This window comes from Plecotus auritus (genome assembly GCF_963455305.1).
Source record: "Plecotus auritus genome assembly, chromosome: 8".
In the NCBI taxonomy this organism is placed as follows: Eukaryota; Metazoa; Chordata; class Mammalia; order Chiroptera; family Vespertilionidae; genus Plecotus; species Plecotus auritus.
In genome coordinates this window covers 80,881,081-81,103,786 of record NC_137782.1, presented here as the reverse complement: position 1 = coordinate 81,103,786, position 222,706 = coordinate 80,881,081, and the positions used below count along the sequence as shown (strand labels likewise).

General features: G+C 41.8%; 8 protein-coding genes across 23 annotated transcripts; 3 read left to right on the top strand and 5 right to left on the bottom strand.

Annotated features, from left to right (window-relative positions):
* Window positions 1–8,918: 8,918 nt before the first annotated feature.
* SMIM26 (small integral membrane protein 26) lies at window positions 8,919–12,949 on the bottom strand. Its single transcript, XM_080683497.1, has 3 exons — window positions 12,751–12,949; window positions 10,667–10,717; window positions 8,919–10,564 (listed from the first exon to the last, which is right to left on the bottom strand). The coding sequence occupies exons 1-3, from the start codon at window positions 12,866–12,868 to the stop codon at window positions 10,410–10,412; spliced, it is 324 nt and encodes a 107-aa protein (XP_080539623.1). The 5' UTR covers window positions 12,869–12,949; the 3' UTR covers window positions 8,919–10,409.
* Window positions 12,950–21,665: 8,716 nt separating this feature from the next.
* SEC23B (SEC23 homolog B, COPII coat complex component) lies at window positions 21,666–76,041 on the bottom strand. 4 transcript variants are annotated; one of them, XM_080684723.1, is made up of 20 exons: window positions 75,616–76,041; window positions 68,794–69,028; window positions 65,767–65,824; window positions 62,427–62,513; window positions 61,096–61,332; window positions 60,688–60,773; window positions 59,698–59,842; window positions 59,118–59,276; window positions 58,337–58,452; window positions 53,578–53,701; window positions 51,541–51,621; window positions 46,802–46,891; window positions 45,984–46,090; window positions 44,652–44,805; window positions 40,646–40,723; window positions 37,888–38,049; window positions 32,819–32,905; window positions 30,327–30,482; window positions 29,910–29,975; window positions 21,666–22,133 (listed from the first exon to the last, which is right to left on the bottom strand). In XM_080684723.1, the coding sequence occupies exons 2-20, from the start codon at window positions 69,012–69,014 to the stop codon at window positions 22,044–22,046; spliced, it is 2,304 nt and encodes a 767-aa protein (XP_080540849.1). In that variant the 5' UTR covers window positions 69,015–69,028; window positions 75,616–76,041; the 3' UTR covers window positions 21,666–22,043. The 4 variants fall into 4 exon arrangements, with proteins under 4 accessions (XP_080540849.1, XP_080540851.1, XP_080540850.1 ...); XM_080684725.1 differs by having other exon boundaries at window positions 68,913–69,028; window positions 75,616–75,748; XM_080684724.1 differs by having other exon boundaries at window positions 68,794–69,017; window positions 75,616–75,689.
* On the bottom strand, window positions 31,191–32,641 carry LOC308256428 (large ribosomal subunit protein eL29-like). The gene has a single exon (XM_080684727.1). The coding sequence runs from the start codon at window positions 31,778–31,780 to the stop codon at window positions 31,295–31,297; it is 486 nt and encodes a 161-aa protein (XP_080540853.1). The 5' UTR covers window positions 31,781–32,641; the 3' UTR covers window positions 31,191–31,294.
* On the top strand, window positions 62,784–63,286 carry LOC308256108 (large ribosomal subunit protein uL15). The gene has a single exon (XM_080684110.1). It carries the CDS (start codon window positions 62,802–62,804, stop codon window positions 63,246–63,248), a length of 447 nt encoding a protein of 148 aa, XP_080540236.1. The 5' UTR covers window positions 62,784–62,801; the 3' UTR covers window positions 63,249–63,286.
* Window positions 76,042–82,462: 6,421 nt separating the features above from the next.
* Window positions 82,463–92,121, top strand: RBBP9 (RB binding protein 9, serine hydrolase). The gene is made up of 5 exons (XM_080686173.1): window positions 82,463–82,626; window positions 83,802–83,844; window positions 85,953–86,058; window positions 90,131–90,216; window positions 90,610–92,121. The coding sequence occupies exons 1-5, from the start codon at window positions 82,528–82,530 to the stop codon at window positions 90,843–90,845; spliced, it is 570 nt and encodes a 189-aa protein (XP_080542299.1). The 5' UTR covers window positions 82,463–82,527; the 3' UTR covers window positions 90,846–92,121.
* On the bottom strand, window positions 85,660–111,831 carry POLR3F (RNA polymerase III subunit F). 4 transcript variants are annotated; one of them, XR_013961520.1, is made up of 10 exons: window positions 111,395–111,596; window positions 110,282–110,399; window positions 106,070–106,137; window positions 105,513–105,580; window positions 103,140–103,252; window positions 99,754–99,897; window positions 99,447–99,554; window positions 98,247–98,438; window positions 96,722–96,998; window positions 85,660–86,138 (listed from the first exon to the last, which is right to left on the bottom strand). XR_013961520.1 is itself a non-coding variant. In XM_080686170.1 (10 exons), the coding sequence occupies exons 1-10, from the start codon at window positions 111,454–111,456 to the stop codon at window positions 96,921–96,923; spliced, it is 972 nt and encodes a 323-aa protein (XP_080542296.1). In that variant the 5' UTR covers window positions 111,457–111,596; the 3' UTR covers window positions 95,179–96,920. The 4 variants fall into 4 exon arrangements, 3 of the variants coding, with proteins under 3 accessions (XP_080542296.1, XP_080542298.1, XP_080542297.1); XM_080686170.1 differs by lacking the exon at window positions 85,660–86,138 and adding an exon at window positions 105,709–105,729 and having other exon boundaries at window positions 95,179–96,998; XM_080686172.1 differs by lacking the exon at window positions 85,660–86,138 and having other exon boundaries at window positions 95,179–96,998; window positions 111,395–111,831.
* Window positions 111,832–112,076: 245 nt separating this feature from the next.
* DZANK1 (double zinc ribbon and ankyrin repeat domains 1) lies at window positions 112,077–190,599 on the top strand. Of its 5 annotated transcripts, XM_080686166.1 has the most exons (22): window positions 112,124–112,142; window positions 112,175–112,203; window positions 114,366–114,482; window positions 117,814–117,967; window positions 120,032–120,146; window positions 121,536–121,629; window positions 122,647–122,714; window positions 128,513–128,598; window positions 138,807–138,924; window positions 140,884–140,997; window positions 144,946–145,038; window positions 164,987–165,109; window positions 165,930–166,094; window positions 167,362–167,566; window positions 169,359–169,462; window positions 172,321–172,395; window positions 174,156–174,252; window positions 174,992–175,092; window positions 177,638–177,718; window positions 178,248–178,375; window positions 188,726–188,800; window positions 189,465–190,599. In XM_080686166.1, exons 3-22 carry the CDS (start codon window positions 114,374–114,376, stop codon window positions 189,586–189,588), a joined length of 2,229 nt encoding a protein of 742 aa, XP_080542292.1. In that variant the 5' UTR covers window positions 112,124–112,142; window positions 112,175–112,203; window positions 114,366–114,373; the 3' UTR covers window positions 189,589–190,599. The 5 variants fall into 5 exon arrangements, 4 of the variants coding, with proteins under 4 accessions (XP_080542291.1, XP_080542294.1, XP_080542292.1 ...); XM_080686165.1 differs by having other exon boundaries at window positions 112,077–112,203; XM_080686167.1 differs by lacking the exon at window positions 112,124–112,142 and having other exon boundaries at window positions 114,369–114,482.
* An 8,611-nt stretch (window positions 190,600–199,210) lies between these two features.
* ZNF133 (zinc finger protein 133) lies at window positions 199,211–221,631 on the bottom strand. 6 transcript variants are annotated; one of them, XM_080685843.1, is made up of 6 exons: window positions 221,525–221,631; window positions 212,815–213,003; window positions 211,954–212,147; window positions 203,024–203,150; window positions 202,791–202,886; window positions 199,211–201,140 (listed from the first exon to the last, which is right to left on the bottom strand). In XM_080685843.1, the coding sequence occupies exons 4-6, from the start codon at window positions 203,142–203,144 to the stop codon at window positions 199,540–199,542; spliced, it is 1,818 nt and encodes a 605-aa protein (XP_080541969.1). In that variant the 5' UTR covers window positions 203,145–203,150; window positions 211,954–212,147; window positions 212,815–213,003; window positions 221,525–221,631; the 3' UTR covers window positions 199,211–199,539. The 6 variants fall into 6 exon arrangements, with proteins under 6 accessions (XP_080541969.1, XP_080541970.1, XP_080541972.1 ...); XM_080685844.1 differs by lacking the exon at window positions 221,525–221,631 and adding an exon at window positions 215,249–215,318; XM_080685846.1 differs by lacking the exons at window positions 211,954–212,147; window positions 212,815–213,003; window positions 221,525–221,631 and adding an exon at window positions 209,448–209,572.
* Window positions 221,632–222,706: the final 1,075 nt, after the last annotated feature.

The following is a 222,706-nucleotide window of genomic DNA, read 5'->3' as shown; positions in this document are numbered from 1 at the left end:
GGCTCAGCCTCCCCAGTTACCTGAGGTGGATACTCTTGGTGCACCCCTTTGTGGACTGTGTGTACAGCCTCGTTGTAGTTAAGTCTTGATTGTTGTTGGTATCACTGGGAGGAATTGATCTCCAGGCCAGTTGGCTGTGCGGATCAGCTGTGTCTATGCTGGGAGAAGTTCGGTGCTGGAGACAACCTTATAGGATTAGACTTGCCAAATTGCAAAAGCCTCTGTGCTCAGCTTGGATGGGGTGGAGTCTCAGGGTGGAGCAGACAGTCTTGGCTTCCAGTCAACCTTGCCCTTGCACGCACGCACCTCCAGACCTCTGCCTTCCCCGGCTCCCGAGTCTCCGCCCAAGAGTCCAGATTCCCCCCCGCAAGAGTGTGGGTCCCCAGGGGCTCACCTGGAACTGGGGTTCAGTGCAGTCAGAACTGGGACTCAGTGCAGTCAGGAGCTTCCAACTCCCTTCCACTAAGGAAAGCCTGTGGCAACCTCCACAATCTTTTTGCACACTGGCGCACACGCCTCCAGACCTATGTCTTCCCCGGCTCCCGAGCCTCCACCCAAGAGTCCAGATTCCCCCCCCTCCCCCCGTAAGAGTGCGGGTCCTCAGGGGCTCTCCTGGAACTGGGGTTCAGTGCAGTCAGAACTGGGGTTCAGTGCAGTCAGGAGCTTCCGACTCCCTTCTGCTAGCAACCTCCGCAGTCTTGGTGCACACTGGCGCGCGCGCCTCCAGACCCCTGCCTGCCGGGGCTCCCCCGGGCCTCCCCCGGGTCTCCGAGTCTCCAGGTGCCTTTCTCTCTACCTGACAGTCCAGACTCCCCCTGTATGAGCCTGGGTCCATGGGGTTTCACCCGGAACTGGGGTTCAGTGCAGTCGGAACTGGGGTTCAGTGCAGTCGGGGGCTTCCTTCCCCCTCCTGCCAGAGAAAGTCAGCCAGGCTCTCAGCCGCCCTTCCTCTCTGTGCGCACAAAGACCCTTTGCCATACCTCCAATTCTCTGTGAGCTTTTCTCTTTCCTTCTAGTTGTAGAATTTCCACTCAGCCAGCTTTCCTGTGGTTCTGGATGGTGTTCGTTCTGTCTTTTAGTTGTAGTTTTGAAATTGTTGTGCGAGGCAGCAGTTTAGGTGCTTACCTATGCCGCCATCTTGGTTTCTCCTTCCAGAATCCTAATTCTAATTGTGTTCCCTCTTCCTCTTTTCCATCCCTCCGCACAAGTATCCTCCCAAATTGTTTCTCCCCCGTCTTCCTGACTCAGTAGCTTCTCAGAAAGCAGACAGGAGTTGCTGCCTAAAATAGCCATTTAACCATTTAAGTATTCTTTTGACTTAACCCTATCATGGCAATACAGAGATGTATACTGTAATTCTGTAATTCTAATTCTTCCTCTAATTCAAATACTAGCCCACCCCAGCCCACCCCCAGAGGGTTATTAGGACATTTAAATAAAATAGACTATGCAAAAGTGCTTAGAAAGCTGCAAAGGACTATACAAGGTATCACCCTAACAAATTATTATCACTGATGAAAATAAGTTCCTCTCAATGTGTCTTCTTCTTACAGTCCTCTAATAGCATTGGTAGGTGTAGAATGATGAGCTTCAGGACAAGCTACCCCAAAACATAGCACCTTGGCATATTGAATATTTAAAGCTGGAATCTGAGAAAACAGAAGCGGGAAAGTCACTCAGACCTTCCCCTGAACCTTCTCTCCAGGAACAGATCACAAACACCTCATGTGAGAGGTGCCATCCCTATACTTGGAGGAAGAACAAACAGGCCTTGCTAGGTCTCCCCCAATTTATGACAGTTACCTCATATTACTTATTCCTCCACAACTGCCCACTCTTCATCAAACTTAGCATAAAAATACTGAGGTCTAAGTGTCTCTTCAGGTCACCGTTTCCTTATGAAGACTCCCATGTCATGTATTGATTGATTCAGTCACATGTAAAACAAATAAATGTATATGCTTTTCTCCTTTTCATCTGTCTTTATCAGTTTAATTTTCAGACCCACCCAGGGACCCTATAAATGTTGAGAGAAACTTTTTCTCCTCCTATAAGAGAAAGCATTCAAATAAAGAACAAGGAAAGTCATTTGGCCAGAAAAGAATACAAATTAGTATGCTTGAATGTTTACACTACACACTAAATTATCTTAATGAAGTGGCCAAAGTTAATCTCATCAGTAATGAGAAAAACATCATATGCTCCCTTATATTGCACTGAGAAAGACACAACATCAGCTTTGTGGCATTTCTGCCAAAAATTTGTAATCTGTGTGGGAAGGGAGAAACTTTTCTTTACCCTCAAGGTTCTTTCAGCTGGTCTAATTAATAACCAAATAGACATGAGTCAGATTAACAAGAGAAAACAACCAAATTTAATTCATACATATTTATGGGAACCACGCATACATATAAGAAGAGTCAGAGACCCCGCATGGATGACAGGTTCGAAGACAGAAAGGGAGAATTGGCATATAAGACATTCTGAGGTAGCAATGAGGTAAGGTGTCTTGGGGCTTCAAAGGGTCATTGCAAGGAGAGCACGTTTAGTAACTAATTAGTAGTTTGCTCTGCCCTATAGATAATAGCCTCTTACTATGGGCAAAACCCCTAATCCAAATTCTTCTAAGTATTTTCGGGGCAGAAGTTTCTATTGAGCCCACAGATAAAAGTTGCCTTTAGCCGAAACCGGTTTGGCTCAGTGGATACAGCGTCGGCCTGCGGACTGAAAGGTCCCGGGTTCGATTCCGGTCAAGGCATGTACCTTGGTTGCGGGCACATCCTCAGTGGGAGGTGTGCAGGAGGCAGCTGATCGATGTTTCTCTCTCATCGATGTTTCTAGCTGTCTATCCCTCTCCCTTCCTCTCTGTGAAATACCAATAAAATATATTTAAAAAAAAAAAAAGTTGCCTTTAGCTCAAAAACAATCCACATACCACAGATACATGTTGGGATGGCTCTTTCTGAACCCCCACAGTTCTTTCCTGAAACTTCCCTGGAAGTTTCACATTCCAGAAACTGTATTGATAGTCTTTTTTTTTTTTTAATATATATTTTTATTGACTTCAGAGAGGAAGGAAGAAGGAGAGAGAGAAACATTAATGGTGAGAGAGAATAATTGATCGGCTGCCTCCTGTATGCCCCCCACTAGGGATTGAGCCCGCAACTTGGACATGTGCCCTTGACAGGAATCAAACCTGAGACCTTTCAGTCTGCAGGCCAATGCTCTATCCACTGAGCCAAACCAGCTAGGGTGATAGTCTCAGTCTTGAGACAGGTTCAGTTCAGTTAAACAGTTGTATCTCATTTCAGGAGGCAGTGATGCCAGTGGGCTCCTAAAATTAAGCCTATGGTGCAAGGACAGTGCAGGTATTTAATAAGCATCTCTATGGAAACCAAAAAAAAAAAAAGCAGACTATAATCTGTTTCTGAGTTCTGAAGGCAGGCAGTTGAGAAGATGTCTAAATATGTTTGGAATCATCTTCAGATTGAGTGAGGACAGGTAGTTCCAGCCTGATAGCTTCTCCTGGTCTGCAGTATGAATGTCTCTGGTGATCTTTCTGTGATAGGCAGAATGACTGTCTATATATGAGCTGTGGTGATTTCTCTGAACTCTGTTACCAAGTTCTCCATCTTCAGCTTACATGGCCCTGGGAAAAGGACAGTTTCATTCCTCAATGATTCCAAGTCAAAGGATGAAAGAAAAATTGGAAACATTCATTTGGAGAGTCATAGGCAGATGTTGGAGGGACCTAGGATAATTGAAGATTCAGTCCATTTACAAGAAGGAAACAAAAAACTCAAAAAGTAATGAACAGCATCAGAATGTAATATCCACAAACATATTTTTTTTTATATTTTGTTGATTTTTTTTACAGAGAGGAAGGGAGAGGGATAGAGAGCTAGAAAAATCGATCCGCTGCCTCCTGCACACCTCCCACTGGGGATGTGCCCGCAACCAAGGTACATGTCCTTGACCGGAATCGAACCCGGGACCCTTCAGTCCGCAGGCTGACGCTCTATCCACTGAGCCAAACCAGTTTTGGCACACAAACATATATTATAGTTTCTATTGAAACATAATTTTTTCCTCAAAGATCATTATTTTTACCAAAGATAGCCAAGTTAAGTCTAATTTATTTGCAAAATAAGTCATTTCAATAAACTTGGCCTGATTATTTGTATAAGTCCAGCAAGAATAGTAATTAAGCAGAAAGGCTCTTTTAAATCTGCTGTGCTGGAATTTTCCAGAAGAAATCTTCAGATTGAACTTAAAAAGGCCTCTTGAGGCCAGAAAAGCCATGGCAAGAACTTGCCATCAGATCTTGCCTGCAATACGTATAGATTTAGGTGAGTTCCTCTTTTCTCAAACTCCTCAAAATATCCTGAAGCTTCTGTACCTGCCAAGAAATGACATTCTTTACTCACCTCCTAAGGCTGCTGATGACTTACATAAGCAAGGTACTATGCCAATATTTCAAAGGATTTTTATTAGCTTCTGTCAGTCAATATTAAAGCTGTCTGGTCATATCTGAGTCTATGCATGTCTCTCTCAAATATGACATTCCAGTCAAATCCTTGATATATAACTAGTTTCCAACTGTCTTCTGTTATAAGGAGAACAGATTTTTATTGAACTTATGAAAATAACAATATTGCCATGAAAATGAGAATACTCGCTGAGAATTTCCAAATTCTGGGGGAGTCAAGTAAAGAGAAAAGGACAAACGTTTCTATTCTGTTTACAAAGGTATAGTTTACCAAATTGCTCTAAGTCATAGCTAGCTTTAGAAAATTGTTTCCTTATATCTGAAAAAAAATCCAGCAATATTTCAAACAAAAAGTTATAAATATTGTAACCATTCTCATCAGATCATTCAGCCCCATGTAATTAAAATTTCTGCTTGATTCAGTTTTTCCATTAGTTCTCTCAATCTTGCCCGATAATTGAGTGATAGGGTCATTGATAATTCCAAGTGTTCAAGTCTGTCCATCAACGTTCATTATGATTTATGCTCGGCTGGTGTCGACCCAAGAACGAAGAGGTCCCGAGTTTGTTTTGGGTCAGGGCACATGCCTGAGTTGTGAGCTCAGTCCCCAGTAGGGGGCTTTCAGGGAGCAGCCGATCCATGTCTCTTTCTCATCATTGATGTTTCTATCTCTCTATCTCTTTCTCTTCCCCTCTCTCTAAAATCAATAATTTTTTAAAAAAATTCATATGATTTGCTCAGAGATTGTTGAAGGCATACACTAAGTGGGAAATACATTTTCAAACACTGTCTTTGCTACTGTGAGGATATCAGCCTTTTGTAGGGGAAGGCTTTAACCCATCTGGGAAACATACTCCAGGAGCATATTGATAACCCATACTAAATGGCAGTTGAATAAAGTCCAGTTTGAAAGTACTATGGTGGTCCTAACCGGTTTGGCTCAGTGGAAAGAGCGTTGGCCAGTGGACTGTCAGCCTGATTCCAGTCAAGGGCAGTACCTTGGTGGCAAGTTCAGTCCCCGCCGGGTCAGGGTGAGTGCAGAAGGCAACCAATCAATGTGTGTCTCTCACATCAATGTGTCTCTGTCACATAGATGTTTCTCTCTCTCTGTCTCTCGCCCTCCCTTCCACTCTCTCTAAAAATCGATGGGAAAATATCCTTGAGTGAGGGTTAACAACAGAAAAGTACTATGGTGATGAAGAAATGCAATGAGAAAAGGAAAAAAAATGGGGTTTGACAGGAGCCTGAAAGAATCAAGTGGCCCATCTTGAGTTTCCCATAGACTATTTACTTAATTTACTGCCATTTTTTACCTTTATAATATACCCTGAAAGTTTATCACCACTTATTTTATAACTAGTAAAACTCCACAGTAAAATTTGCATATATGTAAATGATGATAGAAAAAATGATATTCAAGAGTAAATTCAAGCTGAAAAAGGAGTAACTTAAAATTTTCTTCCACTTATATGTTCTGAAAATGAGACTGCTATTTATAAAATAAGCTGAAAATTTTTATTCAAACACTGAAACTAGCCACCGTCAGTGCAATAGGAGTTGTTTTTACCCGAGGAAGTGCTACAAGGTTCTTAGATATCTCTATCCCTCTCCCAATTTTTTTTTGGGAGGCAACCAAATTTTTGGTGGCCTTGTTTTACCAAGGCTTACTTATACTGCTGGTTAAAAGAAAGAAAATTAAACAGTCTTTTATGTGCTGGGGGCCATGTCAGCCACCAGCGATGGACGCTATGCTTTCTCTCTCTGTGCTGGTCAGATAACACGGGCTAGGCTAAAGGGAAAGCAAGACAAAAATAGGTTTGTCGCTTAACGTGTAAAGAAAGATTTTAATGCTTTTAGTTACAGAGATTGGTAGTGAGCAAAAAGCTAGGAAGCTTTCTTATACATTCCAAGGTATTTCCTGACTCCAGCTTGTTTCAGTTTTTTTTTTTTAAATGTATTTTATTGATTTTTTTACAGAGAGAAAGGGAGAGGGATAGAGAGTTAGATACATCGATGGGAAAGAAACATCGATCAGCTGCCTCCCACACACCTCCCACAGGGGATGTGCCTGCAACCAAGGTACATGCCCTTGACTGGAATCGAACCCGGGACCTTTCAGTCTGCAGGCCGACGCTCTATCCACCGAGCCAAACCAGTCAGGGCCAGCTTGTTTCAGTTTTAAACACAGTGGATAGTGTGGGGACTGCTGGCTCAACCAATAGGTGATCAATGACTCTCTCACCATTGATGTTTCTTCTTTCTCCTCCTTTATCTCTGGATTATAGTATATATTTTTTCTGTATTTTTTAACAAGAGTATTCCTTATAATCTACTTATATGCACAGTTCATGGACAGGGCCAGTAGGTTAGTGAAGACCTAAAGGAGGGAGTGGGGAGGGGCTGGGAAGAGGAGAGTGGAGGGGTGTAAAAGCGCGGGAGGGGGGGTTAGAGAGTAAGTGGGTGACATATGTGATGCTATATATAGAGAACATAAACTGATGAACAAAAACAGATTCGGAGACAGAGAAGCATCGATCAGACCATCAAACCTCAGAGGGAAGGTAGGGGAGGGTGGGGGTAAGAGGGAGAGATCAACCAAAGGACTTGTATGCATGCATATAAGCCTAACCAATAGACACAGACACCAGGGGGGTGAGGGCATGAGTTGGGGGGGGGGGGGGATGGAGGGATAAGGACACATATGTAATATCTTAATCATAAAGAAAAAGAATATGTATTTTCCGAATTCGTGCACCAGTGGGGTCCCTCAGCCTGGCCTGTGGGATTGGGCCAAAACCAGCTCTCTGACACCCCCAAGGGGTCCCGGATTGCGAGAGGGCGCAGGCCAGGCCAAGAGACCCCACTGGTGCATGATCGGGGCAAGGAGGAATGCGGGAGGTTGGTCAGCCAGGGAGGGACCGCCGTAGGACTTCAGGGCATGCCCAGCCCTTCTAGCTCAAGTCTCGATAGGTGGACCTCAGCATCAAGCTAACCTACTAGTCGGAGCTTCTGCCTCCTGGTGGTCAGTACATGTCATAGCGGTTGAGCAGCCTTAGCATATCATTAGCATATTATGCTTTGATTGGTTGAACAGATGACTGGATGACTAACACTTAGCATATTAGGCTTTTATTATATAGGATAGGATGTTTCCCATGCAACTTATACCAAACTAGAAGCCCAGTGCATATTTGTGCACGGGTAGGGTCCCTAGGCCTGGCCGGCGATCAGGGCTGATCTGTGGGGCGATCATCGGGGTGATGGGGGGAGGGGGTGCCCTGCTGGCATCAGCCTTGGCTGGCCTGGGACCTGCGGGCTGGGGGCAGCTCCTGCATTGAGCATCTGCCCCCTGGTGGTCAGTGCACATCATAATGACCAGTCGTTCCACTGGTTGATCCACCATTTGATTTGCCTATTAGGCTTTTATTATATAGGATAGGCCGAATTCGTTTAAATTTCTTTTTGTAAAGAGAGAAAACAAACCTTTTGAGGTGTTCTAAGGCCCTTCCAGGTCAAGGCTCTATATTTTGAATGTGGGAGGATGTCAAAATATCTCAAAAGGTTTGGACATTTGACTAAATAGGATCAATAAGTCATTATGAAGCAATACTTAATTATCCATTTAACCGAAGTGACAATAAAAAATTTCAAAGACAAATTCAGTACCTTACAGCCCTAACCGGTTTGGCTCAGTGGATAGAGCGTCAGCCTGCGGACTGAAGGGTCCCGGGTTCGATTCTGGTTAAGGGCATGTACCTGGGTTGCAGGCACATCCCCAGTGGGAGGTGTGCAGGAGGCAGCTGATCAATGTTTCTCTCTCATCAATGTTTCTAACTCCTCTCCCTTTCCTCTCTGTAAGAAATCAATAAAATATATTTAAAAAAAAAAATTCAGTACCTTACATAATTTTTAGCAAAATTTAGTTCTTTCACACAGACAACAGTGTGGTGATTGGGGGGTAGGGAGATGGGGAACAGAAGAGGGTATAGGGGGGTAAATGGTGATGGACGGAGACTTGACTTGGGGTGGTACACATATAATACAGATGATGTGCTGTGGAATTGTGCACCTGAAGCCTGTATAGTTGTGTTAACCTGTGTCACCCCAATAAATCCAATTTTTTTTTAAAGCGTAGTTCCTGCCTGGCGGATGTGGCTCAGTGGTTAAGCGTCAACCTATGAACAGAAGGTCATAGTTCGATTCTTGATTCCCGGTCAGAGCACATGCCCAGGTTGTGGGCTCAATCCCCAATAGGGGGCATGCAGGAGGCAGATGATCAGTGATTCTCTCATCATTGATGTTTCTGTATCTCTCCCCCTCTCCCTTCCTCTCTGAAATCAATCAAAATATATATTTTTTAAAAAGCAAAAAGCAAAAAGTAGGCAAACCTACATTCAGTAAGAAATGTTCCAGAAATGATCTAGACATTCAATGAATATCTGTAATTTAATTTAGCTAGCAAACCTTTAAAGTTACCCAATTACCAGACTTAGGAAACCATTTTTAAGTACACCTGTATTGACATAAAAATGTCCAAATTTGTAGAAAATGTTTATAAGTTTATTAGATGCCCTGGCCAGGTAGCCCAGTTGTTTAGAGCGTCATCCCAATACACAAAAGTTGTAGGTTTAATCCCTACAACTTTTGTGTATACAATAGGTTTAATCCCTATTGTATAGTCAGGGAATATACAATAATCAACCAATGAGTGCATAAAGAAGTGAAACAGCGAGTCAATGTTTTGTTTTCTTTCTCTCCCTTCCTCTAAAATCAAAAGAAAACAAATTTATTAGAATTTATTTTAGCCAGAGGCAAGCGGGTTCAATGAGTGGCTGGCTGCATTTCAGTTCGTGATGAAAGGCCTTCCTTGGCCTATAACATAAGTTGCTTTAATTCTGAGGTATCCAAACACAATTTTTGATAAATACCCCTGAGTTAAGCCCACTTGTTACTTGCAACCAAGAGACCAGTGCAGCACTCTAGGACAGGAACCATGTTGTCCCAACTTTGTACTCCGTGTCTAGAATATTGGTAGTCACAGTTGGGATTTAATCCATACCTGTTCTGGTCCTAAAGAACAGGTGGAGTCTATTTAATTCATAACATTCTTACCAAGTACCCAATAGTATCCAAAGAGTGGCTATAAATTCCATACTATACATGGAGATTTGCTGAACTTAACCTTAAATGGACCACTAAAGCCGTGTCTGACAACATCCTATATAATAAATAGGTAATATGCAAATTAACCCTCACACTCTCACAAGATGGCCGGCAGGGGGGTTAGTGAGGGACGACCAAACGACTGAACAAGCAGGCTGCGTGCGGCGACCAGGCCAGCGTGGGGGCCGTGAGGGGCAACCAGGTCGGCAGGGGGGGCAGTTAGGGGCGACCAGGCTGGCAGAAGGGGGCAGTTGCAGGTGACCAGACCAGCAGGGGGGGGCAGTAAGGGGTGACCCCAGGCAGGCAGGCAGGTGAACAGTTAGGAGCCAGCGGTTCAGGATTGTGAGAGGGATGTCCGACTGCCAGTTTAGGCCCAATCCCCAGGATCCCAAGGGGTCCCGGATTGGAGAGGGTGCAGGCTGGGCTGAGGGGAACGCCCCCCCCATGCATGAATTTCATGCACCGGGCCTCTAGTAAAATAAATATAAAGGTCATGAACTAGTTTCAGAAAGCAAGCATATGGAAGCTCAATGTAAAATTTCACTTCAATCCTTCACTCATGTAAGTATAGAGGAACACTTCTTGAATATGCCAGTTTACTTTTCCTCAAGGAAATATTTACTGCATATTATTAATGATCATATTTTACACAAAAGATTAAAGGTATACACTTTTCAAAAACATAAAATTGAAATCAAGGCATCTATCACATTTACATGCTGAAACAAAATCCTGGTTTTCGGAATCCAGCAGTCAATCATGATTCTGGTCCAGGGCCACCAGTCCATGATTTCCAATAGTTGAGGATCTTGTCAGTAATTGGAACAAAATCTTCTTTATATGTGACAATCGTTTCCACATAAAACCCTTTCGGGGGCTCAGTTATTTCATTCCTTAGGTCTAATTCATCACCTTTGAAAAATATGGAACACCTGAATTATTAACTTTTAACTTAAGGAGCAGTCATTAAAATTATTTAGTCAAGGCTTAGAAATAAAACAAAATAAAAATTACTTGACTCAGGGCTTTCGTATGTTGAGACATCTTTTTCTTCTACTTTATCACCTTAAAAAAAAAAAATCCAAATTATTAACTCTAACTTAAATAGCAGTCATGTAAACTATTAGTAAAGTCTTATAAATAAAATAATTATCCCCACCCCCCATCAGATTCCTGACACCATTTTCTTTCTGTAAAAAAGAAAAATAAATAAAACATGACCACTATAGACAATGAAATGGTTACACTCAATACTTGGGTGGACACGTGTACTTTCAGGCCATTGATAATCTTCATCACCAAATACAATCTTCAGCAGAGTTTACACATCACAGCTTTACCAAGATGTACTTATCATACAATTACTCCTTTAAAATGTAACACTGCCCTGGCCAGTGGTAAGTGGTTAGAGCATCTGCCCAGCACCGAAGGGTCTGGGTTCAATTCCCAGTCAAGGGCACCTACCTAAGTTGCAGGTTTGATCCCAGCCCTGGTGGTCCGGGAGGCAACCAATGGATGTTTTTCTCTCTCTCTCCTCCCTCCCTTCTACTCTAAAAATCAATGGAAAAAATATCCTCGGGTGAGGATTAAAAGATAATAATAAATAAACCTAGCCGGTTTGGCTCAGTGGGTAGGTCAGCCTGTGGACTGAAGGGTCCTGGGTTCGATTCCAGTCAAGGACACGTACCTTGGTTGCAGGTTCCCTGGCCGCAGGAGGCAACCAATGGAAGTGTCTCTCTCACATCCATGTTTCTTTCTATCTCTCCCTCTCCCTTCCACTCTTTCTAAAAATCAGTGAAAAGCCCAGCTGGTATGGCTCATTGATTGAGCATCGACCAATGAACCAGGTCACAGTTGGATTCCCAGTCAGGGCACATGCCCTGGTTGCAGGCTCCATCCCCAGTGGTGGGTGTGCAGGGAGGCAGCCAAACAATTATTCTCATCACTAATGTTTCTCTCCCTCTCCCTTCCTCTCTGAAATCAATAAAATATATATATATTTTAAAATAAATTAAAAATCAGTGGAAAAATATCCTTGGGTGAGGATTAACAAAAAAATTAAAATAATAATACAGTAAAGTAAAATGTAACATTAAATGGTTCTCAGTACTTTCAGATCTGTGGAACCTACACAACAATTAATTTTACAATATTTTCATCCACAAAAATAAACCCCATACTCTTTGCTATCACTCCTCCCATTCAGCCGCAAGCAACCAAGCAACCAGATATCTATTAACAGTACAGATTTCCAAGCACGTTTTTAAAGCTAAGGGATTTCCTTTCTGGTAAGGGTTTTTAAATATATAATTTTTATTGATTTCAGAGAGGAAGGGAGAGATAAAAACATCAATGACGAGAATCACTGATCGGCTGCCCCCTAATGGGGATTGAGCCTGCAAACCCGGCACGAATCCTTGACCAGAATCGAACACCGACCTTCAGTCCGCAGGCCTTTCCTCTATCTATGGAGCCAAACCAGCTAGGGCTCTGGTAAGGTTTTAATATTCCTTAGCTCGTATAAGTGCTGAAATTGTCTGCTCGCCAAATTCAACAAAGGGCTAATGTTTCAGAAGCACCAGTGTCCAGCATCTGAACACTCCATCTCTAACATTACATTGATTCTTCAAATTCTTAGCATAAGGCACGGCCTCACTCAAAAATATAAGATTTGATAATTTAAAATGTAGTTCCTGCCCTAGCCAGTTTGGCTCAGTGGATAGAGCATCGGCCTGCGGACTGAAGGGTCCCGGGTTCGATTCCGGTCAAGGGCATGTACCTTGGTTGCGGGCACATCCCCAGTGGGAGGTGTGCAAGAGGCAGCTGATCGATGTTTCTCTCTCATGGATGTTTCTAACTCTCTATCCCTCTCCCTTCCTCTCCGTAAAAAATCAATAAAATATAAAGAAATAATAATAAAATAAATAAATAAAATGTAGTTCCTGGTACATTCCATTAAACCGAATGGCTCTAAACAGCCGTTCCCAAGTTTTGTAGAATATTTAGGGCTGGCGCACAGCAAAGCTGCTCCTATGACCCCTGCGTGAGCTCCACGGAAGGCTGCATCTCCGGTGTAAGGTCTTGCGGGAGAGCCGTACCTAATGATTTGCTCTTATTGCGGCCGGAGAAAATCAAGGAGCCCAACAAGGTCCAGGTGCCCAAAGCGTAAACAGTGGACATGCGCCGGTACCAAGCTGAGGCCTGGTCCGGACGCATGGCGCCGCCAGAGGTAAGAAAGTCTTGTCCAAGACTCGGGAGCGTAGGCAGGTCTTCCGGTCGGCGCGTCGCCGCCGCCGCTTCCTCCAATGGGGAGCTGGCCCCGATGCATCCTGGGGCATGTAGTCCGGCGAGCCGCGCCCGGGATTGGGCTCAAGTCCAAGAGCTTTGGTTCCGGTTCCTTGCTGCGAACGCACGACCTTGCATGCCAAGTGACCTACTAAATGAGTATCTGAGCAAACTTCTTTCTTGCAAATTAGTAACGTTTGCTTTAACAGGCTTCAGAAGGTATTTTCAAAAGGTTAATTCAATTCCTCCTCCAGCTCGGATTTGGGAGAATAGCGCCAGTTCCCCTCCACTCCCACCCCCGCAAACTCATCTTCTCTGTTTTCCTTTCTGGAACCCTCTCTGGGTGAGCGTTGAGTTCCCCCACGTCAAAGCTCTGGGCCTATTCTTTACTCCTTTCTCTGGGGCCTTTCCCATAAATTACACCCTAATGCTCCACCACCTCCCACACATTTTCATTTAATTTTTACCCTCCCTCACACAAATCATCCCATATCTCAAAAACAAACCATCTGCCCTGGGTGGTGTGGCTCGGTGGGGCGGCATCTCGTGTGCAGAATGAAAGGTTGCCAGCTCCATTCCCTGTGGGTTCCCGGCGGACACCTGCCCTGTTTGTGGGGATTCCCCGGTGGGGAGCGTGTAGGAGGCAGTGGATGGATGTTTCCCCCTCTCCCTTCCTCCCTCTCTCTCTCTCTCTAAAAATAAATAAAAATCTCTTTTTAAAAAAAGCCTCTTCGACTGTTCACCTTCGGCTTTTCTCTTATCCATGCATTTCTTCAAAGCATCACCTACCCCTGCTCCAACAGACCAAACAACTTGAGAGCAAAAGTTATGTGCTTGCCAGAGTGGACACTCAATAAATTGCCATACTCCTTTACAGCCATGATCAATTTATTTCTAAAGCATCTGATACCACTGACCCCACCTGCTCCTTTTATGGCTTTAAAAACGTTTTCTTCGGAACCTCCGAATCCTTCGGGGCTCTTTCTACTTTGCCCATCCTAGAAATTGATATTTTGACACACCCCAAATTTAACTCTGAATGGATCATAGGCTAAAATTTAAAGCTAAAACTATAAACGAAAAAAAAAAAAACCATAGAGAAGAAAAATCTTTGCCACCTTGGGATAGTTTTTATGTTTATTAGCACAAAACATAAAACATGGGGAGGAGGGAGGAAGCTGGTGGCCCGCGGGTCTGGAGAGAGAGAGAATGAGAGGAAGGGAGCGAGAAGGCGAGTGTGTGTGTGGGACAGTACGACGGCGCGGGAGCCTGGGGGGAAGGCGTTCGGGCTCTTGGGGCCAAAAACCCTGTGCTACTGTCCAAGGCACCCCCTCCTCCCCCGCCCGCCCTGGCTCGCAGGCCGCCGCCTTCTTGAAGGGCTTGCAAGGTCCTCCTTAGGAGGAGCCTGCCCAGCCTCGCCACCTACCGGACTCACCGAGGCCTGAGCCCACGGGCACCCCCGCCCCGGAATCCGGACACCCCCGCCCCGAAATCCGCTAGCCCCAAGGACAAAATATACCAAAAAAAAAAAAAAAAAAAAGAAAGAAAGAATATTTCCTAGACAGAATTTTATGAGCAACTTGTTCTAGTAAAATCCACAGTAAAATTTGCATATACGTAAGTACAAGTGCAGGACGGGAAAAATGATATTCCAGAGTAAATCCAAGCTGAAAGAGGAGTAACTTAAAATTTTCTTCCAATTATATGTTCTGAATATGAGACTTCTATTTAGAGAATAAGCTGAAATTTTTTATTCAAGCTCTGAAACTAGCCACTGTCAGTGAAATAGGAGTTGCTTTTACCCGAGGCATGTGGTACAAGGTTGATGAGTATCTCTCTCTCTCCCAATTTTTTTTTTGGGAGGCAACCAAAATTTTTGGTGGCCTTGTTTCGACAAGGCTTACTTGTATTTGGTTAAAAGAAAGAAAAGGTCCTGTCAGGCTAATTAAGTGGGTAAGCCACCGTTCTGTGGGCGGAGGGTCCTCGTGTGCAGTTAGCCCCCACAAGAAGGGAGTGTAGGAGGCAGCCAATCAATGACACTCTGCCATCCTTGATGTTTCTACTTAGACACTAGAAGTATATTTAAAAAAAAAAAACACTTTTGAGAATGTCCTAGTTGTCTTTAGTCACAGATTGTGGAAGTAGAAAAGTCCGGAGGCTCATTGTGCATTCAAGAACTAATAATAATTGTTGAAATACGTTGCTCGCCTTTTCTATATAGTTGGATTGTCTCTGTAATTTAAGTTGTAAGGCTGCTTATATATTCTATGTACAAATTATTCGTCACCTATTTTGAATATTTTTTCATTTTTTCTTAAACATCACTTCTGATCTGCAAATGTCCAATTTCCCAATGCCCCTTTTCAAAATATGTATTTTTTCTTTATTGATTAAGGTATTATTAAGGTATTATCCCTCCATTACCCCCCACCCCCCCACCCCCCCACCCCCCCACTCATGCCCTCACCCCCCTGGTGTCTGCGTCCATTGGTTGAGCTTATATGCCTGCATACAAGTCCTTTGGTTTATCTCTCCCCCTTACCCCCACCTTCCCCTACCTTCCCTCTGAGGTTTGAGGGTCTGATCGGTAATCATCTGTCTCTAGATCTGTTTTTGTTCATCAGTTTATGTTGTTCTGTATTTTTTTTTAATATATTTTATTGATATTTTACAGAGAGGAAGGGAGAGGGATAGAGAGCTAGAAACATCGATGAGAGAGAAACATCGATCAGCTGCCTCCTGCACACCTCCCACTGGGGATGTGCCCGCAACCAAGGTACATGCCCTTGACCGGAATCGAACCCGGGACCCTTCAGTCCGCAGGCCGACGCTCTATCCACTGAGCCAAACCGGTTTCGGCATGTATTTTTCTTGTTGATAGCATCACATATATCTCCCACTTACTCTCCCCCCCCCTCCCCCCGCCCTTTTAAACCCTCCACTCTCCTCTTCCCAGCCCCTCCCCACTCCCTCCTTTAGGTCTTCACTAACCTACTGGCCCTGTCCATGAACTATGCATATATTATAAGGAATACTCGTTAAAAAAAATAGAAAAATACATATACTATAATCTAGAGGTAAAGTTAGAAATATCAGTGGTGAGATTGTCATTGATCACCTAGCGATTGAGCCCGCAGTCCCCACACTATCTCCACTACGATTGAAACTGCCCAATTTCTCCGCTACCAATTTCTAGAACTAAGAGCATTAAAAGTTTGAGATCTGTCAATGCAGTTCTTTCTTTCTTTTGACAAGTGTTACAAATAAGCCTTGTTGAAACAAGGCCATCAAAAATTTTGGTTGCCTCCCAAAAAAAAAAATTGGGAGAGAGAGAGATGCCCAACACCCTTGTAACGCACTTCTCGAGTAAAAGCAACTCCTATTGAAGTAACGGTGGCTAGTTTCAGTGCTTGAATAAAAATTTTCAGTTTATTCAGTAAGTAGCAGTCTCATTTTCAGAACATAAACGTGGAAAAAATTTTAAGCTACTTCTTTTTCAGCTTGAATTTACTCTTGACTATCACTTTTTCCGTCTAGTTATTTACATATATGCAAATTTTACTGTGATTTTACTAGAACAAGTTGCTCATAAAATCTTGTGTAGGAGATGTTCTTTTTTACATACATATATATATATATTGTCCTTGGGTCTAGCGGATTCCGGGGCGGGGGTGCCCGGATTCCGCGGCGGGGGTGTCGGTGGGCTCAGGCCTGCTGAGTCCGGGTAGGTGGCGGGCTGGGCGCAGCCGCTGCCCCTCCCGCAGGCTCCGCCCAAGAGGAACTGGCTGACCCTTAAAGATGGCGCGGGCTCCGCCCCAGGGCAGCTTGGGGCGTGCATTTGGCGGTAGAAGAATCTCTCGGCCCTGAGAGCTGGAACCACCTGCCCCCAAGGCTCCCCAGCAATCCTACTGCCCCTCACACACACTCTGGCCCTCTCACTCCCTTCACTCACACTCTCTCCCTCACTCCAGACCTGCCGGCCGCCATTCCTATAAATGGCCAATAAGCACAGGGACCTCCTTAGACACCACAGAAATGTAAGTTAAAACCACAACTAGACATCATTACACACCTATCAGAATCACTAAAAATTAGACTGAGAACGCCCAGAGTTGTAAGGATTTGGAGCAATCAGATCTCTTAGTGGTGGGAACATAAAATGTCACAACCTCTTTGCAATACTGTCAGTTTTTCTCTTTTTAATTCATCTTAGAGAAACATCAACGTGAGAGTGAAATATCCCGGAGCCCCGACGTGTGTGTCTGACCAAGAGTCCGTGCGCTTTCAGTGGAAGGGACACCGCTCCGGGGCTTCCTTTTTTAAAAAATCTTTTATAGTTTTTTGTTTTTGTTTTTAGATTTTTAACGGACTTTTAGTGAGAGAGGGAGAGGAAGAAACACCTATTGGCTGCCTCGTACACACCCCCTACCCAGACCTGAGCCCACAGCCCAGGCTGTGCCCTGACCAGGAATCGAACCAGCAACCTTTTCGTGCACGTGATGTTGCCCAACCAACTTGGCGGCACAGGCCAGGATAATAATGGCCGTTTCTTAAAAAGTTGAACTACACCTACCATACACAACTCAGACATTCCATTCCTATTCCATTCCGCGCCCCCCCCCCCCTCCCCGCACACCGCCATCATGAAAACAGTACATTCACACAGCACATGGATACATACAGAGCTTTAGTCATAAGAGACAAGAATGAGAACCCAAATGTCCATCAAATAGTGACTGGATAAATGAAATGCAGTATACTACTGGCCAATGAAAAGGAACTACTGCCCTAGCCGGTTGGCTCAGTGGATAGAGCGTCAGCCTGCAACTGAAGGGTGGGGGTTCCATGCCCAGGTTGCGGGTGTGTTCCCCAGTAAGGGGGAGGCAACCAAACAATGATTCTCTCATCATTGATGTTTCTATCTCTCCCTCTCCCTTCCTCTCTGAAATCAATTTTTAAGTCTTTAAAAAGGGAACTACTATTACATGAAACTTCTGGATGACTCTAAAATAGATTATGCCATGTGAAAGCCAGACACAAGAGAAACCAGACATACAATTCTGGAAGCAAATTAACCTGTAGTGAGAGAAAGCTGACCAGTGTTTCCTATGGCTGAATGTGGAGAAAGGACTGAAAATGGGGCTGGAGAAAACATGGAGACAATGGAAATGTTCTTGTATGTTGGTGGTGGCGGTTTCATGAGTGTACACAGTATTGTCAAAACTTACCGAATGGTACAGTTTATATGGGCGCAGTTTATTGCATGTAAATTATACTTCAATAAAGTTGTTAAAAACAAAACAGAAGAATCAATATTCTGTTCCAAGCTTCCTTCTCTTCTCACCCTGAGCAACTTTACCCCACCCAAGTTATTTACTTCATGTTAATGACTCTCATAGCCACTTAGTCCTCCTACAAGCAAATCCATATTAATTACTGCCATCCTGCTGTGCACTTTCAGTTATATCTCACAATGTCCAAGATTAAATGTATCAGTGCCACCCCCAACAGGAAAGACACCTTTCCTTCCTTTTCTGCAAGTCAGACAATGATCACCCAAGCCAGAAACCTGAACTCATCCTCTTGCCTAAACATCCCATCTGTAACCTGTCTAAACACATACCTCTCTTCAGACCGCACTTGGATTCCAAACTCCTCCTGTCACTTTTCCAGAGTTTTAAAAACTTATAACTGATCATTTCATACTCTAAGCTAAATCAGAGGCTTTCTTTGCCTTGAGATGGAATTCAGAGCCCTCATGAGGCACACAAGTCTCCATGTTGCCCTCTTGGGATGGCTGCTCTCCACAGAACAGTAACCCCCACCCTGCACGTTCTACCTGGAAATAGTCACATCTTCTACATTAGGTCACCCAGTAGTACCCCTTCTGCCCCTAGCACTGCAACTCATTTTCACTTGGAGTGAGCTGGGTCTATCACATTCTTCTGTTAATTTGAAACAGAAAGGCCCAAGGAGGAAGTTTCTTTTTACAAAAAAAAAAATATTTTTATTGACTTCAGAGAGGAAGGGAGAGGGTGAGATAGAAACATCAACAATAAAAGAGAACCATTGATTGGCTACCTCCTGCATGGCTACCTCCTGCACACCCCCCACTGGGGATCAAGTCTGGAATCCCCAGCATGTGCCCCTACTTGGAATCGAACCTGGGACCCTTCAGTCTGCAGGTTGATGCTCTATCCACTGAGCCAAACCAGCTAGGGCCCAAGGAGAAAGTTTCAGCCTTTGTCTGTATACACAGTTTTATGTACTCTTTCATATGATGTAACTCAATTAAAAATTATATCCAAAAAGTAACAAAAGTATTCTATGGAAAAGTTACCGAAAATAAAAGCTCTTGGCATTTAAATGTAACTGTTAAACAACCATAAGACGGGAAACCCAAGAATGCAGAGCAGAGGCAAAAAGACAGTACGTACGTACAAATTCAAAAGACAGAGCATTAGAATCAATCCAGATGGTCCAACATCCAATTAATAGGAGTTCCCAGCTTTACTTTTCTACATAGCACTCCTTCTAATAAATTATGTAGTATACTTCTAATGTTTAATTGTTGGTCTTCCCTCACTAGAACATAAGCTCCATGAGGGCAGGAATTTTTGTCTTATTGGCTACCTTCTCAGTGCCTAGAAGACTACTCCATACATAGCCAATACATAAGAATTACTTGTTGCATGAATTAGTTGCTCCAAAATTCTGAAAGATAAATTTGGGGTTTAGAATTTTACAGTCAGCAAAGCTGTCAAGTATGAAGACAGAACGATTCATTGAATTATCTTCCATGTACTTTTTTTAAGGAAAAATCTTGTTAGATGGGAAAATGACTTAGGGAACAGAAGAAAGAACTAACCCAGGAGTCCAAACAAAAAGGAATTCCTGGATGATAGCTGTCAGAGCAATTGGCCTATGTTTAAAGGGAACATCAATAACCTCTAAAGAATATTCCATTTAGTAGAATCTGAAACTGGAATTCCTCAACAGAGAACAAAATCTTTCAAAGAACAAAAATTATAAAGTCTAGGGAAAACAATAGCAAATATAAGTCATAATCCAAAAGGTAAGCAAACCAACCTGTGGAATGCTAGAATGTAGGAAAAGTGATTTTTGTCATTAAGGATATTGTCCTTCAAGTGGCACAGGGACTGGGACATCAAACCCCTGGAGAAAAATTTACTACCACCTGACTCAGATATGAACAATATTTACCACAACCGTGTAGGTAATCTTTATTAGTTTTCAACTTTCAGAATCAACTTTAAAAGACATTAACTATGGCTACAGATTAGAATGTAAATTTTATGAACCATGATAATATAAAAATAAGGTATAGCTGATCATAGAAAGGTCTTAAAATCCTCATTCTTAAAAATGGGAATTGAGATAGACTGGCTAAAACTGATACATCATCTACAAAAAATTTGAAAGAAAAATCTAAAAGCAGTTCTCTCTCAAGAGTAGGGTCTGGCCTTGCGAGTAAATTAATATGGTTATAAGCTCTTTAAGTTTTTTGCTTTTGTTTTTTTCCTTTTACCATGCATATATTACACTTTGATTTAACGCTTTGTACGCCCTAAGTGTCTATAGACACAAGCGGTGGACCTTCCCCACACGCCACGCGCATCTAGAGCCGCAAACCTCGCATATCAACTCTGGCCGCCCAATTTTAAAATCAGACTTGTTAGTGACATCTCTGGGTTTGTAAAGAAAATTATGTAACAAATTTGTAAATATTCCAGCGCATATGGAAGAAATTCCAATTCCATATATAGGGCTGCTACTCAGACGCACGAGAGATAAAACACTGCAACACTTATTTTTTTTGTTCATTGTGACACTTGAAATTTGTTATCATGAATTTCATGTCTAAAATGGTAAACATGGTGTGCATTCTTCATTTTTTTACAGATTTTGTCTTTGGAGCATCAACAAAATTTAGTGTTTTCGAGGCTTTTCGTGTCGATGGTTTATTTTTATTTTGTGCTGTCTTTTGTTGATATTTCTGTAGAATTGAAAATTATTATTTTATCATTGAATTTATCGTTGTAATGTTATATTGTGCAAATAAAATTCAATCCCCATAAATGGCATCAGATGAAGAAAGAATCGAACCAAGCACCTCGCAAGAAGATGACATCCTTTATTCAACTCGAGTCAGGTGATCGTGGCGTATGGGGATGGCTTCTGTTTTGGACCTGTGGCAGGTAACTGGTTAAAAGCAGAACCTGCCGAAACCGGTTTGGCTCAGTGGATAGAGCGTCGGCCTGCGGACTGAAGGGTCCCGGGTTTGATTCCGGTCAAGGGCATGTACCTTAGTTGCGGGCACATCCCCAGTGGGAGGTGTGCAGGAGGCAGCTGATTGATGTTTCTCTCTCATCGATGTTTCTCTCTATCCCTCTCCCTTCCTCTCTGTAAGAAATCAGTAAAATATATTAAAAAGAAAAAAAAAAAAAGCAGAACCTGTTCAAGTTATTTTACTTGTGCCCAAGATAAAGTGTTGTCACTCTATTAGAGCCACTCCTTATGTCTACCTAGGCTGGACTGTTTACATGGAATGTTGTGAGTTAGGGACAGTGCCACTCTATCTACCTCAACAAAGTTTCCCTTATTTCAAACTTTTCCTTTGTCTGTTAACACACAGTAAATGAGAATTAAGTATAGGAAATATCTTTTGGGGCTGTCACTTAAAAAAATACACATACACACACAGACATCAGGAAATCAAATTTGTATTAGCATTATTTTAGCCAGTGCTTTCTTCATTCAAATTTATTTCCTTTCTGACCATTATGGTTTTCACCAAAACAGGTTGCCAAAATACATTACCTTTGATTTTATATAGACTGTAAAGTTTGAATACAAAAAGCATATAAACATTTATAAGTACCAAAACATGTATGAAGTTATAATTTTTTAATGCAAGAGGCACAGATAAGAAATACAAATAAATTATAAAGAGTTACATACAACACTTCCTTTGATTATTTATTTAAATCCACAAGAAAAGCAAAAGGAATGCTATTAAGCTTTTATAAACAACAATGAACACAACTGACAGTGTTTTCTTTAATTTCCAGCTCATGTGCCCAGCTTAAGAGGCACTAGAGACAGCCAGCTTCTTCAAATGATCCATGAATACCTGCAAGCTAACGTCGTCAGTTAGGATAGGTGCTCCCGTTTCCTGAAATTTAATGATAAAGGTTAATTGGTAGGTATCTTGAAAACTATTTAGAATTCATGAATTAAGGACTCAGAACATTCACAAAAGTTGTCCAACTCAGAACATTTATAAGTGCTGTCCCCTTTGCTATGTGAACTCCCGTCAAACCCCACCCTTTGCCTAATTCATTCAAATGAAGCATCAATTCCTCACAAAACCATCCCCTGACCCACTAAGCTCAAGTCACCCTGCTAGTAGACAGTTCTGAGCTCTTCTACTTCCCCCCTCTCCACAGTTCTAATGACTCATCCAGGGTCTGGCTCCCCACCAGGCAGACTCCTAGAGGCCTGCACACCCTGCCTCTTACCTTCCCTACTACTCTGCCACAGCACCTAGCCCAATGCTCTTAAAAACCCTGCTTACAACAGAAGCTTGTTAATGGTATATTCACAAATGAGTGAATCAGTATCTCCACTAAAAAGATGGATATTTGTACTATCAGAAAATGCTTATAATTTATTTAATGTTAAGGGAAAGAACTGAATAGAAATACCGATTTCTAGTAAGACTCCCATTTTTTTTTTTTTTTAAGTAAGAAAGAGCCCGGCTGGCGTGGCTCAATGGTTGAGCGTTGGCCTATGAACCAGGAGGTCACTGGTTCAATTCCCAGTCAGGGTGCATGCCCAGGTTGCGGGCTCAATCCCCGGGGGGGGGGGGGGGGGGCATGCAGGAAGCAGCCAATCAGTGATTCTCTCATTTTCTCTCTCACTCTCTCCTTTCCTCTCTGAAATCAATAAAAATATTTAAAAATAAATAAATAAATAGCACATATTTAAAAAAAGAACGAACGAAAGAACGAAAGAAAGAAAGAAAGAAAGGAAGGAAGGAAGGAAGGAAGGAAGGAAGGAAGGAAGGAAGGAAGGAAGAAAGAAAGAAAGAAAGAAAGAAAGAAAGAAAGAAAGAAAGAAAGAAAGAGAGAGAGCCCTAGCTGGTTTGGCTCAGTGGATAGAGCATTAGCCTGTGGACTGAAGGGTCCCAGGTTCGATTCCAGTCAAGGGCACATACCTGGGTTGTGGGCTCAATCCCCATCATTGATGTTTCTATCTCTCCCTCTCCCTTCCTCTCTCTGAAATCAATAAAGTATACTTAAAAAGAAAATTGTACTGCTATTATTTTTTAATGTATTTTTATTGATTTCAGAGAGGAAGGGAAAGGGAGAGAGAAATAGGAACATCGATGATGAGAGAGAATCATCGATTGTCTGTCTCCTGCATGCCCCCTATGGGGGATCAAACCCACAACCTGGGCATGTGCCCTGACTTGTAATTGAACCATGACCTCCTGGTTCATAGGTCCATGCTCAACCACAGAGTGACCCCGGCTGGACTGTACTACTATTATAATTAGAAAAAAATTTTAAAGACTTTTAGGAAGAAGTAGATGTACTTTCCCTATTCCTTCCTCTAGATACAACTAGTGGAGAGTCAGCATCACCCAACAGTAATAAGGCCATTTTATATAAAACAAACATAAGAAGATTCTGAAAAGTAGAGTGAAGATAGTAGACAAATTAGGAACCCTGGGATCCAAGGAGCAACACAGTGGTGAATTCCCTGGGTTTTCTATTTGCCTCATACATCTCAGACTTGGGGCTGCAGAAGCTGGCAAATGGTCACTGAGCACCGACAAAAACAACAACAAAAAAAGCCCACTTTCTCTATCCAAAGGACTAGGGCAGCCTAGAAAGACAGAAAAATGTCTCTCTAGTGGAGAGTCAGCATCACCCAACAGTAATAAGGCCATCTCCACAGCAGGATCAACGCAAACTAGGGGGAGCTGGAGGTGTCAATAGAGGCCAATGGAACATCTGGACTTCTACCTGCACCTGGCAGTAATGAAATAATGTCTCTCCCTACTCTACTCCTTCCCTGGCACAGCAGCATGACAAAAAACCAGCTAAAACAGCAGGCTTAAACAGATACAGAGTCTCGCAGCAAATATGAAAATGTCCATGTTTCAATCAAAAATCACTTGGCATACCAAGAGCCAAGATCTCAAAATGAATGAAAAAAAAAAGAGAGTCAACAGGTGTTAACACCATGTTGACAACAATGTTAGAGTTATCTGACAAAGACTTTAAAGCAGCCATGATAACAATGCTTCAATGAGCAATTACAAATACAACAGAAAACAAATGAAAAAACAAAGCCTCAGCAAAGAAACACAAAGTCTCAGGAAAGAAGTGGAAAACATAAAGAACCAAATGGAAATTTTAAAACTAAAAATTAGCCCTAACCGGTTTGGCTCAGTGGATAGAGCGTTGGCCTGTGGACTGAAAGGTCCCAGGTTCGATTCTGGTCAAGGGCATGTACCTTGGTTGTGGGAACATCCCCAGTGGGGAGTGTACAGGAGGCAGCTGATCAATATTTCTCTCTCACTGATGTTTCTAACTCTCTATCCCTCTCCCTTCCTCTCTGTAAAAATTAATAAAATATATTTTAAAAAAACAAACTAAAAAATACAGCAACGAGTAAAAGTTCAGTGAATAAACTCAAAGGGAACAGAGAAAATAATCAGTAAATTGGATATAAAAAAAAAAAAACTAACATTCATGTCATTGAAGAGACAGGAAAATGAGGGCAGGCTGAAAAAGTATTCGAAGAAATAATGGCTGAAAACCACTTAATTATGTCAAGAGACATAAATATACAGAATCAAGAAGATAAGCAAATTCCAAACAGGCTAAATCCAAATCCACCCCAAAGCACATGTTATTTTAACTTTTGAAAACTAACAAAAGAAAATCTTGAAAGCAGCCAGATAAATAAGACATCTTATCTACAAAAGAATAAGAATGACAGTAAATTTCTCACCAGAAACCATAGAGGCCAGAGAGTGGCAAAATATTTTTTAAATGACCAACAAAAAGGAATGTCACCAGCATCCTATATTCAGAGAATATATCCTTCATGAATGAAAGGAAAATCAAGAATCTCAAAAGAGATGAAGAGAAACTAATATTCTATCACCAGCAGACCTACCTTAAAAGAATGGCTAAGGAAATCTCTAAACAGAAAGAAAATTATAAAAGAAGGAACCTTGAGCATCAAGAAGGAATAAATGACACAGTAAGCAAAAATATGAATAAATTTAACAGGTTTTCCATCTTCTCTTGAGATTTATATATTATGTTTAATGGTTGAAGGAAAACTAACTGATATATGTAGAGGAAAATATTTAACATAATTATATTATAAATGAGGCAGGGTAGAGGGACATAAAGGGATAGTAAGTTTTATATACCTCACTTGAATTGGTCAAGAGATAGTTGTGAAGAGCTATGCACTTTTAATGTGATATAGTGCTCTATTATCGAGGAACCAGAAGTAACCACTAAACAAAGCTACACAGAGACACACTCAAAAATATTATAAACAGATGGAATTCTAAAAAATGTTCAAGTAATTCATAGGAAGGCAGAAAAAAACCCAGAGAAATGAAAAGCAGAGAAAACAAAAAATAAAATGGCAGACTTATGCCCTAATTAAATATAAATGGTCCAAATACATCAATTATAAGAGTTTAGCAGAGTAGATTAAAAACAATGACACAAGTATGTCCTATCTATGAGAAATTCACTTCAAATGTAACAATAAGAATGAAAGTTAAAGGATGAAAAGAGATATATCGTGCAAATATTTTTTGCATAAAAAAGAAAAGGAATAGCCCTGGCCGGTTTGGCTCAGTGGATAGAGCGTCGGCCTGCGGACTGAAGGGTCCCAGGTTCGATTCCAGCCAAGGGCACATGCTGGGGTTGCGGGCTGGATCCCCAGTAGGGGGCGTGCAGGAGGCAGCCGATCAGTGATTCTCATCATTGATGTTTCTATCTCTCTCTCCCTTCCTCTCTGAAATCAATAAAGAAATATATATATTTAGCCCTAACCGGTTTGACTCAGTGGATAGAGCGTCGGCCTGCAGACTGAGGGGTCTCAGGTTCGATTCCGGTCAAGGGCATGTACCTTGGTTGCGGGCACATCCCCAGTAGGGGGTGTGCAGGAGGCAGCTGATTGATGTTTCTCTCTCATCAATGTTCCTAACTCTCTATCCCTCTCCCTTCCTCTCTGTAAAAAATCAATAAAATATATTTTAAAAAAAAGAAAAAAAAGAAATATATATATTTTTTTAAAAAAGAAAAGGAATAAAGGAGAGGGCTTTATCAATGCCAATAAAATAGATATTAGTGTAAAAATTACCAGAGACAGAGGGAGACATAACATAATAAATGATATAAGGTCAACCCACCAAGAATATATAGCAGTCCTATGTGTATGCAACAAACAACAGAAGTACAAAATATGTGAACAAAAACTGATAGAACTCAAAAGAGCTCAAGAGTTGGAAACTCACAATTAAGAATTGGAAACCTTAACACTCTCAACAATTGATAGAACTAGACAGATTATCAGCAGGAATATGTAAGAACTCAACACTATCAACTAACAGAATCTAACATATATAGAACACTATGTAACAATAGCAAGATACATGTTCAAGTTGACTATGGAACATATGCCAAGATAGTTCATATCCTTGGCCATAAAACAAACTTCAATAAATTTACAATTAAACCAAACAAAGTGTATTCTCCAGCCACAATGAAAATAGAAATCAACAACAGACAAATAAGAAAATCCCCAAATACTTGGAAACTAAGCAACACTTCTAAATGAGCCAAGAGTCAAAGAACTCTCAAGGGAATTGAAAAAATATTTATCAAATTGAATCAAAATGAAAATACAACATATCAAAATCTGTGGAACACAGCCAAAGCAGTGCTGAAAGGTAATTATTGGCACTAAATGGATTCAATGGAGAAGAAGAAAGTCTCAAGTCAATAATCTAAGCTCCAGCCCTGACTGGTTTGGCTCAGTGGATAGAGCGTCGGCCTTCGGACTGAAGGGGCCCAGGTTCGATTCCGGTCAAGGGCATGGACCTTGGTTGTGGGCACATCCCCAGTAGGGGGTGGTGCAGGAGGCAGCTGATCAATGTTTCTCTCTCATTGATGTTTCTAACTCTCTATCCCTCTCCCTTCCTCTCTGTAAAAAATCAATAAAATATATATTAAAAAAAAAAAAAAACTAAGCTCCTACTTCAAGAACTTAGAAAATGAATAAAATAAATAGAAAGCAAGCAGAAGGAAGAAAATGAACATTGAAGTAGAAATCAATGAAATTGAAAATAGACAAAAGAATAAGAAAAGATATTCTCCCCACTTGCAAATGGCATGATTGTCTATGCAGAAAATCCCAGAGAATTGCCTAGCCAGTGTTGCTCAGTGGTTGAGCGTTGGCCCATGAACCAGGAGGTCAAGGTCCAATTCCTGATTAGGGCACATGCCTGGGATACAGGCTCAATCCCCAGTAGGAGGCAGCCAACTGATGATTCTCTCTCATCCTTGATGTTTCTATTTCTCTCTTCCTCTTCCTTCCTCTCTCTGAAATAAAAAATAAAAAAACAACACAAAAAACCCAGAGAATCTACAAAAAAACTCCCAGAGAAGTAATAAGTGACTTATTAAGGTCACAGGATACAAAATAAACATATAAATATCAATTGTATTTCTATATACCAGAAATGAACACTTGGACACTGAAATTAAAATAACAATACCAGCCCCTGCCGGTTTGGCTCAGCGGATAGAGCATTGTCAGCCCATGGATTGAAGGGTACCGGGGTCAACTCCGGCCAAGGGCACACGCCCAGGTTGCAGGCTCAATTCCCAGTAGGGGGCGTGCAGGAGGCAGCTGATCAATGACTCTCATCACTGATGTTTCAATCTCTATCTCCCTCTCCCTTCCTCTCTGAAATCAATAAAAAAATATTTAAAAAATCACAATACCATTAGCAATCACTCACTAAAACAAAAAAAAAGTGAAAATATACAACACTGAATAAAGAAATCAAAAACAGATTTAATAAAGCACTGGCCGGTTCGGTTCAGTGGATAGAACGTCAGCCTGGGGACTGAAGGGTCCCAGGTTCAATTCCGGTCAAGGGCACATGCCCGGGCTGTAGGCTCCATCCTCAGTAGGGGGCGTGCAGGAAGCAGCCAATCAATGATTCTCTCTCATCGTTGATGTTTCTCTCGCCCTCTCCCTTCCTCTTTGAAATCAATAAAAATATATTTAAAAAAAGATTTAATAAGTGGAGAGACACACTGAGTTCATGGATTAGAAGGCTCAATATAGTAAAGATGTCAATTCTTTCCAATTGATGTAGAAGTTTAATGAAATTATATCAAAACCCCAACAAGATTTTTTACACAGACAAGATAATTCTAAACTTCATATGTAAAAGCAAAGAAACTAGAATAGCTAAGACAATTTTGAAAAAGAACAAAGTAGGGGGGAAAATCAGTCTACCTGATTTTAAGACAGATACAGTCAAGATTATGTGGTGTTAGTAGAGGGAGAGAAATATAGAACAATAGTGTTTTTTTGCAATAGAGCAAAAAACCCAGAAATGGACTCACACAAATATGCCCAACTAATCTTTGACAAAGATACAAACAATTCAGTAGAAGAAAGTTAGCCTTTTCAACAAATGGTGTTTGGTCAATTAGACATCCATTTGCAAAAATTAAAGTTATACCTCATATCTTATACTAAAATTAATTCAAAATTGGTCATGGACTAAAATATAAACATAAAATTAGAAAAACAAACACAGGAGATCTTCGGGATCTAAGGCTAGGCAAAGAATGCTTGGACTTAATACCAAAAGCACAATCCATAAAAGGAAAAACTGATAAAGTGGTTTTCTTAAAAATTAAACTGTGCCCTGACTGGTTTGGCTCAGTGGATAGAGCATCGGCCTGCGGACTGAGGGGTCCCGGGTTCGATTCCAGTCAAGGGCATGTACCTTGGTTGCGGGCACATCCCCAGTGGGGGGTGTGCAAGAGGCAGCTGATCGATGTTTCTCTCTCATCGATGTTTCTAGCTCTCTGTCCCTCTCCCTTCCTCTCTGTAAAAAATCAATAAAATATATTTAAAAAAAAAAAATTAAACTGTGCTCTGTGAAAGACCCTGTGAAGAGGATGTACAGACAAGCTACAAGTGAGAGAAATATACACAGACCACATATTCCAACAAAAGACTCACCTTTAAAAAAAATCTTCACCTGAGGACATGCTTTTATTGATTTCATTGAGAGGAAGGGAGAGGTAGAGGAAGAGATGTTACCATTGGGGGAAATTGGGTAAAGGGTATAGGGAATCTCTGTATTATTTCTTACAACTGCATATAAATTTACAATTACCTCAAAAAAAGTTTAATTTAAAAAATGTTATAAGAAAACAGAATGAAAGAAAAGACTCATTTGAGAAAGACATAAATGGCTGGAATAATTAGATAAAGAAGGAACCAGAGGCTGAAAAGTAAAGAGGACAAAGAACCAATGGTGAGCATTTGTAGATGCTTTTGCCCTGCCCTCTTAGAAAAGAGAAAGGAAGAGAGGGAGGACTTGGGGCAATGCTGCTGATCTATGAGAGCCAAATGGAGGCCACACTATGGTGTTCTGTCCTCAGGCCTGAACCTGTAATATTATGCTGTGTATTGCAGAAAGGGATCCACACTGGGTAGCCACCCCCAAACCCCAATCTATGTTCAAAGTTTTCCCCCCAGCAAATTACCCAAGTTATTCTGTCTCTGTGCCAAAAAGAATCCAATTTGTAACTTTTTTTTTTTTTAAGTAGACAGGCCACTTCCCCAAATACCTGACAACCTGACAATTTCTTACCTGTCCCCAAGCATATAGGTTATTGTGTGTCTGAGATGGGTTCACTTTGGACAAAAGGAAGCGAGCCTTAAAAAAAAAAAAAAGATTTAAAGATTAAAGTGGCATTAATATTAGTATACTAGGGGGAAAAAGTTTTACATTTCTTTTGTTAGATATTTTTTACTGCACAGAAATCCATTTCTTTAGCTTAAGGCCAATAGCTGCTGATTTATTAGGGTTCCAGAAACACAAAATGTATTTTATTTTGGCAATCCTCTACTTTTACACTAACATATTCTGACCACTCCTTTAAAAAGAAGTCATAATTGGAAGTTTATCTGCATGTCAATTTATGTCACCACATAAAATATTAACCATGCTACTATTTGGATTTGCCATAAAAATATATCATAAAAATAACTGAATACCAAAACTAACCTGACTGCCTCCATGCTCTGTGTTAATGTAACGTGGCATTGGGAAGCGCGCTTGCAGAATTTCTTGAGCATCATCCACTGGTGCCTGCAGAAGGTGCTTGAAGTTTTCATATTCAGGCATGTCCTGGTACCCAGCTTTACGCCACTGGGCTATGGTCTACACCAAAACAAACAAATCAAAACTACTGTGGAAACACTGAAACAACAGCCTTCTTTGACACTTCTGACATTTTAATACCACCTCTCCACCCCCAAACTTGCTTCCAATGAAGAAGCCTTACATCAAAAACCATGACAGGTTTTGCCCAGCCAGCATAGCTCAGTGGTTAAGTGTCGACCTATAAACCAGGAGGTCATGGTTCGATCCCCAGTCAGGGCACATGCCCGGGTTGCAGTCTTGATCCCTAGTATGAGGTGTTCAGGAGGCAGCCAATCAATGATTCTCTCATCACTGATGCTTCTATCTCTCTCTCCCTCTCCGAAATCATTAAAATATATATATATATATATTTTTTTTTTTTGGGGGGGGGGGAAGGAATAACAAGTTTTTGCCCAGCTGGTGTGGCTCAGTGGTTAAGCACCGACCTAAGCCAGCAGGCGGACATCCCCCAAGGGGTCCTAGATGGGAGAGGGCGCAGGCTGGGCTGAGGGACACCCCTGCCCCCACCGCTCCCAGTGCATGAATGTCGTGCACCAGGCCTCTAGTATCTTTATAAATAAGCTGAAGTGCTTTCACATGTGAACTGTTAAACTGTTAATCTGATATCAGAAAGAGGATTCTCTTTAGATGCTTCCTTCTGCAGCCTCTTTTCCCTTCTGAGAGTTTTCAGTACTATTTTCTAGGTCTTATTTTTTTTTTCTGCCGCAGGTTTATTTGTACAAACAGCACAGGACGGCACCAGCGCCACGCAGACAGCAGCCCAGGGGCCCCACCAGTCCTTCTGTCCTCACGTCGGCAGACAGAGGCCTCTACTGTGGAGCCTTCGTGGGGGCCTGGGCACCTTTGGGAGCGGGGGCCTGAGCCGCTTTGGGAGCCTGAGCTGCAGCTGTACCCGCAGCCTGGGGCTTGGTTTCCGCCTTGGCCTTGGCCTTTGGCCGGCAGAGCCTGAGCCCATTGGCAATGCGGGCACGAGCACGTTTCCCAAGCTTGGGGTGAGTGATGTAGGCAAGTCGACTGAGTTTGCGGCTGCAGCCCTTTGGGATATTGGGCCTGGGCTCCTTGGGCTTGACCAGGGCCTTGATGGCCTCAGCGCGTGCGCTCATGGCCTTGGCGTTGTTGGCCTGCATCTTCTTCAGGCCCTTCTTGTTGTGCTTCTTGGCAAAGCGCATGTTCCTTAGGAACTTGGGGTCTACCCCCTTAAGAGATTCGTATCTTTGTGACCGGGGTTTCTTGATGCCATTTCTGTGCCATTTTCGGGACTGGTTGTGCGTGCTGTGGTTCTTGGACTTGGCCATCTCTGCACAGAAGCCCGCGGCTCTAGGTCTTAATTTTTTGACTGACTGGTGGCATGGAGGAAATTACCATAAGCTAACTTGGGTCAAAAGAATACCATCTATCAGCAGACTTAGAGCTTTGGAAGGTGAGAACGATGTCACATTGTCTTTGTCATTAGAACCAACCACTTGCAAACAGAAGGTGCTCAATAAATGTGTGAACTTTTTGTTCTTAAAGGAACCAGTGGGAAAGGCAGCTGGTCACAAACAGCCTTTGTTCTAGGACCATTACTGATGGCTTACCATCTGTGGGTAACTGGCTGGCAAACTGGGGGTTAATATGCTGAAAAAGTTTAAAGTTATAAAATGCTCATTAGTATTAGAAAATGAATTCTAAGTTATTAACAGAATTCTGAAACACAATTTGTATCTTTTCAGGACATCTGAAATCACTTCTAATGTACAGACACTAGGAAGTCAAGTCAACCACCAAGGCAACTTACTGTAGGTAAAGAATGCACAATAGAAGAAAAAGAATATCTCCCTGAATATAATGCTCAGTTAAAGAATTTTCGTCAGAGGAACCATTCCCTTTCTTAGGGAATGAGCCACTTTCAGAAAGAAATGGACTCTGCCCTAAAAGCCATCCATAATCCTCCTAGAGGCCCACAGGCCCAGCCTAAGGTTCACTGTGCCACATTATCTCAAATAAAAACTTTAGTCCCAAACACGTGTTTACTACTAACTCTAACATAACTCTGAAAGGGTAATAGTGCATATAAGTTTAATGAGGAAAAGTAACTGATCTTGCCTGACAACTCAGAAAGCAATAACTTATGGTGATTTGAAAGGACCACTTATAGCAAATATTATTGAAATTACTAATATACAAATACCCCAGGGACTTAAAAAAAGATTTTATTCACTAGAATAAAAGCCACTGTACTCATTATAATAAACTGTGGGTTTCCTAAGCCCAGATTCTTATTGCAAATGCATAAAAACCTAAATTAATAAGTAAAAATAATAGTAAGAAAAGAAATTAAAATATCATCTTACCTCACCAAGATAAATGACAATTTGGAAGAAAGTATCCATCAGCAAAATTCTGTCAGCTAGAATGCTGCTGCTGTCCAACAGTACTGGCTAAAGAAAAAGGGGGAGAGATGACATTGGTCTTCCCTGTTCCCCACATGGCCAAAACAGCAACCACGGGCACCAGGTACGGTGGCTTGCCCCTTCTTCTTGTCATTCCCACTTTCTGCTCCCTGACTTAGTAGTTCTCAGTTTCAACTCTGTGGAAGAAAGAAGCTCCAAACAACCCCTCATCAGTTGGGAAGGGAGATTAATGACCTCTTTTGCTCTAGGAACCAAAAGTTATTCCAAACATTCTGTTTCATGCTGAAAAAGGATTTTATCTATCTGAAACACATTCTCTCAAACCCACTACAACTGCAGATGACACATAGGGATGGCTATATGAAAAAGTACAGCTTTTAATACAAGTTTGAAAAGTTTACTGCAAAATGTATTTTTTTATGATTTTCATTTCAGTAATAAAAGTAACTTATACTTATTAAAGGAAATTTGAACCCAATGACAAAAAATATTGATAGTTTGGTTTATTTCCATAGAGTTTTTAAATCTTGCAGACTTTTTAGAAAACATAATTTAGAAAAGTTCCTATCTTAATTTTTTTCATGTAACGTTTTTAACATAAGGATGTATCTATTTTATTATGTTACATAAACTGTGAATATTTCTTACTTTTTTTCTTACTATTGAGCATTTGCATTGTTTTTAAATTTTCTATTCTAATAGTTCATTTACTACTTATTTGAACAGAGCCTTTTCTGTATATAGGAATATATTCTTCAGACAGAATACAAGACATGGAATTACTGGGTCAAAGTACCTGAACACAATGAAAAAAGTACTTACCCATTTTTTAAGTTTTTCACTTCTAATCCTGCCTTCCACGGATAACAGCTTTACATGCCTGTGACTTTTTCATATATATATATATATATATATATATATATATATATATATATATATATATATGTATATATTTAAGACTCAGAAGTAATGTTTAACTACTATAAAGACTCAAAAGTTTTCTTTCTTGGAGAGGATCCAAGATGGCGGCGTAGGTAAACACCTAAACTGCTGCCTTGCACAACAATTTCAAAACTACAACTAAAAGACAAAATGTGCCCTAACCGGTTTGGCTCAGTGGATAGAGCGTCGGCCTGCAGACTGAAAGGACCCAGGTTCGATTCCGGTCAAGGGCATGTACCTTGGTTGTGGGCACATCCCCAGTAGGGGGTGTGCAGGAGGCAGCTGATCGATGTTTCTCTCTCATCGATGTTTCTAAAACTCTCTATCCCTCTCCTTTCCTCTCTGTGAAAAAATCAATAAAATATATTTTAAAAATAAAAAAAGTGAGGCTTAAGAAAATTAAAAAAAAAAACAACAACAAAAAAACGATAAAATGTCTATTACCCAGAACCACAGAAAAGCTGGTTGAGTGGAAGTTCTACAACTAGAAGGAAAGAGAAAAGAGCATTGAGCGGTGCAAAAGTGCTGAAAAGCTGAGGTACGGAGGCGCACAATCCGGGCTGGCAGCAGGTGTTGCTTTTTACAACCCGAAGAGAGACAAGCCCCCGATTACTCTGAAATCCAGTTTCTGGGGAGACGCAGGGGACCCAAACTCCTACGGGGAGAAGCTGGACTGTCTGCCATCAGGTCGGAAAGTGAGGATGGTTTGCTTGCAGAGCTGCACGCAGGAATAATTGTTTACTGTGCTGGGGCGAGGGACGCGGGGACGCGGTTGGAGACGCAGAGCTGGCTAACTGGCAGCCATTGCTGTTTGCCACACCCTTGCCTAGTGACACCCTGAGACCCCGCCCCGCACAACCTACAAACCCACCCAAGCTCCAAGCAGCATATGAATGGCCTGCCCTATCGCAGCTTAACCTAGCAAACTTGCAGCCCGGGTCAGTCAGCTCTAAAACCTCCAAACCCCAAGCAAAGAGGAGACAACTTATACTCCTGCTGGGTGGCCTCAGACAGTAGCTGACCTGCACCCCATTGGAGATCCAGAAGCCAGTGTACCTAGTGATCAGTGTGAGACACCAGATTTCAACTCCTCACATCCATATAAGTGACACATTCAAGAGGCAGACTCAGTGAGCACCAAAGCCCCACTGAAACAAGTCCTGCACCATAAGCGTGTCTCCAGCGCAGCAGTTCTTCCATTATATACACAGCCGGTCCTCACAGCCAATTGGCCTAGAGGTCAATTCCTCCCAGTGTACCAACAGCAATCAAGGCTTAACTACACCAAGACTTTGCACTCAGCGCACAAAGGGGTGTACCAAGAGCGTCCACCTCAGGTGATTGGGGAGGCTGAGCTACTGGCCCCTATAGGTCACCTACCACACAAAGCCACTCCATCAACACAGGGAAGCAGCCAAAATGCAGAGACAAAGAAACATGTCACGAATGAAAGAAGTGGAGGAAAGCAAACTACTGGACGACATAGAGTTCAGAACCACATTTATAAGGTTACTCAAGAATCTTCTAAAAACCTCTGAGGAACTTAGTGAGACCTTTAAGGATCTTATGAGAATGCCAAAAAAATGGAAAAGGACCAGTCAGACATTAAGCATACACTGTCTAAAATAAAGAATATACAGAAACTCAACTGCAGATCAACGTACCCCAAGAATCAAACCAAAGATCTGAAATATGAGGAAACAAAAAACACCCAACCAGAAAAACAAAAAGAAAAAAGAATCCAAAAATATGAAGATAGTGTAAGGAGCCTCTGGGACAACTTTAAGCGTACCAACATCCGAATTTTTGGGGTGCCAGAAGAAGAGAGAGAGCAAAATATTGAAAACCTATTAGAAGAAATAATGACAGAAAACTTTCCCTACCTGGTGAAAGAAATAGACTTACAAGTTTAGGAAGCGCACAGAACCCCATACAAGAGGAATTCAAAGGGGACCACACCAAGACACATCATAATTAAAATGCCAAGGGCAAAAGACAAAGAGAGAATCTTGAAAGCAGCAAGAGAAAAACGGTTAGTTACCTACCAGGGAGTACCCATACGACTGTCAGCTGTTTTCTCAGCAGAAACTATGCAGGCCAGAAGGGAGTGGCAAGAAATATTCAAAGTGATGAACAGCAAGAACCTACAACCAAGATTACTCTACCCAGCAAAACTATCATTCAGAATTGAAGGTCAGATAAAGAGCTTCACAGACAAGAAAAAGCTAAAGGAGTTCATCACCACCAAACCAGGATTACATGAAATGCTGAAGGGTATTTTTATTTTTATTTTTTTAATATATATATTTTATTGATTTTTTTACAGAGAGGAAGGGAGAAGGATAGAGAGTTAGAAACATCGATGAGAGAGAAACATCGACCAGCTGCCTCCTGCACACCTCCCACTGGGGATGTGCCTGCAACCAAGGTACATGCCCTTGACCGGAATCGAACCCGGGACCCTTCAGTCCGCAGGCCGACGCTCTATCCACTGAGCCAAACCGGTTTCAGCCTGAAGGGTATTTTTTAAGAAGAGGAGGAAGAAGAAAAAGGTAAAGATAAAAATTTTGAACAAAATGATATCAAATACATACCTACCAACAAGTGAATCTAAAAATCAAGTGAATATAAAAAATCTGAAGAACAGAATGGACTGGTTAATATAATAGAATCAGGGACATAGAAAGGGAGTGGACTGACAATTCTCAGGGGGAAGGGGGTGTGAGGGGTGCGGGAAGAGATTGGACAAAAATCTTACACCTATGGATGAAAACAGTGGCGGGGGGTAAGGGCATGGGGTGGGGTGGGAAATCAAGTGGAGGGGAGCTATGGGGGAAAAAAAAAGAGGAACACCTGTAATAATCTGAACAATAAAGACTTATTAAAAAAAATTAAAAAATAATAACAATTAAAAAAAAGTTTTCTTTCTTTAGTTTTGCTACATGAATAAATTTGCTAGAAAAAAAAATACAGTAAAACCACAATACAATGGACTAATTAAGGCAAGGGGCTGCCAAAAGTCTGGCCCGCCCGGCATGGTCAACCCAGGAACCAAGAGGTCGCTGGTTTGATCCCCGGTCTGGGCACATGCCCAGTTTCAGGCTCGATCCCCAGTAGGGGGCATGCAGGAGATAGCTGATCAATGATGTTCCTCTCTCGTTGATCTTCCTATCTATTCCTCTCCCTTCCTTTCTAAAAACCAATATTTTTTTAAAAAGCCAAAAGTCCATTACATAATAAAGTAGGTTTTCCAAATGTGTATGTTTAAAAATGGACAAATTAGTTCGTATACCTGTTTTTACTTATGTAGACATATTTGTGGAATTAAAACTAAGTATGTATGAAAAATTTAATTTCACAGAAAAGTTTTCTATATATATTACAGTAATTTTAAATTTATACTGAATAAGTCTAGTAAGTGCGTGCATTCACCAGTTACCAAGAGTAAGCAAAAGCACACGGCTGGGGCACTACTTAGTGCAAGTACATCACTTAGCACGTGTTAAAAGTGCTGTAGAAAGTCACACCATGTGACAAAAGAACCAATTACCGTAAACAATGCACTGTGGTCACATGCTAATCATTTCCTGAACATTGTTGTTTTTTTTAAACTATATTTTATTGATTTTTTTACAGAGAGGAAGGAAGAGGGATAGAGAGAAACATCGATGAGAGAGAATCATCGATCAGCTGCCTCCTGCACACCTCCCGCTGGGGATGTGCCCGCAACCAAGTTACGTGCCCTTGACCGGAATCGAACCCGGGACCCCTCAGTCTGCAGGCTGACGCTCTATCCACTGAGCCAAACCGGTTTTGGCTCCTGAACATTGTTTACGAGTGGTGACACCTGAATTTAAATATGTACACTATAGCTGTAGATATGTAATATTTATTTATGTTAGTGAAATTACTAGTGTCTATTCCAACATATGGCCTACTGCTAAAATTTGTTAAAAATAACAGTGAATTAATAACCAAAAAATAACCTGGTAATATAATTATAAGCAAACCTTAGTTAAAAGCATTTTAAAATTAACTGGGAGAAAGGCATTCACGTAAAGCCTTACCTCTGGTGGCCCATGGAATGAATAGGAGTAGAGAATGGGCTGGATCATGATGAGGGACTGGGTCAGATCCTGTCTGGCAAAATGGTGTCTGTAGTACGACGACTCATCAGGACTGTTGTTAAACACTTGAAGAAATGGAGATCTTCTAAGATGGAACATGAACTGCATTCACAAAGAAAAAAAGACAAACGCATTTAGCTGTAACCTTAGATACCCAAAAGAGTAGACTTGCTTTAGGTCTCCGAAGCAGAAGAACCCAGACTTTAAGAAAAAGGCCACTGGGTTCATAAAACAGAGAAAAAAATGCTGGTACCAGGGGCTGAGGAAAGAGGGAAATGGAAAGTTGTTGAATGGGTATAGCATTTTAGTTTTGCAAGATGATAAGTCTATAGATTTGTTGCACAGCAATGTGAATATGTCTAATACTGAACAGTACATTTAAAATTGGTTAAGATGGCAAATTTTATGTATTTTTTACAATTAGAAAATTTTTAAAAAGTATTTTTAAAGAGTAGGAGAAGCCTCTGGGTGTGTCGAAGGTTCCACATGAAATGGGCAAGATAAAGCATTTATTTCTGGAGTCACTGGGTTGGTTTGCAGAGGCAGAATGTTTGCTGTCAAAGGAGTCACAGCCCAGCAGGGAAAAGGCACATTTGGGGCAGCATGTTTTGAGCCCCTGTACAGGCAAGTACTGCTACAGTGGGGTGGGACTGGAGGGTCAGCAGGAGACTTCCCACAGCCACTGGGTCTGAGAGAGGTTCATGAGGAGGCCAGAGGGCTGGGGGAGAGGGGACTCCAGGCAAAGTAACAGCAGATGAGAGGTTAGAGCTCAGACACAGGCTAGTATGTGCAGTGAGGTATGTAAAGGAGAGAGGGACAAAATGATGATGCTGGAGAGGTATGTGCTTTAGTCTGAGAATTAGAAGGTGGAGGGCAGACTTTTAACTCACTCTGAAGAGTTACCAGAACATGGAAATCAGCTGCCTTGAGAAGTATAAAGCTTCCTGAGACTCCACATATTGAAGCATTGTTCCTAAATGATTATCACGGCTGACGTTCCATGCGTCCTATGTGCAAGGCATAAAGCACTTGACAAGAATTATCCAATCCTTCCAATAAGCACATGAGGTAGGTTCTCTTACCATCCCTAGTTTACACATCAGGAAACCGAGGGGTAGGTAGGCAACTTGCCCAAGGCCACCGCTACTAAGTGGCAGAGCCAGACTCTAATTCAGACTGTTGGCTTCAGTGGCTGGGCTCTTGACCTCTATCCTAGATGCCCCAACAGAGGGGATCTTAAAACCAACTTATTCAGTGGTTTTCATACTGTGCTCCTGAGTTTTAGCAAAACAACAACGCCCTGGGAGTGAGGTGGTGGAGTACTGTGGTGGGACCCAGTGGGTGGGGTGGTGCCTGGGCAAAACTAGAGCAGCACCCAAGTCTGTCTGCTTATGTACTGGCTTTTAAGAGAGTCCTCTGGAAGGAAGGGTTCCACAGCTGTACAAAGACTCCAGACCAACTCCTTCCCTTTAACACGTTAAGTGCCCTGTCAGTCACCGGTGACTGACACTGTACTTTCCGTCCGGAAGACAAATCAGGCTGGGCACTTAACATGCTAAAGAGGAAACCAGCATTCACAGAGGTCCGGGACCTCATCCAAGAACAGCAGCAGCAGAGCCAGTGCTGGAACTTGGCCCTGATTCTGGCTCTTTCTATAAAACTACTCAACCTCAACTCCTCGGGCACAGGCTGGAGAAGAGGCACTCATCAGGTACCACACAGCCTTACCCTGGGCCAGGGGTCGAGTGAGGTGACCTCTGAGCTCCCTTTTAACCCTAAGAGCCAGAGCTATACAAGTTCATGGTTAAAACCTGTGTCCACTTCCCAAAGCAAAAAGTATTTGAAAGGATAATGCAAATCTGCATATCTAGGTCCGCTTTTTTCAAATTTATTCCTCATAAAGGTGTCTCTGAGGGAAGATGAAATAAAGTTGAGTTTACTTCCAGTGCTGGAAAAGCTGCACCAGTGAGGAGCCCAACCTGAAAGGCCCAGGCCCCAGCTGTGGAGCCATGGGTTCACGTTTACAAAGCATTAAACACTAGACTGGCCTCAGCTCATGTAATCCTCACAGCCATCCACTGAACTAAGTTCTAGTTTCCTCATTTAAACATGAGGGTGAAGGTTCAGAAAAGGTAAATGTCCAGATCTCTGACAACAACTTCAGGCTTCCCCCACTATCCCTCCTTTCCTTTGTCCAACGGCTCCCAAATGCTTAGTTTCTGCAAAAAGCAGTTATTTACATAAGCTGCTTATTACTGTTGTCCTAGTCACGATGCAGCCTAATAACCATGGACTTATCATTAAACATCCGTCATATTAACATGGTCTCCTTTATTATATTCATCTTCCTATGTGCTTCATTTTTTTTGTCTGTCTGCTGCTGAGGTAGATGACTATCCACCCAGAACTTCTACAAATTAGAGATATTTGTTGCGGCCTTATAGAATGATCCTGTTTTGCCTTTCCATGAAAGTTTATACAGTTCTTTTCTCTTCTCTGTGTGTCATCTCTGTCTTCTGTAGGAGTCAGGAACTGCCTCTCACAGAGACACAGTATTTGTCTTGAAGTGAATAACCTTCATCTCCTGTAGCCTGAGTCGCAAAACATACCAAGTCTTCACTTTGCCCTGAGAACAGCAAGATTTATTTCTATCACAATTTATTCTTCTATTTTTATTTTAGAAATGTATATTTCTTACCTGAGGATACAGAGAGAAGGAATCTGATAACCTAAAAGAAGTGGGATCTTCCTTGTTATACTGTCCAAACTTCTGACACTGTTGAGAGAAAACAGCAAAAAGCAGGAGGAAAACCCTAAGTTAGTGTCACCTGGAAAAACCCTTGGAGTAAGAGAGCTACATTTCAATTTCAACTCTGCCACTGACTGAGAGTCCCAGACCAGCACTTCTCAGTCACAGACAGGCAGACACATCCCCTCAAGGGTTATTAAAATGCAAATTCTAGTTTGGCAGACTGGGGAGGGACTGGGGATCCTGCATTCTAACCAGCACCCAGGCCAGGCTGGCCAAACACCACTCTGACTAGTGAGGGGCTAGATGAGTTCTCGGGCACTTCTTCCATTAAAAACAAACAAGCAAGCCCTGGCCGGTTTAGCTCAGTGGACAGAGCGTCGGCCTTCGGACTGAAGGGTCCCGGGTTCGATTCCGGTCATGGGCACATGCCTGGGTTTCGGGCTTCATCCCCAGTAGGGGGTGTTCAGAAGGCAGCCGATCAATGATTCTCTCTCATCATTGATGTTTCTCTCTCTCCCCCTCTGAAATCAGTAAGAAAATATATTAAAGAAAAGAAACAAACAAAAAACCCTCCAAGACTGTGAAATATTACCAATTATATATCAGCCTTGATGTTCCACCACTCTGCAACTCAATTTTCTTCCTTTCAAAGGCAAATTTATGAACAATGTTGTCTCTTTCTGCCTTTATTTCCTTTTTATTTTACACATTTCCTCTGGCCATTCGAGAATCAGGCTGCCCCCCGTTTAAAGAAAGCCCATCTCTGACATTCCCTTCTTTCCACCAAATTTGATGTCTTTGCAGTTCTCCTTATCTTGAACTCCCTAACACCTCAAGCCAAGTGACTCCCCACACTTCTGGCAACTTCCTCCTTCAGCAGTTTAAATAGCACTTTCCTATTTTCCTTCAACCCTCCAACCAATCCTTCTCTGCCTTCTTCAGCAGCTCCTAATCTTCCAACTCCTAACTGTGGCCCTGCTTCCATCCTCACTGTTTCAGCTACAAATGAGCAATAGAGCCAGACCAATGTCATCCAAATTCCTCCTCCACGGCCAGTGCTGACCGCCACCTAACTATAGGATCACTCTCCGTGGAGATACTTAGCAATTTCTCATTCAGCCTATTAAAAGTAAGTTAAACTATTACACTAAAAAAAGACTCACTTCCTCCACCCTAATGCTGCTCTCCTTTTCTATTTTTCTACCTCACCGTCATTCTTGCAGTTACCCACCCTTAGAACCTGAGCAATGCTGATTTTTCTGTGTTTTTTGTTTTTGTTTTTGTTTTTAATATATTTTATTGTTTTTTTACAGAGAGGAAGGGAGAGGGATAGAGAGTTAGAAACATCGATGAGAGAGAAACATCGAACAGCTGCCTCCTGCACACCCCACAATGGGGATGTGCCCACAACCCAGGTACATGCCCTTGACTGGAATCGAACCTGGGACCCTTCAGTCCGCAGGCCGACACTCTATCCACTGAGCCAGACCAGTTATGCCTGATTTTTTTGTTTTTTAGTTTCACATATAGTTTCACCAATTCTTTTTTTAAAAAATATATTTTATTGATTTTTTACAGAGAGGAAGGGAGAGGGATAGAGAGTTAGAAACATCAATGAGAGAGGAACATCGATCAACTGCCTCCTGCACACCTCCTACTGGGGATGTGCCCGCAACCAAGGTACATGCCTTGACCGGAATCGAACCAGGGACCCTTGAGTCCACAGGCCGATGCTTTATCCACTGAGCCAAACTGGTTAGGACTCAATTCTTTCTTTAGAATTCATTCTGATTCCAAACCTTCTCCCACTATAACTGTACTGCTGCCACCCTGGTCTCACCTTCCTTGAGCCTGCAAACCCTTCCATCAGACTCCTTAATAGTGTAGTCTTTTCTCTTTCCAAATTTACCTCGTATGGCATTGGTAAATGTAAATACAAGAATCATGCTGCTATCACACTCCTGCTTAGGAACGGCACCTAAGTTCCCTTTCTCTCTAACGTTAAGGCAATGACAACTTTAAAATGAAGACATTTCATAATTACACTGCACTTTCACTGCCTCCTTCCCCACTGCACGATCTGGCCTCTGTGACAGCCATCTTGCCAATGTCCCCAGCATAAGCTGAAGTGCACAGCCACCTCCCACAGGCTTGGGCCCTCCACTTGGCAAGCCTTGCCTTGTTCTCTCCTACTACCCTACTCATTTTTAAGACTTGATTCATGCCCTAACCAATTTGGCTCAGTGGATAGAGCGTTGGCCTGTAGACTGAAGGGTCCTGGGTTCAAATCCAGTCAAGGGCATGTATCTTGATTGCGGGCATATCCCCAGTAGGGGGTGTGCAGGAGGCAGCTGATCGATGTTTCTCCCTCATCGATGTTTTGACTCTCTATCCCTCTCCCTTCCTCTCTGTAAAAAATCAATAAAATATATATTTTTTTAAAAAAGACTTGATTTATGGCTCACTTTCCACATAAAGCCAACCACTTGCTCAATTTTCAAATTGTGTTTGAAATGTTGATATTTCCTGGAGGAAAAAAATTGTTCCACGAAACAGCAAGGGCAAACACAGAGCTAAACAAAATTAAATATATTTCTCTACTGGGCTTTCAGTGCCTCTGATCATAAATACCTGTCGTGAATTTCCAAGACAGTAAAATCATGAGGTATGACAGTTATTGATTTATTGCTTCATGGCTACAAACTCACCCTTTCTGCCTGGGCTCTTTAAAAATGCTTCCTCTGCTAGCTGGCACAATGCTGAGCTTTGTCAGCAGAGGGTGCTGGAGGCAAGGGTTTGCTTCTGGGTTCCAGTGTGTTCAACCCAGCAGCAGCCTTATGGCTTCCCCAGGGCCCAGCTCCTGGAGCACATGTCAGCCGGCAGCTACCCCACAGCTTTTCCCCAGCACTCCAGAGTCTGGATTTTCATCTAATTCAAGAGGGTGAATTTCTAGAGGGTGAATTTCATGGCACAACACCATGGCAACTTCTCCGCTTTAAGACTCAGTGAACCATGGCCATGCCCTCCCACCTAGGTCTAGACAAGCTCGGGAAAGGGGGGGGAGGAGAGGGGGAGACTCTTCCTTGGGTGACCTACCTCAGCCTAGAAGCAGTGGCAGTGCCTTTTACCTGCTATTCCTATATTATTTTGCATTCTCTTTACATCTTACTACGCAGCCCTCATTATTCCAATTCCAAGATAGTAATTCTTGGTATAAACCTTTCCCTATTGAAATTACTGTGTGGTTTTACTCTTCTCATTCGATCCAAATTGACACATTAGACATCTTCCAACACTCATTGGGCCATGGACCCCTATTTCAAAAAAAAAAAAAAAAAATCTCCAAGATCTGGATCGAAAATACAGAACACAGCATTCACAGTGACTCATCTAAATCAACTCTCAAATACACAGATTTGCATCATTCTCTAAATGTCCTATGCGTGTTGTTTCTTCCCAAATGTAACGTAAGCCCTTGAGGAAAAATGCCTATTTAGTACTTATCACTCTCAGAATGTTCAGTATTTGGTATTTATCAGGTAAGCAACTGATAAATTCTTGTTGACTTTGTTTGCTCAAAAGTAGAGCAGAGCCCTGACTGGTATGGCTCAGCAGCTAGAGGACTGGAGGATCGAGGGTTCAATGCCCAGCCCCGGTTGGGGTGTGTGCAGGAAGCAACCAATCAATGTGTCTCTCTCACATCAATGTTTCTCCCTCTTTCTCTCTCTAACCTTCCCGCCTCCCTTCCATTTTTTCTTAAAATCAATGGAAAAATTATCCTCTGATGAGGGTGAACAAAAAACAAAAAAAGAGAGAAGGGAAAAAAAAAATTTTTTTTCCTTTTTTTAATTTAATTTAATTTTTTTTTAATTGTTTGAAGTATTGGAAAAATTTTTTTAAAAAGTAGAGAGAGACCAAGATGGGACCTAGTGCCACACAGTTCCCAACTTACCAGTCGAATGAGTTGTCGGTCCAGCCACCGGAGTATATCAGGCCCCTCCTCTGACTCCGCTCGGAACACTCCTAGCCGGGCCATCAAGACTGCTGCAGCTTCCTGGTCAAATGCTGCTTCTATGTGTTTGAACTGACTCTGTGCATCTGCCCAACTGACAATCATAGAGTTAATACATGCTTATTACTGAGGAGACCAGAAAGCCAGCTCTTTGCTAAGATAAAGAAACGTAAGTCCTGTTCCTTCATCTAAGACAACACAAATTCAAATTGCACTGTTGGTAAAGAATCACAGCAGTTTTACACTCATTTTCATTTACCCTCGTGTGATTTCTGAGGGCTATAAGTACAAATAAAATTATAGAGAACTTCCCTATATTCTACAAGACATCATGAAAATAGATACCCAAAAGGTGCCAGTGTTCCTTCCTCTAAGTCAATCTTACAAAAATCTAAGTCTTTACAAATTCACAAAATGTCTTCCCTGGCATCATGGTAAAGAGAATGAGCACACATACAAGTTTTCCATAAGAATAAAGACAATATGAACAAAGCTAAAAGACAAAAGATAGACCAGGGACAGGTATAAGCAACAAACAAAATATACAAGGAGTCCCTGCAAATCAATAAACAAGGAAAAATACAGGTTTTGTAAAATGGGCAAAGGCTATCACAGAAGAAATACATCTGCTCAATAAACATGGAAAGTGCTCAACTCATTGATAAATGAAATAATACATATAAAAGTGACATACTGCTCTATATTTGCATGTTAAAGATTAATAATGTCATTATTAATAAGAAGCCAGGGTATTCTCCTTACACTACTAAGAAAAACACAAATTAGCTTCTTAAGTAGTTTTGCAGTATCCAAAATTCCGCTTCTATGAAATGACTGGAACTATGAAGGCAGCACTGCTGGAAGGAAGGTAAGACCTGAAATGGCCTTTAGTAAAGGAGTGGTACATCCCATCCAAACCATGTAACAGCCATTAAAATGAATGAGATAGCACCTTATCATGCTATTGACAAAGAGGTCCTTGATATATTATTATTTTTTTAAAGGAAGGTCCGTGAACTCTTTTTTATTAATTCTGGGGGTGGGTAAGAGGGAGACAGAGAGAAACATTGATATGAGAGAGAAACATCGATTGGCTGCCTCCTGCATGCTCCCGACTGAGGATCGAGCCTGCAACCCAGGCATGTGCCCTGACCACGAATCAAATTGGTGACCTTTTGGTGCATGGGTTGATGCTCATCTAATTGACCCATTATCTTTCATAGGGCAAAACATTGGTCAGTAGCTCAACAGAAAGGAAACTGGGTTGCTCACTTTCGGGCAATGGTAGTAACACGGATGCGTCTCTGGGTGCTGGAGTGTTGATACTGCGTGACAAACTGGATGGCACCTCGGCCTCCTTGGGGGATCGGGGCATTGTGCTGCAGGGTGAGAGACCATACGCTGCGTTACTGTTACATACATGACTCAAACACAACAGTCAGAGCCTATCGGGCTCTTCCTGAAATGACTGACATGGTGGTGACGGTAAGGTTCTTGAATTTTGAATGGTACACTTAAGATTTGTACATTTCACTCTTTATAATTTTTACTTCATTAAAAAAGAAAAGAACCAAATTCAAATAAATACTGACATCAAGTTAATGTTATACATACTGAAATGTTTGGGGATGGAACCACTGATGATTCAATTTGCTTTGAAATGAATAAAAAATAAAATGGATTGATGAATGGATAAATATGTGACAAAGTAAATGTTAATTACGGGATATAAGTTGTGGGTATATGAGTATTTGCTGTACAATTCTTCTAATTTTTGTGTTTTAGCTTTTTAAAAATAAAACAATAGGGAAAGAACACACCCAAAAATTCACCAATTAAAAAGAAAAAAAAGTTCACCAGTACAACAATGGCTGATAAAAGCCATTACACTTCTAAGACATCAGTTCAACAATAAAGTGAGGAAAACAATTTGCTGCCTAACTTTGAACAAACCCTGGAGGGAATTTAAAGAGACTATGCCAGACTGGCAGCATCACTTGGTGCAGAAAGAAACCAGAGGCCACCAGTCTTGTAATAAATCAGAAAACACAACAATGAGACACAAATATCCATGAAGAAATCCAACTCACCTGATTGACTACTTCAAAGTAAATGCCAAGTGTAGATGTGGCATCTAGGGCACAGATTTTCCACTGACTCGTGCCACCGACACCAAGCTCCTAAGGGTGAGAAGAGGAATTAAAACAAAACAAAAAAAGCTATTCCTGTTGTTAAATGCTGATGAAGCACAGACACTGAAAAGGATAGGGCACTTAGAATATCTCATTCCAAATGAAAATTTAACTGAAAAAAGTACAATTATGGATTATAATATGGTTTAACATTTATATTTACAGTACTTTTTATACTGATATTCTGATGAATTTTCATTAATCACAAAATATACCTGTATATTTACATGTACAAACACATATACATACACTATGGTACCTAACACTAAAGTCAAATGAAAGAATCAAATCATGGCTGAGAAAAAATAGTAGAAAAGAAAAATAATTATCTTCTTAGCTTGAAAGTTTTATGCACTTCTTTCATTACTAAAATAAGAAATAGTTACAGAATGTTAGCTATTAAATATTAATTTTTAATCTAATTCCTTTGTACAAAAGTTACATATAAGTTCTTGGTAAAGGAACTGAGATTTTAGTGGTATGCAGGCTTTGTTAAAAAATTAATTTCAGTGTTTTGGGCTGTAATTTCCTCCTTCATGCAATCCCATGTCCCTTTCAGGGTTCTTCTAGGATCCAGCAGCATTATTAAAATTCTCATCTCTTTATGTTATTTCTAGAGGTCTGGGATGGACTCAAAGGCTTGTGCATATGATCAATCCACCATCTTTGATACCGTCTTGACCCTTCTGCTTTCTACTTTCTAAAAAAATCCTTAAATGTTCTGGTCCCTCGATAACATGCTCTCTCAATTTCCAACCTATTGATTTGCATGATACTTTAAATATATCTTTGCTGTCATTTCAGTAGAATCTTGAGTATACGTTCACTCCATCGTTTCAAATGGAAGGTTTCTAAAGTGACCCTGGGCTCCAGCAGAGGGAGGGCACAGCGGACTAGAGCTGCGTGAGGAGAGACTGGGGTTTATGGTTCTGAGGAGAGAGTTGAAGTGACAGCTGCCAGGATCCCTGTGCTGAGTCCCTCTCCCACACCTCAGAGGTCATCTTTCCTGGGTGGAGCACTCCACTCCATGATATTACTTCTATGTTACTCTGAATCCACCCAAAGTGCACACTATTAGGTGAGTAGAGCTGATATCAGTGTGGTCTGGATATAAAGCCATGTCAGGAGCCTATGTACTTAGCCACAGAACCAGCAATCTCAGGGAAGTAATAGTCAGAGGGGAAAGGGAAGAGTCTGAAGTGAAATTACATAGCAGCTCTAAGGTGGAGAGAACAAACTGTTTGATCAGTGTCAGCAAAGCAAGACTGTAAATGGATGGATTCGTGGGTATTAATCTTCCCTTTTAGTGGCATTTCTAAAAGCAGGTAACATCTGCTGAAAGAGCCACACCCAGGAAAAATGGTAAAGAAGAAAAAGAAGCTTGTGTGCCTTTCTTGCCTTGCTAACTCATTCTCCCGAATTTCTCTCCACATCTACCAGCTCAATTTTTAATATATGAAATTTCTCAAAGTTTCAAATGAGGAGATCAAGGGTTCAGAATATGCCACCCCAAAAGATACCACTCTCATACAAGAATTATTTTGAGCTGAAGAATTTAAAAAAGAGCAGACACAAGAAAAACTCTCTTCCTTCCCCTCTCTACCAGGAAGGGCAGAATGATTTTTAAAAAATATGTAATTTAGCCCTAACTGGTTTGGCTCAGTGGATAGAGCATCATCGGTCTGTGGACTGAAGGGTCCCAGGTTCGATTCCGGTCAAGGGCATGTACCTTGATTGCAGACACATCCCCAGTAGGGAGTGTGCAGGAGGCAGCTGATCGATGTTTCTGACTTTCTATCCCTCTCCCTTCCTCTCTGTAAAACATCAATAAAATATATTTTAAAAAAATATATAAAAAATAAAAATAAAAAAATATGTAATTTATTGATTTCAAAGAGGAAGGGAGAGATAGAAATATCAATGATAAGAGAGAATCATTGATCGGCTGCCCCCTGTATGCCCCACACTGGGGACAGAGCCTGCAACCTGGGCATGTGTCCCGACCGAGAATTGAACCGTGACCTCCTGGTTCATAGGTCGATGCTCAACCGCTGAGCCACACCACAGTCAGGCAGCAGAATGATTTTTAATCACCAAAGACAACATCAGATGCTTATCGGCCCAGAGGAATCTACAGAACAAACCTTGCTGAAATAACCTTACCTTCCATTAGTTCCTCCCATATATCTACTTTTCCACAATTTGACACCCACAGGGGTGGGCAAACTTTTTGACTCGAGGGCCACAATGGGTTCTTAAACTGGACCGGAGGGCCGGAACAAAAGCATGGATGGAGTGTTTGTGTGAACTAATATAAATTCAAAGTAAAGGAGCGGAGGGGAGAGCAAGAGAACCGGATAGAACAGCCGGATCCGGCCCGCGGGCCGTAGTTTGCCCAAGGCTGCCCTAGAAGCTCAAAGTCCCTTTTCTCTGTCTTGTCACTTTTCTACAAATTTATTGTTCTTTTGTTAAGATGATACTTAACCAGCCCTTTGAGTTACTCATCACTGAGTATGTATGTGTGATGTGTATATGTGTGGTACACATATTAATAAACTTGTTTGTTTTCCACTTGTTAATGGGTCTTTGGTCAGTCTAATTTGCAGAGCCCCAGTCAATGAAGTTAAGACAGGTAGAGGAAAAAATTTTTTTCTTCCTCTATAGCTCCAAGGCCCAACATTGCCACAAACCCTGAAGAGCTCCAAAAGTACATTTTTTTCAAATTCTTTACATGAGCATTTGCCCTGCTTTTATCAGAGGAACTATAAAGATAGAACTAAGAAATTACCATTTTATAATCTCCAATGAAATATACTGATTCAAGTAAGGATAATCAATGGACACTAAAAACATTAGGTGAAAAGCAAATAAGATTTTTCTTGCTAATGGCAAAGGGAAAATGTGCCCTTATAATGTAAAGATGTAGGACAGTCATCACCTTCACCACACGACGAAACGCAGCTTCACTAACACAGGATGCCAGGACTGAGGTGCCTCTGATGAAACACAGCACAAAGTATACAGATCACTCACCAAGTATGCTGGACAAAAGGTTCAGCATGAATCTAAGCACATTTTCACAGCTGACTTCCACTTTACAGGAACACAGGGAGGAAAGAAACATCTTAAACACCACCATAAGGAAACAATCAGACATATTGAGAATGTGAGATGCTCTATTATAGAAAACAGCTGTTGCCCGGCTGGCATGGCTCAGTGGTTGAGTGTTGGACCTATGAACCAGGAGATCACGGCTCGATTCCTGGGCAGGGTCACATGCCCAGGTTGTGGGCTCAATCCCCAGTGGGGGGCATGTAGAAGGCAGCCGATCAATGATTCTTTCTCATCATTGATGTTTCTACCTCTCTCTCCCTTCCTCTTTGAAATCAATAACAAATATATTAAAAATCAAACAAACAAAAAACCCATCTGGCACTGCTTCTCCAAGGAATCAATAAAACAAAACAAAACAGCATAAACTAAATCATAGGAAGACCATTCTAGATTTACAAAAACTAAGGATAATAATGCCAAATGCAATGCTAGTTAGAGGGGAAAAAACAGCTACAAAGGGCATTTGAGGGGAAATTAAGGAAAGAACATGGGTTAGATATTAGGAAATCGTTTTCTTAGGTTTGATAATAATGTGGTAGAGAATATCCTTATTTTTATAAGATGCATATTGAAGCACTGAAAGACTAGGTGCCATGATGTCTGAAACTTGTTTTCAAAGATTCTGAAAAACCAGATCAATTAGCAAATATGGAAAGTAGGTGATAACTAGAGAGATAAAGCACATGTGGCAAAACATGACAGAGCAATTATGACAAAAAGTTAATTACTGCCTTAGCTGGTTTGGCTCAGTGGATAGAGTGTCTGTCTGCAGACTGAAGGGTCCCAGGTTCAATTCCAGACAAGGGCATATGCCCGGGTTGTGGACTTGATTCCCAGTAGGGGGTGTGCAGGAGGCAGCCAATCAATGATTCTCATCATTGATGTTTCTATCTCTCTCTCCCTCACCCTTCCTCTCTGAAATCAATAAAAATACATATATATTTTTTAAAAAAGTTAACAATTACTGATTCTGAATGGTGGGTATACAGGAGTTCATTATACTTTGCTTTACACTTCTCTGCATGTTTGAAATTTTTACTCAAGGAACACAAATGTCTGCATATACAACAGTGTCATCCACTGACCAATCAACTCAAAATGCTGTGTGAGAAGGGAGACAAAGGTATCATCTCTAAGAGCTACAAGTATAGGGGTTTATTACTGAAGGGTTTTGCTGAACGCTTACCTTGTGCTAACTATAATGCTTTGTGACTCGTTGACCCAGTGACCCAAACACAGGTAGTGGGGTCAGAGGGACCTACACTCTAGCTCTTCCATATCAGCTCTAACCCTGAGCAAGATACTTAACCTCTCTGCGCCTCAACTTCCTCCTCTCTGACCCTTTAGACAGATGGACAAGTGGAAATAAAACCACCTCTGAGAGTTGGAGCATCTTTAGCCTTTCTCTCATCAGCAGACATATCCAAACAGGTAACACAAGGCAAGGTCATCAAGCTCCGACATTTCTAATGGGCTAATCCCAGGGTACAGGAGGTAAGGGTAATGGAAAAAGTTTTCCTTACATTTTCTGACACACATGGTCCTTTCACATTCAGAGATACACAAGGACCAATGGCTCCTGCGATCTTCAGTTCCCGAGAGGTCTAAAACAGAATTAAATAAGAGTATAAAGTTAGAAATCATTGAGAACCACCCTGCTCTCACAAAGGCCACTACTAAAGAATAGAGGGAAAACGTGGCAGCATTATCATTCCACCAAGAGGAAATCCCACATGGATCATGGTACAAATGCTCTTACAAGTTTTTCCAGGGCCACTGTGATCTGATTAAAACCCTGGTAAAAATCCTCCCTTAGAAACTGTATTATCTTTGTTCCAAAGTTGATGCAACATTTTCAACTTACTCAACATTGAGATCATTGTACACATTGTACAATTCTACTAACAATACTACATTCTTTTCTAATTCCACGTATACAGTCATAATTATTTACTTCTAATCTGTGCACATACTGCTTTGTGTTGCTTTAAAAATAATTAATTCAGGTGCTCTCCCTCTCAGGAGCACGCTTACACCTCTCTTCCCTCTCAGGTGTGCATCTGCCAGGGGTCCTCAAACTACAGCCCGTGGGCCACATGCGGCCCACTGAGGACATTTATCCGGCCCGCCAGGTGCCACTGCCTGTCCTGCTTAGCAGCCGACTCGTCCTGGGCCCGTAGTGCGCATAGGAATTTGTTCATAGTTTTTTTTTTAAACTATTGTCCGGCCCTCCAACTGTCTGAGGGACAGTGAACTGGCCCCCTGCTTTAAAAGTTTGAGGACCGCCCTGACCGGTTTGGCTCAGTGGATAGAGCGTCGGCCTGCAGACTCAAGGGTCCCAGGTTTGATTCCGGTCAAGGGCATGTACCTTGGTTGCGGGCACATCCCCAGTGGGGGGTGTGCAGGAGGCGGCTGATCGATGTTTCTCTCTCATCGATGTTTCTGACTCTCTATCCTTCTCCCTTCCTCTCTGTAAAACATCAATAAAATATATTTAAAAAAAAAATAAAATAAAAAAAAGTTTGAGGACCCCTGTACCTAGACTCTTTGAGTCCCCAAGAGACTTGCAAACAGGGAAGCAATGGGCAGCAGCAACTTGTCCTGGGCTAACCCCCCTGAACCTGTCCCCTTTTCTCTGACTTTCCCGTGGGCAAAAGCAGCCCCACCTGGGTTCATTTCTTTCCTGTAACATTTCTAGAGAGCCAAAGTAGCCCCGCCTATTGCTTCTTCTATTGCTAGCCCTTCCTTATTTCACTGTCCGCAGCTTTAATAAACACACTCTCAAAATCAGTGGGGGAAAAAAGGAAAAAAAAGGAAAGAAAAACAACAACAACATACTTAATTCATGAACTCCAACATGACAAGACCAACAAACACACTTAACACTTTTTAAATGAAATTCACTTTAGCAAAGTCCATTCTTCTTCATATTAAAAAAAAAACACACCTCAAACATTTGAGAATGTTGTTTGAAGTTTAACAAAGATGATTTAACTATCATCTCCAACTCTCAAAGTACTGATTCCAATCATATGTTCTAACAGCCCCTTTTAATGTTTTTGCAATGATTTATAATCAAGTATATAGAACTCTATCAGTCCTAATGGAAAAACAAAACCCAAACATAATCTGCACTATTTTAGAACACTCTGGCTTCACTTTGGGCAGATACTAAACATAAACCAAGGTTCTGTGCATGCAGTGACCCATACCGACAGCTGGGAGAATGCTCCGCTCTGTGTGGCTGCCTCTGTGCTCAACCCACGACCCCTTCTAAGCCTACTGTCCTGGAGCAGAGCCTACAGGGGAGCCAGACAACTCTTTGTTTAGAACATTAATATATAGGCCATCCTCAAGAAGCCAAGGGATAGGAAAAAGGGGACACCTGTAATATTTTCAACAATAAAGATACATTTTTAAAAAGGAAACAAAGGAATAGAATGAATACACGTTGTTGACAACCTTTTATTTACCCGTGTCTCACAGGTTGGGGCTTCCACAAGTCTGACTACTAAATAAGTAAGAACACTCTTCCATTAAAGTTTTAACATTTATTGTACCTTTACTTCTAAAGTAGCACCAAATGCCATTCGGAAATCTCCATTAAAGTCTTTACTAAAAATTCTTTGGAATGTCTGCTTGAAGAGAGATGTGTTGAAAGAATCTCCCATCACCATGTAGCCTCTAGAAAAGAAAAAAAGTTAGTACTTAGAATGCCTGAAAAGCCATTCAGATGTTCCCTCAGTACTTACAAACAAGAAGTTAAAGAGGAAGGAAGAAAAAAGAAACCATGTTCATGAAAGCGCTAACTTAAATGGAAATAGAAAATTCAATTTGTACTTAGAAAAGACACTACTTTTAAAACATAAAGAAAAGAACACTTTGGAACAGTTCTGTGACTCAATCCCTGTGGCAGTTATACAAATCTATAGGCATGGCAAAATCTCAGAATTATACACACACACACACACATGCTTGTAAAAACTGGTGAAACCCAAAGTTTGTAATAGAGCTAATTGTATTGTGCCAATGTCAATTTCCTAGTCTGACATTGCACTCTATATTTATGTAAGATGGTACCACTGGGAGTAGACAGATGAACTACTTTGTCCTATTTTTTTAACAATTTGTGAACCCACAATTATTTCAAAATAAAAAGTAAAAACAAAACAAAAAACAAAACCCAAACATCCAATCAATAAACCCAAGAGTGCAGGTTTTAATAGGTCATCTACTGAGAAAACATCCCCAACTCTTCTCAGACTTATTTGGTATGGAAAAATACCCAGGCCTGTGGGAAATCCTTTTTTCAGTTTAATTCACTGCCTCAAAACAGTGAACCCCGGGCTTTACATGACTTACTTTTTCTAGTTTGCAAATATCTATATTCATCTCTTTTTGAAGTTACAGAAAAACATTGTTCAAAATTTTGGTATTTCGCCCTAGCTGGTGTGGCTCAGCTGGATGAGCATTATTACATGCACCGAAAGGTCACTGGTTTGATTCCCAGCCAGGGCACATGCCAGGGTTGCGCACTGGATCAGGTGGCAGCAGAATGATGTTTTCCTCATGCTCTCTCTCTCCGCCCCCCTCCTTGCCCCTACTCCCTCCCCCTTCCTTGCTCTCTAAAATCAATAAAAACATGTTAGAAGAAAAAGTCAACAATTCATGTTATTTGGGCAGATGAGCACAGCTTGATGCAGATTATGCCTGCAGCATTACACAGGATCTCAAGCTCTAGCCAGTTTGGCTCAGTGGATAGAGTGTCGGCCCTCGGACTGAAGGGTCCCGGGTTTGTTTCCCAGTCAAGGGCACAAACCTTGGTTGCAGGCTCGATCCCCAGCACCCCAGCCCCAGCTGGGGTGTGTGTGGGAGGCAACCAATTGATGTGTCTCACATAGATATTTCTCTCTCTCTGTCTCTCCCCCTCCCTCCCACTGTCTCTAAAATTCAATGGAAAAATATTCTCGGGTGAGGATTAACAAATCAAAAAATTTAAGGCCAATAAATATAAGCCCCTTCTGCCCCCCCCCCAAAAAAAACAACACACAGGATCTCAGAAGAGGGAAGAATACAAGATAATCCAGTCCAGCTATTTCAGTGTCTAGCTCCTCCACTGATAGTGATTGCTATTTGGCCCCAAATATCCACTCTCCCCACCTTCATTATCATGGGATCCATGGTTTCCTGGAATACTGTTTCCCAGACTGCTTTGCATGTGGCTGTGTGACTCAGCTTTGCCTACTAGAAGTGGCCTTTGTGATTTAAGGAGGTGGGGATGTTCTTACAGGAAGGGACGTGTGCTTCTTCAACCACTCCTCCTTCCTGCTGTTATAACATGGCTAGAGCCCAGCAACTATGTTGAACCAGAGCTAGCACATTAAGGTAGTGGAGCAGCACAGGAGCCTTAGCCCCTGATAATAAAATAAATTACCTGCCCTGCTGCCTACCTCCAGTGAGAGAGAAAAATCTGTTTGGGATTTTCTGTCACAATCACACAAACCTAATACTGACTCACACCCACCCTCTACCAAAACACCTGCCAAGTTATCATCCAGATTAGATGCTTCCAGCATCGGAAGCTTACACCCTCCAGAGGCAGTCCATTCCATGCTTAGACAGTGCTGACTGCTAAGAAAGGTCTTCCTTTACACTGAGTCAAATTCTGTTTCCCAGCAGCTTCCACCACTGGTTCAAGTTCTATCCTTTGGTCACATACAGATCTGATTTCTTCTCCACTGAGCAGGCCTGCAATTGTTGAATATAGCTCAACACCCCATCTGTCTTCTAGCTCCTTCAATCATTCTCCATATGGCATAGTTTCAGGCTGTCTCCATAACTCTTACTGCTCCATTTTGAATATCTCCAGTTCCTCTACACACACCCTTTGAACTGAAATGCTCAGAATGGAAGATGATACTATGGAGATAAGGCGTGACAAGCACCAAGGAAATTAAGACCATGATCTTCTTTGAAGATAATCAACTCCTCTAGCACAGTGCAGGATCACCTTGTCTTTGCTGGAAGTCATCCCAAACTGTTGGCTCATTTTAGTGAGCTATCCACTAAAACCTCTATATTGTACAAAAGATTATGTGAGCCCTGACCGGTTTGGCTCAGTGAATAGAGCATCGGCCTGTGGACTGAAGGGTCCCGGGTTCGATTCCAGTCAAGGGCATGTACCTTGGTTGCAGGCACATCCCCAGTGGGGGGTGTGCAAGAGGCAGCTGATCGATGTTTCTCTCTCATCGATGTTTTTAACTCTGTCCCTCTCCCTTCCTCTCTGTAAAAAATCAATAAAATATATTAAAAAAAAAAAAAAAAAGATGGTTTGGCTCAATGGATAGAGCATCGGCCTGCAGACTGAAGGGTCCCGGGCTTGATCCCTAGTAGGGGGCATGCAGGAGGCAGCCAATTAATGATTCCCTCTCATCACTAATGTTTCTATCTCTCTCCCCCTCTCCCTTCCTCTCTGAAATCAATAAAAATATATTAAAAAAAAAAAAGTGATGTGACCTAAATAATAAACTCATTCAGGAGTCAAAAGGCCTTACTGAAAATCCGATGGAAGCGATGGTTCCTCTCCACAGAAGAAACATACATACATAAACTCTGGTGTACAAACTTAAGGATATTCACAAATACACTACAGCTTTTGTGTGGTTATTCCAAGTCAGATCACTAAGCCAGGTGAAGGGTCTCATGAACTCCTGGTGGGCACTGTAGGAGTTCACCAAATTAAATGTGGCTCTCTGATATAGCTGGTGTCACTTAACACATCTGCTGCTCTCCAAGACAATGTCAGGTCACTTGGGTTCCATCTTCTTCCCTTGTGTCTTTACTCAGTGAGGACCAGGAGCATCATAGGCCCTCCACAGCCTTCCACCAGTGCTTCTCAAACTGTCCTGTGCATACAAATCACCTGGGATCTTATTCAAATACAGGGTTGAGTCAATAGGTCTAGGGCCGTGGTCGGCAAACTGCGGCTCGCGAGTCACATGCGGCTCTTTGGCCCCTTGAGTGTGGCTCTTCCACAAAATATCACGGCCTGGGCAAGTCTATTTTGAAGAAGTGGCGTTAGAAGTTATTTAAGTTTAAAAAATTTGGCTCTCAAAAGAAATTTCAATCGTTGTACTGTTGATATTTGGCTCTGTTGACTAATGAGTTTCCCGACCACTGGTCTAGGGTAAGGCTCAAGATGCTGCGTTCCTAACAAGCTTTCAGGTGGGCTGATGCTGCCTGTGCTCAGCCACACGAGTACTAAAGGTCCACACCAGTGGTTCTCAAATTCTGCTCTTCAGTAGAATCACTTGAGGGAACTTTAAAAATGCTGATGTCCAGGCAACACCCCACACTAATTAAGTCAGAATCTCTGGAAACAAGATCCAAAGGGAAGAGATTTTCAAGTTCTCAGGTGATTCTCCAGCTTCAGATCAGTGCTGTGCATCAGTGATTCGCTCACTTTCACATGCACCAGAATTCCCAGGAGACCTGGTTAAAACAGACTGCCAGCCCTGGCCAGTTTTGCTCAGTGGGCAAAGCGTTGGCCTGCAGACTCAAGGGCACATGCTGGGGTTGCAGGCTCGATCCCCAGTAGGGGGTGTGCAGGAGGCAGCCAATCAATGATTCTCTATCATTGATGTTTCTATCTCTCTCTCTCCCTCTTCCTCTCTGAAATCAATAATATATTTTTAAAAAACCACCCGACTGCCGGGTTGCACCTTCACAGTTCCTGATTCAGGTCTGGGTGAGGTCTGAGGACATACATTCCTAATCAGTCCCGAGGAGCCCTGAAGGTTGCTGGCCAGGCATCACGGTACTTTGAGAATCATGGCTCTACACTGTGATCTGTGTGCACATTATGGACTTAGGCTCTAAGTCAGTGCGCCCTGCAATGCACCCTCTAGGCTTAGCGTGTGCTCAGTGATAAGACACGAGGAAAGATCACTAAGCCAGGTGAAGGGTCTCCTAATTGCTCTGGCATTCCGACACAATTTCCCTTCTCACAAGGAAGTGCTTTGCTGAAGGCCACATACTTCATGCTTGCTTTCTTTCCTACTCTAGTATCTGTAACAACTCTAAGAAAGAAAGGAAGTTAATCTGATAAAGATTTGTTCATAGTGAACCCTTGAGACTTCCTTTTCACCACTGTTTCTTCATCCAAGCGGCCCACACACCTTCCCAGCCATGGAAGCCACAGCCTAGAGCTATCTGAATACTTAACTAAGTCAGCCTTGTCCTTCCCTATTGTTGCATCACACACTTCTTTTTCCTTAAAATAAACACTCTCACGTTTCTAGGTGTTTGCTGTCATCATACCCAGTAAGATTTGCACAGCATTTCATCTCCAAAAGTCCGGTCTGATCAAGGGCACAAGCATAAATATCAATGCAGTGGCCATTTGTAGCAGTTCGATTAGCAAGCATTTCATAGTGCTGTGAAGAAAAGTAAACCAGCTTTAGGAAACAGTAAAATTATTCACCAGATATGCCTTACTATACCAAAGGGATATAATCAAATATAGGCATATGGAGATAGTTTTTTTTTTTCTTTTAAATTTTTTTTTAATTGTTTGAAGTATTACAAATAGTAGTACATATGTCTCGAGATAGTTTTTTAAAAAACATCCAAATAGCCCTAACTGGTTTAACTCAGTGGACAGAGCATCAGCCTACGGATTGAAGGGTCCCAGGTTCGATTCCGGTCAAGGGCACATGCCTGGGTTGCGGGCTTGATCCCCAGTAGGGGACGTGCAGGAGGCAGCCAATCAATGATTCTCTCTCATCATTGATGTTTCTATCTCTCTTTCCCTTCCCCTTTCTCTCTGTAATCAATAAAGATATATTTTAAAAAACAAACAAAAAAAACATCCAAATAATTAAGAGTTTTCAATCTCAAAACATTTTTGGCAGTTTTAAAGCCACCGACTCTAAGTTCTCAGTAATTTAACAGCAGCCAAGATTTGCAAGGTCATCCCAGCAAGAGCAACTTGCTGACCACGACACATGGTCTCAGCAAAGTAGCTGCCACTCCGGAGGAGCCTAAACCCAGCTCTGGGTTACCACAACTCAACTACAGCCTTGTATCCAGTAGCACCTACCTTGGTTGCTTTCTTCATGAAACGTGCATTATCTTTCTCAATATCATGCCAGGAACGAATAGGAACCTTTAATTCATCTCCAACCACCATTCCAGGTCCTTGGGTGGGGGGACCTCCTGTAAACAACATAATCCTGGCTCCGGTGTTTGGAAAAGTGCCCTAAAACAGTAAATGGCAGCATTTCAGAAGCAGACAATTCCACCCCCAGTATGTTTCTGTTTCCCTAGAAATATACTACAAACATGAGTTCTCATTAGCTATACCGAATACTAATATTGCAGAATAACACAGATGACAATGCACAGAAGCAGTCATATCTCTTCCAACCTGAAGGTTGTGTATGTTTTTATTAATTTACCGTGAGCACTTCCCATTGCCCTAATTGCTTTGTGTTTCTCATGAAAACCTGGTAAACTTTAAAACATCGAGGGCTTCTTCAAGGTGGATAATAATAACAAACACTTTCTGATAAATTAACAGTCAGCTGACTTAGATTGCAACTGGTTTTCAAGCACAGCTTGAAAGCGACTTATGAGAGCGAGTATGCATGGTTTGAAGGGTCTAGTCAATTCTCAGTTACCTCCAACAAGCCAACAGCAATAGACAAAGCAACACCAGTGGATCGCAAAGGTCTCTTCCCCTGATTTACGGGCCATGGGTCCCTCTGCAGCTCCCCCAGAAGGTCAGTGAGGTTCATGTCAATCTTGTGAACAGGCTGCAGAAACCTGTGTGATTTTGAATAGACACATCCATCCTGGTTTAAAAAACGTACTCTGGTCCTCAGCCCTAAGCAATACATAGTTACTGCTCTTCAAAATAATTACTCAGAATAAAAAAACTTGTAATTTTTTCTTCCAAGTTATCTCTCACTACAAAAACAACTCCAAGTAATTTTATTCAAAAATACATCTTAAAGCCTAATATGTAGCAATTTATTTATGTGTAACATGGAAAAAAATCAATTTAAATAGGTGCCAATCGTAAGGTTCATTATGTGGACAATCTTCATCATTCTGAAGATTCATAATTTGTGTTTCTCTTGAGCCTTGGGAGTAATAGAGAGTAACACTGGTTTCTTAACAGCATAAGAGAATGTCCCCAGAAGGTCAGACTATGCATTTTATCATGTTTGCTGAATATTAACCCGGCCCAGGGCAGCCCAGACACTCAAGGGGCTGAGTGAAGTAAGTGCCTGATTTCAGGTTTGAGGACACCCAACAGAAGCCTTTTCAGTTTTCCCAGTACTACTTAAGAATCAAAAAGGACAGCAGCCATGTGTTTAAGAGGAGGGGCACAATGGTCTCAAATCCTTTGTAATGATGCAAGGCTAACAGGAAAAGCATTCTGAACAAACTTGCCACACATGTATGTAAAAACATTTATAATTCAATTATATATGATACACAGATACTGCTGTGTTAAAGACATTATTAAACATTAAATATTGTTTAGACTTAATTTATTTTTCTCTAAAAATAAGAGACTAAATATTTTAACATTTTTCTTCCCTTGAGTGGATTGCCCTGCATGCCAACTACTGTATGTGCAACACTCTACATCAGTACCTCACCTGCTCGAAACAAAAGGGTGCTCCTGTGGTTGAGCAGGTCTTGCTTGTTGCATGGGCATGGCAGGCTTGGTCAGGCCAAGCATATCCTAAAAAAGAACCAAGAAGACTCATTTCGTCTAACACTGAAAGTAAAGGGCTAATTAATTTTTTAAAAATACGCTTGCACCCAGCCAGTGTTGCTCAGTGGTTGAGCATCGACTCATGAACCAAGAGATCACCAGATCGATTCCAGTCATGGCACATGCCCACAGATTGTGGGCTCGGATCCCCAGTAGGGGGCATGCAGGAGGCAGCCAATCAATCTCTCATTAATGTTTCTATCTCTCCCTCTCTCTCTAAAATCAATAAAAACATATGTTTAAAAAAAAATACTCTTGCTCCTGCTTGTGTACAAGTTAAAGCACAAACCTGTATCTGCTTTGCAGTTAAATCCTTGGTCCCTCGGAAGACATAACTTTTGGAGATTCCTTCACAGCTGAGTTCATGAACCTGCACCATCCTCCCAAATGTGATCAAACCCACCAGAGCATCTGGAGGAAGGAGACTCAGGGACATTTGTAGAGATTCTTTGAGTGCTTGAAGGTCCTCTTCTTCTAGGCATGTGTCGACCACATAGAGGAAGACTAGAGGAGACTGTGGACCTCGCTTTATGCAGAGAAAAACAACATAGTAATCAATATACAAATAGACAGATCCAGCTCTTTTAAGTCAAATCAGGTATGTAAATAACAAGTCTTCAACTATATTTACTGTCTGGGGATAAGAACAGCTAAACAAATAACAGGTTCTATTAAAACAAACTGAAAAAAAAAAACCTAACTAAAAGAAAAAACTATTTGTATCTAAAAAATTATTCCACGTTTTTGAAAGCCTTCTAAGTATCAGACATTGTTCCAGGTCCTGTGATACCTCAGTGAACCAAAACAGCAAAGATCCCTGCCAGCCTCAAAGAGCTAACTTTCTGGAATGGAGAAGGTAAGGGGGATTACAAATGCCAGGAGTGTAGGTAAGGGGCAGGTTCTAGTATTAAATGGCAGGTCAGAGCAGCCTCATTAAAAAAGTAACATTTGAGTAGAAACCTGGAGGACAGGGAGGGAGGAGGATAAGAGTCCAGCTGAGCACAATTGAGAGCAAGGCCCACAGGCAGAGCATTGCAGGCATGCTTGTTCCTGGCATGCTGGAGGCAAGACAAGGAGGCCCATCTGGCTGAATGAGGGAAACTAGCAAAAACTGAGGTCGGAGTGGTAACACAGAATTGGCTCACAAAGGGATGTGAAACCATCTGTTACTCTGGACAAGGGTAAAACATGGAAGGAGAGTTAGAGAATGCCCCAGTAATTCAAGTTGAGAGGTGGTGGCTGGCCCAGGATAGCAGCAGTGGGAGAAAAGTGGATGGATTCTGGACAAATTTTGAATATAGACCCAATGGGATTTCCTAATGGATTAGATACGGGATGAGAGGGAAAGTCAAGGGTGAATCTAAGGTTTTTAAGCTGAACAACTAGAAGATGAAGTACCATCAACTGAAATGGAGAAGGATGTGAAGGACAGGGTTTGAATTTATTCAGTGCTCCCTCTTTTTTATAGCCTTCTCCCAAGACCTGAAAATGCCAGAAAGTGCACACAAACCATAACTTAATGTTTAGAATCTTGCTGCCCTCACAACTTTAAAGCCAGCCACATGGAAGATAAAGCATTTCAAGAGAATCTCACTATTTAACATTAAATGTGCAACAAACCTGTATCATGTACTCAATTGTAGAAAACTGGGGCATCAATTCAGCAGGCTGATTCACCTCAGATATGCCTGTGTAAGCTGGAGGAAACTGAAGAAATGAAAACAAAGCCATGTTTTATTAGGGCTGAAAATTTTGTATGTTATACCTTTTATTTCCCATTTATAATAATAGTTAATGATAACATATTAATTCTGAAAATACAAAATAAGCATATTACTAAAATACAGAAATCAGAATTTAAATCTATAACCATGCCTTATATTTACATTACATTATAACATTTTTTAACGCAGCTTTAGGTTAATTGTAACTTCTAAATGATTAAAAAATGCACTATTAAAAACCATTTTGGCCTTTTGCAGCTCTGCCACCGACATGCCATCCAGACTCAGGAAGACCCGAAAACTTCGGGGCCACGTGAGCCACGGCCACGGCCGCATCGGCAAGCACAGGAAGCACCCCGGGGGCCGCGGTAATGCTGGTGGCTTGCATCATCACAGGATCAACTTCGACAAATATCACCCAGGTTACTTTGGGAAAGTTGGTATGCGGCATTACCACTTAAAGAGGAACCAGAGCTTCTGCCCAACTGTCAACCTTGATAAACTGTGGACCCTGGTCAGTGAGCAGACACGGGTAAATGCTGCCAAAAGCAAGACTGGAGTTGCTCCTATCATTGATGTGGTGCGATCGGGCTACTACAAAGTTCTGGGGAAGGGAAAGCTCCCAAAGCAGCCTGTCATTGTGAAGGCCAAGTTCTTCAGCAGAAGAGCCGAGGAGAAGATTAAGGGTGTTGGTGGGGCCTGTATCCTGGTAGCTTGAAGCTACATGGAGGGAAGTTCATTAAAATGTCCAAGTACTTTTGTCTTCTGGTCTGAGTGTAGGTCCTTTGGCATCTGTATTTCCCTACCTGTAATTCCAAAACCTCCCTAACAGGTTCTAGGAGTTAGGGTATCAAGGCCTGGGGTCCTCTGCAAACTTCCCTGAGGAAGAAAGAGGCCTTTGGACCGACAGCTGACTTGAACTTTTCATTTATAAAGTGAGAATGATACCTGTTGGTAACGTGTGTGTAGATAAGTATTAAATAGTTGAAAGGTCAAAAAAAAAAAAAAAAAAAAAAACCATTTTGAAGTATTTTCCTGTAAACCAAAGGCAGAGATTTTAGCTGTCTCATCAAGTCTATGCAGAAGACCAAAGCTTTTATTTGGGTATATTATTTCAGCTATTATCAATAAAGTAATAATGTTTGCTGGAGAAAAATTGGAAAGTACAGGAAAATATAAGAAAACAGAAAGAAAAAACCCTCACAATCCTATCACCATGAGGTGGTCACTGTCAGCATCTTGGCATTTTTACTTCCAGACTTTTCCTACTTATGCACAGCTGAGGTTGTCCTATATATATACAATTTTGTGACCTGCTTTTTGCGTTTAACATGTCACAAGCATTTTCTTTTGTTTTTAAAATTCCCTCCAAACATTTTAAATTCATAGTTTATAGGTTGAATTTTTCCCAAATTTTTATTTTAGTAAAATACATATAAATTTCACCATCTTTATCTTTTTTCAGTGTACAGTTCAGTGATCTTAAATACATTTATAATGTTGTACAACTGTCTTCACCATCCATCTCCAGAAGTCTTTTCATCTTGAAAAAGTGAGACTTGGAATCTATTAAACAGTAATTCTCCATTTTCCCCTCCCCCCGCCCCTGGAAACCACAGTTCTACTTTCTAACTATGAATTTGATTACTCCAAGTACCTCATCAAAATGGTATCATACAGTATTTGTCTTTTGTAACTAGCTTATTTCATTTAGCATAATGTCCCTAAGGTTCATCCAAGTTGTGGCACATATCAGAATTTCCATTTTAATGCTAAATATTGCACTGTATGAATTATATCACATTTTGTTTTTCCATTTACTTGGGTTGCTTCTATTCTTTAGCTATTGTGAAAATGCTGTTATGAACATGGATGTACAAGTATCTTTTCAAGACCTTGCTTTCAATTATTTTGGGTATATATCCAGAAGTGGAAATGCTGCATCATTTGGTAAGCATCACTAATAGTTAAGCATCTTTTCATGTGCTTATTGGCCACTTGTATATCTTCTTTGGAGAAATCTATTCAAGTTCTTTACACATTTCTGAATTGGGTTGATTGATAGTTTTTTTGTTCTTGAGTATTAGGAGTTCTGGATATTAATCTCTTATTAGATATATGATTTGCAAGTATTTTCAGCCATTCTATGGGTATCCTTTTTACTCTGTTGACATTGTCATTTGATACCTTAGAATTTTCACAATAAATTATATTAAACACAGATATCAATTCAGAATGTACTAGGAGCCCTAGCTGGTTTGGCTCAATGGATAGAACGTCAGCCTATGTACTGAAGGGTCCCGGGTTCGATTCTGGTCAAGGGCATATGCCTGGGTTGCAGGCTTGATCCCCAGTAGGGGGCGTGCAGAAGGCAGCCAATCAATGGTTCTCTCTCATCACTGATGTTTCTATCTCTTTCTCCCTCTCCTTTCCTCTCTGAAATCAATAAAATATATTTTAAAAATATGTACTAGGAGGTAGAAATGTTTAAGATTTGTATATACTTCTGAATCTCTCATGGAGATAATGTGGGAATGGTTATCTGCTTATGGTTTCCAAGCCTACAGTTACTTATCAACTGTACATTATTCTTTTTATCCCTGGGCTTATTGTTGCTATATCTGAGAACGAGACTGCTAATTATAATTATAATAAAATATATGAATAAATAAATGCATGTTTTTATACCTTAAGATCTACTAGAGCACTGTACATTATGTTGGTCACAATTTTTTTCTGACAGCTTTATTGTGGTATAGTTTATCTATCAAGAAAAACCATCCATTTTAAATGTACAATTTCATGACTTTTAATAAATGTACAGCATTGTGCAATGATCACCACAATCCAGTTTTAGAACATTTCCATCATAGGCACATTCATTTTAAAGAGTCTTTCTTGTGATTTGTGAGCTCCTTCTAGTTTTGTAGTTTAAAATTTTTTAAGCCAAAAGAAGCTCAACACTGATACTTGAACCCTAAAAGTTAGAAAGATCAGAAAATGGAAATTCAGTAATGTACAGCATCCAATTAGAATAAACTGAAGTCAAATGAAATATAAACAACATATCTGTTCTCTTATTGTAACATATTCACTGCCTACAGAGAACTTATTAGAGCTATCACCTTGAGTTTAGCAGAAATTGCTGCCTGCCAAGGCACAATTCAACATCACTTAATTTTTTTCAGAGTAGTACAATTCAAACAAAGAAAATACTTTTAAAAATATTCACATACCTGATTTCTTTGGAAACAGAAATTACAGGCCCAAAGTTTTGCCCGATAATCAACTTGACTGTAAAAAAAAAAAAATCACAACTAGGTAACATGTTCATTTTTAAGGTAGAAAGCATTCAAATGTAAACTTCAAGTTTAGTAAATTGCATAGATGTGATTCTGTATGGGTGTATGGATAAAGGTATGTAAAACATTCACTGCAGTTAGAGTTCTGCCTGTTAAATACAACAAAGGTTTCCCTCAAACTGCAGTAATGAGACATTAATAAGTCCTTTTTTCTTCTTTCCCAATTTCCTAGATAATATTTAAAATGTTATACTTTGCCCTAGCCGGTTTGGCTCAGTGGATAGAGCGTCGGCCTGCGGACTGAGAGGTCCCAGGTTCGATTCCGGTCAGGGGCATGTACGTGGGTTGCGGGCACATCCCCAGTAGGAGGTGTGCAGGAGGCAGCTGATCGATGTTTCTCTCTCATCGATGTTTCTAACTCTCTATCCCTCTCCCTTCCTCTCTGTAAAAAAAAACAATAAAAAATATATTTTAAAAAAAATTAAAAAAAATGTTATACTTTATATGAATTATAGCTTATATCCTTTTGCCCTGTTATCTTAACATAATCTTTGTAACTTTTCTAACATCTTTATTGTTCAGATATGTGAAACTACTAAATTTCAATACTAAAAAGTGTATTTCACATGAGAAAAAACTTCCCAGACTTTCACCACACTTAGCTCACTTGAAGAAAAGTTGAGCAGGCATGCTTCTGAGTAGATACAATTCCTAGAATTGGTTCAAGATACTTTAGTTGCCTCCCTGCCCCACTTTCTACATTTAGAAAATTAACAATACGTGGCGTCCTAACCGGTTTGGCTCAGTGAATAGAGCGTCAGCCTGCGGACTAAAGGGTCCCAGGTTCGATTCCGGTCAAGGGCATGTACCTTGGTTGCGGGCACATCCCCAGTAGGGGGTGTGCAAGAGGCAGCTGATGGATGTTTCTCTCTATCCCTCTCCCTTCCTCTCTATAAAAAATCAATAAAATATATTTAAAAACGCCCCACAAAAACAGTAAGTGGCTATCATTTTAAAAGAAGGCAGCAACATCTTATATGTAGACACATTACATAAAAGCAAGGGAATGAAGTAAAAAATGTTCCCTCATAAAAGAATTTTATCTGTTAAAGAATATTAATGACACTCTTCACCTATTTAAAAATTCTTTCAAATAGTACCCACATTTAAGAGAAATATCATAGGGACAAAAAAATTTATACTTAACAATAAAATCATTAGGAGTTAAATTTCCCCCGTAGCTCAGTTAATTAGAGTGTCATCCTGATGCACCAAGGTTGCAGGTTGCATCTCTGGTCAGGTCACATAAGAGAGGCAACCGCCGAAACCGGTTTGGCTCAGTGGATAGAGCGTCGGCCTGCGGACTGAAGGGTCCCGGGTTCGATTCTGGTCAAGGGCATGTACCTTGGTTGCGGGCACATCCCCAGTGGGAGGTGTGCAGGAGGCAGCTGATCGATGTTTCTCTCTCATCAATGTTTCTAGCTCTCTATCCCTCTCCCTTCCTCTCTGTAAAATATCAATAAAATATATTAAAAAAAAAAAAAAAAAAAGAGAGGCAACCAATGAATGCATGGGTGGGTGGGGCAACAAATCCATGCCTCTGTGTGTGTCTTTCTCTCTCTAAAAATCAATCAATCAATAAAAATTTATAAACAAACAACAAAAGAGTTAAAATTTCTTCTATTATATCATCATTATACTAGGTATGTATGAGAAAACTGTCTAAGCTTTTTGGTCTTTTTTCAATGCTTTAAAGGGCAGCAATAAAATCTAAAATTGACCTAAATACAAACTGAAAATCAGCCCCCAAAAAGTGAATTTCAAATCCTTTCTCTCTACTTCCACCTTATTCCCTCATAAATTCTAATTTTATCTGAAGTATTATGCCAGGGAGATCACTTTATTTTTATTTTTATTTTTATTTTTTTAAATATATTTTATTGATATTTCACAGAGAGGAAGGGAGAGGGTAGAGAGCCAGAAACATCGATGAGAGAGAAACATCGATCAGCTGCCTCCTGCACACCTCCCACTGGAGATGTGCCCGCAACCAAGGCACATGCCCCTGACCGGAATCGAACCCGGGACCCTTCAGTCCGCAGGCCGACGCTCCATCCACTGAGCCAAACCGGCTTCGGCAGATCACTTTATTTTTAAATTTTTATTTGATTTTGAGAGAGGGAGGGAGGAAAGGAGGAATAGGAGAGAGAGGGAGAAACATTTGTTATTCTACTTTTTATGCATTCATTGACTGATTCTTATATGTGCCCTGACCAGAGATCAAACCTGCAACCTTGGCAGATCGGGCCAATGCTCTAACCAACTGAGCTTCCTGGCCTGGGTATCAGGGAGATTTCTAAAAGCATTCACCAACTAAGAATCTCACCATCGCCCGGCCAGTGTGGCTCAGTGGTTGAGGGTTCACCTATGAACCAGGAGGTCACGGTCAGGTCACATGCCCAGGTTGCAAGCTTGACCCTCAGTAAGGAGGTGTGCAGGAGACAACCAATCAATGATACTTTCTCATCATTGATGTTCTATCTCTCTCTACCTCTCCATTCCTCTCTGGAATCAATAAAAAACATATTTAAAACAAAAAAAGAATCTCGTCATCTACTAATCTCAAATTTGATGCTTTGCCCAAATTCAATCACTTAAATGAGAATCACGGAAATGTCATAATTTACTGTATTGATCATTTACTAGTTTTTTTTTTGTTTTTTTAAATATATTTTATTGATTTTTTACAGAGAGGAAGGAAGAGTGATAGTCAGAAACATCGATGAGAGAGAAACATCGACCAGCTGCCTCCTGCACACCTCCCACTGGGGATGTGCCCGCAACCAAGTTACATGCCCTTGACCGGAATCGAACCTGGGACCTTTCAGTCCGCAGGCTGACGCTCTATCCACTGAGCCAAACCGGCCAGGGCCATTTACTAGTTTTTAAGTGAATTCATACCAAAGTGGATTGAGAATGGCTTTGCAAGTTGGCCTGCTGCACAGCACAGGTTCATACTGTACAGGGGGCAGGTCTAGACGTTCTTTCAAAGGTGTAAGGAGACAAGCCAAAGGTACAACCATTCTCGTGGCCTCAAGACGGCTAGAAGGCCACACATTCCAACTGAAGCGCACACCATCCCGTTCTTCATTCTGCTGAATGAACTCCAGATATGTTGCCATCGTCTAAAAAGAAACTGAAGATAAAGTTTTAATTGTATGTGAAATTGTCAACTAAACTTCAAAGACAAAAAAATAAAAAAAGGTCCCCTAGCACAATGTTTCTTAACACTAAGTCTGTCACTGTAGGATGACAACATCTTGCTTCCCGATGACCCCCAAAAGCTGATTAACTTCAGTTATCTTTGACTACTGTTCCTTTCTCAATCCTCCTCTCTAAAACTTAAAAAACTAAAAGGAACAGGAGGCTTACAATCATTTGATCATCTCTAAACTGCATTTAAACCTCCTCATATCATCTCATCATCTCAGCCAAGCTAATTTCAGCTCCTTGCCCAAGGGTTAGTCTCAAACTTTGTTTCAGCATCCAGCTACCTTCCTCCCTAATCCCTTTCCTTCCTTGCTCTACTAAAATAAATACTACTAAAATTTACATGCCAAGTGATCTTGTTTTTGTGCCCTTTTCCCTCCTTCCTTTGTTACCTGTGGAGGAAAGAACTGGATATTGATGTGGGAATCCAATTCATAATGGGAACAGCCACCAGTTCTGAGTGAATTTTTACTTGGAATCACCAAAATTACAAAGGAAAGTTTGCTATTATGTTGAGTGACTTCCTCACCAAGACCTCTCTACTCACCATGGTTGCTTATGCCCGTGCCTTGAAAGATTCCAGTAATAAAATAGTGATTCAGACTAACCTTTTAAAACCCCAGTAATACCAACTCCATCAAATGTTTTATACATCCTGTTTACATCCTAAAATCTAGGCTAATACACATCTCAGCTATTAGGGTTTAAGAGAACAAGCACCTCAAGAAAAATGGTGGGGGGGGAGGGAAAGCAAATTAAAGAATCTACAATATTACTGGCCTCTAGTGCTCATTTCATACAGTGCTAAATAATAACTGTCTCCATGTTATTATCAGAAGCGCCTTACTGTAATGATTTAAACCAAGATAATAGTAATATATGGCTAGAAAAACAAATGAATGAATTAGTCTACTATATATAACCTATCCACAAAAATTCCAAATATTTGTTCCACATGAAACTCTATGGCATATATTTATTTGCTTTTTTTCTGGCAAAAGCGGGAAATTGAAGCACTGTACACAGGAGGCACTTCTGCAGCGTCCTGGATGGCAAATGGATCTAATTCTAAGATCACAGTTCTCAGCAAGTACCTCAACAGGCTTCACTGGCTACTTCCCCTCTCAGGACAGTTCATTATTAAAAGATACTGGCTACATCCAATGTCCTCAAGCAACTACATATTAAAACCTGCTCTCTCAGTTTCCCACTGTATCTTCCCCTCATGCCTTCTTCTACAGCATGGATTATTTAACAAAAAAAACCCTTTTTTATTTTTCAGTTACAGTTGACATACAATATTATTTTAGTTTCAGGTGTATAACCTTCTGATTAGACATTTAGGTAACTTACGAAGTGATCACCCTGATAAATCTAGTACCCATCTGACACAATATGTAGCTATTACAATATTATTGACTGTATTTCCTATGCTGTACTTTACATCCCCATGACTACTCTGTAACAACCAATTTGTACTTAACCCCTTTACCTTTTTCACCCATTCCCCCAACCCCCCTCCTATCTGGCAATGATCAAAATGTTCTCTGTATCTATTAGTCTGTTTGTTTTGCTTGCTTGCTTATTGTTTTTTAGATTCAATTGTTTGATAGATATTTACTGTCATTTTATTGTTCACGTTTTTAATTTTTTCTTCTTTTTAAAGGAGAACCTTTAACATTTCATTTAATAATGATTCGATGGTAATGAACTCCATTAGCTTTTTGTTTGGAAAGATCTTTATAGGGAGAAATCAAGATGGCGGGATAGGTAAACACCTGAACTGCTGCCTCGCACAACAATTTCAAAACTACAACTAAAGGACAAAATGGACACCATCCAGAATCACAGGAAAGCTGGCTGAGAGGAAATTCTACAACTAGAAGGAAAGAGAAAAGCACATTGAGACTCAGAGGAGCTGCAAAAGGCTGAGGTATGGAGACGCGCGCGGAGAGGACGGGCGGCTGAGTGCGCGGCTGGCTTTCTCAAGTGGGAGGGAGTAGGAAGCTCCTGAGTGCGCTGAACTCGTTTCGGGCGAGACTCTGGGAACCCAGACTCATTCGGGGGGAATCTGGACTGTCTGGAAGCAGGCGAAACTCAAGGGCGGCTTTCTCTCAGAGGTGCCTGCAGCGATTACTGAGGGACACTGAGACCCAGGGGCCTCACAGGGCAGAGCTGACAGAAAGCCAAGGCTGTCTGCTCCGCCGTGAGACTCCGCCCTATCCAAGCTGAGCACAGAGGCTTTTGCAATTTTGCAAGTCTTGTCTCATAAGGCTGTCTCCAGCACAGTTCTCCCAGCGTAGACACAGGTGATCCTCACAGCTAATTGGTCTGGAGGTCAATTCCTCCCAGTGATAACAACAACAATCAAGACTTAACTACAACAAGGCTGTGCACACAGTCCACCCACAAAGGGATGCACCAAGAGTGTCCACCTCAGGTAACTGGGGAGGCTGAACCACTGGGCCATATAGGACACCTAGCACACAAAGCTATTCTACCAACTCAGGGAAGCAGCGAAAATGTGGAGACAAAGAAACAGATCACAAATGAAAGAAATGGAGGAAAGCAAATGACTGGATATAGAGTTCAAATCCACGGTTATAAGGTTTTTCAAGAATTTCCTAGAAAAGGCCGATAAATTTAGCGAGACCCTCGAGGATATGAAAAAGGACCAACTAGAAATTAAGCATACACTGACTGAAATAAAAAATATTATACAGAGACCTAACAGCAGACTAGAGGAACATAATAATCAAGTCAAAGATTTGAAATACAAAGAAGCAAAAATCACTCAACCAGAAAAGCAAAAAGCAAAAAGAATCCAAAAATTTGAAGATAGTGTAAGGAGCCTCTGGGACAACTTCAAGCGTACCAACATCCAAATTATGGGGGTGCCAGAAGAAGAGAGAGAGCAAGACACTGAAAACCTATTTGAAGAAATAATGACCGAAAACTTCCCCCACCTGGTGAAAGAAATAGACTTACAAGTCCAGGAAGCGCAGAGAACCCCAAACAAAAGGAATCCAAAGAGGACCACACCAAGACACATCATAATTAAAATGCCAAGAGCAAAAGACAAAGAGAGAATATTAAAAGCAGCAAGAGAAAAACAGTTAATTACCTACAAGGGAGGACCCATACGATTGTCAGCTGATTTCTCAACAGAAACTATGCAGGCCAGACGGAAGTGGCAAGAAATATTCAAAGTGATGAATAGCAAGAACCTACAACCAAGATTACAAAGCCATCACTCAGAATTGAAGGTCAGATAAAGAGCTTCACAGAAAAGAAAAAGCTAAAGGAGTTCATCAACACCAAACCAGTATTGTATGAAATGCTGAAAGGTATTCTTTAAGAAGAGGAAGAAGAAGAAAAAGGTAAAGATAAAAATTATGAACAACAAATACATATCTATCAACAAGTGAATCTAAAAATCAAGTGAATAAAAAATCTGATGAACAGAATAAACTGGTGAATATAATAGAATCAGGGGCATAGAAAGGGAGTGGACTGACAATTCTCGGGGGGGAAGGCATGTGGAGGGTGCAGGAAGAGACTGGACAAAAATCGCACACATATGGATAAGGACAGTGGGGGGAGGTAAGGGCAGAGGGTGGGGTGGGAACTGGGTGGAGGGGAGCTATCGGGGGAAAAAGGAAGAACAATTGTAATAATCTGAACAATAAATATTTATTAAATTAAAAAAAATAAAAATAAAAGATCTTCATAGGTCCTTCAATTCTAAATGACAACTTTGCTGGGTAATCTTGGTTGTTGTAGGTCTTTGCTGTCCGTCACTTTAAATATTTCTCGTCACCCGCTTCTGGCCTGCAAAGTTTCTGTTAAGAAGTCAGCTGACAGCTTTATGTGAGCTCCCTTGTAGGTAACTAACTTATTTTCTCTTGCTGCTTTTAAGAATCTGTCTTTTAAACTTTTGCATTGTAATTATGATGTTTCTCAGTATGAGCCTCTTTGGGTTCATCTTGTTTGGGACTCTCTGGGCTTCCTGGACTTGTATATCTATTTCCTTCACCAGGTTAGGGAAGTTTTCTGTCATTTTTTCAAATGTGTTCTCAAATTCTTGCTCTTTCTTCTCCTTGCACACTCATGATGTGAATGTTGGAATGCTAGAAGTTATCACAGAGGCTTCCTACACTATTTTCATTTTTTTTTTTTTGGATTCTTTTTCTTATTGCGGATCTGATTGGGTGTTTTTTGCTTCCTTATGTTGTAAATCACTGATCTGATTCTCAGCTTCATCTACTCTACTGCTGATTGCCTATAAATTATTCTTCATTTCAGTTAGTGCATCTGTTAGGTCTGATCAAATAACTGAATTCTAAAGGTCAGTTCCCATGTGCACGAAATTCATGTATGGGGGGTGGGGTGGGGAGGGTGTCCCTCAGCCCAGCCTGTGCCCTCTCACAATCGGGGACCCTTCAGGGGATGTCTGCCTGCCAGTTTAGGCCCAATCCCCTAAGCCGGCAGGCAGACATCCCTCTCACAATCTGTGATCCCTCGCTCCTTACCGTCTGCCTGCTCACTCCTTACAGCTTGGCTCGCTGCTCCTTAGTGCTGCCATGGAGGCAGGAGACACTCCCGCCACTGCCACTGCACTCGCCAGCCATGAGCCCGGCTTCTGACTGAGCGGCGCTCTCCCTGTGGGAGCGCACTGACCACCAGGGGGCAGCTCCTGCATTGAGCATCTGCCGCTGGTGGTCAGTGTGCATCATAGCAACTGGTCGTTCCGCCATAACGGTTGCTTAGGCTTTTATTTTATAGATATAGATTAGGTCATCTGGAAAACCAAAATGGTGCCAGCATCCAGGGACAAGAGGAGTCAAAGATTTTAAAGGACTCTGGGTGGGCTTTTTCGGGTGGAGAATTCTCTGGGCAGGTCCGGAGGGGAAAGATAATGGTCTTAGTAAGTGGAATGTAGTATAAGTGAAAAGGGAATGTCGACTGTGAAGAGGTCTAAAGGTCAGTTCCCAGGAGAGGGACACCCCCTACCCAGTGCACGAATTTCGTGCACTGGGCCTCTAGTTAACTCATAATTCTTTAGCCCTTTCAGCCTCGTGCGTTCCTTCTCTAGGGACCCTAAAAGTATCCTTCACACTGACTGGCTCATTTTAATGGTTTTCATGTCCGCTTTTGTTTTGTTTATGTTTTTATTGATTTTAGAGAGAGGAAGGGGAAGGGATAGATAGAAACACCAATGAGAGAGAAACATTTATTGGCTGCCTCCTGTAAGCCCCCTACTGGGCAATGAGCCCACAACCCATGGGCATGTGCCCTTACCTAGAATCCATCTGGTGACCTCTTGGTTCATGGGTCGATGCTCAACCACTTAGCCATACCAGCAGGGCTCCATGTCCATTTTCATGCTGTTGAAGTTCTAAGTCCCTTCAGCATCCCTATAACCATTGTTTTGAACTCTGTATCTGGTAGCTTGCTTGCCTCCATTTCATTTAGTTTTGTTTTGGTTTTTTTTCTGGAAACGTCTCCTGTCCTTTCATTTGGGGTTTCTTTGTCTCCAAATTTTGGCTGCTTCCATATGCTTCTTTCTATGTACTAGGTAGAGCTGCTATGTGCCCTGGACTTGGTAGAGTGGCCTTGTGTAGTAGGTGTCCTGTAGGTTTCAGTGGCACAGCCTCCCAGTTCACCTGAGCTGGGTGCTCCAGGTCCGTCCATGTGGGCACTGTCCTGTTGTAATTGAGCCTTGATTGCTGTTGGCATCACTGGGAGGAACTGACCCCCAGGCCGATCAACTGTGAGGACCTGTTGTGACTACAGCAGAGGTGCTGCTGTGCAGAAACTGACCGTCAATGCAGGACTTGCTTCAACGGGCTTTGGTGCTCAGGGAGTCTGCCTTTTGTGTCAGTACAGCATGGATTCTCAACCATGGGCACATACTCAAACAATCCTCTGAAACTTATGCGAAATTCTGTGCATCAATGAATTTGCATCTAGAACCATCTAGGTAAATGCTTCTATGGCTTACACCAAATTCTCAAAGGGAAAGGATATCTGAAGAGATTAATAGCTGAATGAATGAATATATGAAAGGGCTGGAAAGATCCGATAGAAGTGTCCGACAAAAAAAGAATTGAAACCACTCTTACTCCATCCACCAAGGCATATTTTCAAGACACAGAAACCAAGTTTAACCAAAGATTAAATCCAAGGCAGTCAGAAGTCTGTTCTAGTTTCAGCTCTATCAAGAAGCAGAAGTCATTTCACTCGAAACGCGAGTTCAAAAACTGAAAAAGGGGTCTGGATCCTTTCGCACCCCTCCTTTCTGAGACATCCCTAGTCAGAAGCCGGCCTGCCGCCTGGGGAAAGTCGGCCTGGCGGGGAAAGCGTCACTCTCAGAAGAGCCCTGCATCACCAATTGCCCCCATTCTTCTGCCCACCGGTAAAAGGATTCACACCCGGAAGCAAACCCTTCGCCGCCTACACGCCCACGCCTGTGCCCTCAGACCTCGGGCCCCTCCGACGTTCCCCACTCACCTGGCCGTAGCCGTCCACCTGGCCGCAGCCGCCCGCACCTACAAGAGACCGGCTGCAACTCCCACCGCCAAGTCCAGCTCAGCTCTAAGTTGATTGGTCAGCGTTTCTGTGCGTCACTCCCGGCGCCGTCCACGGGCCAATCAAAAAGCGCTTCCCCCGGCAGACAAGCGGAAGCAAGACATTCAGAGAAGCCGCGTCGCCATCTTGGAGAAGGGCAAGACACTCGTGCCTCCCTCTACAAAACCGCAGTTCCTCCGAACATACTTTTCTCCACGTTCACCGCTAAACGTTTCCGCTTTAGAAAACCCCGGCGCCAGCCGGACTGTTTTGTAGGCGCAGCCAGCACGCCTCGAGTGCACTCTCTGATCCAACATGACGTCCGCTCGCCTCAGTGGGAAGTTCCCCTCATCACCTTAGTTACAGGGAAGCGAGAACGATGACGTATGGAAGAAGGGGTGGCCCTGCGCAAAGGAAACTGAAGCCCGCTGGAAAGAGACCTCAGCGCGCGGGAAAGGGTGGGGTGGAGCGGGGCGGGGCGGAAGGAGTGTGGGGGGCGGTGAGTGTGGGGACGCCTGCGCATGCACGGATGTGTGGAGGCAGGTCTCTGGGTCTAGTTAAGATTCATCTTGCCTTTTGCCTCATTGCTACAGAGGAGAAAGATGGGTCACCAGCAACTCTACTGTAGCCATCCGAGGAAATTCGGCCACGGTTCTGGTTCTTGACGCGTCTGCTCGAACCGGCACGGTCTGATTCGGAAATATGGCTTCAACAGGTGCCGCCAGTGGTGTTAACGTCAGTACACGAAGGATGTAGGTTTCATTAAGTTGGACTAAGTGAACTTCCATGAATGGGTCATTCAAGACATATACCTTAAGACAGAATGCTATCTCTTTGTACGTAAAAAAAACCACACAAACACAAAAAAAACACCTTCAAATATTAAAAAGATTCATCGTAAATGCCACAGGTTTGGTTCTGCTTCGTCGCATCACAAGGTTTCCTCCTCTTGCTCTCCCTGATGGCTCGCGCTCTCTGCGGAGACTGCACTAGAAGCCCAGTTCCTCTCTGCTTTTCTATCCCTGTTGTCCTATGAGGTGGTGAATAATTGAAAATTGTCACAGTCAAGCACTTTATTTTTAAAAATATATATTTTATTGGTTTTTTACAGAGAGGAAGGGAGAGGAATAGAGAGTTAGAAACATCAATGAGAGAGAAACATCAATCAGCTGCCTCTTACACATCCCCCACTGGGGATGTGCCCGCAACCAAGGTACATGCCCTTGACTGGAATCGAACCCGGGACTCTTCAGTCTGTAAGCTGATGCTCTATCCACTGAGCCAAACCGGTTAGGGCCATAGTCAAGCACTTTAGAAGACTAAGTGAACCTCATAACTACACAGAGTGCAACTTCTACAGGCACCAAAACTGTTTTACACCTTTTTATGAGGCAAAAATGATATTAAGTTTATTAATCTGACCCAGAGATATATAGCCTCTCTGTAGCATATAAAACTAAGCAAAACTATATGAACATAAAATTATGCTTAGAACGTATCTAGGAATCCAAGAATTACGATTATTTATTTAGCTCGATTTGGTATTACAGTTTTAAAATTCGTTTAAGTCGATGTAATATGAAAATTACTGTTAATATAAAAAGTTTGTCAGAATAATGATTTGGTTTTGTTGAGCAAATTTACATTTCCATGTTCCAAAAACATTATGTAAGAGTAATGTTAGTTCATTTGAACATTACACTTCTATAAATTTAGGAGATTCAAATTAATTACTCTCTGAGTCAGGAAATTAGCTCAAATAAAATACATGCATTATACTTTACATTGAGGAAAGACATAGGTGTGTTTTGTTAATCAAACATTAAGTATAACTTGGCAAAGATTACTTTGATTACCTGAACCTAGATTCTGTACTAGAAATTTCTGTAAGAAGGCTTTTTAAAAAAAAATCTAGCACATTTAAAGTATTAGAAGTTTAACTGTCTTATTTTCTGGGAATTTAAGGAACAGGTAATTTATATAAGTGTATTTATCTTCATAAGCCACTCAGACAGAGCCCCTTTAAGAGATGTACTAACCTGATTTCATGTTCTTCAGCAACATGATTTCCCTGGTTTTATCAAGTGAATACATCGGGATGTTGGTGAAACCTCCAAAATTGTTAAAGTTTCAAAAAGGAAAAATTATGGCCCACATACAAATATAAGATGAGAACATGTCAAAGCTTCTACATAACTCATTCATTAAAAAGAGGACCAGTAGGAGAAACCAAGATGGCGGCATAGGTAAACACCTGAAATGGCTGCCTCGCACAACCACTTCAAAACTACAACTAAAAGACAAAACAGACATCATCCAGAACCACAGGAAGGCTGGCTGAGTGGAAATTCTACAACTAGAAGGAAAGTGAAAAAGCACACTGAGACTCAGAGGAGGTGCGGAAGTAAAGTGCAGAGGTATGGAGGCGTGAGCGCGGAAAGGGCTGGCAACTGAGTACAAGGCTGTCTTTCTCAATCGAGAGGGAGACACAAGCTCCCGACTGCTCTGAACTCCAATTCCAGGCAAGACTCTGGGGACCCAGACTCATACAGGGAGAAACTGGACTGTCTGGCATCAGGCGGAACTCGAGGGCGGCTTTCTCTCAGAGGTGCTTGCAGCAACTACTGTGGGACACTGAGATCTGGGGCCTCTTAGGACTGAGGATCAGCCATAATTGTTTGCCCCACCCAAGCTGTGCTCAGAGGCTTTTGCATATAAATGGCCTGGCCCTTTGCAATCTAAAATTACCTAACAAACTGCAGCTGGGTTAGAGAGACCCAGAACTTCCAAAAGAAGGCCCAAGGCCCCACAGCAGCTTGCATTGCTTCACAGCTGGGCCTCATCTGGGCACCTCCAAACCCCAAACAAAGAAGAGGAATCTGCAGATCTCTCCATAGTTCCTGCTGGGTGGCCTCAGGCAGAGGCTAAATTAGCACCTCCTTAGAGATCCAAGAGCCAGTGTACCCAGTGGTCAGAGTGGGACCATCCAGATTACAACTCTTCAGATCCATAAGGGACACACTCAGGGGGCAGACTCAGTGAGCGCCAAAGCCCCACTGAAGCAAGTCTTACCCCATAAGTGTGTCTCCAGCACAAAAGTTCTCCCATCATAGACACAGCTGATTCTCACAGCCATTTGGCCTGGAGGTCAATTCCTCCCAGTGATACCAACAACAATCAAGGCTTAACTACAACAAGACTGTGCACACAGACCACAAAGGGGTGCACCAAGAGTGTCCACCTCAGGTAACTGGGCAGGCTGAGCCACTGGGCCCTATAGGACACCTAGCACACAAAGCCACTCTGTCAACACAGGGAAGCAGCCAAAATGTGGAGACAAAGAAACAGGTCACAAATGACAAAAATGGAGGAAAGCAAACGACTGGATATAGAGTTAAAAACCACGGTTATAAGGTTTTTCAAGAATTTTCTAGAAACCGCCGATAAATTTAGTGAGACCCCCGAGGATATGAAAAAGGACCAACTAGAAATTAAGCATACACTGACTGAAACAAAGAATAATATACAGAGATCCAACAGCAGACTAGAGGATCGCAAGAATCAAGTCAAAGGTTTGAAACACGAAGAAGCAAAAATCACCCAACCGGAAAAGCAAAAAGAAAAGAGAATCCAAAAATATGAAGATAGTGTAAGGAGCCTCTGGGACAACTTCAAGCGTACCAACATCCAAATTATGGGGGTGCCAGAAGAAGAGAGACAGCAAGATATTGAAAACCTATTTGAAATAATGACAGAAAACTTCCCCCACCTGGTGAAAGAAATAGACTTACAAGTCCAGGAAGCACAGAGAACCCCAAACAAAAGGAATCCAAAGAGGACCACACCAAGACACATCATAATTAAAATGCCAAGAGCAAAAGACAAAGAGAGAATATTAAAAGCAGCAAGAGAAAAACAGTTAATTACCTACAAGGGAGCACCCATACGATTGTCAGCTGATTTCTCAATAGAAACTATGCAGGCCAGAAGGGAGTGGCAAGAAATATTCAAAGTGATGTATAGCAAGAACCTACAACCAAGATTACTCTACCCAGCAAAGCTATCATTCAGAATTGAAGGTCAGATAAAGAGCTTCACAGAAAAGAAAAAGCTAAAGGAATTCATCACCACCAATCCAGTATTTTTCTCTGTGTTTTTCTCTTTCCATCTAATTGTATAATTTCCACTCAGCCAGCCTTCCCGTGGTTCTGGATGATGTCCGTTTTGTCTTTTAGTTGTAGTTTTGAAGTGGTTGTTCGAGGCAGCAAGTTCAGGTGTTTACCGATGCCACCATCTTGGTTTCTCTGTGAACAGTTCTTTCAAAGGATGTGCCTAATATAAATTGTGCATTTTCAGATATTTTTAAATTCATAATAATGTTGTTTTGAAACCAAACTATTTCTTCTCTGATGATGAAAAGCTCAAAAAATGTTTGTGCAAGAAATAAAAAGTAAAAAATAAAAAGATTAAAAAGTAGAAAAGGTGGATTTATGTGTAAATATATAATCTCTGCAAGCATTATTGATATAAACAATTGAGAGTTGAGGCCATTGCCTTAATTTTCCCCTTTTCAAAGGAAGAGCTAAGCAACCTATGAATGAGAAGACAGACAAATCTTTTTTTTTTTTAATATATTTTATTGATTTTTTACAGAGAGGAAGGAAGAGGGATAGACAGTTAGAAACATCGATGAGAGAGAAACATCGATCAGCTGCCTCTTGCACACCTCCTACTGGGGATGTGCCCACAACCAAGGTACATGCCCTTGACCGGAATCGAACCTGGGACCTTTCAGTCCGCAGGCTGACGCTCTATCCACTGAGCCAAGCCGGTTTTGGCCAGACAAATCTTAAAACAAGCCCAAAGGAAGGATATATCCTTTCCCAGCCTACAGTTCCTGTCATTGTGTCTTGAACTGAAAACCACTAAACAAACCACCACTTGGCTATAGGAATGCCTCTGGTTGTTTTAATTTATTTTTAAGTTTTAAACAACTTTATTGAGAGACAATAAGTTGTACAAATTTAAAATATACAATTTGTTAAATTTGTTTTTGTTTTTTTTCTTTTTTTAATTAAGAATAGAACAATGCTTTTTTCATACTTCATATTGTTTTTTTTTATTGTTTAAAGTATTACAAATAGTAGTACATATGTCTCATTTTATTCCCCCATTGACCTTCCCCTGGCCTCCCCTATACCCCAGCATATGCCCTCACCCCACCCCCTTAGTGTCTTGCGTCCATTGGTTCTGCTTATATGCATGCATACAAGTCCTTCGGTTGATCTCTTACCTTCCTCCCACCCCCGCCCAATTTGTTAAATTTTGACGTTCACTACTGCAATCAAGATAACGAATGTGTAGCCCTGGCTGGTTAGCTCAGTGGTTAGAGTGTCAGCCCATGCACCAAAGGGTAATGGGTTCGATCTCTAGCCCAAGTTGGGGTGCGTGGGAGTTGAGGCAACCAATCAACATGTCTCTCTCACATCAATGTTTCTCTCTCTCTCTCTCTCTCTCTCTCTCTCTTTCTTTCTCTCTCCCCCCTTCCTCCCTCCCTCTCTAAAAATCAATGAAAAAATATCCTCGGGTGAGGATTACAAAAACAAAGATAATGAATGTGTATATCACCCTGCAATGTTTCCTTGTGTCTCTGATATACATATTTTTTTAGAGTTTCGAATAAGTGGAATCATATGGTACATACTCTCTTTTGTTTGGCATCTTTCACTCAACATAATCCTTTTGAGACTCATCCATGATGTTGTGTGGGTCAGTAGTTCATTTCTTCTTCAGTGAATAAGTTTACATTTAAAGTTAAATAAATACTGACCTTTTTAAAATATATATATTTTATTGATTTTTTACAGAGAGGAAGGGAGAGGGATAGAGAGTTAGAAACTTCGATGAGCTGCCTCCTGCACACCTCCTACTGGGGATGTGCCTGCAACCAAGGTACATGCCCTTGACCGGAATTGAACCTGGGACCCTTCAGTCCGCAGGCCAACGCTCTATCCACTGAGCCAAACCGGTCAGGGCAATAACACTGACCTTTAAAGAAAATCTGGAGTCTAAGATACAAGAGGGAAAAGGATGTCTTGCTCTTCCTAGACATACTGGGGCAGTGTATCATTGATCATCTACTTGCACTTGCTCAAAATATAAACTGCTGGAGTGTTTCTCAATGTCAGAAGCTAACACACATAGGTACTTTCCTCTTCATTCCCATTTATAATACACACTCTGTCCACCTCAATTCAATAAGCTTTGAATATATAAGATAGGACCAGTTCCTAAAATTTCAGGATTGCCATATTATAATAGGCAAACCATTTCATTGGTATCTAAGTTTCCCTAGTCTCTACATCGGTTTAAGTTATTGTTATCCATATTCTCTACACAAACGGTGAAACCTTTTAAAGGACACGTTTAAAGTAATAAAAAATAACAACCAGGGCTGAAATTGACTATTATACTAAGAATTATTTTGAAATCAGAAGGAAAAATGATAAGGATTCCACGAATCCTCAACTAATAAATAGGCTATGTTCTGTATGTTTGGAACTAAAAGCACACTTTCTTATGGAAATACCAATAATTCTAGTAAAGAGATAACACATTCTGGGTATGTCACAACCTGTCTTAATTAAGGGAGGGAGGAGGGAATGCAAGTGCCAGTAAGAGGCAAGTAAAAGGTGATATCCACTGGGTGCCCTGAGGGGTAAGGAAGGCTAGAATGAATGAACTACCCTATTGGCACTCTAGAACTACAATCCCCAGAATGCCGCAGTGCAGGCTCACTTTGGGCTCTAAGCACTGCAGGATCGACTGCCGGGGTACTCTGCCTCACCTGCGTTCATGGCTTCTCCTTGCAAGGCGGTAATTGTTCCCGGGAACGGAGGCGTGGATGTGGCGGCCCACGGATGGTATTGCTGGGTGAAGAAGAGGCTGGATCAGGTAAGAGACGCCTCGATGCGCTGTGAAATCAGCCTGGAGCTGGAAGCGATGGAGGACTGAAATTTGAACGTGTCTCCCCACTCCTCCTCAACCCCAAACCCTGTGTATTTTTATTTCTCCCCTTTGCTACACTTCTTAACTTTGATAAAACTCCCTGAGGGCTTAGTCGTTAGAGTAAAGGCACCACCTCTCGGAACTGCGGAGACTGAGTCCCCTCCCCCTCCCTGTATCTGCTGCTGGTTCAGATTTGGAAGTTCCCATAAAGTTTTACAGCTGTTCCCTTTGCTCCCTGGCTCAGATTCTTTAAAATTCAACATGTAATATTAATGAATGTATACAAAGGGTATATGTAATATGTGGGTAAACTATGAATCATAATGTATAAGCCCGTGCTTTCTTTTGTTCTACCCGGAACTCTCTGTCCGTAGATACCTGCATGGTTTTTTCCTTCTGAGAATCCATCATCAAACTAAAATCTAGAACATTACCAATAGCCATCTGTGTGCTCCCATCCCATTTCCCTGCCATCCTTATTTTATTTTCATTTTCTCCTCTTTTTAAAGTTGAAGTACTTTTGCAACCTCTATATGTATCCTTTAAACACATATTGTTTAATTTGGCTTCTTTGTGAGCTTTGTAGAAATGGCATTCTACTATAGGTTGTCTTGTACATCTTGGTTTTTTTTTTTTTTTTTTTTAAACTCTCTTCCATAACCAGACAATAAGATTACTTCCTGGGTTGCTGACCTCTAGAGCACTGAAGTAAGTTGCTAGAATAAAATACCTGGGTTGTGGCTGAAAACTATGGCTGGAGCCGTCCGAGAGGATGGGATCTCCAACCTTCTGTACCACATTTTATCTACTCCCTGGCACACAGTCTGTTTGGCTCCAGGTCATTCTGTCTAGAACACATTCAGTCATACCCTCTCTACAGATACAAGTATTTCTATATAGAGACCTACAGAGCTGGCTAGATATGGACTAACAGACACATGACATTTATGAGGATTGTATATTCATACATAATCCTGTAGTGCTTAACCTAGTTCATTTCATAACATAAGCAAACACTTATTGAATAAAGATCACATGAGGTGTCTCATTTCTTATTAGCAAAGTATTAGTTGTAATGAAGCTGTTTATTATAGCTTTTTTTTCTCCCCTTCATATCATAGATACCTGGTTTCCAGTGTTTGGCTAAAAACATGCCTGACCCAAGTGAGTATTAAAAGTGTTTTTATTTTTTAATCTTTATTGTTCAGATTATTACAGATATCCCTCTTTTTCCCCCGATAGTTCCCCGCCGCCCAGTTCCCACCCCACCCCAGGCCCTTGCCACCCCACTGTCTGCGTCCCTATGTACTGCATACATGCATGTAAGATCTTTGTTCAATCTCTTCTTGCACCCCTCCACACTCCCTCCCCCTGAGAATTGTCAGTCTGCTCCATTTCCATGCCCTGATTCTATTACATTCACCAGTTTATTCTGTTCATCAGATTTTTTATTCATTTGATTTTTAGATTCACTTGTTGATAGATATGTATTTGTTGTCACTTTGTTGTTCATAATTTTTTTATCTTTACCTTTTTCTTCTTCTTCCTCTTCTTAAATACCCTTCAGCATTTCATATAATACTGGTTTGGTTGTGATGAACTCCTTTAGCTTTTTCTTATCTGTGTGAAGCTCTTTATCTGACCTTCAATTCTAAATGATAGCTTTGCTGGGTAATCTTGGTTGTAGGTTCTTGCTATACATCACTTTGAATATTTCTTGCCACTCCCGTCTGGCCTGCATAGTTTCTGTTGAGAAATCAGCTGACAGTCGTATGGGTGCTCCCTTGTAGGTAACTGTTTTTCTCTTGCTGCTTTTAATATTCTCTCTTTGTCTTTTGCTCTTGGCATTTTAATTATGATGTGTCTTGGTGTGGTCCTCTTTGGATTCCTCTTGTTTGGGGTTCTCTGTGCTTCCTGGACTTGTAAGTCTATTTCTTTCACCAGGTAGGGGAAGTTTTCTGTCATTATTTCTTCAAATAGATTTTCAATATCTTGCTCTCTCTCTTCTTCTGGCACCACCATAATTTGGATGTTGGTAGGCTTAAAGTTGTCCCAGGGGCTCCTTACACTCTCTTCATCTTGGTTCTCCTCTTAAAAGTGTTTTTAAGGCCGAAACCGGTTTGGCTCAGTGGATAGAGCGTCGGCCTGCGGACTCAAGGGTCCCAGGTTCGATTCTGGTCAAGGGCATGTACTGTGGTTGCGGGCACATCCCCAGTGGGGAGTGTGCAGGAGGCAGCTGATCGATGTTTCTCTCTCATCGATGTTTCTAGCTCTCTATCCCTCTCCCTTCCTCTCTGTAAAATATCAATAAAATATATTTTTTTAAAAAAAGTGTTTTTAAATAGCCTCATCTTGTTGGGTTTTGATCTTGCATTTTCCTGGTAGAGAACAAGAATATCATAGTAGAGAAGCTAAAGAGAATATGTACCTAAGAATGAATGATGGCAAGTAGTTTGGGGAGGAGGTTATATAAAAAAAAAACTAATAGACAATTCTAGTAAGGATCAAGAAAAGCACTTGGGCCCTGGCCAGGTAGCTCAGTTGGCTGGAGCATCATCCTGTACACCAAAAAGGTTACAGGTTGGATTCCCAGTCTGGGCACATACCTAGGTTGCAGGTTCAATCCCTGGTCAGGGCATGTACGGGAGGCTACCAATTGATGTTTCTCTCACCCCCCTTCTTCTCTCTTTAAAACCAATAAAAACATATCCTTGGGTGAGAATTTAAAAAAAAGGGAAAAAAATAAAAGTACTTGGACTTGGTAAAATTTAATTTTTAACTTTGCAAGCAACTTGACTTTCTCTTCTGTAAATCAACAACTATTTCCAGGCAAAATTTATGGGTGTTCCACTTGAGGCAGAGATAGGATAAAACTTTACAGCATTTATGAGATCCTAATATTTAAAAAATATAACAGTGACACTTTTGTTCTGAGTTTGGCTATGACTTGTCTCAGGAATTTCCGTTTTGAAAAGAAATAATGTACAAATCATTGTCCTTTATTTTAAGTTGTAAAGTTTAAAGTTCAGAGTTATAATTTATTATCTCCTCAGTATTTTCTTACAATGGTAGAAAATAAAAGCAAAACTACAGATTTGATTCTTTCAAACAGCAACATGCAACTGTCTCTATTAAAATGGCTCCATTGCCACTGTGATCCTGAAGTTTTAAAGTTGTGAACTGCTGAGTAGTCATCTATTAGAAAGGTGGGCAGCATTAGATGAAGGCTGTCCCTATCAAATGACAGACTCTTTCTTTACCCTGAACCTTAGTTACAGCTCGAGAGAGCATCTGGCTGCCCTTCATGGAGACAGAGCTGCACTGTGATGAGAGGACCATCATCATAGGCCACAGTTCCGGGGCCATCGCGGCCATGAGGTGCGATCTTTGTTGAATTATCACCCTGTGTGGGCTCCAACCGTCTTCTTGGGAAATACCTTGTGTATATCTGGTTTCCACTGTAGAGGAAATAATGCTGATGTCAAAAGTGGCAATATAATTTATCGTAATGTTTCCTGGTTTGGTTAGTGGGTTAAAACCTTTTTTTTTTTTCTTTTACTGGGACCCAGTGATCTTTTAAAAACATTAGTGGCTCCATCCCCAGCTGCTGCCCTTCCCTTCAGAAAAACTCCTAGGCTTTCAAGGCTTTGAGTAGCTCCCATGTCATCTCTACCTTCACTGCCCTCAGCCTGGTTTACAGACCTCATTGTAGTTCCTTAACATGCTAAGTGTGCACCTACCTTAGGCCCGTACTTGCTCTTGTTCTACCTGGAACTCTGTCCCTAGATACCTGCATGGTTTTCTCCTCTTTAGGCTCTGCTCTATCGAATATTCCCTCTCAGTGAGGCCTCTTCTTTTTTTTTTTTTTTTTAATATATTTTATTGATATTTTACAGAGAGGAAGGGAGAGGGATAGAGAGCTAGAAACATCGATGAGAGAGAAACATCGATCAGCTGCCTCCTGCACACCTCCCACTGGGGATGTGCCCGCAACCAAGGTACATGCCCTTGACCGGAATCGAACCCGGGACCCTTCAGTCCACAGGCCGACGCTCTATCCACTGAGCCAAACCGGTTTCGGCAGTGAGGCCTCTTCTAATCACTCCATTTGAAACAACCACCTCACATCACTGGCTCCTATTCCGTTTATACCTTATTATCCCCCTTATTATCTATACCATTTTTCGCCATCTGATATCCTGTTTATTTCTTGTCTCCTGCCAATAGAATGTAAGATTAATGAGAGTGGACTTTGTTCACTCTGCCTCTAAAACCCCAGAGTCTAGAAGAGTGTCTGGCATATGGTCAGTGTTCAATAAATATTTGTTAGCGGTTTGAGGCTGTTACTCCTTCTCTCCTTAAACCCCAAGTCCTTAGGATTCATGGGCACGTTCCTGATGATCACCAAAGAACATTACATCTCTCCCTTTAGGGTTGTGAGGCCTAGGGGTTAGCGACTTATGAATAAGCCTGTTCAAGTTGGGTTTCTTCCATATTTGCCAGGCTGGATGACAAAGGATTGTGGTTTTTATTCATCTAGCATCATCCCAAACAGTCCTTCAGGATGTCACATTAATTGCATGTCAAAGAATCTTGCCCAATTCCATAACCTTTCAGCCACACTAATTGAAGTTACAAGAATAATAATGCTTTGCAATATGGAGTTACAGAATTATGGTACAGTCAGTGTTTATAAGCTGCCAGGGCTTGTCTGGAAAATGAAGAAATCCCTTTATGCTGAAATATGTACCAACTCAAGGCCAATTGAGTATTTCTCAAGCCATTGGCTAATAAAGGTGTGCGTTCGTTTAAAGATCCCTGCAACTGATTGCAGGATGGTAAGCAACATTCTAACTAACTTCTAAAGTTAAGGTAGACAGAGAAAAATAGATACCAAAACCATGGGGGATTGTAGAGGATTGACAGAGTCCCAGAGGACCATCCCACAGATTACTTGTTAATCACAAAGGGGAAATAATGTCTTTACAATGGAAGGATTTGATGGATATCACCCTTAAGCCAGCAATTACCAACTTGCATGCCACAGCAGGCACACTGGTGTGCCACAAGAATTTTTGAAACATGCAATACCTGACTAGTTAGGAGCACCAATCTCTTTTTCCTGAGACTGTCAGATAAAAACAAAACAAAACACAAAATAGCCAACATAATAACCATCAGATGAGAATGGATCAAAATTATGCTTTTTTTTTGTCAGACTGGCAAAAAGTATATCTTTTTTGTGTGCCACAGAATTTTAGTAATTAGTTTATGTATGCCATGAGATAAAAATGGTTGAAAATTGCTTCCTTAAGCAAGTAATCAAAGTTAATCTCAGCAATAATGGGACCAACTGGCTTCAGGTGTGTCTGATGGATGAACTGGGAGATTCACATCATCTATGCAGTATCCTTGCCAAAAATATCTAACCTCAGTCTAATCATGAGGAAATAGGCAAATTCAGGTTATGGGATAATGTACAAGACAGCTGGCCTAAATTTTTAAAAACTGTTTATGTTATTTAAAACAAAAAATTTAGTGTTAGCTGGTTTGGCTCAGTGGCTGGAGCACTGGCCTGTGGACTGATGGGTCCCAAGTTCAACTCTGGTCAAAGACACATGCCCAGGGTTGCAGGCTCGATCCCGTGTGGGGCTTGTAGGAGGCAGCCAATCAATTATTCTCTCTCATCATTGATGTTTCTCTCTCTCTCCCTCTCTGAAATCAATAAAAATATATTTTTAAAAATTTAAAAGTGACTAGAGTCATGAAAACCAAACACACTGCATGATCTTTGACTGGATCTAGGATTGAAAAAGCAGTTTTAAAGAGCATTTTTGGTACAATTGGGGGGAAAAGTAGAGTTAATATGTTTCAATGTTAAATTATTCGGTGTAATAGTGGTACTGTTATATAAGAGGATAGCCTTAGTCTTAGGGATACATGCTGAAGATTTAGGGTGAAAGGTAGCAAAATTAATGAATCTAGGTGCTTGTTATTCTTTTTTAAAAAATATATTTTATTAATTTTTTACAGAGAGGAAGGGAGAGGGATAGAGAGTTAGAAACATCGATGAGAGAGAAACATCAATCAGCTGCCTCCTGCACACCGCCCCCCGGGGTTGTGCCTGCAACCAAGGTACATGCCCTTAACTGGAATCGAACCTGGGACCCATGAGTCCGCAGGCTGACGCTCTATACACTGAGCCAAACCAGTTAGGGCTAGGTGCTTGTTATTCTAACTTTTCTGTAGGTTTAAACATTTTTCAAAACAAAAGCTTGGGGAAAGAAGTTTAGGCCCATGAACAAAATACCAACCCTAAATCTTTTCTGGCACCATGGCTCCTTGAAACTGTTGTTATTCTATGTCTTACCTTTGCCTGGTTTTTGAGGGAACTGTCTGCAAATAGTTAACTTTCCCAGGCACTATACTAGGCACCAGGATCACAAAGATCAAGGTTCAGATGTGCCCTTAAGGAGCTGATGGTTTACATTGGGGAGATAGATATAATACTGCATAAGTAATACAATGCAATGTGGATTGTGTGGTAAAAGAGGTACATTTCTGCTATTTACAGAATTTCTTAAAATAGGGTTGGGAGAGGTGGCATGCCTTAAAATGCAGATTCCTGGGCCCCATTCCCAACCCTTTAAAAAATTTTAGATATATTTTTATTGATTTCAGAGAGAAAGGGAGAGGGAGAGAGGAACATCACTGATGAGAGAGAATCATTGATTGGCTGCCTCTTGCACATCCCCTACTGGGGATCAAACCCGCAATCCGGGCATGTGCCCTGACCTGGATTCGAACCGTGACCTCCTGGTTCTTAGGCCAACCCTCAACTGAGCCACACCTGCCGGGCTTCCCAACCTTTTGAATCATGCTTTGGGACTGAGCCTGGAAATCTATGTGTTAATCAAGTAATGCTGATGCATACTAACGGTAGATTGCACACACTGAAGAAAATGATTATACTTTAAAAAATATATATATTTTATTGATTTTTTACAGAGAGGAAGGCAGAGGGATAGAGAGTTAGAAACATCGATGAGAGAGAAACATCGATCAGCTGCCTCCTGCACACCTCCTACTGGGGATGTGCCCGCAACCAAGGTACATGCCCTTGACCGGAATTGAAGCTGGGACCTTTCAGTCCGCAGACCCATGCTCTATCCACTGAGGCAAACCGGTTAAGGCATGATTATACTTTTATGTGTAATATTGGGAAAGGATTGCAGAAGAGGTTGGAACTACCTTGAAAAATGAGTAGAAACTCATCAAGTAACCATTGGGCTTATAGCTCTGCAGTTTCATTACTATTTCTTATATTAACTCCAACAGCATATAGCACATACTTCTTGTCAGCTAAACCAAATGAGGTAAGTGGTTAACTGACTTTTTGGTGATCAGATTTAACATTAAATATTAGCTGACATCATTTCTCTTTCTTCAGGTATGCAGAAACACATCGAGTGTATGCGATTGTATTAGTGTCTGCATACACATCAGACTTAGGGGATGAAAATGAGCGTGCAAGTGGTAAGTTTGAAGGCAGAAACCCTGGAAGAGCCCTTCCTCTAGTTACAGGGCTGCCTGTTCAGGTTATAAAACAGTGTTGTCTTTCAGAAAGGCTAAAAAAAATCTAACAGCACATGAAAAATATTTATCACCCATCTTTAGCTATAAGTTTGGCACTTTGAGACGTTGTAACCATTTCTAATCCATGGTCTAGAATTGAACCCTCGAGGCCTGACTGTATATGAGCCATACTTCCCTTTCACAAGTACCTATGATATCAAGCCCTACAGATCTGAAAACCATTTAGGTTCTGATTCTTTGTGTGTCTGCTATGGTCTTCACTAGATATTTCAGAATGGCTAGAATAGAAATTATCCATTGGCACTGATAGGTTATATATATTTTTCTCCCTAGGCTACTTCAACTGCCCCTGGCAGTGGGAGAAGATCAAAGCCAACTGCCCTCACATTGTGCAGTTTGGCTCCACTGATGATCCTTTCCTACCCTGGAAGGAACAACAAGAAGTGGCAGATAGTTTGGAAGCCAAATTTTACAAATTCACTGACCGTGGCCACTTTCAGAACACAGAGTTTCCTGAACTGATTGATGTGGTAAAATCTATGCTGAAAGTATCAGCACAAAAAGAGTGATTTCTGCTATTTTGCATACCAGTATAGTAGAGCAATGATCAGATTATAGGTAAATCATCAGAAATGCCTAAAAAACAAACACAGTGTTCAAACTAAGTTACAAATAGCATTTCCATTTTCCATAGAATCTATATCTTTCCAAATTGCTATGAATTAAAGCAGTATTTTCCCTATGATAAGGGACATAAGGACATGTTAACCATCCAAAGTGAATAAGACACAAATGGAACCCAGGTTTCCTGATTTCCAGCCCAGATTAAAATGAAATTAATTTAATGTACGTTATAAGAGTTGTACTCCTCTTTAAAGTAAAACTTCTCTTTTTTTTGGAGAAAGAAAACATGACTAAAGGTCTAGAGTGTTGGCTTAGAGCTCAAAACACTAGCTGCTGTTTTGAGCTGGCCCAAGATATTAATCCCAGACTGGGGCCTTCACCTTTGACACCTTGCCCTCCAACCCCTGATCCTTCAAACAGGTTGAGAGACAATGAAACATAAGGATGCTATGAGGCAGGGTTCTGCAAGGGTCAGGCAGGGAGTATGAGAAGTCAACTTTGTGTAAGACCACAGTTGGGAGGAGAACTCATGTCATGTGGCTATGTCAAGAACTCATGTCAAGGGCTATGTGGAGAACTCATGTCATGTGGGAATGTGGCAAAGGTGTGGCCAATTTTCTGATTTTTTGAGGAAAAAACTTTATAGAATGGTTTTTATATTTAGGGAATATATATGCATGTATATGTAATCCATATGTACGTGAATTACACGTAGTCCATGTACATATGGATTAGTTGGCAAGTACAGTGTAAATAAAAAATTTACAAACAACACACACAAAAGTCCAAGCCATTCATAATTAACTTAGCCAGGTGCCTTAAAAGATTCCCTATAAAGTCTGAGAAATGAACATAATGTCAAAGGATAAAATCATGGAAACAATTTGGATTTTGTTACAGTCTTATTTTTTACACTTGATCTTAGCCAAAAGGCCGAGAAGCGATAAGTCTTATTTTTTAAAATAACCTTTCCATTCCTCAAATTTTTGTTCTGTAGAGTTCTACTTTTTAACTCCCATGGTTCTTTAGATCTCTTTCATTTCCCATGCTTTTTCTTCTGATCATGATATATTTAAAAAAAACCCTTTTCATTTCTCAACAATTTTTGCCTATTACTATCCCTAAATATCGCCTCAAACAATCATCAGCCCATTATTATAGAAAGTTCAATTGGACAGCACTGGAATCTAGGGCATCCTATCTAATAAAAGAGTAATATGCAAATTGACCTTCACTCCGACACAAGATGCCCCCCCCAATGTGGTCAAAGATGGCTGCCCCCATGTGGACACAAGATGGCCACCACAAGATGACCAGCAGGGGAGGGCAGTTGTGGGCAGTTAGGGGTGACCAGGCCTGCAGTGGAGGGCAGTTGGGGACTCGGCCTGCAGTGGAGGACAGTTGGGGGAGACCCAGGCCTGCAGGGGAGGGCAGTTGGGGGGTACCAGGCCTGCAGGGGAGGGCAGTTGGGAGGGACCAGGCCTGCAGGGGAGGGCAGTTGTGGGCAATCAGGCCAGCAGGGAGGGCAGTTGGGAGAGACCAGGCCAGCAGGGGAGGGCAGTTGGGGGCAGTTAGGGGTGACCAGGCCTGCAGGGGAGGACAGTTGGGGGGGGGGGGACCCAAGCCTGCAGGGGAGGGCAGTTGGGGGCGACCAGGCCTGCAGGGGAGGGAAGTTGTGGGTGATCAGGCCAGCAGGGAGGGCAGTTAGGGGTGACCGGGCCAGCCGAGGAGGGCAGTTGGGAGAGACCAGGCCAGCAGTTGGAGGGCATTTGGGGGAGGACCAGGCCTGCAGGGGAGGGCAGTTGTGGGGGGGGCAGGCCTGCAGGGAAGGGCAGTTAGGGGTGACTAGGCCGGCAGGTGAGGGCAGTTAGGGGTAATCAGGCCGGCTGGGGAGCAGTTAGGCGTCGATCAGGCTGGCAAGGGAGTAGTTAGGGGGTGATCGGGCTGGTAGGCAGGGGCAAGCGAGCAGTTGGGAGCCAGCAGTCCTGGATTGTGAGAGGGATGTCCAACTGCCTGTTTAGGCCCACCGGGATTGGGCCTAAACAGGTGGTCGGACATCCCTCAAGGGGTCCCAGATTGGAGAGGGTGCAGGCTGGGCTGAGGGACACCCTCCCCCATGCACAAATTTCATGCACTGGGCCTCTAGTGTATTTTATATTCTTCCCTGGCCCCCCATCTAATAATGACTCAACTTGAAATTACTTGACTAGTTTGCTTAGTTGGTTATCATAAAAATCATGGCTCTATAAAACTTACTCATCACCAAACTAAGATCAGAGAAGCTTCATGGAAGAATCCCACATACACTATTAGTTTAAGTCCCCAATCTGGGCATGTGCCCTGACGGGAATCAAACTGTGACCCCCTGGTTCATAGGTCGATGCTCAAACACTGAGTCAGGCATGCTGGGCAGAAGCTTACTTTATTTTATGTTTTTATTGATTTTAGAGAGGGAGAGGGAGAAACATCGATGAGAACCATTAATAAGCCATCAAATCATAGATTCTCATGTTTGACTGTATATGGCTCATTATTAACCATAGCAAGGCCTTGCCAGACTCCAGGGAATATCTATTCTCAGGTGAGCAAAATACCTTATATTAAATGAAAATCAACTGTAAGGATTACGACTTCACTCACAACTTGATTTTTTGGTGTTGTCACGAGTCTAGAGCCCCACTATCTGTTTTGGTCAAAGTTTACTCCTGTACATAAATATACATTTGTCATCGAAGGTGCTGTATTTTTAAATTACTATCTCTTTTCTCCTTCAGCCAATTTTCACAATTTAAAACGTGCTATGAAAAAAAATGTTTAAAGAGAATCTTTATTCTAGTGAGGCAAGGGATACTTTTATGTTTTAGCCATTGATTGTAAGCTTTAAAAATAAATCTCTGGGAAAAAAAATCAAGACATAATGCAAAGTCTATATTTAAAACTGCTTCCTGCACTCCAATGCGAATTCTCCTCCAAGTTCAGTTTGCTTATTAAATAAGACTATGCCTCTGTGATAGGCCACATCCCAGGAAGGACAGATATTATCATTCCAACTCTCACTGGGGGTAGAAGAGAAATCTGTAGTTTATAGGCTCCCAGATTCTCTGTATCTTTTTTTTTTTAAATATATTTTATTGATTTTTTACAGAGAGGAAGGGAGAGGGATAGAGAGTTAGAAACATCGATGAGAGAGAAACATCGATCAGCTGCCTCCTGCACACTCCCTACTGGGTATGTGGGTATGTGCCCGCAACCAAGGTACATGCCCTTGACCGGAATCGAACCTGGGACCCTTCAGTCCTCAGGCCGACGCTCTATCCACTGAGCCAAACCAATTAGGGCTCTCTGTATCTTATATATGTCCAATACTTAAAGTGATATTTGTTTCAAAGAGCTAGTGCAGGGGTGGGCAAACTTTTTGACTCGAGGGCCACAATGGGTTCTTAAACTGGCCTGGAGGGCCGGACCAAAAGCATGGATGGAGTGTTTGTGTGAACTAATATAAATTCAAAGTAAAGGAGCGGAGGGGAGAGCAAGAGAACCCTCCGCTCTTTCGGCTCCGCGGGCCGGATAGAACAGCCGAATGGGCCGGATCCGGCCCGCGGGCCGTAGTTTGCCCACGGCTGAGCTAGTGTCATCAAATGCTAATTCTATATAGCTGGCCACAGAATTTGATTCTTAACAATTGGTTATTGAACTGAATTTATTTTACTAATCCCATTTATTTCAAAATAACCCTTCTGGTTGTCCACTTAGCAGGAGTGGGGAACCTTTTTTCTGCCAAGGGCCATATGGATATTTATAACATCATTCACTCAATATAAATTTATATTGATAAATTTACACTTCTAGATTTGTTGAATTTTGAGTCCCCTCTATAATTGCCTTGGTAGGGCCAGACCAAATGGTTTTGTGGATCTATACAGCCCTCTTGCTGGATGTTCCCCACCCCTGACTTAAGAATATCTCCAAACTGGTGTTTGAACTCAGGCCTCAGGAGTAGCTGAGCTTGAATTCCTTTCCTTTGGTATCACACTTTTGGCCTAGCCAAAGAAACTTTTTTAAAAAAAGTATTTTATTGATTTTTTTACAGAGAGAAAGGGAGATGGATAGAGTTAGAAACATCGATTAGAGAGAAACATCTATCAGCTGCCTCCTGCACACTCCCTACTGGGTATGTGCCCGCAACCAAGGTACATGCCCTTGACCGGAATCGAACCTGGGACCCTTGAGTCCGCAGGCTGACACTCTATCCACTGAGCCAAACTGGTTAGGGCAAGAAACTTTTTATAAAATATATTTTTATTGATTTCAGAAAGGAAGGGGAGAGAGAGAGAGAGAGAGAGAGAGAGAGAGAGAGAAAGGGAGAGAGATGGAAACATCAATGATGAGAATCAGTGATTGGCTGTCTCCAGCATGTCCCCGCACTGGGGACTGAACCCGCAACCTGGGCATGTGCCCTGACCGGGAATCAAATCGTGACCTCCTGGTTCATAGGTTGATGCTCAAACACTGAGTCATGCAGGCCAGGCACATTTATTTTATTTTTTGCTTTTAGAGAGGGAGAGTGAGAAACATAGATGAGAACCATCAATCAGCTGCTCCCCCCGCCCCCCCCGTCCCCCCCCAGACCAAGCCTACAACGTGGGCGTGTGCCCTTACTGGAAATTGAACTGGTGACCTCTCTGTGTATGGGGTGATGTTCAACCAACTGAGTTACACTGCCCAGGGCAACACAGAAACTTTTAAATGGAGTTAAAAGGGAAAATACAACAGCTGAGATCCTAAAAAGCCTTCCAGCTAACATCTGTGCAACAGTATATCAAACAAGCTAGTATTTTCTATATGTCTAAAGAATGGAACTGAAAGTGGTATTAGAACTAAGGACAATGACAATGGCTTTCTGCTCAGTTTAGATATATGACACCATGAGTTTTAGAACAGAATAAGGAAAAGAAATAAGTCTAAAACAGGACAAGAACAGAAGAATGGTACCCCTTCCCAAAATAAAGTGTGAATAGAGGGCAATGGATTATTTTTAGTTTTAATGTTACTTAAATAATAAGAATATAGGAAACATTCTATTACATAATACAACTGAGCCACAGAGTGAACTTGTAAGACTTTAACAAAGAAGGTCTAGAGGAAAAAAAACCCTTTTGGATGAGAATAATAATTAATATTTATGGACTGAAAACATCCTTGACAATAGTTATCATTTAGGTTTGAGGTAAATGCAGTGGCATAATCCTCCAAAATATTTCTTTTTTTAAAAAATATTTTTATTGATTTCAGGGAGGAAGAGATAGAAACATCAATGATGAGAATCATTGATCAGCTGCCTCCTGCACGCCCCTACTGGGGATTGAGCCTGCATCTCAGGCATGTGCCCTTAACCAGAATCGAACCTAGGATCCTTCAGTCCGCAGGCCAACGCTCTATCCACTGAGCCAAACTGGCTAGGGCAAGAATATTTGACATAAAAAGGAACAGAATGTGGAAAAGGATGTTCCAACTATCCTCTCTATTCACAACCCAATTTGCACAGACTGCTCTGCTATTCCTGCCTTTCCTGTTTTAATTTCTTCTCAGTGGAACCATTGAGAAAACAGAAATGGTGACAATGAACCAGATGTAAACAATTTCCAATGAAGACCTTAATAAATAGCTTTAAAACAAGCATTTTTAGGCTCCAGCCATTATCCATTGGTAAATACGCATTTGTTGGCTTCTTTTTTCTTGGACAGTCAAATCTTGAAAGCTTCAGATGTTGTCCTCCAGAACTTCAAAGTATTTTATTTATTAAAGAAGGGATTTCACTTACCTGCTTTATATTCTGGTGGCTATTCTACCAATATAAATTTAGTCTTCATAGATTTAAAAAATATATTTTCATAGCAGTAAGTCTGTATCCATTATTGTGAAGTTTGCTTCCAAGGGAATTTGATGTTCCATCATGAGTTAAATTATTTGCTCCCAAAGTAACTTCATTTGAAAGATGTCATAAAGTTCCTAGCTCTCTATTAAAATTCAAGCCATTCTGTCATGTAAATACAGTTAGATGGCGAAATCTCACCACCTTCATGGCAGTCGTCAAAAACCTTTAAAACAGAAAAATGTTTATATTCAAACTGAAGTTTTAAATTATTATACTAATAAAGTCCAATTTAATGTCTCAAATTTCTATTAACAAACTATCCACGACCCAACCATTTACTTAAAAGCACTATTAAAAACAAAACTTTCAAGTTGAAAGAGATTAGGTCTGTATTTAAGGGCATACTATAATTAGGCCTGCTCTGTGATCATAAAGTTACTTAATGGGAAATCTTTTACTATAGCATTAAGATGACCATGCTCGTCCACTGGGGAAAAGGCTATTAGCAGGTAACACAGAAATACAAGGGAGATCTATACATAAGAATGACTTAGTTTTGACTAACGAAATGTTTCTTGTTTAGCTACTTTCCTTTTTGTGAAGGGTGCTGAATAGAATTTCCAATATGGTAGCCTTTTTTCTAGTAATTGAAACCATGGCATAGAATGCTTAGATATATAGAAAAGGGCCAGTATCTATAATAATAAAAGCATAATATGCTAATTAGACTGGACATCCTTCCGGACGAAGCCAGGGCTGCAAGGGAAGCCTGGGTCCCGGGTGCCTGCTGGCAGCCAGAGGGAAGCCTGGGTCCTGGGTACCAGAGGAAAGCCGGTGCCAGCAGCCGGGGGAAGGAAGGCCTACTCTTGCACCAATTTTGTGCATCGGGCCTCTAGTAATGAAATAAAACAGACTAGCAGCCCATGAATATCAATGTGATGAGGGCTGGGACAGTCCCTATAGCACACAGTTGGCACTCATAAACTATACGGGAATGAATGAATGAATAAAGAGTAGTTGGGCATACTGCAGGGGAAAGAACATTACCTTTGAATTTGAATCCTGGTACTTCTAAGCTACATGCTCTTAGGTTTTTCTTGGCCTAAGTTCTCTCCTACTTAAGGGAAAATAACACCAGTAGCTCAAAGGGACATTAGGAGGATTTAATGAAACCACATAAATCTTCAAAAACATGTCTGACTATGGTATGTTTTCAACAAATCTCATTTCTCACACTACTTAGGTTAAATAATTAACAGTTGTCAAAAATTGTCCATTTTAGGGCCAAGAGCAGAAAACACAGATCTCTTATGTAAGGCAATGATTTGTTCATTAAATATTAAGATTACATGGAGGTTTGATTAATTCTTGGTCAACCCTGAGAGTCAGAAAACGGGTGTGCTTGCTGGTACGTTATGTGGCATTTGCACTTGGAGGTAGTCAAGTGTAACGTGAAGTCTCTTGAACTCACCGGGCAGAGTCCACAGGGGGCCCGGACCAAGCCCGTAGGTGGGATGATTGGATTGACTGCTCTGTACAGTTTCATGTGTCCGTCTACACTGCCAACTGTGCCTTCCTTTGCAGCGATGATAGTCATCTCCACTTTCCCATCATATATGAGTGTATTCAAGATGGTTTCAATGTCCTCCATAGACAACTCTACCTGTAAAGGGGATATATTAAAAAGGAAACAAAAAGGACAAAGACACATCCTTTTGAGGGGAGTTAAAAACAAGTCATCGAAAACACAAAGAGGCTGAACAATGATCCAAGTTAGCACAAACCACTCAAATGCTAGGGACAGAAATCTTACCTCAAACTGACTTTCATATCTTTGCTCTTTTACGTAAAACCTAGAAGTCTCGTAAAGTCAAGTTTGGCAAGAATTGGATGGAGATTTTTAAAATGCTTGAGCAGAAAGGTACTTTAGACATAAAACAGTCTTTAGTCAAAATCACTAGTTTTTTTATAAATGAAAAATCTGGGAAATGAAAAATGACTTGTCCAAATGTTCATTTCAATTTCTTCTTTGATCATGAAAAGCATTCAGCAGACCTTATGTAAAGGTCTTCAAAAAATATGCCGATACCACCATATATCTCATAAGAAGGAAAATACCAATAAATGACAGCTGATGTGATGACTGTTTGGCACATATATTGAAATGTGCCTGCCCTAGCTGGTTTGCCTCAGTGGATAGAGCGTCGGCCTGCGGACTGAGGGTCCCAGGTTCGATTCCAGTCAAGGGCACATGTCTGGGTTGTGGGCTTGGTCCCCAGTGTGGGGCACGCAGGAGGCAACCAATCAATGATTCTCTCTCATTGTTGATGTTTCTATCTCTCTCTCCCTCTTCCTCTCTGAAATCAATAAAAATATATTAAAAAAGAAATGTGCCTGAGAAAGTCAGAACAAACTTCTGAAAGTGAAATGTACTACCAGGCTCCGCTCTGCTGCTCTATCTCCCAAGCTCTAATACACACAGTTCCGACAATGCCAATGGCAATGACCAACTTTGCCTAACTGGCTCAGGATAGTACTTTTTCAAAGTGGGTTCTGCAGAATATTCACAGGTTATCACCTGAAAAAAAGGGTCTGGGTCAAATATGTTTGGAATAAACTATGATAAGTAAGTTTTTTAAAATAAGATTAAAATTAGAAACTGAGTTCTGACCTTACTGATCCCCAATTCACAGATATATTTCCACACTTCATGTGATGAAGCAAATGAACTATTTCTTTGTATCATTGGATTCTGTTTGCTTTCTCGGGCTGTTTCTGCCTATAAGGATAGACACATAAATCTCAGCAAGAACACTACTGTTTTATGAATACAATTTATACAGAGTGAAATCAATAGAACATATTTTGTTTAGTAAAAATTACCAATTTAATATGCCTATAAAACAAGATCTACAAAATTAAACATTCTTTATGAAGAAACTTAAAAAGAAATGATTGTTTACTCAATTATGCCTTACCTTGGTTTGTAGGAACTTAAAACACTGTTGGTTAAGCACCTCTACAAATTCAGATTCGAAATCCTGGTCACTGTACCAGGCTCCACCAGTCACAGACCGGTCAGGCTGCAGGTTATAGAGCATATACACCTTTTTTTTTGAGGCCTAGGAAAAAGTATGCACAGAAAACATGCTTATAAGCTAACAATCTCCCAAAACTAAGATGTGAAAAAAGCTCAAAACATTGTATTTTAGAGTTTTAGGTTCACAGAATTATTGTGAAAATAGTATAGTATTCCATTTACCTTGTGATGTTTTCCCTATTATTAGCATCTTACATTAATAGGGTACATTTGTTACAATGATGAACCAATGCTGATATATTATTATGAACTAAAATCTACACTTTGTTCCTATTTCCTTAGTTTTTCCATAATGTCATTTTTTCTGGTCATTTTTCTCCCCAAGATACCACCTTAGATTTAGTTGTCATGTCTCCTGAGGCAAATTTTAGTTGTGACAGTTTTTAAGTGTCATTATTGATGAATTTGCCAGTTTTGAGAATTACTAGTCAGGTATTTTGTAGGATGCCCTTAATTGGGATTTGGTCTGATGTTTTTCTGATGATTAGACTGGAAGAAAGATCATAGAGATCAAAGGACCTTCTTATCACATCACTAGAGGCCCAGTGCACAAAATTTGTGCACTTGGGGGGGAGTCCCTCAGCCTGGCCTGCGCCCTCTCGCAGTCCAGGACCCCTCAGAGGATGTCCGCCTACCAGCTTAGGCCCAATCCCTGAGAAGCCGTGCTTGCTGCTCCTTAGCGCTACCTCGGAGGTGGGAGAGGCTCCCGCCACTGCAGCTGCACTCGCCAGTTGTGAGTCTGGCTTCTGGCTGAGCGGTGCTTCCCCTGTGGGAGCACTGACCACCAGGGGGCAGCTCCTGCGTTGAGCGTCTGCCCCCTGGTGGTCAGTGCACATCATAGCGACCGGTCGTTCTGGTCATTCCACCATTACAGTCACTGGGCTTTTATATATATAAAGGGTATGTGACTGTCACCAAGTGATGATTGTCATCAGTATGACTTATCAGTGTTGACATTAACCTTAATCACCTGGCTAACGGTAGTGATTCACAGTTTTCTTCACAGTAGTTACTTTTCCCCCTGCCCTGTCCTTGGAAGAAAGTTACCATGTACTGCCCACAATTAAGGATTAGGAATTATGCTCTACTTTCTTTAGGGTGGAGTGTCTACATAAATTTGGAATTCTTCTGTACGGACTTGTCTAATCAGTCCCATTTATTTATTCAAACATCTACTGGTATGGACTTATGAATATTTATACTACTTGGTTTGTAACCTTGAAAATATCATGCTAAGTGAAAGAAGCCAGACCCCCCCCAAAAAAATACATATGATTCCATTTATAGGAAATGTCCAAAATAGGCAAATCTATAGATATAGAACGTACATTAGTGGTTGTCAGGGCCTTGGGACAAGGAGGCTGGGGAGTGACTGCTTCGGGGGGTCACATGTTGGGATGAGGAAAATGTTTTAAAATTAGAAGAGTGCGAAGGCTGCACAATCCTGTGAGTACACTAAAACCCAATGAATCATACCCTTTAAGAGGATTAATTTTGTAATATGTAAATATCCCAATAAAGCTATTAAAAATAAAGATGTAGGAGGATTATAGAAATGAAGCTAGGAGATGGGTATATGGGTATTCATTATATTATTTTCTTTACTTCTGTACATATTGGAACTTACCCATTAAAAATGTGAAACAGAAACAATATTCTAACTTAGGGAGTAGTATGACATAAAAATCATTGATAAATAAAATCAAATGAATATCAGATCTTTTTTTTTTGGCAATTCACCTATGTTTTTTATTTAATTTAATTTAATATTTCAATTACAGTTGACATTCAATATTATTTTATATTTGTTTCAGGTGTACAGCCTTGTGGTTAGATAATCATATACCCTACAAGTGATCCCCTGATATTTCAAGTACCCACTTGGCACCACCATACATAGTTATTACATTATTGACTATATTCCCTATGCTATACTTTACATTCCTGTGATTATTTTGTAACTATCAATCTGTACTTCTTAATCCCTTTGTCTTTTTACCCAGTCCTCCAAACCCCTTCCCCTCTAGCAACCATCAATTTGTTCTCTGTATCTATGAGTTCGTTTCAGTTTTATTTATTCATGTGTTTTTTTTCTTTACATTCCACATGTAAGTACAATCATATATTTGTCTTTCTCTGACTTCTTTCACTTAGCATAATACTCTCTAGGTCTGTCCATGCTGTCATAAATGGTAAGATTCTATTCTTTCTTATGGTTAATATTCCATTATATATATTACCATTTTTTTTAAAATATATTTTATTGATTTTTTACAGAGAGGAAGGGAGAGGGATAGAGAGCTAGAAACATCGATGGGAGAGAAACATCGATCAGCTGCCTCCTGCACACCCCCCACTGGGGATGTGCTCGCAACCAAGGTACGTGCCCTTGACCGGAATCGAACCTGGGACCCTTCAGTCCGCAGGCCGACGCTCTATCCACTGAGCCAAACCGGTTTCGGCACCATTTTTTTTTTTTTTTTTTTATTCACTCATCTACCTAGGTTGCTTCCATATCTTTGCTATTGTAAATAATGCAATGAGCATAGGGGTGCATATATTCTTTTGAATTAGTGTTTTGGATTTCTTTGGATATATACCTAGAAGTAGAATTGCTGGGTCATAAGGCAGTTCCATTTTTTAATTTTCTGAGGAACCTCCATAGTGTTTTCCATAGTGGCTGCATCAATTTGCATGAATATTAAATTCTTATATGCTGAAATTTGTGTTCAAGCTAACTTTAATCTAAGGGAATTTTGTCTCCTCTGATACTAAAATCAGTGAGGTCAGCAGCAGATGTCCATGATGGACACAGCTCTGGAGCATGGATCCCCTGAAGGATGTGATGGGTAGGGTGGGGTGAGGAGGAGAAACTATGTGCTGGAAGAGATGATCCACCAAGGCAGGGATCTTTCTCTGACTTATTCATTAATGTATTGCAAGCACACAGTAGATACTTGTTCAATGAATAATCTAATATACCAGGATGAAGTAAATTATCTTACACATCACAAAATCCAGGAAAAATGTTCATGATTCCAAAAATTCTTTCCTGAATAGAGTAAATTAGCTTTAGATTTTTGAGTGGTTAAGAAGTGACATATCTAAGCAGCATCTCCAAACCAATTATGAGCTAAATTTAAAAAAAATTTTTTGTATCAGTTGTTTTAAATCACAGCACAGCTTAAAGAATAATAAAAACCTGAAATATAGTTGGAGTAATATATATAGTAAACATTTGGAAGAAAAGAGAAAACTACTCACTGCTACAGACTTAACAGCTTTGATAAGCTTTTTACTTTCCAAATTCTTTAAAATTTTGTTAATTTCTGTTAATGGCAAATTACTTTTATACCGGATGTCTCTGCTCCATATTCCTATAAGAAAGTAAAGTAAAATAAGTTTAATACTATAGGATTTGTGTTTATAATCCCATTGCTTATATCTCATTCCAAAACCAGCAATATATACCTATATATTGCTAGGGCATAGCTATAGGAAAAATTAAGTGACATAGAGGTAAGAATCTCACATAAAGTAACAAAAATATGCAAAACAATATATGTTATATGTTCTATTTTCTATAGAAATTTCTTAGAATCCTAGTGTGGAACCTTTTTAAGAACAAATGAAAAGGATATTTTTGTAATGGGAAAAAAAATCTTGAATGGTATTAAATTTATGCAGTCATGTGCCTCATACTGACATCTCAGTGATGGACCGCATGTATCCTGGTGGGTCCAAAAGATTATAATAGAGGTGAAAATTTCTATCATCTGGTGTCCTAATGTTGTAGCCCAACTCATTACTCATGTGTTTGTGATAGTGCTGGTATAAACAAACTTACCAGTCGTATCAGCACATACAAGTATGTACAGTACATAACTTGATAAGTGACTATTTTACTGGTTTATGTATTTACTATACTATACTTTTAATCATGAATTTAGAGTGTACTCTTTCTACTTATAAAAAAAAAAGTTTGCTGTAAAACTATGCTGCAGTAGCCTCACCTATCCCTAGTCTCATACATCTCGGGTTTACTGTGTCTCTTGATTGTATCCTTTTCTTTTGTGCTTGATTTAATCTTGTGTTGTTTTATACAGTAACATGCTGTATAGGCTTGTAGCTTAGGAGCAATAAGCCATACCATATAGCCTAGGTATGTAATAGGTTCATATCATCTATGTTTGTGTAAGTAAACTCTATGATATTTGCACAAGGACAATAAAATCACTTAACTATGCATTTTTCAGAACTTATCCTGTTGTTAAGTGGTGCTTTACTGTCTCTTCCACTCCCTCCTGCATCCCAACCTCTGTTTTCTATAAATTTCACATCAGATTATATATGTAAAACACAAACTTAAGTTTGGGCTACAGTCAGCTGCAATCTTCAAGAGAGAGCAAAAAAACCCTTTATGTGAGCACCTATGTCCATTATTTATACAACACTACATTCAGGAGATGGAAAATAGGAAGATTATAGTTCTTACAGCCACTAAACAGCCTGAACAGGAAGGTATAATTTTTCTTTCAAAGAAAGAAACAGTGTTATATGTGAAAAGGGAATATTATGTAAAAATATTTTGCCATATTTTCTTCCCAGTGCGGAGGCATAATGAGATAACTTTTTTCAACACAGAATGGCTTTTTCATACGTCTATTTTTTTTTTAAGTTTTTTTTTAATATATTTTATTGATTTTTTACAGAGAGGAAGGGAGAGGGATAGAGAGTTAGAAACTTCGATGAGAGAGAAACATCAATCAGCTGCCTCCTGCACACCCCCCACTGGGGACATGCCCGCAACCAAGGTACATGCCCTTGACCGGAATCGAACCTGGGACCCCTCAGTCCACAGGCTGACGCTCTATCCACTGAGCCAAACCGGTTTTGGCTCATACGTCTATTTTTAGTGGTTTCAGATTACATTCTAAATGTCAAAGCTAACAGATCAAATAGACCCTAAATTGTAATAAACAGCAATTTATTTATTTTTCTTTTATTCTTTATAACCAGCAATTTAGATATAGTTCTTCAATGAAGTTAGAGAAACTAAATAGCTGTTGAGGGACCTAGTCAGACACTGCCACACTGCCCTACACATCTCTCCGCTTGTTTTTTGAAAAACCAGAGATTTTATTAGCCACAATTTACAGATAAGATGAAGAAACTAAGGCTTCCTAAGTATAAAAAGGATTAAGAAAAGGACCTTAAGTTTTAATTTATTTTGGATAATACATTCACATGGTTCAATATTTGGAAGTTTCTTTCCATTGCTGCTCACAGTTATCTAATCCCTGCCTCCTTTGAGGCAACAATGACATCACTCCACCTGTCTTTCAAGCATATGTATAGTACAGGGTGGGGCAAAAGTAGATTTACAGTTGTTCATATGGAAAATAATACAGTAATTAAAAAACAATACAATATACCGTTTCACATACTCATAATTGTAAACCCACTTCCTTTCCCTCTTCCCTCCCCCACTCCTGTACAGAATTATGTTATTTTCCTCTCCTTTTTATATAAGTGGCAGCACAGATGCTGATCCATTCCCTAGGAAGACAGAATCTCAGTCCCTATATCTGCTCCAAAAGCCAATGTTTTTTTCTGCTTCTTCCTTCACATGCTTACCTTTATTTCCTGCATCCTCTATGATCTGATATACTAGTTTTTCTTGGTTATCTGATCCCTTCATTTTACTGCAGGGGGATAAAGTAGAATTAAAAAGGCAAAGAGGTACAGGATAATCTAATAATCTACATGACTACTCCAATGAATCAGCAGACAAGGTCATCACATTGACTTATTTACCAAAATAAGAACTTACCTTAAAAAGAATGAGACAGGGCTGTATGTATCAGAATGAAAAGATGTCCAAGACAGAGTAAGTGAAAAAAACAAGTTGCAAGACAGTATGAATAGAATGATCCCATTTTTTGTTAAAAAAAGAAAAAAAGAGAGATTATATATAAATATATAATCATCTATATGTATTTATATATCTAGAAGAAAAAATATATACCAAATTATTATAAGCAGTTATTCCGGGAAATGGAACTCACGATAGGAGGCAGGGATGATATGCAAGAGGTTTACATTATGCAATTTTGTATCGGCTTTTTTCCAAAAACATATATTACTCTGGTAATAATCAAAGTTTTCTTAAAATGGTATGATTATGTGCTTACCCAGCATTCTGAGAATCCTTTATTCTATACAGAAGACCTGTATTGCTCCTTAAGAGATCCAACTGACCCTAAAATTTTTAAAGATAGAAAATAGCAGTGAATTACTTTGGAGATACATCAAGTCTATTGACAAATGTTAATGCATTCTTTAATATTTTACACAGACTAAATATCCTACCTCCCATAGTTATTTGTCAGTTCTTGAGATTTAAGTTTCCCCCTATCACATACAGTACATTTTTTAAAATTTATCTCTTTATCTCATCATTTTCTAAAATATTAATATTTAACAATTACTTATATGCTCCATCCTGGCTTGGTTATATAATCAATGTATAAAGAATTATAAACAAGCATCTTTAGAACATTTTAACAGAAAGTTCACTTGTCCTCAATAAATTGTGATTCAAATTAAAACAAATTCAATAAATATAAATAAGTATAATACAAATAAAATAAAATTTACATAATATAAAGTTCAAATAATAACTAACATGTAAAAACATTTTTTAACACGATGATTAAACTTTACAAAATTAATAGTGACATTTACTGATATGTGTGATTTCTATTTGTGTTACATGGAAAATTAGGCAGAAGAGTCAACCAATGAATTAATGACCTGCAGTTTTGTTTTTCTGTAACAAGTCAAAGGTAAAATAAAGCATGTCTTAGCATACTTCTAAATTTCCTTGGGTCTGAACCACTGGGCTTCTGGCAGTTTGGGGAAGAGGCCCCATTTCCATGTTAAGACTGGGCAGACGCATGATTTGGAAATGGGTTTACATATTGCTGAACAGTAATGCTCTCCCTCCCCAGACCCCATTAAGTAGCAAAACTGATCCACAAAGTTCAATTTAGAGGTTCCATTCAGTCATTTAACTCAACCTATGAACATTTAATGAACCAGTACTATGATTGCTGTTTGTGGGTACGAACGTGAATTCTAAAAGCGAATCATACACCTAACTTCAATACCATCTGGTTGGCGTTAAGATAGAGGTAAGTAATGGGTGGGATGGGCTCTCAGAGAAGAAACTATGGCCCAATCTGGGATTCAGGGAGGCTTCCTGGAGACAACAGCAGAGCTGAGTCTTAGAGGATAATGAGGAGTTAGTCTATTATGATAAGCTTTTTACTTTAAAAAGGGAAGAAGGGCCTTCTAAGCAGGGAAGACAGCATGAGCAAAGGACCTGAGACATGCAACAGCATGATGTGGTCCCTCTGAAACCTAACTTATGAGACACAATGATGGCAAAAGAGGAGATAGGTAAGGAAGGTAGAGGCTCAATGTGGTCAACCCATGAATTTTGACTTGAATCTCTAGCACTGAAAGAAGTATTTCTGGTGGGGAAGTGACTTGGTCAGATCTGTATTTAAGACACATCAGACTGCTCTGAGGCAGATGAAGCCAGGAGAGCCAGTTGGGATGCACTGTAATAGTCCACGTAAAAGCCAAGAGCCAGAACACATGCAGGGGTCGTAGGAATGGAAATGGGGAGACAAATTTGAGATTTATTTAAGAGGCAAAATCAGTAATAACTTGTGATTTATTGATAATTACTCTTGCTTAAAACTCTTCAATAGCTCTACAACTGACTACAGACTACAGCCAACAGGACTGGCAGTACGTGGGGTCAGTCATAGAGATAGTAAAAGAGAGCGAGATACTGAGTATGATTTTCAGACAAAAAGAAAAGGGTTGAAAGAGTGGTCAAAGGACAAAAACACTTTCTATTGCCACAATCTCCCAGCATCCCTTCCTCTATCTTTCCTGGAGCTGAAGACCTTCATCATAATGAAATGACTAGAAATCATCAAGAGTTCTTTTTTCCCTGGTGCTAAAACAAGGTCAGCAATCTGGCTCACTGCTTGTTTTTATAAATAAAGTTTTATTGGGACACAGCCACACCCGTTTGTTTATGTGTGGACCATAGCTACTTTCTTTCTTTCTTTTTTTTTTTTTTTAAATATATTTTATTGATTTTTTACAGAGAGGAAGGAAGAGTGATAGATAGTCAGAAACATCGATGAGAGAGAATCATCGATCAGCTGCCTCTTGCACACCTCCTACTGGGGATGTGCCCGCAACCAAGTTACATGCCCTTGACCGGAATCGAACCTAGGACCTTTCAGTCCGCAGGCTGACGCTCTATCCACTGAGCCAAACCGGTTTTGGCAATAGCTACTTTCTTGAAGAGTTATCTCTCTTTTTTTTTTTTTTAAATATATTTTATTGATATTTTACAGAGAGGAGGGGAGAGGGAGAGAGAGTTAGAAACATCGATGAGAGAGAAACATCTATCAGCTGCCTCCTGCACACTCCCCACCGGGGATGTGCCCACAACCAAGGTACATGCCCTTGACTGGAATCGAACCCAGGACCCTGAGTCCGCAGGCCGACGCTCTATCCACTGAGCCAAACCGGTCAGGGCAAGAGTTATCTCTTATAACAGAAACCAAATGGCCTGCAAAGCCTAAAACTTATACTATCTGGCACTTTATATAAAAAGTTTGCCAATCCCTGAACTAGTAGGTTGAAGGGAACATTTTTTTTTTAAAATATATTTTATTGATTTTTTTACAGAGAGGAAGGGAGAGGAATAGAGAGTCAGAAACATCGATGAGAGAGAAACATCGATCAGCTGCCTCCTGCACACCCCCCACTGGGGACATGCCCGCAACCAAGGTACATGCCCTTGACCGGAATCGAACCTGGGACCCTTCAGTCCTCAGGCCGACGCTCTATCCACTGAGCCAAACCGGTTTCGGCTGAAGGGAACATTTTTTTTTTTTTTATTTAAAAATATATTTTATTGATTTTTTACAGAGAGGAAGGGAGAGGGATAGAGAGTTAGAAACATCGATGAGAGGAACATCAATCAGCTGCCTCCTGCACACTCCCCACTGGGGATGTGCCCGCAACCAAGATACATGCCCTTGACCGGAATCGAACCTGGGACCCTTCAGTCCGCAGGCCAACGCTCTATCCGCTGAGCCAAACCAGTTAGGGCTGAAGGGAACATTTTAACAGGAAATTCACTTGTCCTCAAACCTCCATATCCAGAGCCCTTAGAAATCCAACAAAGCTGGTAAAAAAGCAAATCAGCCTTAGCCCTGGCCAGGTAGTTCAGTTATTTAGTGTTGTCCTGATAAACCAAGGCTGCAGGTTGGGACACATACAAGAAACCAATGAATGCATCAATAAGCGGAACAACACATTGTTATTTCTCTCTCTCTTTCTCTCTCTTTTTCTCCCTCCCTCCCTCTAAAAAAACATCAATAATAATAATTTTAAAAAAACAAACCAGCCTTCAGATGATTCCTTATTATAGAAATATTTTACCTAATTGCTATTAAGACCAACTGAAATGTTCTTAGGACATGGGAATTTTGATGACAGGGGAAAGGAAGGAGAAACAGGTAGATTTAGAACATGGGGTACCACTAGGACAGGAGAGGAGAATGACATTAGGGCTCCAGGAAAACAGAAAAGGTAAGAATAGGTAGAAGAGCTTCACTAAAAAAAAAAAAAACAAAAAAACCCACTGCTATCACTGGGGGCTGAGCCTGCACTTCCTCCCAGGGGCCCAGCACTGTTGACATTTAACTGGACTCATTCCTGCTTCTTGAAATGCTCAGGGTGAGATTGTGGAGAGTGATACCTTAATGAGGTGGCTCTGTGATGATTCACAGAAAAATCAGGGGGATGTGTTTCATAGGGAATGGCCAACACCAGGTATAGGAAGCAAACAGAAGGTTAGAAGAAACTATGTCTATGTGCCTTTATGTATCTTAATGACAATTAGGTTAACAAATAAAGCAGTCTGAGCTGTTTCCTGGTTTAGAATCTTATCAGTCACAACCTAACATACCTTTCAATGTTTCTTTTTTTAATAACAGTGTTTTGTTTTATTTTTTAAATTTATTGATTTCGGAGAGGAAGGGAGAGAAAGAGAGATAGAAACATCAATGATGGGAGGGACTCATCCATTGGCTGCCTCCTGCATGTCCCACACTGGAGATTGAGCCCACAACCCAGACATGTGCCCTGACTGGGAAACGAACCGTGAACTCCTGGTTCCTAGGTTGATGCTCAACTACTAAGCCATGCCCGCCAGGCTCTTCCAATGTTTTTATGACTAATAATAGGAAGTAATGACAATGGTAATTTAAAAATGTAATTACATTAACTAGTTGGATTCACCTTACCATAGACAACAGTCTATTGATTGCCACTGCCCGCTGCTGAGCTTCTATATGAGGCATTTCATTTTGAATTACTTGGTCTGTGATTCCATGAGGGAACTGGTGGCATAATTCTATAATCCTAGGAACAAAGGCATTAATGATATCATTCTTATTTTAAGTAGGGTTCTGGGGGAAACTAGCAGAACAATTTGAAATTGTGTCTTCACATTTAGCAGACAGTCTGGGTTTCTATGATGGTTCTGAACAAAGCTTTCAAAATACATGTTTACATTATTATTAAAGGAAAACATTTTTCTCACTAATATGAATTCTAAATTAGAACAAAAGTCAAATGAAAACACAGAAAAAAATATTAACGCTGCAGCTTCAATTTTCTCAGATGCAAGTACACAAAGTTAGGATTCAGTGTATTGGGCAGCCATAAGTCTGCAAGCAGGAGCCAAATCAGATATTTCTGGTGGGAAGCCAAAATTTATGACAATTCACGATTGGGGCATGTTTTTGGAATTATCTCTACCAAACAGAAATAAGCCCAAATATTCACACTGTCATGGGATCCTCATATGCTATTCACAATAGTTTGAGAAAATTTTTTTTTTAAACTGTGTGCTAATCTAACAATAGTAGTGCACTGCTAGAAAATTACAAAATTGAGAGGCTTTAGGTGCCCTACAATCTTGACTTAAATTCCGCACCGAAACCATTTGTGACTTAAAGTTGCTTTGTAATCACAAACTGCACCCTGATTTCAACCACACGTCCTGTCGTGGGAGTTCCCATAGCGTCAAGGGCCACTTGGGATCAGAACGTGTATCCTCAAGTCCTTAGGTAAAAACGCCATCTCCTGAGCGTCGATAACCTTCACACAGGAAGGTAGCGCATCATCACAACTTCCCCAACAGCATCGGGACAGCTACACAAAATTGCAAACTGTCAAACTCCTTTTGAATTTCTTAAGAGTTTGTTCTTCGGGGGTGGGAAGGGGATCCAAACCCGGCAACCCCCTCCCTGCGTGCTCAAAGAACTTGTCCGGTATCTCCCGACGGTCCCCGGATAAAGGGTCCGGCTGCCCCAAATGACCAGCCGGGAACCGAGCCTCACCCACTGACTTACCTGTTTTCTATTTCTACTGGATCCGCGTCGGGCGGCTGCAGCTTCACCTTCACCTCAGCCATGAGGACGCGGTTCCTAAATCAGCGGGGTGAAAAGCGCGTAGCGGCCTGACAACCAGCGGTGCTCGAGCGATGGGCCTTCTTCCTCGTGTCGCAGCCGGTCCTTCCTTGCCTGTCGGCTTGAGGTGACCACGCCGCGCCTGCTCCGCCTCACTCACGGACGCCGCTACATCCTCTGATTTTTTTTTTTTTAACATGTTTCCCCCTACATCCTCTTATTCTTGCTTCCAGAATGTCAATGCCTGTCGGGCGAACGAGCTTCCTTTCCTCATTCTGAGTTGAGACGCCACTTTTTAGCATTTTCCAACCTCTGAGAAGGCGTTTTCTCGGACCCCTACGGTTCTGCGGGTACCACTCTCCCAGTCAAACGTCACGGGTGGAGCTGGTTGCTAGGAAGCCAATTTTCTGCCAATCAACCTGCTCAGTTCTCAGTAGGCGGGGCGAGGCTCTTAGCGTCAGTGGTAACCGAGACCTTGACCAAGGAGAAGGCAGGAGGCAGTGAGAGGTGGGCTAGCTTGCTGCAGACGGCGGAGGTACCCCCGCAGTGAGAGGTGGAGCACCTGGCTGGGGACGGCGGAGGTACCTCGGAGGGGCTTAATTCTGTCTTGGTGGCCGCTTGATAGAGGAAGAGGTGGAGGAGAGGAGGAGGAAAAGGAGGTGGGGGAGGACCTCCCTCAATCCTGCGGAGAAGAGGAGGACCTCACCTCAAATCCTGCGGAGAGGAGGAGGAGGACCTCCCTCAATCCTGCGGTAAGGAAGAGAGAGTCTCTGAGTGCCCCCGATGGGCGGGGGGCCGGGGACCAGACGGGGTTCCTGATCTGAGCGGCCGAGTGTGGGTGGATGGAGTTGGGGGGTTAGGGTGCTGTTTTCCCCACAATGCCATTTGGGCCTGTTGGATTGGTCTACTTCTTGATCCCTTTCTTGGGGCCCACACTCGCCGCCCCGGCCTTCCAAGGGGCAGCTCCTAGTTACTGCGCGCGAATTACTCCCTCCACAACTATTTTTATTTTGAAGTAATTTTTCAAGTATTTTTTATTTTATATTATTTCTTTATATGTTTTTATTGATTTTAGAGAGAGAGGAAGGGAGAGAGATAGAAAGAAATATGGATGACGACAGAGAAACATCGATCAGCTGCCTCCTGCACGCCCCCTACTGGGGATAGAGCGCGCAACCAGGGCATATGCCCTAACCAGGAATCCATCAGGTGACGATCAACCACTGAGCCACACCAGCAGGGCTCAACTATTTTTATTTTAACTGCCTCTCACATAAATGGAAATGTGAGTTTGAGCAAGTGTCCCAATTCCAGCCATCCTTTCCTAGGGGCTAGTGATCTGTCAGTATTTGCAGTTCAAATTCTTGACCTCTACCCCTGGAACTATGGTAACCAGGCATTAAGTTCATTTCTCCATTTGTTTATCTCATTTTTGGGAATACTGTCTGTGACAAAACTAAAACCCCAAGATATTCAGAGCAGCATTATTTAGAATTGCAACCACCAAAACTAGTAATATCCTTAAAACCCAACCACAAATTGATAAATAAGATTATATAAGCATGTGGGAAATTGTAAATAAATAGTGATGGTGGTGCAATAAGTAAACTATAAAAATGGAATGAATATGTTGAGTGAAATCTATCCATAATCATTGGAATTTGAATAGGGTAAAGAGTGATGGGAAATGGTCACTATATTAAGGGGGGGGGTGTTTTTCCTCCTGAATCCTTCACATATTAAAAATTATGACACTGCCCAGGGAAGATGTCAGTAAGGCCTCCACACTCATACTTATTTATAAATATAGTAGACGGAGTGGGAGACTTTTGTATTTGTTGCTTACTTTTTATATTGGTGCCATCTTTCTTTCAGCTGAGGCTTGATACTCTGTCATCCTTCTAAAGTTACTTTGCAGCTTTCAAATGCAAGAATTACTTGTTGACAACTGCAGGGCCTGGAACCTGGAGCTTTCCCAAAAGAGCTGGTTCTAAATTAACATTTTGTGCTGCATACAAAGTTACTTCTGTTTCTCTGGCATGATGACTTGCCCTGAAGCCAAGAAAGGTAGCACAGGAATAAAAGGCAGGAAAGGCTGTAATGATCCAGAGGAAGCTCAGACCAGATTATTAGTGATGGTCTCTGTTCTGATGCGTTCATTTAATTTGTCCATCTATATATATAAAAGCCTAAGCGACCAGCCGACTAGCTGGTAGCTATGACGTGCACTGATCACCAGGGGGCAGATGCTCAATGCAGGAGCTGCCGAGCGACAGCAACTTTGCAAAGTGCCTTCTCACACTCTGGGACCCCTTGGGGGATGTCAGACTGCCAGTTTCGGTCCCATCCCTGCAGGCCAGGCTGAGTGACCCCACCGGTGCACGGATACATGCATCGGGCCTCTAGTTTAAAATAATTCCCTTTGCCCAGCCAGTGTGGCTCAGTGGTTGCTCATCGACTTATGAACCAGGAAGTCACAATTCGATTCCTGGTCAGGGCACATGCCCGGGTTGCAGGCTCATTCCCCAGTGTGGAGTGTGCCAATCAATGATTCTCTCTCATCATTGAGGTTTCTATTTCTCTCCCTCTCCATTCCTCTCTGAAATCAATTAAAAATATATTTTAAAAAATAATTCCTTTCCCCCATCTCATTCATTCATGCTCTTTTCCCAGGAGTAAGGTAATCATTTAGATAATCAAAACTCCACAGAAGACCTCAATAGCAAAAATACAGATGAAGCAATAATTATTTTAAATAAAAATTGAATAATATTTTTAGGTGATATAGTAATAGTATTCTCTTTAGTTTTTACTAGCTTTACTGTATTTAAATGAGGTACTTCTCTTCAGCATGTGTGTTCAAATATATGTGGCCATTGGAATTTATTTTCATCTACTTTTTTAAAAATGTAAGCAGGGAAAATGACTGCTGGTTCAGTGTGTGTTCCTCAGATCATACCACTGCGAGTGCCTCAGCCTGGAAAAGCCAACCATGAAATTGATAACAATACACTTGTGGAAATGAAATCAGGTAAAAATAAAACATATTTGAAATGCTTTAAAATAACATGGTCCATACTCTTTATGTTCATCTGGTTGTTGATTTTCTTCTTTGTATGTTTTCTATAACCAGGACCTTGAGAAGTTTATAAAACTTCCAAAATTTGCAACACTTATACTTGATGGTTTATAGAATGGTATATACTAGTATTTAGATTGAGATGGTTAGCTTTGACTACCCTTTCATTTGTATAGGTACTTGACTCACTTAGGCCAAGGTAAGATGTCCCAGTGCTTCCCCAAATGTTCCCAGGATGTTCATTATTTTGCTGGGATAATAAATTTGATATACTAACACAGGCTCTCCACTCACGTTGGAGATTGAATCCTGGCTTTGACAACCTCTAGAAATTTTTGGTATATTAATTAGCCTTTCTGAGTCTCAGTTTCCTCATTATAAGATAGTGATAATAATATCTATTATTTAGAGCCTTTGTGAGGATTAAATGAGTTGATATGAGGTATGCAGGGTCTGGCATGTAATAATGCCAAAATAAATCTTAGCTGTTATTACAAAAATAAAGCCACCTATTATTACAAAGCAATATTTTGTAATTATTATTACAAAAAACAAATCTTAGCTATTATAACAAAAAACATTTCCTACTAATGCCAGAAGTGGGTATATATATATATATATATATATATACACATATATATTTACATATACATATGTATACTATAAGGAAGAAGGAAAGTTTTATAGATAAAGCGTATGAACAAATACTTGTTTAAAACAGACTGAGGCCCTGACCGGTTTGGCTCAGTGGATAGAGCAAGGGCCTGCGGACTGAAGGGTCCCGGGTTCGATTCCAGTCAAGGGCATGTACCTTGGTTGCAGGCACATCCCCAGTAGGGGGTGTGCAGGAGGCAGCTGATCAATGTTTCTCTCTCATCGATGTTTCTGACTCTCTATCCCTCTCCCTTCCTCTCTGTAAAAAATCAATAAAAAATATTTTTAAAAAACCAGACTGAGATTCCAATGTACTTTATTAAGTGATATGTGTAAAAATTATTTCTGTTTTTATTTATTTATTTTTAAAAATATATTTTATTGATATTTCACAGAGAGGAAGGGAGAGGGATAGAGAGTTAGAAACATCGATGAGAGAGAAACACCGATCAGCCGCCTCCTGCACACCTCCCACTGGGGATGTGCCCGCAACCAAGGTACATGCCCTTGACCAGAATCGAACCCGGGACCCTTCAGTCCGCAGGCCGACGCTCTATCCACTGAGCCAAACCGGTTTCGGCAAATTATTTCTGTTTTTATGTTATGACCCCTGTGCTTCCTAGACCAAGAGTTCCAACTAAAAATATATTATTTTATACTGTCTCCCTTTATCTTAAAAGCTAATATATATTTTTTTTAATTTTCAAAGCAAAATACAAATTTTAGTATATGTGCCCATGACTCATAGAAATTGAATGTTTATTGACAAATGATGATATGAATAATAGGGTATCCAAATTCTCTAATATTAAAAATGTCTCATAAATAAGAGGTTCTATAATTCAGTAACAAAAAGAATAATAATAACCCAATAAAAAATGAACAAAGGATGTGAAAGGACATTCTATAGGAAAGGAAATATAAGTGTCTCTTAAACATGTGAGAATATGCTTCTGCCTACCCCTTCACCTGCTTGCTGAGCAGACCTTATCCTCTGCTTTATTACTCCATTGCATTTAATTACCATTGAACAGATTGTATATCATTATTGTTTTTTTACTGTCTGTGTGTCCTTCCTAAAATGGAAGCTCCATGAGAGCAGGGACTTTAGTCACTGGGGTATCCCCAGTGCCTAGAACAGTGTCTGCTACATAATAGGTACTTGGTAAGTATTTGTTGAAGGAATGAATGAATCTTACTCAAAATGTAAGAAATGTGAGTTAAGCCAAAACTGGTTTGGCTCAGTGGATAGAGCGTCAGCCTGCGGACTGAAAGGTCCCAGGTTCGATTCCGGTCAAGGGCATGTACCTTGGTTGCGGGCACATCCCCAGTGGGAGGTGTGCAGGAGGCAGCTGGTCGATGTTTCTCTCTCATCGATGTTTCTGACTATCACTCTTCCTTCCTCTCTGTAAAAAATCAATAAAATATATTTAAAAGAAAAAAAAGAAATGTGAGTTAAAATAACAAGGTACTTTTTATTTTTACCTAACAGATTGGTAAAAATAAAATAATTGATAGCACACGATATGGGTGTGTGGGTAAACAGGCACTTTCATGAATTGTTGGTAGCAGTGCAAGTTGTTTCAGCTTCCATGGAGGGAAGTTTGGCAATATTAACCAAAATTACAAATGTACATACCTTTTGACTCAACAGTGCTAGTTCTACATATTTTACAAATATACTTATAAAAAGAAGTTTTTTCAAGGTTATTCTTTACAGTGTTTGTAATGGCAAAAGAAAGAAAAAGAAAACATTCAGATGTCCATCTGTAGGTTCATCTCTATAAAGAGAGAATACAATACAGCCATAACAAAGAATGAGGTCACTCTTTATGTACCAGTATAGAACAATATACAAGATATATTGTTAAATGAAAAAAAGAAATGTGTGGAACAGGGTATGATATACCACCTTTGTATAAAAAGAGTAAGTGAAATAAGAACACGTACATTTATGCTTGTATTGATACACAATATTTTTGAAAGGATAGTCAAGATTCCATTGATTGCCTTAGGGCAGCTGATGTTGGGAATGGGAAGGAGGGCTTTAATTGTCTATCATTTTTTGACATTTTGAATCTAGATTTATATTAATTTATTACCTTTACAAATATTCCAAGATTATAGGAATGAATCATTTACCAAGTCCAAGTATAAATAATTTCTTAAGCAATACTAAAAAAAAAAAAAAAAAAAAAGAAAAAATAGCTCCTGCTTTCTAAATGGCTGTTCTAGTTTTAAAATAGACCCCTACTCTATTTGAATCAATGCCCTATTGGAAATGCAGAATAGCATAGTGGTTCAAGAGCGTGGGCTATGGATCCAGCTTACCAGGAGTCAAATCACAACTTTGCTGTTATTTGACAGATTTCTTAACCTCTCTGGGACTCAAGTTTTCTCAACTGTAAAGTGGGTATAAAATAGGGCCTATCTAATGGGATTGTACAGATTAAATGAGCTTATTCATGTAAGGCACAGTGCTTAGCATAGAGAAGGAACTCAATTATTGTTATTGGTATTCATTTCTACAATATATTTTAAAATCTCATTAAATAATGGACCCATCGGCATTATTCAGGGACTTGGTACTTTAATGCTAATTGCAGTTATCCTATTTTGGGTTTTTCAGATACTCCAGATGTCAGCATATATTATACCTTGGATGGCAGCAAGCCTGAATTTCTAAAGAGAATTGGTTATGGTGAAAATACTACATTTAAGTATACAAAGCCTATTACTCTGCCTGATGGAAAAATACAAGTTAAAGCTATTGCAGTCTCTAAGTAAGTTAAGAGCATGATGATTAAAATGACTTTATAATATAATGATGTTTTAATTTTCTTTCTTTCAGTAGGAATTAGTGCTGGACTAGAGGGCATAAAAGAAAAATTATTTTAATTTCAGCATACATCTGTAACTTTTGGTTTTTGTCTTCTGCTGAGGTATACTGTAAAGTGCAGAAATCATAAGAGTACAACTTAATGAAGTGCTACGTATATTAATAATATTCTGTTTTTATTTTGAATTCTATATTGGAATTTCAGGAACCTTTTCACGGTTTTGGACCTCTGAAGAGATTCATCAGGTTCTAGAGAAAATACTATTTTTAGTGGATATTTCTTTTATTCCCCAGGACATAGCCTACAACCACCATGACCATTCTGTTTTATGTTGTATTGATTTAATTGGCCTTGAATGCTACTGTCACTTCCATTTGTGATATTAGCTACTTTATTCCTTTCCTTCCTATTCAATGACTTTTATCACTTTACCAATATGGAAACACATCTTAATTTGGAAACCTTGTGTTGTAGAGAAAAACTCAATTGCTTTGCAAGTCTGTGATAGGGGAATTATTTTGTGCAGCAAGACAGGTTTGGCCACATCTTTGGAATACTATTAGGCCCCAAATCATTAACTGGCTGGCCCAGGTACTGCTTTAAAAAAGATTATCAGGGCTCCCTCTGGTGGCTGAACTACTGCATGGCTTTCTGAGGAGAGTTACAAATTCTACACCAAAGATTGTTTTGGAATTCGATAATTTTTAAAAAGAATAAAATAAAAATTAAATCAAACAACCCCCTAACACACATTATTCTTCTTTATTAAATATTGACATTTTTAGCTTTTTTCTACTTGTCAACCCACTTCTATCAAAACAAGCCTTCTTAATTATCATTAACTATTAATAAGCTAGCCCTGGCCGGTTTGGCTCAGTGGATAGAGCATCGGCCTGAGGACTGAAGGGTCCCGGGTTTGATACCAGTCAAGGGCACATGCCCGGGTTGCGGGCTCGATCCCCAGTAGGGGGCTTGCAGGAGGTAGCCAATCAATAATTCTCTCTCATCATGATGTTCTCTCTCTCCCTCTGCCTTCCTCTCTGAAATCAATAAAAACATATTTTTTAAAAAGTAGTGTTAGGTGACCTGCTGGTGCTCAGAATAAATCACCGTCAGTTTTTAGTTATGGGCACCTCTACATGGCTTTCTTATGGAACTTCTTTTGCATCAAAGAGGAACAAGATTAATTGTAAAATATTATGAATAAATTGAAAACATGGTAGCATTTGAGGAATAGCAGTTTAAATTTACCACAGCAACATATATTATGCTACCTACAGGAAAATTCCCTTGAGTCACATGGAATGATATACAGATAACCTCATTTTTTGTTTTAGAATAGTTTGAGACTTAAAGTATAAAATCTTTATGGTCAGTATGGTAGATAGTCTCCAAAAATGAACCATGCCTCCCAGTGTAGCCCCTCCACTGGAATGTGGGTTGGTCTTATGACTTACTTTTGACCAATAGAATGTTTCAGAAATAGTGCTAAGGCTTCTGCTCTGGTCTCTTGGAACATAAACACTGGGTGAAGCCAGCCACCATGTAGGAAGTCTGACTTCCATACTGTAAGGAAGGCCAAGCTAACCACCGAGGGAGGGAGGGAAGTAGAGAGGGAGAGAGGACGGGAGGGAGAGAGAGAAAGAATGAGAATTGAAATCCTAGCCTAGGCTGTGAGTGAGGGAAGAGACCATTTTGGACATCCAGCCAAGTTGACCTTTCAGTTGACTCCAGCCCAGCCAATATCTGACTGCAATCACATGAGAGATTGCAGATTTGTTTTAAAACAGTATGTTTTGGAGCAGTTTGTTACAAGGCAATAAATCACCTAAATGAGAATAATGTAAAGAAAGACTATAGAAGTTATACTTTGATTTCTTCAATTTAAAATATACTAAATTTAGTAGCTACACTAACGGACTTTAATAGAGTTATCTTAATTGCTATCCGGCTTTTTTGGAATATTTGTGTAATACACAGACTTTTTCTTTTTAAAATAATTTTCAGAGACTGCAGACAGAGTGGCATTGTAACAAAGGTGTTTCAGGTGGAATATGAACCGCCAAATGCAGCCTCTTCAGAAGACAGTGTTGAAAACATTCTCGAAGATTCTTCAAAGCAGGCAAGTAATGAAACTATAATACATTCAGATAGCCACCACATTCTTGGTTCCTCCTTTCTCAATGGTCACATCTTCCCTTTCATTTCATCACCACAGTCATTCTACCCACAACCCTGGTCATTATCAACCATTGCAAAATATCTTTGCTGATTTCCCCCCTTTGGTCCGCCTGTAGATTTTCCTACCTATCATAACTGCTCATGTTCTGGTGTCCTCAGTCATTCCCCCTTACCTATTGAAGTAACAAACCTTTAGGCTGGCATCCCAAAGGGTCACTTTCTGTCCTAAGTCATCCTTTCTTGCTTTGTGACTGCCTTGTATATACTCCAGCCAAACTAAACTGTGTTTTCTATATTCTATCACTGCTCCCCTAGCACCCAGGCCTTCTCCTTTTATAAAATGCTGTGAATATGTGATTACTTTGTTCCTTGTCTATCATCCCCTTGCACTGCAAACTCCAAGGTGGCAGAGAGTTCGTCTGCTGTACTCAATTCCTTGCACAGGGCCAGGTAGGAGAGGGCGGTGAGTGTATATTAGTTGAATAGATGCACCAGACTAGTAGAGAAGCCCTCAGTGGGTATAGCCTTCTGTTACGTTGAAATCTTCATTCCCAAGCAGCTGCAAAGCACCACTTTGGGGAGTGAACGAGACCTATCTAAAAATGACTTTTGAAACTTCAGACCCTGTGTTGTGGGCCTCAGTGAGACAGATCCAAGGATCAGAAGATGGGCCAACCCACGGGAAAGCAAGCAACTAAAGAGTCTGTCACAGAGGTTGTGTTCGGGGTGACAAAGTTTTCTGGGGAGTCCCTTCAGCCCAACAGTGGTCCAGAGGCCAGCGGGGAGGCTGTGGAACCAAAGCAGTGGGTGTAGGTAGAACATGGGGCTCAAGTATGATCAGGGAAGGGATCTACACAGGGCAGGGCCAGCTAGCAGAGGCTGAGCCTACATGTGTCAGCAGGTGCACAGGCTTGATCAAGCATAAGAGGCTGAGTCCATGGAGAAGAAAGCCGAGAGAGGAGTGTTAGGACTGTATGTGGGCAGGTACTGTACCTAAGTCCTATCTTGGTCTGACCCCACCCTGTCTTTGCTCCCTGGATTTGGTAGTTCCTCTGTTATTACTCAGACTCCCATGATGGTAATATCCTGCCTACGTGTGCTGCTACCTGCCTCTCATCTTGACCACTTGATCTGGTGGGGCTCATGCTGCCAGCCAAGCAGCTCAGATACAAAGCTGTGTATTTCCAGAGTAAGGTGAGGCAGAAGTCACTTTGTAAATCCTTTCAAGTAAGAAGTATACGCTATGACACTGCCTCTACCATGTAACTCAATGTTCACATTTTAAAGTGGGCCTAATGAAGAGACTAACATGCAATTTTTTCATTCCTAGGAACTGAAAAATGGATTTGTTGCACCAAAACCAAGGAAGAAATCTAAGAATGTTGAACATAAACCTGGTTGGAATGTTAACCATAGACATCTAGGTATGACATGAGAGGATGAGGTTAACATTTAGTTTTCTAAATCCCAAACAGGTTCATAACTTACTTTGTCTGCAGAAGGGTTGGAATAAGAAATACTGGAACAGTAAAATAAGCCATAATTTGAATTTTAATGCTATCTAAGCTAATGGCTTATTCAGGAGGGCTAACCCAGCTGTTTGTTAACAAAGTCAGGTTTATGACTCCTTGCAACACACAAGAGGATCCATGCGGTATATCACCAAACAAAGGAAAAGATAGTAGAGGGTTTGGGGGGAGAGTGGAGTTTGTGTGAAATGTAAATGAAAGCAGAGTGTTTGAAAGGTTCAAAGCATAACAGGGCTAAATGTGAAGTGATCACTATCTGGTATGGGCTGCCTAACAGAACCAGTGTTCTCTTATCTTGGGAACAACAAAAATAAATGTGACAATTGCGCTCAGAAACCCTTCTCTGAAGCTCTGCACCAGAGTTGGATATTAGGGCTGCTTGGATGTCAAAGTAACTTGGGTCCTCAGGCAAGAGTCAGATGTTTCATTCTTACTGAGATGCTTTGAAACACCAGTTTCTGAAAACCTGATTTTTAGAGAAGGTTTCTTGGCAGGTAAGAAACAATGTCACTCAAAGGGAGTGCTCTTAGGACATTTTACTGCTGCACTGTGTTCTGGGGAGAAATATTTCCTTATAAACTTGCAGTTGGATTTATCTATTTTTCTAGCCTGATGTGAGATATTTTGGAATGTAGCAGGGCAGATTTTAATTTTCTTAGTCTGGGCTAATTTTTCTCTTTCTCAGTGCTTATTCAATTGAGTGGGAGCATCTTTATGTAGTTGCTACTTTAAACAAAGACTGTGATGACAGTGGTCCCTTATAAAAAGTTTTGCAACTATGAAGACATTTGCATGATTATATATATAATTATAGTTGTTCACAGAATGATGTTTTTGATGTACTAGTATTTGTATACCTCGAGGTAGGTGAAAGAACTAAGTCTAAAACATTGAAAGATCTTTGCTTTTCAGACAGCCCCCTGGAAAGGCCCCCTTACCGTGAAGAATCGGTTTCTAGACCACCAAGAAATCCACCCCAGGTAACTTCTAAGGAAAATCTTCAGGGTACTCAATACCTACTGCCTTTTTAATGTTCTCCATGAAATACTTTAAGGTAGTGTTTCTCAGCCTTTCACCACATGCTAAGAACTGTTTCAGAGCTGGGACACTGTGTTTGATAAGAAAGCCTCCTGTACTCATAGAACTTATATTTTATTGGGGGTGGGGATAGGCAGATAATAAATATGTAAATAAACAAATAATTGTAAGTTGTGATAAATATAATGAACAAGATAACACTGGGTAATGGAATAGAGCAGTGATTCTCAAAGTGTGGACCTCACAGACCAGTAGCATCAATATCACGTGGGAGCAAATTTTCAGCCCTGGCTGGTTTGGCTCAATGGATAGAGCATTGCCTGTGCACTGAAGGGTCCCGGGTTCAATTCTGGTCAGGGGCACATGCCTGGGTTGTGGGCTCGGTCCCCAGTTGGGGGGCGTGCGGGAGGTGACTGATCAATGATTCTCTCTCATCATGATTTTCTATCTCTCTCTTCTGTTTCCTTCCTCCCTTTCTGAAATCAATAAAAAAAATATTAAAAAAAAAGGAAATGCAAATTTTCAGGCCCCTCCCCAGGTCTACTGAATTAGGGACTTGGGAGGTGGACCCACTAATCTGTTTTAATTAGCCCCTTTTCTGATACACACTCAAGTAGAGAATGACCATGAAGGAAGGACAGTATTCTAATTTAGGGTAATAAAAGAGGGCTTCCTTGAAAATATGACATTTGAATTGAGCCTTCAAGATGAACAGAAGCCAACCCTGTAAAGATCTTGGCAGCAGTAATAGCAAGTACAGAAAAGGGGGGATTGCAAGGAGGCTGGTGTGGAGAGCAAGGTAAGAGATGAGGTGCGAGAAGTAGACTGGGACCAGAGCATGGAGAACTGTGGTTCTCAAACACCACTGCACATGAGAATCACCTGAGGTGTTTCAAACCAATCCCAGGAAGCCAACTTCAGGAATTCTGATTTAATTGGTCTGATATGGGGTTTGGGCTTGGTTTTATTTTATGTTATTTTTAAAATTCACCCACAAGTGATTCTAATGGTCAGGCATGATTGGGAATAGCAGATGCTATAGGTGAGTCCCATTGTAAGGAGTTTGATTTTTTAATTGTAAAGGGAATTCATTTGGATGCTAAGACATAATCTTATTTACATTTAAAAGAAGAGAAGGGGGCTCTGGCTAGTGTGGCTCAGTTGGTTGAACTTTGTCTCATACACTGAGCAGTCGCCAGTTTGATTCCTGGTCAGGGCAGAAGACCGGGTTGCAGGCTCAATCCCCAGCAGAAGGCAGCCCATCAATATTTCTATCTCTCTCTCTCCCTCTCCCTTCCTCTCTCTCTCAAATCAGTTATGAATAAAATTTTTTAAAAAAAGAAGAGGGGAATAAAAGTTTTCTCTTTGGCCACAGTATGGAAATTGGGCTGTAAAGGAATAAGAGGAGACTATCATTTGGGAGAGATGAGAGAGATGAAGGTGGTTTCTACTAAGGTTGTGCAAATGGTGATCATAGGAGGCAGTGGCAATCCAGATGTGTTTTGCAGATAGAGCTGCCAGGTTTGGCTGAGGGATTAGATAGATAAGATGAGGGGAAAGGAAGAGTCAAGAGTGACTCTCAAGGTTCTGCCCTGAGCATCTGGAGGTGATGGTATCATTAATTGAGATGAGGAAGATGAGGGAGGAGCAGGTGTTCAAAGACTCATTAGAAATTCAAGTGGAGGCCCTGGCCAGGTAGCTCAGTCAGTTAGAGCATCATCTTGATATGCCAAGGTTGTGGGTTCGATTTCCCATTAGGGAAAACCAAGAAGCAACAATGAAAGTATAAATAAGTGGAACAATAAATATCTCTATCTCCCTCTCTCTTAATCAATAAATTAAAAAAATTCAAGTGGAGGTGTTAAATACACCGTTGGCCATGCAAGTTCAAACCCAGGGTAGAGTCCTAGGCTGGAAATACATATATGTGGGAATATTTAATATACCAGAGTGGGCAAAAGTAGGTAGGTTTACAGTTGTTCATATGGAAAATACAATATTTAATAAATAAGGGTGTCCAGAAAAAGAAGATAGCACAAGACAAAATCCTTGACTTTAGAGGATGAGTAGAAGAGGAAGAGCCTGAGAAGTAGGAAGAAAGCAAAACAAACTTAGAAAGCCAAGAGAAGAAAGGGTTTCAGAAGAAGACAGTGGTCATCTATGTCAAATGTTTCTGGGATTCAAATTAGACAAGGACAGGGACTTGCCCATTGGATTTAAACAAGATGGAGGTGACTTATAATAGAAATAAAAGCTACATCAATACATTTTTTACCATATAATACAAGAAAGATGCCCTTATACTGGTGGCCAACTACTACTACTACTGTTATAGCAATTTGATTTTTCAATGTTTATAAAATTCAATTTAGAATTTTGGCATCTAAATGCAACCCAAGAGCTCTTGCTCTCTCTTCCTCCAATCTGAGCCCCAGGTAGAGCATATATGGAGTCACATTTTTTATACAGCCACAACTGCTTCTTATGTACTCATGATTCCAAGTCTGGTCACACTTATAATCTATAATAATAAAAGCGTAATATACTAATTAGACCAGACAGCATAACGACCTTCTGGACGTAATTCTGGACATCCTTCTGGACGAAGCTGCTGTGGTGGGGGCTGAGGCAGAGGTGGTTAGGAGCGATCAGGCAGGCAGGCGAGCAGTTAGGGGAGATCGGGCAGGCAGGCAAGCGGTTAGGGGCGATCAGGCAGGCAGGCGAGTGTTTAGGGGCAATCAGGCAGGCAGGCGAATGGGCAGGGGTGATCAGGCAGGCAGGCAGAGTGGTTAGGGGCGATCAGGCAGGCAGGCAAGTAGTTAGGGGCGATCAGGCAGCCAGGTGAATGGTTAGGGGCGATCAGGCAGGCAGGTGAGCGGTTAGGGTTGATCATGCAGGCAGGCAGGTGAGCAGTTAGGGGCGATCAGGCAGCCAGGTGAATGGTTAGGGGCGATCAGGCAGGCAGGCGAATGGTTAGGGGTGATCAGGCAGGCAGGCAGGCAAGCGGTTAGGAGCCAGCGGTCCCAGATTGTGAGAGGGATGTCCGACTGCTGGTTTAGGCTCAATCCCGCAGCGGCATGGAGCCTAAACTGGCAGTCAGACATCCCCTGAGGGGTCCCGGGTTGCGAGAGGGTGCAGGCCGGGCTGAGGGACCACGCCCCTGACCCCCATGCACAAATTTTGTGCACCAGGCCTCTAGTCCTATATAATAAAAGCCTAATATGCTAAGAGTTTGGTTGTCTGGTTGTTCATTCAACCAATCAAAGCATAATATGCTAATGATATGCTAAGGCCACTCAACCACTCGCTGTGGTGTGCACTGACCACCAGGGGGCAGACGTTCCGACTGGTAGGTTAGCTTGCTGCTGGGGTCCAGCTGATGGGGACTGAGCGAGATGGGCCAGACATGCCCTGGAGCCCTCCTGTGGTCCCTCCCTTGCTGGCCACCCTCCCACGTCCCTCCCTGGCCTCGATCATGCACTGGTGGGGTCCCTTGGCCTGGCCTGCACCCTCTCACTATCCAGGACTTCTCAGGGGATGTCAGAGAGCCGGTTTTGGCCCGATCCCGCAGGCCAGGCTGAGGGACGCCACTGGTGCATGAATTCATGCACCAGGCCTCTAGTCAAGCATAAAATTAAAAAGCATGTTTTCTGCCCAGCCAGAGTGGCTCAGTGTTTGAGCGTCGACCTATGAACCAGGAGGTCACGGTTAGATATCCAGTCAGGGCATATGCTCGGGTTGCAGACTCGATCCCCAGTGTGGGGCATGCAGGAGACAACTGGTCAATAATTCTTTCTCATCATTGATGCTTCTATCTCTCTCCCTCTCCCTTTCTCTCTGAAATCAATAAAGATACATATATATGTTTTCCAAACCTGGTTGAACATCAGGATCATCGGGGGGGAACTATATATATTTATATATACAGACTGGAGGCCTGGTACACAAAAATTTGTGCACTGTGGGGGTCTCTCAGCCCAGCCTGCCCCCTCTCACAGTCCGGGAGCCCTCAGGGGATGTCCTACTAACTGCTTAGGCCCACTTCCTGCAGGGGAGCGGGCCTAAGCTGCAGTCTGGCCTCCCTCTATGGGAGGTGATTGGGCCTATCAGGGGAAGGCTACACCCCCATCATGCCTCTGCTACAGCCACTGCCGGCCACCGTGGCTGCCTGAGCCTCGGCCCTCGCAGCCACCATGGCTTGCCTGAGCCTCAGGCAGCCGCTGCGGCTTTGTCCTTCCGGAAGACATTCACCATAATTAGCATATTACCCTTTTATTAGTATAGATTCTCAGCTATTGCTCCTGAAATCCTTCTAGATAATCTGATTTCTTTTTTCTTTTCTTTTTTTTAAATATATTTTTATTGATATTTTACAGAGAGGAAGGGAGAGGGATAGAGAGCTAGAAACATCGATGAGAGAGAAACATCGACCAGCTGCCTCCTGCACACCCCCTACTGGGGATATGCCCGCAACCAAGGTACGTGCCCTTGACCGGAATCGAACCCGGGACCCTTCAGTCCGCAGGCCGACGCTCTATCCACTGAGCCAAACCGGTTTCGGCAATAATCTGATTTCTTAAGCCTGGATGGAGTCCATGGAGGACGTTGATGATCAGTCCAGTTGGAGAATAACTGGCCTAGAAGACTAACTGTCCTTATCTCAAGGTCAAGCCCTTTCCTTCTCTTCCAATCTCTAGTGCCGTAGTGTAACTCAGCCTGAACCCCTGGGTTCTTTCTTCTGCCCACCCACTCTGTTTTCTGGGGATCAAGCTCACAACCCGGGCATGTGCCCTTGACCAGAATTGAACCTGGGACCCTTCAGTCTGCAGGTCGCTCTATCCACTGAGCCAAACCAGCTAGGGCAGCCGTGGGCAAACTACGGCCCGTGGGCCGGATCCGGCCCGTTCGGCTGTTCTATCCAGCCCGCGGAGCTGAAGGAGCGGAGGGTTCTCTTGCTCTCCCCTCTGCTCCTTTACTTTGAATTTATATTAGTTCACACAAACACTCCATCCATGCTTTTGTTCCGGCCCTCCGGTCCAGTTTAAGAACCCATTGTGGCCCTCGAGTCAAAAAGTTTGCCCACCCTTGAGCTAGGGCCTCAGTCTGTCTTTATCCATCATGATGTGGGCTTGGTCCCCAGTAGGGGGCGTGCAGGAGGCAGCTAATCAATGATTCTCTCATCATTGATGTTTCTATCTCCCTCTCCCTTCTTCTCTGAAATCAATAAAAATATATTAAAAAAAAGACAAACTGAGAAACTATTCCAAATTAAAGGAGACAAAAGAGACATGACAACTAAATGAAAGAAGAAGGGAGAAAAAGCGGATGGATGGATGGAGAGAGAGAGAGTCGGGGGGGAGAGAGAGAGAAACATCAATGTGAGAGAGATACATGGATTGGTTGCCTCCCACATGGGTCCCAACCAGAGCTGGGGATGAACCTGCAAGCCAGGTACATGCCCTTGACCAAGAATTGAATCCCCGACCCTTCAGTGTGTGGGGCCCACACTCTAACCACTCTGAGTCTAAACTTACGTTTTTAATGTAATATACATATATGATTATGACTAGCAATAAATTTTTTAATGGTGAGTACTGGGATAATCATTACCTATGACTTCCCCAATCATGATTTTTAAAGGGTGGATGGTTGCTGGATATAAGACAAAATATTACAATTTGCAGTGAAATTTTACTGTACCACCGCTTTTACCAAGATTCTGTTATATTCTTAATTTTAGTTCCCTAGTTTTGCTCATATAACTGGTCATCCGAGTTTGACAGCCACAGAGATCATGAGAATTCAAAGGGAGACAGACTTTCTCAAGTAAGTAATCTTATTCTCTTTACTGTTTCTTAAATCCTTCTACGACACATTATGGTAAAAAAGAATTTAAGGATGGAACATAAAGGTGTTTGCCTACCCCTAACTGTGTTTTATTAAATTTTTACAGATTTTAAAGGCATAATTGGCATACAATAAACTGCATTTATTTAATGAATACAATTGACATATGAATATAACTCTGAAACTATCACCACAGTAAGAAAATGAACAAATCTATTACCTCCAAAAGTGTGTACCCTTTTGAAATTTCTCCCTTGTGCCTTTCCTTATCCCCAGGCAACTGTTGATCTGCTTCTTGTCACGGTAGCTTAGTTTGCATTTCATTCCATATGTAACTAGAATGTTTCTGTATGTACTTCTCTTTTTTGACAGCTTCTTTAACTCATGTAATTATTTTGAGATTTGTCCATGTTTTGCATGTATTAAACATTTTTTTTTTTATGGTTGACATGGTTACAGATGTCTCCATTTCCTCCCCACCACCACCACCTTTTTGCCTTCCTGGCCATCACCCCACTGTTGTGTAGTTTATGGGTTATGCATATATATTCTTTAGCTAATCCCTTCACCTTCTTTCATCCAGTACCCCCTTTCTCCTTACCCCTGATAGCTATCAGTCTATTCCATGTATCCATGCCTCTGTTTCTATTTTGTTCATTAGATTCTATATATAAGTGAGATCATATGGTATTTGTCTTTCTATGACTGGCGTATTTCACTCAGCATAATAATCTCCATGTCCATCTATGTTGTCACAAAGGGTAAGAGTTCCTTCTTTTTTACAGCCACGTACTACTCCATTGTGTAAATGTACCACAACTTTTTTATCCACTCATCTACCAATGGGCATTTGTGCTGTTTCCAGATCTTGGCTATTGTAAATAAGGCTGCTGTGAACATAGGAGTGCATATATTCTTTTGAATTGGTGTTTCAGAATTCTTAGGATATATTCTCAGAAGTGGGATTCTGGGTCAAAAGGCAGTTCTATTTTTAATTTTTTGAGAAAACTCGATGCTGTTTCCCACAGTGGCTGCACCAGTCTGCATTCCCACCAACCAGGGTTCCCTATTCTCTACATCCTCACCAGCACTTGTTGTTGACTTACTGATGGTAGCCATTCTGACAGGTGTGAGGTGATATCTCATTGTAGTTTTAATTTGCATCTCTCAGATGATTAGTGACATTGAGCATTTTTTCAGATGTCTATTGGCCATCTGTGTGTCCTCTTTGGAGAAGTGTCTAGTTAGATCCTTTGCCCTTTTTTTTAATTGGATTGTTTGTCTTCCTGGTGTTAAGTTGTATAAGTTCTTTATATATTTTGGAAATTAACCTCTTATCAGATATATCATTGGCTGATATCTTCTCCCTTATCGTGGGTTCCCTTTTCATTTTATTGATGGCTTCTTTTGCTGTGCAGAAGCTTTTTAGTTTGATGTAAGTCCCATTTGTTTATTTTTTTTCCTGTATTTCCCTTGCCCTAGGAAACATATCAGCAAAAACATTACTATGAAAGATGTCTGAGATTTTACTGCCTATGTTTTGTTCTAGGATTTTTATGGTTTTGTGACTTACATTTAAGTCTTTTATCCACTTGGAGTTTATTCTTGTGTATAGTGTAAGTTGGTGGTCTACTTTTATTTGTATGTATGTATCTGTCCAATTTTTCCAACACCATTTATTAAAGAGACTCTTTATCCCATTGTATCTTCTTGCTTCTTTTGTCAATTTTTTTTTAAAAATATATTTTATTGATTTTTTACAGAGAGGAAGGAAGAGGGACAGAGAGTCAGAAACATCGATGAGAGAGAAACATCGATCAGCTGCCTCTTGCACACCTCCCACTGGGGATGTGCCCGCAACCAAGTTACGTGCCCTTGACCGGAATCGAACCTGGGACCCCTCAGTCCGCAGGCTGACGCTCCATCCACTGAGCCAAACCGGCTTTGGCTTGTCAAATATTTTTAAAATATATTTTTATTGATTTCAGAGAGGAAGGGAGAGGGAGAGAGAGAGAGAAACATCAATGATGAGAGAGAATCATTGATTGGCTGCCTCTTGCACGCCCCCTATTGGGGATTGAGCCCGCAACCCGGGTATGTGCCCTTGACTGCAATCGAACCCGGGACCCTTTAGTCCGCAGGCTGATGCTCTATCCACTGAACCAAACTGGCTAGGTCTCTTTTGTCAAATATTAATTGACCATAAAGGCATGATTTATTTCTGTGTATGCTTGTTCTTGTGCCACTCCTTTTTTTCTCAAGATGTTTGCATGATATTTCTTTCATTCTTTTGCTTTTAACCTTTTTGTCTCTCTATATAAAGTTGGTGTTTTAGGTCTTGCTTTGTTAAAAATTGTATCTGCAATCCCTGCATTTTAATTGAGATGTTGAGAGCTTATTTATTTTACTTATTGATATGTTTGAATTTATATCAGCCATCATGCTATTTGTTTTCTGTTTACCTTATTTTTTATTTGTTGCCTTTTTTTTTCTGCCTTCTTTTGGATTAATTGGTATGTTTTATGATTCCATTTTATCTTCTGTGTTGGCTTATTAGCAATATCTTTTTTTAGTGGTTGCTCTAGAGTTTATAGTATGTGTACTTTTTAAACTTATCATAGTTTATCTTCAAGTAATATTATAATACTTAATATATAGCATAAGAACCTTACGACAGTATATTTTTAATAACTGAATATCAATAGCTTTTGTACTATTGTCATACATTTTATTTTTACAAATATTATGAACCCATAATACATTATTACTTTTATTTTATACTAGAGGCCCGGTGCACGAAATTCATGCGGGGGGGGGGGGGTGGTGTCCCTCAGCCCAGCCTGCACCCTCTCCAGTCTGGAATCCCTGTCACAATCCAGGATTGCTGGCTCCCAACCGCTCGCCTGCCTCTACCTGATTGCCCCTAACCACTTCTGCCTGCCAACCTGATCAACGCCTAACTGCTCCCCGGCCGGCCCGATTGCCCCTAACTGCCCTCCCCTGCTGGCCTGGTTACCCCTAACTGCCCTCCCCTGCCAGTCTGGTCGCTCCTAACTGTCCTCCCCTGCAGGCCTGGTTGCCCCCAACTGCCCTCCCTGCTGGCCTGATCACCCACAGCTGCCCTCCCCTGCAGGCCTGGTCCCCCGCAACTGCCCTCCCCTGCAGGCCTGGGTCTCCCCCAACCATCCTCCACTGCAGGCCTGCCCCCCCCAACTGTCCTCCCCTGCTGACCTGGTCTCCCCCAACTTCCCTCCTCTGCTGGCCCGGTCACCCCTAACTGCCTTCCCTGCTGGCCTGATCGCCAACAACTGCCCTCCCCTGCTGGCCTGATCGCCCACAACTGCCCTCCCCTGCAGGCCTGGGTCCCCCCCGCAACTGCCCTCCCCTGCAGGCCTGGTCACCCCTAACTGCTCTCCCTGCTGGCCTGATTGCCTCCAACTGCCCTCCCCTGCAGGCCATTCCCCCCCAACTGCCCTCCTCTGCAGGCCTGGTCCCCTCAACTGCCCTCCCCTGCAGTCCTGGTCTCCCCAAACTTCCCTCCTCTGCCGGCCCGGATACCCCTAACTCTCCTTCCTGCTGGCCTGATCACCCACAACTGCCCTCCCCTGCAGGCCTGCCCCCCCCAACTGTCCTCCCCTGCAGTCCTGGTTCCTCCCCAACTGCCCTCCCCTGCTGGCCTGGTCACCCTTAACTGCCTTCCCTGCTTGCCTGATTGCCCACAACTGCCTTCCTCTGCAGGCCTGGGTCCCCCCCAACTGCCCTCCTCTGCTGGCCTGGTCACCCCTACCTGCCCACAACTGCCTTCCCCTGCAGGCCATCTTGTGGCGGCCATCTTGTGTCCACATGGGGGCAGCCATCTTGTGTCTTGGAGTGACAGTCAATTTGCATATTACTCTTTTATTATATAGGACTAGAAGCCCGGTGCATGAAAGTCATGCACTGGGGAGGGGAGGGTCCCTCAGCCCAGCCTGCACCCTCTCACAGTCTGGGACCTCTCGGGGGATGTCATTCCTTATCGCCCGCCTGCTCGCTCCTCCTTACTGCTTGGCTTGCTGCTCCTTAGCATTGCTGCGGAGGTGGGAGAGGCTGCGCTCGCCAGCCATGAGCCTGGCTTCTGGCTGTGCGGCGCTCCCCCTGTGGGAGCACATTGACCACCAGAGGGCAGCTCCTGCATTGAGAGTCTACCCCCTGATGGTCAATGTGCATCATAGCAACTAGTCGTTCAGCCGTAATGGTTGCTTAGGCTTTTATTATATAGATAATTAATGATTTTTGCGGTCCTTTATACTTTTTATTGTGCTTAAATATACATAAATAAAATTTAGCATTTTAAGTGTAAAATTTCATGAATGATATTAAGTACATTTACAATGTTGTGCAACTATCTTCACTATCAATTTCCAGAACTATTTTGTCATTCTAAACAGAACCTCATTCCCATTAAACAATAATAACTCCTCATTACTGCCAAAACCGGTTTGGCTCAGTGGATAGAGCGTCAGTCTGCGGACTGAAGGGTCCCAGGTTCGATTCCGGTCAAGGGCATGTAACTTGGTTGCGGGCACATCCCCAGTGGGAGGTGTGCAAGAGGCAGCTGATCGATGTTTCTCTCTCATTGATGTTTCTAACTCTCTATCCCTCTTCCTTCCTCTCTGTAAAAAATCAATAAAATATATTTAAAAAAAAAAAAAATAACTCCTCATTACTCTCTTCCTCCAGTCTCTGGTAACCTCTGTTCTACTTTCTGATTTTATGACTTTGTCTATTCTAGTTACCTCATGTAGGTGGAATCAGACAACATTTGTTCTTTTCTGTCTTATTTCACTTAGCATAATGTTTTCGAGGTTCATCCATGTTATCATGGATGTATCAGAATTTCATTTCTTATCCTATATAATAAAGAGCTAGTATGCTAAATAGACCAGACAGCGGAATGACCCTCCAGAACGACCTTTCTGAACAACCAGTGGGCGGGGCAGCCGACAAGGCAGCCAGGGCTGCGAGGGCCGAGCCCCTTGCATGAATTTTGTGCATTGGGCCTCTAGTTAAAGATAAATTAATATTTCATTGTGTGTATATACCACATTTTGTTTATCCATTTATCTGTTAATAGATAGAATCATTTCCACCTTTTGTCTATTTGAATAATGCTGTTATGAACATTGATGCACAAGTATCTGTTTTGAATTCCTGCTCTCAATTCCTTTGGGTATTTGACTAAGTGGAATTTCTGGATTATATAGCAATTCTGTGTTTAATTTTTTGAGGAAATGCCAAACGGTTTTCTACAACAGCTGCATCATTTCACATTTTCATCAGAAATGCACAAGGGTTTCAATTTTTCAGACTCTCACCAGTACTCATTTTTTATTTTTCTGATAATAGTCATTCTAATGAGTATTAAGTGGTATCTCATTGTGGTTTTGATTTACATTTCCAGATTGGCAAGTAATATTGAGCTTTTTTTCATGTGTTTCTTGGATATTTGTATATCTTCTTGGGAGAAACGTCTATTCAAGTCTTTTGCCCATTTTTTAATAGGTTGTTTGTTTTTTAAGTTTAGGAGTTCTTTATATACTCTGGACATTAATCCTTTATCAGGTATATTATTTGGAAATATTTTCTCCCATTTGTTGGTTGTCTTTTCACTCCCTTGTTAGTGTCCTTTGATACACAAAAGGTTTTTTTAAGTTAAATTTAAAATTTTAAAAATATTTTTATTGATTTCAGAGAGAAAGTGAGAAGGAGAGAGAGATAGCAATATCAATGATGAGAGAGAATCATTGATTGGCTGACTCCTGCACGCCTTACACTGGGGATTGAGCCTGAAATCCGGGCCTGTGCCCTGACTAGGAATCGAACCATGACCTCCTGGTTCACTGGTTGACGCTCAACCACTGAGCCACGCCAGCCGAGCATCTATTTCTTCTTTTGCTGCATATGCTTTGGTGGCATATCTAAGAAATCATTGCCAAATCTAGTGTCATGAAGTTTGTCCTTTATGGCTTCTTCTAACAGGTTTATAGATTTACCTCTGACATTCAGATCTTTGATCCACTTTGGGTTAGTTTTTGTATATGTTGTAAGTAGGGGTCCAATTTCATTATTTTGAATGTGGATATCCAGTTTTCCTAGCACCATTGTCAGAAAGACTGTCCTTTCCCCATTGAATGGTGTTCAGACCCTCAGCAAATACCGTTTGACCAATCATGCAAAGGTATATTTCTGGGCTCTCTATTCTATTCCATTGGTCCATATGTTCGTTCTTATGTTAAAACAATACTTCATGTATTAGTTAGCTTTGTAGTAAATTTTGAAATCAGGAAGTGTGAGTCATCCAACTTTGTTATTCTTTTTAAAGACTATATTGACTATTTGAGGTTCCTTGAAATTCCGTATGAATTTAGGATGAGTTTTCTTTCTGCAAAAAAAAGTCATTGAGAATTTGATAGGGATTGCATTGAATCTGTAGATTGCTTTAGTTAGTATTTTCATCTTAATATTAAGTCTTCTGATTCATGAATACAGGATGTCTTTCCTTTTATTTATGTCTTTTTAAAATTTCTTTCTGAGAAGTTTTATAGCTTTTATTGTACAAGTCTTTTTTTTAATAAATCTTTATTGTTCAGATTATTACAGGTGTTCCTCTTTTTTTTCCCCCATAGCTCCCCTCCACCTGATTCCCCACCAAACCCCATCCCTTACCCCCCGTCACTGTCTTCATCCATAGGTGTAAGATTTTTGTCCAATCTCTTCCCGCACCCCTCACACCCCCTTTCCCCTGAGAATTGTCAGTCCACTCCCTTTCTATGTCCCTGATTCTATTATATTCACCAGTCCATTCTGTTCTTCAGATTTTTTATATTCACTTGATTTTTAGATTCACTTGTTGGTAGGTATGTATTTGATGTCATTATGTTGTTCATAATTTTTATCTTTACCTTTTTCTTCTTCTTCCTCTTCTTAAAGAATATCCTTCAGCATTTCATGTAATCCTGGTTTGGTGGTGATGAACTCCTTTAGCTTTTTCTTGTCTGTGAAGCTCTTTATCTGACCTTCAATTCTGAATGATAGCTTTGCTGGGTAGAGTAATCTTGGTTGTAGGTTCTTGCTATACATCACTTTGAATATTTCTTGCCACTCCCTTCTGGCCTGCTTACTTTCTGTTGAGAAATCAGCTGACAGTCGTATGGGTACTCCCTTGTAGGTAACTAACCGTTTTTCTCTTGCTGCTTTCAAGATTCTCTCTTTGTCTTTTGCCCTTGGCATTTTAATTATGATGTGTCTTGGTGTGGTCCTCTTTGGATTCCTCTTGTATGGGGTTCTGTGCGCTTCCTGAACTTGTAAGTCTATTTCTTTCACCAAGTAGGGAAAGTTTTCTGTCATTATTTCTTCTAATAGGTCTTTAATATTTTGCTCTCTCTCTTCTTCTGGCACCCCAAAAATTCGGATGTTGGTATGCTTAAAGTTGTCCCAGAGGCTCCTTACACTATCTTCATATTTTTGGATTCTTTTTTCTTTTTGTTTTTCTAGTTGGGTGTTTTTTGTTTCCTCATATTTCAGATCTTTGGTTTGATTCTTGGGGTACGTTGATCTGCAGTTGAGTTTCTGTATATTCTTTATTTTAGGCAGTGTATGCTTAATGTCTGACTGGTCCTTTTCCATTTTTTTGGCATTCTCATTAAGATCCTTAAAGGTCTCACTAAGTTCCTCAGCGGTTTTTAGAAGATTCTTGAGTAACATTATAAATGTGGTTCTGAACTTTATGTCGTTCAGTAGTTTGCTTTCCTCCATTTCTTTCATTCGTGACATGTTTCTTTGTCTCTGCATTTTGCTGCTTCCCTGTGTTGATGGAGTGGCTTTGTGTGGTAGGTGACCTATAGGGGCCAGTAGCTCAGCCTCCCCAATCACCTGAGGTGGACGCTCTTGGTACACCCCTTTGTGGGCTGAGTGCAAAGTCTTGGTGTAGTTAAGCCTTGATTGCTGTTGGTACACTGGGAGGAATTGACCTCCAGGCCAACTGGCTGTGAGGACCTGCTGTGTCTATAATGGAAGAACTGCTGTGCTGGAGACACGCTTATGGTGCAGGACTTGTTTCAGTGGGGCTTTGGTGCTCACTGAGTCTGCCTCTTGAAAGTGTCACTTATGGATGTGAGGAGTTGAAATCTGGTGTCTCACACTGACCACTAGGTACACTGGCTTTTGGATCTCCAATGGGGTGCAGGTCAGCTACTGTCTGAGGCCACCCAGCAGGCACTACAGCGAGAACTACAGTTGTTTCCACTTTGCTTGGGGTTTGGAGGTTTTGGAGCTGTCTGACCCGGGCTGCAAGTTTGCTAGGTTAAGCTGCGATAGGGCAGGCCATTCATATGCTAAAGCCGCTGCTTGGAGCTTGGGTGGGTTTGTAGGTTGTGTGGGGCAGGGTCTCAGGTCCTCACTAGGCTAGGGCGTGGCAAACAGTGATGGCTGCCAGTAAGCCGGCTCTGCATCCCCGCGCCCCGCGCCCCAGCACAGTAAACAATTATTCCTGTGCATAGCCCTGCAAGCAAGCCACCCTCACTTTCCGACCCGATGGCAGACAGTCCAGCTTCTCCCCATAGGAGTTTGGGTCCCCTGCGTCTCCCCAGAAACTGGAGTTCGGAGTAATCGGGAGCTTGTCTCCCTTCAGATTGAAAAAAGCAGCGCTCCCAGTCGCCCGCTGCCAGCCCGATTCGCGCGCCTCCGTACCTCAGCTTTTCAGTGCTTGTGCACGTCACAATGCTCTTTTCTCTTTCCTTCTAGTTGTAGAACTTCCACTCAGCCAGCTTTCCCATGGTTCTGGGTAATAGACGTTTTGTCTTTTAGTTGTAGTTTTGAAATTGTTGTGCAAGGCAGCAGTTTAGGTGTTTACCTATGCCGCCATCTTGGATCCTCCTCTCATTGTACAAGTCTTTTACCTCCTTGGTTAAATTGATTCCTAAATATTTTATTCTTTCTGATACTATTATAAATGGAATTGTTTTCTTAATTTCCTTTTCAAATTGTTCATAGGAATACAACAGATATTTGTGTGCTGATTTTTTTTATCCTACCACTTTTCTAAATTTTCTTATTAGCTGTGTGTGTGTGTACTCTCTAGGGTTTTCTACATATGAGATCCTATCATCCATGAACAGAGATAATTTTACTTCTTTCTTTCTAGTTTGAATGCCTTTTTTTCCTTGCCTAATTGCTCTGTATAGAACTTCCAATACTAGGGTGAATAGAAATAGTGAACGTGGGTATCCTTGTCTTACCATTGATCTTAGGGGGAAAGCTTTCAGTCATCCACCACTGAGTATGATGTTAGCTCTGGGGTTTTTGTATTTGATCTTTAGCATGTTGAGGATGTTTTCTTTTGTTTCTAGTTTATTCAATGCTTTTAATCATAAAAGAATGCTGAATTTTGTCTATTCTCTCACTTTGGCTGATATTCAGAACCCCGGTAGGTTGGTGAGGGCTAAATGATGGGATACATCTGCCTAGGAAACTGGGACAGATGTTGCTGGGGCAGGGCCTTGGAACTCTAACCAGGTGAGTGGAAACAAAGGCAGTGACCCTCCAGAGCATGGGTCCTCAAACTACGGCCCGCGGGTCACATGCGACCCACCGAGGACATTTATCCGGCCCGCCGGGTGCCGCTGCCTGTCCTGCTTAGCAGCCGATTCGTCCCGGGCCCGCAGTGTGCATAGGAATTTGTTCATAGTTTTTTTTTTTTAAACTATAGTCCGGCCCTCCCACGGTCTGAGGGACAGTGAACTGGCCCCCTGTTTAAAAAGTTTGAGGACCCCTGCTCCAGAGAGTCACACAGACTGGGCTCAATGCTCAGGTAGAAAGTTAGAAAAGTGCAATGTAGACATTACTAGAATTCCCTTGGCTTATCCTCACAAATCCAGTGCCAAATCCAATGTGATAGGACAAGTCAGAACCCCACAAGAAGTGGGATCTAGGCTTCTATTAACTTCAGCTGCATTCAGGAAGTGAGTTGGCCTGTAGGTAAAGGGTACCAGTGGTTCCAGCTTGAGTCCACTTTGTAATAAAATGACTAGAGAACTTGTTCCATAGCCTCTGAGAGTATTTTACTTTTTTTCATTTTTAAAGATTCTTGAACACTTGTAGATTTTCACCTGACTTCTTACATGACCAGTCAGGAACCTTTCCTGTTGTAGGTGTGCCCAGTGCCTCGCCCTTCGCCCATCTGATCCCTTGGTTCGCTTCTGTCAAGATTGTGGCTTTCCTGTTCCACCTGTATTTGGCTGTCGTCTCTCACCCTCAGAAGGAGCTCAGGTGAGCAGCAGAGTCCTTAAAAGTTTCCTTCATTGGGTTATCTGATCTTTATTTGCAGCAGAAGAATAGTACCTGGCATGCACAAACCACAAACATAAATACTTGTTGAAAATATTACTGGCAGGTTAATCTCTTACTGTCTAACTCCTTACTTAGGAATGAAAAAACTTGCTTGCAATGCTACTTAAAAAAAATTTTTTTTTTGGTGTGTGGCCTTGTAGAAGCACAGGCTCAAAAAGAGTGAAACCTTATTGTTTCAACAATGCATAAATGGATAAATATTAATTTCCTACTTATGTGATATTTCTGTTCATAATCTGGTTATAATAAGGAAATATATTCTAGAAATTAATCATATATATTAATTACAAGTCTATATATAGTCATAAGATACATCATTCTGTCCAAAGAAGCTGTTTATATAGGCTAATGATAGATTAGTATATCTAAATTTAAAAGTTTTAGCCAAGTATAGATAATAATTTATATTATCTTACTACTAATACTAAGTTTGCAGTTAGTTAGGAAACATAATTGGCTTACTAAAAATTAATAAGGCCCTGGCTGGTTTGGCTCAGTGGATAGAGCATCGGTCTGTGGACTGAAAGGTCCCAGGTTCAATTCTGGTCAAGGGCATGTACCTTGGTTGCGGGCACATCCCCAGTAGGAGGTGTGCAGGAGGCAGCTGATCGATGTTTCTCTCTCATCGATGTTTCTACCTCTCTATCCCTCTCCTTTCCTCTCTGTAAAAAATCAATAAAATATAGAAAAAAAAAATAAAAAAAAATAAAAATTAATACCTTCACCAAAACACATTCATCCTTTATTTCCTTGATTTTTTTGTTTTTTGGGGGGAATAAGAGGATCTGTGAAATGACAATGAATGTGAAAAATGACCATTTAAAAAAGGTAGGCACTGAGAATAAAAGATGGTCATACATAGATACATCAGTAGAGAGTGGAAGCCTTACTGGATCGAGGTATCTGAGCACAGTTTCTGGCCATGCACACAGCCTCCGGTCAACTACAGGTATGTGGTAGAGCATTCCACCTTCAGGCTGTTTTCAAATCTGCCCCAGCTTTTACTTTATGCTGAGCTCTATTGTATCTCCCTGTACAGACAGGGATGAGTGGGTGGCATGGACCCACTCTGGTTTATGATGCACATGCACACAGCCTCCGGTCAGCTAAAGGTATGTGGAGAACTGACTGGAGTGATACGTCCACAGGCCAACGGAAGCTTGAGGCTACCAGAAGTTAGGAGAGAGGCATGGAAAGGTGCCTTCCCTAGAGCTTCAGAGAGAGCGTGGCCTTACCAATACTTTGACTTGTCCCCTATAGCTGACTTACTTCGTCAAACTACCTGTTAAATTCCTGGCTACTTGCTGGTTCATTGATTGCCCTAACAGAACCACAATCTCAAAATAGTGGAGCCACTGACCCACCCTCTTTGCAGCCACTGAGATTGTAACCTTAGAAGTGCTCCAAATCAAGTGAGCCCTGTTCACCAGTAGTTACAAAGCCTGTTGTTTTCACAGCCTGCCCTGCCCTGCTGGAGCTACCCTGCCGATAAAGCTAGTGGGGGATAGGAGTGGCCCCATGCAATAACCATGCAGACTTGTAGTGTTCCTATTTGAAGTTTAAGTACTTTTCAGTCTGTTTTCTGTCTTTGGTTGATGTTCTGAGTCTGAAATGGTTGTTTTTGACAATTTTACCAACTTTATAATTGCTTTTTTGAAGAGAGTATTTATCAACTTCCTCCCTGTATTGTGCTGGAAGTTGTTTTTTCTTTTCTTTTTACATCTCTGTTTTCTAAAATAAATATGGTTTTAATCTTAATATGAAAAATAAGAATAGAGGTAATTACTTTAAAAATGTTTTTACAAAAGCAAATTAAACCTTACATTCTATGATCTACTTATACATCCCATGACAAACTTGACCTCTTTCTTTGCCCAGTTGGGCTTGTGTGCAGAATGTGGAAGCATGGTGCCCATGAACACTTCCTTCTGTGTGGTGTGTGAGGCTCCTCTTGCTCTACAAATGCAGCCACCGGCCGGCTTCCACTTGAAGGTAATGAAATGCGATTTTGTAAAAACATGAATGAAATACAGTATATAGAAAGTAATGTTTGAACAATTAGTTGTCTTTCTTCAGTTGATAGAATTGGCTAACAAGTGATAAGCCAATATCTGTGAACAAAATCCACTCGAATTTTTGGAAAGGCATGTTGTTCAAAAGTTTAACTTATCAAAGGGATCTATAATGTTAAGAAGAATACATATCTAGCAACCATTAATGATAAAAACTCAGCAAGTCCTAGCCGGTTTGGCTCAGTGGATAGAGCATCAGCCTGCAGACCAAAGGGTCCTGGGTTCGATTCCAGTCAAGGGCACATACTTTGGTTGCAGGCTCCTCCCTGCCTCGGGTCCTGGTTGGGACTTGTGCAAAAGGCAACCAATCGATGTGTTTCTCTACATCGATGTTTCTGTCTTTTCCTCTTCTACTCTCCCTAAAAATCAATGGAAAAATATCCTCGGGTGAGGATTAACAAAAAAACAAACAAAAAACTCTCAGCAAAGTGGGAATAGAGGCATCATACCTCCATATAATAAAGGCCATATATGACAAACCCACAGCCAACATCATTCTCAATAGGCAAAAACTAAAAGCATTTTCCTTAAGAACAGGAATAAGACTAGAATGTCTGCTTTCACCACTCTTATCACCAAGCCTCTCATGGTAAACAGAAAGCAATGATTCTAAATGAGGAGAGAACTTTGTATATTTACCAATACAGTACTAGCCACAGCATTTGGACAAGAAGAAATAAAAGGCCACCCCCCTCCCCCGCGAAAAAAAAAAAAAAAAAAAGAAGAAGAAATAAAAGGCCCTAACCGACGTGGCTCACTGGATAGAGCATCAGCCTGCAGACTCAAGGGTCCCAGGTTTGATTCTGGTCAAGGGCATGTACCTTGGTTGCAGGCACATCCCCAGTAGGGGGTGTGCAGGAGGCAGCTGATTGAGGTTTCTCTCTCATCGATGTTTCTAACTCTCTCTCCCTCTCCCTTCCTCTCTGTAAAAAATCAATAAAGTATATTTTTTTTTAAAAAAAGAAGAAATAAAGGCACCCAAATTGGAAAGGAAAAAGTAAAACTGTCATTATTTGCAGATGACATGATACAGTACATAGAGAACCCTAAAGATTCCACCAAAAAAATTCTAGAATGGATAAATGAATTCAGGAGAGTAGCAGAATACAAAATAAATATCTAGAAATCAGTTGGCTTTTTATATACCAATAATGAAGTATCAGAAAGGAAAACTAAGAAAAAAATTCCATTCACAATTGTTTCAAAAAGAATAAAATACCTAGGAATAAATTTAATTAAGGATGCAAAAGACCTGTACTTGGAAAATTATAAGACACTGAAGAAAATACAAAAAAGTGGAAGCATATATCGTGTTCATGGATAGGAAGAATTAACATTATTAAAATGTGGAATCTTTTTTTTTTAATTTAATAAATTTTTATTCAGATTATTACAATTGTTCCTCTTTTTCCCCCCCATAGCTCCACTCCACCCGGTTCCCACCCCACCCTCTGCCCTTACCCCACCCCCGCACTGTCCTCATCCATACGTGTACGATTTTTGTCCAGTCTCTTCCCGCACAACCCACACCCATTTCCCCTGAGGATTGTCAGTCCACTCCCTTTCTATGCCCCTGATTCTATTATATTCACCAGTTTATTCTGTTCATCAGATTTTTTATTCACTTGATTTTTAGATTCACTTGTTGATAGATATGTATTTGTTGTTCATAATTTTTATCTTTACCTTTTTCTTTTTCTTCCTCTTCTTAAAGAATACCTTTCAGCATTTCATATAATACTGGTTTGGTGGTGATGAACTCCTTTAGCTTTTTCTTATCTGTGAAGCTCTTTATCTGCCCTTCAATTCTGAATGATAGCTTTGCTGGGTAGAGTAATGTTGGTTGTAGGTTCTTGCTATTCATCACTTTGAATATTTCTTGCCACTCCCGTCTGGCCTGCATAGTTTCTGTTAAGAAATCAGCTGACAATCATATGGGTGCTCCCTTGTAGGTAATTAACTGTTTTTCTCTTGCTGCTTTTAATATTCTCTCTTTGTCTTTTGCTTTTGGCATTTTAATTATGATGTGTTTTGGTGTGGTCCTCTTTGGATTCCTTTTGTTTGGGGTTCTCTGCGCTTCCTGGACTTGTAAGTCTATTTCTTTCACCAGGTGGGGGAAGTTTTCGGTCATTATTTCTTCAAATAGGTTTTCAGTATCTTGCTCTCTCCCTTCTTCTGGCACCCCCATAATTTGGATGTTGGTACGCTTGAAGTTGTCCCAGAGGCTCCTTACACTATCTTCAAATTTTTGGCTTCTTTTTTCTTTTTTCTTTTCCGGTTGAGTGTTTTTGGCTTCTTTGTATTTCAAATCTTTGACTTGATTATTGCGGTCCTCTGGTCTGATGTTAGGTCTCTGTATAATATTTTTTATTTCAGTCAGTGTATGTTTAATTTCTAGTTGGTCTTTTTTTATATCCTCGAGGGTCTCACTAAATTTATTGACCTTTTCTAGGAAATTCTTGAAAAAACCTTATAACCATGGTTTTGAACCCTATATCCAGTCATTTGTTTTCCTCCATTTCTTTCATTTGTGATCTGTTTCTTTGTCTCCACATTTTCGCTACTTCCCTGAGTTGGTAGAGTAGCTTTGTGTGGTAGGTGTCCTATAGGGCCCAGTGGCTCAGCCTCCCCAGTTACCTGAGGTGGACACTCTTGATGCACCCCTTTGTGGACTGTGTGCACAGCCTTGTTGTAGTTAAGTCTTGACTGTTGTTGGTATCACTGGGAGGAACTGACCTCCAGGCCAGCTGGCTGTGAAGATCAGCTGTGTCTACACTGGGAGAACTTCTGTGCTGGAGACAGCCTTATGAGACAAGACTTGCCAAATTGCAAAAGCCTCTGTGCTCAGCTTGGATGGGGCGGAGTCTCAGGGCTGAGCAGACAGCCTTGGCTTCCCATCAGCCCTGCCCTATGAGGCCTCTGGGTTTCAGTGTCCCTCGGTAATCACTGCAAGCACCTCTGAGAGACAGCCGCCCTCGAGTTTCGCCCGCTGCCAGACAGTCTAGTTTCTCCCAGAATAAGTCTGGGTTCCCAGAGTCTCACCCGGAACTGGAGTTCAGCGCAGTTGGGAGCTTCCGTCTCCCTCCTGCTTGAGAAAGCCAGCTGCGCACTCAGCAGTCAGTCCTCTCTGTGCGCGCCTTCGGACCTTTGCCTTTCGCAGCTCCCCTGAGTCTCAGTGTGCTTTTCTCTTTTCCTGACAGTCCTGATTCCCCCCGTATGAGTCTGGGTCCCCAGGGTCTCGCCCTAAACTGGAGTTCAGCACAGTCGGGAGCTTCCATCTCCCTCCCGCTTGAGAAAGCCAGCCACACACTCAGTCGCGCGTCTCCGTTCCTCACCCTTTTGCAGCTCCTCTGAGTCTCCGAGTGCTTTTCTCTTTCCTCCTAGTTGTAGAATTTCCACTCAGCCAGCTTTTCTGTGGTTCTGGATAATGTCCGTTTTGTCTTTTAGTTGTAGTTTTGAAATTGTTGTGCAAGGCAACAGTTCAGGTGTTTACCTATGCCGCCATCTTGGTTTCTCTCAATGTGGAATCTAATGACCAAAATGAACTAACAAGCAAAATAGTGACACTCATAGAGAGCTATCAGTGGTGGTGGAGGGACTAAGAAAAAGAAAAAAGAGAGAGAGAGAAACAAAAAAAAAAGTGAGAAAAGAATACATAGAAATGTGTTGTTCCCTGGACATGGATTTAGAGGACAAATTGCACTGCAACTTTTGTTAGACAAATTTTTGCTTCATATATTTAAACTTTAACATTGCAATTAATGTTGACTTTTAATCTTGTTCTTAAAGTGGCTTCATGCCTTTGTTTGCTTTATTTGCACAGTTCTTTGCTCAGTGGAACATGAATTTCTTGTTCTTTGTTTTCAAGGAGAAAGTAATCTGTCGCACCTGTGGCACAGGGAATCATCCTTACCTGAAATACTGCCTCACCTGTGAGAGCACCCTGCCTTCATCAAAGGAGGTAGGTTGATTGCATGTGCCTGTCCTATATTTAGTGGCTGCTAAGATTCAGTGTTAATGATAATGAATAAATATAATCTGCAGAGCAGGAGCAATGTCTTTAAATGTGGAGAGAACTTTATATATTTACCAATACAGAATTGTTTTCAAAGTCTTCATGGGGATTCAATAAAATCTACAATTTCTTACAATTTTATTTACCAAGTTTGCATGGAAGGCTGGCAGCAGCCATTGGTTAATGTACCCATTCACTTTCATTTACAGTCAGGTATGTCTTTATTTAACTGTACCATACTATTTTTTGAAATTGAGAACACTGCCGGCACCCACTTCTGGGTTTCCTACCAGCTTATTTCGAGTGTTTAAGATGAAGGAATAGGAGTATATGCAACTTAAGTAGAGCGAATGGGTTCAGTTTAGATGACCTGTTTTATGTTTTTTTTAAAAATATATATATTTTTATTGATTTGTTACAGAGAGGAAGGGAGAGGGATAGAGAGTTAGAAACATTGATGAGAGAGAAACATCTATCAGCTGCCTCCTGCACACCTCCTACTGGGGATGTGCCCGAAACCAAGGTACATGCCCTTGACTGGAATTGAACCTGGGACCTTTCAGTCCGCAGGCTGACGCTCTATCCACTGAGCCAAACCAGTTAGGGCTGTTTTAGTTTATAAAATATTTCTGATGAAGATGAGGTTTTAAAAATTACTTCCAGGTGACTCTTGCCCTGGCCTAACAATACCAAAAAGAAGTCGCTATTTCCTAGCCAACTTAGAAGGAAAAAACGACACTTTGGGGGATTTGTTTTCATGTCAGAGAGATTCCTTGGGAAACTGGACCAATGGGTGATGATTACTGTGGTCAATATGGTTAGTATCAAATGAGGGTGGGTTGGTTTTTCTGGGGTTGCTAAAACAAAGCACCACAAACTGAGTGGCTTAAAACAACAGAAATTTATCATCTCACATTTCTGGAGGACAGAAGTCCAAAATCAAGGTGTTGGCAACACCACACTTCCTCTGAAGCTCTAGGGAAGGTAGTGTTCATGCCTCTCTCCTAGCATCAAGCTTCCCTTCGCCGGTACACAAATCACTTCAGCCATATGGCCACCTTCTTGCTGTGTGTCTTCACATTTTCTTCCCTCTGTGTGTCTGTCTCTGTGTCCAGACTTCTCTTTTGGACCACCATAATGACCTCATATTAACTTGATTACCTCTATAAAGTTCCTATTTTCAAATAAGTGCATATTCTGAAGTACTGGGGGTTAGGACTCCAACATATCTCTTTGGAGGGGACACTGTTAACTCCATAACAGGGGAGTTGAACAAGATGTCTTTTAAGGTTGTGTCTAATTACTGACAATATAAGATTAGCTGATTTGAAGGAACTCTTTTTGTTACAATCTTTATTGAGGCATAATTTATATTAAATAAAACTCACTTTATACAGGTTTATAAATGTCAGTAATTATACATAATCATTTAAACTACCACCACAATGAAGATATACAACAATTTCATTACCCTAAAAAGTTTTCTCATGCCTCTTTGCATTTGAGCTCCTCCTCTGATCACTACCCCCAGAAAATTCTGATCTCTTTTGACACGGTGGTTTTACCCTTTATAGAAGTATGTAGGGTTTTTTTTTGTATTTTATTTCCTTCACTTAGCACAATGTTTTTGAGGTTCATTCATGTTGTTGTATGTATTAAAAACTTTGATCATTGAGTACTGTTCCACAGAATGGATATAAATATAACTATTAACCAAATAATTGGTACTTGTGTTCATTTCTGGTGTCAGGCTATTATAAATAATGCTGCTGTGAACATTTACATACAAAACTTTGTGTGGATATAGTTTTCATTTCTCTTGGGTAAATGCTGAGGAGTAAGATTTCTGGATACTACCTAAGTTCATGTTTAATTTTATAAGATATTGCCACACTTTTTTCCAAAATTGCCACCATCAATATACAGAGATTCCAGTTTCTCTATGTCCTCACCAAAACTTAGTATTATCAGGCATCTATATATATATAAAAGCCTAATAAGCAAATTGTCCCCTTGAGAGTTCGACCGGGAGACCGGGAGTTTGATCGCTCACTATGATGTGCGCTGACCACCAGGGGGTGGCACGGAATGAAGGAAGGCCCCAGCCAGCAGCCGGGGAAGGGAGGCCCCGGCCAGCAGCTGGAAGGCCCCGATCAGACCTTATCGTTGGCCAGGCCTAGGGACCCTACCTGTGCACAAATTTTGTGCACCGGTCCTCTAGTTTTATTCATGAATTCTTTTTAGGATTTTAATGTCTATGGGATCTGTAGTGCTATCCCTACTCTTTTATTCCTGATATTTGTAGTTTGTGTTCTCTTTCTACCTTACTCTCTTTTCTCTCAATTTCTCTCTCCAGCTAGAAATTTATAAATTTTATTTGATTAGCTTCTAGTTCATTGATTTTCTTTATTTTTTTGGGGGGGGAGTTCCTTTTTTGAGTCTTGCTCTTTATTATTTCTTTTCTCCTCTTTGCTTTGGGTTTAATTTAAAAGGCTTTTTCTAATTTCTTAAGATGAGAACTCAGATTATAAATTAAAAAATTTTTTTCCTAAAAAATAAAAATTGTTTTCCCTAAAAGAAAATAAAAATTATCTCTAAGAATTTCTTTAGCAACATCCCAGAAATTTTAACAATTGTATTTTTATTATAATTCAGTTCAGTGTTGTTATATATTTTTTTCTTTTTTTATTTCTTTTTTTTATTAAGGTATTATATGTGTACATATCTTACCATTGCCCCCCCCCACCCCACTCCCATACATGCCCTCACCCCCCAATGTTTTGCATCCGTTGGTTACTCTTTTTTTTTTTTTTAATATATTTTTATTGATTTTTTACAGAGAGGGAGAGGGATAGAGAGTTAGAAACATCGATGAGAGAGAGACATCGATCAGCTGCCTCCTGCACACCCCCTACTGGGGATGTGCCCGCAACCAAGGTACATGCCCTTGACCGGAATCGAACCTGGGACCCTTCAGTCTGCAGGCCGACGCTCTATCCACTGAGCCAAACCGGTTTCGGCATGTTGGTTACTCTTATATGCATGCATATAAGTCCTTCGGTTGATCTCTTATTTCCCCCACCTCTCCCTAACCTTCCTGCTGTAATTTGACAGTCTGATGCTTTACTGCCTCTGTATCTATCTTTTTGTTCATCAGTTTATAATGTTTTTTATTATCCACAAATGAGTGAGATCATGTGGTATTTTTCTTTCATTGACTGGCTTATTTCACTTAGCATAATGTTCTCCAATTCCATCCAGGTTCCTACAAATGGTAAGAATTCCTTCTTTTTTATGGCAGCATAGTATTCCATTATGTAGATGTACCATAGTTTTCTGATCCAGTCATCTGCTGACGGGCACCTAGGCTGTTTCCAAATCTTAGCTATTGTAAATTGTGCTGCTATGAACATAGGGGTGCATATATCCTTTCTGATTGGTGTTTCTAGTTTCTTAGGATATATTCCTAGGAGAGGGATTACTGGGTCAAATGGGAGTTCCATTTTCAGTTTTTTGAGGAAACTCCATACTGTTCTCCACAGTGGTTGCACCAGTCTGCATTCCCACCAACAGTGCACTAGGGTTCCTTTTTCTCCGCATCCTTGCCAACACTTGTCGTTTGTTGATTTGTTGATGATAGCCATTCTGACAGGTGTGAGATGGTATCGCATTGTCGTTTTGATTTGCATCTCTCGGATAATTAGTTACTTTGAACATGTTTTCATGTGTCTCTTGGCCTTCCTTCTGTCTTCTTTCGAAAAGATTCTATTTAGGTCTGTTGCCCATTTTTTTATTGGATCATTTATCTTCCTTTTATTAAGTTGTATAAGCTGCCTGTAGATGTTGGAGATTAAACCTTTATCAGTGATAACATTTGCAAATATGTTCTCCCATACAATGGGGTTTCTTGTTGTTTTGTTGATGGTTTCTTTTGCTGTGCAAAAGCTTTTTATTTTGATGTAGTCCCATTTGTTTATTTTCTCTTTGGCTTCCATTGCCCTAGGGGCAGTATCAGTGAAGAAGTTCTTTGGGCATATGTCTGAGATTTTGCTGCCTGTGGATTCCTCTAGTATTTTTATGGTTTCCTGTCTTTTTTTTTTTTTAAATATATTTTATTGATATTTCACAGAGAGGAAGGGAGAGGGATAGAGAGCTAGAAACATCGATGAGAGAGAAACATCGATCAGCTGCCTCCTGCACACCTCCCACTGAGGATGTGCCCGCAACCAAGGTACATGCCCTTGACCGGAATCGAATCCGGGACCTTTCAGTCCGCAGGCCGATGCTCTATCCACTGAGCCAAACTGGTTTCGGCTATGGTTTCCTGTCTTATATTTAAGTCCTGTATCCATTTTGAGTTTATTTTTGTGTATGGTGTAAGTTGGTGATCTAGTTTCATTTTTTTGCATGTATCTGTCCAATTTTCCCAACACCATTTATTGAAGAGAGTGTCTTGACTCCATTGTATGTTCATGCCTCCTTTGTCAAATATTAATTGCGCATAGTGGTTTGGGTTGATATCTGGATTCTCTATTCTATTCCATTGATCTATATGTCTGTTCTTGTGCCAGTACCAGGCTGTTTTGAGGACAGTGGCTTTGTAATACAGCTTGAAATCTGGTATTGAGATCCCTCCTACTTTATTCTTCTTTCTCAGGATTGCTGTGGCTATTCGGGGTCTTTTTTTATTCCAGATGAATTTTTGGAGAGTTCTTTCTAGGTCTGTGAAATATGCCGTTGGTATTTTAATGGGGAGGGCATTGAATCTATAGATTGCTTTAGGTAGTATGGACATTTTAATTATGTTGATTCTACCAATACATGAACATGGTATGTTCTTCCATCTGTTTACATCTTCCTCTATCTCTTTTTTCAGTGTCCTGTAGTTTTCCGCGTATAGGTCTTTTACCTCCTTGGTTAAGTTTATTCCTAAGTATCTTAATTTTTTTGGTGTGATGGTAAATGGGCAGTGTTATTGTATTTTTATTATAATTTATTTTCTAATTAACCTGTGACTTCTTCGACCTATGATTTATCAGTTGGTTGTTTAATTTCCAAATATGTGATGTTTCCCTTGTTTTTCTTATTGTTACTAATTTATAATTTAATTACATTGTAGTCAGAGAACATACTCTATATGATTTGAGTTATTTTAAATTAATGAGAATTTTTTCATGACCAGTCTAACCCAGAGCACACACTAGTTACACTTGAAAAGAATATTTATTCTGTCATTGTGGGTATTGTATTCTATAAACATTAATTAAGTCAATGTGTAATGTTATACAGATTTTATATGTCTTTGCTGATCATTGTCTAATTGTTCTAGCAAATGCTGAGAAAGGGGTATTAAAACATTAAACTGTGATTCTGGAATTATTTACTTCTCTCTTTAATTCTGTCACTTTTTACATCATGTATTTTGTTAGGCACATAAACATATCTATTGTTATATGTTCAAGAATACTTTAACTTTTATTGTATCTTTTCTATATTATACAAATATTTATTAAAATATAACATCCAGACCATTACTATACCTAGCAAAATTAATAAAAATTGGTTAATAGCCCATCTGTAGTCAGATTTCCCCTATTGTCTCAGAGGTGTCTTTTTTTTTTCTCTATCAATTGATATTTTTTTAAAAAAATTATTGTTGACAGTATTACAGATATCCCCCATTAATCCCCTTTACTTCTCTCCATCCAGCCCCGACCCTTTCCAGGCCTTCCCCACACTATTGTCTGTGGCCATGGGCTATGCATATATTAATATATGTTCTTTGGTAAATCTTTTCCCTTCCACTCTACCCCTTCCCATCTGATTTCTGTCAGTCTGTTCCATGCCCCATGCCTCTGGACATATTGGGCTCATCAGTTTATTTTGTTCATTACATTCCACATAGAAGTGAGATTATGTGATATTTGTCTTTTCCTGTCTGGCTTTTTTCACATAGCACAATAATCTCCAGATCTGTCCTAGCTATCACAAAGATTAAGAAATCCTCCTTTTTACAGCCATGTAGTATTCCATTGTGTAATTGTACCACAGCTTTTTTATTTATTTATATATATATATATTTTTTTTTAAATAAATCTTTATTCAGATTATTACAATTGTTTCTCCTTTTTCCCCCCATAGCTCCCCTCCACCCAGTTCCCACCCCACCTTCTGTCTTTACCTCCCCCCGACTGTCCTCATCCATAGGTGTATGATTTTTGTCCAGTCTCTTCCTGAATCCCTCCATACCCCTTTCCCCCTGAGAATTATCAGTCCACTCCCTTTCTATGCCCCTGATTCTATTATATTCACCAGATTATTCTGTTCCTCAGGTTTTTAATTCACTTGATTTTTTGGTTCACTTGTTGATAGATATGTATTTGTTGTTCATAATTTTTATCTTTACTTTTTTCTTCTTCCTCTTCTTTAAGAATACCTTTCAGCATTTCATATAATACTGGTTTTGTGGTGATGAACTCCTTTAGCTTTTTCTTATCTGTGAAGCTCTTTATCTGCCCTTCAATTCTGAATGATAGCTTTGCTGGGTAGAGTAATCTTGGTTGTAGGTTCTTGCTATTCATCACATTGAAAATTTCTTGCCACTCCCGTCTGGCCTGCATAGTTTCTGTTGAGAAATCAGCTGACAGTCGTATGGGTGCTCCCTTGTAGGTAATTAACTGTTTTTCTCTTGCTGCTTTTAATATTCTTTCTTTGTCTTTTGCTCTTGGCATTTTAATTATGATGTGTCTTGGTGTGGTCCTCTTTGGATTCCTTTTGTTTGGGGTTCTGTGCGCTTCCTGGACTTGTAAGTCTATTTCTTTCACCAGGTGGGGGAAGTTTTCGGTCATTATTTCTTCAAATAGGTTTTCAGTATCTTGCTCTCTCTCTTCTTCTGGCACCCCCATAATTCTGATGTTGGTACGCTTGAAGTTGTTCCAGAGTCTTCTTACACTATCTTCAACTTTTTGGATTTTTTTTTTTTGCTTTTTGCTTTTCCGGTTGAGTGTTTTTTGCTTCTTTGTATTTCAATTCTTTGACTTGATTCTTGTGTTCCTCTAGTCTGTTTTTGGGTCTCTGTATAATATTTTTTATTTCAGTCAGTGTATGTTTAATTTCTAGTTGGTCCTTTTTTATATCTTCGAGGGTCTCGTTATATTTATCGGCCTTTTCTAGGATATTCTTGAAAAGCCTTATAACCGTGGTTTTGAATTCTATATCCAGTCATTTGTTTTCCTCCATTTCTTTCATTTGTGATCTGTTTCTTTGACGCCGCATTTTCACTGCTTCCCTGAGTTGGTAGGGTAGATTTGTGTGCTAGGTTTTCTATATGGCACAGTGGGTCTGCCTCCCCAGTTAACCTGAGGTGGACACTCTTGGTGCACCCCTTTGTGGACTGTGTGTACAGCCTTGTTGTAGTTAAGTCTTGATTGTTATTGGTATCACTGGGAGGAATTGACCTCCAGGCCAGTTGGCTGTGAGGATCAGCTGTGTCTATGCTGGGAGAAGTTCGGTGCTGGAGACAGCCTTATAGGATTAGACTTGCCAAATTGGAAAAGCCTCTGTGCTCAGCTTGGATGGGGTGGAGTCTCAGGGCGGAGCAGACAGCCTTGGCTTCCCGTCAGCCTTGCTGGTGCGCGCGCCACCAGACCTCTGCCTTCCCCGGCTCCCGAGTCTCCACCTGAGAGTCCCGATTCCCCCCCGCAAGAGCGTGGGTCCCCAGGAGCTCGCCTGGAACTGGGGTTCAGTGCATTCAGAACTGGGGCTCAGTGCAATCAGGAGCTCCCAACTCCCTTCTGCTAGGGAAAGCCTGTGGCAACCTCCGCAGCTTTTGTGCACACTGGCGTGTGCACCTCCAGACCCCTGCCCGCCAGGGCTCACCCAGGTCTCCCCCAGGTCTCCCAGTCTCCGGGTGCCTTTCTCTCTAGCTGACAGTCCAGACTCCCCCTGTATGAGCCTGGGTCCACGGGGTTTCGCCCGGAACTGGGGTTCAGTGCAGTCGGAACTGGGGTTCAGTGCCGTTGGGGGCTTCCTTCCCCCTTCCGCCAGAGAAAGTCAGCCAGGCTCTCAGCCGCCCTTCCTCTCTGCACGCACAAAGACCCTTTGCCGTACCTCTAATTCTCTGTGAGCTTCTCTCTTTCCTTCTAGTTGTAGAATTTCCACTCAGCCAGCTTTCCTGTGGTTCTGGATGGTGTCCGTTCTGTCTTTTAGTTGTAGTTTTGAGATTGTTGTGCAAGGCAGCAGTTTAGGTGCTTACCTATGCCGCCATCTTGGTTTCTCCTCTGTACCACAGCTTTTTTAATCCATTCATTTACTGATGGGCACTTGGGCTGTTTCCAGATCTTGGCTATTATAAATAACTAGAGGCCTGGTGCATGAAAATTCATGCACTGGAGGGGGGGTTCCTCAGCCCGGCCTGCCCCCTCACAGTCCGGGAGCCCTCAGGAGCGAGACGCAACCCGGTGATCAGGGGAAGGCGATGCCCCCATCACACCTCTGCTGCTGCCACTGCTGGCAATGCAAGCCTTGGCTGGCCCTGGTTGCCTGAGCCTGATATCCCAGGCTTGCCTGCGCCTCGGGCGTCTACTGGGCAGCTGACATCTGAAGCTTGCCTGCACCTCGGGCTGGCCCTAGGTGGCTGGGCAGCTGCCATCTGAGGGTTGCCTGTGCCTCGGGCCGGCCCTGGGTGGCTGGGATCTGAGGGAACTGGAGGACTTCGGAGGCAGGCGTGCTGAGCGGCCCGGCCATGCCACATGCCTGCCACCCCGGCGGGGCTGAGGGGACTGGGCGCCACCATATTGTGGCTGTGGATGCCACCATCTTTGAGGGCATGGCAGTCAATTAGCATATTCCTTCCTTATTGGCTGTGGGTGCTGCCATCTTTTGTGAGGGCATGATGATCAATTAGCATATTCCCTCTTTATTAGATAGGACGCTGCTATGAACATAGGGGTGCATATATTATTTCTGATTGATGTTTTGTTATTCTTAGAATATATTGCCAGAAGTTGGATCACTGGGTCAAAGGCAAGTTCTATTTTTAATTTTTTGAGGAAACTCCATACTGTTTTCTACACTGGCTGCACCAGTTTGCATTCCCACCAACAGTGAATGAGGGTTCCCTTTTCTCCACATCTTCGCCAGCATTTGTTGTTTGTTGATTTATTGAGGCTAGCCATTCTGGAAAGTGTTAGGTCATATTTCATTGTGTTTCTTTTTTTTGGTTTTTTAAATATATTTTTATTGATTTCAGAGTGGAAGGGAGAGGTGGAAAGAGATAGAAACATTAATGATGAGAGAGAATCATTGATCAGCTGCCTCCTGCATGCCCCACACTGGGGATGGAGCCCACAACCCGGGCATGTGCCCTGACAAGGTATTGAACCGTGACTTCCTGGGTCATAGGTCAATGCTCAACAATTGAATTATGCTGACTGGACTCTCGCTGTGGTTTTAATTCGCATCTCTCTGATGATTAGTGATGTTGAGCATCTTTTCACATGTCTATGGGCCATCTATATGTCCTTGTTGGAGAAGTGTCTATTCAGGTCCTTTGCCTCTTTTTAAATTGGATTCTTTGTCTTCCTGGTGTTGAGTGATTTTTTACATTTTGTCTTCTAATTTACTGATTTGATCCTCTACTTTGTCCAGCCTACTTGCTATTCCTTCCAGTGTATTCTGTATTTCAGATATGGCATTCTTCGTTTCCGACTGATTATTTTTCATGGTTTCTATGCCCTTATCATGCATGCTGTTGCTGCTCTCACTAAGTTCCTTAAGCATCCTTATAACCATTACTTTGAACTCTATATCTGGTAAATTGCTTGCCTCCATTTTATTTACCTGTTTTCCTGAAGATTCCTCCTGTTCTTTCATTTGGGGCTGTTTCTTTGTCTCCCCATTTTCACTTCTCTTTGTGTTTGTTTCAATGGATTACATAAAACTGCTATGACTCCTGAAGTGGCCTTCTGTAATATTTCTCCTTTGGGACTGAGGGGTGCAACCTCCTGAGCTGAGTGCTCTAGGAATGTCCCTTGTGTTGGTTGTTTGGATGCTGTTGTAATTGGGTCTTGATTGCTGTTGGCCTATTTGTGGGTGGGATTGACCCTCAGGCTGGCTGACTATGAAGCTCAACCCCAACCCTGCTGTGCAGTTGGTCTCAAGGTGTGCCCTTTGTTCACTGTTTATGTCCGCATTTACTAGACCTGTATATGTGTGGGAGGGACCAATCTGTGTAAATGGGTCAGCTTCTTTCAGCTTAGAGCTGGGGGCAGGCAGATCTGTGGTTGGACAGAGGCTCCCTGAGGTCTGCTTCCCCCTCCCCCCTGAGTCTTCCTCCAGAACCTTCCAGAGTAGCCTGGCTCAGGCTAGTGGGCCCTCTCCTTGAAGCTTACACAGTCAGGTACTCAATGAGGGGGAAATTAGTTTCTGCTTTAAATCAAACTCCTTAGTCTATATCAGAGACTCCAACTCTAGTTTCCCCTAAGGGGGCTTAGCTTCAGGTTGGGTACAGCCTGCAGGCTCCGCTTCAGGAGCAGGTTCAGCCACCCCAGGCTCAGGGGCTTGATCAAAAGATTCTCCATTTGAGGATGTTGCCGGCCCAGGCCACAGGAGGGGGCTAAGCATTTCCTCCCAGTCCCAGACAATAGCCTCTGAGGATCTCACACTTTGAATGTCCCATTCTGAGCTGCTCTCCCACCCCGGACAGACCTGAGCCGAGCGAGCAGACCAGTAGGGTTATCTAGGACTTCACAGGGCTAACAAACAGTCTCCTGTTGCGGGTAGTGTTTACAGCTTTCAGGAGCGGGAGTGGACTCTACCTGTCCTTCCTGGCACTGTCTGGTGAAGCTCACAGGGAGCTCAGATCAGCCTCCCCACAATGCAGTCACAGAGCCCAGCACTCACCCATCTGTCTCCCCAATAGGAGCCTGTCTGTGGATTCTATCTCTGCACATCACTGGTGCCCTCACGCCTCAAGCCCAAGCAGGAGGGGTCCCTCTTAACTTATTTATTAACCATGTAATTGTTTAAAGCAGAAATCACAAAATTTTCGTATTGTTTATGTACATATAAACATACATAGAAATGTCACATAAAGGATAAGGGGTAGAAAGATATGAATCTATATGGTGACAAGATTTTTGTATTTTAACTGATGGGATACAGTAATAACTAATTAGAATGAAAAAGTAAAGATGTTTATTTTAATCACTAGGGCTCTTACTAAAAAATAATGCCAAAAATACCACAAAAAAGATAATAGAAACATTAAAATGTAATTCTGAAAAGTATCTGAATAACCCAAAAAGGCAGGAGTATAGAAACAAAGGAGACAAAACAGAAGGCAGAAGTAGAAATCAAATAATAAAATGTCGATCAAAACCCAACCATATTGCCCTGGCTGGAGTTTCTCAGTGGTTAGAGCATCTATATACTCACTGTAGGGTTGCAGGCTTGATGCCTGGTCAAGTGCATGTATCTGGGTTGCAGGTTCTATCCCAGCCCTGGTTGGGGCGCATGTAGGGTGGGCAAGAGAGGCAACCAATCTATGTGTCTCTCTCTGTGGCTTACACCATACACAAGGATAAATTCAAAATGGGTAAAAGACTTAAATATAAGTCACAAAACCATAAACATCCTTAGAAGAAAACATTAGCAGTAAAGTCTCAGACATTTCTTGCAGCAATGTTTTTGCTGACATGTGTCCTAGGGCAGTGTTGGCAAACTGCAGCTTGTGAGCCACATGCAGCTCTTTGGCCCCTTGAATGTGGCTCTTCCACAAAATACCACGGCCTGGGCGAGTCTATTTTGAAGAAGTGGCATTAGAAGAAGTTTAAGTTTAAAAAATTTGGCTCTCAAAAGAAATTTTAATCGTTGTACTGTTGATATTTGGCTCTGTTGACTAATGAGTTTGCCGACCACTATCCTAGGGCAAGGGAATCTCAGGAAAAGATAAACAGATGGCACTACATTAAGCTAAAAAGCTTTTGCACAGCATAAGAAACCATCAACCAAATGAAAAGAGAACCCACTGTATGGGAAAACATATTCACCAATGATATATGCTATAAGGGGTTAATTTTCAAAATATATGAAGAACTTATACAACTCAACATCAAGAAGACAAACAATACAATACAATTAAAGAATGGGCCAAGGTCCTGAATAGATACCTCTCCAAAGAGGACATACAGATGGCTAATAGATATATGAAAAAATGCTCAAGGTCTCCAATCATCAGAGAGGTGCAAATTTAAACTACAATGAGGTGTCACTTCACACCTGTCAGAATGGCTACTACCAATAAATCAACAACAAGTGCTGGCGAAGATGTGGAGAAAAGGGAACCCCAGTGCATTGTTGGTTGAAATGCAGAATAATGCAGCCACTGTGGAAAACAATATAAAGTTTCCTCAAAAAATTAGAAATGGAACTGCCTTTTAACCCAGTGATCCCACTTCTGGGAATATATCCTAAGAATTCTGAAACACCATTCAGAAATAATATATGCACCACTGTGATCATAGCAGTGTTGTTTACAATAGCCAAGACCTGGAAACAGCCCAAGATGAGTGGATAAAAAAAAAAACACCTGTTGTACATTTACACAATGGAATACTACACAGCTATAAAAAAGAAGGAACTCTTACCCTTTGCAACAGCATGGATGGACCTAACTTAGCTAAATAAGCCAGTCTTGGTAGACAAATACCATATGATCTCACTCTGTGGAATCTAATGAACTAAATAAACTGATGAACAAAATGGGACCAGAAGCATGGATACATGGAACAGACTGGCTGGTGCATGAGGAGAGGAGTATAGGGGAGACTGGATAAAAAAGTGAAGCAATTAGCTAAAGAACATATATGCATACCCCATGGATATGGACAATAGTGTAATGACTGCCAAGGAAGGGGGAGGTGGAGGTTGGCAAAGGGGTGGCATAGGGGGACACATGTAGTAGTGTCAACATTAAAAATGTTTAACAAAAAAATAAAATAAAAAGAATAAAAACAGTTTGACACCCCCCCCCACACACACACACAAAAAGAAATTAAGAGGGGGAAAAACCAAAAAGATAAAAACTATTTTTATGTATATTAACACAGATATTTACCATTATCTGATGTTCTTTACCCTTATCTGAAGATCTGAATTTCTCTCTAGTATCATTTCCCTTCAAACAGAACTCTATGATATAGTTCAGGTCTCCTGCCAATGAACTGTCTTAGTTTTCTTTTATCCAGAATGTTTTTATTTTGCCTTCTTTCTTAAAGGGTATTTTTGATGGATATATAATTCTGAGTTGACAGTTACTTTATTTCAGAACTTAAAGGATGGATGTTCTACTTTCTCCATGGTTTCTGACCAAAAGTTGGATGTTAATCAGATTGTCATTACCATGTATATGGTGTGTAATTTTTCTCTTGCTGCTTTTAAAATTTGCTTTTTATCCTTGGTTTTCAAAGATTTGCCTATGATGTACCGCAGTATGAACTTCTCTGTGATTATTCCAGTGCTCATTGAGCATCTTGTAACTGAACATTTCTATCTTTAAATTTGGGAATTCTTCAGCTATGATTTATTTAATGATTTTTTACTTAACTACTCTCCTTCTTGATCCCATATATACATCTGTCAAATTGTTTGATATAATAGATCTTTTGGGTTCTGTTCATTAAAATTTCTTTCCCTCTCTTTTATATGGTATAATTTCTATTGATCTAGTTTCAAGTTTATTTACTCTTTCCTTTATCATCTCTTTTTATCTATTAACTACATCCAATAAATATTTTATTTTAAATATTGTATTTTTCTATTCTGGAATTTTCATTTGTTTCTCTTTTTATTGTTTCTGTTTCTCTCCCAAGATCTATCTTTATATGCATAGTGGTAAGAATGTATGCTTTAAAATTCTGGTTACTAGTTTCAGCATCTGATTCATCTCAGGGTTGGACTTAATTGATTTTGAGAGGCATTAAGTTCTAGTTCATTCTAGGCAGTGTATTCCCCAAACCAGTCATGTATATTATTGTCTGCTAAATAAAAACAAAACAAAACAAAAAAACAAGAACTGCTGAGCTGCATTGAGTGTTCTGTGCATGTGTGTTCATAGGTCAGTAAGAGATGTAAGTACACAGAATTCGGGGATCTCTTCTCTGTCTTCTTTCTGAGAGCCCCCTACCTTTTCAGTAGCCAAATATTACCCTGCTTCATTCTTTTGGTTCTCCTACCCAGAAATACATTTCCTACCTTTTTACATGCACTATGTGGACTAACCTTAGCACCAGGCTAAAAGGAAACTAACTTTGTATAACCCCCTTCTTCCTGTAGGTACTTGCTGCAAGAGTCTATCTGCTTCTGTTCATTCTCCAGTGCCTATATTTGCATTATGAGCAGATTTTAGTGTTCTTTTCTGTGTGGAGTCATACTTGGTATGGTCTTACTCCATCATTACCAGAAGGAAAATCTGTAGTTTTTTTCAAAGATGACTTTATAATATGTGTGTGTGTGTTTTCAGAACTGAGACTAAAAACATGCTAAAGAGCTGACATGTTTAATAAGAAAACCCACCTATTCCCAAATCAAATCAGATGCAATTTTAGGGTAGGATTTTGTTAACTGCTATTTGTTTATCTCTCTAAATTAACTTGTCTTCAGACTGTATGTCACTCTCCCATCATGAAATTGCACTTGATAATTTCCCAAGGCACCAGAGAGAAAAATAGTGAGATTGGAAAAGCATAAACAAAGAAAACTGGTTCTTTGGAATTCTTGGGGTGATCTTGCAGATAGATTGAAGTAAATTGCCAAACAAAACATTTATTTTCTCAGGCATCTTAGAAGTCTTAGTAATAGGGAAGAAACCAAGATGGCGGCATAGGTAAACACCTAAACAGCTGCCTCACGCAACAATTTCAAAACTACAACTAAAAGACAGAACGGACACCATCCAGAACCGCAGGAAAGCTGACTGAGTGAAAATTCTACAACTAGAAGGATAGAGAAAAGCTCACAGAGAATTGGAGGTACGGCAAAGGGTCTTTGTGCGTGCAGAGAGGAAGGGCGGCTGAGAGCCTGGCTGACTTTCTCTGGCGGAAGGGGGAAGGGAGCCCCCGACCGCACTGAACCCCAGTTCTGACTGCACTGAACCCCTGTTCCGGGCGAGCCCCTGGGGACCCACGCTCTTGTGGGGGGAGTCTGGACTCTCAGGCGGAGACTAGGGAGCCGGGGAAGGCGGAGGACTGAAAGTCCGCTCGCGCCAGTGCGCACAAAGGCTGCGGAGGTTGCCACAGGCTTTCCCTAGCGGAAGGGAGTCAGAGGCTCCTGACGGCACTGAACCCCAGCTCTGACTGAAGTGAGCCCCAGTTCTGACTGCAGTGAACCCCAGGTCCAGGCGAGCCCCTGGGGACCCACGCTCTTGTGGGGGGAGTCTGGACTCTCGGGCGGAGACTCAGGAGCCGGGGAAGGCGGAGGATTGAAAGTCCGCGTGCGCCAGTGCGCACAAAGGCTGCGGAGGTTGCCACAGGCTTTCCCTAGTGGAAGGGAGTGAGAGGCTCCTGACGGCACTGAGCCCCAGTTCTGACTGCACTGAACCCCTGTTCCGGGCGAGCCCCTGGGGACCCACGCTCTTGTGGGGGGAGTCTGGACTCTCAGGCGGAGACTAGGGAGCCGGGGAAGGCGGAGGACTGAAAGTCCGCACGCGCCAGTGTGCACAAAGGCCGCGGAGGTTGCCACAGGCTTTCCCTAGTGGAAGGGAGTCAGAGGCTCTTGACGGCACTGAGCCCCAGTTCTGACTGAAGTGAGCCCCAGTTCTGACTGCAGTGAACCCCAGTTCCAGGCGAGCCCCTGGGGACCCACGCTCTTGTGGGGGGAGTCTGGACTCTCGGGCAGAGACTCGGGAGCCGGGGAAGTCGGAGGACTGAAAGTGCGCGCGTGCCAGTGCGCACAAAGGCTGCGGAGGTTGTCACAGGCTTTCCCTAGTGGAAGGGAGTCAGAGGCTCCTGACGGCACTGAGCCCCAGTTCTGATTGCAGTGAACCCCAGTTCCAGGCGAGTTCCTGGGGAACCACGCTCTTGTGGGGGGAGTCTGGACTCTCGGGCGGAGAATCGGGAGCCGGGAAGGCAGAGGACTGAAGGCACACACGTGCGCGCAAGGGCAAGGCTGACGGGAAGCCAAGACTGAGACTCCACCCCATCCAAGCTGAGCTCAGAGGCTATTGCAATTTGGCAAGTCTAATCCTATAAGGCTGTCTCCAGCACCGGACTTCTCCCAGCATAGACACAGCTGATCCTTACAGCCAACTGGCCTGGAGGTCAATTCTTCCCAGTGATACCAACAACAATCAAGACTTAATTACAACAAGGCTGTACACACAGTCCACAAAGGGGTGCACCAAGAGTGTCCACCTCAGGTTAACTGGGGAGGCAGACCCACTGGGCCAAATTGGAAACCTAGCACACAAATCTACCAACTCAGGGAAGCAGTGAAAATGCGGCGTCTAAGAATCAAATCACAAACGAAAGAAATGGAGGAAAACAAACGACTGGATATAGAATTCAAAACCACGGTTATAAGGCTTTTTAAGAATATCCTAGAAAAGGCCGATAAATATAACGAGACCCTCGAAGAGATGAAAAAGGACCAACTAGAAATTAAACATACACTGACTGAAATAAAAAATATTATACAGAGACCCAAAAACAGACAAGAGGAACACAAAAATCAAGTCAAAGAATTGAAATACAAAGAAGCAAAAAACACTCAACCGAAAAAGCAAAAAGCAAAAAAAAAATCCAAAAAGTTGAAGATAATGTAAGAAGACTCTGGGACAACTTCAAGCGTACCAACATCAGAATTATGGGGGTGCCAGAAGAAGAGAGAGAGCAAGATACTGAAAACCTATTTGAAGAAATAATGACCGAAAACTTCCCCCACCTGGTGAAAGAAATAGACTTACAAGTCCAGGAAGCGCACAGAACCCCAAACAAAAGGAATCCAAAGAGGACTACACCAAGACACATCATAATTAAAATGCCAAGAGCAAAAGATAAAGAGAGAATATTAAAAGCAGCAAGAGAAAAACAGTTAGTTACCTACAAGGGAGCACGCATACGACTGTCAGCTGACTTTTCAACAGGAACTATGCAGGCCAGACGGGAGTGGCAAGAAATTTTCAATGTGATGAATAGCAAGAACCTACAACCAAGATTACTCTACCCAGCAAAGCTATCATTCAGAATTGAAGGGCAGATAAAGAGTTTCACAGACAAGAAAAAGCTAAAGGAGTTCATCAACACCAAACCAGTACTATATGAAATGCTGAAAGGTATTCTTAAAGAAAAGGAAGAAGAAAAAAGGAAAGATAAAAATTATGAACAACAAATACATATCTATCAACAAGTGAACCAAAAAATCAAGTGAATTAAAAACCTGAGGAACAGAATAATCTGGTGAATATAATAGAATCAGGGGCATAGAAAGGGAGTGGACTGATAATTCTCAGGGGGAAAGGGGTATGGGGGGTTCATGAAGAGACTGGACAAAAATCATACACCTATGGATGAGGACAGTGGGGGGTAGGTACGGGCAGAAGGTGGAGTGGGAAATGGGTGGAGGGGAGCTATGGGGGAAAAAGGGAGAAATAATTGTAATAATCTGAATAAAGAGTTATTTAAAAAAAAAGAAGTCTTAGTAATAGTAAAATAAATTGATTTGTCAGTGATGTAGTTGTTTCTGGGTCTCACTTATCAACAAAACTATTCCATGAACAATTACAAAATTGAGTTTGTTTTCAAACTTGTATTTCTATTTGAATAGTATATCAGAGTTTAGATGTCACAATGAGAGTATTTATCATTTAAATGCCATTAAAGTAACAGTGCATGTTCAATCTGATAGCTGTATGCCTTTTCTTTGTTTAGCACCATTAATTTGAATGTGGTAAGATTACTTTTATTTTTTTAAAGCAGTGTTATATTTTTAAAAATTCACTTGTCCTGGCTGGTGTGGCTGGGTTGGTTGATTGTGGTCCCATTTACCAAAAGGGTCACCGGTTCGATTGGGCTTGATCCCCAGTGCGGGGTGTGCAGGAGGCAGCCGATCGATATTTTTCTCTCATATTGATATTTTCTCTCTCTTTTCCCTTCCTCCCTCCCTCTTTAAAATCAATTAAAACATATACTTTTAAATTGACTTAAATAGTAGATGTATTTAAGCAAAAGATCTGAAGGCTTTATATTTAGAAACCCAGGTCAGCAAGTTTTATCAAAACCCTCATTTAACAGGATAAATTGAAATTTAAGTCTGAAGCAAAAGTGTGCAAAGGGTTTCTATTTCGATTTATCCCAAAGCATCTCCCTCAACTTCACAGAAATGGACTGAGGGTTGGTGTACACAAAGCAGATCTTCCTGCTCAGTCTCTGGATGTTGGGGGCTGCTATAGCCTCTGTCTGTTTTAAGATAACAGAACAGTCCCCGAAGTAAAACAGGATAGAGCTGGGCAAATAAAGTTAACTGAAATAATGATGTTTGAGGAAAAATTGCCCATAAAAGCATTTTGCCTAGTGTACACATTCTTAGTAGTAGTATACGTGGAAGGTATGACCATACCATATTTAGTTATTGATTGAATCAATTACTCATTGATTTATTCCTTCATTCAGTAACTACTTAAATGACTCCCATGTGCTAAAGTACCAGGCACTTATGCTGGTAGGGAAAAAATGTGAAATGGTAGTCCTTTTCCTTAAAGAGATCAGGATCTAGTGGAAAGAAAGATGAGAAGGGAAGGAAGCTGACCTATGGAGCTTGACCCTGTGCTAAGTGTTCTTACATATTTAATCTTCATTAATCATCGGGGATCCTCCTGTAGACCTGTGAGAAAGCTGTTGTATTGAAAAGGATTTGTGGAGTCATGGGTAAAAGTCAGGGCCTGGGTTCAAATCTTAGGTCTTACCCTATCTGTGCTTCAGTTTCCCTTTCCGTAAAACAGAGATGATTATGGCATCCACCTCACAGGTCTGTTATGCGAATTGATATGAGGGTATAGGGGCAGTGCGCAGAACAGTGCCTGCACATAGTAGGTAACTATATAGCAATGATGAATAATATCATCCTTAGTTGTTTGATGAGAACATCTTTTTTTTAAATATATCTTACTGATTTTTTACAGAGAGGAAGGGAGAGGGATAGAGAGTTAGAAACATTGATGGGAGAGAAACATCGATCAGCTGCCTCCTGAACATCCCGTACTGGGGATGTGCCTGCAACCAAGGTACATGCCCTTAACTGGAATCGAACCTGGGACCCTTCAGTCCACAGGCCGATGCTCTATCCGCTGAGCCAAACCGGTCAGGGCGAGAAAATCTTTTACTAGGCAATATAAATACGTAATAGGAGCAAAGATTCTAATATAGGTCTACCTATCAAAGTCTCAGAAATTCTTATGAAACAATTCTATCTCCCTTCCCAAAGTAATTCTTTACATGTGTCAGGAGTGGAAAATAAATTCATATTTCCAGATGGAAACCTGAACCCCTAATGATAGAAGATAAACTTCAATGGTGACACCTTAGGTAGCTCAGCTGTCCTTAACACTCTTTCTTCGTTAATGTTGGTATAGTAAATCAACAATAGGCTTGCTACCTCTGGTATTAAATATACTAAAGAATATTCAGTTGTGTAAGGCAGCAGTTTCGTCAACTTTCTGTGAAGGAATGCATGTTCTTTGTACAAATTTATTAATTGGTGACGCTTATGATAGTTTTCCTTTTTTGGGTGGAAATACCTTATTTCCAGGTCTTGTGTTGATTTGGGGCTTTTTTCTTTTCTGTGGGCGGGGGATTGGAGAATATAGTATTAATCTGCCGGTCAATGCCGTTGTGTTCACTAGTCCATGTGCAGTGGAGATAAAGCTGGTCCTGGGCCCACTCTGAAAGGGGAGACCATTTCCTGCTCCAAATGCGGTCGCCAGAACCGCCCAGGTGCTTTCTTCTGTGACTGGTGTGGAGCCACGGTAGGTATTTTAACACTGAGCTTCTTGGTGCAGAGCCTCTCACCCCAACCCTAGGAAGAGCCAGGCTCCCCGTCTTCCACAACCTTACTGAAATAACATCTTGGGATTTGGATCCTAACACCTAAGAATCTGGAGACAAGGATAATTAATTCTCTTAAATTGAAAATGGTCTCTCATTGCTTTTTTAATTTGTATTTCTTTGAGGTTTAACTTTTTCACTCATTTGTTGACTGTTGATATTTTTTCTTTTATGAATTGTCTGCTTACCTTTTTAATAAAACACTCAAAGTTATTTATCTGAGTGTTTCATGTAAATAATACAAAAGATTTAGTGAAGGGTTAGTCTTTCTTCTCATCCCAGTCCCACAGCTCCTCTCCCTAGAAGCAATCATTGTTACATAGTTTGTGAGCTGTTCTTTCAGCCATTCAATGCATTAATAAGTAAACTAGTGGTAGTTTAGATATATTGCACCTAGCAATATATCTAGTTAGTAACCTCCTCATTCTTTTCAGCAGTTTTATAATATTTCACTATCTGTTATGTACCATGATATAGTTAGGCCATACTCTCTTGCTGGACATTTAGATTGTTTCCAGTTGTTTTCTCTAAAATCACAATCCCTCAGGGAATGGTCTTGAATACACTTCTTTGTGTACTTGTCCATCCATGGGATAAAATACACATTTATTCTGAAAGGTAGAATTGCAGGGATGGAGGGTATGGGCATGTATTATTGTGATACTGGTGTGGAAATAATTTATATGGGAAAAGTATGACGCTAATATATATGAAATTATAAAAATATTTTCTGTCCTCTAGCCTGTTGTTGCTACCTGCTTCTCTGTTTGCCTCAAATGTGGGGCCAACAATCACCCATCTGCCCGATTCTGTGGCTCCTGTGGTATTTACCTGAAGTCCTTGGCAAAACTTAGCGTGGACAACAGCCGGGCTCTAGCTGCTGGAGAACCAGGCCCTTTTGCTGAGGTGAGGCCTCCACTGTAAGAACTGGTGCCTGGGAAGAGGTTGTAAGTGAATTTGTGTACTCTACTTTATGAATCAACCCAGGGAAAGAGAGCCAAAACACTTAGACCTTTCACATGGATTTTTCAACTAGGTGTGGCAATAAAATTCATTAATTTGGGTTTTAAACACTCGAGTGATTTCTTCAGAAATCAAATATATATCATTTATTTACCATAGATTGAAGTCTAATTGCATTTGCAAGGCAATAGATACAATATCTTTTAGGAGAAGTGGATTTAAAATACGTATATGAGATAGAAAGTACTTCTCTTGAATGTCTTATGTAGCACATCAAGAACTTTCCCCAAGGCTCTTTAATATTTTAGAAACTTAGATCAGACATATAAAATTGCTTTTTTCATTTATAAAAACTGGACATGGTTTGAGGAAAATTTCACAAGGTTATTTTCAGAAGGACTTAAACACTCACCAGCTTTGTGTTAGCCTTTCATGAATTTCTCTATCAGCTATATGAGTACTTCAGGTTTCTTCGTATCTCTTCATTAGAAGAATTGATAATTATTAGAGCAAGTGCACATACACTTAGTAACTTTGTGTTCATTTTTAGGAAATTCATAGCCTTCTTAATCCAACTTGGGTTATACATTCTGGGACTGCCAATAGTCTATCTACATGGCACCTTTGTGCAAATGTGTTCTTTCCTGAAGACACTTGAGTGCCATCTGTTGGAAATTGATTATAATATACTAATTTTGTTAGACATTTTCTATCCACCAGAAAAATTATCCTAATAAATATGCAAATATATCATGTCCACTATGTGAATAGTACCCCTTTAGATGCAGTGCACAACCTAGATAACCTTACATGTTGGTTCTCTTATGTCCTCAGGTCCCAGACGCAGGGGACTATTTCACAGGAAATATTGGTGCCCAGAGGTTGGGTGTGGATGGATAGTAAAGTCTGTGCTTCAATGAAGTGTAGGGCTGGGAAGATAGATATCTTCCAGACCTCAGGCAGGACAGGGAACATCAGTTAATTTGCTGAATTTGAGACAGTAAGTGGCTAAGGGGATGGGGCTAGGAGTTGTTGGGAAAACAGAAGAAAGGAAGATGAGGCAAGGGTTGAAAACTCTCTTTTAGGTTAAAATACTGTTGTTGTTGTTTTTTGAGATACTTTTACTTCTGATTACAATTGTTTTCCGTGGGTAATATGAAGGATTAATTAAATTATATTATAATATTTTATGTTTCTGCCTCACTTGTAGTCCCGATCTGCCTGGCAGTCCCTAAATGTTCCTTTACCCAAACCTGATGGGACTAAGAAGAATGTGGGTACACAGACCACTGGCCTCTTCTACCCATCTGGCAACCTACTAGCAAAAAAGGAACTGGAAATGGCTTCTCATCAGCAGAGGCAGGAGAAAATGAGTGACCATAAGCCTCTCCTTACAGCCGTCAGCCCAGGAAGAGGTGAGGATAAAAATATGCTTTCTTGTCAGGAGGGAACTCACTCTTTCTTTGAAAGAAAATCTCAATTTTTCTTCCTTTAGATTTATTTTTATATATAAGAAATAAGTTCCTTTATTTTACTTTTTTAAAGTAATTTTCATTTGAATTAAACTGCTCTTCCTTTAACATTTAGTATTGTGATGTCTTGACTCACAGTCCCCTCATCTAGTCCATAAATTAAATAGCACACATGGACTTCTATTATGGCAGAAATGTTAACCTGTGTCGTTATTGCTGTTTGCTATTATCTCTTTATGTTATTGTGGTAACATTGACATAACAATTCACCCTTTTAACCATTTTAAAGTGTACAATTCAGCAAGCTTTAGTACATTAGCAATATTATACAACCTTCACCACTCTACGTCCAGAACTGTTTATCACGCCAAAGTAAACCCTATTCTCTTTAAGCAGTCACTTCCCACATCTCCTCTCCCAAGTGCTTGGCAACTATGAATCTACTTTCTATGCTTATGGATTTACCTGTTCTGGACATTTTATATAAATGGAAGCATATATGGTCTTTTGTGACTGGCTTCTTTCACCTAGTATAATGTTTTCAAGGTTCATCCATATTTTGGCATGTTTTAGCTTTTCATTCTTTTTTATAGCTGAATAATAATCTATTATAAGGATTTATGACATTTTGTAGATTCATTTATCAGTTGGTGGACATTTGAGTTTTGTTCACCTTTTGGTTATTATGAATAATACTGCTGTGAACATTTATGTATAAGTTTTTCTGTGGACATGTTTTCATTTCTCTTGGGTATATATACATAGGAGTGCAATTGCTGGGCCAAGTGATAACATTATGTTTAACATTTCCATACTACTTTCCAAAGTGGCTGCACTATTTTACATTCTGCCCAGCACTGTATGAGGGTTCTGATTTCTCACATTTTTGCCAACACTTACTATATTTTCATTGTCGCTATCCTCGTAGGTGTGATGTGGTCCCTCATTGTGCTTTTAATTAATATTTCCCTGATGACTAATGATATTGTCTTTTCATGTGCTTCTTGGCCATTATATTTTTTCTCTGGAGAAATGTCTATTCAGATCCTTTTTCCATTTTTAAATTTGGTTGCTTGACTTTTGTAATTGAGATGTTCAAGAGTTCTACATATTGATGGGGATATATACATTTGCCAAAGCTCAAATTGTAAATTTATATACAGGTTATGTAAACATATATGTTAATACTTATATGTTAATACTCATCCAGGATATGTTTTTAGAGAAAGAAAAAGGGAGGGAGAGAGAGAGAGAAACATTGATCGCTTGTCCCCTGTACGAACCCCAAGTGGGGATTAAACCCGCAACCTAGATATGTGCCCTCACTAGAAATCAAACCCGCAACCCTTTGGTGTATAGAATGAAGCTCCAACCAACTGAGCCACCTGGCCAGGGCTCATATTGTACATTTTAAATAGGTGCATTTTACTAATATTATATCTCAATATGGTTACTTTAAACATAATTTTAGAAGAATAAATAAAAAGGACCCAATGCGCACAAATCAAAATATGTTCTTTTGAGATTCTAGAATATTCTATAATTAATCGTGTGTAAAAAGAATCTGGGAACAAAAATGGAGCTTATAGTACATAGCTGAGGTTCAAGTAAGTAAAAACCATCACAAAGTTTGGCAAAGGAAAACAACCTTTCTGAGAATACATGATCCACATCAGCATTTTCTTTCTTAGCCTCAGAAGAATTAACCATGTGGATGGGTTTCTCTTTTCTTTAGGATACTGGAGAAAACAGTTGGATCACATCTCTGCTCACCTCAGGGCTTATACTCAGAACAACTCTGAATTCCGGGCCTTGATTGCCGAACCCAGGATGGGAAAGGTGAGTGGACTTTGAATGGAACCTCCACTTCATAGTGTCCCATGGGATCAGGCTTAAGTACCCTCCGCCAACTTCACCTGAAATTGTACTTTACTTGGCTCCTTTCCCTTTCCTGTCCTGCTTTCTACATTTCCTTACTATCCTCCCCTGCAGGCACTGCCTTTATAAATCACCTGCACATGAGTCTTGTTCTAGGGTCTGCTCCTGGGCATCTGACCTAAGACAGTAAATTGTGAGCATCCACATGCTGTGGAAATCCTGATGGTCGGAGCTAAATGACCCAGAATAGTTTAATCCAGCCAAATTGTCTTCTTAAACTCTACACTATATTATCAATAGTAATTATGAGATTTCACTATATAACAATATATGTATCATGTTTATCATCTCTAGTCCTCAAAACAAACCTGCAAGGTAGGATTATTAGCACTGTGGCAGTTTTTTAAAACATGACCACAGATTCTTCTACAGTCTTCCCTTTAGAAGATGGAATCTATATCTCCTCACCTTGAGTCTGGTGGGCTTGTGACTGTTGGGCAAGAGTCTGTAAGAAATGATGCTATGGGAGTCCCAAGTTGTGGTCATGTAGGCACGTGGCTTCCTCTGGCTTGGCATGCTCATCTCAAAACTCCTTGGAGCCCAGCCCTCCTGCTGTGAGAAACCCAAGCCCAAGGCGTGGCCACATTAGGTGCACCCGTCTGCAGCTCCAGATGAATTCAATCCTAGAGTCATCCCAGCTCAGGACCCAGGCAATGAATGATGAGACTTTAGGTCAGTGGTTCTCAACCTTTCTAATGCCGCGACCCTTTAATACAGTTCCTCGTGTTGTGGTGACCCCAACCATAAAATTATTTTCGTTGCTACTTCATAACTGTAATTTTGCTACTGTTAATGAATCGTAATGTAAATATCTGTGTTTTCCGATGGTCTTGAGAACCGCTAGCAGGGTCGCCTAAGACCATCGGAAAACACAGATATTTACATTACGATTCATTAACAGTAGCAAAATTACAGTTATGAAGTAGCAACGAAAATAATTTTATGGTTGGGGTCACCACAACACGAGGAACTGTATTAAAGGGTCGCGGCATTAGAAAGGTTGAGAACCACTGCTTTAGGTCATTCCAATTCCCAAACATGAAGCCACCTCTAGCCATGTGAGTCTTTGCAGCTGAGACCTCAGATTTATGGAACAAAAACAAGCCATTGCTGCTGGGCCCCATTGGAATCCATGAACATATAAAAATGGGAGTTGTTTTATGTGACTGAGTCTGGGATTTTTTACACTGCAGTAGATAATCAGAACAAACCTTACCTGACACCCAGGAACACTGGCTCAGAGAGGTTTGGTGACTTCTCTAGAACCACACTGCTAAGTCTCGGGGGGATTCAGGCTTTGAAGCAGGTCTGTCAGACCCCAAACAGCATGGCCTTTATCTGCTGTTGTAAAGAGACACCTTGTAAGAAGACCTGTTCCTCTGTCATGAGACTACAGGAACCTTTGAAAATCAGCCTGTCTGCTTCTCTGCCACTAAAAGGCCAACATTGAAACTATTTCATGGTCAAGTATTGCTCAATTTCCTTTGATCATCTATTTTGATGGTTTATTAGTTTTTTTGGCCTAATCCAGGGGTATGCAAACTATGGCCTGTGGGACAATTCTAGCCTGCCATCCAATTTTATAAATAAAGTTTTATCAGATTGCAGCTATACTCATTCATTTACTTTTTTTCTGTAGCTGCTTTTTTGTTACATTGGCAATGCTGAGTATTCATGACAGAAACTCTATGGCCCACAAAACCTAAAACATTTACTATATGATCCTTAAAGCATTTGCTGATCTCTGGTTTGATCTAAATCCCCCCCACTGCTTACAGAGAAAGCTGCTCAACTATAATACACTAGAGGCCCGGTGCATTGGGGAGGGGAGGGGTCCCTCAGCCTGGCCTGTGCCCTCTCGCAGTCCGGGACTCGTCAGAGAATGTCCCCAGGGGGATCAGGCCTAAGCCAGCAGGCGGACATCCCTCTTACAGTCAGGGCTCTCACAGTCCAGGACCACTTGCTCCTTACCGCCTGCCTGCCGTGAGCCCGGCTTCTGGCTGAGTGGCGCTCCCCCTGTGGGAGCGCACTGACCACTGGGGGGCAGCTCCTTCGTTGAGCGTCTGCCCCTAGTGGTCAGCGTGTGTCATAGCGACTGGTCATTCCGCCATTTGGTTGATTTGCATATTATGCTTTTAGTATATAGGATTACCTTTGATTGCCAAGACCTGGCCACCAGGACACCTTTTCCAAGGTGGTGGCACCCAGCCATAGGGCTTGATTAAACTTAAAGCATGTCTCTTGTATAAATTTGGATTTTGCTTTCTTATCCATTCTGGTAGTCTCTGCTCTTTTTTTAAATGTATTTTTATTGATTTCAGAGAAGAAGGGAGAGGGAGAGAGAGATAGAAACATCAATGATGAGAGAGAATCACCGATCGGCTGCCTCCCACACACCCCTCGTGAGGACCAAGCCTGCAACCCGGGCATGTGCCCTTGACTAGAATCGAACCCAGGACCCTTCATTCCACAGGCTGACACTCTATCCACTGAGCCAAACCAGCCAGGGCAGTCTCTGCTCTTTAATTGGAGTATTTATTTAGTTCATTTATAATTAATGAAATTATAAATATGGCTAGATTTGTTTCTGCCATTTTGCTGTTCTGTTTTTGTTCTGTTTATCTTTTTTTGCCTTATTTTGTGTTAATTAAATATTTGATTAAATTTACAGTTTAACATCTCAGAATTTCTTCGCTGTAGCTCAGGGCACTGATTTCCATACCCACAGTTGTGACTCCTCTCTCATACTTTTTTAAAAGCTTCTTTCTGCTACTGTCCACGAAGATGGCTATGAAGTTAGCATCAGGCTGAATTATGTTCAAGTCTCAAACAAGGTGAGTGAAACCTTCAGAAGTTTTTATTGGGGAATTGACTGAACTAGTAAATTGTGGCTTATGATTTATTGAAATGTTTCTGTGTAATTCATAGAAAGGAAAAGTTTCAAATATTATGGAACTTGAATCTAGGCCAACACTTTCATGGAATTAGGTAAATAACTGAGCTAAGCCTGAGAGAAGCATTCGGGCACATAGTGATACAGTGAGAACAGGAATTGTCACCCACCTGATTGGGCCTGTGATTTTCAGGCTTATTTCTATTCACTGACATCTGATGGCAGGTCTGTGATACAACTGCTTTGGGAAAAGACTGACAAAACTGTTTGCTGATATGTACTATGACCTGTTTGCCTGTAAAAAAGAAACCAACTGCTGTGGCCATGTCTCCTTTGATCTGCCCTTTATATGGTGACTGGGGCATTGCCGTGGAGCCTGTAAGTGTGTAACAAATATTGATTGATATTGGCAGCTTTAGTGTCATTGGACAAAAAGTCAAAATATACAAAAGAAGAATCAGTGGATTGAGAAGATGGATAAATAAGGCAAGGAAAAGGAGAGGAACTACTATTTATTAGGTCCTGGCCATCCTCAGCAGGGTATTAACAATGTCATTAAAATTAAGATAGATTCATGGGCCCTGCCTACCTCAAAGGGAGGCTGGGCATATCCAAGGGGATAATGCATATGAAAGCGCTTTGAAAGCAAGTAAAGCACTAAATGCCATGTTTCTGGTGTGGCCAGAGCAGAGCTTAGGTCAGGGAGGTATTTCAGGAGGAGGGGAGTGAAGGACTTGGGACAAGGCAGGGGAAGGAGCTAAATTAGCAAGTGGTCGCAAGTAATGTCTGGCTTTACCTGGATCCATGAGGAGCTCTGGATTGTGAATGACACCACACAGTTGTCCCCAATTGAGGCAGGGAGGCGAGGGGCATAATTTCTACGGTAAGGCAGCACCCAACTACTGATGGCAGTTGGCCGGAGAAGGGAGTCAGCTGTGAGCTGTTAGTAACCAACACAGCAGCTGACCAGTTAGGGGGAACTGGGTGGGCACCAATAGCATCTACAACATGCTATCTATCAAGAAGGGGAGTAAATATACCCAGGTTCACTGTCTTTTTCTTAGCCTGCACTTTGTGTTCAGAAAGTAGCCGGTGGTTTCCTATAGCAGGAACCGGCAGCCACGTGAGGGTAGGGTGGATACAGGATTTCAAGTCTGGCCTATGCATTATCTATCCTCATTTTATAAACACCTGTTTCACATCATTTTACTTTCACAACATCTCTTTGAGGTAGGTCATAATATTTCCACTTTGTGGGTGAGGGAACTGAAAGGCTCAGAGAAGTTAAGCAACTTGCTTCTTCCAAGATTCCTAATCTAGTAAGTGACAGAAACAGGATTTAAATTCTACAGCCTAAGCCTCCCCATCATGCCACCTAATTCCAAGACACAGAAGCGTTTTAAGCACATGGAAGGTGGGCTGGCAGGAAGGGCAGCCACATGGAAGGTGGGCTGGCAGGAATTTGTTGGGAGGCTGTTGTGATAATCCCGGTGTGAGGCTGTAATGACCGAGAGGAGGGGCCAGAATGAGGACCTGTTTAAGAGGCTGAATGAACAGAACATCCTGGGTGTGAGGGAGTTGTAGGAAGGATGTCCAAGTGTGGACAGAGTTGTCATTAACAGAAAAAGGAGCAGGTTGGCAGGGAGGTGTTAGGACATAGCAGCCTCATCATCATGGTGCTTGCATGTTTTTATTGGCCAGAACTTTTACCTGAGTAAGGCGATGAATTTCAGCGACCACTTTCTGAGCACTGTCACCGAGGGTGGTCATGGGATATTTGGCAGCAGATATAGCTTGGGTAAGTTGTGCCCTTCCATTGATTTTATTTTATTATTTTTTTTGTAAGTACATTACTATTAACATTAGTATGATAGATACTATTTATTTATTTATTTATTTATTTGTAAATATATTTGATTTCAGAGAGGAAGGGAGAGGGAGAGAGATAGAAACATCAATGATGAGAGAGGATCATTAATTGCCTGCCTCCTGCACGCCCCCTACTGGTGATTGAGCCCACAACCCAGGCATGTGCCCTTGACCAGAATCAAACCAGGGCCCCTTCAGTCTGCAGGCCAACACTCTATCCACTGAGCCAAACCAGCTAGGCTCCTTCCATTGATTTTAAAGCCATTGACTAGGAACACAGACTTGGCAAGAGTGGCAGAATTGCTTAAAATTTGCCAGTACAACCATATGTCTTACTTTCATGTGCCAGCCATTTTATTTATCTGGCTTCCCTGAAGGCAGGGGTGAGACTTTTGAAGTCTTTCACAGGCTTGGGGAGATATACAGGGGTGGAGTGCTCTTTGGGGCCTAAAAACTGTAGTCATTTCTATTCCCCTCCTCCCCCCATCCTCTCTGGTCCTGGACTGAGATGAATGGCTACCAGAATCCTTCCTACCAGATTTATTCAAACAGAAATTTTAACAAAATTTATTTTATCCTCTTGAGGGGCATGGCACTAGACTCTAGTTCTGTACCTGTGGGGAGAGGCCGGGGGCATCATTTTGGTCTGCAACTCTTTGTCGTTCCAGTGAGTGACTACTGCCACAGCACCTCAGATACCACTGAAAAAATCAAGAGGACAAAGACTTTCAAGACCAGAACATTTCAAGAAAGGAAGGAGCAGCTTACAGTATGTGTATCCCTTGGTCCTTAACAGATGTCTTCTTTGGCCTGTCTACTTAATGTTTTATTTTGAGATTTTTTTGTTCAATGGAAGAATTTTTTTTTTCATTTTTTGTTCCTTTTTTTCATGACAGTTTGTATTGATTTTTTGGAATCCTTTAAAATATCTCAAGATTATTAATTAGAATTATTTAAAAATTCTCATCAGTGTCCTGAATCACCTCTTCTTCCTCTGGTGTCAGTTCTGTGTGCCCATCTTTCTCGTTCTTGTTTTTGGTTTGTCGCAAATGTGATGATCCTTGGTTGCCTGGTCACATTAACAAATGAAGAGCTAGTTTGATTCTCACAAGCACCTGGCATGGGTGCCCAGCATGGGTGGGTCTGGAGTCTCTGTGTGGGTGGATGGGTATGCGTGGGGCAGGCTTCCCTGGAGGGTTGTGGGCAGGGGCAGGAGAAAGTACAAGACGGCCTTTCCTCTGGTGGTGAGGGTGGTGCTGCAAAGTACTCCGATGTGAGCTGTCTTCCAGACCCTTCCTTATGTCTGTCATAGAGGTTGGGGTTCTGCCCTTCTTGGGCCCCAGTGCTCCCAGGAGGTGCCTGTGAGGCAAATCATGAACTCTCTGGCAAGTAGTTATCAGGGTTTAAGCAGAGAACAAAAACCCCTGTCCTTGCATTGAAGAGGAGGACACCAGCCATCTCAGCTATTTACAATAAAGCCCTCTAATGACACACACATGATGCGGCCAAGCACCCAGCTTCTACCCTCCTTGTTGATTAACTTTGAGCATCCGCAGGGCTCCCTGAAGAAAGCACACTCACCCTGGTTTTCACCCGGGTTTTTTCTTTGGTTAGATTTCCTTGTCAGTCAGATCCCATCAGCTTTCAATCTCTGGATTCCTCACCATTTCTGATCCACTGATGGCATCCTTTCAGAGTTTCCACAGCTGGTAGAGTTTAAATAATTTTAGCGGGAGCTTTGCAGAAAGAGACAGTGGGTGTCCTTGCTCTGTCCACCACCTCACCTTGTAGTCAGTCCTCTGGCTACAGCAGAGAACAGAGGTACTTGGCAACAAGCCCAGAGCCTGGGTCTCCAGCTGGCAATAGGGATGGACGCAGTGTCAGTCCGGCCCTCCAGCTTTCAGTTAAGCCAGGCCCTCAGGGTCCTCAGGATGCACATACCCGCCGCCTAGCTTGCATTGTGATTTCTCTGTAAGCAGGGACTCTGCTCTTCATCTTGTGTCAAACACTAATAAATGTGGGAAGAATACCTGAGAATTGTTGTAAACTTAATTGCTTATGATTCCTTGTACTCTACCTTCTCCCAGTTTGAAATATTGTCAGTAAGTATAAGAGAAGTATAGAATTCCATAAACTTCATAACAATTTTACCATTTTGGAAATTCTACCCACTTATTCTGTATGTGATCTGAATCCCCTAGTGTTATGTGCCTTTATCTTCTCATTCTCTTTTAGGGGACAAGTGACAGAAGCTATACCATCTGTTCTTTCATTCAGTGATTACTTTTGAGCACATCTATTCTAGGTGCAGTTCTAGGTGTTGAAAATAAACAAAAGCCTTAAAAGTCTCAGACCTCATGAAGTTGACATTCTAGTACATTTTCCCCATACGGAATGGAATTCAGTATAAACAACTGCCCCCCGCACCTCGGTGGATTAGAGCACCTTGTTCTGAGCTGCTCATTGGGAGGACACAGGGTGAACCTTGCATCTTCTTCCAAAAGGCTCAGAGGCCTTGGCCAGTGTCCTCATCCCTGTGGCTTCCAGGGAGCCAGGGAGGTGTGGTATTACTTCAACTTTATAAACAGGTAAATGGTGGTCCCGGAACTACCCCATAGTCAACCCTGGGTGGGATCCAGTGGCAGAAACCTACTAGAGGTAATGTTTCCTGCTTTCTAGACTGCTTCCTTTAGTCTTCCAGTAACCAGCATTTGCAATCCTTTCTCTATAAGGAAAGATGATATAAAGATAAGTTTCATTGCATTTTGAAAATAAAACCTTCAGTTTTCTGATGATATGTAGATGGGAGGTTATTTCCCCCCCCCAGCAAGAGATCGACTTTATTGGTTCACTCACATCTCAGGTGAGCATGTATTGTGAGCTGTCTTACTTAGGCTGACTTTGAGCACTTTATAACAGCATGCAAAGTAAATTTTAGGATTCACCCGGTTGCTTTTCCTAGAAATAGTCATAATAAAACTAGTGTGGTGTTTCTTGGTTTTGTTGAGATTTCCCCTTGCATTCCTGTCCTTAATAATATAAAACAATGTGAGTGTGGTATCCTTCATCAAGGCAGTGTTTCAAAGACCAGGAAAATGTACATTAGGTGTGTTTATCAGTGCTGCTGACAGTTGGAGACCCCCCCCCCCCCCACACACACACACACGATCATGCTCATGCTCCCCTGTCCCTGGGGCTCAGAACTTAACCCTGGAGAGGAGACATTTACCTCGAGGGTTGAGCCTGGGTAAGAGGGACTTGACAGTAAAAATATTTTGCGGCGGTGGAAATGACCACATTCTGTAATGCTGCAGCCCGAAAACAGGCTCCTGCTGAAGGAAGTCGGACCGACAGGGGAAGGAAGAGTCTCTGTGATTGAACAGTTGCTTGATGAAGTAAGTGCAACCGAAGAGCAAGTCTCCCTGGGGGTTCCAGCCTATGTTTCATCTCTGTCTCTTTCAGATGGAAGTTCTGTTCAATGTTGTGATTATCACAGGGCCAGTTAATTTTTTTAATGCTGGGAATGGATTAAATGGCGAGTCCAAAGCTTTACATGAATTGTTGTTACCTGTTGCTAGTTTTCATTACAAAGGAAATAGGCAGAAAAGTGCATATGAGCCCAAATAACGTGCATGAAGGTGGCAGAATCCCTGGTCTGTGAATCCCATGTGACCATCATGTTTCCTAAAGAAGCAAGGTTGTCTGGGTGCCTACTCCTCCCGATGTGGAAACAGAAGTTTTACCACCTGAGTGACAGGGTAGCTCTATCTGTTCTTTGCTGGGTTTCGGGGTTCCTGATTTCCTTCTCTGTGGATTTAAAGCCGTTTTGTTCCATCAAGGATGTTTGTTAGTGACTAAGAAGGTGATTAGATGCTCCTGAGTGCAGGGTTTTGTGGCAGGCTTGTCCTTTTCCATGTGCTGCAGGGAGCAGATCCCAACTGCAGTGACAATGAAGACCGACCCGTTATTACCGTGGCTGTGATCAATAGGCACCATGAAGCAATCCCAGTCCTCGTGCAGAGAGGAGCAGACCTCGAGCGGCCGTGGGGACCGTAAGTGAGACACAATGGAGGAGAGTTCTGGCGCCATGCGGCAGCCAGCCGGTACCTTGAGCTCTGCTGCAGCAGGATCAGCTACATGCATGCCCTGTGCAATTTCACCTACTTAGGCACCATCCGCACCCATTGTGGTCTTAGTAAGAGACTCAATCGCTCATATTTTCTAAATCTGGATAGAATGAAATCTTCAAAATGGACCTTTGGATTGCCTAAATTTTAGTAGCTTTTATAAAGGATGGTACATTTTGTTAATTCATGAATTTATACTATCATGGGGCTGGCAGGTTCTTAGTGCTTAGGGTGTTAAGCAATGCTTTCGTCATGATCTGAATTGTAAGAGAAGAGAGCAACATAGGAATATACCCATGAAGTTAATGCACAAAGAAAATGATATACAGTTGTCTCACATGTTAACATCATTGGGGAGGAGATGGGTCCATCTGAGTTCACCACATAATCTCCTGGTGCCTTGGTTTCCCCAGCTGTGAAGCAGGACAGAGTGATACCACATCATGTGTGATGACTTTGTTACCTACTATCCTAGTCTTGGTGCTGTCCTGCCTCTTGACCTCTCCCAGCCTGTGTTCCTGTTGCTCTCTTGCAAATAGTAGGAAACCTGGGGTGGAAAATTCCTTGAGTATGGGTCCTTCCTGTTAACTGCCTATCCTGCTGACCAAGCTGTTGAACTAGACGTCTCGAGGGGCATCCCAGGTGTCTAACATTACTGCTTCCTGAATTATTATTAAGACAGGGTCGAAGCCCAGGTCAGTGAATCATAATGCTGAGTATCTCAAGCCAGCATAGGGGACAAAAGTTCAGTAGTTTTGCTTCTGCTTTTCTCTGTTTCAAAATTTCTTCTAGTGTTTTTATTCAAAATATATCCCTCTTAATTTTTAGATGTGCATTTTTATCAGTCTTTGCCAAAAAAGACAGCTATACTATACCAGTAGGCATGACCCCCTTTTTAGTTTTATTTTATAGCAGCAAGATTTTGGCACACTGATGTAAACATTTGATGGCTGGAGTTTACTTTCTTAAGTTTTCTTAGGGTTCACATTCATCATATTCTGTCAACTTCTTTATCCCACACTTGTATCATCATTAACAATAAAAATTCTACTACCTTGTTTTGTGTTAAGGTATAGTTTATATTTGTATAATTCAGATAATCTTTTCTTATAGCATGTAAGTATGTTATGGGTAATACAAAAATATATTGAGCACATTTTGAGCTGATGCTTAAGTCTGATGAGTCCTAGCTTTATGAAAAGCCCAGCTAAGAGGATGAAACTATTCTGGACGGGCAACAGATTCACTGGTTTTCTTTGGTGTTCTTCAGTTTTTATTTTTGCTTTATCACCATTCGAACCCACCATGTCATTTATCCATGTGATCTCATTGCATTTCTACTAAGTTTATGGTTATGCCATCTGTCTTGAGGGTGTATAATAGCCCTTTGTCATTCTTATTGCATGCTCCTGGATACTATTAGCAGAATTTAGCTCACATGGGGAGGAGGGCGAAAAGCTAGACTGAATGCCTTCCCCTTAAATAGAGCTCAGAGATCTCTTCTTCCATTTCAGTTTATACCAGTAGAGGAAAGCAGATTTTTCCACTGGAAGCCAACTTATGCAAGTCTGGTTTATATTTGTTGGTTTGAAGTATTTAGGCCTAGGTCAGCCTGCCCTCTGCCCCACAGCTGGACCTCTGTGGATCCAGGAACACGACCTCAAGTTTCCATTCATCCTACTGCTCTTCAGGTATAAACCAGCCGGAGACCTGGCTATCCTGGAGAAGAGGCCCAGTGAACTGTCCTCAGCACACCCGGATTGAAATGCGTTTTCCCTCCCAGGCACGTTTGGCTAGTGGAGAGAAGCAGCCCCGTTGGCTTCCACATGAGGTTACTTCCATTAAGGAGGTTGGCAGGTAGCAGAGGCCTCCCTAGTGTTTCTGTTTACCATGTTTGTATCATTTCTATCAGAATAAACTCAGATTCAACAGGAAGGAAAAGGCTAGGTACACATCCTCCACCGAAGCTGATACCTCTTCACAGACTTCAAAAACAGACTCAAGGTCTCACTGGGAGAAGGACACAGAAGAGTATTGTCTGTTTTGGACAGTAGTTGCCCTTCTTCACGGGAGTTTCAGACAATTAATCTCTCAGATCTGCTCCAGGTGAAGAAAATGCAACCCGCAGTTTACTTCTTAAAGGTTCAGCTGTGGAGATTTGTTCTGTTAGGTCAGTGGTTGACAAACTTCATTAGTCAACAGAGCCAAATATCAACAGTACAATGATTGAAATTTCTTTTGAGAGCCGAAAACCGACTTCTGCGCATGGGCCACGAAGTTTCAATCGCACTGTACGTGCGCACCCGCACGTGGTATTTTGTGGAAGAGCCACACTCAAGGGGCCAAAGAGCCGCATGTGGCTCGCGAGCCACAGTTTGCCAACCACTGTTTAGGTAATGCAAGATTTACAAAGAGAATGTACCTTAATCCACTATGATACTTAGATTTGAATAAACAGTTTGAGTTGTTTGTTCGTTAAGAGTAAAATTTCTTTAAAATACAAATTCCAGGAACACCCAGGTATAACTACTGTACAAAACATGTTCTAGAAGGTCTGATGAGAGAACACCGCTATTCAGAGGAACAAACTCACAAACTGCTCTGAAGCATGGGGTTCTGACAAGGATGTATATTCCATCTAGCACACCTTCCATATATTTATTTTATTTTTTCCATCACCATTTATCCCCTCTATGCCCTCTTCCACCTCCTCCCTCCCCCCTCCCACTTTCCATATTTGAGTTAAGTTGTTGGATGAGCAGTATACAAAATTAGAATTGGCAGAGTCACAATTCATCATTTTCCAAAACTAAACTGTAAATCGAATACACACTCTGCTCTCAGATTGGGGAGAGTTGTGAAGAAAGACGATCATATGTCTACTTAGGAAATGTGGCGACTCCATCAGCATATCTAAGTTCAAATGGTAAGTATCTTATAAAGACCCAAGGAACTTGAGGGGTGAAGTGGCAAACAGTTAAGCCATATGCTACTAGGGAGAAGGAAAGCTGAAAGATACAGAGGAGATTGGTGTCACTGGTGTGACTGAGACATCCTGGGTCAGTGCTCCCATCACATGCTGTGTACCCCTTTGCCTGCATCTACAACTGGTATCCTGAGCTCCCGGAGAGAGGACCCTGGTCCTGGCACAAATGGGGACATCAGGCTGGCATTCAAATGTGTGCTGAGTAGAGGAACAAATGATCGGAATGACTGATAGCCAGGCAGAAGTAATCCAACAGACCTCATGAAAAGTGTAAACTTAGAAGGTGAGCACTGGAAATTCTGCTCTTGGAGAGAGAGCACATAGACTCCTCTATGGTGACAGAGGACAGGATAGAGCAGAAGAGAGCAAAATGTAGAGAAAATGAGCATATTCTTCTTGCTAGGCCTTTTTATCCATAAAATAGAGATAATAATACTTATTGTTATAGAATTGGTTGGAGGAGAAAATGAGACCATGTATTTGTAGTTTCTAGGAAGAGCCTAATAATTGGACATTAATAAATGGTAGCAGGCTTTGAATGGAAAATATGGACCGCACGATGAAACCCAGGGTGAAAGGTGTTAGAACTGGTTAATACAATTTAAGTTAAAAGTTCTGTATTCTATTACTCTTAATAGATATCACCAAGTCTTCCTAGGCCTGAGTTTTCATAATTAAGAAAGGGCATGTTATACTAGTCTTTTAATATATCAAATTCTAAGAAGTTGGACTTGATAAGAGCTTCTCATAATTTACTGCACATACGAATCACCCAAAGATCTTGTTAAAATGCATATACAATTGATCCAGGAGGATGCCACTGATCCAGGTACCATAGTTCGAGTAGTGAGGATATAGAGACTGTTCTTAACACATTGCGGACCAGTAGTTTTATTGCTAGCTTTACCCAGTGGCCAGATAAGTTTCTATTGAACTAGTACAAAAAATGTTTTACATAAATGTTAAAGGCACGCTTTAAAATTAAATACCCATTGCATTTTTAAAAAATATATTTTACTGATTTTTTACAGAGAGGAAGGGAGAGGGATAGAGAGGTAGAAACATTGATGAGAGAGAAACATCGATCAGCTGCCTCCTGCACACACCTCCTACTGGGGATGTGCCCGCAACCAAGGTACATGCCCTTGACCCAAATCAAACCTGGGACCTTTCAGTCCGCAGGCCGACGCTCTATCCACTGAGCTAAACCGGTTAGGGCCCCATTGCATTTTGAAGTTATTTATTACATGTTCTTACAAGCTAATATCTTTTTAAGGCCACAAGCCTTAGAACGGAAAACACGAGAATTTTCGTTATCTGTCCGCAATGTGTTAATATGAATTGAGCTTTTAAGAGACAGCCCACCACGGCATTTGGTAAGGAAATGGCCTCATAATGCTATTGGACACTGGGGATTTCCCCCTGTACCTGAGAGGTCAGTTACGTTGACCTGATTTTAAAAAATGATGATGATGATGATGATGATGTCATCAACACCACCAACAATATGAAGGCTGATCCCCAAAACTTAGTTGCTTGAAGAAACTATATAGAACCAATGGGCAGACCTTTGGAAATTCTGGCATAAGGCACATTGCTTTGACACTTCCATCTATTGCCTCTGGGAAAATAGGAGGAAAAACACCATTCAGATTTGCTTGACACCAGGAGCCTTGGCCAAATAAGTTGTTTAAGTAACAAATCATGTGCATGATAAGATTTAAAACTAGATAAGATCCAGAACCATTAGGGTGTTTGATGCTTTTAGATTGCTGTTGCAGTGAAAATCAGTGAAGGTACTCAGTTTTTCATTTACTTTGGAAAATGGAGAGCCATCTATTTAAGTAGACATTTCAGATTCTGGTGCCCAAATCAGAGGATTACCCTTCCACATCTATATGGGGAGGGTCATAGTTATATTTACCTGAAATTCTTGCAACTCATATAGGCTTTAATCTTGGAGGCAATACTTCTTCCTCTAATTTGTCTGTTCATTCTTTTCATGGATGTATTCGTTTCACTAGTGGTTACTGAGCACCTACTATGTGCCAGTCATCATCTAGGTCAGTGGTCGGCAAACTCATTAGTCAACAGAGCCAAATATCAACAGTACAACGATTGAAATTTCTTTTGAGAGCCAAATTTTTTAAACTTAAACTTCTTCTAATGCCACTTCTTCAAAATAGACTTGCCCAGGCCGTGGTATTTTGTGGAAGAGCCACACTCAAGGGGCCAAAGAGCCACATGTGGCTTGCGAGCTGTGGTTTGCCAACCACTGGTCTAGGTAATGGATATACAGCAGTGATGAAGACAAAATTCCTTCCCTTGTGGAGTTTACAATTTAGTGGAGGAGACAGACAATAAACATGCAAATGAATAAGTAATTTCAGAGAATAAGTGCTGCAAAGATAATAAAGCCAGGTAGAAGAATAGAGGGTGTGGTCAGGAAAGGACCCAAACCTACCCCCTTGGACCAGAGACACAGGCATAGTCTGGAACAGACTTGCTTTAGGTGCAGAGGACTATTGGAGAGGTTGTTCCAAAGTGAGATTTCATTATTTATGATTAGTCTGGCAGAAAGATTTTTAAAAATATGTTTTTATTGATTTCAGAGAGAGGAAGGGAAAGGGAGAAAGAGAGAGAAACATCAATGATGAGAGAGAATCATCGATTGGCTACCTCCTGCATACTCCCCACTGGGGATCAAGTATGCAACCTGGGTATGTGCCCTGACCTGGAATTGAACCGTGACCTCCTAGTTTATGGGTCCATGCTCAAACACTAAGCCACACCATCTGGGCTGGCAGAAAGATTTAAAAAATTTGTATTTGTTTATTGAAAACAATTCTTACATGCCAAATAATTTTTTAATTTTATCAAAGTAAGACATGCACATGATAGAGAAGTCAAATCCTATAGAAGGGATTAGCAGTCCTCCTCTGCCCTCACTTCTTTTTTGTTGTTGTTTTTGCTGAATTTATTTTTTTATCTTTTTTGTTGAGAGTATTACAGATGTCCTCCCTTTTATCCCCATTGTGCCCTCCACCCAGTTCCCACCCTGCCCTAGGCCTTCACCACCCTATTTTCTGTGTTCATGGGCAATGCAGCTATGCATATAAGTTGTTTGGTTAATCTCCTCCTGACCCCTGCCCTCTTCCCTCTGAGTTTGTTCCATGTTTCCATGCCTCAGGTTCTATTTTGTTTATCAATTAATTTTGTTCATTAGATTCCACATATGAGTGAGATCATGTGATATTTGTCTTTTGCTAGCTGGAAAGCTGTGGTATATTTACACAAGGGAATACTATGCAGCTGTAAAAAAAGAATAATCTATTACTCTTTGAGATGGCATGGAGGGACCTGGAGATTATTATGTAAATGAAATATCATGTCCTCACTTCTTAATCCCCATTTCTTGTCCCTAGGGACAACTACATTGAAATATTTTGTTGTTATTGTTTAGATATATATTTCTTTTATTTCAGAGAGTAAGGGAGAGGGTGAGAGAGATAGAAACATCAATGATGAGAGAAAATCATTGATCAGCTGCCTCCTGCATCCCCCTATTGGGGATTGAGCCTGCAATCTGGGCATGTGCCCTTGATAGGAATTGAACCCGGGACTTCAAGTCCACAGGCCGATGCTCTATCCACCGAGCCAAACTGGCTAGAGCTACATTGAAATATTTTTTAATTCTCCTGGGAATCAGCTACATCTGTCACTAAATAATATGCTTAAACTGATAATTCCTGATTTATCATGCTTAGGTATTATGTATTGATTCTTGCCATGCCAGATGATGATTTGTTTCACTGACCCTACCTGATTATTTCTATCCTCATATTCAATGTTTTAATCATTGTATTACTATTTTTGGTTCTTTTATTAATTCCTGCTATAAATAATGTTTCTAAACTCATATTTTGATTGCTATCTTTTTTAGATTTATTTTAGAGACAGGGTAAGAGGGAGAGAGAGAGAGAGTGAGAGAGAGAAAAAGAGCGAGAGATTTGTTGTCCCACTCATGTATGCATTCATTGGTTGATTCTTGTATGTGCCCTGACCAGGGATCAAACCCACAACCTTGGCATATCAGGGTGATATTCTAACCAACTGAGCTACCCAGCCAGGGCCTTGACCATTATCTTGCAATGGTATCTCTTGACTGCCTTGTATATAAATGCATATAACTGTATATTACTGCTTCCTATCTTTACCTCTACCTCTTCTTCCCCTTCCATCTCACAATTTCTATTACTCTTTTATTTCTATTAGTATTTTTACAAGGCTGATCAGTTATATTTTCTCGTGTTAACATAATGAAGACTTCAATTTCTTGTGATTAGATGTCTTAATTATAATTTATTCCAGTCATTGATTTCAATAGTTCAGAAGTGTAAAGAGCAATTGCATTGTAATAGCTATATAAATATTGTTCGTTGAAGAATTAAGAGGTATGTTGTGATTACATTTCCTTCTTTGTGGATTCGAGATAATGACCCCTAGGCCACTCAAAGTAAAATTTTCTAACCAGAAATGCCAAATTGATTCTCTTTACACACCATGAATTATTCAAAATCCTGTTGCATTTCATCTTCTTCCATAAACTATGAACAACATAGAGCTTTTGTATCTGATTTTCCTTGAATTTATGATTGCCTTTGTTTTTTATTCAGGTTTGAAAAAGAACATGGCTTTACCAAACTCATAATCCTGTCTCACTTTTTACTTTTTCAGTGTTGTTCTTCTTAGAGACATTCTTCTTGGAGTACATTTCCTATTTGGATTTTGCCTGATAGCTTTCCAGTCTGCTGTACAATGGTCATTATGGGATTTTTATTTTATTGGAATTCACCTGTAGTTATTGTTCACATTTTCCTCTTTCTTGCTTTTGACCTTTGTCAGGATAAAGTGTGGCCTCAGGTAACTTCTTCAGAAAGGGTGTGTAGTAATAACTTTCTGAGTCCTTGAATGGCCTAAAAATGGCTTTTTTTTGGTCTTCACTCTTGATTAATACTTTGACTACTATTAATTTGTGTCCAAAATAAAATTTCCTCAAGTCTTAGAAAGCTTTGCTCTCTTACTTTCTAGCATCCCACATAGCCATGAAAATTTTACAGCAAATTTTTGTTTATTTATGACCTATTTGTTCTTTCTAGAAGCATTTATCCTTGATGTTCAGAAATTTCACAAGGGTGGTTTTTTTTTTCATGTGCCATTTTTCATTCACTCAGTTGGCCCTTTTAGTCTAAAAAGTCATGTTTTTCTTCAGCTCAAGGGAGATTTATCTCTCCATTTTTTCTGTTCTCTCCTAGAACTCCTGTTAGTTTGATGGTGGACCTCTTGAATTAATCTCCTATATATATACTTTCCCCCATATTTTCATCTCCCTTTTTCTCTTTTTTTAAGAGATTTTCTTAACCCTCCTGTTTAATACTTTTGATTTCAACAATCATATGTTTACTTTCTAAGAGCTACTTTTTCTAAGAGTTCTTATTGTTCTTCCTTTTTTTTTTTTTGGCTGAAAAAAACAGATTTATTCCTTTAAAGTTCCAGAGACCAGAAGTCTGAAATCAAGGTGTCAGAAGGTCATATTTTCTCTGAAGCCTTCAGGGAAGAAGTATCCTTGCCTTCTCCTAGCTTCTCGTAGTTCCCAGCAACCCTTGGCATTCCTTGGCTTGTAGCTGCATCACTCCAATCTCTTCCTTTGTCACCACATGGTTGTTTTCTTTCTGTCTCCCTGTGTTTATTGTTTCTTCTTCATGGCCTCATGTTTTGTTTTGTTTTCATATTTTTGTCTGATATTGTCTTCAGTCATTCTGAGGATACCAATTAGATTTGTCTTTTAAAAATTTATGTTGCGTGTTTTGGTTTTTCTCAGATGTCTGTGATCCTTTGTTGTCTATCCATATTAAAATGGGGAATATGCTAAATGAGTGGGATTCTGTGTACTTGAGAGGAGTTTGTCAACTGGGGAGTTTTGGGGGTAGATGAAGCTGCTCTCAGATGGAGACAAGTGGAAGACTTCCCTCTCGGCATGGCAGTTGCTTACCTGATTTTTTTCTGGAGGCACCATTTATCTTTTTCAGAGAAGAGGCCACCATATTTTTCTTTCTTTTGGGATAAATTGATGGCTGCAGGTATATTTGCAGGTGCAGGGGATAGAGTGGTGGTATCAGGGGAAAGAGCAGGTCTGGGAGAATGCAGAACTTCCATTGTTCATCCCCTTTCTAGTCCAATAGTGACTCCCATGTGCCATCACTCCTGCCATCTCTGATCAGGATCTTTCCATGAGTTCTAGAATGCATGTATCACCCCATCCTCCATTTCAGGCATCCACTGCTCTCTCTCTGGGCCAAACCTGGCCAGGCAAGGTGGAGAGACAGTCTGACGTGCAGCAAAATATGCTTTGTCTCACCTCTAGAGCTTGCTCTGTGGGTTCTAAGATTGGTGTTTATTTTCATAGTCTACAACCCAACTCACTGAAACCAAAGTCATTTTCCTACGCAAGAATAGGAGCTTCCGCCCAGCCTGTGTGGCTCAGTGGTTGAGTCTACCTTTGAACCAGAGGTCATGGTTCGATTCCTGGTCAGGGCACATGCCTGGGTTGCAGCTTGATCCCCAGTAGGGGGCGTGCAGGAGGCAGCTGATCAGTGATTCTCTCATCATTGATGTTTCTATCTCTCTCCCCCTCTCCTTTCCTCTCTGAAATCAATTAATATATATATATATATATATACATATATATATATATATATATATATATATATATATATATATATAAAAAAGGAATCGTAGCCTCAGCCCTGAAAGGTTATTATCATATAGACCAGTGGTCGCCAACCTTTTCAGACCTCACGGACCACCAGTGGTCCACGGACCACTGGTTGGCTACCGCTGATATAGACAATGCCCAAGAGGTGAGACTATGTCTAATATGTTCCATAAACTCTGGTAGGAAATTTACTAAAATAGTATTTATTAGCATTTGTTAAATCACCTACAAACCAGATCTTTGTGGGGTTTCTCACTTTAAAATATGAATGTGTCAGATAAATTTTAAAAAATACATAATAAAAAATGAATGTGTCCATAGACGTTTCACTTTCTATCTAACATCACAGCTTAGCCACTATCCCAGTATTTCTCCAAGGGAAGCGGCAGTGAGGGGAGACTCAAGAGATTATCTCAGTTTGTTAAATAGGTCAGTGGGTGAAACCAAGGCCCCTTTGGTCATGTGTTTCCTCTCCAGTCTTTTTTAGCCAGGGTGATTTTTTTTCTCCAAACAGGTACCAAAATACAGCTCTTCATGAAGCAACTCTGCTTGGCATGGCAGGAAGGGAGTGTATTGCTGCTTTACTGGGGTAAGTTCCCTGGCCGCTTGGGAAGACTTCTGAGGGCCACAGTGCTCCCCCTGCTGACCTGGGGTGATTTCAGAGGGCCCTTGTGCCTGAATATATAGTTAGTCCAGTGAATAAGGGCAACCACTCACCATGGCTTCTGGGACTAGGAGCTTTTTTAAAAATATATTTTATTGATTTCAGAGAGAAAGGGAGAGGGAGAGATAGAAACATCAATGCTGGGAGAGAATCATTGATCGGCTGCCTCCTGCATGCCCCTTACTGGGGATCACGCCTGCAACCCAGGCATGTGCCCTTGACTGGAATCAAACCCGGGACCCTTCAGTCCGCAGGCTGATACTCTATCCACTTAGCCAAACCAGCTAGGGCCCCTACGAGCTTTTAAACACACAATTAAAATGTTGCCCACCTCTTAAACACCTTTAGTTGTAGGACTTTGATGCAATGGCCAGGATTGGCAATTGAACGTCTGAAATCTGAAATCAGAAAGTCCCTTAAAAGTCCCTTTTAAGAGCCACCCTTGAGTCTGAGGGTCATGGTGGCCTCTTGGGGACAGAATTGGGAAGGTGGGGCCAGGAGGCTCCCAGACTGGCCTCCATGTGAGGGAAGAGCCAGGCACTCAGGTCCAAGTGCCTACGTCCTTCAGTTCACCCCATTCCTTTCCCAGATGCAATGCAAGCATCCGAAAGAAGAATATTAGGGGCCACACACCCCGTGACCTGGCTCTGACAATTGGGGATGACCTCATCACCTCGCTCTTTGCTGCTAAGCTCGGCCTTGATGACTATTAGACGCTAGGGCCTCCACGGAGCTTCACTTAAAGAAACCATCCAGCTCTGGCTGTTCTTTGCTCGTTTCCTTCTGAAATGTGTATTTGAGGTTTGGTAATTGTGGTTAAGATGAACTCATATGTTTTTATCTTTTAATTATATGACAGTGTAAACATGGATATTTCCTAATGTGATGGTGATGAACTTGATGCATGTCTTATTGCTGCTTGTTTTAGAATTTCTTTTTCAATAGATAATAATTGCACAAAGTTCAAAGCTAAAAAGTATAAAGTATTGTGTAGTGAAAAATCTGCTTCCCACCCCTGTCCCTCAGCCACCCACTTCCCCTCCTCAGAGGTAGCCAGTGGTAGTGTCAACTGTGTTTTTCCAGAAATAGTATAGGATTGTATAAGCCGTATGTGTAGTGTATGCATGTGCAGGTATATAGAGTAGGCATGAATACAAATATAGATAACACACACATATATTATCTCCCCTCTTGTGAGACAAGTAGTAGTGAACTATACACTGTCCTATCTTGTTCTTTTGCTTAATGTGTCTTGTAGGTGGTTCCAAATTAGTATATAAAGACTGAGTTTATTTTAAAATGTTTTTCTTTTTTTAATATATCTTTTATTGTTGATAGTATTACAGATACTCCCATTCCCCCCCTCCTTTACCTCCCTTCTTCCAGACCCTACTTAACCCCATGTCTTCACTACCCTATTGCCTGTGTCCATGGGCTATGCATATAAGTATAAGTTCTTCGGTTTATCTTTTCTCGTCCCCCCTAACCCCACATTGAGGTATGTCAGTCTGTTCCATGTCTCTATGCTTTGGGTCTTATTTTGTTGGTCAATTCATTTTGTTCACTAGATTCCACAAATAAGTGAGATCATGTGATATTTGTCTTTCTCGGATTGGCTTATTAAAAATGTTTTTCTTGTGTTGAACTCGTGGATATTCCTATTGCTATGGCTTGTAATTTGGTGACAAATAAGGTTTAAATAAAGTACTTGCATGAATGCCTAATTTTGACTTAGTCCTTTTTTCAGAATGTTATTTCAATCTTTGGTGATTGAATCGTGGAGTCCCTAAATCGTTTCTTTTAATGTATATAACAAGAATATTCATTAATATAAAATAACTAACTTAGCACAATAAATAACAGACTTTGTTAAGCGGTTGCTATCACTACCTGCACTTTATTTCCCGGGATTGGGGGCTGTCTATTGGGAGGACAGGCCTAGTCCTTGGAATCCAAGCTCCCAGTGGAGTCGGGTGATGCCAGCACTGTCTTCCCCTGGCACACCCTTGGCAAGCTTTGTTAGGATGCTGCAAGGATAACCAATGTCTGCAGAGACCCATGGAGTGTGATCCTCTGGTTTGGTGTCTGGGGATGGACTTTGCTTAGCCGGGACCACCTCTCCCAGAGTTCTCTTTCATTATGGGTCAGTCAGGGTTGGCTGCAAGGTAAACTGCACAGGGTTCTAGATTTAGAAGGTGGCAGTGAAACAATGGCCATCATGCTTGGAAGCTGGGTTAGGGCACCAGTACTGCTGCAGCTCAGACCTCACAGGCTCTGGAATCGACCGACAGGGACCATGGTATGGAGTTCAAGACCATTTTCTCCAGACCTCAGGGAGTAGGGAGGGCCCTAGGACCCATGGGTTCCAGAAACGGTCATCTCATAGCTCTTGGGGGTAACTTTCATCCCTTGAGTGCAGGGACCACGTTTTTACTTTCCGGGTTTTCCACGCTTCCTGATGGAGGGTCCCGGTCTCATCCCCTAGCAGTGAAGCACACACCTGACACCTCACACTAGGTCTCTTTCCTTTCGCTAAAACCCACAGCCAGCACAAACCACCCTCGAATTTCACTCCTTCAGAATCAAACCTCATTTAAAATAGGAAGAGGTTGCTTAATATTTAAGAGGCAAGAACACAGGTTCAAATCCAGGAACATTTTGATAAAAATCCAACAGGGTTACAAAAAACATTATATAAACCTTGAATTACATGTTTTCAGGCAGGGCCTTTCCAGTTCCCAATTTCATGTTATTTCTTGTCCTTTACGAAGCTTTATTTTTCTTTCCCTAATGACACTGTATCTGGGGGCAGAACCACTATGTGATACTGTGCAAGGAGCTCGTTAAAGGAATTGGACTGTACACAGTTGTGGGAGTGAGGCTGGTTGTGGCCTGGGGCCACTGTAGCTCAGCAAGGCCCCAATGGGGAAGAAAAGGTGGGCATGAAGTGGGATAAGTGAGGACAAACACACCCACAGGAGACGCTCGTGCCCTTCACCATGGAGCTTGTCCCGGGCTGGGCTTTCTGAAAATAGATGCTGAGACTGTTTGGATGGAAGAGAATGTGTGTTTATTTGGGATCAACACTTGTGAAAGGAAAAAGGGAGATTTGTGCAAAGGAAGAGGCCCATGATGCATCTCAGCCCTTAGCTACTCCTGGGGTGGGGCGCTTTAGAAGAGGACTGCCCACATGTGCCCCCTGTGCCTTGGCAGCTATAGCACAGCCACCAGGTAAGAGCCCCCCCCTCCCCCCAAGAAGGGTGTGACCTCGGGGAAGGCAGACTCCGAAGGTGCTAATGGCCAGGTGGTCTGCTCCTGACAGCCAGGCAGCCAGCCTGCCTCGAAGGGGCATCAAACGGGTGTGGAGGTGGTGCACTCTGTGCGTGCCCTGGAGCTGCACTGGTTCCTGACAGCCAGTGCCCGGAGGCCAGGAGGGAAGCAGGGCACTGCCCTTTGAGCCCCCGCCCTGTAGTCTCCACTTGGGCCCTGTGGTTGGTGCTCAGGGTTCCAGGTGGGATGGCCTGGCCCCCGTGGCTGCATGTCCAGTGGTTGGTGGCTCAGTGTCCTCCCTGCATCTGAACCCACTGCCATCTCCTCCCGAGGCCTGGTTGCTGCTTCATGCCTTCGTCCCACGTCCCCACAGGGCTCCAGTGACCTGGAATTTGCCATTCCTTCCTTGCCATCAAGGTGAGTGAGTTCCCACATGTTTATTGGCCAACAGAGTTCCTTATCTTTTTTTTGTTGTTGTTGATTTGGAGACGTTCTTTACATGCTATAGAAGCAGAGTATCTTCTAGAACCCAGGGCAGCACTATGTAATAGAAATGTAATACAAGCCACATACATGAGTGTAAATTTCCCAGTAGCCAAATTTAGTTTCCACTTACTCCTAAGTTACTAAAATATCAGGAATTAAAACTGTGTTAAGGATTTTTCAGCACCCATTGAAATAAATTTATTTTTTCTCATTAGATAATTACATTGATAGTATATGTTTTTGAGTCATACCTCCTCCATTGCTGGGATAAATACAACATATTCTTACTGAATTCCATTCCTGAGTTTCATTTCAATCTGTTTAGAGTTATTATATCTTTTAAATAAATGAAGTTGAGCTATGTTTATTATTGCTTGGAACCAGTGTAATGGTAGGCTCACAATATGAGTCTCCCTCCCACTCTCTAAAAAATCAGTGGAAAAAATATCTTTGGATGGACAAATGAACCCATAGGAGACGCTGGTGCCCTTCACCATGGAGCTTGTCCCAGGCTGGGCTCTCCGAAAACAGATGCTGAGACTGTTTAAATGGAAGAGAATGTGTGTTTAATCGGGATCAAATTCCCTGCTCACCAGGGAATTTCTTCTCCAGAGAAGTCTCCATTCTGCATTTAAAGCCTTTCAACTGGTTGACTCAGGCCCACCTAGGCCGCCTAGAATGATTATGAACTATTATTTTTTGTTGTTAATCCTCATCCCAGGATATTTTTTCCACTGATTTTTAGAGAGAATGGAAGGGAGGCAGGGATGGGAAAGAGAGAGAGAGAAACATCGATGTGAAAGAGACACATCGATTGGTTGCCTCCTGAATGTTCCCCAAACAGGGCCAGGGATCCATCTGCAACTCAGGTGGATGCCCTTGACCGGAAATTAACCCAAGACCCTTCAGTCCACGGCTGATGCTCTATCCACTGAGCCAAACCGGCTAGGGCTGTTAACCACTCTTTTGCCCACTACTCTGTTGATATGTTTGATAATGGAGCCTGCTGGTGGTAAGCACGGGCCTCACCCTCTGCCAATGCTAAAATAATGAGGGTGGTAAGAACTTGATTGTTCTCTCAGGCAAAGCTGAATTCCTTCTTTTTTTTAAAAAAATATATTTTATTAATTTTTTACAGAGAGGAAGGGAGAGGGATAGAGAGTTAGAAACATCCATCAGCTGCCTCCTGCACACTCCCCACTGGGGATGTGCCCGCAACCAAGGTACATGCTCTTGACCGGAATTGAACCTGGGACCCTTCAGTCCGCAGGCTGACGCTCTATCTATCCACTGAGCCAAACCGGTTAGGGCTGAATTCCTTCTTCCTCCTGCTCCCGCTCCGCCGCTAATTTTAAAGCTCCATGTCTAGTAACATTATGCAGATCTCTCTGTGATTTGGACTACAGTATTTCTCTCCAGTTTGTATTTTATTTTGGCTGAAGTTGTGGGCTGCCTTGCAGAATTCATTTTTCTGTAGCCAACCTTGACCTAGTTTCATGATGGTTTCAAGGTTTTGAGTTAGTTAGAAAAGTCAGTCCTAGCGCTAGCAGGTAGGGCCTAACTGGTTTGGCTCAGTGGATAGAGCGTCCGCCTGCAGACTGAAGGGTCTCAGGTTCGATTCCGGTCAAGGGCACATGCCTGAGTTTCCGACTAGATCCCCAGTAGGGGGTGTGCAGGAGGCTGCTGATCAATGATTCTTCCTCATCATTGATGTTTCTATCTTTCCCTCTCCCTTCCTTTCTGAAATCAATTAAAAAAATATGTATATATAAAAGAAAAGTCAGTCCTGTTATAAAGGTGTTTCATTTAGCTATTGCTGTATAACACACAACACTAAAATTTAGGGCTTAAGACAACAGTTTTTTAAATGTTTGCATTGATTTTAGAGAGTCTGTTAGGGAGTAAGTGGAAACTAAATTTGGCTACTGGGAAATTTACACTCATGTATGTGGCTTGTATTACACACAGAAACATCGATGAGAGAGAGACATGGATCTGAGAGCAAGACATGGATCGGCTGCCTCCTCCACACCCCCTACTGGTGATCGAGCCCGCAACCCAGGCATGCGCTCTGACTGGGAATTGAACTGGGGACCTCTTGGTAAATGGGTCGACGCTCAACCACTGAGCCACACCAGCTGGGCAACAACAATTTTATTATTATTATCCCTCACGGTTCTGTAGATTGACTGAGCTCAGCAGAGTGGTTCTCACTTGGGGTCTGAAGTCTTGACAGAATGGGACCTTCACGACGGCTTAATAACATAGTTGGAGTTGATGTTCACTGTTAGCTCAATCAGCTGGGGCTGTTGACGAAAATGCCTCCATGAGGCCTCTCTCTGTGGCTTGAACTTTTCAGAGTATAGTAGTGGGTTTCAAAGAGAAGCTATAAGACTTCTTATGAATTAGCAGCAGAAGTCCCATAATATCACTTATCCTACATTCTGCTGATCAAGCAAGTCACCACGGCCAGCCCAGATTCTTGAGGAGAGTAACAAGTCTCCATGTCATCAAATACATCTGAGATTATAACAAGGAGTTAATGATGTCAATTCAGGGGACTATCTCCACGGTCCATCCCATGTGAACTATATACTTATCCCTAAGACCCCCCACCCCACCCCGAGTCTTAATCCGTTATGGCATTGGCTCAAAGTTCAGGGTCTTTTTATCTAAATTAGGTCAGGGTATATGATGCTTTATCTGAAGACTTGCAACTAAAGAATCATATCTAACATTCAGCATTGATTCTGGGATAGGATAACTACAATAAATACTTCCATCCAAAAAACGGAGAAGTGATCCGGAACCAAGATGGCGGCATAGGTAAACACCTAAACTGCTGCCTCGCACAACAATTTCAAAACTACAACTAAAAGACAGAACGGACACCATCCAGAACCGCAGGAAAGCTGACTGAGTGAAAATTCTACAACTAGAAGGATAGAGAAAAGCTCACAGAGAATTGGAGGTACGGCAAAGGGTCTTTGTGCGCGCAGAGAGGAAGGGCGGCTGAGAGCCTGGCTGACTTTCTCTGGCGGAAGGGGGAAGGGAGCCCCCGACCGAACTGAACCCCGGTTCTGACTGCACTGAAACCCTGTTCCGGGCGAGCCCCTGGGGACCCACGCTCTTGTGGGGGGAGTCTGGACTCTCGGGCGGAGACTCAGGAGCCGGGGAAGGCGGAGGACTGAAGGCACACACGTGCGCGCAAGGGCAAGGCTGACGGGAAGCCAAGACTGAGACTCCACCCCATCCAAGCCTAGCACAGAGGCTATTGCAATTTGGCAAGTCTAATCCTATAAGGCTGTCTCCAGCACCGGACTTCTCCCAGCATAGACACAGCTGATCCTTACAGCCAACTGGCCTGGAGGTCAATTCTTCCCAGTTACACCAACAACAATCAAGACTTAATTACAACTAGGCTGTACACACAGTCCACAAAGGGGTGCACCAAGAGTGTCCACCTCAGGTTAACTGGGGAGGCAGACCCACTAGGCCAAATTGGAAACCTAGCACACAAATCTACCAACCCAGGGAAGCAGTGAAAATGCGGCGTCTAAGAATCAGATCACAAACAAAAGAAATGGAGGAAAACAAACGACTGGACATAGAATTCAAAACCACAGTTATAAGGCTTTTTAAGAATATCCTAGAAAAGGCCGATAAATATAACGAGACCCTCGAAGAGATGAAAAAGGACCAACTAGAAATTAAACATACACTGACTGAAATAAAAAATATTATACAGAGACCCAAAAACAGACAAGAGGAACACAAAAATCAAGTCAAAGAATTGAAATACAAAGAAGCAAAAAACACTCAACCGAAAAAGCAAAAAGCAAAAAAAAAAATCCAAAAAGTTGAAGATAATCTAAGAAGACTCTGGGACAACTTCAAGCGTACCAACATCAGAATTATGGGGGTGCCAGAAGAAGAGAGAGAGCAAGATACTGAAAACCTATTTGAAGAAATAATGACCGAAAACTTCCCCCACCTGGTGAAAGAAATAGACTTACAAGTCCAGGAAGCCCACAGAACCCCAAACAAAAGGAATCCAAAGAGGACTACACCAAGACACATCATAATTAAAATGCCAAGAGCAAAAGACAAAGAGAGAATATTAAAAGCAGCAAGAGAAAAACAGTTAATTACCTACAAGGGAGCACCCATACGACTGTCAGCTGACTTTTCAACAGAAACTATGCAGGCCAGACGGGAGTGGCAAGAAATTTTCAATGTGATGAATAGCAAGAACCTACAACCAAGATTACTCTACCCAGCAAAGCTATCATTCAGAATTGAAGGGCAGATAAAGAGTTTCACAGACAAGAAAAAGCTAAAGGAGTTCATCACCACCAAACCAGTATTATATGAAATGCTGAAAGGTATTCTTAAAGAAGAGGAAGAAGAAAAAAGGAAAGATAAAAATTATGAACAACAAATACATATCTATCAACAAGTGAACCTAAAAATCAAGTAAATTAAAAACCTGAGGAACAGAATAATCTGGTGAATATAATAGAATCAGGGGCATAGAAAGGGAGTGGACTGATAATTCTCAGGGGAAAGGGGTATGGGGGGGTTCATAAAGAGACTGGACAAAAATCATACACCTATGGATGAGGACAGTGGGGGGTAGGTAAGGGCAGAAGGTGGGGTGGGAAATGGGTGGAGGGGAGCTATGGGGGAAAAAAGGAGAAATAATTGTAATAATCTGAATAAAGATTTATTTAATTAAAATAAATAAATAAATAAATAAACAAAAAACGGAGAAGTGGCATACACACAGCACGTACTGGTTCACAGAACTTCTGAAATTCAGCTGGGCACATGCCACCAGCTCTTTGATTAGTGTCCAGTGTGGCCCCGGGAGTGACTCTCCACGGCTTTTGTGTCATCATTGTAAGCTATTCTTCCTTTTCTATAAGAAATGACCCGTTTGCAACTTAGTCCATTTCTTAGCTTGCCTCCCTATCCAAAGGGGATATTTCTTTGTCCTTTTCAGATTAAGCTAGTGTTTCTATTACAAATGTCATAGGTTGCCCAGCCAGCATGGCTCAGCGGTTGAGTATCTACCTATGAACCAGGAGGTTACAGTTCAATTCCTGGTCAAGGTACGTACCCGGCCCCGGGCTGGGGGCTCGATCCCCAGTGCGGAGTGTGCAGGAGGCAGCCAATCAATGATTCTCTCTCATCATTGATGTTTCTATCTCTCTCTCTTCTCCCTCTCTGAAATCAATAAATTTTTTAAAACCCACAAATGTCATAGGTTGCCTGTGGCTCTTACTAAAGTTTATTTCATTAGATGAAACCACATCTGCAAAGCTCTTTAAGTCAAGCCCGTCTGATTTGGGTTGAGTGTCAGGGTGCTTGGTATAGGATGATATCCTTCAAATTCATAGAAACCATTTTGTGTAGTTGAGAGGGTCTAGGAAATGTACACGTAAATCTTCTGAAGTCTTAACAAAGGGTATTACTCCCACATCCTTGAAATGATCGTTACCTTAAAGACCACTTGTTTTGGGCAAAACCATTGGACTGAAACACAATGGAGGAGGTGTGATTAACAATCTTTAAACATGGTTGAACATCTTTAGCTGCATAATTGAGAGTGTATGGCTTAAGGGACCTTAGACAAGTCTAAAATGGAGTGCTGAGGAGCACGACTGTAAGTTCTAAACCCTTGTATTACACAACTAGCTTGGGAGTGTGGCTTTAAGAGTCTTATCTGTTATTGGAGAGCCGAGCACAGAACATGGCTAAAGACCATTATATCGTTAGAGTGCCAATAGGAGGTATAGTTAAGGGTGGTCTGAGATAGGTGTGATTGGAGACCCCAGGCTCTGACACTAAGGAATTGTTTGGTCAAAGAGGAAAGACCCCCTGGGATTGGAGTGCTGGGGTCAGTGTATTATTAAGGAGGCTCCATAATGGGAGAAGTAGGGACAAAAGCCTGACAAAAAGCAAGAAAGGTGGCCAGGAGATGGTTTGGCAAAGACAACAATAGACATTGAGAGCTAAGAGGAGAGATGCCAGAAGGGGAGCTGTCACAGCAGCCACGGGAAGAGGCAGCTCCAGATGCAGGTGGACTCCAGAGGAAGCCATATGCTCTGAAAGACACCTGGAAGGTTTCCTCCCCTCACCTGAAATCTCTGAATACAGTTCCTAAATCTTCTCCCTATGTAAGGGACTAGACTTTCTAATAAATATGCTAATGACTCAGTTCTTATGTCTTCCAAGGAATTGAATTCTTTTTTAAGAAAAATTTTATTGATTTTTTTACAGAGAGGAAGTGTTTTTATAGAGTTAGAAACATCAATAAGAGAGAAACATCTATCAGCTGCCTCCTGCACACCCCCTACTGGGGATGTGCCTGCAACAAGGTACATGCCCTTGACCGGAATTGAACCCGGGACCCTTCAGTCCGCAGGCCGATACTCTATCCACCGAGCCAAACAGGCCAGGGCAGGAATTGAATTCTTGTAGAATAGTGGACTTAGGAATTCAAGATTATCTGTACCACTCCTGATTCCCTATTTTTTATAGATGAGTAAATGAGATACACAGCTAGGATTAGAGAGTTGTAAAGAAGCAAAGTTTATTAGAATAAAAGGCCATAAAACATGAAGACTTTGTGTGAAGAAAGTAAATGAAGCCAAATGTCCTTTGACCACTTATGGAATGCATTTTTCTACCCCATTTCATCAAAGTGTAAAAATTTTGATTTAGTCCTCACCAGCATTTTCACTTTTAAAGAGAGTGTAACATGTCAGAAGATTGCTAATAGTTAATACATCCCAGACATTTTGATTGCTCAATAGGTCTGTCAGTCTGGAGTGGCAGTTTGTGATGGAGAGATTTCATTCTCCTGTGTCTACTGAGGTGAGCCTCGCCCACGTCTTGCACACCTAAGGCTTCTCCTCCTGGTGTGTCATCTGATGTAAGATGAGGTATGACTTTTGGATAAAGCCTTGGCCACACACTCTGCATACACAGGGCTTCTCTTTTGAATGTACCCATTTATGGGTGATTAAAGCTGACTTACTGCTAAAGCCTAGTCCACACTGCTTGCACATGTAAGGCTTCTCCCTCGAGTGTTTCCTCTTGTGCCTGATGAGACCTGCCTGGTGACTAAAGCCTCGCCCACAATCTCTGCACACATATGGCTTTTCCCCTGAGTGTGTCCTCTGGTGTGCAATGAGGTTTGACTTCTGGCTGAAGCCTCGCCCGCACTCCTCACACACCATAGGCTTTTCCCCTGAGTGTGTCCTCTGGTGTCTGATGAGATTTGATTGCTGGCTGAAGCCTCGCCCACAATCCTTGCACACAATGGGCTTATCTCCTGAGTGTATGTTCTGGTGTCTATTGAGGTGTGACTTCAGGCTAAAGCCTCGCCCACAAACCCCACACACATAAGGCTTCTCCCCAGTGTGCGTGCGCCTATGTGAGATGAGGGTTGAATTCTGGCTAAAGCTGTGCCCACACACTCCACACACATAAGGCTTTTCCTTTGAGTGTGTCCTCTGGTGGTTGACAAGGGTTGTCCTCTGCCTAAAGCATCGCCCACATTCCTTGCAGGCATAAGGCTTCTCCCCTGAGTGCGTCCTCTGGTGTGAGATGAGGTTTGACCTATCACTGAAGCCTAGTCCGCAATCACTGCACACGATGGTCTTCTCCTCTAAGTGTGTCCTCTGGTGTCTAACGACAGCTGACTTCTGGCTAAAGCCTTTCCCACACTCCCGGCACACATAGGGCTTCTCCCCCGAGTGTGTCCTCTGGTGTATGATGAGGTTTGACTTCTGACTAAAGCCTCGCCCACATTCACTGCACATATAAGGCTTTTCACCTGAGTGTGTCCTCTCGTGTATGATGAGTGTTGACTTCCGGTTAAATCCTCGTCCACACTCTCTGCACACAATAGGTTTCTCCCCCGAGTGTGCCTTCTGGTGCCTGGCAAGGCTTTTCTTTAGACTAAAGCCCTTCTCACACACCCCACACACATATGGCTTCTCCCCTGAGTGTATCCTCTGGTGACTGAGCAGGTTTGTCATCTTGCTGAAGCCCAGTCCACATTCTCCACAATTGACTGTTCCAAATCCTAAGACTTCTATCCTCTTCAGTAATTTGTCTGTTTCCTCATGATTCTCCGTCTGAGCAGGGGTGGCCTCTGTTTCCACCCCTCTGATGCCATTCCTAGAGCTGACTGGCTGCCTTTGGGGTGGCTTGGATAATGCTGTTAAAGCTCTTTTCTTTGTCTTTCCAAATGAAGGCTTGGTGCCTTCTCTCTCTTGACCTTCTGCTTTATCACTCCAGCAACTTGGATCATAGGTTTGTTGCTGCTTTTTCTGGTCTCCCTGGCACAGATCCCCTGGCTGGATGTGATTTTCCGCACACAAGCATGGGAAGATCCAGGGGGGATGACTACACAGCATGTGCTGCACGTGGAACTTCTGACTAGAGAAATCCGGAGGGCAGGAAGCACAGAGGTGGAGCCCTGGCTTTGGTTCTCCTGCAGAGAGAAGAGTCAGAGGCAGAACTGAGGCTCAGGAGGGCAACCCAAGTAATTCTGCTGAGTGATGGAGAGACTCAATTCCCTGGTCTTCAAAATGCTTAAAACTTAAGTGCTACCCAAACAAGACCTTCCTTTACATGATCCTTTTCCAGCCCATCACATCATCTTCCAATTTCCACTACAATCCAGAAAATCCATTCCTGAACCTATTCTATTAATTGTATCAGACTGTAAAAGCATCACAGGCAGTTTCAGATGTGTAAATAGGGCCAAGATGCAACAGTCTCCCCCTTCACTACAACCATCTTCTAACTCACAACCACCCACACTTATATAAACTGGGTCCGCAAGTATTTTTGGTGACCGAGAGATCTCTAACCAGAGGACTCATGTGGAAATGCCATGTCTTTCCCTATTTCCCTATGAAGACAAAGGGATAGACTGAGAGAGCAGTCATTTAGACTGGATAACTCCTAGTGTAAGAAGCAGCACAAAAAAGTGGCTAAAGAGATTGTGTGTGAGATGCCTAAATAGTTTTCCCACTCACTAACGAATGCAGTAGGTCGACGGCAATGGGCAACACAAACAGCCTTAAGAGATGCTCCTTGCTGGAGCTCCTGATCAGTTCAATCCCTGATAATTTCTATAATTAATATAAGTGGGCTTCCCCAGAAATCAATATAAAAGAAAAATTTTCTTCTTATAATACTTCTCAAGTAGGAGATGTCAACATTCAGAAAAACAAAATGTAAGCAAATACATTGCCACCTGCACAATGAATGTTAAACAAGTTACTTAGACTAAAGAAAAAGGATACCAGGTGAAAACTCAGATCTCCAGGAAGAAAAGGAAGAGTATAGAAAATGGTAAATTATCTGAATGATTATAAAATAATTTCTTCTTGATTAAAAAAATACATATTGTATTAGGGAATTTACAATGTATGTAAGCATAATACAAATAACTATAGAATAAGGAATGTTGGGGAAAGGGGTAAACAGAACTATGCAATTGCAATGTTCTTACATTTTTACATAAAGTGGTAGCCATAATAAGTAGGACAGGAAAAGTTAGGGCGTATATCGTAATTCCTTAGAGCATAAGTCGGCAAACTTTTTCTTAAACGGTCAGATAGCAAATAATTTTAAGCTTTGAGGGTAAGAAGTATAAAACTGAGGATATTATGTACTTATGTAACTATTTAAAAATGTAAAAACTACTTTTGGCTCACAGTTTTTTAAGAATTCAATTTCAATTTCTTGGTTGGATTTTCACCCTTCCTCCCTCTCCCTGGGCTTGCCTTATTTCTTTAGCTCACTCAGATTTTCCCCGCATTCTTGCTTGATCTTTAAAAAAAAAAAAAGTAATGAGAAAGAAGTCTATGAATGTGAAGATAACTGAGTGAGGTAGAGAGGGAAACTCAGTAGGAGGGGAAAAGGCTTCTAGGGGAGGAAGACACACCAGGAAAGCCCCTAGGGTAAGGATGAAGGTCTGGAAGGGAGGCGGCTGTGCCAGGCAATGCAAACAGCAGCCTGGGAGGTGAGGAGTAAGTCTTCCCTCCCTACACCCGAGCAATGCCTCCTCTTCCCCACCCCCTGAGCTGCCCACATGCAGCTCTATGATCCATTTGCCCAGGTCTCCACTCACCTCGACAAGTGGCTGGTGGGCATTTTCTCTCCTCTCTCCAGGTTTCCTTCCCTTGCTCCAGCTGGGTGATGAGCTTTGGTTTAGAAAATGGAATTCCTGCTCACAGAGAAAGAAAACAAGGTGGCTGCAAGTTATGGACTTGAGGGCCAAGTCAGAAGGCAAGATGGCTGCTTCAAGCATACCCTAAAATGCCCAGCAGCATGAATGGGGGTCCAAGGAGTTGCCAGGCTTACCCAGTGAGACCAGGTTGCTGTAGTTTTCCAGCATCACCTCCCTGTACAGGGACCTCTGAGCAGGGCTCAGCAACATCCACTCTTCCTGGGTGAAATCCACAGCCACATCCCTGAATGCCATGTGTGCCTGTAAAACAAAACACAGTCCTGCTCACCAAGGAGCCAGCCTTGCCCATGACGCAAGGTAAGGGGCAGAGAGAAGGCATCCCTGGGGGAGGCAGGAGAGATATCTAAATCCTGCCTTTGACTGCGACCTTGGTGCCAGTGTTCCAAAACCTTTAAACCTCTGTGGCTATCCAGCAAGCAGCACTTGTGAATCTACACATTCAAGACCCTGGGTGAACTGTTTGGAGAATATAGGGTATCCCCCCAAAATGTATATACACACTTTGTATAAAGGCAGTGTTTATTAAAATACATTTCATTTTCAAAATTAAGCTATCAGCTGTTCAAGTGTATATACATTTTTTTGGGACACCTTGTATATGTAAAAAAGAGTCCCTAACTCTCAGAAACTTTAAATCTATGCAGAGAAAAGAACAGACAACATATAAAAATTAAGCAATAGTAAAACATAAAAGACTTCCTGAGTTTTAAGAATTTAAAAAATTAAACAGCATAACCAAATGAACCAATATTGAAGCATCTGGCCCTACCTGGTTTGGCTCAGTGGACAGAGCATCAGCCCTCAGACTGAAGGGTCCTGGGTTCGATTCTGGTCAAGGGCACGTACCTCGGTTGCAGGCTTGATGCCTGGTCCCAGTTGGGGCTTGTGCAGAAGGCAACCAATTGATGTGTCTCTCTCACATCGATGTTTCTATCTCTCCCCCTCCCTTCCAGTCTCTCTAAAAATCAATGGAAAAATATCCTCAGGTGAAGGTAAACAAAAACAAAATATTGAAGCATCTGAGTGACTAAAGTTCATATAATTCAATAATGGCATAGACTAAACTACAACTCAGTCCTTCCCCTGAATTCCCTTCTCAGGCCTGAGAGGCACAAGCGGGAAGTGGTGAAGAGCAGGGACTTGAATCATAATGCCTGGGTTCGGGGCCCAACTTTGCTGTCAACTAGTGCCTTAATTTTCTCACCTGTGAAATGTGGATAACAGCAAACTTACAGCACCACACTGTAGATGCTCAGGGCGGACCTTCTTGGCCATTCAATCTACAAATTCATTTCTACACCCCATTCTCAACCCCCTGCCCCGTTCTACTCATATCCTTAATATTTTTTCAAAATGGAGGGCACACTGGAATACATACATGAAGGAAGATTTCATACAGTACCTCTGAGGGAAGGCAGGGGAGGGTGAGGGTAAGGGGGAGAGATCAACCAAAGGACTTGTATGCATGCATATAAGCCTAACCAATGGACACAGACACTTGGGGGGTGAGGGCATGAGTGAGAGGGGGGGGCAATGGAGGGATAAGGTCACATATGTAATACCTTAATCAATAAAGGAAAAAATATTAAAAAAAAAAAAAGATTTCATGAGAGAGTCCTAAGAACTTGGTCTTGAAGGATGGGCCAGAATCACAACAAAAGAAAAGTGCTAGGTATTCCAGATAAAGGAAGCAGAGAAGAGGACACTGTGAGCAAAGGGAGAGAGAAAGCCACAACATGGACAGGGAGGACTACCTGGGAGGAATAAGGCACCTACTGGTAAAACACAGCATAGGTGGGGTATAGACATCTGTAGGTTTTTAAAATTATTACCATAAAATATACAAAACAAAAATTTTACTATTTTTTATCATTTTTAATTTTTAAAATATTTTTACTGATTTCCGAGAGGAAGTGAGAGGGAGAGAGAGATAGAAACATCAATGATAAGAGAGAATCATTGATTGGCTGTCTCCTGTCACCCACCACTGGGGATCGAGCCCAGGCATGTGCCCTGACCAGGAACTGAACTTTGATCTCCTGGGTCATAGGTCAGTGCTCAACCACTGAGCCTATTTTTATGCCGGGCACTATTTTTATGTGTACATTTCTGTAGGATTAAGTATATTCACATTGTTGTACAACCATCACCAATATCCATCTCCAGAATTCGTTCATCATCCCACACTAAAACTCTGTAACCATTAAACAGTAACTCCCTCCTCACCCTCAAACCCTGCTAAGCTCCATTTTTACTTCCCATCTTTATGGAGGCTTACTAGTATACCATCTAGGTGTGTGTAAGTACACTCTATAATGTTCACACAATGCCAAAATCTCCTGACTGCACACTTCTCAGGACATATCCCCATCGTTAAGCAATGCATGACTGTATTTATACTTTAGAAGTCCAATTTAAGGGGGGTGGGGGGGGACAGGCAAGAAGGTGGAGAGGAGACAGGAAGCTAGGGTAGTGCAGGAGTAGAAACAAAGGGAAGGAGGAGGAATTAAGGGCTATCGATTAGGTAGAATTGAGAGGATACAACAGCCAATCAAAAGGGAGGGAGGTTTGGAAAGAAGAGGCAAGGAAAACTCAAGAGACCCAGCTTGCACCACTGGTAGCAGCTGCAGCTATTGACCTAGATCAGTGGTCGGCAAACTGTGGCTCGTGAGCCACATGCGGCTCATGAGCCGCGGTTTGCCGCTCTGTTGACTAATGAGTTTGCCGACCACTGACCTAGACTCTCGATTCCAATAATTACAGGCTGTTGTTGTTCCTTGTGATTAAGACCCTATCCCAGTGGTCGGCAAACTCATTAGTCAACAGAGCGGCAAACCGCGGCTTGCGAGCTGCATGTGGCTCGAGAGCCGCAGTTTGCCGACCACTGACCTAGATCAATGAGATCAGAAGAAATGGGAGGAAAGAGAGGCAGAGACAGAGAAAACCAGCATGCTAGATTCCAGAAATGTCTTCCTCTTCCACTCCTGACAAGGGCTGTTCAAAGAAAAAAAATTAAACCGGGAAAAGAAATATTAATTCTGTTGGGTCTAACAATAAAATTGTGGTTCCCTTAAATTAAGAAGCTCTTCTGTGTTAGAGATACCTACTGAAGTATTTAAGATGAAATGCTATGACAATTTGCTGCAAACCACTCTAGCAGGGAAAAAGAGTGAGGGTATTGATGGAAAAAAAACCCAGAATGTTGACAACTTCACAAACAGACAAGCTCTGAAGTGAGCAGTCTGAACAAATGCTGAGAGAAGAAATGCTGGGGCAAGGACCGAGAGGTCACGAATAAGGGCCCCAGGTCTGAAGAACAGTCCCTGTGAAAACTGTCACTTTTACAACAGGCCTTGTTTCCTGGGGAAACCAGCTGGGGCTCTGATCACTGGATGTCAAAGGTGAGCAAAGGAAACCCGCCAGGGGTTCAGCATGCAAAAGGCAAGTAGGACCCTACCTGAAGCTGGGCTGCCAGAGCCCAGGATCCTCCCTTTGCCCACTAGAAAGTCCTCTCTGGGCAGGCAGGAGACGTAGGAGGGCAGAACAAGAACAAAAAGATTACGGAGCGTCACTGGAAACCCTCAAGATCCAGCAGGGTAGGGCTTCCTCTTCCTTAAAAGCATTAAGAATGGAGCTGTCACATTAGAAAAGATGGTGGGCAGCTTGCTGGGAAGAGAGCTGATCTGTGGGCTGTGAACACTGCCTGCTCACACATGCTACTGGCGCTGACCCTGAGCTGATCCTCTCTCACCTTTGCTCTAATAAGTAAAGTTAACACCTACCAGGCACTTAGCATATACACTGAGTGGCCAGATTATGATGATCTCTGAATGTGTAATAATCTGGCCACTCAGTGTATATTCTACATAATAAAGGCTAATATGCAAATTGTCCCCTCGACCAGGAGTTCAACCAGCAGGCAGGCTAGCCAACAGCCCATGTCCCCTCCCCCTGGCCAGGCTGGCCAGACCCCACCAATGCACAAATTCATGCACCGGGCCTCTAATATATACATATATATACACTGAGTGGCCACATTATTATGTGTTCAGCGATCATAATAATCTGGCCACTCAGTGTATATACCAGAGACTGTTCCAGGCACTGTACAAGTTTTACCTCATTCTACCTTTCCAACCCAATGAAGTAAGGATTTGTTATCTTCATTTTACAGATAAGAAAATTGAGGCACAAGTGAGGTCAGTCTGTTGCCCAAGGGGACACAGCTATAAAGTGACAGAGCCTGGATGAAATCTGGCTGTGGGTGATACGAAACCACGGTGGATTATAAGGGTTCAGTGTGTCATTCTGAGATGAAATCAGGGGTGGTCACGAGGTGATAAGCACTGAATCTGGGTGATGGTTCTATGAAGTTCTATCTACTTCTGTCTTAAAATTTTCTGTAGTAAAAAGTTAACACTTAAAGTCCCAAAGCCTGGCCACACCAGAAATGTGGGGATTCATGATTCCTGGGATCAGTGACAGTCCTCCGGATCTCTGAAAAACTTGCCCAGTGGCCCCCACTTCTTCCAAGGCCCGAACCCAGGGGTGACCTGCCAATTTGAGACTGTAAGATCGCGCCAAAAATGGCCATTCCAACGCCTAGTCCAAGCCAAGGATCTTTGGCCAAGCCCGCCAGCCCCGCACCCCACCTCAGCAAAGCGGAGGGGGAGGCTCGAAGTAAGACTATCAGCCCCCATCCACCAAAACCCCAGTGGCAGCCCCCACTCCACCATCTGGGAAATGCTAGGACCCCCAGAGCCTACTTACTCAACCCCTCAAAACCCAGGGACTTGTGGCATGAGAGACCGCCCCCCCACCCCCCAATACCCCTATTTCGGCCAAGGCCAAACATGTCAAACCCACAGGAACCCTAGGACGAAAGGCCGGAGCTCAGCACCCACCATCATTGGGCTTCAAGGTTGAGCTTCACTCCCGTCGGAGATGCACGCCCACACCCCCAAATAAGACATCCGGTAGCGCACGGCCTGAGCCACGACAGCACGCCCCCATCACTACCTCCTCGCCCGCCCACGGCACCATCCTCAGCCCCAGCCCACAGCAAGTCTTTTAGACCCACCTTCCGGAGCAGGGAAAGGCACGGTAAGGCAAAAGTGACGCGGGAGCCTCACTCACCAGCGCCACGGAAGAACAAGGGGTCAATCCAGCCACCAGCTGGGGACCTACTCCAGCCACGCGGCCGGACTACACTACCCAGAATCCGCCACGGGGCCGGGACCACGCCCCCCAGGATGCTTGGCTTGCGCCCGCGCTCCCATCGGCCTCCGAGGGAGCACGTCGGAATAACTTACTACGGTCCCTGGAGAATAACCAGTGTGGCGCCTGGCCTTACACTTTTTCTTCTACAAACCACGTTCACAAAACATGTACAGGGCCATGAGCATAGTACTCCGTTGTGCCCGACCCCTCTCTAACGCCTTCGCCTCAAAGACTACACTTCCCAGGGGCGCCCGCAGTGCCTTCCACATCTGGCCCCGCCCCCGGCGCACGGAAGTGACGCAAGGGGAGGCTGCTTTTCCGGTTCTGGAGTTGATGCGGGCAGAGGGGATTCGGGAGTCCAGTTTTCCAGCTTCTGCTGCTGTTTACTAACCTGTTCCCGGTATTCCGTGAGCGCCAGAGGAATGCGGTCTCGTCCAGGTCACATGCCCTTTTAACTGCATTTACAACCAAGGCGAGAATGAAGATGGGAGGGGTGCAGCCTTCTCCCCGGGGGTTCATCAGAGCACCAGTCCTCATCCCAAACACTCCACTGCCGGTGGCCTGAGACCTTTTTCCTCCTTTGGAGTCTACGAAATTATAGGCAAACTCATTTGTCTCCTGGGGAAGAGGACCTTAGGCTATAGCGCGGGGCTGAGCCGTTGTCGGCGTGGCTTTCTGGGTCCTTTTTTTGTGTGTGTGTGTGCTTTTATTGATTTCAGAGAGGAATGGAGAGAGTGAGAGAGATAGAAACATCCATGATGAGAATAATTCATCAGCTGCCTGCCTGCTGCACGCCTCCTACTGGGGATCCAGCCCACAACCGGGCATGTGTCCTTGACCAGAATCAAATGGGGACCCTTCAGTCCACTGAACCGGCTAGGGCTCTCTGGGTTTGTTTGTTTTTTTGTTTGTTTGTTTTTGTTTTTGTCTTTTCTCTGTTTGAGAATTGGGCTGTGCTGCTGTCATCTGGGGACACCTCAACTGAGGTGCAGGAGAGCAAGCCCCACTTCACTGGTGGGAGGGCATTTCCACCTTGGCACCTCTCACTTCTCTTTACCTTACATAGTAGGCTTTCCGAAACTTACTCCTTCTCTAGGAAGACCAAGAAAATTTCTATGTGTCCCAGAGAACCAGGAAGAGATGAGAATTTTCTAAAATTTCTTAGCTCTTGCAGGATGGATCCACTCCCTTCTCTTGCCCTCAGGTTGCCTGGTTCGTAGTGAATTTCAATTCAGCCCTGGCCCTGGATAAGTGCCCATTTTATTTAGAACCTTCTCAGATCTCTCTCACAGTCCCACCTGTGACTCAGTCATTTACCTATAAATTAGCTGTTGACACAGAGAAGTTCAAAGTATCAATGCAGGGACATCCATGTTGAAGTGTCCAGTGATGCTTCCTGTATGTGAAAGTCAGGGATCACAGGATCCTGGTGATAAGAGACCAAGGAAGACTTCCAAGATGAGGGGTTGTCTGATCTCCTGTGAGGGTAATAGGGATCACAATGCTGGATATCAAACTATATCACAAACTCATTATAATCAAAACAGCCTGGTACTGGCATAAGAACAGACACAGATCAATGGAACAGAACAGAGACCCTAGAAATTGACCACACCATTACAGTCAATTATTTGACAAAAGAGGCAAGAACATACAATGGAGTAAAGACAGTCTCTTCCACAAATGGTGTTGGGAAAACTGGACACGTGAAAAAGATGAGACTAGACCACCAACTTACATCATACACAAGAATAAACTCAAAATGGGTAAAAGACTTAAATGTAAGCCATGAAACCATAAATATCCTAGAAGAAAACATAGGCAGTAAAATCTCAGACATCTCACGAAGCATTTTATTTTTTTAATTTTTTTTTAAATAAATCTTTATTCAGATTATTACAATTATTTCTCCTTTTTCCCCCCATAGCTCCCCTCCACCCCTTTCCCACCCCACCTTCTACCCTTACCTCCCCCCCACTGTCCTCATCCATAGGTGTATGATTTTTGTCCATTCTCTTCATGAACCCCCCATACCCCTTTCCCCCTGAGAATTATCAGTCCACTCCCTTTCTATGCCCCTGATTCTATTATATTCACCAGATTATTCTGCTCCTCAGGTTTTTAATTCACTTGATTTTTAGGTTCGCTTGTTGATAGATATGTATTTGTTGTTCATAATTTTTCTCTTTACTTTTTTCTTCTTCCTCTTCCTTAAGAATACCTTTCAGCATTTCATATAATACTGGTTTGGTGGTGATGAACTCCTTCAACTTTTTCTTATCTGTGAAGCTCTTTATCTGCCCTTCAATTCTGAATGATAGCTTTGCTGGGTAGAGTAATCTTGGTTGTAGGTTCTTGCTATTCATCACATTGAAAATTTCTTGCCACTCCCGTCTGGCCTGCATAGTTTCTGTTGAGAAGTCAGCTGACAGTCGTATGGGTGCTCCCTTGTAGGTAATTAACTGTTTTTCTCTTGCTGCTTTTAATATTCTCTCTTTGTCTTTTGCTCTTGGCATTTTAATTATGATGTGTCTTGGTGTGGTCCTCTTTGGATTCCTTTTGTTTGGGGTTCTGTGCGCTTCCTGGACTTGTAAGTCTATTTCTTTCACCAGGTGGGGGAAGTTTTCAGTCATTATTTCTTCAAATAGGTTTTCAGTATCTTGCTCTCTCTCTTCTTCTGGCACCCCCATAATTCTGATGTTGGTACGCTTGAAGTTGTCCCAGAGTCTTCTTAGATTATCTTCAACTTTTTGGATTTTTTTTTTTGCTTTTTGCTTTTTCGGTTGAGTGTTTTTTGCTTCTTTGTATTTCAATTCTTTGACTTGATTCTTGGGTTCCTCTATTCTGTTTCTGGGTCTCTGTATAATATTTTTTATTTCAGTCAGTGTATGTTTAATTTCTAGTTGGTCCTTTTTCATATCTTCGAGGGTCTCGTTATATTTATCGGCCTTTTCTAGGATATTCTTAAAAAGTCTTATAACGGTGGTTTTGAATTCTATATCCAGTCGTTTGTTTTCCTCCATTTCTTTCGTTTGTGATCTGATTCTTTGACCCCGCATTTTCATTGATTCCCTGAGTTGGTAAGGTAGATATTTGTGCTAGGTTTCCAATATGGCCCAGTGGGTCTGCTTCCCCAGTTAACCTGAGGTGGACACTCTTGGTGCACCCCTTTGTGGACTGTGTGTACAGGCTTGTTGTAATTAAGTCTTTATTGTTGTTGGTATCACTGGGAAGAATTGACCTCCGGGTCAGTTGGCTGTAAGAATCAGCTGTGTCTATGCTGGGAGAAGCCCGGTGCTGGAGACAGCCCTATAGGATTAGACTTGCCAAATTGCAATAGCCTCTGTGCTCAGCTTGGATGGGGTGGAGCCTCAGTCTTGGCTTCCTGTCAGCCCCGCCCCTGCGCGCACGTGCGCTTTCAGTCCTCCGCCTTCCCCAGCTCGAGTCTCCGCCCGAGAGTCCAGACTCCCCCCACAAGAGCGTGGATCCCCAGGGGCTCGCCTGGAACTGGGGTTCACTGCAGTCAGAACTGGGGCTCAGTGCAGTCAGAATCCTCTGACTCCCCTCCACTAGGGAAAGCCTGTGGCAACCCCCGCAGCCTTTGTGCGCACTGGCCCGCGTGCGCCTTCAGACTTCTGCCTTTCCCAGCTCGAGTCTCCGCCCGAGAGTCCAGACTCCCCCCGTAAGAGCGTGGGTCCCCAGGGGTTCGCCCGGAACTGGGGTTCAGTGCGGTCGGAGGCTTCCTTCCCCCTTCCGCCAGAGGAAGTCAGCCAGGCTCTCAGCCGCCCTTCCTCTCTGCGCGCACAAAGCCCCTTTGCCGTACCTCCAATTCTCTGTGAGCTTTTCTCCTTCCTTCTAGTTGTAGAATTTTCACTCAGCCTGCTTTCCTGTGGTTCTGGATGGTGTCTGTTCTGTCTTTTAGTTGTAGTTTTGAAATTGTTGTGCGAGGCAGCAGTTTAGGTGTTTACCTATGCCGCCATCTTGGTTTCTCCACGAAGCATTTTACTGATACATCTCCTAGGGCAAGAGAAACAAAGGAAAAAATAAACAAATGGGACTACATCAAAATAAAAAGTTTCTGCACAGCAGAAGAAACCACCATCAAAATGAAAAGAGAATCCATTGTATGAGAGAACATATTTGCCAATGAAACATCTGATAAGGGGTTAATCTCCAAAATATATAAAGTATTCATAGAACAAAAGAAAGACAACCCAATTTTAAAAATGGGCAGAGGACCTGAATAGACATTTCTCCAAAGAGGACATACAAATGACCAACAGATATGAAAAAAGGCTCACTAATCATCAGAGTAATGCAAATTTAAACCACAATGAGATATCACCTCACACCTGCCAGAATGGCTATCATCAATAAGTGCTGGTGAGGATGTGGAGAAAAGGGAACACTAGTTCACTGCTGGTGGGAATGTAGATTGGTTCAGCCACTATGGAAAACAATATGGAGTTTCCTCAAAAAATTAAAAATGAAACTGCCATTTGGCCCAGTGATCCCACTTCTAGGAATATATTCTAAACCCCCCCCCCCCGGGACACCAATCAAAAAGATTATATGCACCTCTACTTATAGAGGCCCAGTGCATGAAATTCATGCATGGGTAGGGTCCCTAGCAGCTGCCTGCTGCCTGCCACCACCGCCAGCTGGGGTCTCCCTTCACACCCACCTTAGCCTGGCGCTGCCCGTTCACCTGCTCCACTATCCCTCTGCAGTCCTGCTCTCGTAGGGGCCCAATTGGGGCCGGCAGCGCCTCCACTGCTGCCCCTTGCCAGTGCCAGGTCGCCAATGCCCATCTTCTGCACCGCCCCCTGGTGGTCAGCACATGTCGAACTCCCATTTGGTGGAACTCCCAACCCTAGGGACAATTTGCATATTAGCATTTTATTTTTATTTTTTTAAAATATATTTTAATATTTTATTGATTTTTTACAGAGAGGAAGGGAGAGGGATAGAGTCAGAAACATCGATGAGAGAGAAACATCAATCAGCTGCCTCCTGCACACCTCCTACTGGGGATGTGCCCGCAACCAAGGTACATGCCCTTGACCGGAATCGAACCTGGGGACTTTCAGTCCGCAGACCGACGCTCTATCCACTGAGCCAAACCAGTCAGGGCTTAGCATTTTATTATATGCATAGCCCATGGAGATGGACAATACAGTGCTGAAGACCTGGGGGAGGGAGGGGGTAAGGGAAAAAATGGGAGACATTTGTAATACTGTCAACAATAAGAATATATATATTAAAATTTTTCAAAATAAATATAAAAAGGGTGAAGAGACTTGAATTAAGAGTTAAGTTTCCCTTGATGGGAGGTGTGGGTCAGGGAATACAGCTTTCCTGTTTGAGATTTAACCAGCTGAGTGACCATGGATGAGACATTTGACTTCTTTGGGCACCAGTTTCCCCATTTCTAATGGCAGCTTGAACTAATCACTTCTAAAGTCCTATCTAGGAATGAAAGTACAATAGGGGTGGTTCCTGACCTTTGACCAAATACACTCATCCACTGAAAGCCCTGCCCCTGTTTTCCAAGCAGCCTCAACATCATTGAACATCAGGGGGCGCCCTAAACACAGTGATCCATTCCTTTCCCTAATTCAGGTGCAGAATGGGAACAGGCCAACTTCTCAAAAGTCAGGATTCAGACCTAGCTGGTTTGTCTAAGTGGATAGAGCGTTGGCCTGCAGACTGGAGGGTCCTGGGTTCGATTCCAGTCAAGGGCACATGCTCAGGTTGCAGGCTCAATCCTCAGGGGGCATGCAGGAGGCAGCTCATCAATGATTCTTTCTCATCATTGATGTTTCTATATCTCCCTCTCCCTCTCTGAAATCAATAAAAATGTATTTTTTAAAAAGTCTGGGTTCAATTGTCAAGAGGCCAGTCTTCCTAAACAATTTGGGTAGCCAAGGCCTCAGAGAAATTCGTTAATTTTGTATCTTTCCAAATATTTGTGAGAGTGAACCATTTAATTGTATTTTAAGAATGGATATCATTGAAGAAGATAATGACTCATATTTTTATAATCTATGATAATTTACTGTTCTAAAATCAAACACAGATAATTAACATAGTTATTGGGGGGTTCACATAATGTACAAGGATTCTCAGAGCATGATTTGATTCATTTATCGATATTTATTGAGGGTCTATTATGTGCCAACATTGTTTGTTTACAGCATTAACAAAACAAAGCCCTTGCCCCCATTAAAGCTTATATTTATGAACATTTTAAGATGGTGAGTAGAAATGGAAAGCATTTCATATGTGGAGCCATACTTAAGCTAACCAACAATGTGGCTCTTACAAACACCATAGTATCCAAATGAAATAACTCTGGGTGTAGGAAATCTGCTATCTGTTCAGGAATTTCCTCCCCCACACCCAGCAAAATGGGGTAATTGAAAAAATGACTGTTGAATGAGTTAAATGTATAGATAGAACATTCTGGAGAGAAAGTCAGACAAAAAAGCCAGCTCAGTTTGTCTGTGTGTATCAATCTCAGGGGAGTAATTGAGTGGAAGGATATTAGTTTTCAGACTAACCATGGCAACTACATCACCAGTTATGGTGAACAGCCCAAGTTCTAGAATTAATCTGTCCAAGTTGGAATGCCACTCACCAACTGGCTGACTTGGGGGAAATTTTTTAATCTACCTTCAGTGAGTCATGTAAGGATTTAATGGGTCCATATATTTAAGCCATTAGAACAGTGACCTGACATATAATAATTGCTCAATAAATATCACCAGACTCAGCAACATGATTATTATTATAGTTTTCAATTGGCCTAGTTCCTGATTTCTTTTCATCCTGACTAAATTCTTTTAAATCGTAGTTTTACAAAACTGAGTACATTTTCTTAGCATATATATATATATATATATATATATATATATATATATATATGTGTGTGTGTGTGTATATATATATATATATATATATATATGTATAGCAAATACTATTTGCCTGGCACTGTTCTAGGCATTGAGGATTTGGCAATAAACAAGGCAGAATGTCTACTTTCTCAGGGGCTTATAATTTCCAGGAGGGGGTTTCCAGGCAATAAATACATTAAAATGTAAATAAACAGCCTTAACTGGTAGTGGATAGAGTGTCGGCCTGAAGACTGAAGGATCCCAGGTTCAATTCTGATCAAGGGCATGTACCTTGGTTGTGGGCACATCCCCAGTAGGCGGTGTGCAGGAGGCAGCTGATCGATGTTTCTAATTCTCTATCCCTCTCCCTTCCTCTCTGTAAAAATCAATAAAATATATATTTTTAAAAAAGTAAATAAACAAGTGAAGATATAACAGATGTAAGTTGCATATCTTTCTTTGGAATTAATTTTAACAGCATCCTATATAATAAAGAGCTAATATGCTAATTAGAACAGATGGTGGAATGACCAGTGGGTGGGGCCGTGGGGCAGTGGGGCCGAGAGGAAGCCAGGGCCGTAAAGCAGCTAGGCTGTGAGGGCCAAGGCAGCGGGGCTTTGGAGGGCTGAGCCCCTTGCATGAATTTTGTGCATTGGGCCTCTAGTTAAAATATAACATGTGAGCCTGGTTGGGTGTGGCTCAGTGGTTGGGCATCCACCCAGGAACCAGGAGGTCATCCGTTCGATTCCTGGTAGAGGCATATGCCCCGGTTGTAGGCTCGATCCCCAGTGTGGGGTGTGTAGGAGGCAGCCGATCGATGGTTCTCTCTCATCATTAAAGTACCTCTCTTTCCCTCTCCCTCTCTGAGATTATATATATATATATATATATATATATATATATATATATATCCTATCTAATAAAGAGGGAATATGCTAATTAACCATCACTCAGTCACAAAGATGGCTGCACCCACAGCTGAGGCCAAGTTCCCATAAGGAGCTTAACAAGCAATCAGCAGGGACCTGAGGCTACTCCCTCCCCTCAAGGTGCGCTTCCTGTCCTGGTGCTGGGCTAGGGGACCTCGGGCTGCTCCCCCCGCACCAGCACCAGGTCGGGGGACCTCAGGCTGTGCTCCCCACCTGGGGGGCTTGACGGGGGACCTCAAGGTGCACCCCCAGTGCTGGGTCGGGGGAACTCAGGCTGCACCCCCCGCCCGTGGGGACCTGAAGCTGCACCCCCCTGCCGATGGGGCTTGACAGGGGACCTGAGGCTGTTCCCCGCTCCTGGTGCCAGGCTGGGGGACCTGAGAATGCGCCCCCACAGCCTGGAGGGGCTTGACGGGAGACCTCAAGGCACGCTCCCCCACCCTGGTCTGGGCTGGGGGACCTCAGGCCATGCCCCCCATGCTGGTGCCGGCCAGGGAACCTGAGGCTATGTTCCCTGCCCGGCAGGGCATATATATATATATATATATATATATATATATATATATATATATGAATGAAAGTAGTGAGTTAGTGAGTTTTGGGTACTTATTGCCTTTGTTTTATTTATTATTTTTATTTTTTAATGCTCAACGAGGATATTTTTCCATTGATTTTTAGAGAGAGTAGAAGAGAGAGGGGAAGACAGAAATAGTGATGTGAGAGAAACACATCAATTGGTTGCCTTCTGCATGAGCCCTGACCAGGGCCTGGGCAGAGGAGGAGCCTGTAACTATGGTATGTGCCCTTGACCGGAATTGAACCTGGGACCCTTTGGTCCACATGCTGATGCTCTATCCACTGAGTCAAAACAGCTAGGGCAAAATACATTTTTTTACAAAAGAAAAAAAACACCTTTACTAAAAGACCATAAAATATATTTTTTTAAATGAAAAAATATAAATATATATCATTTGTGGTGTTTTTGATAATATGTTGCTATAGACTGAATACTTTCGTCCCCCAAAAATTCATATGTTGAAATCTAATCCCCAGTATTTAGAGGTGGGGCCTTTGGGAAGTGATTGGGTCATGAGGGCAGAGCCCTCATACATGGGATTAGTGTGCCCATAAAAAAGATCCAGAGAAGTCCTTTAACTTTTCTACCCTGTGAGGGCACAGTAAGATGGCCAAGTGGGCCTTCACCAGACCCAGAATCTGCCAGCATCTTGATCTTAGTCGGACTTCCCAACCTCCAGGACTCTGAGAAATAAATAGTTGTTGTTTAAACCACCCAGTCTAAGGTATTTTTGTTATAAAAGCCCAAACGGACTAGGATGGGTGTTCATGTGAGAAAACATTTTCTACCCAAGGAACTGATACTAGAATCCTAGAAAAAAACCTTAAGTCAAGATATCTTCTGCACTGGCTGGTTTGGCTCAGTGGATAGAGCATTGGCCTGCGGACTGGGGGGGTCCCGGGTTCGATTCTGGTCAAGAGCATGTACTTTGGCTGTGGGCAGATCCCCAGTAGGGGGTGTGCAAGAGGCAGCTGATCGATGTTTCTCTCTCATTGATGCTTCTAACTCTCTATCCCGCTCCCTTCCTCTCTGTAAAAAAAAAAAAAAAAAAAAAAAAAAACCAATAAAATGTATTTAAAAAAAAGAGATTGGGAGAAACCAAGATGGCGGCATAGGTAAACACCTAAACTGCTGCCTCGCACAACAATTTCAAAACTACAACTAAAAGACAAAACAAACATCATCCAGAACCACAGGAAAGCTGGCTGAGTGGAAATTCTACAACTAGAAGGAAAGAGAAAAGCACACGGAGACTCAGAGGGGCTGCAAAAGGCTGAGGTACGGAGACGCACGCACGGAGAGGACTGGCAGCTGAGTGTGTGGCTGGCTTTCTCAAGCGGAAGGGAGATGGAAGCTTCCGACTGCACTGAACTCCAGTTCAGGGCGAGACCCTGGGTACCCAGACTCATACGGGGGGAATCCGGACTGTCAGGAAAAGAGAAAAGCACAGGGAGACTCAGAGGAGCTGTGAAAGGCAGAGGTCTGGAGGCGCGCACATGGAGTGGACTGACTGCTGAGTGCGCGGCTGGCTTTCTCAAGCGGGAGAGAGATGGAAGCTCCCGACAGTGCTGAACTCCAGTTCTGGGTGAGAATCTGGGAATCCAGATTAATTGGGGGAGAAACTGGACTGTCTGACAGTGGGCGAAATTTGAGGGCAGCTTTCTCTCAGAGTGCTTGCAGCGATTACCGAGGGACACTGAGACGCAGGGACCTCATAGGGCAGGCTGACAGGAAGCCAAGGCTGTCTGCTCAGCCCTGAGACTCCGCCCCATCCAAGCTGAGCACAGAGGCTTTTGCAATTTGGCAAGTCTTGTCTCATAAGGGTGTCTCCAGCACAGAAGTTCTCCCGGCATAGACACAGCTGATCCTCACAGCCAATTGGCCTGGAGGTCAATTCCTCCCAGTGATACCAACAACAATCAAGACTTAACTACAACAAGGCTGTGCATACAGTCCACAAAGGGATGCACCAAGAGTGTCCACCTGAGGTAACTGGGGAGGCTGAGCCACTGGGCCATATAGGACACCTAGCACACAAAACTACTCTACCAACTCAGGGAAGCAACGAAAATGTGGAGACAAAGAAACAGATCACAAATAAAAGAAATGGAGGAAAGCAAACGACTGGATATAGAGTTTAAAAACACGGTTATAAGGTTTTTCAAGAATTTCTTAGAAAAGGCCGATAAATTTAGCGAGACCCTCAAGGATATGAAAAAGGACCAACTAGAAATTAAACATACACTGACTGAAATAAAAAATATTATTCAGAGACCTAACAGCAGACTAGAGGACCACAAGAATCAAGTCAAAGATTTGAAATACAAAGAAGCAAAAAACACTTAACCAGAAAAGCAAAAAGAATCCAAAAATTTGAAGATAGTGTAAGGAGCCTCTGAGACAACTTCAAGCGTACCAACATCCGAATTATGGGGTGCCAGAAGAAGAGAGAGAGCAAGATACTGAAAACCTATTTGAAGAATAATGACTGAAAACTTCCCCCACTGGTGAAAGAAATAGAATTACAAGTCCAGGAAGCACACAGAACCCCAAACAAAAGGAATCCAAAGAGGACCACACCAAGACACATCATAATTAAAATGCCAAGAGCAAAAGACAAAGAGAGAATATCAAAAGCAGCAAGAGAAAAATAGTTAATTACCTACAAGGGAGCACCCATACGATTGTCAGCTGATTTCTCAACAGAAACTATGCAGGCCAGATGGGAGTGGCAAGAAATATTCAAAGTGATGAATAGCAAGAACCTACAACCAAGATTACTCTACCCAGCAAAGCTATCATTCAGAATTGAAGGTCAGATAAAGAGCTTCACAGATAAGAAAAAGCTAAAGGAGTTCATCACCACCAAACCAGTATTATATGAAATGCTGAAAGGTACTCTTTAAGAAGAGGAAGAAGAAGAAAAAGGTAAAGATAAAAATTATGAACAACAAATACATATCTATCAACAAGTGAACCTAAAAATCAAGTGAATAAAAAATCTGAGGAACAGAATAAACTGGTGAATATAATAGAATCAGGGGCATAGAAAGGGAGTGGACTGAGAATTCTCTGGGGGAAAGAGGTGTGGGGGGTGCAGGAAGAGACTGGACATAGGTCGTACACCTATGGATGAAGACAGTGGGGGGGAGGTAAGGGCAGAGGGTGGGGTGGGAACCGGGTGGAAGGGAGCTATGGGGGGAAAAAAGAGGAACAATTGTAATAATCTGAACAATAAAAATTTATTAAATTAAAAAAAAGTTATCTTTTGGTCTCCTTCTCCACTTCCACAAGATGTAAGTAGAAGCTAGAGGTCCTACACATTTCCTTTTGGTAAAAGAACATTGCATTTAACTATAACAAGAGTTTAAGCCTGATTATATCATAAACTAGAGGCCTGTTGCAGGAAGATTCCTGCAAGAATTGGGCTTCCTGCTGCTTTGGCTCTGTTCCTGTCTCCGCTGCCTCGGCTCCACTCCCATTTCCCCTGCCTTGGCTCCCTCCTTTCTCTGCTGCTTTGCTTCCTTCAGCAGCGCTTGACTTCCTTCTACGCTGTCTTCACTCTGTGCCTGCATATGCAAATTAACCCCTATCTTTGTTGGGTTAATTTGCATATGCACTCTGATTGGCTGGTGGGCATAGTGGAGGGATGGCCAATTTGCATGTTTCTCTTTTATTAGTGTAGATTAGTGTAGATTATGTTTGTTCTGACTAAAGACTGGATTCCGGGTGGACCACTGTAGTATAATTCCAGCAACTAGCGAATTAATGGATTGTGTTTCCTTTCAGTCTTCTAATATTTGGGCGAAATGAATATATACATTATTGTTACTGCTTTTACATTTCTCACCAGCGAACCAATTATCTTCAGTAGGAAAGGAAAGCTTCTACTAGTCCTGACAGTATCTTTGTGCAAATTAGAAAATGCTCCTTCCTCAAGGCATTTTACTTCCATCTTCCTGAAATTTTTCCTAATAGATATTCATTTCTACAAGGTTTAATCTATGAATTGCACTCCCTCATTTCGTTCAGTGCACACCCTGCACAGTGATGTCAAACAGGTCTCCTGCTAGTTCTAATCAAGTCCTGGAAGAGAGAAGAAGAGCAACATATTTCATAACTTAATTTTGTAATTGCCTTATTTCTACCTTTCCCCCTAGTGATGACTCCTTTCAACTGGAGGCAAACTCAAAATTTCATGCCAGTGATTAGAAAGTCTTTACCATATCCTAGCAATTAAGTACATTTTTTGGAGAAGGCAGTTAGCTAATATCTAGATGACCACAACAAACAACAAGCAAATAAATTTGCACACACACACACCTTCAAAGACCTAACCAACCGAAACAAAACAAAACACAGAAGACATCCCAGTTCGGGCTGGCATTGGGCCATCTTTTTCAGCTTCCAGATTAGCTTTCCCGCTTTTATCACCTCTGCTGAATGAGGATTGTTCTATCATTTTGGAACTATAATGGCTCTGTAATCTCTGGAACCAAAACCAAACTCTGTATATGTGGGAGAATATAAGATCTGTCCCATATCAGTTTCTGGAACTCCAGACCTCATCTCCAATGCCAGGTGGATGTCTTTGCTTGACCATCAAGTATCTCAAGTTCAGCAAGTCTGAAATTTACCCCATTCTTTTCCTTCCTAATCTTTTTTCTCCTGAGTCCCTTGATATCCATAGATTTCATTACTCTCCTCTTAGTTTCACAAATGATTAATCACCTTTTTTAGAGTCTTTCACAACATCTCCCTTTCCCTTCACCCCAACATTAAATCATTTATCAGGCACCCATTGTCTGCTCTAATTCTTAAACCTGTCAGTTCCCCTGTGTTCCACTGCCTCAGAGTTGGAAGTAGCATTGGTCCCTTATCCTTTCTCCCTGGTGTAAGGCAAGTTTCTCAGCCAGTGTTCTGGCCTTCGGAAGGCTGCTCACCTTTCAATTTTCTGTGCTCCTGTTATCTAACAGAGATCTGACCACTCACCTGAACTACTTGTAAACCTCCAGCAGCTCCTCACTGCCTTTGGTGTCATTGTATCTCCCTACGTCCTCAGAACTTGATACTCCGAATCCGCAAGACTTGGTTGAAACCTTGAAATGGAAAGATAAGAATAATGAGATAGGCAGGTGACTCCGGGGACTGTTGGGAGACTTTTGATGAGCTTTAGGAATGGAACAGAGGAGACTGTTGTTGCCCAGGCAGGCCACTGGTTGTTTAGCTAATGAAGAAACTCAGATTTTTTTTAAAAAAAATATTTGTATTGATTTCAGAGAGAGGAAGGAAGAGGGATAGAGATACATACATTAATGATGAGAGAGAATCGTTGAGTGGCTGCCTCCTACATGCCCCCTGCTGGGGATTAAGCCTATAACCAGGGCATTTGCCCTGACCGGTAATTGAACTGTGACCTCCTGGTTCATAGGTCTACGCCCAGCCACTGAACCACACCAGCCAGGCAAAACTCAGATTATTAAAAATCAGAACTTTCACCAGGAAGTTTCCTGTGTTGTACACTTGACATTCTGGGGTTCTGTTAGACTGTGGCTTTACAAAATGAAATAAAAGGATCTGTGCTGTTGTCTATAAAGTGATTATCTTTAAGAAAGACAAGACACCAAGAAAAAAAAATCACTGAATTGAAAGTTTAGAGTTATGGAATTGATTTATGAGCTCCAATAAGTGGTCAGATATTAAATTGTTACCTTTTCTATGTTTCTTCAATTTATGGCTCAAAATTATTACAAAAGCTAATTCAGTCTTGTTTATATGATTTATTTTGAATTCCTTGGAGTTCAAAATTCTACTAAAAATAAAATATGAATGGCTCCTGTTATCTTGCCTGTTTAAATTCATTGATATCAAATTCGTTTTCTTTTTGCCTGGAAATAAGATTTTAAAGAACTTATGGAAAAAAAACACAAAGGTCATCTTAGATTATAAATTTTTACATAGGTTAATTTAAAAAACAAATAGATCTCCCACAATTATATTCATTTATATTACATTTATGTTAGTTTGACATATTAGTTATATATTTATATTAGTTCAATAGCATGCTCTAACAAATGGACAGCTCACAGCCATGTATTGGGTGCTTACTGTGTCCTGCTTAGCGAGGCTGCTGGGATTCAAAGGGGAGGGACCCTGCTCCTGCACCCAAGACAC

Excerpts from the sequence above, each read along its gene's own strand:
- SMIM26 (XM_080683497.1), bottom strand. The coding sequence starts at position 12,868 with ATGCGTCCGGACCAGGCCTCAGCTTGGTACCGGCGCATGTCCACTGTT. Across the intron at positions 10,718-12,750 it reads CAATAAGAGCAAATCATTAG|GTGATAAAGTAGAAGAAAAA; the intron begins GTACGGCTCTCC and ends TTTTTTTTTAAG. Across the intron at positions 10,565-10,666 it reads ATACGAAAGCCCTGAGTCAA|GTGATGAATTAGACCTAAGG; the intron begins GTAATTTTTATT and ends TATTTTTCAAAG.
- DZANK1 (XM_080686165.1), top strand. The coding sequence starts at position 114,374 with ATGACTGCTGGTTCAGTGTGTGTTCCTCAGATCATACCACTGCGAGTG. Across the intron at positions 172,396-174,155 it reads ATGTTCAAGTCTCAAACAAG|AACTTTTACCTGAGTAAGGC; the intron begins GTGAGTGAAACC and ends TTTATTGGCCAG. Across the intron at positions 178,376-188,725 it reads CTCGAGCGGCCGTGGGGACC|GTACCAAAATACAGCTCTTC; the intron begins GTAAGTGAGACA and ends TTCTCCAAACAG.
- RBBP9 (XM_080686173.1), top strand. The coding sequence starts at position 82,528 with ATGGCTTCTCCTTGCAAGGCGGTAATTGTTCCCGGGAACGGAGGCGTG. Across the intron at positions 86,059-90,130 it reads GGGGCCATCGCGGCCATGAG|GTATGCAGAAACACATCGAG; the intron begins GTGCGATCTTTG and ends CTCTTTCTTCAG. Across the intron at positions 90,217-90,609 it reads TGAAAATGAGCGTGCAAGTG|GCTACTTCAACTGCCCCTGG; the intron begins GTAAGTTTGAAG and ends TTTTCTCCCTAG.
- POLR3F (XM_080686170.1), bottom strand. The coding sequence starts at position 111,456 with ATGGCTGAGGTGAAGGTGAAGCTGCAGCCGCCCGACGCGGATCCAGTA. Across the intron at positions 105,730-106,069 it reads AAGGATTCTCAGAATGCTGG|CCCTGTCTCATTCTTTTTAA; the intron begins GTAAGCACATAA and ends TGATACATACAG. Across the intron at positions 99,555-99,753 it reads TTAAGTTCCTACAAACCAAG|GCAGAAACAGCCCGAGAAAG; the intron begins GTAAGGCATAAT and ends CTATCCTTATAG.
- SEC23B (XM_080684723.1), bottom strand. The coding sequence starts at position 69,014 with ATGGCAACATATCTGGAGTTCATTCAGCAGAATGAAGAACGGGATGGT. Across the intron at positions 46,091-46,801 it reads ACTTTGAAGTAGTCAATCAG|CACAATGCCCCGATCCCCCA; the intron begins GTGAGTTGGATT and ends CTCACCCTGCAG. Across the intron at positions 32,906-37,887 it reads CATTCCATGGGCCACCAGAG|CCAGTACTGTTGGACAGCAG; the intron begins GTAAGGCTTTAC and ends CTTTTTCTTTAG.
- LOC308256428 (XM_080684727.1), bottom strand. The coding sequence starts at position 31,780 with ATGGCCAAGTCCAAGAACCACAGCACGCACAACCAGTCCCGAAAATGG.
- LOC308256108 (XM_080684110.1), top strand. The coding sequence starts at position 62,802 with ATGCCATCCAGACTCAGGAAGACCCGAAAACTTCGGGGCCACGTGAGC.
- ZNF133 (XM_080685841.1), bottom strand. Across the intron at positions 202,887-203,023 it reads CAGCAACCTGGTCTCACTGG|GAATTCCATTTTCTAAACCA; the intron begins GTAAGCCTGGCA and ends CTCTGTGAGCAG. Across the intron at positions 201,141-202,790 it reads CCCACCAGCCACTTGTCGAG|GAGAACCAAAGCCAGGGCTC; the intron begins GTGAGTGGAGAC and ends TTCTCTCTGCAG.